Source organism: Nomascus leucogenys, chromosome 18 (assembly GCF_006542625.1).
Source record: "Nomascus leucogenys isolate Asia chromosome 18, Asia_NLE_v1, whole genome shotgun sequence".
In the NCBI taxonomy this organism is placed as follows: domain Eukaryota; kingdom Metazoa; phylum Chordata; class Mammalia; order Primates; family Hylobatidae; genus Nomascus; species Nomascus leucogenys.
Genome location: NC_044398.1, coordinates 9,161,682 through 9,450,039, shown reverse-complemented (window position 1 = coordinate 9,450,039; position 288,358 = coordinate 9,161,682). Strand labels below are relative to the sequence as shown.

Below are 288,358 nucleotides of genomic sequence, written 5' to 3'. Positions count from 1 at the left end.
GACACAGAAGATGGGTGATTTCTGCATTTCCAACTGAGGTACCGGGTTCATCTCACTGGGGCTTGTCTGACAGTGGACACAGCCCACAGAGCAGGGTGGGGCATTGCCTCACCCAGGAAGCACAAAGTGTCGGGGAATTCCCCTTCCTAGCAAAGGGAAGCTGTGACAGACGGTACCTGGAAAATTGGGACACTCCCACGCTACTACTGCACTTTTCCAATGGCCTTAGCAAACAGCACACCAGGAGATTATATCCCACGCCTGGCTTGGAGGGTCCCACACCTCTGCAGAGCAAAAGAAACTACTATCAGAGTGAGCAGGCAACCTACAGAATGGGAGAAAATTTTTGCAATCTACCCATCTGACAAAGGGCTAATTCCCAGAATCTACAAAGAACTCAAACAAATTTACAAGAAAAAATCAAACAACCCCATCAAAAAGTGGGCAAAGGATATGAACAGAAACTTCTCAAAAAAAGACATGTATGCAGCCAACAGACACATGAAAAAATGCTCAGCATCACTGGCCATCAGAGAAATGCAAATCAAAACCACAATGAGATACCATCTCACACCAGTTAGAATGGCCATCATTAAAAAGTCAGGAAACAACAGGTGCTGGAGAGGATGTGGAGAAATAGGAACACTTTTACACTATTGGTGGGACTGTAAACTAGTTCAACCATTGTGGAAGACAATGTAGCGATTCCTCAAGGATCTAGAACTAGAAATACCATTTGACCCAGCCATCCCATTACTGGGCATATACCCAAAGGATTATAAATCATGCTGCCATAAAGACACATGCACATGTATGTTTATTGCAGCACTATTCACAATAGCAAAGACTTGGAACCAACCCAAATGTCCATCAATGATAGACTGGATTAAGAAAACGTGGCACATATACACCATGGAATACTATGCAGCTATAAAAAAGGATGAGTTGCTGTTCTTTGTAGGGACATGGATGAAGCTGGAAACCATCATTCTGATCAAACTATCCCAAGGAGAGAGAACCAAACACCGCATGTTCTCACTCATAGGTGGGTATTGAACAATGAGAACACTTGGACACAGGGTGGGGAACATCACACACCAGGGCCTGTCATGGGGTGGGGGGAGGGGAGAGGGATAGCATTAGGAGATATACTTAATGTAAATAATGGGTTAATGGGTGCAGCACACCAACATGGCACATGTATACATATGTAACAAACCTGCACGTTGTGCACATTTACCCTAAAACTTAAAGTATAATAAAAAATAAATAAATAAAATTCACCTGTTTGTGGAAAAAAAAAAAAAGAACTACCATGTGATCTAGCAATCCCACTACTGGCTATATATCCAAAGGAAATAATATCAGTATATCAAATACGTATCTGCACTCTCATGTTTATTGCAGTACTAATCACAATACCCAGGATATGAAATCAGCCTAAGTGTCCATCAATGGATGAATGGATAAAGAAAATGTTGCATACACACACACACACACACACACACACACACACACACACACACACAGGGGATACTATTCCACCATAAAAAAGGAAGAAATCTTGTCATTTGTAGCAACATGGATGAACCTAGAGGACATTATTTTAAGTAAAATAAGCCAGGAATAGAAAGAGAAATACCATATGATCTCACTCATAAGTGGATCTCCTAGAAGCAGAGAGTAGAATAGTGGTTACCAGAGGCTGACGGGTAGTGGGGAGATAGGGAGAGTAGAAGATTGGTCAATGCATGCAAAGTTACAGTTATATAGGAAAAATAAGCTCTGGTGTTCCATTGTACAGTAGGGTGACTATGGTTAACAACATTGTATTGCTTCTAGCAATTCAAAATTGCTAGAAGAGAGGATTTTGAATGTTCTCCCCACAAAGAAGTAATAAATATATGAGGCTGTGAATAAACAAAATACTTTGATTTGATTTTTATACAATGTACACATGTATCAAACATCACTGCACTGTATAAATATGCGCAATTATGTGTCAATTAAAAACAAAAAGTTTAACAGAAGTCAGTAAAAAATGTGTAGTCAATGATTTCACTTATATAAAATTCTAGAAAATGCAAAACATACTATATTGACAAAAAGCAGATCTGTTATTTCCTGGGTATGAGGGAAGAGCAGGGAGTGTGGAGAGACAGACATGGATTTCATAGGGGCCCATGGAAACTCTTGGGTTTGGTGGATATTTTCATTGGCTTGACTGTAATAATGAATTTTGGATATGCACACACATAATAATGAATTATAGATTTTAAATATATGCAGAGTATTGTAAGTCAGTTATACTTTAATAAGGCTGTTAAACACAAATAAATAATAATTTTTTAAAAAAGTGTTTTGCTTTCATCTCTAACAGATATTTTCACTCAGTACAGCATGCTAGCTTTACAGTTATTTTCATTCAGTTTTTTAGTGAGTTTTAATTTTGAATGGATATACATTTTTTCACATACTTTTTCTGAATTGATTGAAAACATCATATGATTTTTCCCTTTATTCTGTTAATATGATGAATTACAATAATTTATTTTTGTATGATAAATCAATCTCACATTCCTAGGGCAAATCCTTCTTGGTCATGATATATATTACGCTTTCTCTGTATTAATGGATTTGAATTGTTAATAGTTCATTTCTTTTCTTAGTCTTTTAAAGGTTACATTTATATTTGATATGGCTTAGTATTCCTTTTATCATTATAAATTGGTTTTTTTTATTTTTTACTGTGAATTGTGTTTTATATGGTTACTCAAATGACAATTTTGTTTACGTAAATTTTTCGTTTGTATATTTTGTTACCCATTTACTTTTTTTTTTTTTTTTTTGAGATGGAGTCTCACTCTATCTCCCAGGCTGAAGTGCAGTGGTGCAATTTCGGCTCACTGCAACCTCCACCTCCCAGGTTCAAGCAATTCTCCTGCCTTAGCCTCCTGAGTAACTGGGATTAAGGCAGCTGCCACAATGCCCGACTAATTTTTCTTGTACTTTTAGTAGAGATGGGGTTTCACCATGTTGGCCAGGCTGGTCTCAAACTTCTGACATGAGGTGATGATCCTCCTGTCTCGGCTTCCCAAAGTGCTGGGATTACAGGCGTGAGCCACCATGCCTGGCCCACCCATTTACTTTTACCTTATCTGTGGCTTTATATTAAAAACATGTATCTTGATGGCAGTGTAAAGTAAGGTCTTGCTTGTCTGTCTGGAATAACATTTAATTAATTATTGATAGTATTATACGAGACATAGGTCTACCATTTTTTTTCTGTTTTCCTCCTCAGTATTTGGCTTCTCTCTGTATTCTTTTCTACCTTCTTTTGAGTGATTTGAATATTTTTAAATATTCCATTTTATCTATTGGCTTCTCAGCTATTATCATTTGTGTTTTACTAGCGGTTTCCATCGGGATTATAGTACTTATATCCATATTACAGTTAATGTAGTAGTTAATAGAGGTAACATACTAGCAAAGAGTTAATATAGTAGTTAATAGGGGCAATTAACAGAGTTAATATAGCAGCTAATACCTGCTTAGAGTTGTTATCATACCACTTAAGTAAAACGTAGAAACTTTGCAAGTATATAGGTCCCTCTAACTCCCCTCCTCCACTAACCTTTATGCTATTGTGTTACATATTACAGCCTCTTGCACTGTAAGCCCTTTCACACATAGTTAACATTTTTATTTTCAAAAGCTTCATGTATATTTAAAAACTTGGGAAAGAAAAAATAGTCTTTTATATTTAACTATATATTTATCATTTCCATTCTTCTCCCATCATCCCTGTAGGTTCAAATTTCCCCTGATATTTTTCTCTTTAGCCAGAAAAACCGGATTTGGCATTTCTTTAGAGCCTGTGACCTGAGTTGTTAGTATTCCCTCCCATGAGAAAGCTTTTATTTTGCCTGCATCCCTGAAGAAAATTTTGCTGAATGTAGGATTCTCTGTTGGCATTTTTTTTTCTCTACTTTTAAAATGTTGTTCCACTGTGTTCTGGCCTCCATAGTTTATGATGAGAAATCCATGATCATTGTGATAATTGTTTCTCACTATGTAATGTGTATTATTTTTTATATGTTTTCGGATTTTTTCCTTTATCTTTGGTTTCCATTATCTTCCTGTAATGTATGTAGGCATAGTTTTTGTTTAGTTTATTGTGTTTGGGGGTTCATAGACTTTGTTGGATTTGTAAATTATGTCTTTAAACAAATTTGCAAAGTTATTAGCTATTATTTTTTGAAATTTTTCTGCCCCAATTTATGTCTCCCTGGTTTTCTCTTTTTAGGGAAGGTTATTCTTCAGATTGTATAGCTTGTACTGATTTCCATTGATTCATCCTTACCACATTCACTGACTCATTCTTGTGTGGATCATTCTGTTACCGAGTTCATCTAGTGAATTTTTAAAGTTTCAGATATTTTGTTTAGTTCTAAAATTTTCATTAGTTATTTTTAAATACTTTTTATTTCTTGCTTAGTAATCCTATCTTTTCATTTATTTGAGTATATTTTCCTTCATTATGTGGAGTATATTTATACTAGCTTCTGTAAAGTACTTATATGATCATTCTAGCAAGTGCGTCATCCCAAAGCTAGCTTCTGTTTATGGTATTTTCCCTTGAGAATTGGTTATATTTCTCGAGTTCTTTGAATTTTGATTAATTTGGATTTAAAACTGAACATCATTAATATTATATTGTATAGCCCTTGGGTCCTGTAATCCTTTGGAGAATAGTGATGTTTTTGACTTATCAGGCAATCATCATGCTTAAGTTCAGACCATAAGTTCTGTCTTGCCTTCTGTGAACAATGGCTCAAATTTTAGCTCAGCTCTCAAGGACATTGATATACTGGTCCGGGTCTGCTCAGCACGTTTAAAAACTCAAGAAAGAACTTAAGATTTGTATAAGTCCATGAATAGTATTAGGAGATCCCCTTCTCTGATTCTCTCCCCATTTGAATTCTCCATCCACCTACCCTGAGGAGGTTCTTTTCCTAATTTATCTAACCACAAAGACTGGGTTTCTATCAGAATATATCACTTGTGCTACTTTGCCACTCAGGTATCAGGTCCCACTTTTAAGGTAAATGTCATGAAAGAGAGAGGGAGAATGAAAAAAGAAACTTCAATCCTGTGCTGTCACTTTTTCAAGTTGTGAATTGCCTCTCTGTAATCAATCTACTTTTGTTCAATTTTCAGAGGTGTTTTGATAAATGCTTTTGTATTTAGTTCAGGTTTTGTATAATTAGTGAGAAGCAGGATCAGACTACCATGCTGGAACTAGCACTTCTATATTAATAATTTTTATTAAACTCAGAATTGATTTCATGTCCTTTTTTCATAACTCCAGTAATTTTTGATAGTTTTCTTTTATTCTGGTATACCAAGATGTGTCAAGCTTATCTTATAATTTTCCCTCTCCTGATTTGGATTCAAGAAACCCTGGTTTCTTTAAAGAAGTGTATTATTAGAAAAACACTATATATGTATTAGGGGTATTTGTACAAACTACATAGGCTATAGATTTCAGGTATTTTCAGTGATTAGAGCTAGGAAACTGTTTCTGAGTGACTATAAACTGTGAGTTTATATTTTCAACTTTAAGTTTGGATTACAAAATTTTAACTGAACTTCTTTTTTTATCTTTTTGTCTTACACCAAAATATGGATTTGTAATTAGATTTATTTATTTATTATTATTATTATTATTATTTTTTGAGACAGAGTCTCATTCTGTTGCCCAGGCTGGAAGGCAATGGTGTGATCTTGGCTTACTGCAACCTCTGCCTCCTGGGTTGAAGCAATTCTCCTGCCTCAGCTTCCTGAGTAGCTGGGATGCAGGCATGTGCCAGCACGCCAAGCTAATGTGTATACTTTCAGTAGAAACGGGGTTTCACCATGTTGGCCAGGCTAATCTCGAACTCTGGACCTCAGGCGATCCACCTGCCTCAGCCTCCCAAATTGCTGAGATTACAGGTGTGAGCCACTGCACCCAGCCTGTAATTAGATTTAATATTTACTTATTTAGTTTAGTTTACAATGTGCATACATTATTATTAGTTAAAATATGTTACTAAGAGTGATTTAACATTTCTTTGCAGTTTTAAAAATACTTTTAATGTATTCAACTAAGAATGAAAAATCAAAATATGTTTGAAATCATTTGAAAACAAATGAATGAGTCCAAAAAGATTGCAGGAAATGATTAATATACAAAATCAACTGTATATCTATGTACTAATAGTGAACTATCTAAAAAAAACCAACAAAACAGTTCTCTTTATCAATGACATCAAAATGAATAAAATGCTTGGGAATAAATTTAACAAAAGAAGTGCAAGATTTTTACACTTAAAACTACAAAATATCATTGAAAAATTAAAGAAGACATAAATAAATAGACATTCCATGTTCATGGATTGGAAGGCTTACAATTGTTAAGATGTCAACACTTCCATATTGATACGCAGATTCAATGTAATCCATACCAAAATTCCTGCTGGCCTTTTTGCGTAAATTGACATGTTGATCTTAAAATTCATATGGAAAGGCCAAGAACACAGAATAACCAAAAAATCTTGAAAAAAGGATAACAGTGTTGGAGGACTCATACTTCTTGATTTCAAAACTTAGTGCAAAGCCACATTAATGAAGTTTCTCTCCTCATTTGAATTATTCATCCACTTACCCTGAGAGGCTTCTTTTCCTGATTTCTCTGACCACAAAGGCTGAGTTTCTATAAGAATTCATCACTTGTGCCACTTTGCCACTCAGGTATCAGGCCCCACCCTTAAGGTAAATGTTATGAAAGAGAGAGAGAATGAAAAAAGGAATTTCAACCCTTTGTTGTCACTTCTTCAAGTTGTGAATTCCTCCTGTAATCAATCTACTTTTCTTAAATTTTCAGATATTTTTGATAAATGCTTTTGTATTTGGTTTTTTGTATTTATGCGTTAGTATAAAAATAGACATATAAGTCAGTGAAATAAAATTGAGAGTTCAAAAAATAAATCTTCACCTTTAGGTTAACTGCTATTCAATAAGGGAAAAAACCACCTTTCCAACAATCATACTGGGATATCTGTACATCCAGATGAAAAAAATAGTTGGACTTGTACTTTCTCCACATTTTATAAAAAAAACTCAAAATGGATTCAAGACCTAAATGTTAGAACAAAAACTGTAAACTCTTGGAAGAAAACACAGTTGTAAATCTTTGTGAGTTTGTATTAAGTGGTAGTTTATTAGCTATGACACCAAAAGTACAAGCAATAAAAATAAATAAATAAAAATTCAAATTACACACTTACTTCTGTGCTTCAAAGGACATCATCCAGAATGTAAAAAGAGAAACCACAGAATGGGAAAAAAATATTTGCAAATCATGTACCTGATAAATGTATAGTATTCAGAAAATCCAAAGAACTTTTATAACTCAGCAATTAAAAGACAAATTAAAATGGCTGAAGGATCTGAATATATATTTATCCAAATACAATTAAATGTTCAAAAAGCACACAAGAAGATATTTAATATCATGTTTCCAATATCAAATGGAAACATACATTTTCACACAAAAATTGTATGTGAATTTCATAACAACATTATCAATAATAGCAAAAAAGTAGGGATAATCTAAAAATCTATTAGTAGATGAGTGAAAAAATAAAATGTGATATATCCATATAGTGAAATATTATTAAACCATGAAAATGAATAAAGTGCTGATACATGCTATAACATGAATGAACCTTGGAAAATGTTAGGATAAGTGAAATAAGTCAGACAAAAGGCCACATTCAGTAAGGTTCCATTTATATGAAATGTCCAGAATAGGCAAATACCTAGAGACAGAATTAGTGATTTCCAGAGCAGGGCCAGAAAACGACAGAGATTGACTACTAATAGATACAGGGTTTCTTTTTGGAACAATGAAAATGTTCCTGAATATTTTCATATTCAGGTGGTGATGGTTTCACACAATAAAATTGTGGGGATGGTTTCACACAATAAAAATTTAGTTATAAATAAGAGCAACAAAAGCAAACAAAAGAAATAGTCAGTTATAGTCACAATTTATAGATGATACAAACAAATAGAAAAGCACCCACGCTCATAAATCAGAATTAATGTTAAAATAACCATACTGCCCAAAGCAATCTACAGATTCGAAGTAATACCAATTAAAATACCAATGTCATTTTTCACAGGTTTAGAAAAAACAATCCTAAAATTCATACAGAACCAAAGAAAAAGCCTGAATAGCCAAAGCAATCCTAGGCAAGAAGAACAAAGCTGGAGGCATCACATTACCTGACTTCAAATTATATCACAAGGCTATAGTAACCAAAACAGCATGGTGCTAGTATGAAAATAGGCACATAGATCAATGAAACAAAATAGAGAACCTAGAAATAAACCCATATATTTATAGCCAACTGATCTTTAACAAAGCAAACGAGAACACACAGTGGGGAAAAGAATACCTATTTAAACAAATGATGCTGGGAAAATTGAATTGCCATATGCTGAAGAATAAAACTGGACCTCTTTCTCTCACTGCATACAAAACTAAACCCAAAATGATTCAAGACTTAAATGTAAGACCCAAAACTATAAAAATACTAGATGAAATCATAGGGAAAACTCTTCTGAACATTAATCTAGAAAAAGAACCTATGACTAAGACCTTAACAGCACAAGCAAAAGACAAAAATAGACAAATAGGACTTGGTTAACCTAAAAAGCTTAAGCATAGCAAAAGAAATAACAGAGTGAAGAGACACCTGCAGAATGAGAGAAAATATTTGCAAACTATTCATCTAATATCTAGAATTTACAAGTAGCTCTAACAAATCAACAACAACAAAACCAAATAATCCCATTAAAAAGTGGGCAAAGTGACTTCACAGTGCACTACAAGGCTACGGTTACTAAAACAGCATGATACTGGTACAAAAATACACACACAGACTGATGGAACAGGTTAGAGAACCCAGAAATAAAGCTGCACACCTACAACTATCTGATTTTCGACACAGTCAGCATTAACAAGCAATGGGGAAAGGACTTATTATTCAATAAATGGTGCAGGAATAACTGGCTAGCCATATGCAGAAGATTAAAACAGAGCCCCTACCTTTCACCATATACAAAAATCAACTCGAGATGTATCAAAGACTTAAATGTAAAATCTAAAACTACAAGAACCTTAGAAGAAAACCTAAGAAATACCATTCTGGACATTGACCCTAGCAAATACTTCATCACAAAAATTCCAAAAACAATTGCAACAATAAAAAATTGACAAATGTGGCCTAATTGAACTATAGAGCTTCCATCCACCAAAAGAAATTATCAACAGAGTATACAGACAACCTACAGAAAGGGAGAAAATATTTGCAAGTTATATCTCTGACAAAGGTCTAATATCCAGAATCTATAAGGAACTTAAGCAAATCAACAAGCAAAAACTAAACAAACTCATTAAAAAATTGACAAAAGGCATAAACAGACACTTCTCAAAAGAAGACACAAAATGGCCAACAAGCATATGAAAAAGTACTCAATATCACCAATCATTAGGGGAAATGCAAATCAAAACCACAATATGACACTATCTCACACCAATCAGAATGGCTATTATTAAAGCAAGGGCAACAAAAGCCACAATTGACAAATGGGATCTAATTAAAATAAAGAGCTTCTGCACAGCAAAAGAAACTACCATAACATGAACAGGCAACCTACAGAATGGGAGAAAATTTTTGCAATCTACTCATCTGACAAAGGGCTGATATCCAGAATCTACAAAGAACTCAAACAAATTTACAAGAAAAAAACAAACAACCCCATCAAAAAGTGGGCGAAGAATACGAACAGACACTTCTCAAAAGAAGACATTTATGCAGCCAACAGACACATGAAAAAATGCTCATCATCACTGGCCATCAGAGAAATGCAAATCAAAACTACAATGAGATACCATCTCACACCAGTTAGAATAGCAATCATTAAAAATTCAGGAAACAACAGGTGCTGGAGAGGATGTGGAGAAATAGGAACGCTTTTACACTGTTGGTGGGACTGTAAACTAGTTCAACCATTGTGGAAAACAGTGTGGCGATTCCTCAGGGATCTAGAACTAGAAATGCCATTTGACCCAGCCATCCCATTACTGGGTATACACCCAAAGGAATATAAATCATGCTGCTATAAAGACACATGCACACGTATGTTTATTGCAGGACTACTCACAATAGCAAAGAGTTGGAACCAACCCAAATGTCCAACAATGATAGACTGGATTAAAAAAACGTGGCACATATACACCATGGAATACTATGGAGCCATAAAAAAGGATGAGTTCATGTCCTTTGTAGGGACATGGATGAAGCTGGAAACCATCATTCTGAGCAAACTATCGCAAGGGCGAAAAACCAAACACCACATGTTCTCACTCATAGGTGGGAATTGAACAATGAGAACACTTGGACACAGGAAGGGGAACATCACACACTGGGGCTTGTTGCGGGGTGGGGGGTGGGGGGAGGGATAGCATTAGGAGATATACCTAATGTAAATGATGAGTTAATGGGTGCAGCACACCAACATGGCACATGGATACATATGTAACAAACCTGCACATTGTGCACACATACCCTAGAACTTAAAGTATAATAAAAATATAAATAAATAAATAAAAATAAAAAATAATAATAAAAGAAAATGTGGCACATATACACCATGGAATACTATGCAGCCATAAAAAAGGATGAGTTCATGTCCTTTGCAGGGACATGGATGAAGCTGGAAACCATCATTCTCAGCAAACTATCACAAGGACAGAAAACAAAACACCGCATGTTCTCACTCATAAGTGGGAGTTGAACAATGAGAACACATGGACATAGCAAGGGGTACATCACACACCAGGGCCTGTCAAGGGGTGGGGGCTAGTGGAGGGATAGCATTAGGAGAAATACCTAATGTAGGTGATGAGTTGTTGGGTGCAGTAAGCCACCATGGCACATGTATCCATATGTAACAAAACTATACATTCTGTACTTGTACCCCAGAACTTAAAGTATAATAATAAAAAGAACTGCAAAAAAAAGAAGTAAAAAAATAATGGATGCTGGCAAGATTGCAGAGAAGAGGGAATGCTTATACATTGATGGTTGGAATGTAAACTAGTTCAGCTGCTGTGGAAAGCAGTCTGGAGATTTCTCAAAGAACTTAAAATAGAACTACCATTCGATCCAGCCATCCCTATTGTGTATATAACCAAAAGAATGTAAATCATCCTACCATAGGGACATATGCATGCATGTGTTCATTGCAGCGTGACTCACAATAACAAAGACATGGAGTCAACCTAGATGCCCATCAATAGTGGACTGGATAAATAAAATGTGGTACATATACAACACAGAATACTACACAGCCATAAAAAAGAACAAAATCATATCCTTTGTAGTAACATGGATGGCATTGGAGTCCATTATCCTAAGTGAGTTAATGCAGGGAAAGAAAACCAAATGCTGCATGTTTTCACCTACAAGTGGGAGCTAAACATTGAGTACACATGAACTCAAAGAATGAAACAACAGACATCAGTACCTACTTGAGGGTGGAGAGTAGAAGGAGAATGAAGATTGAAAAACTACCCATTGGGATATTATGCTGATTATTTGGGTGAAAAAATTCTCTGTGCATCAAACCCCCATGACACACTACTTATTCATGTAACAAACATGCACATGTAACCCTTGAACCTAAAATAAAAGTTGGAAAGAAAAAAACTAAATAAAAAAATTAAAAGTGGGCAAAAGACATGAACAGACATTTTTCAAAAGAAAGCATATGAATGGCCAACAGATATATGAAATAATGCTCAACATCACTAATTATCAGAGAGATGCAAATTAAAACCACAATGAGATATCATCTTACATTAATCAGAATTACTATTATTTAAAAAGTCAAAAATGAACAGATGTTGGTAAGGATGCAGAGAAAAGGGAACGCTTATACACTGTTGGTGTAAATGTAAATTAGCACAGCTTCTGAGGAATACAGTGTTGAAATTTCTCAAAGAAGTAAAAATAGAATTATCATCTGATACAGCAATTCCACTACTTGGTGTCTACCCAAAGGAAAACAAATCAATATATCAAAAAGATACCTGCACTCTTATATTTATTACAGCACTATTCACAATAGCAAAGACATGGAATCATCCTAACTGTCCTTGAACAGAAGACTGAATAAAGAAAATGTGACACATATACACAATGAAATACTATTCAGCCATAAAAAAGAATAAAGGTATATCTTTTGCAGCAACATGGATGGAACTGGAGATCATTATAAATGAAACAAGCCAGACAGAGAAAGACAACTATCACATGTTCTCACTCATAAGTGGGCACTAAAAAATGTTTATGTATGTATGTAGGAAGCAGAATGATAGAAAATGGAGACTCAGAAGGGTGAGGGAGTGGGAGGGGGTGGAGGATAAGAAATTACTCAATGGGTACATTGTATGTTATTCAGGTAATAGATTCCTTAAAAGCCAGGATGTGACCATTATGCAATCTATACATGTAACAAAATTGCACTTGTACCCCATAAATTTATATAAATAAAAAATTATGGGACATTGAGTATAGCACTCAAAAGGATATTGCCTCAGTAGTAAGGAACAATTAGTTGTGAAATAAACCCTTCTCTGATCCCTGCCTAACAAATTTTAAAAGCAAGACCCAAAATTTGCCAACAGTTTCTAAGTAAATTAACTGCATCTCAGAACAGAGCTCATTTATTTTTATTGGAATAAAAAAAATCAAGCACACAACAAGGTAAAATTTACAATGTCTGGCATGTAATAAAAACATGCATGAAAATAAGCAGAAAATAAGCAATAAAATATAATGCATAATGAAGGAAAAAATCAATGGAAACTGACACAGATGTTAGAATTCATAGACGAGGACAGTAAAATATTTACTGTAAGTATATTTCATATGTTCAAAAAAGTAGGTAGAAGCATGGAAGATTTTTAAATATTTGAAATTCTAGGGATAAAACTCCAATAATGGAGATGAAAAATACACTGACGGGGTTTAGGGCAGATTAAAAGGGTTACTGAGTCTAGGAAAGACACATGTTTGAAAAAAGAACACAGTTACTCTCATCTCCCCTGCCTCTCCAGCAATGTGATGTGGCTTTGGACACATGGGAATTGTGTCACAACTGAAGACCTCTGAACTTAAGGACCTTGAATGTTCTATAAAAGGTAGTAAACCTTCCTGATACTTACCCAAAAAGAAGAAATTGTCTGTATTATTTTGGACAGATAACAAATCTGCCCTTTGCTATGAAGAGAGACACTTCTCTATTTCCCAAGGCTATTGGCTATACAAACATCCGTGAAAATATCGATGCCTTTCTGAACAAAGATGCCTTTTCTGATAAGATATCCAGAAATGTGAGAGTCATGGAGAACTGTTTTCCCACAGATAGCTATATGCAAAAAAAAAAGAAAGAAAAAACTTCAATCCATACCTTATACTATATGCAGATACTAACTCAAAATGGATAACAGACCTAGACATTAAATCTAAAAGTATAAAGAGTATAGAAGAAAACATTTAAGTAAAAATTTCTTAACTATAAAACCAGAACCCCTGTTAATAAAAGTTGATAAGTTGGACTTCATCAAAATTTAAACCTTCTGCTCTTTGCAAAACGCTGATAAGATAATGAAGTGGCAAGCCACAAACTAGGAGAAAATATTTATGTAACATATACTTGATAAAGGATTTCATTCAGAACTTTTAAAAATAGGCAAAAGATTTGAACTTACACTTCACCTTTGAAGATATAAAGACAACATGGGCACAATAAGGCATGTCTAACATCATCAGTCATTAGGGAAATACAAATTAAATTCCTAATAAAGTACTGCAATATTGTTACTAGAATGGCTGAAATTAAAAAGACTGACTATAACAACAAGTGTTGTTGAGGATGTAAAGAAACTGGAACTTTCATACATTGCTGGTAGGAATGAAAACTGTTATAATCACTTTGGAAAACAGTTTGACAATTTCTTAAAAAGTTAAATATATATCTATCTTATAATGTATATGATGTAAGCATTTACCTAAGCATAATACTGAATTTTTTTGAACTATAGATTTCCCCTACTCTAACATTAAATATCTCTTCAGAAGTGTGGCCTCTGCCTTTACTGTCTTCTCCTTTCAGAATTCCCTTGGAGAATTATTATTTATATGTAATACTTGGTTAGCCATATCACATACGGCTCAGTGTCTGAGAGGCATCCTGTTTTAAGAAGCACTGCCCCCAAAAGAATTTCAACATTTATGCACCTCTCCTAAACAATTAAGTGGAAAAAAGCACAAACCTCACAGCCTAATTTCTTAAAATACCTTCTCTTTTCACTCCCATTCTTTATCATGTTGAATGTTCTGGGAATGTCTCACTTTCCTAGACTCAAATAACCCCGTTAACCACATCAATCTATCAATGCCATCTTGGTCTTCTCATCATTTCACTCCTCCGCAGTTCTATATAATGTGTCCCATCACATCAATTACCTCTTCCTCCATTAAAACTGTCTTTATTACTTAAAATAATCCTCATTTGACTTTTGATTCTTTTACTTCTCAGAAGAGTAAGCAAGAAAAAGGTGGTAATTTGCCAGGAGTCAGGGAACAGGAAACACTGTGAGCCCATTAAACATAAATAATTTTTATATAATCTCAAGCAAAAGTTGAGGAAAGGGTAGAGGAAGATGCCTAAAGCTAGTGATTGCATATTGTTCAAAATAGACTTTAAGGGTTGTTGAATTTTGTCAAAGGCCTTTTCTGCATCTATTGAGATAATCATGTGGTTTTTGTCTTTGGTTCTGTTTATATGCTGGATTACATTTATTGATTTGCGTATGTTGAACCAGCCTTGCATCCCAGGGATGAAGCCCACTTGATCATGGTGGATAAGCTTTTTGATGTGCTGCTGGATTCGGTTTGCCAGTATTTTATTGAGGATTTTTGCATCAATGTTCATCAAGGATATTGGTCTAAAATTCTCTTTTTTGGTTGTGTCTCTGCCCGGCTTTGGTATCAGGATGATGCTGGCCTCATAAAATGAGTTAGGGAGGATTCCCTCTGGAGGGGGGAGGGGGAAGGGATAGCATTAGGAGATACACCTAATGTTAAATGACGAGTTAATGAGTGCAGCACACCAACATGGCACATGGATACATATGTAACAAACCTGCACATTTTGCACATGTACCCTAAAACTTAAAGTATAATAATAAAAAACAAAAACAAAAACAAAATAGACTTTAAGACAAAAATCGTTACTAGAGACAAAGAAGAACATTTTAAAATGGTAAATGGGCCAATCTGTCAAGATGACATAACAATTATAAATATAAAAGTACCTAACAACAGAGTTCCCAAATATTTAAAGCAAAAACTGACAGAGTTGAAAAGAGCAATAGATAATTAAACAATAATAGTTGGAGATGTTGATACCCTTACTTTCAACAACAAATAGAACAACCAGACAGAAGACCAATAAGGAAACGAAGACTTGAAAACACTATAAACCAACTACACCTAACAATAGCAGGATATACATTATTCTCAATGCATATATAACATTCTTCATGATACATGATATGTTAGACTATAAAACAAATCAAAATAAATTTTTAAGGATTGAAATCTTACAAATTATGTATTACATTCATAATGGAAAGAAATTAGAAATGTATAACAGAGAGAAATTTAGAAAATTCAAAAATTTGTGAAAAGTAAATAACACACTCCTAAATAACTAATGGGTCAAAAAAATATCACCAGAGAAGTAAGAAAATACACCTAGATGAATGGAAATGAAAACACAGCACATAAAAACTTGTAGATACAATTAAAGCAGTTCTTAGAGGGAAATTTATAGCTATACGCACCTATATTATGAAAAAAGAAAGATTTCAAATCAATAACATAATCTTGTAAAAAAAACCTAGAAAAAGAAGACCAAGCAGGTAGAAAATAAAGATGCACATAAATGAGTAAAATAAAGAGGAGAAAAACAATAGAAAGAATACATGAAATCAAAATTTGGTTCTTTGAAAAGATCAACAAAATTGACAAACTTTTAGCTTGATTGAACAAGAAAAAAAGGAGAATATGCAAGTCACTGTAATAAGAAATGAGAGAGAAAATGTAACTTCTGACCTTACAGGAATAAATCTAGTGGCTGGAGAAATAAAGTTTCCATAAATTCACTTCTGCCTTGGGCCAGCAGTGCTTAGGTAAAGACCTGATCTGAACTTTTGAGGCAGATGTAAGGATTGGGGCAGTAGATCAGTGAGTTTGTAAACAGTGACCCATAGTCCAAACTGAGCTGGCAGATGTTTTTCAGCTGACTCACCTAGTGATTTTTCAATTTTTAAAATAAGTTAGTGGTATTAACAATCAGGAGATATCACATTGTAAAAGATTTCTGGCTTCTTTACAAAAACAATCTAAAGAATTGGCTGCCTACATTTCTACATAACAATATCAGGCATAGCTGAGAAGCACCATGCCCTTTAGAGGAGACATGTATTTCCAGTTGTTCACAGCCCCATCAACCCTTGCTGTCTTGTATCTGGTCATTTCTCTCATATACTCAACCTTCTGGCCCTTCTAAGAATTATATTTCAATTCCTATTTACAGACCCAGATCTATGACCCATTCATCCAAATATTCAGCATATGAGAAAGCTCATTTCTCTTAATATCAACTTCAAATGTTAATTTTAGAGAATATCAAACCAAACCTTTTAATTTATCTTACAGATGCACAAGTTATGTAAGATGCAAGAACATAAAATGCTTTACCTAAGGTCACACAATCAGCTAGATGGCAGAGATGGGATTAGATTCCAGTCATGTCTTCCAGTGCTTTTCCTCTGCATTCTGGTAAATTTACATGTATTCCAAATCCTTTTGGCAACTATTTAAGTTTTATCTATACTAATTCTTTGAGCTATGAGTTCCATATGTGTTAACCTCCATGTAACAATGCCTTCTTATCAATTGTCTTAACTTTGACTCTTTCTCATGGATGGTATAAGAAGATTTGGATTTAAAAATAGATCCATATTCATCCCTTCTCTACGGCTTCTGATTTTATAGGATTTAATCACTTTTCCCTCTGCCTTTGTCTTTTGGGAAAAAGAATCCTAACTTTTCTACGGGGCTTGCCTTGTAAGTGTTGAGAGGCCAGTCAACTTCAGGATTTTCTGTTTTATTCTTTAGGGAGACTCAAGGGACCTAAGTTTATAAGATTGTTCTCCATATCCTTGGTGCCTCACCTGTAAAGACCACGCACTTAAAAGGAAGCCCCTTATGAAGGGCAAGAGGCTCAGCCCAAGAGCTATTGACTATGCCATATCACCCTCAGTTGGGGTCCATCCTCATGCCCTGACATTTCTATTCAATGATTTCTCTAAAGTTTTCATATTTAGGCCTTTAAATATAATTTTCCTTAATACTCCTTTTTCATATACTATATTTCCTACTTTTACCTTTATATGTCCTAATTCTTGCTTTTAATCCTTAATCTCTCACATTTATATGGATTTTTGTCTAAAATTTTGTTTCATGGGTTTTTCATCCTTTATCTCTTTTGCTTTCAGGATTTTATTTTTTAATCTCATTGACCACTGGCCTTTTATACTTTATTCTAAACGTCATGTATTTTCTTTTATTATTTTCAACTGTTAATCTCTTGTCTTCACTGGGATTTTTATTCTCCCATTTCAATTTGTACTTTACTCTTTCCTTCTCCCTTATTCTCAGTGTTTTAATGTTACTTTATTTCTAATCTCCTATTCTTCTTTAATTATTAAAAAATCAATCACATATTTTTCCTTAATTAATTTTATGTCATGACTGACAAGAAGTGTGATTATAGATGCGGTAGCCACAGGGGGGACCTGTGCTAGAAATAATAAGAGGAAGCTTTCCTCTCCTCTTGGTCAATCCTGTCTTCGCAGAGCCCCTCTTAGAAATATCATTGCCCATCTTTCTACTATATTGTCAATTTCTTTCTTATGATTTCATAAGAGTATTTAACATTTATTGATTATGCATTTATTACAGTGGAGTTATTCAGGTCTCTGGGGACCTGAATTTGGGGCATAGCAGTGGTCTGATAGGCCCCACTCAGAATCAAAGGGAAGAAGAAAATTGATTAGCTATAAAACATTCTTTAAGTAAAAAATTTCTCACAAAAGGCACCTATGAACTGAGATGATGGTGGTGTATATAGTGGCTTAGGGAAATATTTCATATTATTTCACTCACCCCCTGGGTGACTACATTGTGGAAGCTTCCAGCCTCTCTCCTAATCACCATCCTCAGTATGATTTTTTACCCCATGGAAAAATAAACACATTTTAATATGTAGCCATGCTGGCCCACAGTCCGTTACCCATACCCAGACCATGAGCTTAGGGAGCTGAGAGAAGTGGGGTTAACCAAACCTTTAAAACTCTCTTGTGACCTATTGCTAGCAAAAGCCTGTTTAAAACTTAGCTCCTGATGCCTGGATGGAAAGCTTATCCCTTTTTTCTTTTCTGTCAATGATTTGAGCTTAAAATAGGTCCATCTTCATTGTGTCATGCAAATGTGGTACTCATCCAAGTGCCTGCTTCAAAATAAACCTTGGCCAGTTTAGAGGGAAAAATGAGAACATGAAAAGACTATCCAAACCTTTTGCTTAAGTCAAATTTAAATATTATTATAAATTCCTTATCACCTTATAAAAACCCTCAGGTTTAATAAATTGATGTAGGAATAACTGAGTTTGGATAAAATACTTGGCCATAAGGGCAGCCTATGAGAAGCAGGTACCAGATGTGTGAAGCTAAGATCTTGATGGCTTCTTGGCAGGAGGGGTTCAGACTGTTTAGTTTTAGAAATCAAACTCAACACTCCAAACACTGAGTATCTAAAGATGCTAATCAGCTATTTAACTGCACAGCTGACCAAACGAGCAAACAAATAGAAAATCTTACAGTCCAGATAAAACATCTTAGGAAGGTTTCTTTCCAATGAGTTCACCTTTATCAAAGTAATGGCAGAATCCCATTTGGCTAGACCCAGAATGTGATTATTCTAGTGTTTTTCAAACTATGTCCAGAAACATAATCTATAAAGTCAATATATTTTCTGTGAGAATTTTGAGTACTTTGTATTGATTTCAATTAAAGTTTTTTAAAAATAAAATTAAACAAACCTCCAATGTAAGCACTGTCTGGATTATCTGAATGGCATCCTGAAAACCGAGCATTGCCAAGACAGCTCAGCTCATATGTTGGCAATTGTGTTAACGTCCTTGTGGCGGGATATTAAGTTGGAAATTTATACTGGAATATCAAGAAATGGTAGAGTCAGATAAAAACAAGATGGGGAACCAACAACCAGGATGCAGGTTTTCAAAGAAAATATTTGAGAATTGGTTATGACTTTTGGATTCTTCAACCAGATGGGGGATAGTAAAGAATAGAAACACTGGAGATTCAGTGCGAATATTTTGAGGATTTATTTGGAGTAAGCTGTGCTATGTAATATTCACATGCACACATGTGCATATGAGCATGCACACACACACGCACACACAAACACACAAGATAGAAGTGCTTCTTCCATCACTATGAAGATTTTGAGGGATTAAGTCCAGGAAGGCTGTAATAGCCTACACAGCTTAGTATTAAAACGTGGATGCAGAGTGAGCTTGTATATAACTCGCACCCAAGAGAACCCTGCATTTTTTTTTCTTTATAAAGAACATATATATTTCCTAAGCTTTAAAGTGAAAATGTTTCATTGCTTGAAAGGACATCCTTTATTCTTTAAAAAGGAATATCTGTTACCTTATTATTACACATTTATTTTACCTTATTCGTGTAAAATATGTGCTTCTTGATTGCAACTCTGGGTTTTGGGGGCTGGGAGCCAAATTAAAGAGCAAATAAATGCTGTTTTACTCATCATCACCTGGAGGAGAATGCTTTCAGGACTAACTGAAGCAAGTTCAGTGCTTTTATCCACTTTTCCTCAGCCTTTGATTCTAGGCACAGATATCAGTTGTGGGCTCAGCTGATGAGCTTAAAATAAACTCTTTGTTTCTGATACATGTACAGACTTAAAATGATTGCAAGTGTGAGAGTTGATCGTTGTGTTCTTTTGATTAATCACATAGCAATTTTCATCTCAGGAGTGTGTTCTGTCCATTTTCCTTTTAATTCAAATCTCCCTGATTTGAAGCTATTTTGGATGAGATAGAGATGCACCTCCTTTCCATAGCATGTAGAAGAATAAACATTTTTTATATGGAGGTGTCATGATTTTATTATCATGAATCAGCAGTGCCCTTGATGGATAACCAAACCAGGCCTGCAATTACTGCCAAAAAAGAAGAGATCCAGATCAAATATTTTAATATCAAAGCTGGGCACAGTGGCTCATGCTATAATGCCAGTGCTTTGGGAGGCTAAGGTGGGAGTATTGCTTGAGGCCAGGAGTTTGAGACAAGCCTGGGCAATGCAGTGGGACCCAGTCTCCACAAAATAATTAAAAATTAGCTGGGTGTGGTGGCCCATGCCTGTAGGCCTCGCTACTTGGGAGCTGAGGCAGGAAGATCTCTTAGACCCAGGAGTTTGAGGTTACAGTGAGCTATGATTGTGCCACTGCCCTCCAGCCTTGGAGACAGAGCAAGACCCTGCCACACACACACAAACAACATTTTAATATGAAAGATACTATTCTGGAAGAATGAGATTTGCTCTAACATTTAATTGTGTTGTAACCAATACTTCTATATGGCACGTTTTAACTTACCAATTATGTCATATCATATTTTGCAATGGATCGATTTTGGAGGGTAGATCAGAGTGCACAGTTTAAATATTCTCTGGCTTTCCTGACAGTTATAATTTTAATGGCACTGGTGGGCATCTGATGCTTTACAGGTTTTCCAGTATAAAACTATTTTCGCTATTAATTGGTGGTATGGAGCAGCGGCTCAACTTACTTTTTCATGTGTGTACCAAATAAGAACCCAAACAACCTCTTGAGGAGCCACCTGCTGGTGCAAAGATCTTCTTTCAGCTCCGAGGCAAGAGTGATGCATTCTTGTCAGTCTCCATGTCTTTCATAAGAGAATATTAGCCCCACTGCATCTCTGTTGGTTGTTAACATCTACATTTCCACATCTAACAAGAAATTTTGAGTAACTGTAGTCCAGGGCTTGACAGCAAGTACTTAGGCCATTTATTGCTTCATCATTCAAGCCCTGCTTCCCTTTTCTGGTAGCAGCAATTGTCTTCCTTAGAAAATCACTGACCCATCCTGTTATGTACTGAGTGTTTGTGTCCCCAGCCACCAAATTCATATGTTGAAGCCTTAATCTCCAGTGTAGCTGTATTCAGAGATGAGGGCTGTAAGGAAGTAATTAAGGTTAGATGAGGTCATAAAGGTCACTCCTGATCTAATAGGATTAGTGTCCTTCTAAGAAGAGGTACAAGAGAGCTTGCTCGCTCTCTCTCTCTCTCTCTCTCTCTCCACACAGGCAACAAGGAAAGGCTACGTGAGGACACAGCAAGGAAGTGACCATCTGCAGGCCAGGAGGAGAACCCTCCCCAGATACTGAACTGGGGACTACTAGCCTTCAAAACATGAGAAATTTCTGTACAAACCACCCAGTCTGTGGTATTTTATGTCAGCCTGAGCTGACTAATACACATTCCTTACTCCAGCCAAGTTTTTCTTGTGGGCATTTCATTGTATAATGCCCTCTTCCCCTGACCACAGTGTGGCCCTGACTCAAACTGAGCCAATCAGAGTCGCTCTTGAAGATTTTTCAAATTGAGAAAAAAAGGAAGAGGGCACAGGGGAAGTTAAAGATGTCATTTTAAGAGTTGCCAGTGGTGAGGACTCAAGCAAGGCACAAGAAGCCAGTCTGGGAGAATGAAGCTAAAATTCCAAGAGAAGCAGAAATAACACGGAAAGAGAAGGAGAGATTCCTGGTTGTGGTCAGGGCCTTGGTTCTAGTTGTTTTTGCAGCCCAATTGCATGTCTCTCCTTCAGTAATTATTTTATTTTATTTTTTTATTATACTTCAGGTTTTAGGGTACATGTGCACAATGTGCAGGTTTGCTACATATGTATCCATGTGCCATGTTGGTTTGCTGCACCCATTAACTCGTCATTTAGCATTAGGTGTATCTCCTAATGCTGTCCCTCCCCCCTCCCCCCACCCCACAACAGTCCCCGGAGTGTGATGTTCCCCTTCCTGTGTCCATGAATTCTCATTGTTCAATTCCCACCTATGAGTGAGAACATGCGGTGTTTGGTTTTTTGTCCTTGCGATAGTTTACTGAGAATGATGGTTTCCGGTTTCATCCATGTCCCTACAAAGGACATGAACTCATCATTTTTTATGGCTGCATAGTATTCCATGGTATATATGTGCCACATTTTCTTAATCCAGTCTATCATTGTTGGACATTTGGGTTGGTTCCAAGTCTTTGCTATTGTGAATAGTGCTGCAATAAACTACGTGTGCATGTGTCTTTATAGCAGCATGATTTACAGTCCTTTGGGTATATACCCAGTAATGGGATGGCTGGGTCAAATGGTATTTCTAGTTCTAGATCCCTGAGGAATCGCCACACTGACTTCCACAATGGTTGAACTAGTTTACAGTGCCACCAACAGTGTAAAAGTGTTCCTATTTCTCCACATCCTCTCCAGCACCTGTTGTTTCCTGACTTTTTAATGATGGCCATTCTAACTGGTATGAGATGGTATCTCATTGCGGTTTTGATTTGCATTTCTCTGATGGCCAGTGATGATGAGCATTTCTTCATGTGTTTTTTGCCTGCATAAATGTCTTCTTTTGAGAAGTGTCTGTTCATATCCTTCACCCACTTGTTGATGGGGTTGTTTGTTTTTTTCTTGTAAATTTGTTTGAGTTCATTGTAGATTCTGGATATTAGCCCTTTGCCAGATGAGTAGGTTGCGAAAATTTTCTCCCATTTTGTAGGTTGCCTGTTCATTCTGATGGTAGTTTCTTTTGCTGTGCAGAAGCTCTTTAGTTTAATTAGATCCCATTTGTCAATTTTGGCTTTTGTTGCCATTGCTTTTGGTGTTTTAGACATGAAGTCCTTGCCCATGCCTATGTCCTGAATGGTATTGCCTAGGTTTTCTTCTAGAGTTTTTATGGTTTTAGGTCTAACATATGAGTCTATAATCCATCTTGAATTAATTTTTGTATAAGGTGTAAGGAAGGGATCCAGTTTCAGCTTTCTACATATGGCTAGCCAGTTTTCCCAGCACCATTTATTAAATAGGGAATCCTTTCCCCATTGCTTGTTTTTGTCAGGTTTGTCAAAGATCAGATAGTTGTAGATATGCAGCATCATTTCTGAGGGCTCTGTTCTGTTCCTTTGATTTATGTCTCTGTTGTGGTACCAGTACCATGCTGTTTTGGTTACTGTAGCCTTGTAGTATAGTTTGAAGTCAGGTAGCATGATGCCTCCAGCTTTGTTCTTTTGGCTTAGGATTGTCTTGGCAATGTGGGCTCTTTTTTGGTTCCATATGAACTTTAAAGTCGTTTTTTCCAATTCTGTGAAGAAAGTCCTTGGTAGCTTGATGGGGATGGCATTGAATCTATAAATTACCTTGGGCAGTATGGCCATTTTCACGATATTGATTCTTCCAACCCATGAGCATGGAATGTTCTTCCATTTGTTTGTATCCTTTTTATTTCATTGAGCAGTGGTTTGTAGCTCTCCTTGAAGAGGTTCTTCACATCCCTTGTAAGTTGGATTCCTAGGTATTTTATTCTCTTTGAAGCAATTGTGAATGGGAGTTCACTCATGATTTGGCTCTCTGTTTGTCTGTGATTGGTGTAAAAGAATGCTTGTGATTTTTGTACATTGATTTTGTATCCTGAGACTTTGCTGAAGTTGCTAATCAGCTTAAGGAGATTTTGGGCTGAGATGATGGGGTTTTCTAGATATACAATCATGTCATCTGCAAACAGGGACAATTTGACTTCTTCTTTTCCTAATTGAATACCCTTTATTTCCTTCTCCTGCCTGATTGCCCTGGCCAGAACTTCTAAAACTATGTTGAATAGGAGTGGTGAGAGAGGGCATCCCTGTCTTGTGCCAGTTTTCAAAGGGAATGCTTCCAGTTTTTGCCCATTCAGTATGATATTGGCTGTGGGTTTGTCATAGATAGCTCTTATTGTTTTGAGATATGTCCCATCAATACCTAATTTATTGAGAGTTTTTAGCATGAAGGTTGTGGAATTTTGTCAAAGGCCTTTTCTGCATCTATTGAGATAATCATATGGTTTTTGTCTTTGGTTCTGTTTATATGCTGGATTACATTTATTGATTTGCGTATGTTGAACCAGCCTTGCATCCCAGGGATGAAGCCCACTTGATCATGGTGGATAAGCTTTTTGATGTCCTGCTGGATTTGGTTTGCCAGTATTTTATTGAGGATTTTTGCATCAATGTTCATCAAGGATATTGGTCTGAAATTCTCTTTTATGGTTGTGCCTCTGCCAGGCTTTGGTATCAGGATGATGCTGGCCTCATAAAATGTGTTAGGGAGGATTCCCTCTTTTTCTATCGATTGGAATAGTTTCGGAAGGAATGGTACCAGCTCCTCTTTGTACCTCTGGTAGAATTCGGCTGTGAATCCATCAGGTCCTGGGCTCTTTTTGGTTGGTAAGCTATTGATTATTGCCACAATTTCAGAGCCTGTTATTCAGAGATTCAACTTCTTCCTGGTTTAGTCATGGGAGGGTGTATTTGTCGAGGAATTTATCCATTTCTTCTAGATTTTCTAGTTTATTTGCATAGAGGTGTTTGTAGTATTCTCTGATGGTAGATTGTATTTCTGTGGGATCGGTGGTGATAGCCCCTTTTTCATTTATTATTGCATCTATTTGATTCTTCTCTCTTTTCTTCTTTATTAGTCTTGCTAGTGGTCTATCAATTTTGTTGATCTTTTCAAAAAACCAGCTCCTGGATTCATTAATTTTTTGAAGGGTTTTTTGTGTCTCTATTTCCTTCAGTTCTGCTCTGATTTTAGTTATTTCTAGCCTTCTGCTAACTTTTGAATGTGTTTGCTCTTGCTTTTCTAGTTCTTTTAATTGTGATGTTAGGGTGTCAATTTTGGATCTTTCCTGCTTTCTCTTGTGGGCATTTAGTGCTATAAATTTCCCTCTACACACGGCTTTGAATGTGTCCCAGAGATTCTGATATGTTGTGTCTTTGTTCTCGTTGGTTTCAAAGAACATCTTTATTTCTGCCTTCATTTCATTATGTACCCAGTAGTCACTCAGGAGCAGGTTGTTCAATTTCCATGTAGTTGAGTGGTTTTGAGTGAGTTTCTTAATCCTGAGTTCTAGTTTGATTGCACTGTGGTCTGAGAGACAGTTTGTTATAATTTCTGTTCTTTTACATTTGCTGAGGAGAGCTTTACTTCCAACTATGTGGTCAATTTAGGAATAGGCGTGGTGTGGTGCTGAAAAAAATGTATATTCTGTTGATTTCGGGTGGAGAGTTCTGTAGATGTCTATTAGGTCCACTTTGTGCAGAGCTGAGTTCAATTCCTGAATATCCTTGTTAACTTTCTGTCTTGTTGATCTGTCTAATATTGACAGTGGGGTGTTAAAATCTCCCATTATTATTGTGTGGGAATTTAACTCCCTTTGTAGGTCACTCAGGACTTGCTTTATGAATCTGGGTGCTCCTGTGTTGGGTGCATATATATTTAGGATAGTTAGCTCTTCTTGTTGAATTGATCCCTTTACCATTATGTAATGGCCTTCTTTGTCTCTTTTGATCTTTGTTGGTTAAAGTCTATTTTATCAGAGACTAGGATTGCAACCCCTGCCTTTTTTTGTTTTCCATTTGCTTGATAGATCTTCCTCCATCCCTTTATTTTGAGTCTATGTGTGTCTCTGCATGTGAGATGGGTTTTCTGAATACAGCACACTGATGGGTCTTGACTCCTTATCCAATTTGCCATTCTGTGTCTTTTAATTGGAGCATTTAGCCCATTTACATTTAAAGTTAATATTGTTATGTGTGAATTTGATCCTGTCATTGTGATGTTAGCTGGTTATTTTGCTCGTTAGTTGATGAAGTTTCTTCCTAGTCTTGATGGTCTTTACAATTTGTCATGTTTTTGCAGTGGCTGGTACTGGTTGTTACTTTCCGTGTTTATTGCTTCCTTCAGGAGCTCTTTTAGGGCAGGCCTGGTGGTGACAAAATCACTCAGCATTTGCTTGTCTGTAAAGTATTTTATTTCTCCTTCACTTATGAAGCTTAGTTTGGCTGGATAGGAAATTCTGGGTTGAAAATTCTTTTCTTTAAGAATGTTGACTATCGGCCCCCACTCTCTTCTGGCTTGTAGAGTTTCTGATGAGACATCAGCTGTTAGTCTGATGGGCTTCCCTTTGTGGGTAACCCGACCTTTCTCTCTGGCCGCCCTTAACATTTTTTCCTTCATTTCAACTTTGGTGAATCTGACAATTATGTGTCTTGGAGTTGCTCTTCTCGAGGAGTATCTTTGTGGCGTTCTCTGTATTTCCTGAATCTGAATGTTGGCCTGCCTTGCTAGATTGGGGAAGTTCTCCTGGATAATATCTTGCAGAGTGTTTTCCAACTTGGTTCCATTCTCCCCGTCACTTTCAGGTACACCAATCAGACGTAGGTTTGGTCTTTTCACATAGTCCCATATTTCTTGGAGGCTTTGTTCGTTTCTTTTTATTCTTTTTTCTCTAAACTTCCCTTCTCGCTTCATTTCATTCATTTCATCTTCCATCACTGATACCCTTTCTTCCAGTTGATCACATCAGCTACTGAGGCTTCTGCAATCTTCGCGTAGTTCTCGAAATTTGGCTTTCAGCTCCATCAGCTCCTTTAAGCCCTTCTCTGCCTTGGTTATTCTAGTTATGCATTTGTCTAATTTTTTTTCAAAGTTTTTAACTTCTTTGCTATTGTTTTGAATTTCCTCCTGTAGCTCGGAGTAGTTTGATCGTCTGAAGCCTTCTTCTCTCTACTTGTCAAAGTCATTCTCTGTCTAGCTTTGTTCCTTTGCTGGTGAGGAACTGCGTTCCTTTGGAAGAGGACAGGTGCTCTGCTTTTTAGAGTTTCCAGTTTTTCTGCTCTGTTTTTTCCCCATCTTTGTGGTTTTATCTACTTTTGGTCTTTGATGATGGTGATGTACAGATGGGTTTTTGGTATGGATGTCCTTTCTGTTTGTTAGTTTTCCTTCTACCAGACAGGACCCTCAGCTGCAGGTCTGTTGGAGTTTGCTGGAGGTCCACTCCACACCCTGTTTGGCTGGGTGTCAGCAGCGGTGGCTGCAGAACAGCGGATTTTCGTGAGACCACAAATTCAGCTGTCTGATAGTTCCTCTGGAAGTTTTGTCTCAGAGGAGTACCTGGCCGAGTGAGGTGTCAGTCTGCCCCTACTGGGGGGTGCCTCCCAGTTAGGCTGCTCTGGGGTCAGGGACCCACTTTGGGAGGCAGTCTGCGCATTCTCAGATCTCCAGCTGCGTGCTGGGAGAACCACTACTCTCTTCAAAGCTGTCAGACAGGGACATTTAAGTCTGCAGAGGTTCCTGCTGACTTTTTGTTTGTCTGTGCCCTGCCCCCAGAGGTGGAGCCTACAGAGGCAGGCAGGCCTCCTTGAGCTGTGGTGGGCTCCACCCAGTTCGAGCTTCCTGGCTGCTTTGTTTACCTAAGCAAGCCTGGGCAATGGCGCGTACCCCTCCCCCAGCCTCGCTGCCGCCTTGCAGTTTGATCTCAGACTGCTGTGCTAGCAATCAGCGAGACTCCATGGGCATAGGACCCTCCGAGCCCGGTGCGGGACACAATCTCCTGGTGTTCCGTTTTCCAAGCTCGTTGGAGAAGTGCAGTATTAGGGTGGGACTGACCCGATTTTCCAGGTGCTGTCTGTTACCCCTTTCTTTGACTAGGAAAGGGAATTCCCTGACCCCTTGCACTTCCCGAGTGAGGCAATGCCTCGCCCTGCTTCGGCTCGTGCACAGTGCACTGCACCAACTGTCCTGCACCCACTGTTTGGCACTCCCTAGTGAGATGAAACTGGTACCTCAAATGGAAATGCAGAAATCACCTGTCTTCTGTGTCACTCACGCTGGGAGCTGTAGACCAGAGCTGTTCCTATTTGGCCATCTTGGCTCCACTCCTTCAGTAATTTGATAATAAGCCTATTAATTCCTTTTAGCCTAAGCTAGCTTAAATTGGGTCTATGTCATTCACAACTTAAAGTGTTCCTTAATGCAGGAAGCATGACTTCTAAGCTTAATGTAACTCAAGACTCAGAGACATTTGGTAAGAAGCAAATTGCCTAATGGATATGCAGCCCATTCACTCTCCTATATATCTACTTTCCCAAAATTGTGCTTCAGCATAGTATCAACATTCTACATTGGTGCTTAGTATTAGAAGTAACCCCATAACACTGTTATAATTTTTTAAGACTCCTGGAGATGTTGTACATGATACAGTGTCTTTTTTAAAGATGAGTAAGATAAATATATTTCTAGTTGGAAGCTCTAAGACTGTTTTTGAGGAATAACTTTAGTGAAAGGAGAATGGGATTGGATTCAGACACTAGATTTCAAGTCAGGCCCTGCCACTTAGAAGCGGTGTGAGTGCTCAGAAAAAGTAAGGGCATTTGTGAAGTAAAAGTAAATACTGTGTGTCCTACATATCTCACGTTGTTGTTGTCAGACAATGTGTGTACAAAGTGCTTGGCAAAGTAGGAAACATAAATAATTGTGATTCATCGGTTCCAATCCTCCTTTTACCATGAATTTCAAGATAAATTTTTCACTGTCTTTTTTTTTTCTTGCTGTACAAGAGCTCCAAATATTGCTGTTTGGAGAAATCTGCACCTTAATAAGAGCAGTTACTTGTGAGAAAAAAAAAGACAAGAATATATATGAGATGGGTAAGCAATTCTGTTGGCCTAGGGTGATGACGATCTTTTATCTGCCATCTAGCCCCGAGCTCTGGGCTCTGATTCCTTTGTGCAGGTAAATACCAAGGTTAGGTTTTGAATGTTTATAGCGGAATAATTTAATTTGACTCACTCTAGATTTGATTGATTATCAGCATGTTGTTCATTCCTATTTTAAGTCTATTTTGATTCAAACCTTGGATTTCTCTCTTCAGGACTGTATGTGTACATGTGGGGTTGGGGGTGACAGAGAAAAGGAGAAAGAAAGATTTTTATTTTTTCCTTCTAATAAATACTCATTGAAAAAATCATAGAATATAAAGGAAATAGTGATATAAATTAAAATTTACTCCATAACTCTCCTATACAGAAATCCTGTTAGCTATGGGTTTCTTTTCTATATACATTTGTATAGTTGAGGTTATGCATATATATAATTCTGCATCCTAGCTTTTCAAAATAATGTGAGAGCTAGATAATTTCCCAAAGTCATTAGAATTCATTGAAAATATAATTCATGGCTATAAAATAATTCACAATAGATGGAGTATACATAATATCAATTTCTGTTTCATTATTACCTTATTTTTAGGTGAATTACAAATTTTTGCTATTATATTAGGTTGGAGCAACAGTAATTTCAGTTTTTGCCATTACTTTTAATGCTGTGATTAATATTTTTGTTCATAAAAATCAGTACTCTTTAAAAAGAACTTCCCATTTATTTGCAGCACTTCTTTTACTATGTGTGGAGACTCCTCTACTTACAAATAGATTCGTCCTGAAGATAGTGTGTAAATCCATTTGTTCTCAAGTCTCAAGCAAAGGTATTACCATCTGTTGGTGGTAGGCAAAGATAAGAGTTCTTTTTCTTTATCTAGATTTCTAAATAGAAAGTTCATAAGCAGGCGAGCTTGCATGCTAAATTCTTAGAGACTGAGCTTGCTTCTAAATTATTACGTAGAGCTAAACATTTATCTAATTTTCTATCTTATTTTTTATTCAAATAACATACTATACTGAGTATATAGACATATTTATTGCAAAAATATAGCAAATATATAAAATTGCAAGAAGAAAGTTAAAACTAACATTATCTATTGCTGTACTATATTTAACCTTTTGGTATATTTTAATCTCAGTGTGTATTTGTGTGTATTTGTATTTTCCTCCACATAATTATACTATTTATGCATTTTGTTTGTTTATGGAAGTCATCCTATGAAAATCAAGCCTGGTGGTATGCATTTCACATCTGAGTATATGAGTTACTATGGTCCAGCTCTTAGACTGTGTCCTCTCACCTTACACAGTCCTGTGATCTTAAGGCAATAATAATGAAGGAGTTGGTGCATGGAGTATGTGTTGTGGTCTGTGGAGAGAGCAGATATGAGGTCAGACTCCATACTACATCTACTAACTCTGTGACTTTGTGCAAAGTTTAACCTCTGTGAGCCTTAGTTTCTAGACCTAGAAAGTGAAATCAATAATAATACCTACTTTGCAGGGTTGGTGTGAGTATCAAATGGAATAATGTACATGAAAAGCAAAATATGACCTATCACCATTGTTGACTAAGAAGAAAAAGATTTTGTTAAGTGGAAAAAATGGTGGGTAGAGCATGGAAAACAAATATCACTACAGTCTTAAACCACAGAAGCATCAAATCCAATATCTGTTTGATTTCAGGAACGATATTTACATGTTGCAGTACTTTGCTCATCTTTTACACCTTGCCAAATCCATGCTGGCTTAGAATCTTGTGAAAAATTTATCTTTGTGAGTAATAGCACTAGATTTACATAGTTATACTTTCACTTATTCATTAATTTACTCATTAAGTAAAATATTAGTGAGTATCCTATTGTGTGTTAGGTACTGTGCAAAGCCCTAGGAATAGAATGTAAGACATAGAAATTGATCTCAAGGAGCACACAGTCTGGTATGGGAAATAGATGTGTAAGCACAATCTCATGATCACTGTACAAACAACTTACAGAGGGAGCAAAGATAAGGAAGAAGTTAATTCTGACTGGTGGTCATGGTGGATGTTGAAGTCATGGAAGCTCACACACACACACACACACACACAGTGGCACTTGAATAACTTGTGTACGCAATGAATGAGGAACGTTTCTTCTCAATTAGAAGGAAAACATATGCAAAGGCCAGAGAAAGCATGCTTGGAGAAGAAAGAAGGAATTATGGGTAAAGCCAGAGCAGGGCAAATAAAAAAAGATTTTGTAAGAAATGAGGAAATTTAGTCTGGGATTTGTCGTGGATGTGTATATGTCAGCCCAGCAACTTGGAAAATTCTCCTTCTCCCATTCTTAGTTCACATCATTTAAATAGAGCTGACTTTTTCTCCTGCCTTGAGTGCCAATAGATGTGTCTTTCATTAATTAAAAATTGAAAAAGTAAATTATTTGATAAAAATATCTTGTTGGATTGACAAAGTCTTGCAAAATGAAAAGGTCATGGAGAAAATTAATTAAAGGAACTCCTGGCTTTGACAAAGTTTAAGAAGCACTAATTTATATGATGATGAACATGCCTCCAACTCTAATATTCAATTCAGTGTCATATAAATTAGGAAATATATGCAATCCTGGCAGCCAAAGTGAGATATTTAATTTGTGGAAGAGGAAGCATAAAGTCACACTGACTAGAAAATTAGAACGTTTGCTCTTGTATGAAGGAGTCATAAAAAAATAGGCCAACACATGTCAACTGTGTGGTCCTCAAAGGTCACATGTTTATTTTTGGTGTTAACTATTTAAATAAATCAGGTTAGAATAATTCTTTTTCCCGTGATATCTCTGGGGTCAAAGTATATTTCTCTACCTTTTGCTCAATTTTTGGTAGAGCTGGTTAATAATTAGTTAACAGTGTAATATGAAATGAAAGAATATATTTCTGGCAAATATCCTGCATTCCCTTAGAGTGGAGTTGGCTATTCCTATAAACCTTGGTTCTAATAATTTTGAAATAGGGAAATTGTCAAATTGTGTCAGCTTTTTAGTGTTTTAATGCCATCTTGGAAAAAAACAACAGTATTGAATAATAATTTACTGCTACTTTCTTAGCCTTGTCATCCAGTTTAAAATGTAAAGCCAGCTTCCCATCTCACAACAAGGACAGAACAATGGTGAGAAAAATGGCCAAAACAGTACCAACAGCTCCAGTTGTTAATGGAAGAAAGGATTTTGAGGCACAAAGTTCAGGCTACATGGGAATTCCCAATGAGCTACAATTAAGAGGAAAGAAAATCTGGCCCAGAATGCTTACTTTTCCATTAATAATAAAAGTATTTATGTCATCATTGTTACTGCTCTTGCCATAGTTATTAATCTTAAGGTTTCTCAACCATCTGTTGGGAGTGAGAAAATAAATGGAGTGGTTCTTTTTAGGCAGGATTGAATATAGGACTTAGTTCAGAGAAACTATTCCTAATGCCATCAATGTGAAGTTAAGATAAAAGATTTTCTAGGCATCTCACCAGCAGTGACATGGTAATGGAAGCGTTTTTTTTTTTTTTTTTTTAATCCAAGAAAGGTATGAGACTAGAAATAAATGTATAGGTACAAAAAGCATTTTGTTAGAGGTTTGGGTGGGAGAAAGAGGTTCTCTGGGTGTCTGAGTCACACTGTTTTGCTGATTTCTTTTAAACAGGGAAAAAAAGGAGACATTTTAGCTTGACACAACTCAGTGAAATCAGCTTGATCCAGCTGTCTAAAGCAGCAGAAATGATTGCAGCTGGCTAATCTCTAATTATAGAATCTCTATTGCTGGTGATGTAAGTGGCTGAATCTGTGGTTTGACTTCTATGATCCCTGGCTTTATGAAAAGCTGGGATTTTTCGATAATGTTTTTTCCCTCTGCATAATAAACTAAACAAATTTAAATTAACTCTTGGGGCAAATATAATTAAGAAACTGCAGATGATATTTTTGCTCCTTTTGCTGACCAGAGTATGCCCTAACTGTGACTTTGGATGAAGCTATTAAGTGCTGTTTCCATGGGCTTCAGTCCAGAGCATTCAGCTCTGACGTCCTAAGGTATTTGGAGAGGCCAAGGTCAACATCAGCAATTTTGAGTCTTAAAGAAAGTTTATTTCTTTAGTGGTTTGTATTTAGAGAAGATTTCAGACAGAATTATTGCATTTCAACTTTACTCTTAACTCTTCATTGATCATCTGCCTTTCTTATTCCCACTCTGTCCACCGACTGTTTTGCAAAGACTGGTTTAATGAGAAACAAGCATCAAGGTTCAATCTAGGTAAGTTATGAATATTAATATACTAGCCTGTGAGGTTTGCTATAACAAAATGTCATAAACTGGGTGACTTAAATGCAGACGTTTATTTCTCACAGTTCTGGAGGCTGGAAAGTCCAAGATAAAGATACTGGTTGATTCATTTCTGGTAAAAGCCCTTTTCCCAGCTTGCAAGTAACTGATTTCTTGCTGTGTCCTCACATGGTGGAAAGAGAGAGCTAGCATTCTGGTCTCTTCTTATAGGACCACTACTTTTATCATGAGGACACACCCTCAAGACTTCATCTAAACCTAATTACTTACAAAGGTTCTGCCTCCAAATGCCATCACATTGGTGATTAGGGATTTAACATATACATTTTGGAGGAGCATAAACATTCATTCACTCCATAACAGGAAAATTTTAGTTAGCTTGGGCTTATCAGACTATAATCCTCAACTTGTCACTTTAAGAGAGGAAGCAGAGCACAGATATGTTTGGTTAAAAGAATCTGAAGCACTCCCACAATGATCACCACTCAATGTCCCATAACATCTTTGTGTTTGGTATTACACTATCATAATTCATGTTGGAAATGTTGCTCAAAACACTGAAAAATTTTTAGATACTAAAGAGTTAATATGCAGTGTGTTCTCTGTATAAATTCATAAACCTGGACTCATAAATTAAAAAGGTTTTCAATTTGTTTTGGAGTAAAAAATTTCAATTACAGGCAAGTCAGGAATTTTATATAATTGGTATGCTCTATTCCCTTAGTATTTTAGCAATACCTCATCTGGCTATCATAAAATATACAATTTCTCTTTTGATTTTTAAAATAGCCAATTGTTAGATAAATTTAGCCATTCTTTGCCTCCCAAACCAATCTGTTATTGAACAATCATCAATCCTAACTTAGGAAAAGTATCTTTTTCTTGATCCATTAGAAAGCAGAGACTAAGGCAAGGATTAAATAAAGCTGAAACTTTATTTAGGAGGTATAAGCCTGGGGTAGCTAGGGTGAGGAAGAAGGAAGTAAGTCATAGAAAGATGTGAAGCTATGTGATATGATGTTTCCATGCTGGCTACTGTGTCCCAATGAACCATGAAAAGAAATGGCTTGTCATCCAGCAGGCATGCTCACTTAGCACGAAGGATTTCTCCAGAAGGGCTTGGAGGACATGCACCTAAGTGTAGCTCATGGAAATGGGAAAGGAAGGCAGAGGTGTCCATCTGGCTTGCTCCTGTTCCCTACTTTGCACTGGTCAAGCTTCACTCTGCAGGGATCGAACTCCCCCACACTTTGCATTGTACCATCAGACCCCTTGACAGCTTAGGAAGTCACTTCGGCATTTGAGTCCTGAGGCACAGGGGTCATTTGGCATGAGGAACATAAGGGCCATGGAGGCCCAAGAATTTAACTCACACCTTCCATCACAAAGACCTTAGTGATAGCAGCAGTAATTGTGTGGTCCAGAAGGCAGATGTTGCCCTGAAAGCAGGGGCAGTCAAGCCAATCCAGGTTAGCATACAAGGTTTAGTCTGACACAAGATACTTCTGCCTAATTTGAAACTTTGTAATATGAGAAATTTAGAAAATGTAAAAAGATAAAAGAGGCATGAAGTTGAGTGTTGTGTAGGGAAATTTATCCATTCTGAAACATTTGGGGGAAGAGGATTAGATTAGTCAGGATTCTCCAGAAAAGCAACACACATGCACACACACACGTAATGAGATTAATGATAAGGTATTGCTGTACATAGTTATGAAGGCTGTTAAGTTCAACATCTGCAGAGTGGGCCATTGGTATGGGACACACACAGAGAACTGATATTCCAGTTTGAAGGCCATCAGGCAAAAAGAGCTGATGTTTGCAGTTGTCTGAGGGCAGTCTGTGGGGAAAACCTTTCTTACTGGGGGGAGGATCCGAATTTTTGTTATATTCAGGCCTTCAACTGGATGAGGCCAACCACATTATATAATAGTAATCTGCTTACTCCGCTGATTAAAATGCTAATTAATGTTAAAATCTACCAATATAAACGTTAATCTCATCCAAAAACATCTTCGTAAAATCATCCAGAACAATTTGTGACCATCTACCTGGACATCCAGTGGCCCAGTCAAGTTGACACATAAAGTTAAGCATCACAAGGGTTTATTCATCTTGCTAAAAAAATTAGTGCGAAATAGTAGGAAGGTATTAAAGCTAAAGAGGTCTGAATCTAAGCCCAGTCTCCACCAGTTACTAGCTTTTTGATCCTAGGTAAGTCAATTGATACGTTTGGACCTTAGGCTCCTCATCTATAAAATGTGGAGGATTTGCTGTCTAAGGACTTTACAGCTCTAAAATTCACTGACTATTTAATTCATAGCATTCACCTACCAAAAATGTGTTATAAAATGATGAGAAGCCATATTCTACCTATAATTAAAGCTGAATAAAATAAATTGATGTAAATTTATAGCAAGATAGATTTATGCCAGACAGACATGTGGTAGAATCTTCTGATTTACTGAAGGGGATGAGGGATACTGTAAAATGGTTAACTGGAAAAGATTAGAGAGACAATGATACCTCTACTTTCTGATTCCATATACTTTTTGCTTAAAGCAGGACCAGTCATTCTGGGATTGTGATTCAAGACACTGTAATTCCTGATGTCATTCTACAGATTGTATATTTTATGTTTAAATGTTTGCTGTTTTAAATATTGTTTGACATTTTAAATATCTGATCTATGAAAAACTGCTTAGGGGAGAGAAATGAAGCGACTACAAACAATGGAAATGAAGATTTCAGAGAAGGAATTGGGGAGATAGATTTGAAAAGATCAATTGTTGGAACATCAAGCAAAATGCAATTTGCCCATCCTATTTAGTCTTTTGTGGCTAGACTGTAGGATCAATGGTATTTAGTTTACTAATTCTTTTGCTAGGTTTTGTGTGATGATTTTCTTAGCACTTTTTTCTTCTTGCCCCAGTTGCTTTCTATTTCATTGCCTTTGTGTGGGAGTAGATGCATTAATACACAGAATCTAGCTCTAAATGTACTCAGCTCTGCCAGACATAAACATACAGAATAAATCTTCACTGTCTGGGTGCAGTTGCTCACACTTGCAATCCCAACACTTTGGGAGGCCTAGGTGGGAGGATGGAGGCCAAATTAAGACCAGCAAGATACTACCTCTACAAAAAAAAATTTTTAAATAGCTGGACATGGTGGCATGTAATTATAGTGCTAGCTATGCACGAGGTTGAAACGAGGGGATCACTTGCCCAGGCTTGAGCCTAGGAGGCTGCAGTGAGCTATGATGGTGCCACTACACTGCATTCCAGCCTGGGTGATAGAGCAAGACCCTGTCTCAAAAAATAAAAATAAAATAAGTCTTCTCAGATATGTATCATAAGCTCTGAGAGTATGCAACAATTATAATTATATTATATGCTGTAGTATATACACATATGAAAAAAATAATTGTTAATATCCCAAGTTGGCTTTTGTTATTCCAATATGAGCATGTGGAGGTTGAGAAGTTTGGTAACTTTGTGTAAAAAATGGTAAACTTGAGAAATAGAATATATTTGGTCATTTGGGTACAAAAAGTTACTTTAAATTTTTTTTTTCCAAATATGCCTCCTTAAGGCAATTTAATCTTAGATCAGTCAATTTGCCACCATCTGTGGGAGAAACCTTTGATGCCCAAACCACGTTATCTAGGAACTCCTCTTCCTTTTCATACACATGGTGCATGGAGACTTCTCTCTCCTTAGCTAGTTACTTTCTAATTGGGACGGAAATGACAATGTATGTGGCTGCCATATTTCACAATGAACAGAGAAAGCCAAATTGGGGAAGGAGAGAGAAGAGGAGAAGAGAGGAAGAAACAGTCAGAGAAGGGCAGAGGATGAGAGGAAAGAGGAAGGAGGAAGGGAAGAGCAGAACACAATAACAAATACTCAGTGAGAACAAATGAGAAATGGAAAAAGAGTACAAGCAAGTGTTAGTTCACATCCTTGTTGCCTTAATCCATAGTAGAGATTGCAAAGTGGTAGTTCATTGGTTAAATCTAGCCTACAGACACATTTAGTTCATTCTACATAGTTTTACATTTTTATTTCAAACTGAGAGATTTTATATGAAAATACCCATATTTCTAGTTTTTTTTGTTTTTAAAGCATAAGCTTTGGCAAGCCTTGCCCCACATTCCCATGTGGCAACAATGGGCTGAGCCTGAGCAATAGGTGCCCCTATTAGATGCAGCACAAACTCTGCCCTGTTCATCATAGTCACCACCACTCCCTAATATCTTCCTCCTCACTGGCTCCACTTGTTTATGACACCTGCCTGGCCTCTTTGGCTTTTTGAGTTAAAGACTATTACAGAAGCCTCTTCTATGGCCTAATCACCTTTAAATATTTATTAGCTCCAATTTACTTGTCATGTCATGGGTGCTAATGAGTAATTGCTGTTAATAAATGAAGATATTGCTGAAAACAGACCTGCACCTAGCATCTGAGAGTCCTGGAGTGAAAGTACAGATATTTAAATGTTATAAAGCAAGTTAACAAACTGTTAAGTAAAAATCTGTTCTATCCTCCTACAGTGGCAAATATATCTTCATTATAACAAATCTAGAATATCTTTTAAATTATAGTTTTAATAGAATGAAATATGGCAAAATATCAAAGATGACTGAATTTACTTTTGCATTTATAAGGTTGTTCTTTGAATGGGTTAGTGGTGTTTGTACTAGTAGCAAAATATAAATTATTTTATATTTATCTCATAAGATTTTCATCTCTTGCTTTTACTTTAACCAAATAAATAATTGCATTGTTACAATCAAGATTTTTAAATGATTGGTAGTCTATTCTCAGCAGTGCCAATTTTTTGAATCATTATAGTTTTTAGATAGCTTTTTGTTAATTTCATTTTAAAGAAACCTCATTCTCCTGAAACAATGCAACTGGGATTGTCAAAAAAATTCTTAAAGCAATTATTTTGATTTGGAAGTAATAATGAATTTTATGTATCATATCAAAGTCATGAATTTACATATCATGTTCAAATATTGTAATAGGACTGTATATGGTAAACCATGACTGCAGAAAAAATTATAAAATACTTTAACTTTTATCCATAACACATAATCCTCAATTTTACTATGTCTTAAAGCAATTTTGGACCTATACAGGAATATAAAGAATTGTTATCAGGATTCATGCATGTTATGTCTTTTGATAAAAGATTGTGTGTATGTGTGTGTGTGTTTGAACCATGCAGGTTGACCTACAAAAAATGGGATAGTTTTAAATGGTTCAATCTAATACACATTTTAGAGTTGTATGAATTGTTTCATATTGTAAAATATTCCTCAGCTGCAAATACCTTACTAACTTTTGAATACTTCTAGAACTATGAATAGGAAAGAAGAGAGGCAAAATGGATATTCAGCCCTCCAGGGAAATACTTCGTTATGCAAGAGTTTAGTGCATTCATGCTCTCTGAGAGGAAGGATTGACAAGTTAACTAATTTATCTTTTCTCTTACCCAAGCTGTCCTGTCATTCAAATTCTCCTAGCTCTCTGGAGCAATGTCACACAAACCACCAGGGCATTTGGACACAGTCACCTTTCTTTTCAAGTATATAAGGCAACGATGAGGATAAATGTCTCTCTGAGACAGAGGCGGTGTTAGACACAACAGTTGTGAGTCATACTCAACCAGTGCTGAGACCAGTTCCTGAAAGACAGCCCCACCACGTGTTTGCTAATGGTCCTTTAAAGCCTGGGGCCCAGCACAGAGCACCCTTTGGAGCCCATAAGTGACACTGGCAGTCAAAGTCATACTCCTGGAGCATGATTCTTATCATTCTAGAATCCCACTCAGAAATATTCACCAATGCACAAAATACATCAGACATTGTGGACCCTAGATGATTAGACTCCAATACAACCTGCTGTTCTGCCCTTCTATTTTTGACATTTTGCAAAGTCTCCTCAAGGGCAGAGATTGCAGTTGAAACAATAATGCATTCTAGATGCCAGGCTCCATATGTGCATTTCTTCTTCCTGTCTTCAAAGGCCTGCAAGTTTGTGTATAGTAAATTTTGAAATTTAAAGACATTAAGAAATTAGATGCTAAGTAATTTCTTCAAGATTCTCATGCAGGTATCATTTCAAAAGTGGTGATTTTTCCAGCAAGACAGGCTTTTCTCAGAAACATTGACCTTTCCCTCTTTGCCCTGCATTTAGAGCATGCTCAATTAATGTTTGTGGCCTGAATACATTTATAGTTTTACTAACCCCAAAGGAGTGGATGTCAAAAGCCACGATATATTTTCTTTAAGGCATTTTTTTTTCCTTCAGAAGAATGGCTTAATTTACTAAAGAGAAGCTGACTTTACTCAGCAGGCTCCCCACAAAGCCCACATTGAACTTGAACTTGCTGATTCTCTCTGCTCCTGTTATCATGGCTTAGACTGGCTGTTTGCCTAATAAGGCAATGATTTCTGTTTAGAGCTCTTTGAGATTCTGAATAGTCCTCAGCATTTTTTTTTTTTTTTTAATTCCAGAGCGTCCGACAGTGAATTTTTAGCATGAGAGTTATTTCCTTGGCTTTCCTGATAAAGCAAAGAACAGAACAACTGAAAATATAAGACAAAATAGAATGTATATGAGATTTCTGGTTATTAGAGATTTTACGTAGTTACAGAGTGTGTTTATAACCTGGATACCATTGGCAACTTTTAAAAATAAATAATAAACTATTTTAGGGAATAACAAGAACAATGAATGTGAGTGGGGGGCTAGATGACACTGAGAACCCAAACCATATACACAAAAAAAACTTAATGTAGGCCGGGCACGGTGGCTCACGCTTGTAATCCCAGCACTTTGGGAGGCCGAGGCGGGCAGATCATGAGGTCAGGAGATCGAGACCACAGTGAAACCCAGTTTCTACTAAAAATACAAAAAATTAGCCGGGCATGGTGGTGGGCGCCTGTAGTCCCAGCTACTCGGAGAGGCTGAGGCAGGAGAATGGTGTGAACCTGGGAGGCGGAGCTTGCAGTGAGCCGAGACTGCGCCACTGCACTCCAGCCTGGGCGACAGAGCAAGACTCCGTCTCAAAAAAAAAACAAAACAACAACAACAAAAAACTTAATGTGTACATTAACATAACTTTACTATTTAGCTGCTACACTAATATGACTTTACCATTCCACTGCCTTCATCAATCTGATTTTACTATTCCAGAGTACTCTTGCCCAGGAAGATATGTGTAAATAAGCATATTGTTTGTTTCAGGAACTTCCCATAAAACCCTTTTAAATGAACACTAAACTCTCCAACAAATAGCACCAAGCCAGTATTTATGCCCCAAGACTTTTCGAATTACTTACCTCAAAATCCTCACCTTGAAAATCTTCATCTTGTTGTGTTCACAGGTCATAAATTATTTTATCTTGATCCTTACTTAATCCTAATCACGCTCCCCTTTCATTGAAAGATCCACCTTGAATCAGACTCCAAAACCTCATATATATGCCAAGTTTACCATCCTCACTTCAAGAGGGTATTAAAACTCTGGCAAGACAGCATCTTCCTTTATCAGATAGTAATAAACTCAGCTTTGTCTTATCAGTTGGTTTTGATGATATTTTGGGGCAGCCAGCAGTTGGCAAAAGAATGGCTAAATGCTGATAATTGTTGAAGCTAGGTGTTAGGCATATGGGGGTTTATCATATTATTCTCTAGATTTGTGTATGTTGGAAGAGTTTTTTTAAAAAACCTAAAAACTTTGATTTAAAACTTAGCTGGGCTGGAGGCCAAGGAAAGGAGCTGCTGAATGAGTGATGAGAGCTCAGACAATGTGATAAGTGGACTGGAAAATGTAGCCCTGGCATCAGCTTCCTAAGGCCCATGACGTGGTCTCCTTCAATTTAAGGAGTATGAACATGAAACTCCCAACCCAATTTTTGACAAAATACAGCACAACAGAGTCTCCCTGGCTGCTCATGAATGGTGCAAGGCAGACCCCAGTCTACACCACCATTCTTATGAGCACATGCTGTCAGTCAGTGCACAGTGTTCATTCCAAAGCCTGGACCATGTGAAGTGAATCCTTTTCCACGGTGTCACTTCTTGTGATGGTAGGAAGAAGGTAGATAACAAATAGGTAACACCAGGGGATCCTTACTATATGAAACAACATAGGAGCCAGGCAGTTTGGAGAATCCCAGGGCCTGGTTGGAAATCCAGATATCCAGATATCCATTGCCTCTTTATTTTATTTTATTTTATTATTTTATTATGTGTTATTTTTATACAATGATTCCATTGAACCCCCATTGCTTTTTAACCTCCACACATAATTTGCCTGTCACTTCTTTCATCATAGTCTTTGATACCTCTCAGTTTAGTTTCTTCTTCTAAGCCTTTTCCCTAATCTCAGTAGGGTCCAAACTCTTCTGCCCCTCCACTTCTACTTACAGACCTTCAGTGATTATAATGGAAGAGAGAGGCCATGTTAGTCCCTTCAGCTCCCTCCCATAAAAATAACTTGTGGATGTGGAGTCACACATAGTCAGGCACCCACAGAAGCCAATTTATCCATAATGTTGCAGAAATTCAAGTCCCTCAGTGGAAAACTGAAGCAAATAGTACTGAAATAGTCCCATGTTATTTGCAAAAATAGAATAAGATTTTTGATTGAATTATTGATGCTTCCTAGAAGTTCATAAGTAGAACTCACAGGCCAACATTCTGTATAATGAGCCAATGAATGTTTGGTAGTATTGTAAGGCTATCAATTGAATGGCCAGTTCTTTACCACTTTCATTGAGTCATTTATTATGTTGATGTTGTCATTATCTAGATAGAATTTTAACTTCAAAGGGTTTTCCCCATATACGTAAGCAGTTTTTCTTAGTCTCCTCTCTTTTCCTTTCCTTTCCTTTCCTTTCCTTTCCTTTCCTTTCCTTTCTTTTCCTCCATCCACCTCTTCCTTCCTTTCTTCCTTTTTTCCTTTTCAACATGGGCCATGTGACTTTGTTTTTACAACCCCTCACCCCTGCCACCAATAACAGAATTTTAAAGCTGGCCAAGTCATTAAAGATGATCCAGTTTAGCTGTCTCATATTTTAGGACACTGAGGTGCAGAAAAGTTTAGCCTCTCACCATGTAAGTTCAAGTGTGTTAATGGTACAGCTGAGGCAGCTTCTAGGCCCAGAACTCTCTGTCTTGAGTATTTCTCCTTATATTACGCTTCTTTCTAGGCTTTTACAATTTCAGCATTTTATTTATTAGATGAAAATGATCTCTAACAGGTTTTGCACATATTAAAATAATTTATATTTCTTTATAGGTTGATTCTGAATATTCTATTTTTGCCTAGGAGACTATTTCTGACCAATTTTGTTGCAGTCATTTATGTCCTACTGCTTCTAGAACCTGATATTTACTATTTGAAAGTCACAACATCACACATGGATTTTTAATGATTTCTTGAGGATTATTAAGACATTAGTTGGTTTCTGTACAAAGTCAAGCCCAGTGACGGCAGGCCCAGCAGTGACCTGAGCTGAATCCTGCACTGAGGGACTGATGCCAAATATAGAAATGCAGCAGCCCCTACTGCTCCAGGGCCCAAGGGAATGATGCTTTCTCTATATGTGTGTAAACCACCTACAAGTGAAAAGCAGCTCACAAGGTCCATGAGAGACAGAGCCAACTCATTGTCTCAAGAAGGTGATAAGGGCAAATTTTATTTTACAGTAATATGTGCTTAGTCATTAGAAATAGTTGTGGAGTTAGACATTATGCTTTTGGAAATATAAATACATCTTCTGTTTTCAGTATTAGGAAACAGTATTCCGGACCCAACCTTAGCAAAGTATGACTTTGAGTTATTTTTCCAGTATGACTGGTAGCTGGTATATTTCACTAAGTTTTGTTAACCCAAATTTGTGGACTCACTAGGGAAAGATCTGGGAGAAAGTGAGAAAGGCAGAAGACAGAAGGGAGGACAAGCCTATAAGACTTTTTTTTTCTATTGCTACTGAGCAAAACAAACTTCAAGATTGCTTCATATTTAGATTTTATCCAGCTTTTATCTAGCTAACTCATACTGGCTCCTTTGGTAATATTCTCTAAGCTGTGAGCTTTTAATCTTTTCTTTTTTTCTTCTCCAAGTCATACAAGATGGATGACGGCTGGGTGTGAAACTTTTCCATCAGTATGCCAGAGTTATGAGCAATTCCAGTGGAAGAGCTGCAACAGCTCCACCCCTTAATACCCACTGAAGAATGCAGTTAGGAATGCATGTGAGGGAGAGTGATGCTCTTGTAGAGAAAAACATGGATCTGCTCTACTTTATTATTTAGATATAGAATTATTCACAAATGCTAATATTTGACAAATGACTTATAAGTTGTAATACACCTTTGAGCTAATCATGGCATGCCAGGGTACTGAAATAACACTATTGAATACTTGTTGCTTGAATTAGCCAAATTAAGTAGTCAGACTTAAATTCTTGGGGATACCAGAAATTTGCCTCTTTTCTCAATAACTATTTCTTTTATTCACTCATTCATCTGTACATACTTCCATACATGTACAGTCATGGGCCACATAATGATATTTTGGTCAATGTCAGGCCATGTAGGTAATGGTGGTTCCATAAGATTATAATGGAGCTGAAAAATTCCTATTGCCTAGTGACAGCATATTGCAACACATTACTCATGTGTTTGTGGTGATGTTGGTGTAAACAAGCCTACTGCATTGCTAGTCATATAAAAATATAGCACATATGGTTATGTACAGTATGAAAGAGTGACGCTCAGACTTAAGACCACGGCACACCGGCTCGGCCAAGAGATCTTTATTGGAGGCAGCAGGCTAGGCAGGGCAGGAGAGAGAGAGAGAGAGCGGTGGGGGGTTTGCTTCTTTTATGCCCAGGAGGGCTGCGTGGATGTTTCTGATTGGTTGGGGTGGGGCTTAGAGGGAGGCGGGAAAAACACCTCTCTCCGATTGGTTTTTCCTTTGGCGGGCTTGCACTGAGGAAGAAGAACCCGGAACCAGCGCCATTAGGGTGCTCTAGTTACCTAACACAGTACATAATACTTGATAATGATAGCAAGTAACTATGTTACTGGTTTATGTATTTACTATACTTTGGATCATTATTTTAGAGTGTACTCCTTCTACTTATTAAAAAAGAGGTAACCGTAAAAAAAGCTTCAGGCAGGTCCTTCAGGAGGCATTCCAGATGAAGAAATTGTTATCATAAGAGATGACAGCTCCATGCATGTTCTTGCACCTGAAAACTTTCCAGTAGGACAAGATGTGGAGGTGGAAGACAGTGATATTGATGATCCAGACACAGCACAGGCCTAGGCTACTGCTTGTGTCTGTGCCTTAGCTTTTAACAGAACTGTTTAAAAACAAAAAACACTAAAATTTTAAATAGAAAAAAGCTTATGGAATAACTATATAAAAAGGAAAATATGTACAGTTTTATAATATATTTGTGTTTTAAGGTAAGTGCTATTACAATAGAGTCAAAAGGTTAAAAAATTTAAAGTTAAAAAGTTACAGTATGCTAAGGGTAATTTTTTATGAAAGAAAGAAAACTATTTTTAATAAATTTAGTGTAGCCTAAGTGTACAGTGTTTGGAAAGTCTACAGTAGTGTACAGGAATGTCCTAGGCGTTCACATTCACTCACCATTCACTCATGACTAACTCAGAAACTTCTACTTCTGCAAGCTCCATTCATGGTTAGTGCCCTATACAGGTATGCCATTTTTAAAAGTCTTTATACTGTATTTTGACTGTATTTTTTCTGTGTTTAGATACACAAACACTCATCACTGTGTTCCAGTTGCTTGCAGTGTTTGGAACAGTTTCATGCAGTACAGGTTTGTAGCCTAGAAGAAACAGTTTACATCACATAGCCTAGTATGTCGTAGACTACATCATCTAGGTTTGTATGAAAACCCCCTACGATATTAATTCACACAATGACAAAATTGCCTAACAATGCATTTCTCAGACTATATCTCCATTGTTAAGCAATGCATGTCGGTATATATAGGTGACCACAACGTATAGATTAATTGTCCATTGAAATGAAAAGTGTAACTATGACTTTGTTATCATGACCCTAAGGATAAGGAAACCAACAATAACAGTTCCTAGATGCATCATTGTAGATGTCTGTAGCAGATTAAAAATAGTCACAAATTCTTTGACATTCTTCTCATGAAGAAGTTGGGTCTATTATCTTGCCATTGAATATGAGCTGACTTTTATCTGCTTTGGCCAGTGGAGTATGGCAGAAGTAATGTTACACTAGTTCTAGGTCAAGCTTTTAAGTAGAATGGCAGCTTCTGCCTCGCTCTCTTGTGCATCAGCTGCTATTTAAAAAGGTAGATTGCCTTAAAATCAATGCTGTGAGAAGTTCGAGGCACATGGAGAGGCCCTGAAGGATGGGATTCCGTGTGGAGAGAGAGGCCAGGGAGCCCCTTTGAGTGACTGGCTCTTTGAGTGAAGAAACCCTTTTGGAAGGTGGTCCTCTGGTTCCACCTGTCCCAGATGTCACCACATGGATCAGAGATGAGGTGTCCAGCCGAACTCTCTTGGAATTCCTGACCCTCACAATCATGAACAAAATAAAATGGTTGTTAATGGTAATAAAATGGTAATTAATGACTTAAGGTCATTAATACAATATATAACAGGAATAATGTTCAGAGGCTGAGCATTTTAAAGAGATGTAGATTATCATATTGTAAGCAGACAAAGGCATTTATGTAAGCAGATTACCAGTGAAAACATAGGCACATTTACTTAGGCCAAAGCTCAGATAGCATGTGTAAAGAAAGAGGATGCTATCAAGATTTAAAAACAGAGTAAGTAAATGCAATAGTGGAATGAGAAAGAAAAATTTAGAAACTTCTCTTTGAAGGTACAGGAGGAATTTGGGGGATAAATTAACCTTTCTCCTTCTTAGATTAGGGAATATTTGGCTGAATGGGGCCCAGACACCTAGGATGTGTCCGGACTTACACCCACGCAGGTGTGAGACTGTCTTTCAACTGCATGACTTGTTAAATTGTTATCTGTGTTAGACTAGAGCTTCAGCTATTATCACTTTGCTGGGAGAAAGTATGATAAAGAGGATGGAAATGCCACTCCCACCTTGAGCCATTTTGTGCCTTCATGATGTCACATGTAACCCTGCAGCCTCAATTTTACTATCTCTCATCCTAGCAGCACCTCAGATATTGGGTTTAAGCCCCTTTTTCATTGCTTCTTTTCCCACCTACCATTCCTAAAGTAAAATAATTTTAAACTTTCTAAATTTTAATATAGTGAATAATTATGTGATATTTTCTGATTGACAAAAGCAAGACAATATTATGAATTGAATAAAAGTGTATTTATTGGCCGGACGCGGTGGCTCACGCCTGTAATCCCAGCATTTTGGGAGGCTGAGGCGGGCGGATCACGAGGTCAGGAGATCGAGACCATCCTGGCTAACACGGTGAAACCCCGTATCTACTAAAAATACAAAAAATTAGCCGGGCGTGGTGGCAGGCGCCTGTAGTCCCAGCTACTCGGAGAGGCTGAGGCAGGAGAATGGCGCGAACCCGGGAGGCGGAGCTTGCAGTGAGAGCTTTCCACTGCACTCCAGCCCAGGCGACAGAGCGAGACACCGTCTAAAAAAAAAAAGTGTATTTATTATATGCCTGAACTTTTTGAAGGACTATTTTCATATAACATTGATTCTATGAAACTGTAAGGGCTAGCCGACATAATTTTGGCTAAAATGTGTATTCTAAAAGATCTGAAAAGTTGTATTTAATAGTATAAAATGTCAGATCAAACAACATAGAATTTCAAAGGAATATATGCAAAGCTGGCACTTAAGCTCAACAAACCAATTGCTTGCCTTCTGGAAGGCACAGGTATGGCTCTGGGGTGTCGGCAGACACTGATAATCTGGGTCTGCCTTATGACGTAACTGCCCAAACCACTCACAATGATCTTGGGCCACACGGAAAAGTATAATGTTAAGAAGAGGCAGACACAAATTCTGTTTTACCCTTCACTGAACAGACCACAACCTGGAGTAATAAGTCCAGTGTAGGGCTGCCCTTTAAGAGGACATTATCACACTTTACCCAGTGCTACACAAGATGCTGAAGGTCTTCTAAATGATGTCATATGAGATTCTACTGAAGGAATTGGATCTCTTTGGCTGGGATATGAGGGACATTCAAGCCACAGGTGAAAGTAACAAGAGATAGGGGAAGGTTTATGTGGATTTTTTTTTTCAAGATTTGAAGGATCCAATAAAAGAGCTTCCAAATTGTGAATTTTTGGCCTCTGAAGGTCTCAAGCAGCAGTTGGAGATTGTCCTGGAAGTTTAGGTATTAAAAAAATAAGTAGGCCAGGCATGGTGGCTCACACCTGTAATCCTAGCACTTTGGGAGGCCGAGGTGGGAGGATCACAAGTTCAGGAGATCAAGACCATCCTGGCCAACATGGTGAAACCCCATCTCTACTAAAAATACAAAAATTAGCTGAGCACGGTGGCATGAGACTGTAATTCCAGATACTTGGAGGGCTGAGGCAGGAGAATTGCTTGAACCAGGGAGTTGGAGGTTGCAATGAGCCGAGATCTTGCCACTGGACTCCAGCCTGGTGACAGAGCAAGACTCCATCTCAAAAATAAAAATAAAAAATAATAATTAAACTAGATAACTCCCAAAGTTCTAAAGAATCACATCAGTAGCAAGGATGTATTTGATTATCTGAAAATTAATTCAAACCAAGGTGTTGACAACCAACTGTGCTTTTCCCAAGAAAATTTTTTCTTGTAATAGGGTGTTCTAGGTTGACAATTCCACCAACATGCCCACTTTCTGCTTCCACTGCAAACATTGCTGAACAGTCAATCCCAGTACCCTTTCTGGCTGGACTGGGACCACACCTCAGAAACAGACAACATTCTGTGCAGCCAGTATCATCAATCAGGTTGGCACAACAGCAGGAGATCTATTTGTTATCCCTGCAAAGGAAAGGAAGGAATGTCTGATACAGGAATGCATTACCTGAAGGTAACGTGTCTTGGAAAAACCTCACTTAAAATGAGTCCCTTAATCAGGAGCTAACATTTCCTAGAGAATAGAAACAAAAAAGGGGGGTGAATGAAGTATTATCTTGAAAATGAAACTAAATATTCACTCATTAATTTTATTCCACAAATGTTTATTGCATAGCTACCTTGGTAGACACTATTGTTGACCATGGGGATATAGTAGTGAATGAGGCCCAAAAATCCTTTTACTCAAAGAGCTTAAGCAGGGCTGTCCAATCTTTTGACTTCCCTGGGTCACATTGGAAGAAGAATTGTGTTGGGCCACAAATAAAATACACTAACACTAATGATAGCTAATGAGCTAAAAAAAAATCACAAAAAATCTCAGTGTTTTAAGAAAGTCTACCAATTTGTGTTGGGCTGCATTCAGAGCAGTCCTCGGCCCCAGGTTGCACAAGCATGGCTTACATTATAGTGGAGGGGGAAAAGTATACAAAAAACAGAGAAATAGCTATTAACTATATGTTAGGGACAGATCCTATGAAGAAGATAAAGCAGAATAGAGTGATAGGAGAAACTAACTTAGGGAGGATGTTCAGGGAAGTTTTCCCCAGGGGAGGACGTTTGTGCATATTACAGGTGGTGTTCCCAGCAAAGGGAACAGCAGGTGCAAAGGTCCTAGGGCAGGATCTGGTGCACCTGTTATAATAACAGGAGAGAGGCCAGTGTTTTGGAGATAAGTTCAGTTGTCTCCGGGGCCAGAGTACACAGGGCCTGCGAGGCCATGGAAAATGGTAAAGAAATTATAGAAATATTACTATTTTGTATTCTGGGTATAATTCAAATAGTGAATCAATTCTTAAAAATTATAGAGACTCAATTTTACCCGTTGGAGGGGTTATACATATTTTTCTCAAAAACATTAATAGCTCAAAGTGATAATCTTCACATCACATTTGATACTCATTACATTATTATAAAAAGGGAAATTACAAAATTAATTAAGGGCTCCATAAATTTTTCCAAGGGCCACTCTTAATCCTTTGATAGTTGACTAATTCTCTTTGGAATTGGCATCTCAGCATCCTTGTCAATTTTTATTCTTTGGTTGTTACTGCCAATACCTCACTTGTCACTGGTTTTGAATGTGATTCAAGCTGTTCTGCAATATCACTTCCACTGGCTTCATGAAATCCTGACTCTTTTGTAAAAAAATTGAAATTTCACTTATCAGTCAATTTACATTGCATCTGCATTTTATTGCCAGATAAATCAGAGACAGATTGCCAAAGATGGACTTGATGTACACTAGCATTAATTGGGGAGGGATGTTTGAATGAAGACCAGTATCATAAACAGTCTGTCACTTGTACATGTTTTTGGTGTCACAACTTTGCTTCCCTAGGCACCTTTGAATCTTCAGGAGCTCAGTTACTGACCACTCAGATAATGAGGACTCTTGCTATGCTGTCCTCGTTGGAGCTGGTGAAGAAATAGATTAGGGGACAGGGATGGGAAGAAGTTTTTTTTTTTCTTTTTTTGTGGAAAAAAAATTATCTCTTCAGGCAAGAGTCCTCTCTTTCACAAGGAAGCCTGGTCATTCCCAAGGGTACTGACAGGAAGCTACAAGTCACTCTGTCCAGGCCAATAGAGCAGGCCTCTGTTGATTTCCTGGCATTGTAAAGATTCTGGCTTCTTGCCCCAGCATCTTGCAGAAAGTGATTTCTCAGAATTGTCTGTTCCTCCAGGGATGCGCAAGTATTTTAAATTGAAGAGTTGTAAACTGAGCACAAAGCCAATCTGGATGAAACCCATTTCATCCAGAGCAGCCCATCCACATTTAGTAAAGTTTTAAGTTTTATTGTTCTTAAAAAAAAAAAAAAAAAAAAAGCTGTGTAAACACTGTGCCATCATAGGAAGTAGAAAGCAAATATCATCTGTAAGCCTACTATTCAAGCACAGTGGCATTGTCCATCTTGTCTCAAGCTTTGTTTATATATTCTTATTTATTATAATAATACTAATGAAAATAAGGATAATTAGCAGCATTTATTTACTATTTTTTAAATTTGTCAGGCATGTCATTTAATTTAATCTTCATAAGAACCCATAAAATAGGTCATTGTTATCTTTATTTTACAGATGAGAAAATTGAGGCAAAAGAGGTTGTTCATGTTTAAACTATTAGTAAGTGGTGGGTCTTGAGTCTTGGCAAATCTGGAAATTTCTTTCTTGACCTCTACACTGTTGCTTTATATTTTGCATATAGTCAAGTCAATACATTAGAATTAACAATTTTACAATTAAAATAAACTATTGGTATTAGATCTCATATTCAGATATTGGTTTTAAGAGCACTGATAGAAAAATGAGCATTTAAAATTGAGCACTTTTAACATGTAAGTGAATTAACCATATTCAAATCTAGCATCTTCATTTTCCCTTTATTTTACTTATATTGTATAAAATAGAATTGTACATATAATATACATTATGTATTTTACATATATAAATATGCAATATATTTATATTAAAAATGTTATGATGTCAGGGACTGTGTCTGTCTTATTCATAACTATGGGATAGTGATAAGCATGTAGAATCATTTGTTCATTCATTCACTTGTTCAATAAATATACCACTTAATTCCCTTTGCATTTTTTTCCTGATATACTCAGGAGTCATTTTCTCAAAATTCCTAGTTATACATGATGCTAATTGATGATATATTTAACAAAAAATTATTTTGGTTTTCAATGAATTTGAGGAACACTGGTTAAAAACAGATGAAAAACTTTTCTTTGCTACCTAATGTGCATTGTGAATTTATAATATGCATCTTTTCCAAAACTTATTTTTGACCATGTAACTTCTAAAACATTTTCCTGGATTTTCTGGGGACTAGAATTTCACTGCCACTTGGGAAATACTGGCTTAGAACTTACTTCTTCATAAACTCAATATTAATTTTTCTGCTCCCCTTTTCAAACCCTCCTGGAATTGCTCTTTTGTAAAGCTGAGGGTCTCCAAAATAATCATATGTTGTATGATATTCATCAGTATTGTCCTATTCCAAGTTGAACAGTACAAAACATCATAAAAGCCAGTTAAAAACCCACTTATAAAGACAATTTCTAAACCTGATTTAAGATGAAAACAAATGTCATAAGAATTAGTTGAGAAGTAAAAATTAAAATGGTTGATTTTCTTATATACTGCCAAATAATTTTTTTCAGGGATGTTTTGGTTTTTATCCATAATCAACTGTATCAACCAGTTGTTTTCATTGTATGTGAGTACTGCCTAAAACCTGATTTTGGTCCTTCCTATTCACGAGTTGCTGAGAATTTTTATTTCTTTTCCTTGGACGTTATTGAATACTTGCATTTATTGGGTACATTTGTTATTTCATTTTATTTTCAAAGGGCCCAATTCATTTCATAGAATGAAAAAAAACAGTATTTGGCAGTATATAAGAAAATCAACCATTTAATTAAGGTTGTTCTTAATTAAATCTCCAAGTCCTATTTCAAATTAAAAGCATTGAACATTTCCATTACAAGTGGATCACTGGGAATATTTACAGGAGAAAAGTGTGATCTTTCTCTACACTGGAACACTTGGAATAAGCACCATAGTCAATGAGTACAAGGGGTTTCTGGAAGTTAACAACCATGTTGGAAATTAACAACCATGTAATCTATGAAACCATAAAATAAGTCAATCAGAAGGCTGAATATAGACTTACCTTCATCGGTCTGAATAAACAAAGAACAGATCTCACTTTGAAATGGCTAAATAATGAATACAGTGAAGCAGCCGTGTCTCTTACTCCTGAACCTAGCTCACATGAAATAGTAGGTGGCTTCGGAACATATATGTACTGTATAGTTATACGTACAAAGGATTAATATTTCTGAACTTATTTTAGTCCATAGAATTCAGTCTAAGACCATATTAGGTTTTTATTTGGCTGATTTTAAAAATATTTGGAGAGAGGAAAGCAAAATTGCAAAGAACCTTAATGAAACCTGTTTTTCTTTGAAAACTCAATTTTTATTTTTCAGGTATAAATTTAAAAAGTTAAAATACAACTCTGATACAAACATAGGTAGGCAGCAGAGATCTGTTCACTTATTAACGGGGAAAACTGTAAGATGATGAAGCTGGTTTCAAGAGCATTTTGAGGATCTGTGGATTTACAGGTATTTAGAAAGAAAGTTTGGTTAAATGCAAAATGATTATTTGGTTAGATGCAAAATTGGTTATCTTCCTATATTGCAATAAAATCATAAACGCTGCGGTCATCTTTTTCTCTGGACAGGCTGAATAAAATGTGCAAGTTACCACAGAACTTCACTGTGGCTGGAATCTAATGAATAGTGAAGAGCAAAGCCAAACACAACTGGAGAATTAACTAGCCCCTGGGTGGACCTGTTAACCGATGTCTCAGTTTGACATTGAAAGGTCATGCTCTTCCCCATTATTTCCAAGTTTTGGTAAATTTTTTAATTACCCAATTAGAAAAATTATGAGTTTTTTGTTGTTATGTTAATTCATTAACTTATATAGGTTTGGACTAAAAACCACTATCCCAGCTGCTTCTGGGAGTAGGAAGATTAAAAAGGGGGATGGGAATCATTTCAAAATTCAAATAAAATAATTCAAATTCAAATAAGAATCTTTAATAGATGCTACCTCTATATCCAGGTCAACATGGCAGGAGAAATGAACAATACAAAGAGGGCAGGACAAATATCCCCAAGGGAAAGAAGCCAGTGGGGGGGACTGACAGTCTTTCCTTTCCCTAACAGGGCTGCCTTTATTCAAAGGCATAGCGTTTGCGGATTCTCCACCCTTTGTAAAGGTGCTAGCTAGGGAGACGAGCTCAAGCGGGCTGCTCTGGGCATAGCAAGCCCCACCCCTTGCACGGTGTCCTAATCACCAGCTAACCCCTGGAATAAATTCTCCACTCGCCCTGCGTGGGTTCATTAACAGCTCTATAGTCCAGGGCTGGGCGCTTCCTCTCTGGGACTGAAATAAGAGCGCTCTAGACAGATCAGGTGTGATGCAGCCAGCCCTGCTTCAGAGCCTATTCTTTTTCCTAGGCAACAAAAAACAACACACACACACACAAAATAAAACACCAAACAGCAGCAATATTCCCCTCCCCCTTCTTGTTCTCTCCTGACTTTTTCTGAACGATAGATTAATCTCTGCGAGCCTCCATCCCTGGGGGTGGGGTGGGAGTGTGGGGGGTTGGGGTGAGCTCTGTAAAATTGGTAGGAGACGTGTGGAAGAAAGCAAGTCTCCCGGGTATTTCAGCACTTCGGCAGAAACACTGGGGCATTCTCATTGCCAGCCTCGGGGGGGGGTGGCTGGCACAAAGAGCCCAAGATTAAACGCGGCGCCTGGGCTGGCGAGGTCGGGGTCGTGCGGTAACTCTCAGGGTGCTCCTCGCTGGATCCCGGGGTCCCAGCCCCGCCGCCGCGCCCCGCCCCGCCCAGCTCTGTCCCCGCAGCCTCGCGGGCTGCCGGGCTTTGTGGTTCGCCCGTGCCGCTGGGCCCCTGCTGGGGGTGTCGTTACGAGCATGTGCAGACAGCAGCCCAAGGTAGAGCGAGCGTGCCGGGCGAGCCCGGAGACTTGTCTTGCAATGCCATGTTTGTGTATGTGCTCTAACTCCCGGAGAGCAGTCAGGGAGACGGCTCCCCGGCCAGACTTGGCTGATGTTTTCTTGTTTCTGTTTCAGCCTTCAGGATAATTCCTTCAGCAGCACCGCTGTAACAGAGTAAGTGATTCTTACCATTAAAATTAGACTTGCATGCCTTTCTCTGGAAGCAACTATCGTGAAGGTATCCTCCACCGTTCCCAGCCGCTGTTCGTTTTAGATGCATTGTCTCCCGGAATCTGGGGCTGTGAAGACCGTGAGACGTGCTGCCTGATGGGGCCCAGAAATCTTTACAGGTTGAAACCAGCATTTTAGCAGCTGCGGGAGAGAAATTAAAACCAGCTGATTGCTTGCAGGAGCTCAGTGCTCCAAGATGTGTGTTCTTGGAGCTCAGATTTTTAAAAATCCATTTGATGTGTTAGGAAGCTTTGTTGTATTTTGCCAACATTGGTGTCAGTTTTCATGGAGTGCACACTATATACATTTACAGCAATAGGAGATAGATGTGAAATGAGCTGAATTCCAGCATGTGGTAAACAGGCTAAACTTATCTTGGCCCTCTCTTGTCTACAGATTTTTAAGGCATATCAGAGTAAACTTTTTGTGCATGCCCTTTGTCATTTTTGTCTTCTGACTACAGAGATGTGGCTACAGGACGAATGAGTCACCTGGTCCTATGGTTAAAGCTGTTGATTAGGGCAACTAACACCCTTTAAACATGGAATGAAGGAGTGTGAATGAAGGAGCGTGCCAGCAAGCACAGTATTTTTTTAAAGACATTTGTATGTTATAGTTTTAATTTTTACCATCCCTTCCTTAATATGTTTTCCTAATATTATACTATATTTGTTAAAAATTAACAGGTAGTGTATTTTGCTAATACTGTATGTAATTTATATATACATATATATGAATATGTACTTCATCTAGCATTTTTTCTCTAGGCCAATTCATGATGTTTACTTCTGGAACCTTTGTAGAAGCCACTCTAAACAGCTTTTCAGGAAAAAGGCATGTGTAAAGTTGTATCCTCAACTACATTTAAAAAATGTTACGAGTTTGATATAGAAGGCCTAACTGGGGAGCTGTTTGCTAAAATTCCCTAAAAAGCAAATAAATGTAGAAATAGGTATCTTTTGGCTTCCAAGTCCTGCCACTATCACAATGACTTGGCGAGGGAGGGGTAAGGTGTACAGTGCTTCCTAGGCCCTCTTGTTTTCCACATTCTTTTGTTTCTCTCTCTGTGCTGCTCCTTTAGTGTCTAGTTTTGAGCGGACTTAAGTGGAGTCACTTAAAAAAAAAACAGGGTTGACTTTAGAAGAAGCAATGTAAAATACTCATTTGGACCCATATTCTGTTTATAAGATTGCTTGGTAACCTGTGCTGCAGTGTTGCTTTTCTAAAGGCCTGAGAGAAGGGAAGAGAGGTGTGCCAAAGTGTGCATCTGCAGGCCGAAGATGAGGCCTGGACTTCCTGCTCCAGGTGCACAGGTACTGCTCTCCTCCCTTTGCTGTGCTTAAAGTACTAAGCGCTTTCTGGCCCCGATTCTCAGGAGCCCGGTGTGGCCAAATCCTCGGTCAGCCACAGGCACAGCAGGTTCAAAATGGAGACACTTAGCTCCAGATTTCACATGGACTTTTTTTTTTTTCTTTTCTGTAGAGGTTTCATGGTTAAATGCTGGGGAGAGCCTGGTGCCTTGTCTTTGGACACTCCCCAAGGAGTTCTGATTGCATAAGATCATGTTTTTACTTTCAGAGGAGTGACAGTGATTTATTTTAAAAGGCACTGAGAGATAATTGGTATGCCATCTGGCTAATATAAAAATCTAAGGAGCCTATTGAGAACATACCAAAAGCTTCATAGGTATAACACATCATTGACTAGGATTGTTTAAAACTAGTCATTGTCCACAATAACATTTTCCCCTCACCTCAGTAATATGACCCATATCCCATGCTTCTCTGGGCATGACCCCATAGCCCTCAAGACCAAGGTGCTGTATCCTGAGATATAGACATAGCAGGTTCTCAGGAAATGTTTGGGTGTGGTCTTGGCCTATACAGAGGAGGGACTTTTCTCCCCTCTACGTTCTGGATACAAGAAGAGGTCCTCTGCCTCCTGTCCCCACCCCATTCCTACGTCCTTCTACTCACACCCGCTTATTTTCTTCGATGCCTGAAATTTCACCTAGAGATGATTTCTTTGGATGAAGGCTTCTGGTAGTGACCCTTATTAAATTGGAAATTAAAAAGTTTGTGCCCTTGGGAAGTGGATTCAAATTGTCATGAATACTTCAATATGAATTATTTTACCGAACCTATTTTCTAACCTGTTATGGTTATGGTTATGCTTGGCCAGCTGGGAGTCTTAGAAAAGTCAAGGGGAAAGGGAAATTGGGAGGGACTCAAGGACAGATTTTATTTTCTTCTTGGTTTTTCCCAGGCCTGGCACTATCTATGCAGCTCTGGACAAATTCAATTTCTTTTTCCACCCCAATGTTTTCGTCACAATGGCCTTGGCCTTTTCTTCCCTATCTGTGGCACCTTTTCATCTAATATTTTTCCATGGTCAATCGTGACATTGCCCTGGCTAAATTGCTATTTTAAATGAAGCCTGCAATAATTCTGATTAGTTATCATTCAAACCAGTGGTTCTGAAAGCTAACTGGTCATCAATATCAACTGGGGAAGAGGATTGGAGCTTGTGAAAATTGCAGTCTCCCAGGTTTTATCTCAAAGTGGGAACCCAGAATGGGTGGATTGTATTGGTGTCAGGACAGTGCTGGTTTGGGGTTTGGAAACCTTTAGGTCAGTGTTAAATGTTTAGAAACATAGTAGTTCTATAGGTAGGCAATCTGTTTTAAAAATCCACATTCCTGGGCTCTGCCCTCAGAGAGTTGATGTAGTGGCGCTGGAGACTTCTGTTTTGACCAGGTACTTCAGGTAGTGCTAATGCAAGTGGTTCATTTTGAGAAACCCCACAGGAGGCTGTACCTCTGCAACTTTGCCTTCAGGGAACATGGTACTACAGGGCAAGTGTAAATATCTTTATAGCACAACTACATTTTATCTAACAGTCAGTCCGAGTCCTCTCTTCTGTTTTAGGCAGCAAAGAGAACTTCCTGTGGGCACTTCTTTCACCACCATTATTCTAAGGAATGGCATGCCCTGTCTCTTGTGAGCCTCTGGCATATAGACTGAGGAGATTATTTGGTTCTTGCCTTTTGGGCTTAATGTGGTGGAGCAGAAACAATCCAGGTTTCACCAATTGAGGCGTTGGGATCTTGACTTACAACTTAGCCCAGGTGCAAAGGTAATTCCTACCTCGGAGCATTCTCAGGCTGAATTGAGATTATATGAAAGAGCAGGTGAGCTGTGAAGTACCGCACAACTTTTTCTTGTTTGTGGTTGATTGAGGGAGCAAAAGTTCAAATAGGAAAAAAAGAAGCAACCCTGAGCATTTCACAAAGAAATAAGGGGTTTCAGGGAAAGGACAGAAATGATTTATTAATTGAATAGAAGTTGATGGTCTTTACCAAGGTAAATGAAAACTCAAATGAACTAAAAGAGGTTGTAAACGTGTGCCGTGTAAGCCAGGAGGTAGCTCTATTTCAGTTGCTCTGTGAGCTTGGAATTGTGTTCTTTGAGTGGCAACTGGAGTTGTTTAGTAGACATGAATATTGGATCAACTAATCAGCTCCAGCTTCATACTTCAGAATCTTCTCCAACTTTGTATGTTTTGGTGCCAAGTTTCCATTTTTAACTGATTGTACTTTGAGGAGAAAGATTAATAAATCAAATGAGGGGGAAAAATAAGTTCTTGCCAAATCCCCAAACAATAGGTATTGTTGAGCTCCAGAATTGAAGCTCCAAAGCTCTACTTAAGCCCTAGATCTTTGAAAGCAACAATTCTAGATTTTTGTTCTTCATTGATGTTCCTACTTTGCTATTGAAAAACATTTTTATCCACATTACAAGGCCCAGGTGATCTATTAGCTGAATGCTGCTAATGAAGGAGAACAAAGCAATACTTGGGGATTGGTTTTCCGTGAGATGGACAGAGTGGACTATTGGCAAGAAAGTAAGGAAGGTTGGTTTATTCTATTAAAAGCAGCATTTTTTTTTTTTAAATTAGACAGAGTCTCATTCTATTGCCCAGGCTAGAGTGCAGTGGTGTGATCCTGGCTCACTACAGCCTGCACCTCCCAAGTTCAAGTGATTCTCATGCCTCAGCCTCCTGAGTAGCTGAGACTACAGGCATGTGCCACCACGCCCAGCTAATTTTTGTATTTTTAGTAGAGACGGGGTTTCACCATGTTGGCCAGGCTGGTCTTGAACTTCCAACTCAGGTCCACCTTGGCCTCCCAGAGTTTTGGGATTACAAATGTGAGACACTGCACCAGGGCAACCAATTTTTTTAATTGCCAGAGGTAACAAAATATTTCAGTAGGTAGAAAGGGTTAGAGTCTGTGGGTGGCCTTTGTTTAACTCACTACCAAACTATAAATTAAAGATTTTAAGGGAAGAGGACTGGATTCATTCTGCGGGTTAATTATACACCAATTTCAGTAAAGAATATTTTAAAATGTTAAATTATTTCATATAGTATAAACAGTATATTATGGTTATATTTATGTATGCAGGCATTTATTTGCTTTATTTTTGTCTACTGATTACATTGTGAATTTCTTAGGGCAGGGTTCAGATCTTTTTCAAATTTTGTGTCCTTTAGAAGCAGTGCTACACAAAATGTGAGTCTCCAAATTGTTTAAAACTTGTCTGAGACAAGAAAAAAAACAGAAATAGGGAGTAAGTGTCTCATAACTTTAATAGGAATTTGACATTGCTGTGACATTTTTACCAAAGTGTTTGTCCACAGTGGTGTGGAAATAAAAAACAAACTGGTCTGTCCTAAACCCTGAGAGTTTGCGAAGTACAGTTCCAATGTCTAATGCAGTGCCTGGATTCAGTAAATACTCAATAAATGCGGTTAAATTATTTCAGAGACCAGACCTCTTAGGGAACAAAGTTAATATTTCAATTCAAGTATTTTTTACTGTCTCTGGGGTACTCTGGCACTGTGGCAATATATCTAGGAAAATAAATTATAGTTATTTCTACTCATGGAATTAATAACTAATCAAAAAGATCTCAGTGGTACCAAGGATTACAAAGTGATGTGTGGTGAGATATAGTTGTTTACCAAAACCTCAGAATGAAGAGTAAATGTTTATGAATTAAGGTTAAAGTAGGAACTTGGCACGTGTATTAGTCAGGGTTCTCTAAAGAGACAGAATTAATAGGATATATGTATGTTTGAAGGGGAGTTTAGTAGGAGAGTTGACTCACATGATCACAAGGTGAAGTCCCACAATAGTCCATCTGCAAGCTGGGTATCGAGGAAGCTAGTTTGAGTCCCAAAACCTCAAAAGTAGGGAAGCCAACAGTGCAGGCTTCAATCTGTGGCCAAAGGCATGAGAGCCCCTGGCAAATCACTGGTATAAGTACAAGAGTCCAAAAGCTGAAGAACTTAGAGTCTGATGTTCAAAGGCTGGAAGCATCCAGCACAAGAGGGAGATGAAGGCCAGATGGCTCAGCAAGTCTGTTATTTCCAGCTTCTTCTGCCTGCTTTATTCTAGCCACACTGGTAGCTGATTAGATGGTGCCTACCCAGACTGAGAATGTGTCTGCCTCTCCCAGTCCACTGACTCAAATGTTAATTTCCTTTGGTAACACCCTCACAGACACACCCAGGAACGATACTTGGCATCTTTCGATCAAATTAACACTCAATATTAACCATCACAGCACATGACTGAGAACATGGCACATGGGTGACCTTGGCTGGGAAGGTACAGAGCTGGGGAAACCTGACTTGGGCAGTGAAGGATGAGTAGGAGTTGAAGATGGAAAAAGTATTCCAGGCTTGAATGGGGCTGGGTGGGAATGGTTGGGAACAGGAACAAAGGCTTCATCCTACACGAGAGCAAAAGGATGATCCTACTCCTTGTTCCCCTAGGCAGGATGGAGCACTGGAGATTTTTCAATATGGAAGAGCCAAGGATTTTTCGTAAAGTTAATCCGGAAGTTTTATGAAAAGGAACCCCTTCCTCTTCACAAGATGAAGAAAATCTGAGACCAATAGAGTAAACTAAATGGAGGCTGGTTTGGTTTGGGACTGCCTGAAGCAGAAAAAATGCAAAGAGACATGTAGTGGAATCTCTTTTGAGCCAACTACAGGCTACCAGTCTTGGTGTCCAGTTTTCCCTCAAGTGCTGTGAAAACTTAGGTCCTTGTTGGTTTAGGTGACACAGGACAGTGGAGGCAAAAAGGAGAGTCACATCTGGCTCTGAGCTTTTAAGCTCACATGATATGACAACATTGGTATCATAAACTGGGAGACATAGGAATCAGAACTTCTTTAGGAGAGAATGATGAGGAATGTTTCATCTTTTAGTTTTCCATGGTAATCTTGACACAATTCTAGATTATTGCTGCTACTGCTATAGCAGACAGTTGGATCTGATGTGATTTTTCTTCCCGCTCTCCAGGTGTGACGAAGATCCAGTCTCTCTACATGAAGACCAGACTGATTGCTCCAGTCTCAGGTACAAGCCACCATTGCTTGGTTCATATTTGTGAGAGACAGAAACCATCTATGTCTGGTGGCCTTCCTTTGAATTCTAATCTCTTCTTTGAATTCCAGTTATTTGTTCTCATGTCTCATCTCTTCTACTAGATTTTTACCTCTTGACAAAATTTTTGTCTCTTCTGCTTTTGGATACCACCCTCTTAGCAATCAGGACAGTAACTTATATATGGGAACACTTGATGAAAGCCTATTGAACTGAGTATTGATTAGCCTATCTCAATATTCTCATCACACACCCTAAAGGAAGAGGCTGTAGATTATTTACCAAACATGTTATTTGTTATTGAGTGTCTGTAGTATGGTCTTGGTCATCAAGGGCTTATAGTATCGTGGCAAAACCTTCACTGCTAATCATTTCTTCTACATTTACTTTGTTCCAAGCACTTTCATCTACATTTTATTATTTGATCTAAACTAAAAGGAAGTTGATATTTCCCTTTTCATCCTACAGATGGAGAAACTGACACTTAGGAATGATAGCTCATCCAAGATAACATAGCACTATGAGGCAGAATTTAGACCCAAGTCTCTCTGACTTTAAAGTCCACTTACTGGATAAAAAATATTTGTTGAAGGCCAATTTTGTGTGCCAGGAGCCAGCCAGTTAAGATTTGGGATGAAGAACGACAAACCAATGCTGCTCCTAAGAATTCAGTTTGCTATAGGAGATAGGCTAGAATATAGATGTGGATGCTACAGTGCATTAAGTGCTACTATACTGGAGGTAAACAGTGGATTTACTTGGAAGAATCAGACAGCCCAGAGAGCTTTCTTGGATTGATTCCTGAAGAAAATTATACAAGGCATATGAATTTTTATTTATTTTTAAATTATTATTATTATTATTATTATTATTTTTGGTGAGGTCCAAGGCTAAGAAAAAGAGGATGCCACCAAGCAGAGGGAGCAGCTTACTGGAAAGCCAACAGAGGGTAGAGAGAATTGTTTGAGTTGCAGAAACAGCAACTGGTTCAGGATGGTAGGAACCCTGGGAACCTGGTGGAGTGAGGAAGTAAGAGGTAAGATATGACGTGAAGCTCTAGAGGTAAACAAAGAACAGATTTCCTAGAGTTTGTGTTCCTTGCTAAGGAGTTCAAAATTATCTTGGAGGCATCACAGAAACCAAAAAGAACTCTCTCTCTTTTTTTTCCTTTGCAAATAACCACATGGCTAAGGCCCTGCCTGAGAGTAACAATAGCTTTCATTTATTGGGTTGCAGCCTTGGGTCAACTTTCTATGGTAGGCATTTCACAGAGACTGTATTATCTCTGTTAAGCAGATATTACATCTATTTTATGAATGAGGATCATAGAAGTGAAGTGATGTTGCCCAGGCCACACAACTAATAAGTGGGAGGATCTTTCAGACTCTGGCTTTTTTCAGGACACCATGCTTTTCCTCAGTCATGATTTATTCCAATAAGTAGTGGCATAAATTACATAACTTGTGCTTTTTAAATTCTGTTTTGGAGATCCTGAGGAACCAGTAATATGTGAGAAAATATGTTTCCAAATATGACTTTTGTAACCAGGTTTTACATTTGTGTAATGCCAGAAAGATGCTTTTGGCCCCCTTTCCCCTTTCCTGGCTTTCCAAGTCAAGGAAGTAAACAAAGTTACATTTCTAAATTTTGGTTGACTTGAAAACATGATATAAAAACAAAGTTCAGGTATTATTTTGGGAATGAGTCTAGGACAGCATTAGGAGATACACCTAATGCTAAATGACGAGTTAATGGGTGCAGGAAATCAACATGGCACATGGATACATATGTAACAAACCTGCACATTGTGCACATGTACCCTAAAACCCTAAAGTATAATAAAAAAAAAAAAAAAAAAAAAAAGAGTCATTTTAGATTTGAAAAGCTATTTTTTTTTTTTTTGAGACGGAGTCTCGCTCTGTCGCCCAGGCTGGAGTGCAGTGGCGCGATCTCGGCTCACTGCAAGCTCCACCTCCCGGGTTCACGCCATTCTCCTGCCACAGCCTCTCCGAGTAGCTGGGACTACAGGCGCCCGCCACCACGCCCGGCTAATTTTTTGTATTTTTAGTAGAGACGGGGTTTCACCTTGGTCTCGATCTCCTGACCTCGTGATCTGCCCGCCTTGGCCTCCCAAAGTGCTGGGATTACAAGCGTGAGCCACCACGCCTGGCCACTATTTTTTTTTTAATTCTTGAGTGTTCTATAATCCTACTCGAATGAGAGCATTTAGGTAACTGTAGAGGCAGCTGTCCTTTCTTTTGTTTCTCATGGAGGATCATGGAGTGGATGGGTTTTTAGTAAGAAAAATGTACTTCAAATGAACTAGTGTAGTTTCCAATTCATGGTTTGATATTAATTTCCAAATCTATGAGTGACTTGGAATTTTTTTAATTGTAAATGATCTCACAGCAAGAATATTGACCAGTGTCATTGGCATTGATTTGTTTTTCAGTTACTAAAATTGAATAATTATTTTAATTGTTAGGTTCTCCTTTACCAGATAGCACTACGTTTGTCCTGGATTCAAGTTTAACTATTTCACGCAGTTTTATTTTTATACCTTGTCCAACTGCACCCTGGCCATGTTCCAGACCCTCTATCTTGATATTTGCTTTGCTCTTTTCCCAAAGACTACCTGGAACTCATCCTCCCTGATGCCAGCTCAGTGAATTTAATCTGCCTTTTATTTGTAAAAAGGCGTCTTGAATGGTGGGCATTCCTTCTTTGCTGGTCTTGCCTCTTGGCTTTAGGTGTCCTTGAGCAGCTAGGAATTGCTTTCCAGGTGACTTTGCAAATGCTGTTTTATGGGTGCTTTTGGTAAGGAAGCATGAGGGAAAAACAACACCTGGAGGAAGCAGCCACTCCTCATGCATTTCATGTTCTGGTGACAGTGATTGCGGTAGATTAAGTTTAATGATATTGATTACATAGAGAAGGCCCCTTCTGGTTATGTCTGTGGTGTTTGCTTGATACTTAGCAGAATGAAAAATAAAATGCATCTAGATTTAAGTGGGAAGAATGGCTTCAGATAAGAGTGTTATCATGTCAGTGTTTTTGAGAAAATTGAAACTAGAGGGGGTAGGGATATTGTACAGAATTTGATTGTTGAATGAAGAACACAAGTGCCATCCCAGCCCTGAATATATGAAGATAACACCGCCCTCTTCCATCTTCTTCAGAACCAGAACCTGGACAATGGGATGTTTGACTTTGCATTCAGGGCACTGTTCAGAGGGCCTGATTGGGTGAAATTTGGCCCATGCTTATCAAAATAGATCCTGTTAAATTTCTAATTACCTCGGAAAGTTGTAGGGGGATGATTATAAACTGACATTGCCAATGAAGAGGAAGCATGGTGCCTTGAACCAAGAACACAAGTGTGAGTCTGGAGACACACAAGAGGCCTCTGGGTCTGTGTGGATTAGTCTTTCCATTAGGCATGTGATTTAATCTCTTAGAGTCTTCATCTATAAAGTAGAGATGAAGATATCTCACCTGAATATATCACATTATTGTTGTGAGAGGGAAATATGATATATGTGAAAGTTTCTTAAAGCGAAAATTAAAAAATAATAATAATGATATGTGTATAGTTGCAACTACACAAATTATGTATCCATTAACGAAGATCAGAAGGGAAGGTGAAGTGATATAGAGTGAAATTCACATTTCTTTTCAGTTCTTGTTCATGCAAAATTGTGTAGGCTAAAAATTTTGCGAGGTATCTGTCCTATAAATACAGCAGCAATGAATATCTCCAGCCCTCTTTCCTGCAGCAGTTTATTCATCTTTTTTTTAAGGTACTTTCTAAATTGGGCCTTTCCTGTTTTAGAGATGAAAACAATAAAGAGAACTACCCCGACGCAGGGGCTCTGGTAGAGGAGCACGCGCCGCCCTCTTGGGAGCCGCAGCAGCAGAATGTAGAGGCGACCGTGCTTGTGGACAGCGTATTGCGACCCAGCATGGGCAACTTCAAGTCCAGGAAGCCCAAGTCCATCTTCAAAGCAGAGAGCGGGAGGAGCCACGGAGAAAGTCAGGTAGCAGCTCTCTCTCCTCAGGCCTTTGCCAAGACGGGTGATGCTTAGGCTAGGGCACACGGTTCTGGCAGACGATTTGAGCACACTGTTTTGCGGGAGGGGATTGGCATGACTTGTCATTGCGTGCTCTGCCGGCCTGAGACACGTGGAAGCTCTTGCAGGTTACAAGTTGGGTACTCTGAGCCAGCTAATAATTCAGTGCCCCTTAAAACATGTTCTTAAATATTGGACTTTGATTTATTTTTTAATTTTTATTTATTTATTTTTATTTTTGGAGACAGAGTTTCGTTCTATCCCCCAGACTGGTGCGCAGTGGCGCCATCTCGGCCCACTGCAACCTCCGCCTCCTGAGTTCAAACGATTCTTCTGCCTTAGCCTCCTGAGTAGCTGGGATTACAGGCGCCTGACACCATGTCCGGCTAATTTTTTTTTTGTATTTTTAGTAGAGACAGGGTTTCGCCATGTTGGCCAGGCTGGTCTCCAACTCCTGACCTCAGGTGATCCACCCGCCTCGGCCTCCCAAAGTGCTGGGAACAGGCGTGAGCCACCACGCCTGGAGATTGGACTTTGATTTAAAGGAGCAGCTGCATTCTTTTGGGGGGAAGATGGAGGAGGATCTCTCTGTTTTCATTCATCTAGGATGTTTTCGTGCCTCAGTGGGATTCTGCTCAGCAAAATCAAAAGTCTCAGTTTCATCCAGAGCTATTCTTTTAGGCTGAAGTTTAGCAGGCTGGAATAAACATACAAGTATGTATGTGTGTGTAGTATCTGGTTTTCTGACGTCAATAAGCATTTAAATGAATCAAGGAAATATTTTTCCAATACATTTTGATAATACATGGATATTTTATTAATTAAAACTTTTTTTGTATAAGAACGTAGCAAAGACTATTAAAAATCCCTCATACATATAATTCATGATGCTTTTCTTTTTTTTTTTTTTTTTTTTTTTTTCCGAGACAGGGTCTCACTCTGTCAACCAAGCCGGAGTGCAGTGGCACAATCTCAGGTCACTACAACCTCCACCGCTGGGTATAAGCGATCCTCCCACCTCAACCACCCCTATTAGTTGGGATTGCAGGTGTGAGCCACCATGCCCAGCTAATTTTTGTATTTTCTTTGTAGAGACGGGGTTTCACCATGTTGACCAGGCAAGTGCTGACCTCAAGTGATCCACCTGCCTCAGCCTCCCAAAGTGCTCGGGTTATGAAAGTGAGCCACCATGCCTGGCCTTTCTGATGCTTTTAAAAAAGGTTGAATTAATATAATCTACTATAATTCGTAATTACAAAGTGGTGGATATTTCCAACATTGAGATTTTACGTGTAATGCACCTAACATATTTTTGGGGACATGGAAGTTCCATAAGTGTTAACTTTGCTTTTTTGTTAACATTTAGATGTTGACTTTAAAACTGATGTTGGAGGCTTTAAGTGTAATAGGTTAATTTTGTAATAACTTTTAAGCCCAGTTCTATTTAGCAAATATGCATCAGGAGATCTTCCTGTTATAACAACTTTGGCTGGGCAGGTTTTTTAACCTTGCAAATTTGTTATTTGCCTTGTGATTTTTCTCTTCCTTCTTCCTTAGCATTGCAACCTCTTATTTAGTCAGTTAGTTTCGTAGTGAGATGAAAATGCCCTCTGCATTAATGAAGATGTGTTGTGATGATCTTAAACAGAGTGTCACTCTTGTTGCAGCGATGTGTGAAATACCATTTGAGTTATGATAAGCTTGAGATTATCACTGAATGCACTCCAGCACCTAACTAATTAGGAGAGTCATGCTGGGGAGGGCACAGGTTCCCCAAAGGCTGCCCCCAGGTGTGACTGATCCCAGGGATGCACTGACCTTGAATCTCCTACCAGGAGTCACCTATGACACAGTAAGGTTCAGGGTGACCAGCCATCTCTCTTCAGACTGCCCTCTTTCTTTTCATCCTATAGTCTGGCCTCACAGAAATTACACAGTTGTCACTTGTAATAAGGTGCTAATGGGGCGTGTAATTCCCAACCTGTTGCTCATACACAGGTAGATTTCAGGGGAGAAATGTGCTTGTATAGTCTTTGCTTATAATACAGCATTGGAATCCTGGACTGCAGGTAAAATTCCCACTGGAATTTAAGTGGCCTGTTCTATCTGATACAATGAGCTTCATTCTCAAATGCCTTCCATTCCAAGCAAGACATTTGTTGAATAATGGAATTTTCCAATTATATTGGGGATAAAAGAAGACAGATTATTACTGAATGCATACAAATTATCCTATTGCCGTAAGAATGTAAGGACACTTGGTATGAGTTTCTGAACTCTGGGGATCAGTGAGACTCGGATACCATTTTTAAATGTTTTATTTCCATTTATATTAGCAGCATTTACTAAATTGTTGTGAATTGCAGATAGCTGAAGTATAGAGAGGACTTCTTATATATTCAAGAATAGACCAATAAAAATTATACTAAATAAATAACCAAAATAAAATTTTCCTTAGTAGTCCATTCAATCTTATTATTATTTTTATTATTTGAGATAAAATTTCCCTCTGTCACCCAGGCTGGAGTACAGTGGTGTGATCATGGCTCACTGCAACCTCCACTTCCCAGGCTCAAGGGATCCTCCTGCCTCAACCTCCCAAGTAATGGGGACTACAGGCACGTGCCACCACGCCCAGCTAATTTTTTTTTTTTTTTTTTGTATTTTTAGTAGAGATGGGGTTTCACCATGTTGGCCAGGCTGGTCTCAAATGATCTGCCCTCTTCAGCCTCCCAAAGTGCTGGGATTATAGGCATGAGCCACTACACCCAGCGTCAGTCAGTCTTGTGTAATTAATTCTTGTTCCTGTTGATCTTGGGCTAGTGGTATCATGAAGCTGTCTGCTTCTCCACTAAAGTTCTACAAATCCCAACTCAGCCCACTGGTGTCATCAGATGCCTGTATCCAAGAGTCTGTCATTTGAAGTGTCAATTGTTTAAAGTGTCTGGTCCTTTACTATGAGGCTGTTGAGATTTATCTTTGCCAAAGACACAAACTGTAGCCTAAAGCTGAATAAAACCTCAGGCAACCATTGGAGGAAAACGTAACCATCTATAGATGACAGAAATAGGAATCGCTGTGGTTAGTTTACTACCGATAATTTTAAAATGTGAAAGGTCTGATGAGAGTTTATAATAAGCATAGCACGTAATGTGACATGCAAAAAAAGACAGTAAAATCATTCCACCAAAATTAGAATGTCTTGAAGGATAATGAGTAAGCCGATTTTTAAAGAAGTCAGGGAATGTTATTTCTGATTTTATAAAAATGAATGAATATAGTTTTTACAGAGAAAAAAAACCTCAAGATATAATACTCTTAGATTCAGCCGGGCGTGGTGTCTCACGCCTGTAATCCCAGCACTTTGTAAGACCGAGGTGGGTGGATCACAAGGTCAGGAGTTCGAGACCAGCCTGGCCAACATAGTGAAGCCCCATCTCTATTAAAAATACAAAAATCAGCCAGGCATGGTAGTGCACGCCTGTAGTCCCAGCTACTTGGGAGGCTGAGGCAAGAGAATTGCTTGAACCCGGGAGGCAGAGGTTGCAGTGAACCAAGATCATGCCACTGCACTCCAGCCTGGGCAACAGAGCAAGACTCCATCTCAAAGGAAAAAAAAAAGATTCATGAAGTCTGGAGTAGGTCATTAAACTCAATAGGCAAGTCTCATATGCATCCCTGAGTAAAAACCAGTGGCCTAGATGTAGCTGGATTCAAATGAGAGAAATAACTGGATAAGTCGACATTCTAAATAATAACTACAGTTATCACTGATCAGTGTCATTCTCTAATATCAGGCAAAGCTCCACCAGGACTTGGACAAATATGGGAGAATTTGATAGAACTATCTCATAAGAGTTTTGATCGCAGGGTAAATGTCACATTAATTAGGTTTCCCATGCAGTATGGTTGAGAGAGTGGTTCTGTTTGTAAAGGTGGATTTATTTGGGGCAACTTGGGTTTATGTTACAGCTACAGATCTTACCTGATGCTTGCTGCCATCATCAAAACACTGAGTTCTAACAAGTGCGCTATGGGATCATCATTCCCCAGAATCACATATAAAGGCCCTATGGGCACAACCTTGGTAAATTCGAAAACAACCCTCTTTGAACTGAAAAGCACCGTCATAGATGTTGCACTACTGCCATATCGGGGTTCTTTTTTTCACAAAGTTTGGATGTAGGACCTCAGAGTGGCTCGTCAGTCTGATCCTAACCAGGTTAAAAACAAAGGTGTAAATAATCCTACTATAAAGACACATGCACACATATGTTTATTGCAGCACTATTCACAATAGCAAAGACTTGGAACCAACCGAAATGTCCATCAATAATAGACTGGATAAAGAAAATGTGGCACATATACACCATGGAATACCATGCAGCCATATGAAAGGATGAGTTCATGTCCTTTGCAGGGACATGGATGAAGCTGGAAACCATCATTCTCAGCAAACTATCACACAACAGAAAACCAAACACCCATGTTCTCACTCTTAAGTGGGAGTTGAACAGTGAGAACACATGGACACAGGGAGGGGATCATCACACACTGGGGCCTGTTGTGGGGTGGGGGGCTAGGGGAGGGATAACATTAGGAGAAATACCTAATGTAGGTGATGGGTTGATGGGTGCAGCAAGCCACCAAGGCACATGTATATCTATGTAACAAAATTGCACATTCTGCATGTGTACCCCAGAACTTAAAGTATAATAGTAAAAAATTAAAAATAAAAAGCAACAAAGGTGTGGGGCAGATAAAAGGAGCCAGATGGTAACTGTTGAAAGTTTGGCCTAATGCTCCACTTTTCTTACCTTTATTCTGATCACCAAAGTCAGAATCAGAAGTTCTACTTCTGGAGGATCAGATTCAAATTTTAGTTTGAGCAACTTTCCTTTAATGTTGGCAATGACCACTTATATGAGAATGAACCATGGGTGGGGTGGAGGAATCTGAGATTTTGTGTGTAGTCATGAATGAAAGATTCCAGTTTTGTACCAACTTTGAGTGAAAAAATGAAAAGGGGAGAGATTTAGTTATATTTACTGATATAACAGAAAACCAGGAACTGGAAGGAAATGCAAGAATGCCCTCAAAATAATTTAAGGTATTTAGAAGGAGGAGAATGCTTATTTGAATTGGAATCAGTTTTCCTTTCTGCTTGTTTATCTCTTTCTTCCTTAGACAATAGGCTTTGCAAAAGAATGCCTTAAATAAGGACCATTTAATGACATGTCTCCTGGAAAGACATGTTTTAGGGATGCTATTGCCAGAGTTCATTGAGATAATGAATCCTGAAGTTAGGAGATGTTGAGTTGGTTGGTGCTAAGCATAAACTCCTGATCAAAGTGGAATCCAGTGACAGTTTGCCCTTATGTAATATCTAATTAGATAGAAAACACCCTTTCCAAAAAGGAGAACTGATTTAAGGCACAGATTATATGTTGTAATAGTTTGTGAAAAATTAACAATTATCCTGTATTGATCACCATGTAAATCGTAAGATTAATCCCTGACAACCAAATCTGGGGAGGATTAGACTTAACTAATGGAAACAACTTCCTGTAATGGACCTCATAACTGTCCAGAGGGCACTCATTTTTAGCAATGGTAGAGGCAGTCTTGTCATCCCTACTCCATGCCATCTGGCATCATGCTATGCACTGTCCTGCTGCCCTTCCCTCTGGTGGCTATTTTAGCAGAAGACAAAAAGTAGGAGGCTATATAGACCTTTTCTGCAGTGAGCTGTACACTGTGATCATACTGCTAATCCACTTCCTTGGGGAGACCAGCTGTTTGGTCTGGTGTATATCAGCATCAGGTTTCTTCCACTTGGCCCTGTAGATGCGTTAAGAGGCTGAGGAGAAATCTAAGTCTGATTGTGAAATCTTCATTTTTGTCTTTCTACGGACACAAAGCTCCCTAGACGCTTTCAGGCAAAATAACCTAACTATAAAGTATTTACTATATTTCTAGTATTGGAGAGCATAGTTCTTATTCTTACTGTATTGCACTCTGAATTAAAATAAGGACAATAGTTAATTCTGGGCCATTTCTTTTCTACCCTCCCCCACAAAAGAACTAAGATTATGTTTGCAATTATGGACGTACTTTATATGCATTTTTTTCTTGATGTATTACTGATCCAGTGAGCAACTTTAAACAGTAAAAGCAAGAAAACCAGTACAGCTTATTGACTTTGAGAGCACTGGAAAGCTAAAATAAACCTTAAATAGAATTCCACTCGCTTTTCAGTGAGAGGAGGACTTAGGTTCTGAATATGCCTTTGAGGGCTTGCTTCTTGCAGTGTGTCTAAAGCATGAATTCACTGAGATCCTAAAAATTGGTCTTAGTTAGACAATTGTTTTGACACATTTGTTCGTGTTGTATTATTTCTCATGCATGATTTAGTAGCTCCAGTTTACATGTTTTACTTCAGTTTTTGATTAGGTATGGGTTTGCTGGAAGATTTGTTCCTGGTCAGGAAGAAAAGTGGTCCTCTGGGTTTATCTTCCAAGTTCTTCACTCTTCCAAGATAAAATGGTGAAGATTCAGGGGGACAGGGCTCTGAGAAATGCAGGGTCCTTGAAAGTGAGATTAGCTGAGTCAAATTTTTGGATTTACCGGTTTCTTGTGGTCTATCAGATTCTGATCCTCCACTTTGAATTAACAAGCCTGTTGTTAAGCCTTAATGATTAAGCTGATGAAAAATGGTACTTTTAGGAGGGAACCTGGGATGTCTGTAAAATCACGTTATCACTTTTTTTTGGAAATATACAAATATATTCAGCTTAAATACTGACATGAAGGAAGCTTAAAATGATGTACTTAGTTTGCCTGGGCAATACATCTCAGAAATGGAAAATCCTAGTACTCAGACAGAATTTGCATTCAAAACAATGTAATTTATTTGAGACTTTTAAGTTAACCAATGGAGAATTTGATAATTTGGTATTGTAGCATTCAGGGCCACGTTACATAACTGATATTCCATCAGTGATGGAAGTTACAGAAGAATCCTCCTTAAAATAATAAACACAAAGGTATTGATGGTGTTGGTTGAGTATAGCAATGGAGGATGGCAAGGACTGATCTCTGCTTACATGCTGCTTGGAATATTAAACAGAGGTGCAGGTGGCTGCCATACAGGATGACTGTTAAAACTGTCCATTTGCTACTTCCTAGGCATCTTTTGCATACTTAAATAAATTCTAATTTAAAGAATGTATGGTTTTTCCTATATAGTTCCAAAGAGAGTTTCTAACATTATGTAGCCATATAAATTCAGTCCAGTCAAGATCTACCAACACATAGAGAGAAGAGGAGCGTCCATGGGGCACCTTTGTCCTATTGGTACCTGTTGTGCCTCCATTGGGTTCCAAGACCTGCTGCCTCTACTATGGAGAAGTTTCCTTTAATAAACTCCAGAGATTAGTTGAGTAGCAGTTTAGTGATGTGGTAAAATGCATGGTCTATAGCTGCAGTTGGATATGGGTTCAAATTCCTTCTGCTACTTTCTTTCCGTGTGACTTTAAGCATCACTTACTAGCTCTTTGTGTCATTTTTCCTGTCTTTAAACTGGAGATGGCAATTTTATCTATCTTAAGAGGTTGTTGAGGATTAAAGTTAAAGATAAAGTTAATGATATAAACTTAAACATTCAAATTTTAGGGGATTAGAAGCAGCTTACAGGCTGGGCGTGATGGCTCAAGCCTGTAATCCCAGCACTTTGGGAGGCTGAGACGGGCAGATCAAGAGGTCAGGAGATCGAGACCATCCTGGCTAATATGGTGAAACCCGGTCTCTACTAAAAATAAAAAAAAAAAAAAATTAGCTGGGCATGGTGGCGGGCGCCTGTAGTCCTAGCTACTTGGGAGGCTGAGGCAGGAGAATGGCGTGAACCTGGGAGGCGGAGCTTGCAGTGAGCCGAGATCGTGCCACTGCACTCCAGCCTGGGCGACAGAGCGAGACTCTGTCCCAGATAAATACATACATACATACATACATACATACATACGTAAATAAATAAGAAGTAGTTTATAGAGGCTGGGCGCGGTGGCTCATGCCTGTAATCCCAGCGCTTTCAAAGGCTGAGGTGGGCGGATCACGAGGTCAGGAAATTGAGACCATCCTGGCTAACACGGTGAAACCCCATCTCTACTAAAAACACAAAAAAATTAGCTGGGCGTGGTGGCGGGCGCCTGTAATCCCAGCTACTCGGGAAGCTGAGGCAGGAGAATGGCAGGAACCCGGAAGGCAGAGTTTGCAGTGAGTCGAGATTGCGCCACTGCACTCCAGCCTGGGCGACAGAGCGAGACTCCATCTCAAAAAAAAAAAAAAAAAAAGAGGTAGTTTATAGAGGGTTTTATAGACTCATTTGGCTGGCAAAAACACGAAAACCTCCTTAATTGCATATTTAATGTGGTGGGCTAGGCTGAACTCTGCTGCAATAACAAATAACCGAAATACTTAGTGATTTAAACCAACAAAAGTGCATTTCTCACACATGGTATATAACCATCATTGGTCACCAGTAGGTGTCTGTTCACCTCAGTCAACTAAAGACTGAAGTAAATGAAACAGTTGCAGTCTTGAATGTTGCTGGTTTCCAAGTTAGAGAGCAAGATTTCTTTAGGGTCCTGCATCAACTATTACAAGTTCCAGGCCTGAAGTAACACACAGCATTTCCATTCTCTACTAATTGTCCAGAGCTGGTCATATTCTTTGCTGTAACCATAACCCCATAACTCAGTGGATCAAGAAGTACAATTCTACAATATGTCCTAAGGGGAAGAATGAAATACTGGACAATAGCACTAATGACTTCCACATCACCTACTCAAAATAGCACATAATCCAAAGCAAGATGAAGTTAATTGGCCTTTTTTCTTTTCTAGCCCTTCACACTACTGAAGTACTAATGTTATTAATGTCAAGGACTAAAAGAAGAAAAAGAATATTAATTAGGTTAATTAGATATCACCAAAGGATATACATGCTATTATATTATTGTTTTGAACAGGAACTGAAGTTTTATAGAAGCATCCCTTCAGTGAAACACCTGCTTCATTATGATGGGGAACAAAGAAGTAGGTCTAGCATTGATTTCTTCTTTACTTCCAAATGAAACTTCAAGCTCATTAATGTCGCTATTTTATTTAGGAATAATCGTGGTCTTGCTCTCGCTAGAAGATTGGAGTGACTTTGGGTTATGCCAACTGAACCTGTGGTGCCATGATTTAGAGACATTTTAAAATTTGGTTCAAAAATACTTTCTAAAGAAAGGGGATTTAACAGTCTGGATATTGTCAGATATGGGAGCTGGGTTTCTGCACACACATACATATGCAAATGCACATCCTCGTGTTCTTTGTGATATTTATCCAAGAGCAGGGTGTTCTTTAGGCAAAGAAAACAGCTTATCAAGGACTTAGCCTGTTTTGAAGCTTAGAAGTAAAGCTGTTTGGAAAGTCTGGATAGCAGAAACAAAATGAACTGACATTTTGGGTAACTAAGAATTGCCCATGTTAACTTTATTAAACATGGTTAAATAACACTCAGGAACTGAGACATAACATATTAACCTCAAGTCTGCAATTTTGGGCCCCATAGTTTTCAAGAGATGTAGTTGCCAGATAAAATATGGGATGCCCAGTTAAATTTGAATTTCAGATAAACAACAAAAAATAGTTTTAGATTAAGTATGTCCCAAATATTGCATGGGGTATACTTACGTAAATTACTTACTAAACATAAATTCATTATCTATCTGAAATTCAAATTTAACTGGGCATCCTGTGTTTTTATCTGCTACCTCTGGGTGACCCTATCAAAAATGAATGGCATGAACATTTAATCAAACACACCTTCTCCTCCCAAGGTAGAAATAACCAGTTGTACTCATGTGGTCTGAGAGCTGCCAGGATTTTTTTTTTTTTTTAGTTCAAACTTTAAAGGGTAGTTAAAGTCAGCATAGGAAAGGAAGTTAGCAGACTAACTCTAGGAGGTTTGTTGCACTATTTATTTTATCTTTAGTGTTCGAATAGCATGAAACATCCTGGAAAAAGCTGCTCACTCTCTTGGGATAATAAAGCCTTGAAAATTTGATAGATGTTCTCAAAAAGTTTGAAAATCTGCCCTCAAAGTCTGCACACCACCTTCCCATAGGATACTGCTTGCTATGAGCAGAGGCTGTCAACAAGTCAATAGGAAGGCCAACTTTCATGAGTCAGCTTCTGTGTTAAAATGATCAAAAGTGACATTGCTCCTGGCACAAACAGACAGAACAATGGTGCAATATTTTGAGCATTAATCCTGTTGGAGATAAGCAGTCAGCCAGAACACTGTGGCTTTGAAAACTGCTGCTCTAGACTGAGGCTAGTGTCACAGGTGAGGATAAGTTAACTATTTTAAGAATCATTTTATTATGTAGATACCTCCAGGCACAGGTAACTGATGTGCTTGAATTAGGAAGGAACTTTGCCTTCCCACCCAACAAAGCTCATTATGTTTTGTTATTAATCTTTTTTATTTTAGCTGAACCCCCTATACCTCTACTGCTTATCAGTTGTGGCCACAATTAGGGGATTTCTTTCTTTCTTTTTTTCGAGATGGAGTTTTGCTCTTGTTGCCGAGGCTGAAGTGCAATGGCGCGATTTCAGCTCACTGCAACCTCCACCTCCCAGGTTCAAGTGATTCCTCTGCCTCAGCCTCCCGAGTAGCTGGGATTACAGGCATGCGCCACCATGCCCAGCTAATTTTTTGTATTTTTAGTTGAGACAGGGTTTCTCCATGTTGGTCAGGCTGATCGCGTACTCCCGACCTCAGGTGATCCGCCTGCCTCGGCCTCCCAAAGTGCTAGGATTACAGGCGTGAGCCACTGCGCCTGGCCGGGGATTTCTTACAGGAACAAAGATGTTCAGCACTGCCTCTTTTGTTCTTTAACATGCTGAGCTACAATATTATGATTGCTTGGCTTGGTAATGTTGCTGTGTGCCAGGGAAATTTCCAATAGGAAAGGTCATTCTGGTATCAGATTTTTAGGCTTTTCAGCTGTAGCTAACATGAAGTAACCAAAGGGAGACCATGAAGGTTTAAAGGTAAGTCGATTTGCCAGTGTGGTAGGGGTAGCAATTGGCGTTTAGAGTGTTTAAATCCAGGAAACACTGACCTTACTAAAGGTGCGACCTCCCAGATTTAAAAATCACCAGGAGAAAATCAGTGAATGTTGTGCTTGTGGATCCACAGGAGGGCATTACGCCCTCCCACCTCTTCCCTCTGTCAGGTTTTTCCTCTTTGTTGCTTACTGTCTTCTCAGCTGTATTGAAACTGACATTTGATTTAGGAACCCAGGGAGCATGGTCCTCTGAAGACCCGGATATTGCTCTCTCTGAAAGACAAAAGGATGAAACAAAAGCCTGAACTAGTTTAACTCTAAATATTAGATTTGCCATTAACGGCAAAAACTGCAATTACTTTTGCACCAGTCTAATATAAAATAGGCAAATATCATGGTTTAAGGCTATTTCCTTTTATATTTTATTTATTTTTTTCCACTGGTTACCTATAAAGACTTTGACAGCTGTGACCTTTTCTACTTGATGTGAAGCATCAAGATGGAAACAGAAAAAAAGTACAAAACCCTATTACATATCTCTGAGTACCCCACTCCCACCTCATGCTAAAAAACAGAATAGGGACTCAGCAGTTGGTTCTTGATGTAATGGAGAGTCTGAAGGAACAAGGGTCTGGATGTTAGAGCCATCCTTGGGCCAAGTGCCAGGCAGGAATCTGGTGAGCCACACTCTAGCCCATGCAGCCTTGCTGTCTCCAGGATTTAGGGGTGAGTGAGGAGTCCAGGCAAACAGTCCACCAAGAGGTAATCAACTCTATGCTGAGATAGGGATGGGCTCAAGGTAGACATCAGAATGAGGGAGAAGCAGGGAGCTGGCACTAGAGGAGACAGGATTATAATCTCTGGGCAATGGAGATAATATTCTAACTCAGAAAATAATAAAAGTCTTCGCAGACTCTTTTTTAAAAAAGTTTTTTTAATCAGAAAATTCAGTAACTGCAACAATTCTTGAGCGTTATTTTATTTTCCTGTAATTGAAGTGTTCATTATTTGGTTAAAATTTCAGAAATGACACACCTAGGGTTTATTACAGTATCTGATTGCAAGGCCATACCTGTGAACACATTTTGTTGTTGACTAAGATACTTTTGAAGTTGGTTTATTTTGTCTTTCTCTTACTTACTTGTGAACTAATTGCTAAATGTGATTTGTCTCAGAGCCTTTTAATGTTGTGTTCTTTAGAAGGAAATGTTTCCATTGCAAACAAGACTAAAAAGCCTATCTTCAACACACACGCACATAAAAGAATCCTCTGCCTTCTTATTTTGGAATGGATGATTTTAATCAGTTATCTTTTTTAATGCTATGTTGGGACCTCTTATGTTTGAAAACAACCTGCCCTATGCACACTGAGCTGGCCTTTCCTTTCACTTCTCAAACTATCAGTTTCACTAGCAATCCCTTTTGGGGCAAACCCATCAGTCAGTTTTGCTCAATTTGCCAAATTAGGTTTAGTAACATGGTGTTTCCTCAGTGATGCTGGGTTGAGTGTGCCTATGGGGGCCTTTGTTTTCCCTCTTATAAGTTGAGGGGAGTAAAGACATGAGTAATAGTGGAATTCAAGAGCTGCCACATAATTTATCATCCCTGTACTGTTGGATGTGGAAAGGATGGGATGATGGAAGCTAGACAGGAAGTTTGTAGGGGCTGGATTGTAAGGGCCTTGGATTCCAACCTAATGAGTTTTCTTATTCTGATACTTTGCAAACATTTTTCTATTTCTAAGTTCTAACAGCTGAGGAGACTGAACTTTTACCATAAGAGGGAATTTCTTTGAAATCTCCCTATAGGGAATATTTTCCCTCTTGTGTGTTGAAGGGAGAAGTAGGGTGAGTAGTGTCCCCCTTCAAATTCATGTCCACTTGGAACCTCAGAATGTGACCTTTAATAGAAATAGGGTCTTTGCAGATATAATTAACACGAGAATTCAGATGAGATCATCTTGAATATTTAGGGTGAGCCCTAAAGCCAACACCTGGTGTCCTTACAAGAAAAGGAGCAGACACAGAGAGACATGCAGGGAATAAGGCCATGTAAGGATGGGGGCAGAGGCTGGAGTGATGCTGCCACAAGCCCAGGAGTGCCAGGAGTCAGCTGGAGCTGGAAAGGCAAGGAAAGATTTTCCCCTAGAGCCTTTGGAGAGAGCATGGCCCTGCTGAAACCTTGATTTTGGACTTCTGGTCTCCACAACTATGAGAGAATAAAGTTCTGCTGTTTTTAAGCCAGCAAATTATGGTAATCTGTCACTGTCAACTGTAGGATGTAACCCTAGGAAACTAATACAAGAAGGAGCTTCCTGAAGTTAGAATGGGCTGGCTCCTTGCTGCTCCAGGGGAACTGGCAGGAACTGATGGGATTCTGTTCCAGGAGGATGTGAGGCACTAAGTAGACTGGCAGGGCAGAGACATATGGGCATAGGGCACTATGACTGGGATCCAGTGACTACACAATGGTATGGAGTGGGGACTTCTACCTTGGGGAAGCTGAGGCAGGTTGATGACTAGTCATTTAGATTTAGTAGTTGTATCGAAGATGGAGAATCAGCTACAACGTGGCTGGTAACCAGGTAGAACATATGATCTTATGGCCTGACTTTCTCAAAATCATAAATGTAGTTGACACTTTGTACAGGATGTTAGTTTTATTATCAACTTTGGCACAGTTAGATGGCAAGATGTAGAGTTTCTTGACCGTCAGTCCAGGTTTTGAACTAATAGAATGATTCAGGACCCTCTTTCTTCATTCCTTTAACAACTGACATTGGAGGGTGCCTCTGCTTGAGAGGCCATGGACCTCTGTAGTTGTGGATGCAAAGAGAGGTGAGCCCTGGTGTTTGGGCTTGGGACAGGCATGTTATCTGTCCTGGGGAAACAGTGAGAGGAACGGGCAATGGAGTCCTTAGCATGCACTGCCTCTGTTGTCATTCTTTTCATTCTTGAATCCCAGTGAGGCACCTAAGGTTAACAATCTGAAAAATGAGGGATAATATGACCCACCTATAAGGTTGTTTGAAAGATTAAATGAGATAATCCTTTTAAAGTATTCACTGTAATACACAGTACATAGTAAAAGCTCAATAAATGTTAGAATGTTAGCTGTTAGTATGGTTATTGTATCCTAATACATTATGACAACAGTGAGAATGGAAATGAAAAGTTCGGGCTGGGCATGGTGTCTCACGCCTATAATCCCAGCACTTTGGGAGGCCGAGGTGGGTGGATTACCTGAGGTCAGGAATTCGAGACCAGCCTGGCCAACATGGTGAAACCCCGTCTCCACTAAAAATACAAAAATTAGACAGGCATGGTGGCAGGTGCCTGTAATCCCAGCTACTCGGGAGGCCGAGGCAGGAGAATTGCTTGAACCTGGGAGGTGGAGGTTGCAATGAGTGGAGATCATACCATTGCACTCCAGCCTGGGTGACAAGAGTAAAACTCTATCTCAAAAAAAAAAAAAAAGAAAAGAAAATGAAAAATTCCTATCCTCTTTGGAAAAGACTGATTGTTCTGTGGCCACAGTGACCAGTGACCAGTAACCATCAGAATGTGTTTTGTACCTGTTTAACTGGGTCAATAACAACTTGCTTTGGCAATCATTTGTGCTTCTGTAAGCTAGCCAGTCACTTGCTTCTGAAAGCTAGCCAACAACACACAGTTGTAAAGCTAGACAATTGGCAACAGCTAAACTCTAGTGCACATGCCCAGGCAAGTCAGCCAGTCAGCAACATTCTCACTCCAGCTTTACTTCTGCAGCTAAAGGTCAACTAATGCCTAAACATTCCAGCTTCTGGATGTCTGCCAGTGCCTGCACTCTAAGGGTCTCCAAGCCCTATAGAAGATCAGCTGTCTCTGCTTTGCTCAGGGAGAATGCCTCTGAAAGTACGGTTCTTCCTTGCTTTAGCAAGCAATGAATTCAGTTTTTTGTTCAGATATTGGGTAGAGACCTCTTTCTTCAATGATAGAATTACAAATAAAGTGCTAAAAGATCACAAAAAAAGAGGGCTATGTGGACAAGTTCACACAAGAGATGATTTTTGGCTCAAGTTGTAAAATGGGAGTTGTAGAGAAAATTCCAGGAGGAGGGAGGTTTTCTAAGCTGAGGGAACACACTGTGAGTGAAGACATGAGTGATAGTGGAACTCAAGAGCTGCCACCTAATTTGTCATCCGTGAACTGTAGGATGTAGAAAGGATGGGGTGATGGAAGCTAGACAGGAAGTTTGTAGAGGCTGGATTGTAAGGGCCTTGGATTCCATCCTAATGAGTTTTCTTATTCTGGTGCTTTGCAAACGTTTTTCTATTTCTAAGTTCTAACAGCTGAGGAGACTGAACTTTTACCATAAGAGGGAGTTTCTTTGAAATCTCCCTACAGAGGATATTTGTCATTCTATTTTGGCTGCCAAGCATCTGAACTCTGTTCTTGCACTTGGAGAATTTCCCATTGGAGGGAGAAAAGCAGAATGCTTTATTCACTATAAAAGCTCAAAAGGCCACTGTTTGTTTTTCCAGCCTCCCTTTCAGCTAGGACATGGGCACAACGGGGGTGATACCAGTCAGAAGTACACACCCTAATCTTGGCTTGAGATGAGAAGCCAAGAAGTCAGCTCTAGGAGTGGAAGTGAATGCAGCAAGAAATGAGATCTGAGCCGTGAGCGGTGGTCATAGTGGTGGTACCCATTGTTGAGTGCATGGTGTGAACATTACACACTGCAGAATTGACCTCTTTTCATCCATCCTAAGATTCACATATTTCCAACACTTTAATATCACTGAAGTCAGGATGCTCCTTATAAACAACGCTGTATAGAAGCTGATAAGCAGCATTATTTTTTTCTTAAAAAAATGAAAAAACAATGATCTTAGGGTCAGTGTCATTGAAGATTTAGAATGCAAAAGAGTCTGCATTAAGGTGGCAGAAGAGTCCATGTTGGATTATTTTTGAGCACAATTTTACTGTGGTCTTGGCCTAGTAGTCCCTTGTCTGGTTTTCCAACCATTTAAGTTATTCTGTAAGGTTCCTAATACATTCATCCTTTGGTTAAGTTACTTAGAGTTTGTTTCTACTGTTTGAAGCTAAGAACCCTGACTGGTATATGCTTGTCCTCTTAAGAAGTCTTGAGCATGCTGTAGTTTATTAAAATATCTGCTCTGATTTAAAAAAGCTTTTCTCTCTAAATCATCACTTAAATTTGATGTCCCAGGATACTATGTCATGTTAATGAGTTATGCTAATAACTCATTCAAAAATATTTATTGAGTCTCTCTATGTGAGATTACGGAGAATGAGTCCGATGAGAGAGTGGCCTTCATGGAGCTTTTATTGCATTGTGTATCCAGTGGGCTTACATCCCCCTGCAGAGCATTCCTGCTATTCCTGTCCCCTGTGGACTTGACCCCAGGTAAACAAACACAATGCAGGACATACAAAGCTGATAGACACTTGAACTTAGGGAAGTGATGTTACTGCATCTGTTGTTAGGGACTGGTCCTTTCTTCAGTTATTCTCAATATCATTCACCTGGTGAAATTTTGTCTGCCTTCAGGGATTTCCTGTATCTTGAAGCTGTATGGAAATTAGTTTGAGGAGTGGTGCTGGTAGGGGATGGGGTAGCCTTTGGGTTAGAGACATGGGATATCTATTGGCCAAGCTGCAAACGCCTTTGAGTTCAATGTTCTAGGTATTAAGCTTTTCCTTTATTCCAGATAATTGCTATGTATCAAATTAAAGACTTCCTCAAAGTGAAAGGTGCTAAAATTAATATTTGGTTCTCATAGGTCCTTAGGCTTTTCCCAAGTCCACATAAAACTTGCCATGTGTTACCTTTACGTAGAATATTCAATTCAGTCTGAATGTATTGTCTGATCTTATTGCATAGAAGGAAGCATGCTTTCTAAAGAGAGATCACCTCTGGGGGAATATATTCTACTTGTGGCTGAAGAGTCTGATAAAAGACTTAGCAATAAACAGCCCTAATGACTGTTCGTTGGGAAATTAGACATAGAGGCTATTTGAGCAGCCTTTGATAAAATGAAAGTTGGCCGCTGTAGAGTTTGTCCTGCTTTATGCTAACATTGTAGCTAGAGATCTTTTAAGAGGAGCTAATATTTTGCCCCTTTGTGGAACCTCATTCCCCAAATCTAGCACCTTGGGTATTACTGAGGGTATACTGGAGTATTACTGTTTACCTAACATTAAAGTCTTTTTTTTTATTATTATACTTTAAGTTTTAGGGTACATATGCACAACATGCAGGTTAGTTACATATATATACATGTGCCATGTTGGTGTGCTGCACCCATTAACTCGTCATTTAACATTAGGTATATCTCCAAATGCTATCCCTCCCCCCACCCCACAACAGGCCCCAGTGTGTGATGTTCCCCTTCCTGTGTCCATGTGTTCTCATTGTTCAATTCCCACCTATGAGTGAGAACATGTGGTGTTTGGTTTTTTGTCCTTGTGATAGTTTGCTGAGAATGATGGTTTCCATCTTCATCCATGTCCCTACAAAGGACATGAACTCATCATTTTTTATGGCTGCATAGTATTCCATGGTGTATATGTGCCACATTTTCTTAATCCAGTCTATCATTGTTGGACATTTGGGTTGGTTCCAAGTCTTTGCTACTGTGAATAGTGCTGCAATAAACATACGTGTGCATGTGTCTTTATAGCAGCATGATTTATAATCCTTTGGGTATACACCCAGTAAGTCTTGATATATTTGAATTACCATTAACGTGCAAATGAGTCCTAGGCATTCACAAGATATCACTATTTTCAAAATGTCTATTCTCTTTAGATATCTTAGAATAATTTTCTTGTCAGGATTTGCTTTATTACAGTTGTTAATTTGTTTTTAGTTTGAGATTGCACCGTACATAATATTCCATTTCCTCCTTATTTTTATCCCAGTTTTTAAAAGTTTCTTAAATTGGTTTGCATGAAAGTGAAATCCACGTCAGCATTTCTGGTTTCTGATACAATACTATTTTCCTTTCTCATTTCCCCTACCATCTCTTTTCTCTCTCAAAAGAAAAAAAAAAACAAAATACAGAACCATGCATTCATTGTAAGATGGGAGAGCTCTGATGCTTCCACAATGTCTTTAAAAGGGGAATGTTGGAATGACATGATTCTCCTTTGTTAACTGTTCCACACTTTGTGAGAACAGTTGGACTTGCTCTAAAATCCTCAATGACTGGTTCAGCAGAAGGAAAGACAGAGATGTCCCTTGTTGATACAAGAATATAAAGAGAGCCTAGTGTTGAAAGCTGTGGCATTAGTGCAGCAGCTTTAGTAGCTGAAGTAATATTTGTGATGGTAATTTTGGATTTTTCTCATGACTGCTTTGGAAATAGAAAAATAATTTGATTCTTGCTAAACTAAATAAAACAAACAAGGGAGCTTGAGAAATGAAACATTGAGGGATATTTGAAAGCAAAGAATAACAGACATACTTTAATAATTTCAGAAAATAACATGGTAGAGATTCCGTATCAACAGGCTGTTTGCCTTCTCAGCCCCCAAAAAAGGAATAAAAGGTGGGCTTTTCCCAGGAAGGTAGTGCTGTCTTTTAAGTAAGAGCATTTTAAAACTTATTTTTATTTATTTATTTTTTTTGAGATGGAGTCTTGCTCTGTCACTCAGGCTGGAGTGCAGTGGCATGATTTCGGCTCACTGCAACCTCCCTCTAACAAGTTCAAGTGATTCTCCTGCCTCAGCCTCCTGAGTAGCTGGGACTACAGGCATGTGCCACCGTGCCCGGCTAACTTTTTATATTTTTAGTAGAGATGGGGTTTCACCATGTTGGCCAGGCTGGTCTCAAACTCCTGACCTCAGGTGATCTGCATGCCTCAGCCTTTCAAAGTGCAAGTAAGAGGTATTTAAGGGATCTTAAACCTCAACTCAGAGGGAGACGATTTAAAATATACATATTTTCTTAATTCATGTTAAAATCACAGAAATTAAGCCTGGTGTGGTAACGTATGCCTGTAGTCCCGGCTGTTTTGGAGGCTGAAGCAGGAGGATCACTTGAGCCCAGGAGTTGGAGAGTCCAGCCTGGGCAACATAGCAATATCTTGTCTCTTACCAAAAATTAATAAATAAATAATAAATAAATAAGTGACAACAATAACAAAAATCTCCCCAGAAATTAGCATTTCCTATTTTTAAAATCATAATAACCCTTTGAAGTCAAAATAATTCACTAGCTTCTGTATAAGACCTGAGAGGCCATGTGACTGAGAAGTAAGGACAGACTTGACAAAGGGGCTTTCTTATCATACCTCTGCTCTGTGCATAGGGATCAGTTCTAGCAGAAAGGCTTAAGCTTCTGGTGCCATTTTTATAGGTGCTGACTCGCTGCTCCAGTTATTCTATTTAACCATGATTTTTGATTGCTTGCTTTTGAAAATTGTATTCCTTTATTAAAGTTTAACACAAGTAGAACATAAGGGACAGAGGCACCTATTTTAAAGAACAAGACAGAAGTCATACTATTGAGTGTACTTTTACTAATATTTAATGTTTCTTTTACTGTCTTACCCTGATTTTCCTTATGGAGTTAAAATTCTTTAGCATTTCATTGCATTATGAAACAAGTGGGTCAGGCAATGAGCTTCCTTCTTGAAGATTCCATGACAACCCATTCTGCATTTTCTTCCTATTTCTCTTTCTTGGTCCTCTCTGCAGTATCCTTTCCATCTGCCTGTCCCTTAAATGTTTTAAAATGAAATATTCTTATTTTAGATTATAAAAGCAACACATACTCATTAAACAATTCAAACAAGTAACTTATAAATTAACATATCCCACAGAAAAAACCATAACTGCACAGTAATAATACACACACACACACACACACACACGCACATATATATACAAACATATTGATCTACCCCTCCACCTCTCTCTGTGGGTTCTTACTATATATACATTACTTTGCAGCTTGAGTTTTGATTTAACAATATACCATCAGTGCTGTAAATATTGACATTCCTCAGGGTTTTCTCCCAAGTTTTCTCTCCCCTCTCTGCCTACTCTGAATTGTGTTACCTGACTTGTGGTTTTGGTCACCCTCCTGATCGTTTTCAAATATGTATTGCCAGCCCTAGTCTGTCTCTAAGATTCCAGCTCCTCTATTTATCATTGCCTACTTCGATGCTGCATGGGTCCTTTATACCCAACTCTCCCTGAACACTGTTTCTCTTCCTGTGTCCATCTCATGGAGCAGCAATAGCTTTCACCCCATTTTCCCACTTAGAGATTTGGCATCACCATCTGTCCTTCTTTTTCATTCAACCACATCCTGTCAATCACCAGGTCCATTTTTTTCTATCTCTTTAGTATCTTTTTAGCTAATTTGTTATTCTCCATACTGCCTACCACCTCTGTCATCCAAGTGACAGTCATCTCTTGCTTGGGATGCTCTAACTTTCTAACTATCCTTCCTTCTTTGATTCCTCCTCTTCACCTTCTAATCCATTTGCCACACAAGCCTAAGACGATTTCTTCCAGTGCAAATCTGAACATGCCTTACTTATAATATTCAGTGGCTTGCCATTGCCAATGGAATAAAGCCCAAACTCTTCAAGACTAGTAGGTCCTCATACTTAGAGGTTTCACATGATCTGGCTTCTGCCTGTGCCTCACCTGCCTGGTTGTTCACCATCCCTACCTTTGACTCTCACTCTAAACATAGTCACCCATCCGGAGTTCCTTGAACATTCCATGCTCTCACTTACACATGTTTGCCTTGATACATTCTGCCTCCCCCTCATGCTGTTTCCTCCAGTTGATGTTCATTTATCCTTTAGGCCACTTCAGTGATACTTCTCCCAAGAGCTAGGCTTGGTGTCATTCCTATACGTTCTCAAAGCATCTCACACTTCTTCCTTATCCTATTGTAACATTGATCATACTATACTGCAATTGCCTGTTTATAGTTTGTGTCTTGCCACCTCTTCCATCCCCCACCACCATTGCCACTGCTAACTTGACTGTGAGCTCCCTGAGGGCAGGAACTAGGAAGAGCACAGAATGTAGCCCCTGATAGGGACCGAATATTTGAATGATGAATGAATGTCGTCAGAAAACCAAGAATCCCATAAAGCTGCAGAGATGACCAGTTTATGAATCCTAGGAGTTACAGTGATCAAGTCTAGGACATCTCATTAGCTGTGAGGGATCAGGCTGGTTCTAAGGTCAGGGTAGGTATATTTCAGGGCTCAGGCATGGTAGTTACAGATACTAGTGCTATGAGGGAGTGAAGCAATGTGATCATAATCAGAAACTATTTGCCTTTTGCTTTCCTTCATGCTTTTTGCTGTTTGGAGCCTTCTGTAGTCTTAGCAATGTGTTGAATTGGAGTGTTGGAGACCTGCGCAAGGCCTAACTCCTCAGTGGGGCAGGAGGAGAAATGCAAGGATTCCTAGAGAGGGGTAGCTAGATTTTGGTTAGCTGATTGTCAAAATACTCAAAGCAGCTATCTCATGTCTCATAACTGGTAAATCCTGCCTCCCTGCCTCCAATCTCAAGCTCATTAGAGAGAATACTAGGTTTTTATGAATCTCCCTCACTTCAGAGTCCCTGTGTCCTTTAACTCACATGCTAGAGAGGAGAAAAAACAAATACTAATGAAAACTCGCATGCCTCATGACTTTCTTTTTTACTCTTGTGTATACTCCATTGATTTTACACTTGAATACCACCCACCCCAGCTGTTACATTTTAACTGTGACTGTATTCACATTGACTTGCATGGGATACTTCTCAGTTCTACAGTAAATGTGGGTGGTTAGAATATATAATGGAAAGAACTCTGGATTTGGGTTTAGGAGATTGGGATTAGGAACTGGATGCTCTAGCTCAGTCATGTGATCTGATGTGGTCCTATTTTATACAATTTTGAATTAAGTATTGAATATAAAGTATTAAATCACTTTTAAGGCAAACAACTTGAATTAATGCAATTCCTCCCAAATCAATCAAGAACTGTATATCAAAGCTGTTTGGGCCTATTGAATTATAAGCTGTATTGATTTTATTGAAATATTTCCACATTAGCTGGTGAATGGAAATACCCAACATCCGCTGTCATGAGAATAGTCTTAAAATACACAAATGTCAGTCAGACTTTGCAAGATCTTCAGAAAGGCACCTCATATATAAAAGGCAATCTTTCTGGCCTCAGTAAGTCATCTGCCTTTTCTTCGCTTCATTTTTCTCACTGGGGAAAACTGGGGGACTAAAACCTACCTCCTAGTAAATGAGAAAATGTACATAGAAGGTGCCTAGTTTAGTACCTGCTACAGAGCAAGCGCTCAGTGAATGTTATTAGATTTGGAAAGTATATATGATATGATGGACAGCATAATTGAATGTCTGTTTTCTACTAGAAATTCTTACAACAAAGCAGTAAACTGGGTAATATATATTGCAGCTTAAAAAAATAGAACCAGGCTGGGCACAGTTGCTCACGACTGCAATCCCAGCATTTTGGAAACCGAGGCAGGTGGATCAACCTGAGGCAGGAGTTCGAGACCAGCCTGGCCAAACCTGGTGAAAACTCATCTCTACTGAAAATACAAAAATTAGCTGGGCATGGTGGTGGCACCTGTAATCCCACCTATTCGGGAGGCTGAGGCAGGAGAATTGCTTGAACCTGGGACGCAGAGGTTGCAATGAGTTGAGATCCTATCATTGTGCTCCAGCCTCGGTGACAGAGCAAGATTCTGTCTCAAAAAAAAAAAAAAAAAAAAAAAAAGAATCGGAGGACATCCTACTTCATGGATATTTGTGGATTTTGAGCCTATGCCTGCCTTTTTCTAAGATTTATTTTATTTCTTTGTTGAAATAATGGGTAAGATGGCCAGAAGTAAATTTTAAAAATAGACCTGAAGAAACTGTTCTCTTGGTTCCCTATTTCTTAAAGGGCCAGAAAATTTTAAATAATAGACACACATTTTTGAAAGGAAATTTAAATCAACTCGTACAGGACCCTCTTTACCCTAGTTATGACATGAATGTAATAGTCCAATAGTTTCTTTTATCATGGTGCAAACATCTTTAAAATTCCACAGTTCAGAAGGACATCAAGTCACTTTCACAGATATGTGAAGGTTAAGAAAAAAGGGACTCTTGGGTGATGTAGGATAGGGTAGATTTACAACACTTTCTCTTGTTCACCTTAAGAGCTGAAAATATAAGATTTTCCAAATTATAGTGCTATCAGATATATTAATCATGTCTTAATTAGAGATTTTGGGAAGTACTCTCATAAATGCAAGGCATTGTTATTAACAATAGAGTGATTAAGCTACAGAACCATTTAATTTAAAATTTAATCCAGTAGTTGAAGAAAATAAAGTTTTATCAATTTGGGGATAGAGTGGACACAGAGAAAACCTCAAGTTTGAGAAGATGAACATTTGATGTTTTGATTGACCACATCTTGGAGGGAAGATATAAAGGATGTGTACATCTTTGAGGCCCAAATGTACATTTCTGACTTTCAGACAGAGAAGATGGGCAAGATCTGGGATTAGAATGGAAAATTGTTTTGTTTTGTTTTTTTTCTTGATGGCCATGGATTTGTACAAATGGAGGAACTTGGAAGGGCCTGAAGCAATGGCCATGCCATTTGATCAAAACTAGATGATCTCAAGTCCTACAAGAGTCAGCTGAACTCACTAAAATTGCAATGAGAACAAAGTATCATATTTCACCATTCTGGTTTAGGGCAGCTAATTTTTCCCTAACTAAGTTTGAGTTTTGAGCCTCTTGAGTTAATAGCTTTCCTTTTGTTATCATGCACACTCTCCTAGCCTCTGCACCTGGATAAGATAAATAGCCTGAATTATGTTTGCTTCATGGACAGCTTTCTTATGAACTATCTCAGAATGTAGTCAATTTGATGGTCCTTGCATTTTGCAGAGAACCAACAAATCACCCCACTGAGTTGGACTTGGGACATACTAGGGGTGAGGTGGAGGGTAGATGAAGATGGCTGGGAACAGGAAAAGATGTGGGATGCCTTTTCTTCCAGGTGCCAGTCTGGGCTACACTTGGCCAGGTAGCAGGAAGACCAAGCATGGAGCAGAGGATTTTGGCTTCTTCCCTCATTCCTCTTGGTCAGTTTGGATCTGACCATTTGACAGACACATTAACACAGAAGTTAAAAGTTAGAATCTGCTCTCTTACCCTTTAGTCTGTGTCAAACGGTAGATTTTAAAGTTCTTTGGGGGCAAGAATGTCTTATTCACTTCTCTATAACCCTCTCAACTATAAAAACGCTTGGTATATAGTAATGTTTTTTTTTAGGTAAAAATATATCTTATTTATTTCAGAATACATACCCTACTTTAATGTTCTAGAATTTTTGAGCTGAATGTTACAGCCGATTCTAAACAGAGTCATGAAGCCTAAATGGGCAAAGGTAATCAAATGTGTTATTTATTTCCTTTCTTGATGTTGTCACCTTTTTTGGGGGGGGGGATGGGGACAAAATGTTAACTCTCAATCTTTTACAAATATGTTATTTACTCTAAGGACTTTCTTTGGCAGCCCTAGTTAACCTTCACCAGGTGGTGGAGTCCAACTGGAGCAGAGAAACGGGCTCACCAAGGAAGTAAGCCTTGGCCTCTCATGCATCTGGCCAAATCTCTTATAGAGGCAGATACATTTGATTGAGTACTACTATTCTTGTTTTGTACTCTTTCCTTTATAACTTTATGAATAAATGACAGCTGGCAGCACAAGACCTTTGAAAGCTACTGTTATATTAATTCAATAAGATGATATCCCCATTTCTTCTGTCTTCTTTCTTTAAGAGAAAACATGAAATTATTTTTTAAAGCTGGTCAACTAAGGCTTGGGTTTTCCTCCCCTATTCCCTGTAAGGTACTTGTATTGGGACGTCTTGTGTCATTACATGCCAGGCTGTCCTGGGAATGCTCTGTCGTTCCTTAATGCCAATGCACACATCTGTTCAAAATTTCACCTTTCTCATTTTTGAACGTTTCTTAAAATTGATGGATGCATTTAATGTGGCATTATTTTTTTCCTAAAAGACTGTTATGTAATCAAACCAATGATGGTTTATAATTGATGGTATCTTAGAATAGAGGAAAGATAATGTGTTTTAGTTATCTATTGTTGCATAACAAATAACCACAAAACTTAAAATACTAATAATCATATATTATCTTTCATGGTTTCTGTGGGTCAGGAACTCACCTAGGGCACACTAGGGAGGTCTGTGTCTGCTTCAGGCTGTCTGGGGTATCAGCTAGAAGATTTAAAGCCTAGAAATTAGAAGCATCTGAAGGCTCATTGATTCCCATGTGAGCTTTGCTGGGGTTATTCGCCCACAGATGGTCATTCCATGAGGAGATAATGGAGTGGAAAGAACTAAACTAAAAATCTTTATTCCTTTTCTTATGAGTGAAATATTTTCCAACATCATAAGGATCTCTGGAAGGAAGAATAAATTTGGCATTTTCTAAGAAAGGCTGTACTTGGGTTTCTGATCTGAGGGGGGCTTGTAGATCAGAACTTTCATGATCTAACTTTTGGCATTGGGAAGGGCAGCCTGTCATGACAATCACATATACATATCACCTCAGAGCCTGTTCCACTCATCAGTATTCAGGATGATTTGTACCAGACTCCTTACTTAGTCTTCCCCAGTTCTCCCTACCATCTTGAGGTTTGAAATTCTTGGTGGGGAAAAGAAACATAGGTGACAGTGCCACTCTTTTCCTCATTTGAATCAGGGACTTGATAGTCAGCTGTGTCCAAATACTCCTTATCTTCCCATTTTAGAGAAGAGTTCTCTTGCAGTCCTTTGAGATCTCCGTTCTAAGCATATTAAGGAGGCACTTTCTCTAAAGTTCTTCTTATTCATATCTAAGATATATCCTACGTCCAAGGGAATCCAACAGTGTTTGGCCTCCCTAACCCTTCTCAACTTTTGAAGATTCAAAGAGTTAGATAAAATACTATTTTCGAAAAAAAATCAAACACTGCTCTTTCCTAAAAGGATAAAGTTTTAATAAAATGTGCATTTTTGGTTTAAACCTTTTAGAGTTCAGAGGGGCCATTTCTTAATGCCTACATCTATTGAGGCTTCTAAATGTAATGTTTAAAATAATATTGCTATTAGTATAGAAATGTGAAATAAGCATTGCACCACAAAAATAGGTTCTCTTTTGCTGAACTCATTTGGGTTAATTCTGCAAGGATTACCTGAGCACTAGGTTCAGAATATTGAGCTTTAAGAAAATTTTTATAAAAGCAATATTGTTATCAGTAGTAGTCCATATCTGCTGTGTGCCTCCAATTGGCAGGCACTTGTGGAATTGATGGTATTATCTTCATTTTACAGAAAAGGAAACTGAGCCCAGATAACTTATGTAATTTGGCCAAGATCATACACTGAGCAAGTAGCAAGCAGAACTCTGTCTCACATGAAAACCATTGTGTGGGAGAATTTGACCAGCATTTGGGTAGTTGTAGAATTTTTCTCAAGCAACTACTAAGTCTCAGGGACTAGTACATACTAATGGAAACTTTTCATGTGGAGTGTCTTCTTATCTGAAGCTGGAGGCTTCAAAGAACTAAAGAGAGGATCTTGATAGGGCTAATTCTTTCCTTTCCCACAGCTCTGCCCAGCTGTTCCCATTTTACCCCTTTCATATGAAGGCATTCATATGATTTTGTTGTAGAGGCTTGTGATGATGACTTCTTGGCAAAAAGCCTCACCATGTTGTTCTAGTGTGCTGGAAACATGATTTCTAAGACACCTGACACATTGACACTTGTACTGACTTCAACCTACATCCTTAATAGAGGAGCTGGGTCTCTATTGTGACCATAATATGTTGCAGCAGAAGACCCAAACTCACTGCATTGCTTGAATAATTTGCCTGTGTGATGATACCCACCTGGAGCTACTGAATTTCTCGCAGATTTTTGTTTTAGTATCTCATTTATTAGGTTAAAGAAGGGCTGTTTTATTCTAAAGAAAGTTTTTCAGTTAGAGGTTTGACATGGCTCAAAGATGATAGTAGTGGAACTATTGGATATATATAAATCTTTCATTTTTGCTATGTATGCATGTCTTTGTATTGAATCCAGATTAGTTTTAGTTTTGGTGTGTTTATTCTGTAGAGTGTTTAGCCCTCTGGAGTTTTTCTAAGTTAATGAGCAATTGCCTCATGGATAACCCACACTGTGGCTTCTTTAGATGCAATGTAGCCAATGGCAATAGTGTGTGTGTATGAGGGGGTGGTGGCAGGATGAGGGGAGAGATATCAAGGACTCTTGAGATCTGGAATTTATAAAAATGATTTGTTCTTTAGTTTTCAGATGAACTTAAATTTTTCTCTTATTATAGAAATAATGTTTATTGTAGAAAACTTAGAAAATATATGTGGGCTCCCCAAAATAAATAAATATGAGGTCCCAGAGTTAGTCACAGTTAAGATTTTGGTTCAACTTATTCCGATCTCATGTGTGTGGGGTGTGTGTGTGTGTGTGTGTATGTGTGAACATTCATACATATGTTTATTCTTGCATAAATAAGCCTATATTATGAATATTCTTCTATGAATTATCTTTTCAGATGTATTTATTCATTCAATATTCTTCCATGACATCATTTTTAATGTCTGTAAAATTCTTATTGTGTGGCTATACCATATCTTTTGGACATTAGATTTATTATTATTATTTTTGTCTTTATTCTGTAATCTTGCAGCAACTGACTCATAGAAGCTTTTAAAATTTTGGACCACTGAATTAGCTCCCTTCCCACACTACAATCAGCAGAATGTGTTATGCATTGCTGCTTCCCTGCCCCGAGACCCACTTCCAGCATAATAATGCTATAGAACTGATTGGCGTTGACAGCTCATCTACTTTTGCCATTTCTTCTTGCAGGAGACAGAGCATGTGGTATCCAGCCAGTCAGAGTGTCAGGTGAGAGCAGGAACACCAGCTCATGAGAGTCCACAAAACAATGCCTTCAAGTGCCAAGAAACAGTGCGACTTCAACCAAGGTGGGCCCTTTGTTGTCAGAAGCTATTCTGTGCTTGTGGTTCCTTTCTCAGAAATGCCAACTGTGTGCTTGCCACCCCCACACAAGAGGCAAGGCTTTCTGACTTTTGTTGGCATTCCTTATAGTCAGAAAATCTGCTTAAAGGGGCCTAGAAGGGGAATCACTGAGTGAGTTTAAGATAAATGTAAATGACCTACTTTCTCTGCCTCCCATTTGAAAATAATCTACCTTAAGGCTCAGGGGGAAGTAGAGACAGGTCCTGCCCTTGGAGAGGAATGCTGATTTCATCCATTCTTGTTCTTTATTCTACGCTGGAGGGAATTAGATTTTCCTTTGTGATAGTGATAAATTTGTGATGACCATGTAGGCACCATACTAACTGATTTTTACGTAGTCTCTCATTTAGCCTTTTCTACTTTCTCATAAAGCTGTGTACTCATAGTCTGAAAGATATTAAGGCACTTGCCTGATGTTGCACAAGTGAAAACGACTGAGTCAGAATTTGAACCCACAAATGTCTGACTGCAGCATGGCAGGTGCAGATTCTGTGCTGACCCAAGTGTCTTCCAGTGACCTTAGCCCTGACATAGCCCCAGGATGGCCTCTCTAGCCTGCTAGACCTGCTAGAGACAGCCCTGGATCCAGGGCAAGGGTGTGGGTGGAAAGCAGCCTGCAGAAAGGTTGGCATGACATTCTGATGGGAGCCCGGCATTGCAGCTGTCTATGGAAAGTCTCTTCTGGAAATAAACAGAAGAAAGAATTCAACCACTAGTTGTGTCAGCTGTCTTTGTAGGATCTTGTGTACAGTGTAATCATAGCCCTCACTCAGTGGAAAGGGAGGGCTGTGCTTCTGAGCCTGACCTTCAGAATTGTTTTTCTAAGGCAGCACAGTCTAAATCAATAACTACAGAGAAAATTGGCTGTGCTATGCAGTTGTACTTTTAAATATCCAATATACTAAATTTAGAATAATAGAACCTCAGAAGGTTGGAGGGGACCTCAAAGGTAAGGTGCTTCCCTATCCAGGTGGATTCATGGGCACCTTTTATAACCCTCTTCACAAGCTGACTTCTTTTATGTGTTTACTCTTACCTGACCTCAGGTAATACCTGTTGGATTCAGCCTTGTAATTTCTCCAGTAATCAGGACATTCTCCCTCCTCTTTGAGGTATTATTGTAAGAAAGCTATTTTTGGTTACTGGAATCAATTTAGTCAGTGACCCACCAGCCTGATGACTGTCTCTCTCAGCAAGAAGAATGTCAACTATTATTCCCATGCATATTTCAAAATAATATAAAAGCAAAACAAAACAAATAAAAACCAAAACAAAATCATTCATGCTTGTGTATGGAATGAATGGAGGTCCTGTAGGGGTATATATTTAACAGAGACCAACAGGGGAAAATGGTGTTAGCAATTAACCTTCTCAAAGATGCTTGATGTTCAGTAAACTTAAAACCATTGTGTATCCCATTTTGTATTTCTCTTCCTCTGCCCCTTAGCAAACCTTCATAGGATCCTAAATACCTTGTTGTCTTTTTCTCCTCCCCATCTCCCGTCTTTCCTGTCCCACTTTCACAGAATTGAGCTTTCTCACCTAGCAACACTCCAGACTGTTCTGTGCACCGCTGTCAGCAATCGCAGGATCTGGTGCTAAGTCACATATCAGGAGAGCTGTGAGGGCAGTTATGTCTAGTACTCTTAGTTAAGTAAACTTTAAACTACAATTATTTATCACAACCATGGTGACATCACCAAGGGACATTCAAATGGAAATTTTAAAAAATCCATCTCAAAATATTACAGGGATTGTGAAATTTGATGAACTGGTGAAATGAGATCCGAGGCTAAAAACAATTTTGAATCAGGTAGCTCACATTCCTGATAACCTTCCTCTTCTGTTTTAAGCAGGCATCTGGCCAGGTTTGGACATATCATGCCAAATAAAATCTTGATAGAGAGATGATACTGTAATTGGACACTCCAGACCTAGGTCTGGTTCAGAGTGAAGGAATAAGCCAGGCTAAGTCTCAGCAGGGGTAAAATGCCACCTTCTTTGGGGCAGTGAGTTGGGGAGAATGCTGTTAACATAATGAACACTGTAAGAAAAGGAAGAAAGATCTCTCTGTAGCAAGAGGCCACCTTACTCCTTGGGGTCACACATCATTTGGGTGAGACTCGAAGGAGTAGTCAGTCTTCAGAAAATGAATCCATCTTTGCAGAGGTGAGATTTTGGAGCAGATTGAGGTCATGAGGTGGGCATTGGTCTTTTCATGAATGCCAAATACTTTCATACCTACAGCTCTCAGAGTTCTCATGTTGTATATTGGGTTCTTTTGAGCACAAGGAGCCTTTATGTATTTATGAGGATGAGATTCAGGAAGGTCTATGAATGTGTTTGCCCAAGTTTCTGTGTATATACACTCTATTATTGCTACTGTAATAACTGACCACAAACTTGTGGCTTTAAACACAAATTTATTTTCTCATAGTTCTGTAGGATAGAAGTCCAACATATGTCTCCCTGGGCCAAAAGAAAAAAAGGGTGTTGGCAGGGCTCCATTCCTTTCTAGAGGCTCTAGGGAAGAATCTCTCCATTTCCATGCCTTTTCCAGTTTCCAGAGGCTGCCCACATTCCATGGCTTATGGTCCCTTTCTCCATTTTCAAGCCACCAACATTGCATCTCTCTGATCATTCTTCCATAGTCACATCCCCTCTGATCATGGCTGGGAAACATTTTTTGATTTTAGGGATTCATGTAAATAGATTGGGCTCACTCAGATAATTTCCCTATCTTGAAGTGCTTAATTACATTTTCACAGTCCTTTTTGTCACATAAGGTAAGGTGGCAGAGGAGCAACAATGATGAAGACACGGACATCTTTGGGGAGCTATTATTCTGTCCACTACATGTATGTTTATTTTTTTCTAGTGAAAATCTCTAAAACATTTATCAGACTCTCATATGGCACATATAACCCCAGAAAATATTTAGAACCCCTGTCCTAATGTCTCTATGGAAGACCTCCAAGTTTGAAAACACATGACTCCAGAGAAGATTCAGAACTGTTAAATCAAGGTTAGCCTAAAGCTGCCTCATTACATATTTTAAGTTCAGCCTAAAGGTTTCTCTGTACATTGTGAATTATAACCTAAATGGAGTTGTATACAGACTGTAGCCTACTCTTGCACCAATCACCAAGTTGTGGCCAAAGGTGGCCAGTTGTTCAAACCATGTTCAAATAAGGCAAACACCGAGCTGTAACGAATCCGGCTGTTTCTGCACCTCACTTCTGTTTTCTGTATGTCACTTTCTTTCCTTTTTCTGTCCATAACTCTTCTTCCACCATGTGGCTGCACTGGAGTCTCTGAGCCTACTCTGGCTGGGAAGGCTGCCCGATTCATGAATTGTTCTTTGCTCAATTAAACCCTTTTAAATTTAATTCAGCTAAAGTTTTTCTTTTAACAGAACCCTTGTCCTAATGTCTTTCTACTTCCAAGCTGGCTTGCTCTTCTGATTTCCTTTAACAGAGCCAACCTCAGATACAGTTAAAGCCACTTCCATCTTCTTTCACTGCGCCCTTCCTCCCATTTGCCATGCCCCGCCCTTCCCTATATTATATTCCTTGGCCTTACAGTGCCACACATTAGAGGTCTCAAATTTGGTGTCCTACAGGTGTATCTGGTGTGGAGACATATTTGGCTTGTACAAAGTTAAACTATTTTGAATCAACATTTTAAAATCAAGAGTTTTTACAGATTTTTGGCTTTCTTTGGAAGAATCTAAAGGAGGGATAACCCAGGGCCTACATTCCTCCAAGGCAACAACTAGCTGGAGCTGAGAAGTAGATTTCAATTTTTTTCACAATTCCTACCCAGCTCTCCTCATTTATTTATGCTCTTTGCTGTGCTTCTATAGGCATTTGATATATAATGCCTGCTTCAATCCTTTTCTTCCTGGCAACTGCTGCTCCTGGGGACTCTGTAGCTCCCTGGAGCTAAGTCCTCCTGGATGAAAATGTCTTATTATATGGTGATGACTGATACTGTCTTAATGCCATCTTTTCCCCAGATGACACGTTTTCATTTTAATATGGACTTCCAGTGCATGGGCGGAAGGGCTGGGTTATTATACTTCTCTGGCATACTCCTCAATACCTGGTATTTTCACAACATGTAAAATTAAAGAACTGCAGTTAGTTAGAGCTGGAAGAAACCTTAGTAATCATTTAATACAACTCTCATTTTCTTCTTTGACACCCAGTGAGGCTGTGATTTGCTCAAGTTCTCTCTCCCCTTGATATTAGAACCAAGATTAGTACCATCAATCTGTATTGAGTTGCCACTTAATGAATATGCATTAGTTTGACTGATTTTTAGAGCTAAAGCCAGTGCCAATCCTGTAAACCCTCAGATATGACAAAGGGAAATTTATGAATGTAAGAGAATATTAATGCAGTTGGGGAATTCTTACTAAGCTAAGTAAATTTACTTTTGAGAATGATTAACTCACTTATATTTAAAATATTGTATTAAAATTTATGACAGCATTAAACCTTTAATGTTGTTAAAGACCTTGTCTGTATAAACAGGAGCTATTCTATAGCATTGTCTTACTGTTAATTAGGTTGGTGGTTACATTGTAAGTTCCAGTTCATTGGCCTCTTCATCTGGATTCCCATGTTACAGGAGGTTGAAGATCCTTAGCAAGGATAATGGCCTTGGATGGCCTCCACTATTTTTTAACATTCCAGATGAAAGAGAAAGCTATGGGCTTTGTTGCTTTATAGAAAGAGGAAGTTTCGTTGGCAGCAACTTTTCTATGGGGGATAAATCCTTTCATCTTTTGTTTTGGAGATAGACAATGTGTGTGTGTGTGTGTGTGTGTGTGTGTGTGTGTGTGTGTATGTTTGAATAGCTAATTGTTTCTTACTTAAATGTTTTTCGTAGAAGTAAGCAGAGTCTTAATGAGTTCTGCTAAACAGAGACAGAATGAGTAAGAGAATGAGCACTGAGATTTTTAATATTAGTAATACAAAAGACATATCTCCCTTCTTGGACTGTACCTGATCTCTGCATATTTCTAGGATGTTCTTCTCCTTCCTCATTAGTGTGCTCCTAGGGTTTTGTTTTGTTTCTTTTTATAAGGGGAGCTGGGATGAGGTAGAGATAAAAACAGCTTGCCTTCACAGTGCTTTGAGACTCCCTGGTATACGGTTGGATAATGAGTGGGTATTGACCTAGTTCACGTTGAGTATCCCACATAGAAAGGGAGCCAGATAGGAGGGCTCTCCTTCCCTGCCCACGCCCACTGCCTCCCTCCGTGGGCACAGAAACAACCTGGTGGAAGGAAAGAACATTCAAACGAAGAGATCCAGGGTCTTATCTCACATCTGTCAGGTGACCATGGTCATTTCACTCAAATTCCTGGGCCCCCTCCTCTAACATAAGGAATTTGGGTCAAATGATTTCTAGAGCTTCTTCTGGCTCTAACATTGAAAATGCTCAACGCTCTAGATATTTAAAAGATTAGACATGGGAAGGCTATAGCTTAAGAATACGAGCCCCAGAAGATACAGATACAAATAATTCCCCCTCCCCTGCTGTAGAGCACAAAAATCCCACACCCAGTTCGTAAACTGCTGATTGAAAACAGAGACCACACTTGATTATTTTGGAAATGAAATCCTCCTTTTTTGTTGTTTTTTAAAGGAGACTACCCTTGGTCACTTGATAAATTGTTAGCACTTTCACTAATAATTTGGCATAAGGATAAAAGGGAAACTTAGAGACATTCTCTAATTCAAAATGCTACTACTACCACTACTACTAATAATAAAATAAGTGAAACATTGGAAAATATAGAGAATCCCAAGGATGTAAAAATGACTTGTTATCTTACCTCCCAGGTATAACCACTATTACCATTGTAATGCACATTCTTATATTGTTGCTATTGTTTTAATGTTGTTATAAAGAGAAATTGTGTATGAAAGGGGCTTCTGGATGCATTGGGCTTTAAATCTGCTAGAAGCACTATTTAAGCAGGTCTTAGAGTAGAAAGCTAGACAAGAATGCATTATGACTGTACAATAATCATGTATACCAGTGTACTTTTCTACATAAGACCAGTAAGATGAGTAATAGAGTAGTAGGTTAATTATCACAAAGTTGGTGAGTTCATTTATGGCTAAATTGAACAAATTTAATTTTCCATAACAAATATTCTAACATACAATTTCTATAAGAAACATGTTTTGCAAGCTTTGGTATCATTATAGCCCTTTGTTAGAAATGATATTTCTAGGAGACCAAACAGGAAACTTTGTCCTTAACATCTGAACATTTTGGAAAGTTTCTTGGCTTAACATAAAATAGATTTAAGAGAAATTTCAATAATGATTATAGGAGACAGAGAATGTATAAATTTAAACCTAATTTAGAACTTTGACCAGCTGGTTAAGTGTTCAGTGTGCCTGAGGCCACTAGAACAGGGCTAATCTTTAACTTACTCTTCATCTTCCCAGTGAAGTCATGGCTACTCCCATATTTCTGTTAGAGTTATTTGTCAATAAGGTTATTCCTTTTCAAGATTTAGATTAAATACTACACACACACACACACACACACACACACACATTATGTATAGTGACATACACATACACACAGAGCTCCTACTTAACCCTCCATATGTATTTTTTTCTTATATTATTAATGCTAGATTAAAACATTTTTGGGATTAGATAGATAGATATATACATACATACACATATATATAAATTTGTCTCTAAGAATATATTATACATAATTACATTGCTTTATGTTACATTATATTATACATTGCTGTATATTACATTATGTTATACATAATTATATTACATTGCTATGTAAGTTGTTTGTCCTGCTTAATATTATATTTTCCATATCATAAAATACACTCTAACATATGTAATGGCTGTAAAATACAGTCTTGTATCACATAATAACATTTCAGTTAACAATGGACATGTATGATGGTGGTCCTATAAGATTAAAATACCATATTTTTACTGTACCTTTGTATGTTTAGATATGCAAATACCACTGTATTACAGTTGCCTACAGTATTCAGTACAGTAACATGCTGTAGAGGTTTGCAGCCTAGAAACAATAGGCTATACCATATAGCCTAGGTGTGTAGTGGACTATACCATCTAGGTTTCTGTAAGTACACTCTGTGATGTTTGCACAACAGTGAAATAGCCTAAGGATGCATTTCTCAAAATATATCCCCGTCACTAAGGGATACATGACTCTATTTCCTTTTATGGATATACCATCATTTATTTAATGAAATCTAAAGTATTTGATATTGCAGTTACTTACAGGATTTATATTTGTATTTATTGCTGTAGTAAACATCTTAAAAACAATATCTTTATGTGCATCCATTATAGTTTTCTTGGTTTGTGCTTAAAAGTCAAAGTTGTCTAGGCATTGGATTTGGAGCAGCTAACTGAAATGAAACTTAAGATATAAATTTTTAGCCAGGCACACTGAGATTACAGCTCATGCCTGTAATCTCAGCACTTTGGGAGGCTGAGGCGGGCACATCACTTGAGGTCAGGAGTTTGAGACCAGCCTGGCCAACATGGTGAAACCCCATCTGTACTAAAAATAAAATACAAAAATTATCTGGGCGTGGTGGCACACACCTGTAATCCCAGCTACTTGGGAGGCTGAGGCGTAAGAATTGCTTGAACCTGGGAGGCAGAGGTTGCAGTGAGCTGAGATCATGACACTGCACTCCAGCCTAGATGACAGAGTGAGACTTTGTTTCAAAAGAAAAAAAAGAGATGTCCAATTTTCAGTTATCCGATCACGGAAGAAGATAAGAATATAACAGACAACTAGTAACTTTGAGAGAACTAGATAAAAGTCATGTGGCTGGATTTCTGTATGTGTTGGAATCATAGGATGGTGGCTCTGGGTGGAATGTTGGAGACAATCCAGTTTAATCTCTTCCCCTTCTTTATGTATTCACTAGATATTTCTGTTTCATCCGCTAGCCTTCATGGTGTTCTAGTTCACATTGCTACGGGCAAAGTGCTTCTGGCTCTAACATTCCCAGAGGACATTTGAAAGTCATGTGGGGGATGGAAAAATTCTTTGTTGTGTGGGATGCCTCATTCATGTCAGGGACTCTGACACCTTTGGCTCTAGCCCACAGAATGCCAGTAGACAACTCCAGCTTCTATAATAATCACAAATAGCCCCCAGATTTTCTACATGTCCCCTAGGGGACATACCATCACCCTGTAAAAACACAAAAAAAAACCCACTAAATTTCATGATAAATACCTTATCTAAAACCATGTTTTATGTGACTCTTTATTAACATGGGGACATGATCTATTTATAAGTGGATAAAAGCAGTTACATAACAGTATCACAAGATGTTCCTATTTTTGCTTAATATATAATTATTTACAGAAACATATACTAGCAAGACATAAATCCATATTTTAGTGGTAGTAATTTTGGGGGGAGATGAGTTACAGGTGATTAAAAAAATATTTTTTGTGCTTTTACTTTCCAAGTTTCCCTGCTAGCGATCCCCTATTAAGCTTGTAATTGGCAGAAAGTGATAAGTTTATATTATTTGCAAGACAAATAATAGTACCTACTGTTTCTCTGGCTTTATTTATTTAGTAACAATTGAATCTTACTTTGAGACAGACATGACTATTAGGAGAGCATTAGGAGAGAACAGATTTATTTTTTATTTCTGTTAACTGGGAAAACTTAAAATGAATTTTCAGTGACACTTGCGGCCTTTGTGGTTTAGGTCACTTGGGATCAGAAACCAAATACTACAGATGATTTTATAGGTTTAAATAATGTTTAAAACCATAATTTGTGTCATAGATGCCTCTTTTCTTCAGCATTTGCCTCAGTAGAAAGTCTCTTCTTATACTCTTGAGCAGCATGCCAAGCGTCTCAGAGGTCCAGTAGCACAGAATTCTCATCACGATCACTCTGATGACCCTGCAGATGCAGGGACAAGGGAAATATCAAGACCCATTTAAGTGGGTCTCTCCAAGGGGAGAAAGATTGAGAAGGGGTAGATGCAGGAATAAGCCAGCTGTCAAAGTCTTCTTAGTGCCTTAAGTTTAGCACCAACATAAGAAAACAGTTTTGGCCAAACCCAGACTATTGAATAAATCTAAAAACACATAATAGAGCCCCTGGGAAGGGCCTAGGAAATATCCAAGATACTGTAGTGTAAAGAGGAAAGGCCTTGGCAGTATGCAGACCTGGATGCTAGTTCCAGCTTTGCTGCTTCCTTGGACAGATTCCCTAACCTCTCTGGGCTTTGATTTCTTCAGATGTGTGATGGAAATGAAAATATCTACTTCCCAGAGCTACTGTTGCAAGGATTAAATGAACTGCACGTTCAGCTTCATTCAGGTTCTGGCCCACAGCAGGGGCTCAGAAGATTAATGTTGCTATTCCATAAGAGAGGAGATCCTTCCTCCATGAAGGTTTTTGCTTAGCTCCACAGTACTGATCTATGGCTTCCCAACACATCCATCTTGCTGCTAGTGTTCTCTCTTCTCTCCTCCATTTATCTAAATTTTAATCTCATCTTAGAGCCCAGCTCATTCCCAACTTTTCATGCACCTTCTCCTTCCTCGATAGCCCATGTTGATCTCTGTAGTTAGAACATGTTCAATGTAACTAGACACATGGTACTAGTGTTCAAAGAGTTTGGGTTATCTCTTCAAATAGGATATATGCCTATTTTCTGTAATTCTTTTGACTGTGCAGTTTTCAGCACAGTGCTGAACTCGTAGGATCAGTAGTTTAGTAAAGTTTCTGCTTATTGATTCTTAGGTAGGCAATCCCATGGAATTCTGGTTTGCCCTCCATAATCTCACGCCTCTCTTGGCCATATTTCATTGTGGTCCTTTATATACCTGGTCCTTTATATACCTGGTCCTTTACAAGCTCTAGTTTGCTTTCGTGTACACTGGCTAAATTCTTGTGCTTCCACATCCATCCTGCACAGAGCCCAGATTACCTTCATAGATCTGTTTTTCTGAACATCTTTAAGCTAGACCTTAGCTTCTCTCTAGCTGAACCAAAAACTATGCATACCTTGGACCGGTTGGTTTCCCAACTCAATCTCAACTGAATTGCCAGTTGAGATTCCAGTCATTTGGACTGTCTTGCTCAACTTGGACATGTGATTCAGACAATTTCAAAAAGGTTTTTAAAGCGGTTGTACATGGCAAAGTGGTCCTAGTTGGCCATGAATAGTCATGGTTGGAAAAGTGGAGATCAAGAAAGTGGTCCTTTTCAATGTGTAATTACTGCCAGCCTTGCTGATCTTGCTCATGTGCAACAAAGGAGACCCAGGCTATTGCATGACAAGTGGTTGTTTCTTGGTAATGTGGTTGGTATTCTCTGCAAACAATGGAAACCAACTGTGTTTGATTCAGGCAAGGAAAGGGATCTAAATGAAGGCTATTGCTTAGCTTAAAAAATTGAACTAAGGGCAAATATTCTTTGGGAAGGATAAGAACCAGGCCTGGACCATGGATTTCTGGAATCACAATGACAGGGACATGTTTCTCTGAGGTGTTATCACTGGATGATCCCATTCTAATACAACAGCTTTTCATTCCTGCTCAAGTTTTGGCTTCAGAGAGAAGGAACTAACTGGCCTAGCTCAGGCCACATATTTACCCTTTCATGTAGAATTGTGGAAGCTGGTTTCCCAAGAGAAAGGGAAGTTGATGTCAGAAGAAGTGGATTGGAGATGAAAAATGCTGAACAGATGAAATCAGTATAGTGTTGGGTGACTTGGGGACATGGGAAGAACCTGGAGCTGATGGAGGAAGAGAACTAAGAACCAATTTTAAGGGTCAGAAAGGCTTGGTGTGGCTTGCCAAACTTACCTGAGTCAAAGGCATGGAGAGACCAGGGCTCCTCCGACTTGCCTCCCTGATCATTAACTCACCCTTGCTCCTCAGACCGACACCGATCCAGGTTCTGTTCATCTTGTGTCAAGTCGCATCAACAAAGACAAGTAAAGCTGGAGTGTACTGAAATGCAGAGAGAATGTACCAGATGATGTCAGAAAGGTTGGTGGTGGACACGCTGCATGGGGCCTGGTAGCCTGGGTGTTGATCCTTGGATTTTGTCTAAGTCTAGGGGAAAACCACTGGAGGTTATAAACAGGAGTGACAGACTCAGATTGACATAAAAATATCACTCTGGGTACTGTGTGTTTTACACTATACTGTGTATTGTACTCAGGGGTACATCTTGGAAGCTAATATATCATCCCTGTGGGAGGTGCTGGTGACAATGAAGATGGAGGGAAGATGGTAGGTGAAGGATAGAGACTCGTGACTCTTTCCTTTGGGGAGAGAAAGAAAATCTTGAATAGGCAACAGGCAGCATTTAGGCTTGATTAATATTAATGCCTACTCAAATCCCCTGTGCCTTGAAAAATATTCTTCTGTTCCAAGAGCTAACCTGATAGATAGTTTAAAAGTTAAAGTGTTGCAAGTCTGAGTATCAGTTGTAATATCACAGGAGCCAGTGTGATATGTAGTTACAAATATTCATCAGCTATTCACCTGTCATTTAAATTCCCCTCCCCCACCCCCCGGCCTATCACTTGTGACACTCTGTGCCCTTCACTGCATCTTTCCCTGATCTAAATCTTCATTTGTGTGATTAGGTTTTTCTCTTTCCCCTGACTGTAAGCTCCAAAAGACAGAGATTGTGTCTACTTTGTCACCGCTTTCTTACTTGAGGTTTCTCTTGAAGGTAGATTCTGATAGATAGGAGGAGCTGGGTACAGGAAGGTGGTCCCAGGAAGCAGGAACTAGGAAGGAGGAAGAGCCCACAACAGGTGTGTAACTTGGTAGGTTGCCACTCTGAGCAACTGGGGTCTCTCTGAGGAACTGTGTAGACAGTATCTCAGACTTATCCCTCTGAAAGTTGAGGAAAGGGCTGCAGCATTTATTCACACACCCACCCCGCCCCCCCCCCCCCACCTTCTCTTCTGGCTGCAGGCTGCTCCCAGGGGAGTTAAATCTGCCACACATGCAGGCTGAGGGAATGAGCCCTGTCTGGCAAAAATCCTTGAGGCAGAAGAATGAAGAAACTTGGCAGATGTTTGAGGTGGGATGAGGGGAGCAGGCAGAAGTGTCCTTGGAGCTGAAGTATTGGTTACAACCACTCGTCTCCTGGGCTGAGCTCTGCCTGGCACATGGAGCAGGTGTCTGATCATTATTTACTAAGTGTATGCAATGTATTTACTAAATGTATGGAATGATTGAGGTGATGCAAGCAAAGTGCCTTGTAACCTGCTCAGCAAACCAGGTACTGCTATAATTATTACTCCTAATAATGTCTTATTAGGGCCTCTGTTCTCACTCATTCACCTGCTGGATTCTGTGTCTTCAATATTCCATCCAAAATGTGTTCTTTATGGTTCACAGTGTCTTTTAAACCACACCCATGTCTACTTTACCTCCACTCTGCCAATTCTGAAGCTGGCCCTGTGCACCTGACTCACTGCTCACCCATTCTCTGGGCATTGCTGTGGTCTTAGCTGCTTCTGATCTCTGTTCCAGCTCACCAAAGTGAGAAGCAGTACCTTTTCCAGGACAGCTGGGCTGCCCTGTATTTGAAGTTTTTCGTAATGTTTTGAAGGGCACAGCCTTTCTCTCTTTGGGAATGTGTTCCCTGGGGGACCAGGCCAGAAATGCCATGTCACTCCTATCCTCAAAGAAGTTCCTCCCTTGAGCTCTTTAGCCACTGGTGTCCTCCCAGGCTGTTGCACTTGGACCTTTAGGATAGTGTTCCCCAATTAGGAATCCCCTAGAGTGCTTGTTAACTATATGTCATCATCCTACTTTTCTGGAAATTCTGATTCAGTAAGTTTGGGTTCTGGCCCAGGAATCTCTGTTTTAATAATACTGGCTGATTCTAATCTTCAGAGAAGTACGAGGTGGAAGGTGGTGGTTGGGGAAGTTGGCTTCTGGGAGGGTATACCATTGGGGATCAGTGTTCTGTTTCTAGCTGCAGCATCCTTGGGAGTTCGTTGGCCTGGACAAGTGGATACATGGGTTGGGAATTCAGTTTCTGAACATCCACGGACTTCTAGTTTTGTTTTCTTTCTGTATTCTCTCGGGGAATAACTTTAAACACTGTGGCTTGGTTTTTTTTTAATCTTTGAAGTCGGCTGCTTAATATTTGACCTCAGTCCTTTAGCAGACGTTTGGTAAGAACCAATAAGAGAATGTCTCCAGTGTGGCTTCGACTCTCTAGAGGAAGGAACCTTCTATTTACTGGTATTAAGGGCTGTTATTGTTTCTAATAATATTACTGGAATTTATTGGCATCTTGTCTGTGTCTGCATATAGAGCTGTTGTTTGTATATAAAACATGTTTTGCTCAGAGGGTTGTCCTCTTGGGATATACCTTTTGTTTTCAAAAGAGTTTCAGGAAACACCAGTCATACAGCCAGCCAGCAGTCATCCGGGTATACATTAGTGTATCCCAAGTATTGCTTTCTAATAGAGAGGCTCAATTTTTTATGCAGTGGAATATCCTGAATTCTGAAGATGTGATGGGAGTCAGCACTGCTCAGTTCTAAGGCTCTGATTCTATGTGAAGTATTCTGAAAAGTGTGTTAGATGCTCTCCTTTTACTCTTTCTGCCCAGGTTTTCTAGGTCCTGGGTTCAAAAGCTGCTAATTAATCCTTCATAGATCTCTTCAGGGAAGAAATGCATTTGTTATGGGAATGAGAATCATTCCATCCTCTAGGCTCTGCTAGCATGCTATTGGTGGAAGAGGGAGCATCAGTTATAATTACTTTACACACTCAGGAATATATAAGAATTGGCAGCACCCATAACTCTAGGATGAATACATTATTTACAAACATGTAAGTGCCTACTGTGTGTCATATGCCAGACTTGGCCCTAGAGATAAAATGCTAAGCAAGGCTCCTATGGTCCTTGCTCCACAGTGCTCACCATCGTGAGAAAGAAACAATCAAATAATTACACAAATACATGATTAAGAACTGAGACCTGCTGCATAGCAGAAAGTAGAAGATCAGAATACAGTGAGAACATATATATGAAAGGGAGACCTGATTGGGAGCTATCTAGCATCTAAAGTATGAATGAGTTACTTAGGAGAGAAAGTGGAAAGGGAACAGCATTACAGGCACGTGTGAAGGCCTGCGCTGGAAAGGAGCATGGTGCATCCACAAGACTGAAAGAATGCCAGTGTAGCTGGAGTTCGGAGAGGGAGAATGATGCAAGCTAAGGTTGAAGAGTGGGCAGATGCTAAATCCTTCAGCGTGTCATACGATACTCTCAGAATTTTGAATTTTATTTTAAGTATAGTGTGCAGAAGGGTAGTGAAAGATCTTGTGTGAATGGTGGCCTGAGGAGGGTAGTGGAGAAGTAGGGGAGACCAGGGAGAAACTACTGTCATTCAGGTAGTTCAGATGAGAGGTGCTGGTGACTTGGCCCCAGATGGCAGTGGTAGAGATAGAGGGGAGGGGACAGACACAAACATTATTTCAGGTAAGAAATTGAGAGGCTTGTTAATAACTTGATTATTGGGCTTAAGGGAAAGAAAAGTGTTAGATAACTGTCAGTTGTCTTCCATGAGCCATTGGCAAGATGGGGAAGCTTTTCACTGAAATAGGAAACACTTGCCTCTGCTAATTTAATTATAGATAGTTAAAACATTGGTATAAATATACAACTGTGAGCTAAAATGTGGCGTTTTCACAAATTATCACATCCTGCAGTTTGACACTGTCCTTAGGCCAAGAAAAATATCTTAATGCTTAGTTGGTTTTATTGTTTTGAACTCCAGTACACCTCCTGCAAGGAGGCCACTAGAAGATGACCCTGCAGGCTGACTCAGCACGAGCTTTAGGGTTTCAGCAAAGTGGGAACATCAAACATTTTTAGAAAAGTTGTATTTCAGTGGGCTATCCACAAGTTTGTAGTCATAGGCTATCCACAAGTTTGCAGTTTGAATTCAGGGAAAAGCTCTTTTCATATCAGCACAAAATTAAGTTTTGCATTTCTCTGTTGAGAAGTATTTTTTACTTTGAATTATACAGTGGCAGCAGTGGCAATGGTGGTGATGGTGATGCTGGTTGGTGGTGCTGGTGGTGGTGGTGGGGGTGATGATGGTGGTGATGCTGGTGGGTGGTGGCAGTGGTGGTGGCAATGGTAGTGGCAGTGGTGGTAGTGATGGTGGCAATGGGGATGGTGATGGTGATGATGGTGATTTTGGAGGTGATGGCAGTGGTTATGGCGGTTGTGGTGATGGTGGTGGTAATGGTGGTGGTGGTGGTAGTGGTGGTGGTGGTGGGTGATGATGTTGGTGAATGGTGGTGATAGTCGTGGTGGTAGTAGTGGTGGTGATGGTTGGAGATATCACATGCTCATCACTACCGAGGGCCATAATTGGGCTCTGAGGAGTGCAGGCTGCATTTCTTATTGCCAGGACCTGGGCTACAGGACAAGGTTACACTGGAGTTAGCACAGTACTATGACTGGCTGACTCATTTTGGTCCCCTTTAGAAGCATGCATTTGATAGATATTTGCTTAGTTACTTTCCTATCACTGTTTTGGACACAGGCGGCAAGAGAATTGGAGGGAGTGTTCAGTGTGACCCAGTTTTTGTGTGTAGGCCAGCTTCCAGAAAGGATTGTAAATGGTTGTAGCAGTATCTTTAAGGATCTTAAAAAGAAGGGAGTTTGAGATGGCTAGCTACTGTTCCAGTTCTCCTTCATTCATTGCTAAACTTCTCCAGTGAGAAGCTTAATTTATTTTTCCTCTTCTACTATGACCTTCATCTTTTTCAATCCAATGGACTTTTCTTTTCTCCCCTTCTGTTTCTCATTATCTCTAGGAGACTTTGACACTTTGTAGCAGTGTGAGCTTGGGCCATTCTCCTGCATGTCCCGTTCTTCTTGACTTGCTTTCTTTTTCTCCATAATACTTAGCATCTGGTGCACCATAGACAATCACTGGTTTATTTCTTCTTGTTCTCCTCCTTCCATGAGAATATAAGTTCCACAAGGGCAGACTTTATTTTATTCACTGCTTTGTTCCCAATACCTGCAACAGTACCTAGCACATCTTTGGTGTTTTAAAAATATTTATTGACTGAATGGATGAAGTATTTAACTACCCTTTCTCCTATTAGGTGAAATAGATATAATAATGCTAGTCTCATATGATGACCTTGAAGATTAAATAAAATAATGTAAGTAAACTGCCTGGAAGACCCACTCTAGTAAGGGCTGGTGAATTGAAGTCATTCTTGGGTCTAGTTCTTTCTCTCATTTATCCATCTCTTGAAAAGATATATACTGAGAAGGTGCTAGGTACTCTGCTTATCACATGACAAAGCAAAAAGTGATGCAGAATCTGCCCACATGACCTTATCTGTGACCACTGTACACCATCATAATTATCATCACCCCCCTCCTCTGCTGAACACACTTAGAGTGCCCCGTTCTAGGGTGAACTGTGGCCAGACATTTTTACTTGTCTATTTCAGTCTCACCTCAAGCTTCAGATATCTAAATCTGAACTTATGAATTACCTCTCTTTATGAAAAACATTACATGTTTTTCTGACTTCATTAAAAAAAAGAAACCTGCCATTTTCCTTGTCACACAGACTCAAAAGTTTGTAATAATTTTGATGACCCCATCTCTTTCACTCCATACTTTGAATCCACATCCAAGACTTCTTGATTGCTTTTATCCTTGAAAAATGTCTTTTATCTGTCTCTACTTCTCCAGTTTCTCACCACCATTATTCTTTTTTGTTTGTTTGTTTTAGAGATGGAATTTTGCCTGTTGCCCAGGCTGGAGTGCAGTGGCATGATCTCAGCTCACTGCAAACTCCGCCTCCCGGGTTCAAGCAATTCTCCTGCCTCAGCCTCCTGAGTAGCTGGGACTACAGGTGCACACTGCCATACCTGGCTATTCTTTTGTGTTTTAGTAGAGATGGGGTTTCACTGTGTTGTCCAGGCTGGTCTCGAACTCCTGAGCTCAGGCAATCCACCTGCCTTGGCCTCCCAAAGTGCTAGGATTACAGGCATGAGCCACCGCACCCGGCCTCTCACCTCCATTCTAACGTCAACCCTTTTGCCCTGATGCTTGATTTGCTGAAGTGGCTTCAAGACTCAGTGTTCATTGGCTTTATCATCATTTAAGGTTTCACTAGATTCTAAGTCTCCTTAAGGCACTGCCTCTGATTGTCTATTATTGTTTCCCCAACACTGGACCAGGCACACAGTAGACATTCAGATGGTTAGTAAATTAAAGTACCTTTGATGCTCTAGACTACAGTTCTCAAACTTGTTCTGGAGGTTTATCTAATGGTTAAGAGTAGTTTCCTCGGAAGATCATGTGAGTATATTCCACGTAGACTCTTCTCTATATCTCACTAATATATACCATATATTTTTAACAAAGTATATTTCTGCTTCCTTCCATGAGTGTTTGCTACTTGGTTATTTGTTTTACCATCTGCTGTCACTCATCAACAGGGAGCTTGCACCAAAGCCCTGGAAAAATTTGTATTTGAAAAGTGTAAACCAGTAAATATTTTTTCTATTAGAGAATACCACTCTTCCATTTTGCTGGTGCTACTCTGTAGAAACATAGTTTGAGAACTACTGAGGGTTACAAAGAAACTACGAGCCATTCAAAATGTTAGATGTTACTGAGTAGCGTGGATTAACCCCTGTCTCCAAGACTGCTTTTGCCTATTTTGTGGGAAAGAGCTATTTTGTATTTTCTGATGCACTGAAATCACTGTTTGTGGTTCAGGGGATTGATGGATATTAGATGTGTGAGCCAGCAGTCTTCCTCCTCACCCTCTTTTTCCCCTTGAGCTATCTATGCCTGAGCCTGTGGTTGGGAGCCTTAGTCTCCCTCCCACCCAGGAGGGAAATGCTGGTTTGTTCAGGCATGGAGGACATTAGTCTGACCTTCACAATTTTCTTCTATTACGGTCTCCTTAACTTTTCTCATTAGAAATTGTTTGCACAGTAAGCAAAGCTTGTGGAGTAAAAAAAAATTGTATTCTTAGGAATATTTTAAAGAATTTAGGCTCCTGGCATTTCTAAATGTGCATTATGACATTTAGATATTGACCTTGTTGCCCATTTAGAGGATATGTATGCTTTCTTCAGGATTCAAATTGGAGCAGAATAGTAACCCTAAATAATTAGGTCCCCAAAGAAATCTTTTTATAAATGTTAACACTGACAAATCTCTTATTCATTAATATAACTGGCCTTTTTATAAGGATAATAACTATAAGTTAATATGTTTATTATATAATAGCATTCAGACTGTCTCAGAAAAACTTGAATTCTATTTAACAGATGACATTGGACCATAGAATTTGACAAATTATGATTTGGACCTAAGGATCTTTCAACAGTGGAGTTTTGTGTATTTTGTTTTTGTTTGTAAGCTAAAGAAAATTGACTTTGAGTAGATATGCCTTAAATTCATTTTCTTCTGTTGTCAGCCATGTAGTGGCAAAACCCAGCTTCGCCATGTGTCTTAGTCTATTTAGTGTTGCTATTGCAGAATACCTGAGGCTTCATAATTTATAAGGAAAAGAAATTTATTTGGCTCACAATAATGGTCACTGAAAAGGCTAAGATTGGGCGGCTGCACCTGGTGTGGCCCTCGGGCTGCTTCCCCCATGGCAAAAAGCAAAGGGGAGTTGGCTTGAACAGAGATCACATGGTGAGAGAGGAAGCAAGAGGGTGAAACCAAGGAAGCCAGACTCTTTTCAACAAGCTGTTCTCTAGGGAACGAATACCTTCCCTTCCCCTCCCCTCCCCTGCCCTCCCCTCCCCTCCCCTCCCCTCCCCTCCCCTCCCCTCCCCTCCCCTCCCCTCCCTTCCCTTCCCTTCCCCTCCCCTCCCCTCCCTTCCCCTCCCCTTCCCTTCTCTTCCCTCTTTTTGTTTATTTTAAGTTCAGGGTACAAGTGCAGGCTTGTTACACAGGTAAACTTGTGTCATGTGGGTTTGTTGTACAGATTATTTAATCACCCAGGTATTAAGCCTAGTACCCATTAGTTATTTTTTCCTGATCCTCTCCCTCCTCCCACCCGCCACCCTCTGAAAGGCCCCAGTGTGTGTTGTTCCCCTCTATGTGTCTCATAGATAGATGTGTTCTTATCATTTAGCTCCCACTTATAAGTGAAAATATGCGGTATTTGATTTTCACTCAAAATTATAAAAACCCTGGAAGACAACCTAGGCAATAAGATTTAGGGCACAGGCCTAGACAAAGATTTCATGACAGTGATGCCAAAAGCAGTTGCAACAATAGCAAAAATTGACAAATGGGATCTAATTAAATGAAAGAGCATCTGCACAGCAAAAGAACCTATTGACAGAGTAAACAGACAATCTACAAAATGGGAAAAAATTTTTGCAAACTACCCATCCCTCAAAGGTCTAATGTCCAGCATCTATAAGGAACTTAAACAAATTTACAAGAAAAAAAACAAGCAACCTCATAAAAGAAGTAGGCAAAGGACATAAACAGACACTTTTTTTTTGAGACTGAGTCTCACTCTGTCGCTCAGGCTGGAGTGCAGTGACGCAATCTCGGCTTATTGCAAACTCCGCCTCCCAGGTTCAAGCAATTCTCATGCCTCAGCCTCCCAAGTAGCTGGGACTACAGGTGCCTTCCACCATGCCCCACTAATTTTTGTATTTTTAGTAGAGACAGGGTTTCACCATATTGCCCAGGCTGGTCTCAAACTCTTGACCTAGTGATCTGCATGCCTCGGCCTCCCAAAGTGCTGGGATTAAAGGCATGAGCCACCACACCTGGCCGAACATACACTTTTCAAAAGAAGACATACATGGAGCCAACAAACAAATGAAAAAAAGCTCACATCACTGATCATTAGAGAAATGCAAATCAAAACCACAATGGGAACAAATTTATTTCTGAGTAAGAGCTCACTTCCATATCCCTCCCCTGTCACAGATCCCATGACCCAAACCCCTCCCACTAGGCCCCACCTCCCAACACTGCCACACTGGGGATCAAAGTTCAACATGAGTTTTGGTGGGAACAAACCACATCCAAACCATTGCACCGTGGTACCCAGCAAATATTACAACATTTATTGTGTGAGTTAAGAGATAGGATGAAATTTCCATAAGCTGTCTTCAGCAGACAAATGGTATCTTTCTGCAACTGTATCAGATCACATTCATTCAATCAAAACAATTATTGAATTTTTAATAGGTGAGGTTTTAGCAGTATAGAAAATAAACATAATCAATACCTCCTTGGAGCTTACACTTTACTGTGGACACGCAAATAAGTGTATAATTTCAATAGGAGGAAGTGCTAAGAAGAAAATGTACAGGACAGTATGCTAGACAGTGAGGGTGAGGGCATGTCTTGTCTAGTTAGGGAGGCCTCCTTGGGGAGGTGCCCTGTGAGCTGAGCAGATGCATACATGGTAATAAGAGTGAATTGTATGCAGATCCCAGGGGAGAGCAGTGTGGGCTCAGGCAGAGCAAGGGTGAAGGTTTGAACAGGGAGCAAGCACTACATGTCCAAGGAACAGAGAGAAGGCCAGGGTGGCTGAAGTGTGGTGAACAATGGTGAGAGTGGTAGGAGAGGGGGCCAGGAACGCTGTCAGGGTTCAAGCACTATAATGTGCTGCAGGCCATTGTAAGGAGTCTGTATTTTATTCTACAGGCAGTGGGACACAACCAAGAGTTTTTATCAGGGGTACAGCCAGATTTGTAGCCACCAGCTTCACATGTACATCACTGAAAGGTTTCTTTTAAGTGGACATAATTTTTCTTTGTATTTTATAGAATAGACCAGAGGACTGCCATTTGGCCAAAGGATGCTTTTGAAACTCGGCAGGACTTAAATGAGGTAGGTGCAATCATTACTGGTTATAAGAACATGAATTAGCCAATCATGAGATTTACTATTCTTTTTCACGGTACTAGGAATTCATTCTCATGAAAACTTAGTATTTTGGCTTTTAAGTGAACTTGTAATACTTATAGTTCTTTGTTCAATTGGTAATGTTTTTCCTTCTTCCGGAGAAACATTTAAAATATTGTTTGTGAGGTGGCTCGCGATGTCTTGGCCCTAGCCCAAGTCCAGCAGTCATTTTGTTACACTCTTTTCAGCTTTGCTTCAGGATTGTATAACCGTGGCGGTGACAGTTAACATTTGTAAAATTTTCTCTTAATTTTATTTTGCCTACATCTCTGTTTTTCCTAACAGCTTCTGCAATTTCAAACATAATCATACTTACTGTTTATCCACTGAGAATGATATAGTTTAGTGTTTGCAATGTGATTTTCTTAGTAGACTTTGAGACATGAAGCCATATTTTCCAATCCAAATCATTTCCCACCAAACTGGTCATTGTGATGTTAATTAGCTTGTTCTGGATTTTCTTTGGAATATGTAATTGAATTCTCCTGTATGAAATTAATGTAATGTAATTATGATATCTATTATAATGAATGCCTTTAAGACATTGGTTTGGAATACTCTGTCTGGCTCTTCTTGTCCTCATTGTAAATTAAGTAGTAGTGGGTGGTATTTAGTATGTCTGATTAGGATCATAGCAAAGAGAATGAAAAGACCCGATGATCAGATGCCAAAAAGAGAAATGATGGGCTTTAGGCAAATTGTTTATTTGACGTTTTGAAGATGCATCCCTTCCTCCTCTTCCTCTCCCACCCCACAAAAAGGGTATTTCTCTTAATTTAGGTGATTTTATTTTCCTTTTCTTTCTTTTTGGTAGAACTTGGTAGAAATAAATAGCTAAAGGTAAACCAGCTGCTTGGTTAAGCCAAGTTAATTAGCTAAAGTGGTAAAAAATGTCCTAAAGACAAGAACACAGAATTGTTATTTTTGTGTGTGTGCATACAGACAGGCTCCAAATTCTACAATCTTCTTCATAGTAAGGAGTGAAAAAGAGTTTAAGAGAAAAGAGGCAAGAGCCTGAATCAGTGAACGCAGCTGTCTGCCCCACTGTGAACAAGCAAAATGCTAGTTGTAAAGGAGCAAAGGTTTGTTTTGACATAAGTGACTAGAAAAATGAGGCGATTGTAAGAGTCAACTCACAATAACTTTCAAGTATTTGGGAGAAACTGTTTTTTGAGCTGCAAATCTATGAGAATGCTGAGATCACTTGAGCATTCCCAAATCCCAGTTTTGAAAAGCTATATTTGAAAATCTGCTTTTCTGTATTCCTTCACTATGTTGTATTTGCAAATGACATGAAGTGTGCCAGCTCACTGCACTGATTGCCTAAGCGTAAGAGCGCTGGATGGAGAAGTCCATCTGAAACAGCAGGCAGCACCGTATTTTAAACGTGTGCACTTCCATACAGAGGTGACGCTGCTGATCCAGACTGGTTGAATACAGTATGTGCTGACAGTGTTTTTTTTCCATCGGGGGTGAACTATATAGATTGACCCACATTCTTTCACGCAGTTTCTGTTGTGGCCAAAATTTGGGAGACCAGAAAAGACCTTGGGGAATCTTGAAGGAGGTGCAGTATGAATAGGACAGAGACCATCAAGGAGGGTGGATGTGTTCACACTCATGGATTGAAATGTCCTACATCATTCCCAGCATTTCTCAACTTATTGAACACCAAACTCTTTTATGGAAGAACCACCTAATAACATTTCTTTTTTTTTTTTTTTTTGAGACAGAGTCTCACTCTGTCACCCAGGCTGGAGTGCAATGGCGCAATCTCCGCTCACTGCAAGCTCTGCCTCCCAGGTTCCCACCATTCTCCTGCCTCAGCCTCCCAAGTAGCTGGGACTACAGGCGCCCGCCACCACGCCCAGCTAATTTTTTTGTATTTTTAGTAGAGACGGGGTTTCACCCTGTTTAGCCAGGATGGTCTCGATCTCCTGACCTTGTGATCCGCCCGCCTCAGCCTCCCAAAGTGCTGGGATTACAGGCGTGAGCCACCGCACCCGGCCCTAATAACATTTTGTTAGGCGACAGAGTCCCTATGGTACACAAGTGGGAAACATTGCTATAATATTTTTAATGGGGATAGAAAATACATACAGAAAAGTACACAGGTCAGAGGTATACAGCTGAATGAATTCTTACAAAGTGTGCACCCAGCACATAAATCAAGAAACAAAATATTACCGGCATCCCAGATGCCTCTCTGTAATTCCTTCCAGTCACTACTCTCCTATGAGGATAACTAGTATTTTTTAGTGTTTTATTCATGGATTACATATGCTCTTTTGTGTCTGGCTTCATTTGCTCCATATTATGTTCATGAGGGTCATTCATATTTGGTATATAGTCATAGTTTTCATTTGCCTTGCTGTAACTTATTGTATACTTGTTTCTGGTTGTTGACCAGAGCTGTTGTTATCTATCGTATATATCTTTATTACTATGAGCTGTTTTCTGGCCTCTTTGTACAGCTGACTTTTCACAGGAGTATGCTTCCCATCTCTAAATAAACATATAAGGTAGAACTTTTTGTTATGTTAGCTCTCTTCATTGGTTTTTGTTCCTTTATTTTATTTATTCACCACTTCCCCACACATCCTTATAAAGAACCTACCAGTTCCATAACTGCACTCTCTTCCATACCAACTTGCAAGTCTAAAACCAAAAAAGAGTTTCTTGAATGAGAAGCATGGACCACAAGTGTTTTCCAGATGTTTCTATATGTTGAACATGGTAATAATTACAAGATGCTACATATGTACCTTATACATTCCCCAAATTTTACATCTGGTATTTCACTTCTACTATTTGTACTTCTTTGTCTACTTGCTCTGTGACTGACAGATGGGGCTCAGCTTGATTCCAGAGCTGGCACTTCACCCGAGGTCTTCTCTGCCTGGCATGGTGATACATGGTGTAGCGTATCCACATATGTTGTCTCTGTGTGTGTTTCTCATACTTTCCTAGTGGGCTGAAGAGCTCACTAACTTCTTGTTTCCACTTGGCATGAGTATAGATTTGACACCTGCCAGTCTCGTTTTTCTTCTGCCAGCCTAGAGCTCCCAGTTTTTGACTTTGAGTCTCTTGATAGGAATTGCATTTTTTATTCCACAGTTTTTGGTGTCTCTGAGACTAGAGTATAGGATTTTTTTCCAGAAAAAAACTGATTAAATGTCCCTACTGACATTCACCTGAGCTGTATGACTCTGTCTCTGTAAGACATCAGATTTTGGGGGTTAGGATCTTTTGAATCCTGACTGGAAAATATTATAGACTTGAGATTTGTCAGTGTCTCATCCACGTTAATCCTTGGTCTTAGTCAGTCTGCCAGTCCATGTAATCATAAGCATTCAATAGATCAGAAAGGTATTTGAAAGATAAAATGAAGAAAAGTGATTGTTTTTACTCTCTGTATGCTTGTAGATCATATTCCTTGCTTCAGTCCCAATTAAGAAAAATATTTATAAAGAAAACTAATGAATCTCTCCTTCCCTGAATAAAGAAAGCCATATTGGGTCCTCAAACTACTGTTTCCAACTCCCAGACTATGTATGAAAGAGCATCACATCAACTTCTTTTAGTTTTGTTTGTAAACTAAAACTACTGAGAAAAAAATTGCTAGACTCAACAGTGAGGGTCAAAAGGGGATGATAATCTTTTCTTCCCACCTTGCTTCCCCATTTCTAACTCTGTAGGAAGTTTTGAATTGGACTAACTCTAGGTGTCCTTTTAGATATTTTTTTTAAGTTTAATTCGATTTTTAAATGACAAATAATAATTGTACATTTGTATATATTTATGGGATACAATGTGATGTTTTGATACATTATGGAACGAACAAATCAGGCAAATTTGCCTATTAAACACTTTGAATATGTATCATTCTTTGTGATGAGAACATTTAAAATCCTCTATTTCAGCTAATATGCAATATATTATTATTAATTATAGTCACTGTGTGATGCAATAAAACACCAAAACTGATTTATCCTGTCTAACTGAAATTTTATACCCATTCACTAATGTCTCCCCTTTCCCTGTCCACCTCCTCCCCACCAGCCTCTGGTAACCCTATTTTACTTTCTACTAAAAGTCTGGCTTTTTTAGATTCCACTTATAAGTGAGATCTTATAGTATTGAGACCTTTCAATTTTAACATTCATTGATTCTACCCTTTTTCCATTTTCCCAGTGCTTGCAGAATGTAGCCATAGCTTCCCATCAGGGATGGAATAAGGAAAACCAAGTAACTCATGGTTAAGGCCTCCTCCTGGCCAACCCACCGTCTGAAGCCTAGTTTGGGGAGTGAATAGTAAGTAGTGCAATAGCAGTGACATATGTGCTTAGCATAGTTATTTATCAGTCTCACACGAGAGACAGGCCACATTATTATAAGTGAAGAATTGTGATCAACTGGGGATCCAGAGTGGTATGGCCAGAGCAGGCTGAAGCTCTGGGTCACCATGGGCCTTCTTTTCTTCTTTATTATACTTCACCCAACCCAACTTTTATGTCATCATCATACAGAAAGAAGTGATCACCTCAAAAATTGTTCACGGCCTCTGTGCTCAGGAAAAACACTTAATTTTCTTATCTTATAGATAGTTTGAAGGTATTTTGCATTTACCTTTTGGATAAAACAATGTCAGTTGAGTGAATATGAGTTTGCTTACATTTTACTTCTGACCTGGAATTTCAAGGCCATATAGGTAAGGTCAGCCACAAGCCAATTGACCTTGAAGGAGAAGCTTTGGTGACCTTACATGGATTCCTTATTTCCCTTGTCTTTGAGGATTATTGGCCATGAAACTCTTGTGCTGGCATTGACCATCACTATAGTTTATCCTCTCCAGGCCTAAAAAGCCAGCTTATAAATCTGAAAAAAATAAAACAGTCTTGTCATGGGTTAATGGGTTTACCCAAGAGAGATGTGTTGAGCACAAAGAAGCAGATGCTAAATCCTGGAATGCAAAAATGGATAAATGTTGCATCAGTCTTTTGCACACCAATTAACTATACCTCCAATGGTGAGGATTTCAAGGTAGCTAAGACTTAAGGCATCAGTGGGAGAAATAATTCTAGGTGGATATACTGACTTTTTTTTTTTTGTCCCCAGAATAAAACCATAGAGACAGGTGTCTGTCTCCACCATGTATGTTTCCCACATGGTAAAGAGTCTAAGTGGGATGACTCACTGTAGGAACATAGAAAAATCTAAAACCTTAACAAAATTAGGAGGATAGAATAAGTTCAGTTGCAGGGAGTGAATGAGATAGAAGGGATGGGGATTATGTTTAGAAGGTTTGAGATCGTGAAGTTTATGGCAATTTGCTGAGGCATCCAGCCATAGTGAAGTGGAAGGAATCCTGGAATTGAGGGGGTTGAGGAATTATGAAGTCAGACATTAGCATGATTGTCAGCCTGGACATTAAAGTAACTGAATATGTCAGTAACTTCCTCTCCACTGATGGAGAGGAAGAAACCAACCCAGATGGAAGTCGCTGAGTCCTATAATATCCAGGTCATGGAATGGGAAAGGATGGTGTTGTCTTTTGTAGGGGAGAAGAAATTGGTAGACTCAACAGTGAGGGTCAAAAGTGGATGATAATCTATTCTTCCCACCTTGCTTCCCCATTTCTAACTGTGAGGTAGACAGTAGGAAAGATAAGTGATTTTTGAAGGTGGAGAAATTTCAGTCACATTGTTACTTCATGAGGAATGTTAACACCGTCACACTGGCTAAGCCATTTCACCTGGTAACTAGTAGAACCTAAAACATCTGAAAAAGGCAAGCACAAGTTCTCTGATATTGCATTGTGCTCCCTTTATGAGTGCTTAGTCCATTTATGCCCAAGGTTGCAATGTTTTGAATTTTTGCAATCAGACCTTGGCAATGACCTTGAGCAGTAGGATATAAATAACTCCCACATGCTTAGCGTTCCAATAATGGAACACTGGGCATAAATGGGTTAGAGTGAGAGGATAATAGCATCTCTTTAATGGAAAAATATTACTGTAACTCTATTCTGAAGACTCCATTATGAGTGCTCTTTGTGTTTATAGAATAAGGTAGAAATATTTTTGCTGTTAATTGACCCTACAGGGCATTCTAAAGGTATGTTCTGCCTCTGTTGTTGCTTTGAAATTTAGTATTGACTTTACCAAAAATAGCTGGGAGATTTCCAGATTCGTGTGTGTCATCGTCACACTCATTGGTTATTGGGGAACCAGAGGAAGAGAAGATGCTCACAATGAGCATGGATTCAGACTTCTGTTGTGCTATATTCTGACTGTGGTTCTACCAAAAGAGGACAAATGCCTTAGGAATACCATTAGAATCTAGAGGAAGAGGCTATCTTATAAGAAACAAATGTAATAAATTACTAGCATGCAACAGATGTTCAATAATGACCTAATATCAATAGTAAGAAGTTTAACCTTGGATCTGTAATTGCAGTCTTATTCTACAAAGGAGATACCTATTTTTATTTAGCTTGGTATGAAAGAGATGATTTATTTACCTGAAATCAATATGAAAAATTAATTTTTCTTCCCATACTACTGTTGACTCTTAACTGTTCAATTATGCTGGTCACAATAACTAAACTTTAGCCTCAATGTCAAAGATATCTATGAAGAATCCTTTTAATACGTTAATTTTGTTCAAAGTAGCACAATTTGCACACATGCAGTGTCCCTCTTTGAGTCGGTATGCATGTGTCTATGCCTCTGTGTATCTCCATGTGAAGGACTAGATTGTGTTTTTATTAGCATTCACAGTTTATCCTATAGGTATTTTGGCATCAAACCATATCAAGCCTCAAGATGGTACTTATTGTTTTGTTCAGGATGTGTTTCTTCCTCAAAATTGTGTTAATTTTGTGAAAATGATCTAGAAAGAGGCTTCCTAGGCCTTTAACATTCTTGAGCTGACTGAATGGTATTATTTCTGTAAGAATAGGCAGCTCTATTTTTCTATTCAAATGCTAACCAGTCTATAGGGTTAGGCCTTAGTTCGGGGTTGAGTGAGGATGTTTTAAAAAGTATCTGTGATTCTTTCGGTGTGACTGAAAGTCAATTCAACTTGGTTTTAATAACAACAGGATGTTATTGACATATAGCAGAAAACTTAGGATCAGGATAGGCTCTATGCATGGCTAGGTCCGGGGATTGAAAACTCATCATTGGAGATGCCATCTATTTCTATCTCTCGGTTCTTCTTTTTCTATATTGGGTTCATCTTTATTTAGGTCAGCCCCTCTCTAGGGACAAATTATTTAGTAATTCCAGTGTATATTAGTTTTCTATTAATGGGTAATAAATTACCAAGAGCTTAGTGGCTTCAAACATTTATTTATTAGCTCACAGTTATGTAGGTCAGAAATGTGGGTGGACTCAACTGGATTTTCTGCTTAGGGTTTCATAAAATTGAAATCTAGGCACTGGCTGGGGTAGTTTCTTATCTGGAGGTTCTGGAGAAGAGCCCCCATCCCAGCTTCTTCAGGTTGTTGCCTGAATTTAGTTCCTTGTAGTTGTGCAACTGTGTGTCCTGCTTCCTTGCTAGGTGTCACCTGAAGGCAGCTCTCAGCTTCTAAAGGCTGTCACGCTCCCCCTCCTCACCCTTTGTCTTGGAGCCAGCAACAGCGTGGCAAATCCTTCTTGTGCTTTGAATTTCTATTATGTTGTCTTTTGCTACCAACTGGAAGAAACTCCGTGTATTTTAAAGGCCTCCCCTGATTGGTCCAGGCTCAGCCAAGTAATCTGTATCTTTGGTCAGCTGAGTTAAAGCTTTAATTACATTTACAAATCTCTTCATAGAAGTACCTAGATTAGTGTTTGATTATGTTATCAGGATATAGGAATCTTGATGGCTACCATTAGGATTCTGCCTACCACACGGTGAAATAACAGTCTCTCCTTCCTAGTTCTAAAAAGTCCCATACTTCAGTCTCATTTATCTGGCTTGGGGCATGTGCCCATTTCTGAACCAGTTCCTGTGATACTGGTGTTTGGAATAAGCTGATTTGTTAGACTTGGGCCATATTTCCCACTTAGGATCTAGGAGTGCTGTTCTCAGAAGAGAAGTAATTAGATGCTGGGCTGCATAATGTTGGTCTCTGGAAGCATGATCTCCAAGGTAATTTTCCTCTCTGCTGGACCCCTGCAGGATGCCACTTAGCATTTTTCTGGTATGGCTTTCCGAGTTGAGGTAGAGTCACCTTGCTCCCCTACCAAGGTTTGTTCCTCAGCTGGAGCAGTATCCTATGATTCATTTAATTTTAGACAACTTTTGTTATCAGTGTCAATGAGGACATCCTGTAGCCAACATGGTCATGGTGTGAATACTAGTTCTCATTCCCAGTTGAATGAACTGCATGGCAAAAAAGCTCTGAATGGCTTCCAGGCCTGGTTTATTCTGCCCCGTTGTTCAGATGCAACTATCCAGCCTGCTTTCTTATCTCCAGGGAAACCAGGTCTGTGAGCCTCACCCTCAGGGGAATCCTTAGTGTGGTGTTGGCAGAAAAAGTGGAAGCCATGCCAGCAGCTGCCTCTATTTTTCCTTGTCTGGGAACTGCCTCGGAGAAGCATCAGAGGTGTTGGGCTGAGCAGAGGCATTGAGGCAGGACTTGCCTAGTTGACCCACCTGTGCTGCCTTTTGCCTGGCAGCCTACCCGTCTCCCCAGCTCCCCTGCCACTTTGTCCCATTGGCTCCTCCTGTTTTCTCTGGCATGACATCTCGATCCTTTTTCTTGTTGCTCACTCTTTCATGTACTTCTCTTCATCCTACTAATTTCCCACTCTCTTATATACAGTGGAATATTATCCAGTCATAAAAAGAATGAAATATTGTCATTTACAGCAACATGGGTGATCCTGGAGAAAATTATGTTAAATGAAATAAGCCAGTCACAGAAAGATAAACACTGCATGTTCTCGCTCATGTGTGAATGCTAAAAAAGTTGATCTTGGCTGGGCACAGTGGCTCACGCCTGTAATCCCAGCACTTTGGGAGGCCGAGGCGGGTGGATCATGAGGTCAGGAGATCGAGACCATCCAGGCTAACACGGTGAAACCCCGTCTCTACTAAAAATACAAAAAAAATTAGCTGGCCATGGTGGTGGGTGCCTGTAGTCCCAGCTACTCAGGAGGCTGAGGCAGGAGAATGGCGTGAACCCAGGAGGCAGAGCTTGCAGTGAGCTGAGATTGTGCCACTGCACTCCAGCCTTGGCGACAGAGCGACACTCCGTCTCAAAAAAAAAAAAAGTTGATCTCATAAAAGTAGAGAGTAGAATAGTGGTTACTAGATGCTGGGAAGGGTAAGGGGGAGAGGGGGAGAGAGAGATAGGGAGGGATTGGTTAAAGGATATAAAATCATAGCTACATAAGAGGAATAAGTTCTAGTATTCTACAGCACTGTAGTGTGACTCATCAACAATAATTTACTACGGATTTTCAAATAGCTAGGAGAGAAGATTTTGAATGTTCCCAACACAAGCAAATGGTAAATATTTGAGGTAGTGAATAATCTCATTATTGTGATTTGATCACTATATATTATATGTATCAAAACTCACCATGTACCCTGTAAATATGTATAATTATTATGTGTCAATTCAAAATTTAGAAATATATAACTTAAAAATTAGTATTCGAGGAAATGGCCATGCTTTCCAATGTGACCTGCCATCTTTAAAGGCATAGATATATGTTATTTCATATGGCATGTGATTTTATGATTTTCAGTGAATACTTTCTGATTTCTAATATTCATTGAATTTTAGAAATTGACGTAGTTAAGGTAGTGTTATCAGAAAAAGTAGATGGCCTATGAGCCAGCATCATTTGGTGGTTTGCCCTGTGACACAGAATGAGCCAGATTAAGGGCCCAGTGGGCCATCTCCTGTGCGCCCATCTTACTAAGTTTAGTTTTGAAGGCAAATATTTTTCAGGGCCAAAATAAATGGAAACAAAGCCACAAAGAAGCAACCATATGGGCTACAACCCAGACTAGCTTTGGACTTCAGCCCTTGGGATTTAATTAATGTTCTGGGAAAAATGACTAGTTAGGGGCTTATGCATCTTAAGACCTGCGCTTTTGGATAATTTAAGTACTAGTAACTCCATTGAGAAACTATTGAAGTTCATTCCATGAGTTGTAAGTGAGACACATTGTATTTTCAGAAAAATCAGTCTTATTATCTAGAAAAGCTCAGAGTTCTGCTTTAAAATGGGAGTTTATGGGTCGGGCGCGGTGGCTCACGCGTGTAATCCCAGCACTTTGGGAGGCCGAGGCGGGCGGATCACAAGGTCAGGAGATCGAGACCACCCTGGCTAACACAGTGCAACCCTGTCTCTACTAAAAAAAAAAATTAGCCGGACGTGGTGGTGGGCGCCTGTAGTACCAGCTACTCAGGAGGCTGAAGCAGGAGAATGGCGTGAACCCAGGAGGTGGAGCTTGCAGTGAGCCGAGATCCCACCACTGCATTCAAGCCTGGGCAACAGAGCAAGACTCCATCTCAAAAAAAAAAAGGCAGTTTATAAAATGGTATTATTCTCTCCCAAACATCTTGTTCTTATTGTTCATTTAATAAAGTGAACATAACAAGGATATCACAATGAGGTGAAATCAAGTATAGGATTCGCCCTTTCCAGGTTGAAGTCATTTAGCTTAAAGGAAATGTGGGTTTTATTATTGTATATTGTGGCTAGGTTGTCCTTGTTTAAAAAGAATTGCTGATAGGATCTGAATAAGACCTGGATCTTCTTGTCAACAGAAGGCTCCTTAAAGTGAATAGCTTGTTCTCCTACATGGAATTTCTCCTTTGCGAGGTGCCAGGGAGTGAAGGCTGAGCTCCTGAACAGAGGGAAGCTGGGGTGAGCTGAGCTGAAGTGTGCTGTGCTGCAAACCATGCTCAGACATAAGTGACACTGTCCCCAGAGGGATTCGCCAAAAGTCCAATGTCTTTACTTTAGGGGAGGGATAAATTTGGCTTTTTCTTGTAATGGTTGACATTGGGAGAAGTCCCACTTCGTTGGCAAGAACATCCAGAAGTTCAGGAAGCAATACCTTCTTGCTTCTGAGCACTTCATACTTTATACCTCCTGGTAGGGGTGGGGACAGCTTTCAAGGGAACCAACCGAAGGATAAAAAAGCAATGAGGGAATCAGAGGGCTGGGGCTCAGAGAATAGCTTTTGGCCCTGGGGCAAGTAGAGCTAAGTGGGCAACTGAGATATTTATAGTGTGCCAAGGCCCCAGGGAATAGGGCCCTTGGACTTCTTGTGTTGAAAGACCCTGCCCCAGACCTACTGAACCAGAATCTCTGGAATGGGCACGTCCTGGGAGTGCACGTCTTTTGTAAACTCCCCTGTGATTTTTAAGCACTTTAAGGTTTCTAAACCAGGGCAGCAGGAGGGGTCAATATTGGATACTCAGAGACCCCTGCCCCCCCTGCAAATACTGGCTAGAGGACCCAGAAAAACAAAACTCAGATACAATGGCAGTCTTTTTATTGACTGGCTCTTTTCTACACATTGTGCTAGGATGCAGCAGTAAACAATGGAGGTACAGTGCTAGCTCTTGATGGAGCTGAAAAGAGCCAATAAACAATACACAAAATTACACAATGTGGCGAGCCTTGTGAAGGAAATAAACAAGATGCTAAAAGAGACACTAGGGGGCCCCCTGCTGAGATAAGATAATCAGAACTGGCTCAATAATTTGTTGGGATTTTGGTGGCAAAACAACTAGAGCTGAGTAGGGTCTGAGGAGGATGGGGCAGAGAGCGGGTGAATCAGCAGATGGAAAGGAAGGGTGTTGTATGTATGTGGGTGAGAATATATTCAAGAAACATTGAAATTCAGGGAAGAAGAGTGGTAAGTAGAAATGGAGATGTTTGGAGACCCAGACATGTCCCCAGTTTTAAGCAGATTTCCAACTTGATTTGCTTCATATCATCATAGGGGATCTATATGCAATTCTTGGACAGATAAAAGGATGGGAGAGGAGGACTAAAGCCTTTCATACGAACTAAATGTAAGCTGTGCCTGCTCTGGGACTGGTGAATTGCAGACAAAGTCACCTTAAAATAGTATTTAACCATCCAGCCTGTGTGGGTGTTCTCTATTTCAACCCAACTAAAGTGGGACCTGAGTAATTGTAGAGGAGAGAAAATGAGTAGAGTATTTTCTAAAACAAGTAGCATATTCTCCATTATGTAAACGGGAAAAATTAGCTTTTTAAAGAAAACCACACCTACATTTCACAAACTTCTCTGTGGCTTCTTTCTTAACCAGATGGGATAGTTGGAGCAGCAGGGGCGATCATTGTTCTTTACAGGGTCTGTTAGCCCTTACTCAATTTTCCTGCAGATTCTAGACATTCGTTTGAGGAGACTTTGGATATAAACCAGGAAAAGCACTAGCAGGCTGGCCCTGAGTGATGGGCTTGGGGAGGCAGGGAGAGTGGAAGTCCTATCAGAGAGTGCTGGGTTGAGGTGGCACTAGGACTGTAGGGGTTTACTAGGACCCGGAATGAAGGGTCCTTCATCTTTCTGTAGAGGGAAAAGCATGTTCCTGCATTAAAGGTCGCTAAGTCGGGCAGATGGAAGTGAGATGGGTGGTTAGTCACTCACTCCCTGGGCTTGCTGTTTCTTTCCTCCATAGCCCTATGACAATAATAACTGTCATGATTGTTTGATTTGTTCACTTGCTTATTAGTGATCTCCCCACTAGACTGGAAGCCCCACGAGGAAGGGGCTGCTAATAGCCTCATACTGCAGAGCCTAGTGCAGCTCTTGCATGGAAAGCTGCCTGGCTTTCCATGTGGAGCTGGATATGTGGCATCATGCCTGCAAGGTGGACACGAACTCTGCACATTCACTGCAAGCTATCCTGAAGCCTTCTTGGGGTGGCTCTGCAGGGCACAGACATGGTAGGCCAGATCACCCATCCACTGGAAGGACATGTATGTGGCAGTGGTGTAGATCAGGGGTCTCCAACCCCAGAGCCATGGACCAGTACCAGCCTGTAGCCTGTTAGGAACTGGGCCGCACAGCCCGAGAAGATGAGCAGTGGGCAGCGAGCTTTACCGCCTGAGCTCTGCCTCCTGTCAGATCAGTGGTGGCATTAGATTCTCAGGAGCATGCACCCTATTGTGAACTGTGCATGCGAGGAATCTATGTTGCGCGCTCCTTATGAGGACCTAATGCCTCATGATCTGAGGTGGAACAGTTTCATCCCAAAACAATCCCCATCCCCCAGTCCATGGAAAAATTGTCTTCCGCAAAGCCGGTCCCTGGTGCCAAAAAGGTTGGGACTGCTAGTGTAGATTACTCATAGACAAATCTCCCCGTCCCCTTGTCCTGGGTTCCTTGATCCTCAGAACAAGTATCTCTTCATGGACCCAGTGTGTCCAAGTCCCCACTGTCTGTTCAGGAGGACTTACAAGTGGCCCATGGTGCCAAAAGGCAGACTGTCCTCAGGTAATGGGTCAGTGAGGGCTGAGAAGGAATATTACTGAGGACAGCTGATCTGCAGAGTTTCTTCCACTTTGCCTTCTTGTCTTCCATTTACAACAGTTTGTTTTCCCTTCTACTTGGGGATCTTCTTGTTTCTCCAGACCTTCATCTTTTGTCTCCTGTTCCATTTGCTACTTAATTTCTTCCCCATTACTCTAAGCTTAGTCCTATCTAATAGCTAAAGAAGGAATAAACCAGCCATACAACTAGATCTCCTTTGACACTCAGTCTTGCTTAGTGTTGAGTACAGTGAGGGAGAAAGTGGCAGAGGAAGATGGATGAGAACAACCGATGGATGCTTCTTCTTCTTTTTTTTTTTCCCCCTGTTGCCCAGTCTGGAGTGCAATGGCATGATCTTGGCTCACTGCACCCTCCACCTCCTGGATTCAAGCAATTCTCGTGCCTCTGCCACTCAAAGTAGCTGGGATTACAGGAGTATGCCACCATGCCTGGCTAAAGTTTTATATTTTTAGTAGAGAACTCCTGACCTCAAATGATCCACCCACCTCGGCCTCCCAAAGTGCTGGGATTACAGGCGTGAGCCATTGTGCCCAGCCACCAATGGATACTTCTAGCCATAACTGGGTCATGGCATTATACCTCTCTTCCTATGGGAGACCAGGGATCTCTGAATGTGAACTCCTGTGCAGTGAAATTCTTTGAAACCTATTTGTGTTGTCTGGACATTTGGTTCCATTCCAGACACAGTGTCTAAGCACCCAATCCATGCCAGATTCTGTGCATCCATCTCCAGTCCATGTGCCTGTTTGCTTTTCTCTCCTTTAAAGTTGTTAGGGGACTTAGAAGTCATGTAGCCTAAGGGCCTTGCTAGGCAGGTGCAGAAATAAGACCCTGGGGGGTCAAGTGATGAGTCAAGGCCGCAGTGTCAGTGTAGTATACAGCCTTGCCACATGGCCAGAGCTCTGTCCGGCAGCCTTTGGGGTTTGGAGATAGTCATACTAAACACAGAATCCAGTCCTTGTGTGTTTGCAACATGCTGGTGCTCTGCAAAGTGCTTTCCAGCTTTCCATGATTTCCCTCGTTTAATTCTGAGAGCATCTCTTAGAGCAAGTACCATTGTTGCTGTTAACACTGCCCCTTTATACAGAGGACATTAAGGCCCAGAATAACTAGGATGCTTGGCCAAAGTCAGACACATGGTATGTAGCAAAGCTGACATTCCATCTCGTTCTGTGGGAACCTGAAAGCTATGCCCTCTTCTGCTTTGCAGAATATACCAGAGCACTTACAAATTTGAGACAGGCAGCTGGTTCTATAATTTTAAAAAGAAGAATGAAAGGTAAAGTTAAAGAAAGAAAGAATGCTAGCCTTTCTTTTTCCTTTACCTTTCATTCATTTTTAAAAAATGTTAAAATATATCTAACCTAAAATTTACCATTTAACTTTTTTTTTTTTTTTGAGACAGAGTCTCACTCTGTCACCTAGGCTAGAGTGCAGTGGCATGATCTCCGCTCACTGCAACCTCCGCCTCCTGGGTTCAAGCAATTGTCTTGTCTCAGACTCCCGAGTAGCTGGGACTACTGGCACCGGCCACCATGCCTGGCTAATTTTTGTATTGTTAGTAAAAACAGGATTTCACCATATTGGTCAGGCTGGTCTCCAACTCCTGACCTCAAGTGATCCTCCCACCTCTGCCTCCCAAAGTGCTGGGATTACAGGTGTGAGCCACCACACCTGGCCTTTTTTGTTGCCTTTCTTTTTTTTTTTTCTTTTTTTTTTTTTTTTTGAGATGGAGTCTCGCTCTATTGCCCAGGCTGGAGTGCAATGGTGCGATCTTGGCTCACTGTATCCTCCACCTCCTGGGTTCAAGCAATTCTCCTATCTCAGCCTCCTAAGTAGCTGGGATTACAGGTGTGTGCCACCACAGCCGGTTAATTTTGGTATTTTTTCGTAGAAATAGGGTTTCACCATGTCGGTCAGGCTGGTCTCAAACTCCTGACCTCAGGTGATCCACCGCCTTGGCCTCCCAAAGTGCTGGGATTACAGGCATGAGCCACTGCGCCCGGCCACCATTTAAACAAGTGTGTAGTTCAGTGACATTAAGTACAGTCACACTGTTGGGCAATCATCACTACCATCCATCTGCAGAACTTTTTTCATCCTCCCAATATAAAACTCTGTACCCATTAAACAATAGCTCCCATCTCCTCCCTATGTCCCACCCCCCAGCACCGGCTCTTGGTAACCACCATTCTACTTTCTGTCTTGATGAATATATATATATATATATATATTTGAGATGGAGTCTTGCTCTGTTGCCCAGGCTGAAGTGCAGTGGTACAATAATCTCAGCTCACTGCAACCCCCACCTCCCGGGTTCAAGCAATTATCGTGCCTCAGTGTCATTAGCAGCTGAAATTACAGGCGTGTGCCACCATGCCCAGCTAACTTTTATATTTTTAGTATAGACGAGGTTTCCCCATGTTGGCCAGCCTGGTCTCAACCTCCTGGCCTCGAGTGATCCGCCTGTCTCAGCCTCCCAAAGTGCTGGGATTTACAGGCTTAGGCCACCGCTTCCAGCTTCGATGAATTTTACTACTCTAAATATCTTATGCAAGTGGGAGTATACAGTAGTTATCCTTTTGTGACTGGCTTATTTCACTTAGCATAATGTCCTCAAAGTTTATACACGTCGTGGCATGTTGCCCGTGTCAGAATTCCTTCCTTTTGAATGCCGAACAATGTTCCATTGTATGTGCGTAACCACGTTTGGTTTATCATTCATCCGCTCATGGACATTTAGGCTGCATCCACCTTGTGTTAGTCTGTTAGTTCTTCCATAACAAATACCACAGATTTGGAAGCTTAAACAAAAGAAATGTATTTTTTCACAGTCCTGGAGACTGGAAGTCCCAGATCAAGGTGCCAGCAGGGTCGATTTCTCCTGAGCCTCTCTCCTTGTCTTGCAGACAGCTACCTTCTCACATGGCCTGCTTTCTGTCTGTCTCCCTGATGTCGCTTCCTCATCTAACCCTAATTGCCTCTTTAAAGGGGCTGTCTCCAAATACAGTATCATTGGGGGTTAGGGCTTCAACGTATAGATTTTGTAGAGACACTATTTTATCCAAAACATACCTCTTGGTTATTGTGAGTAATGCAGCCATGAGTATGAGTGTATGAATATCTGTTTAAGTCTCTGCTTCCAATTGTTTTGGCTAGATATGCAGCAATGAAATTGCTGGATTATATGGTAATTCTATTTTTAATATTTTGGGAGCCCATCATTCTGTTTTGCATAGTGGCAGCACCGTTTTGCGTTCCCATGGCAGCATTTGTTAATCTTCAGGGTAGTTTTGCTCTTTTTGAGAGGTCACTGATTTCCAATGTCCTTCAGTAGGAAACTTGCCTGGGATCTTTCTGCTTGCCTCCCAGCTGCTTATTTACTAAATACTAAATCCTTCCAGAAACTTGGTGTCCCTGCTCCTTCTGCAGCTCCTGTCAACAACCTCAGTTCTTGCTTCCACACTCAGCTGCTGGGAAAACATCCCAGAATGGAGGAGGAAGCCAAAAAAATGGCCCAGTCCCACACAGGTGCGTCACATGAGCTATGGGCTCCCAGACAGCAGCCCCTGAGCTCTTAGGAGGTTTGCGCCGGGTCCCACCCCATCTCTGGGCATAGCAGAAGTGTGATCCTGAGCCTGCCTAGGCACCTGCTGCTTTCAGAATGGTGAAGAGACAACAGATTTTAGACATCCCTTGGTGGGCAGCTTGTAAAACACTACTGAAGGTTCATACTCACATCAACAGAATGGATCAAGGGGTGTGTGTGGGACTTAGTCTTGCAAGGAAGGGAGGAGTCGGGGTGTGAGAGATGTTGGATAGATGTTTATGTGAGGAAAGGTGTGAAGGTGTGTATGGAGCAGGGGTGTGTGTGTGGAATAGTATGTGAAGGCATGGGAGTTGGATGTGGGTGTGTGTGGGGGGTGGGTGTGCATGGGTATGTGTGGAGTAGGCTGGGAGGTTTCAGGGGCTGGATGTGAGGGTATGAGGTATCTGTGGGGTAAGGGGGTGTGTGTGTGTGTGGAAGGTGGGGTGTTCGTAGGTGTGGGGAGTAAGGATGAGAGTATGGGGGTTTGGTATGAGCATCTGTGTGGAATAGGAGGTGAGGGGTAGGTATGAGAGTGGGTGTAGGATGGAGGTGAGCACTAGGGGCTGAGGGTGTATGTGTGTGTGTGTGTGGAGTAGGGGGTGAGGGTGTGTATGTGGCAGGGGTGGGCTGTGGAGTGGGAGTGACACTGTGTGGGGGAAAGGATATGCAGAGGGTAGGGTGTGAGTAGGTGTGTGTGTACCTGTGTGTGTTGGAGGGTCCTAGCAGGGAAAGGACCAGTGGCTCTGCTCCCGGTGCCCACCCCTGCTGGAGCTGGGAGGGTAGAAGAGCAGCTGAGACCTGCAGAACCTTCTCGTGGAGAGGGAGAGAGCCTGGCCAGGGACTCAGGCTGACTCACTTTCACCTGGTCGGGGGAATTAATTTGCTGGCATCTGCATCATGGCAGGATGCATGCGTCAATCTGTATGACTTTGTTCTTATTAAGAATCATGGGAGAAATTTTAAATGAGAAATGAAGAGAGTGGGTGGGAGGTTATGCTGAGGGCTATGAAAGATAAATTGCTTCTTCCTCAGTGGCTGGGTTATGCTAAATGACCAAGGTCATCTCCCTCCACCCTTTTCTTTCACCCTGTTCTCATGTAAGAGAAGTAACTTTAGAAGACACACACACACACACACACACACACACACACCCCAGCATACAGATGTGGATTAGGGAGCCTCAAAGCCCCTCCTAGATGCCATGCAGCCTCTGCAGCAGTAACTCTTTGTGCACTGTGGTTTGCTGCAGTCTTTGCTTTGGAGGGACGATGGCTTTTATGAATGGTAGCCAGGGAGGGACTTAATGTCTTCTGCTTCCTGATGTCAGCACAATGAATGAAACACTCGCAAAACGTAAAGCCTCAAGCACCCGGGAAGCAGATATCTTCTCAGATTCGTTCTCCAGATGCAGCGTCTCTTGCTGACAAAATCACCAGTCCCATGTGTCACAGATAATCCATATACGTTAGGATTTAAATGAGGCAGAAACTGAGCCTGCATGTGGAATGATGCGTATATGATTCTGGCACAACCAGTTCTTTCCCTGAAGCAGCTGTTGCCACCACCCTCTTCCTGCCAGGCAGTGGAGGAAGGTGCTTGCAGGAGCTGCGGACACACTGCTGTGTGTTAGGCATCTACTTAGCTGGCCTCATGTTCTGCTTTTGCTGGCAGAATTCCTTGCTAAAGTTGCAAGCCCTCGAATGTGATCTGTGCTTTGCATTTTTAACAAACCAGGAAGAAGCTTCTCAGGTGCATGGAGTCAAGGACCCAGCGCCAGCATCGACCCAGAGTGTGCTTGCCGATGAGACAGATTCTGCAGGTAAGATACAGGGCTGGGGGTTGTCCCGAATTGTACTCTCAAGGTAGTTCAGTCTCTTGCTGGTTCACACTCAGCCTGAGTCCCTGAGGGAAAACAGTGCCTGGGGCAACATGAAAGCCCAAGAGGTGCTTCTGAGTTGCCCAGGAGTTGCTGAGGGGGAGCAGGAAGGATTGGGATTTGCTATAACATAGACCTGTCTAGATGGGGCCAAGAGTCACACTTACACAAATGGGTGTCATTTGTGTAAGCTGAAAGTACCCATCACAACTTCTAGTCTTATTTTCCCATTTGGTCTCCTGGGACAAATGAGTGCTATGCTTATTTTTTATTACTGGACCTAGATAACCTGTGCTGTCTTGAACTTCTTCTTTTTGATGTATTGAGGATGGGGAAGTTTCCATACTGCTACTTCCTTTCCTGTTAACTGCTTGTAAGATGATCCATGCATGCTGGGAAAGTGGGGGTGAGTGGTCAACTGACAGCTCATTCTGATCCTGTATTGTCTTGTTTGGTTTCCCTTATTTTTTCATTAATTTCCTTGTCAAAAAGTCCCAAATTGAGTCTCAATTTTCTGTTAGTCTCTGGCTTTAATTCCAGGGATGGTAGATTGGCTAGCCAACAGCAGGCAAATTAATGTTCCCAGGAATATCTGGAGAGGAAAGAAACACTAATTTATATAAGTGAGAGCACAGCTTATGTTTTCTAACATAACGAAGAGGTCACAAGTTTGCAGGCTGGTTTCCAGATAAATGGTAGAAATAGGCTTAGGGAGCGTTCTTCATGAGAGGTCCTTAATCTCTAGGAGTTGAAGGCAAAGATTTACAAAGGTAATCTGTTTCAGTACCATAGCAATTGTACATTTTAGATACTCCTGTTGAAAGCAGACCCTGTAAATATATACACCTACTATATGCCCAAATTAAAAGTAAAAATAAATAAACAATTTAAAAAATTTTTAAAGAAAAAAAAGCAAGAAAGAAAACAGACCCACATACTCTAAGCAGGCAAATCAGTACTCTCCAGTGTTGGAATGTGTACTAATAATGGTGGCATATAATAGCTACTAGTAGTAGTTACTACCATTATTTAAAACATTCTATGAATCCTGGCACTGTTCTAAGCACTTTTTGTGTATTATATTAAATCCTTAAACTGACCTGTGAAGTACCACTATTCTTCCTAGGACACCGAAGCCTAGCATAGCATTGCTGGTGAGTGGTACATTGTTTCCCTATGGATGCAGGTGGCCAGTTGGCTGTCTTTGTTGCCCAGTGAGCTCTGCTGCTCTGTTGGCCATTATGTTTGGATGAGTGGCAAATAAAATTGAACAGGAGCCAACGTCAGGCCAATTAGCGATTTAAGTCAGATTATTTGGACAACATCCCTTTTCTTCCCTCAACACCATATTCCATTCCCTGCAAACAAACAACATATTTAATACAAAACGCATAAAGAAGTCTCAAGCCAAGTACAAATTAACTGTTGAGTTATTTGGTGATCTGGATTAACTATACAAGTTTCTGACAAAGTGTTCAGTAAAATATTTGTTGCATTTTGGATGTGGATATATTTTTTCTTCTTTTCATCATGACTTTTATGTGTCTTCTCAACAATTAAGAATAGTTTTGGATTTTCTCATTCGGCATGGGCAAGATTTTGTACAAGCTTATTATTACTTGTTATAAAATGAAAATAAATACAGGGTTTATGTAGGGATTGCTCACACAGAGGAACTAGTGATACATTCCATGTTAAATATCAAATGGCAGAGATGTGCAGAAGTCTCTTTAGAGAGGAGGCTTGTGGGTTGCATGCTGGATTTTCCAAAATGTAGATGAATCTGAAATGTCTCAGAGACCTCCTGAGAGAGTCTAGAAAACTAGATTGTAGAGACATCTAGAAAACTGATGTTTCCAGGGACCTAAGGAGTCTCTTCATTTGGCAGGGATATTGCCAAAGTGACAGGCATTTGTAAGATGCCTTTGTGACTTAAATTATGGGATGGTTTGGTCTCACTGGGTTCTTAGATGCACTCTTACAGGAAGACCATGCATTTTTCTAATCAGTGAGTCACTCAGGGAAGAAATTTATGCTCAGATCCATGGTTCTTAACTCAGGGATGGATTTCTAGAATGATCTTTGGACACCTTAAAACTTTAAGTTTTTTCATGTTAGTCCTGGTGAGAGGGTGGTTGTGTAAGATGAGCACAGATGGCCATAGTCCATAAAAGATTATAGTAACTTATAAACAGTTTTCTCTTTCTTAACATCTAGCATTACCTCTGAGCCTTACATGTGTATAAATATTCCAATCATAATTGTTGTAAAAATTCAATTAGTAATTTTTGATGTCAATAACATGGACAAAATCCGTGATTTTGAACACGGATTTGAACATGTGATATGAACAAGTGATTTTCATAAGAATACCTACCTGGATATAATATGCTGTCACTTAACCATAAATAGCAAACATTCATAAGTATAAATTCATGTGACCTAGTAGGTTTCAAATTCACTATAGACTTGATTGGCTTTAACTTGGGTTTATGGGTTGCCAAGATCAGTTCCACCTAGTAAGAGACTTGACATGCTCCCCTGTCCTAGACATCCAGTTGTAAACTGCATATGCAGCAAGAACACATTTCATGGTACCCCTGGGGACACTGTATTCTAGATACTGTGCCAGAACCTTCTTACAGATCATAATTACCAGGAAGCTTTTCCAATGTGGAGATTCTCTGGCATCCTCTCTAGACAGTCTACGATGAAAGTCCTGGAATCTGTGTGTTTCATAAACCCTCCTGAATAATAGAACCACACTATTCAAGTGGACAGTGTCTTGAATTGGGAGATAATGTCAAGTTCTGTCTGACTCTGCTCTACCTCAACTTTGCCAATGGGAAGAGGCTCACAGATCACATGGGACTTATAACTCAGGGTCTGTGGCCAGTTGGCTCTGTCTGCTTACTTATTTCAGGAGGAGAAAGTCCACAGGTTGGGAGTGAGTGGGATGGGGCTAGAGACAGATTTGAGGAATAGAGGGCCCTTAGGGAAAAATGATGGAGATGAAATCGGCTGCAAGGCAGCTTGGGGCCATACAAAGGGAACCAACTGGCTTGGTTTGCACAGGATTGTCCTATTTTTAGCACTAAATATCTCACATGCTAGGAAATCTTCACTCCCAGATATTCCAGGACAGTTGGTCACCCTACTTGTAGGTTGCAAACCACAACCTGTGAGACAGAAGCTGTTATAGACTGAATCTTTGTGTTTCCCCAACAACTTATTAAAATATATGTTGAAGTTTGGAGGTAGGACCTTGGGAAGGTGATTAGGCCATGGGATTAGTGCCCTTATAAGAGTCCAGAAAGCTAGCTTGCCCTCTTCCCTCCATGTGAGGCTGTAAGAAGTCAGCCCTCTGCAAGCTGGAAGAGAGCCCTTATCAGAAGTTGACCAGGCTGGCACCTGATCTTGAACTTCTAGCCTCCAGAACTGTGAGAGATAAATTTCTATTGTTAATAAGCCACTCAGTCTATGGTAATTTGTTACAGCAGCCAGAACTGACTAAGGCAGAAACCCACATAATAGGCTCAAAATTCCTCTAACTCTATCAATATCTTCTTACAGCTGAAGCAAATATTTCCAGCATGGAATTAGTAAGCACCTATTCTGATGTGATTGAATGGAAAATGGAATGAGGATTGTCTTTTCCACTGCTTATGATTTTAGAGTGTGGAGAAGGACTGTTCATGTTCCACATGACTCAGCATAGTAGCCTTTGTTCTGTCTGACCAAGGATGATTGATGGTTTGGAGTTTTAGCAAAAACTGTCACCAGAATAACTGCACACCTATTACTAAAATAATAACTCCATAGCAGTACTTTATTATATTTTTCTAAAATCTTGATCTTCAAATTGAACTTTCAATTTCGGTAAGACACTAATGTAGTATGTCTATTTAGAGTCTACAATTATTCTCATGCAGAATTCTGCATAATCTATAGGTCTCTTCCAAAGTTGAAGTTGATGTAGGTCAGAGTCAACCAGAACCTGAGCTTTTCGCTCATATTTCCAGACACTGTCCACTTGACCAGAAGTTTTCAATTAACTGGAAATGCTTATTAAATTTACAGCTGTCTGAGATCCCTACCTTAAAATTAAAAATTAAAATATAAAGATGAGGCCTAAGAATCCCCACATTTGAAAAACTCCCTTGATGATTTTGAAGTGCAAGGAGGTTCAGTAATACTTTATAGAACACGGTGCCACTCCAGGGGTGACATGAAATATGTTCCTGCTGCAGGTGCAATTTAGAAATAGATTTCTAGAATAGGAAAGCATTTCAGATATCCTACTAGGAGCATCTGGTTATCCATAAAACTTGGTATTTCAGCCTATGTGGGGGCAACCCCAGATAGTCTTTGAAAGTCAGTAAGAAGAGATCTTCATTCAACCTCAGAAGTGCATAGAATTTCCAAATATCTTTTAGAAACTTAATTCATTATGGTGTGTGTGTGTGTGTGTGTGTGTGTATGTGTATGAGACACACTGAGACTTCTAAAGCCTTCTAGAGCCTTTATATATATTCAGGATGTACCATCTAATGCTTTAATTGAAAAAATGGCTACTATTATGGAAAGTAGTACTTCATTTATTTGTCCTAAGTTGGTTCCTTTAAAATAGAGGTTTTCAATTGGGGTCTACTTTTTGCTGCCCTCGAGGACATTTGGCAGTATCTAGAGACATAACTGCTTACAACGAGGGGGTGGACATTCCTGGCATCTGGTGAGTAGAAGCCAGGAATTCTGTTAAACATCCTGAAATGCACAGGACCACCCCTCTCCCTCATCAAAGAATTATCTGGTCCAGTAGTGCCGAATGGTCAATAGTGCTGAGGTTCAGAAACCTTTGATGTAAAAGCTCTAAAGTGAATAACATCAACATTAGCTAACAATGACCTCTTTACTTGCATCAGGCATTAGTGAATGGATTGGGCATTAGTGGATGGATTTTCTTATTCTTCACAAGAACTCTATGATATAGTTTTCATTATCACCCCCAGATTAAAGATGAGGAAATAAACTTGGAGATGTAACTGGTGATATGGTTTGGCTGTGTCCCCACCCAGATCTCATCTTGAAATCCCACGTGTTGTGAGAGGAACCCGGTGGGAGGTAATTGAATCATGGGGGCAGGTCTTTCCCTTGCTGCTCTCGTGATGGTGAATAAGTTGCATGAGGTCTGATGGTTTTCAAAAGGGGAGTTTCCCTGCACAAGCTTTCTTCTCTTGTCTGCCACCATGTGAGACAAGCCTTTCTCTTCTGCCATGAATGCTAGGCTTCCATAGCCATGTGGAGCTGTGAGTCCAATAAACCTCTTTCTTTTACAAATTGCCCAGTCTTGGGTATGTCTTTATCAGCAGCATGAAAACGAACTAATACACTGGCTGAAGGGCCCAAAGCTGCTGAGTAGAGGGTGGCTGGGTAGAAAGTGGGGAAGTGGTAGTGGGGCTTTCCCCACTCTGACTCCATAGCCTAAACTCTTCATCACTATCCTATTTACCATCCAGCTTAAATGGTAAGTCCCCAAAGTTCTAATATTACAGAATTTGGAATGAAATATATAGCTGGTCTATATACTCTCTATCTAATTAAAGTATTTTGAAAGTCATTTTAAAAATCCATCCCTGACTTTGTCTTGTCAGACTGAAGAGATCTAGATTTGTGGTTGATTTATTTGCTACAGCCCCTCTGTTTCTGTAATTTTGCCTCCTCTGATCGAATCCATCTCTAGGTCCCTGTGCCTCTTTTGATGTGTGTTTACCTGAACTGCATAGTGTATTTCACATGGAGTCAAATACTACAATTTTATTTGTAAATATTAGCAGAGGTACTATAGTTTTACAGAATGTCGCCACTGGAAGAAACTGGGCAAAGTATACAAGGGATCTCTATTATTTCTTACAGCAGCATGTGAATCTACAATGATCTCAATTTAAAAAAATGAATAAATAACGTGAAAATGGGAACAGGGCATTTTATAAAATAAATATGAAATAATTATGCCTGTGGGATTGTTTTCCAAACCCTTCCTAGAGATGTACATTATTTTCTTGGCTTTTTTGTCATATCAGTATATTCTATCAGAGCTCCCCAAATCTCATACCTGATTAAACTAATAGCTTAGTGCTTGCTATTTGTTAGGAGTAGCTGGCTTTGTTTTCTTTAATGGCATCACTTACTGGCCCGCAGTGCAAGTCATCTGCCACTATTGAACCTCTGCTTCATGGTTTATGAGCTTGTTCTATGGTTGCTTAGCATTTCACTCTGAAAAATGTTAACATCATCTGCAAACTCAGATTTATCATTCTGCACTTCCTTTTCCATGCCATTTCTGAAATGTAAAATAAGATTAATTCAGGACCCATTTGCAAGGATTGGTACTGACATGTCCATCATAAAGACAGAAATTAATCACTTCCCTTAGCTGCATATTGTTAAGTGAACTTTGCATCCATTGCAAAACATGGCCCAATCATCATTCAGTTTTGTTTTAAAACAATCTTTGGCGTGAAAATCTTGCACAGACTTCTTGAAAACCAAGATATATTTTCATATCAATGGTTGTTTAAAAATTTCTTCTTCCATGTCATTTCTGAAATGTAAAACAAGATTAATCCAGGATGCACTTGCAAGGATTAGAACTGAATTAATTTCTTAAAATATTAATTCAACTCTGCCCTTTGCAAAAGGTTCTGCCTAGCTCAGAAAGATAGTTCCTTGCAGAACTTTATATGCTACTTGGGTGATTTGGGACAGGTTATTTACTCTCTCATCCTCCTCAGTTTCCTTTTGTTTAAAATGGGAAAAAGCGTACTATCTAATTCCTAGGATTGTTGCGAGAATGGCATGCTATAATATATATGAAGATCTTAGCTCATCTCCTGTGGTAAATGCTCCATAAATGTCAGCTGTCATTATGTTAAAAGCTGGGCATTCTTTCTGTACTCAGAACTCACGTCTCCTTTCCTCCAGTAGATAATGCTTACATTTGTCTTTAAATATGTATTCTATCATAATTTCTAACTACTTCCAGGGATTAGAAATGACATTTCATATTGTTCATTCCCTAGGTCCCCTCTAGAATCTTGCATATGATTGACATTACACTTATTCTCCTAAGCAAAAGGTATTTATAACAGCAATAATCTATAGAGCTGATGGCTGAATAAATACTACCTATTAAATTTGGAATTACATTTGTAACAATAAGAGCTGTCCTGTGCTAAACCTATGACATAACTTGGCCAGAAAAGTTATCTACTATTAATAATTTTTCTGTGATTTTATAACCATCTTCATCATCTATGAAGAAAGGAGCTTTGCATTAACCCCTTGTTTTCTAAGAAAAGATTTCAAAATGTATAGATGACTGTAATACTCTGAGGCCACTTCTCCAACTGCTTTATAGGAAGGAAATATCAGTCCTAAAGCCCAAACTGCCAGGTAGTTAGTTATTTAATTTTTTTAATTCACTTTTTATATTAGACCAAGTACTGTGTTATTATACCTGATTGTATTTGTCTTCAGCTGTTACAAATGAGAGTTCTGAATTTGAAGAGACTTGCCTGGCCAAGGATATAACAACTGCCAACAAGTGGTATCACAGACAAAGCCCAAGCCTCTGACTCCAGAGCCTGGGCTTTTTAACCAGTAGCCTATAGTCATTACAAAAAATATTAATAGATTTTATTTTTCAGAACAGTTTTAGGTTTACAAAAAAATTGAACATACCGAGAGTTCTCAATTACCACTTTTCCCCTGCACACAGGTTTCCTATATATTTTAGTCGCTTTAAAAATACCTTTCTTTGGGTTCTTTTAGTATCAGCTTTTCATGCATAGAAAGACTGCCTGGAAGTGACCAGATGGCATGCCCAGAAGCTTGGTGTCTGACACTGCTCTTGATGCCTCCCAGGCCCAGGGCTAGGTAGACAACCTGTCCTGAATCTTCGAGTTCCTTGAGAATCATACATTCCTGTGGCTCTATCTGGAGCTGCTGGTCCGACTTCCCTGAGTGACTTGGCTAATTCAGCCTAACTCATGACACTTGAGATGAATCATTCTTGACTATACTTTCTAATTGACATGGGATGAGACTAGTAAAGGTACCGCCCACGTCGAACGTTGGAATTTCCTTCAGTGGTCTTTCTGTTTGCTTTGTATATTTAGTGTTCCCCAAACATTCTCCCCATGGTGCTTCTGCTCATAAATGAAAACTCCCATTTGAAAATAGCTTTTGTCATCTTAATAGCAGATTTTTTATCAGCTGTACCACTAAGGTGATCAAGAATTTGCACTGGAATTTCAATTCGATTCAAGAATCGACTAGAAGACTTGGAGAGTCAGGTAGGCTGAAAAGGGATAAGCGTCCAGCACCCAGCTTTCTCTGTATCCCTAGAGGGCACTTCTGAATATTCCACACTATGATGGATAATTTTTCTTTACCTAGCTCCACAGCTCAGGGAGAACCCTGGACCTGGGCAGGACATTGTTCAGCCTTGTTGTTATCTGAGCAGTTGGCTCCATTTTGGTGACATAGGGAGAGTAAAAGATGTTTTCAGAGATCAGAAGCTGTCCATTGGACATTTCCCTTGGTTGTTGCTCAAATTCAATGAGACTGAGAGAGATTAAATAATGCATCCCAGGTCACACCAGTGACAAAACTGGGACGAGAATCTGGGTCTTCCTGAGCCTGTGGCTCGTGTTTTTATTCATTATGGCAAACTGCTTCTTGGGTTTGCAGGGTGACTGTTGTGAAGCCCAGCCCTGTTTTCAGGGTGACAAATTTCCCACCCCTCCAGCTCCCTAACACGTCTAGTGGTCATCTATAGAAACTGGCACATAGGACTGCTTGGAGTGCTGACCTCACTGCTCAGTCAGTCTCCCCGACCCAGAGTCCCTTTACATCTGCCCTCATTCCCACCTGACATGATGATACTGCTTCTTCTCTCTCAGTGCTCTCTAACCAAGGAAGCTCATCTGTTTTCTCAGCCTTGGTTATTGGGATGACTTCAGGTTTACCCATGTTCTCTCCCCTCTAACCATATAGCTAACCCTTTAGTGCCTCAGGAACTCAAATGCGACATACCTAAAACTGAACCCATCATGTATCCATCAGATGTTTTCTTGGTTGTTTTTCATCTTTGTTTTTGTGGCCCTATGTGTTTGGGTGATGATATAATCCTCCCTGCTGTCCGTCCTGAGAGAGGCTGGTTGAGAATGCTAAGGCCTGAACCTCATTAGAATCACGGACATGCTTTTGGCTTATTTATCATTTGAAACCAACAAAGCCTGAAGTTTGGCATTTTGGAATGTCCCTGCATGCTATTTATGAGCCCATCATGATGGGAAATCCCAAGAGTGCAATTTTACGAATCTACACATCTCAGCACCCCATCTCAAGTTTTTGTAGATAGAGATTTACTTAGGTTTGGAATAGCTTTAAATTCACATTAGATAGATTTTTAAATCTGACTAACTCATTTAACCACTGAAATGTAGCATTTGCTCCTGCTTGGGATTGCAGCCTGAGCAGAAGTGGTCTCTTGGCCTTCACACACAGATGGTAACTACATTTCTTCTCTATGTTCCCTTCTGCTCAGTGACTGGGCTGCCAGAAACACTCTGGCTTCCAGTGTCAGAGATGTGGCATCTTCTATGTCAAGCACTGGTCAAACTCTCCCTGAATGGAGATAGCCTAGTTATGCAACCTTTCCTAGTGAATTTAAAATGAAGAGCATATTACTACCAGCCTCATGTAGTTGTTACGAAGATTAAATACATGCAAAAAATCTCAGAATAAGATTGAGGACACAGTGAGTCACCTCATAAATATTAGATATGATGATTATTATGTTTTTATAAATAGGGACTCAGAGTAGTGACAACATGTTGAGGGGTATATTGATTCTTATTTTCCACATTAACCCTGTAGGGTTTCCAAATGAGGTTGGTGTTCAGTAAGAGAAGATAATATTCAACTTTCCTATTTTAATAATAATATTTGTTAAAAATAATGGGTCTCATTGATGCTGTGTTCAGTAGTTTCTATGCTTTATCTTAAGATTTCACCAACTACCCTATACAAAGGATGCATGGGTGAATATTGTTACTTTTCAGAGGAATTTGTTTTAATGTGTATTAGTTTTTAAAAATGTAACTAGTACATCAAATTTATGAATTCTTGGCCATTACTTAGGATGAAGCATAAGCATAAGTAACAGCATTGTTACTACAGTAGTCTCCCCATATCCTGAGCTTCCCTTTCTGCAGTTTCAGGTGCCCACAGTATAGTACAATAAGTATTTTCAGAGAGATCACATTTACACAACTTTTACTACAGTACCTTGTTACAATTGTCCTATTTTACTGTTAGTTGTTGTTAATCTCTTGCTGTGCCTAATTTATGAATTAAACTTTATCAAATCTCTCTCTCTATATAGGAAAAAACGTAGTATATATAGGGTTTGATGCGCTCTGTGGTTTCAGGTGTCCACTGGGAGTCTTGGAACTTATCCCCTGCCGATAAGTGGTGACTACTGTATTGGCACAATGTTGTAGAGGGTGTCTCCTTTTATTTTTCTTATCACAGTCCTGTGAGGAAGACAGGCCAAACAATGAAACTGAGAGAGGTGGGGAAACTGGCTGGAGCCCCACAGAAAGTATAGGCGCACCAAACTCCTGGATCCCAGACCCTTTCCTCTAAAACATACTGCATCGCAGGATGAGCCCCGGCAAGCTGCCCCTTCCTTGGGGATAGAAAGTAATGTGCCCCTAGGGAACAAAGGTTCCACCTTAGTTTAATATTGCCATCAGCTTCTCCCTACTGGGAAGTAGGGTCTGGAAGCAGTGGCCTGGACTCTTCCCAGGACAGCAGCAGCATTGGCTCTGAATCTACCCTAGCCTCTTCTGAGCAAAGAGCTCAATAATTCTGTCTACACAAATACACACACATATGCATGCGTCAGCTGATTTAATTAAGCCCCTTCTCAAATGGGGAGTTTGGACAAAGAACTGAGGGGTTACAAAATTACCAGTTTTTGACTGTGTTGTTTTTCAATTGGTTGCTTTGGGATCTTTCTGGCTCACAGCTTCCTTCAATAGTGAATTGGAGGCAAGGAGGTTAGGATGTTAATTGGGCCACATGGTAAATTATGCAAATGCCCAGGGGAAAACAGATGCCATATAAATGGAGGTTTACAATTACTGTTGCAATGCAGTTTTTTAAAAAGCCATTTGTAGTGATGTGTGATTCTACAAAGTTATATTTTAGGAGTCTATGGGTTCCAGAAACTGAGATCTTTCCCTGGCACTGCTTCACAGTCATGTTACTAGGATCGCAAGTATTTCCATTTTGGCATTATAAAACAGCAACCGAGAAGAGACCTTGTTAGTTTTGACCCTGGGGCCACAAATGAGCTGAAGGGTTGAAGGTCTCAGACCTTTTCTATTTCAGTAAAAATATGGTGGTCCCAGGTGCCTGCTAAAGACTATTTTCTTCCCCATTATTATTTCCAGAAGATATTTCCAAGAAACTGGTAACATGAATAAAACACATTTCTTCTTAGAGCCTAGTGGTTTAAGAAAAGGATTTGATGAGGAACCCATACACCTACTGGTGTATTTTGAAGGTGATATTATATGCTGTGAGTTATTGGTTACTAACACTTATTCCTGTTACTCCTGAGGGCTCTTTCCAAACTGCAGAGTTTTCTGGGTAAATTATTCATGGCAAGGGTGTTGCCTGTGGTGATGTGTGTCAGTCACACCATTACACCTTGTCTTGGGCTGGAGGCACTGCCATTCGCCTCCCTCCAACTCTTTTGTCATCACATCTATTTCTGACTAGCCTCAGCCACTGACAGTGCTGTCAGTGAGCTGCAAAGGCAAAATAGGGGGCGTTATCCATTCTCCAGTCTACAATCCACCAGGGGAGAAGCCAAGTGAAAACACAGGAGGACCAAATCAGACCTTTGATGTTACGCAAAGCAGATTGCATTTCGAGCTCTAGAGAACAAGGAGCCACTCTAAATCTGATTAAGATTCATCTGGTGCCAAATTGTGATAAGTGTTTATTTTGGACAAGCAGATCATCAGTGTTTTCAGATTCTGCTTATTCATCCAGAAAATCTTTTGTTTTCCCCTTTCGTTAGAGAAGAAGTAGTAAGAGAAAGCCTTGGCTGGTCCTGACTTGTCCGTTGAGCAAACTTGAGAAGGAGACTGGGCTGCTTCTTGAATAACTCTGTACAGAGCCCAGGGTGCAGAGCTCCTTCTTCTGGCCCCCTGACTCAGTTTCCTAATGATCTGATCCCCTGCTGCTGTGCCTTAGTCCCCTGCCCTTACTTCCATAGCAGAGGGGTACCTACCTTCTGGATGACCATGAGGTGGGGAACTAACTTAAAAACGGATTGGTTCTAGTGAGAATTCAGGGACAGAGATGGCTGCCCGGGGAGAGGGTTCAGAGCAGGTTTTGTGTATGTTTTTTGTTTTGCCTGAAATAAAATGGTACATAGAGTTTTGGAGAAAAAAATAGAATAATTCCTGATTCTACCATGCTTTGTAGTTGCCATGTAACCTCTTTGATCTTTTAGTGCATCTATTTGTATATATAAACGTGTGTGTTTATATAAAATGGAGTGTTTTGTTTTGAAATTTGTGGTTTCCATTTAGCATATTCTGAACATCATTCCTTGTTGATAAGCAGAGTTCTCCATCATTTTTGATGATTGCTGAATAATTTTCTTTCTGGGGACTCCTCTCCCCTCTCTTCCTCTTGTTTTTCTTTTCTCTCTCTTCCTCCTACTCCCTTCTCTCCCTTCCTTCACTGTTTGTTATCCCTTTTCTTCCTGATAATCTATAATCTTTTGCTCCAGCTCCATTTTATTGTTTTCTTTTTATTGCTCTAACATTTTGTAATATACCCTCTGACTTATGCAAATAATGTGAAATAAAAAAAAGATTGTTTTGTAGTTTGGGGTTGTGTTGATTGTATAACTCACACCAAACTTATTTGTTTCCTTTGTTTTGTTAACAGCTTTGTAATATTTTCTGTCAAGGTTCTGTGAGAATAAACATGACAATATTTTGAAAGCTTTTCATATCCCCAGAAGGAAGAAGTGACAAAGAGGCAAGCCATTGTAATGAATGCTTATGATCTTTATTTAGGAACATGACAGTCTCAAGCCCTCTGTCACTTCTAAGTCTTGATGATTTGTCTCATTTGCCCAGACCACTCACCAGTCCACAAAGATGGGCAGAATGAGGCTGACAGTGCACCAGAAGACCTCCAGTCTGTGGGGACCAGCAGGCTGCTCTATCACATCACTGACGGTGACAACCCACTGCTGTCGCCACGATGCTCCATCTTCAGCCAAAGCCAGAGATTCAACTTAGACCCCGAGTCAGCCCCATCTCCACCCAGCACTCAGCAGTTTATGATGTGAGAAAACTGTTTTGTTATTGTCTTCATTTCATACAGTTTTTCAAATACCACACTGATAAACTACAATGAAGTGTGACTGAAATAGCACAAATGTGCCTGCCTAACACAACTGCGAGACTGGAACAATAAATGACAAAAATTAGTGTACTTGCTAGTTGGGGATGCCATTGCAGGCCTTGATACCTCAAGAGGAAATGGTCATGAGAGACAGGATAGCCCAGGGGCTCACATGTTTGAACATTTTTGGTGAAATGACCAGAATCTTAAGTAAGTATATGTACATGCACATATCAGACATATCACTCTTGATGAGCTCAATATTCTTTCCATGTCCAGTGGTAGCATCAATGGATGAGTTGTGGGAACACTTGGGAGCTGTCCATCTACATTTCTTCTTAGATTCTAGAAAAGTGGTAGCTTACAATAGCTACCCTCGTCCAAATAGTGTGTGTGTGTGTGTGTGTGTGTGTGTGTGTGTGTGTGTGTAATCAGATGCCTGCCCCCTACACATTCCACTTGGAATTTGCATTTGAGATTGAGGAACTATGTGTTTTTTATGTTTAAGTTCCATAAATAATTTTGATGTATAATTAAGATTAAGAATCCCTTGGCTAAAAATATGCCCAGGGAATCCCTGGTTTCTCCCTTAGAACTCATGCCATTTTTTCTTGAATTTATCTAACCCCAGGTCCATGAACTATCTATCGATGGACCTGAAAGAGTTAGTGAATTATTGCTATTGCATGTAAAGTGTGTGTTATGTGAGGGGGTGTATGCAATTTCTGGAAAAGAGGCCCATCCTTTCATCATATTAAAAAAAAAGTCCTGTTATGTCAAGAAAAGTTAACCACTCATCTAAATCTTCCTTGAAAATGTTGGTAGGTGTGGCTTGTGCAACCTATTGAGGACAGGGCCTCAACAGTGCTGTCTCTTTCAAGTCTTAAATTGGCCTCCTCTAAGCTTTACAAAACGCATTTCCTGGAGTAATATTTTCACATTTTACACTAAAGTCCCAGACAACATCCACCCATAACAGAGTTTTGTGATAAGGAGTCTCCATTAATGAGCAGATGCTACCATGGTGGCCTCATCAAATAATGAACTTCCCTCTGGACTTCTCTGACAATCCAGGAATTTTGGTTTGTAGATAGATCAACAGAACTGTTTACTGGAAGCCCACTGTTTTTGATACTCCTTCCTCCCTGTAATCACTGCAGGGCGCGGAGTTCTTCACGCTGCAGCTGTGGAGATGGCAAGGAGCCACAGACCATCACCCAGCTCACCAAGCACATCCAGAGCCTCAAGCGGAAAATTCGGAAATTTGAAGAAAAATTTGAACAAGAAAAGAAATACCGGGTAAGAACCCTGGGGTTTGACATAGGAGCAGATTGGTCAGAGGTGTGTGGATTGTCCTCAGCCTCTGTCCTTCCTTTCTGGGTACCCTTCTTTGCCAGGGGACAGCTCTGTTCCCACGGGCCAACCTGGACCTATCACAGAGTCTTCATCTTCTATCTGTCTTGTTCTCACCTGCTGTCAGTTGATCTCTGCTAGGATATTTTCTAGTAATGGATTACAACTATTATTTCCAAACTTATTTGATTATTGATCTCGCCTTTTTTTTCTGAGAAACAAAATTTGGAAAGCTTTTTAATTATGGTCTTCTTCTTTTTGTTTTTTTTTTTTGTTTGTTTTGTTTTGTTTTTTGTTTTTGCTTTTTCTCAATTGCATTTTGGTAAGAACTTATTAAAGACCAAAGGGAGGAGTCTCCAATTGTGGAACAGAATGAGGGAGAGATGGTTTCTTTGACATTAAAGTATTTCCTAGTTGGTGAATGAGGACCTCTCAAGTGACATCTGTTCAGGCCACTCATAAGAACCAACCCTAAGCCATCCTTTCCCCATCAGAGAGATACTAGTTTTCATGCTAGTACTGCAGTGCAGCAAACATGAGCCTCCTTTCTTCTTATGTAAGAAACAATAGGGTCATAGGTAAGTGTCTTGATGGTCAGTGTTGCTTTTATTTTCTCCAGTGGTGACCATGGCATACAGAAAAAGCATATCCACAGAGAACTGGACAAAGACATTGGGTCTTCGGTGGAGAGCCCAGAACAGCTTGTTATTAGAATAAAAGAGAACAGGGAATAATCTCTCATACATCTTGAAATATTTAAAGGTTCACTAAACACTTGGTACAGAGGCAATTGGAAAGTTCTTGTGAGTATGGAGTAAGTGGTGGGGAGGGAGGTGAGAGTGGATAATATTCCACTCTTCCATTCTTCCTGTCCTGCTTCCCACAGTGGCCTCAAATTCACTGAAGGAGGAGTTTTAAGGAGCAGATTTTAGCTTTGCAAAAATGGGGGAAAAATCAAGATTGGCTTTCCAGGCAACTTTAGTCGGGATGTTGAAGATTGTCTTCCCCAGAGTCAGGCAGTCACCGCTATTTGTTGTCTTTTGCAGAGCAGAAGGGAGCTCAACACATTATTAGTCCAGGATTTTATTTTACAGATAATGAAACTGACACCTGATGGAAATGACTTGCCTAAGATAATTGTGTTCTATCAGGTCTCAACTTGGGTCAGTGGATTACAGATGTGTAGGTTTTGCAATAGAATAGAAGTAAAATTTTTCAGTGTCTGCTTTTTAAAAGATCCAGATATCCTGGGAGAAGTTGATTTCACCTGTTTGCTGCTGGAGTGTTACTGGATCTATGATGTCCTCGTATTGGAAAATACAGAGTAACAACCAGGGGCTCCATTCCCAGCCCCTGTTAACACTCCTTATCTGGCAGTTCTTGAGTTAGACTATTTTGGATTTTAATCCAGCACAGCTACTTAAGAACTCTGTGATTTTGGACTTGTTATGTTTCTGAGTCTCAGTTTGGTCATTTGTAAAATGGAGTATTAGGTAGTGATTTCTTAAGTCTGTAAGTAGTAAATAAGGAAGTACATACATATTGCTTATTACAGTGTTTGGTACAAAGGAAGTAAATGGTCCTAGATAACACTAACTTTTTAATCTATGAGTTATATATTTAAATAGGATACTCCATAGCAGTCTCTACCTTGTCAGAAAATAAAGGAAAACTGTACATGTTAATTCTCCACTGGAGTTTTCTACCCACAGCCACAGATCTTGGATGCTTATTTTGGAAGAGAATTCCTCCTGGAAATATCTCCTGCCTTTGTCTAGAGTTTTCTGAAGCTAGAGCTCACATGCACATGCACACACATGTACACACATACACACACAAACATAGACTTAAATACACATATGGAAGGACAGATCAGGGAGCAGTAGGGGAAGGAGGCTCCTCGGTCACCGCTGCTTCAGTGTGTATAAAAGTCTTTGTAATAATCAGAATCTCACAGGTCTCAGGAAACCCTTGTCCTTCCTGTCAGGGTGCCAGGCTGTGCTTAGAGGTTTGACATGTCAATGGGCTTTAATTGGTTGCTGTGTGTAAGGCTCCCCTTCCTGGCAGCCTGACTGTGGAATTCATAGCACCCACTGCTAATTTTTGAATCTGGGCTCCTGCTGGGCCTCTGTGCTACTTTGATACCCATGTATCACGTATATCTTTCCATCTCTGTTTACTGTAACCATTTTATATACCTACTCCAAATTCTCTACACCTCTACATCTGATTTTGCATTTGATTATTGGACTCTTGGGCTAAGAAAAGGCTGCGTCAGCCAGATGTCTACTTTCAGTGGAATCAAGGAATGTTAGAATTGGAAAGAATCAGTCAGTCTTTTGTCTTATCTGACAACTGAAGAAACTGAGGCCCAGAAAGGGGAAGTGAGTTCCCCAGAATCACACAGCAAAGAATAATTCTAGCCAGAACAGCAATTGAGGTCTTTTTATAACCCTCCCAGTAATCTTTCTAATGTGTCTTTTTGAACCATCTTTGGCAGATCACAAATGTCATACAATGGCACTTAGGAGGTCAATTTTAATTGCATTGAACAAAACCTAAACCTATGTAATTTCCGTGTGTATGACTTTTGGGGTCTTTTGAATCAGAATATTTCACTTAAGAAGTTAAAAGTCTTGAAGATCTACAGCTTGTATATGAGAACTTTCCATGTGATTTGAGAGCTGCCATCCATGTGAGTTTGATTTAACACTTTTAACAGCTTCTTCAAGGGTAGGGAAATAAATTCATTTCAGAAACTAATTTCAGGCTTTAAATTATTTTGTCAGAAATTTAGCCTTAAATTTCTTCTAAGTTCTATTCACCGTAGTAAAAACTTATTTCTTTTGCAGTCACTGGCTTAAGGCCTTAGGATTTTGTGTGTGTGTGTGTGTTTGTTTTTGTCATATTTCAAAAGATGGAAATAACTGTGTGGAACAGATCCAGTGAAGCATTGTTCAACAAGATGTATTCTCAGATCGGAGTGGAGAATTCTCTGAGTATTTTGGGAAACCAAATGTAAAACATTGACTTTCTGTGTAACCAGACTGCTACCCCAACCAAAGTACTAGACTATACAGTGCATCATTCTAGCAAACCATATATAGGACTAGGCTAAGCTGTTTTAGAGAGCTGGGAATTGATGGCCACGTGTCACTGTCCATGGTTCTGAAACCAGGATTTTTTTTTTTTTTTTTCTCCTACCCCTTCCCCATCCCCCTGCCATCCCTCAGAGAAACCAGTCTCCTATTCAAGCTCTTCTAGGAAAGAAACATTGTCAATCTTCTTTTCTATTTTAATTTTAAAATGTATGGTTTTTAAATCACTTTAGAAGTGACAGAATCATGCCTTGTGTTTTAAAATGAGCATACCTAAACTTATGTGCACGTGATGATCCTGTCACACAGTAGTTTTTTCCTTTGAATTTTAAAAATCTGCCATCTTCCTGTGCCTCCCTCTCACCAACAACCTGCCATTGTTGCATGGATTTAGTGGATCCTTAAAGAAAAAATGACAGAACCCCTAGATTTGGTCATTAACTGCACATATTTCAGGCTATTATGTTTATGATCATGTCATCTTGAGCACATTTTATACTTCCTTGTACATCCTTAATTTAAAGTAACCATTAATTTTCTTCAGCCTGCATGTAAGTTCCTATGGTAGCCTTGACTTGTTTAAGAACAGTTTTTGCTGATCTGTGGGGGTAGAGGGACAGTATGTTTGGCTACCACTAGTGAAGGTATTAGAAATCCACGCATCCTCCTAACAGACTGACTTCTCGGGAATATTGTCAGGTTTTAGAGATTCTGGGGTCTCCTTTCTTTAGCTTAGAGGATATAACTGATAAGAGCTAAATCTTCCAGTTTTTCAGTATTCTCCCATGGGTTATGGTCATAAGCATGTGTGTGAGCCACAAGCAAGGTAGTAAGCACTGGTTTTTATCAGTGCAGTCATCTGCAGTGCTATAGAAAATGGCCTGGCAATGGGGTATATATGGGCTGTGGGTGACCTGCAAGGTGATTGACAGTTTGACTGCAGGGGCACTGGCATGGCCAGGACTATGTGAAAAATGTTAGGTGACCAGGCACATTTAGAAATAATGCCCATAGCAAGGATGAGAGAGTAGAGGAGGTCAAGAATATTTACTGTTTCCTAGAGGTAACTTCATCAGAAGCAACTCCATCAGAAATTTCACATCCGAATTTCTCTCCCAGCTTTATATATTCCTAAACTATCTTTGTGTAGCTCAGCTGTTTAAAAATTTTGTTTTTCCTTTTCTCTTTTTCTCCCCCACCCTCTCCCTCCTTCCCTCCCTTCTACCCCCATTTTTTCCTTCCCTTGGTAGCCTTCACATGGTGACAAGACTTCTAATCCTGAAGTCCTGAAATGGATGAATGATTTGGCTAAAGGTCGTAAACAGCTCAAAGGTAAATCCCAGCCAAAGGTCTTTTTTTCCTCATAAAGGAAGCAGTTAAACTAGTGATAATGTGCGCCAGAGCATTTTAGATTCATTTCCACCTGTGCCCTCTTGCACCTTGTTTCCTGCTTAGACTGTAGCTCCCTTTTGAAATAAAGCATCTTGTATCTCTGTCATTGTTTGGCCCCATGTAATAAACCTCCTTACAAAGAAACTGAGGACCTCCAGACTCCCAAGTGGAATGATTCACTTCAATGCCAGGAACATTTCAACATGTGGAGCACTAACCTCCCTAGGTTATTGGATTGTTGGATGTTAGAAACAGAAGAGGCCTGAGAAATCATTTACTCCACGCACTTCAGTGCATGGATGAGGACATTTATGCTCATAGAGAGGGGAGGGTTACATAGCTGGAAGGTGGTGGACCAGGTGTAGAGTGTGGTTCTCCTGCCATATGGGCTAGTGTCCTTCTTTTTCTGTCTTTCTCTGGAGATGGTGGTGAGAGTATTAACTCTAAAATCCATTTAAAATAGACTATTGTAATTTACCAATAAAAAATTATTTTCTTCCTCTCTCCACACTCTAACTTTAATACTTAGAGACATGGGAGTTTTTCCAAATTTCTGGAAGGAGAGTGACTAAAAAGAACTAGAAGGGAATATTAATTTAGTGGTATTAAACTGTAATGATGTGGCAGGTTTATAAAATATGCAATGTTTAAACATCAAGACAAAGTCTAACTAGGAAACAAACATCAAACAAAGAAAATGAGCTGTGTAATTGAGAAATCAATATACATGCCTCATTCAAACAACCAGTACCCTTGCATACTCTAAAATGTAATTCCTTGATAAGTCTCAGGGGGCTTTTTTATTTTTAATTATCTAGGTTTATATAAAGCCACATTGTAATAATTCCTGGATCTTGAAAGCTACCATAAGACAAAACAGAAATATTTGTCAAGTTGGGGCTGACCCTCCCATCTACCCTTTCCCATCCCCTCCTGTATTTCCTTAGGTGTCTACATGCATAATGTCTTCCAGAATTATTTGTGTTTCCACAGGAGCTCTTGATGAACCCATAACTCCGTAATCTAAGTAAATAAATCTTTGGGTGTGGAATTTCGGGTGCTACAGTACATGGCAGGTGGGGCCAGGCACCACTGGTTTACCTGCAAACTCTTCCTCCTCTGAAATATAAACCACTGAGCTACTCCCACACATACCCTCCACCTCCATGAGATCCTAGCCTCTAGAGCCCTGTTTTCACAACTGATTGGGAGCTTATGCTAACGGCTCTGGTTATAACGGCTCTGCCGTTGCCCTGTGGAAAGCCATCATTAGTGTTCATTTCTACAGATTTGGCATCAGGGGAAGGAATTCCTGAAAGTCTCTCCGTTCTTATTAGGACTAGTGGGTTCTCTTTGCTTATGATAACTCAGAGCATTTCTCTTAGAACTAAAGCTAAAGCTATCAGAAGAACAAGGGAGTGCTCCCAAAGGTCCACCTAGAAACCTGTCCTGTGAGCAACCCACAGTCCCCAGAGAAAATGGAAAGCCGGAAGCTGCGGGCCCGGAGCCAAGCTCCTCTGGAGAAGAGACTCCAGATGCTGCCTTGACATGCCTGAAGGAGAGAAGAGAGCAACTTCCTCCCCAGGAGGATTCTAAGGTACATCACCATGTCTTGTTATATAGAGGGCCCCTATACTCCACACAGTGCTAGTGAGATCATCCAGTTTGTCAGAGCACTTTGCCATTACATCAATATTTTTATTAGCCTGGCTCCAAAATTTCAGATGAGTTCCTGATAGGTTACTGGCCACGAGCAGTAGTGCCACATGATGCCAGGCTATGCCACCATTCTGGAGGTTATAGTATTGTATGTTGATAGGAAGTAAATGGCAAGGACACCAGGGTATATCATATCCCTTTCTCCCCAACTCTCCCCACCCGCAAATTAGCAAATGGACCCAAGACTAGGAAATATGCATATTGCCTAAAAGGAAAGGACTCCAATTACAGCCCCTTTCCTCATGTCTTATTAAAAATAATAAAGCAGGGATGATCTATAAATAGTAAGGAAAATTATTTGGTGTTTATATAATAAGAATAGAGAGGTAGGGTTTTTTGGGAGTGTTAGGTTGAAATACAAGTCTTCAGCTTTGGATATCTTAGTTTTGAAGTCTCTGTGAGGCATCTAGATGGAGTTGTCAGGCATTTGAATATATGAGCCTGGAGCTCAAAGAAAAGATTTATTATATTTTACAAAGAAGAAAAGACTGATTAGTATTTACCTGGTTAATCTCTCCTTGTCATGCATATCTATGCTTCCATTTCAATTATGGAAAGGAAGCTTTCTTGTAGTCCCCTGTCTCAACTCTAAGACTGGTGTGATTGACTTTCAGTGCTCGAATAACAGATGTAACTACCCTATCACAGCTCTAACTATCTTGCAGGCCATTTTCTGCTTCTTGTACTACATACATCTTGAACTTCTTACATGGAAGCACTATTTATAGGTCATGACCTCCCCTTTTCTGTACATAGTAGGTATTGAATAAATGTTTGCTGAGTGAATGGAAAAATGAGCAGATGAATGAACAAACTAGCATATTTAATTTTCAAATGAAGTCTTCTTGAGGAGAATCCTGCCTTTCCCTGTTCTATTGTACATTACCTGGTATTAATCATAAAGTGACAACATATTCCAAATCTCAAAAGGCTCAACATATGCCCCTGGATTAGTCATTTACATAAGGACTTGTGATCTACAAGTAGAAATGGGCCTGTGACCACATCTTTCTTTATGAAATACTTTTAGCCTTAAAACAACAACAACAAATACATGTGAGGAGTGAAGAGAAGGTTTCATCCACTCAGCCATCCTATCCCTGAGCCCACCAAGATTCTATGCTTCTGTGATAGTCAGTGGGTAACTTCTGCATATATATACAGAAACTCTCAGGTATATCTGTGGTTTTCCATCCTTCAATGCTTCTGAAGTTCTTTCCAGTATTTTAAAGTCACTTTGACCATCTCTATTAAAGCATCTTGGTCAACGTCTAAATCTCTGTTCTACTCAATTAACAAAGGTAGTAAGAAGAGAGTTGGGATTGATATAGTAGACTTAGAACAGGACTCAGCACTTGAAACAGCCACTTTCTAACCATGGGCACTTGGCAAGTGAACTGATTCTCTGAGATTCAACTTCCTCATCTGTAAAATACAGGTAATACCTACTTATATAATTATCATGATAATAAGAGAGAAGCCTACTGACTTGTGGATAATAGTTCATTTGCAAAAAGATTTAAATGCCAACTATGTGTTGTGAAGTAGAATAGATGCTAGATATAAAAAATAAAAAGATATCGAAGTCATGGGGGGGTGGTCAATGCCCTCATGTACTTCATGTTGTCCTGGGAGTGGGGATACAACAAGAAATAAACAACTCAATAAAAAGAAGTCATTAAAAATGTTGATAAGTACTATGCAGTATATTTGACAGGTGATATGATAGAAAATAATGGGTATAGTTTCTACTTTAGATAAAGTGATTAGGAAGGCCAAGAGGTGACGTTTAAAGAAGAATCAGCAGGCCAAAGAGAGCAGCAGAAAACATTCTCAACAGATGGAATTGCAGGTATGAAGGCCGTGGTGAAAGGAAGAGCTTGTTGTGCACTTTGAATTCTCAGGTTTGAGGGTTGGAGAACAGGATGGCATAAGATCAAGTCAGAAAGACAGATTAGAACCCATCACACAGAACCTTTACAGCTGTGGGAAGTATTGGGAAGTTGTTGAATGGTTGAGAGCAGAAAAGTGACATGACATGATTACATTTAACAGATCTGTCTGATTGCTAAGTGGAGGATACATCACAGGAGAAAAGAATGAAAAGGGGAGATGGAATGGGTGGCTTGGATTAGCATGGTGGCCTTGGAGAGGGAAAGAAGTGGATACATTCAAAGTATATTTTGAACGTAGAATCAAAAGGACATGTTGAAGCATTAGATGGGAGGAAATGAAGGCAAAGAAGAACCCGGGATGGTGATGGGTCCATTTACTGATACAGAGAAAAACTAGAGGAGCACACTAGAGTTGTAGATAAAAACATAAACGAGAAGTTTGGGATATATTACATTTATTATCTTTCAGGAATAGGGTGACCAATCGTCCCAGTTTGCCCAAGACTTTTTTGCTTTTAGCACTGAAAAGCTCACGTCCTGGGAAATGCCTCAGTCCTGGGCAAACTGGGATGGTTGGTCATCCTACTGAGGCATGTAAGTCAAATAGACCCATGCAAATGAGAGTCGGAAGATCAGAGAAAAATCTCCTCGTGCGTGGAAATCACCCTGTATAAATGCCAATCATTTCTATTATTTTTAATGAAGCATCTATTGTTTTAATAAGTGTCAGAAGCCCCCTCAAATATACCTATAATGTAGCTCTTCAGTAGGCTAAAGTTAGGCCCTTTAAACAGAGAGCATCTGTAACAGAAAATGTAAATACATAAAGCTGAGTATTGGTCCTGAGAAAGCTTAATATAGTAAACCATGTAGTAGCTAGTCAGCCACTACACTCAGTGTGAGTCCAGAGGCTACAACACAACCAAAGAGAAAACTTTGTATTCCCATAGCAGCTAGTGTTATTTCTAACTCCTCAATGAGCTCAGTAGCATTTCAGATCATCTCATTAGGTCCTGTTTCTTTAAACTCGAAGAGACATATGACTTTCATCTGGGGTCCTTGCCTTACTGCTGAAAATGCATTAAATATTAAAATTTCAAGATAAAGAATGACATCTTTTCTAGAGAGACTTTATTATGACTCTTTCTGTAATTTCTGTGTTTGGTATTTAGTCACAGCCCATATTAAGGCTGATAAATCCTATAGCATTGCCTTGTTGCTTCAGATACTGTCAATGAGTAATTTTCTTCCTGTTTTATCTATGGATGATTTTTGGAGATAATCACTTCTGGTTTACAGGGCATGGCTGTACACTGGAAATGAATTAATCATCCCCTGAGCTGAACTGTAGTGCCTATTTATGTCTTTTATGTCCTTTTCTTTTGAAAATACTGAATTGGTGCTGGCACATATATCAATATTGACCTTTCTAAGGACTGTAGGTGGGGTCAGGTGCACAGCTTAGATTACCAAGGGGATGAGTAATGGCAGTTACTTCTTCTGGCCTCTCATCAACTGTAGCATGTTTGAGGATGAAATCAGATTTTTAGAAAGCATACATTTTATCTTGAGAAAATCAATAAAAAATTAATAACTTATTAGCAGGTTGTTGGTGGTTGGAAAGACAGTAGACTTAGAGATAAAGGGCATGAAAAGGAAGATCCCATCAAACTTTCTGCTTTCCTATTTATCCTTTTTTTAAGAAAAATTATTGAATAGGTAATACTTTCTCACATAGTTCAAAAAGAAAATATATAACAGAAAATGGTAAAAAGACTCCTTCCAAAACCAACTGCCATCTCCAGCTCTGAGGTCTCCCACCCCAAGCAGGTAACTATTGTCATTAATGTCTTATTTGTCTTTTTTGGAGTTTCTATGTAAAGCATATACAAGAAATTATCAATATACATTCCTTTTTATTTTAATTTTTTTTAGAGACAGGGTGTCACTTTATCATTCAGGCTGGAGTGCAGTGGCACAATCATAGCTCACTGCAGCCATGAACTCCTGGGCTCAAGCAATCTCCCCACCTCGGCCTCTCAAGTAGCTGGGACTACAGGTGTGCACCACCATGCCTGGTTGAGTATTTTAATTTTTTGTAAGGGTGAGCTCTCACTTTTGCCCAGGCTGGTCTAGAATTCTTGGCCTTAAGGCATGCTCCCACCTCAGCCTCCCAAAGTGCTGGGATTACAAGAGTGAGCCACCATATCTGGCCCCAATATATATTCTAAACGTGCCTCTGTTAGAGAAAAGGGAGCAGTCTATAAAATTATGCATCCTTTTTACTTTGTATATTCTGGATAGCTTTTTATATTAAGACACAGAGAGCTTATCATTCTCTTTTATTTTTAAAAAATAGCACTGTGGCATTCTTTTTTATTAATGGATAGCATTGACATTAACATCATGTCAACTAGTTTGAAAGCTCAAATAACATTTGGTATGCATGTTATTAATCCAGAAACATTTACATATAAAATGTATTAAAAGCGATCCTCATTAGGAAACTGAGGTTCACATATTACATATTTGTAATGTTAAAAACAGCTTATAAGTTTTGAAGCTGGTTTTCTGAACTCATGTCTTCTGGTTTCAAGACAAATATTAATCTTCAATTCCCGGCTTGAACATCTAACTTGACCAAAACATTCTCTTTAGCAATTGCTTTCTATGATAATATCCAGTACTGACTTTCCATCTTGTTTGATTGTTTAATTTAAACGGTCAGACTTGCCTACATATAGTGTCTCCCTCAATAAGGGGATGGGGATACTTAGACAGGAAAATCTTGGCAGGACTTCAGTCCCTAAAGCTAAGAAGCATGTTTTCTATTGCTCACTGTCCAGAGAAGAGAATGTCAGTTTTACTTCTCTCCTTAAGAGACATCTCATTTATGGGGATAATTGAAATGATTTTATTTATAAATTTCTGTGGCTTACTGTGGAATACCTGGCACCACTCCCATGGGGGAAAGGAAAACAAGGTGGTAGAAGTGTTGAAGCTATGGCAGCTTCCTAAACACCTTTCTGACCAGGACCCAGAAATAAACTAATTTGGGCTGACCCCTCAGTAGCAGTTATGTCTCTTGGAAAGCCAGTTTATTTCCAGACCTTGATGATTCAAATCACCTACTTGATAGGGGGCCAGGAGTTTTCATATGGCAAAGTTGCCAAGCTATAAACAAATCATATCAAATTGTGTCCTATATATGGTCCTTTCTTGCTCAACCTCCTCTTAGTTTTACCCTGATACTATAAAAATGGAGAAACTGGAAGAATAATCATCTTTTAAAGTTTATCTCCTTTTATTTATCTTTATGACAATCCATTCATAGCTCTCTTTGGCTGTTTTAGGTTATTCAACGTGTAACCAAAAACATAAAGGAAAACTTGTTTCCTTCATTCATATAACAAAAATGAAAAAATAGATATATCTTGCATACTACAGCTAGCAGCATAGAATTAGGGAGGAAGGAGGATGTACTTCAGAAAGAGAGAGCCATTGAATTCAGAGGAGAAAATTATCTGATACTTAGCAGAAAGTGGCTGAAGAATAACAGCAAAGTCTAATGTATTTCTGCCCCCTTAGATTTGGGGTATCCTGCAGAGCTTACCTTGATTCAGTTTCCTTTATGAAGATCACTTTGCAGGCCTATAGCTTTTCTGTGAGTAGAAAACAGCTCCTGGCACATAATCCCACTACTAACCTTCCTCAGGCAATCTACTTTCCTGTCCTCTGAGGATGAGCACTTGTAGACTTAGAGGTTTCACAGTGTTTTGTACTTACTATGCATGAGGGTATGGAACCCTCACGTTTCCTCAGGAATTGCTTTGATAATAAGAGGAAGACAATGGAATCAAAGTGAAAAAGGAGTGCATACATTGTACATGTTCCTGAATTTTTATCTAGCATCTGTGGAAGATACTTTTCTATAATGGCATTCATCATTCTAATGTGTGTTTTGGTCACTTTTTTCTTTTAGAATTAAATTTAGCTTTTCTAGAATCTGGGGAATATATTCAAATCACAAAAATCAAATTGCAATGGAGAGATACCACTAATAGTTAAATGCATTATTTTCTGAAATACTTTCTATGAATTGAAAGTCCCAGTAAGATATGACATAAAAAAACCACTATTTCAATGTTTTCTGAACTTAGACTGAGATTTTTTCTTCTGTCATCTATTAAAATCCCATGGAATAGATTTTTATAGGAACTTGTTGGGTTTTTTTTTTCATGGAAAGATGTATTATGAATAAGAAAGTGTTTAAAGAATGATTGGGTTAGAAAATGAAAAGATCTTGAGGTTATTTAAACAATACTTAACAGGCTTCTACAGAGGGAGGTGAGACTTAGGTCACAGCATATGGAACTTACAAGAAGATTGCTAAAAATTAGAGTCCTTTTTGCATATAAACCTGTGTTGATAGCTTAGTATAGGGGTGGGGATGCATTGGGTACTGTGAGAATTTAAAGAAGTATGTGATATGATCTCTCTCCTCAAGAATCCTTTATTTGGGCAGACAATACTGAAACAAAGAAAACAGTTAAGGCCCAGATAATGAGATAAGAAGTTGAGAGAAAAGGTACATCAATATGGGCCAGAATGGTTTGCAGTTGGGATGGGAGTCAGGAGCATGAGGATAACTGGGAAGTGTAACACATGTTTGAGACATTTTCTTTTCTTTCAAGGGAGACAGATCTGGATGACAGGATGTATCTGGCATGCTTGGGTGTGTGTACTTTGATAAAAGATGCCTGGGTGATTATTCCATGAGTTATTTCTATTCCCTTCCAACTACTTGCCAGTGATATACACTGGACTAGAGTAAAAGGGAGGCTATGTGTACTAGACATGTAGAAAATTAATGCAGAATACAAAGCAGGAAAAAAACCAATACAAGCAGAGGAGTTTGGTCACTTTGGATAAGTAGGCAGATATATAGACAGACAAATAGATGGATAGATAGGAAGCTATTTAAGCTTTTATGCACAATGTGATCCATTGAAAATAGTGCTTAGGGATGGGTCTTACAGCAGAGGGGTGTAGAACATATTAGTGGATCAAGAGGTTATACATTTTTTTAAGGGAAGGATATTGGTAACTCCAACCTCCTTCTTGTATAGGTAGGAAATTGAGGATTCAGAGAAGTTAAATGTTTTGTCCAAAATAATTTAGTTTATATCACAGCCTGTCAGTAGCCTAGTATATAATACAAGCATGTAGTGATGAAGACCTGTATAAGCTTGGTGTTTGTGAGTACATATAATCAGGAAAGTCTAGATAAAATACATGTTTCAGAAGAAAAATCAATGTCTGGATTGGTTTTTTAAGAATGAAGAAGTAATTAAGGAAGAGGTTCCTTAACACTTATGCATTTCACACTCCTCCAAAAATCACATTCCTAAACTTGGACATATCGTTTAAGAAACTTCCAAGAAAAAACTGGCATGTGCTACATATAGTATCTTATAAATGACTTTCTGGCCAGGCATGGTGGCTCACACCTGTAATTGGGGGCCGAGGCAGGCTGATCACTTGAGGTCAGGAGTTTGAGTCCAACCTGGCCAACATGGTGAAACCCTGTATCTACTAAAAATACAAAATAATTAGCCAGGCATGGTGGCACGTGCCTGTAGTCCCAGCTACTCGGGAGGCTGAGGCAAGAGAATCGCTCGAACCCAGGAGGTGGAGGTTGCAGTGAGCCAAGATCATGCCATTGCACTCCACCTGGGTGACAGAGTGAGACTCTGTCTCTAAATAAATAAATAAAAAAATGACTTTCCTTTTCATGATAACTGCTGCATTATAGTATTATAATCCTTTACTTTGAGGCTTTTTATCTGCTAAAAATATTGATGTTTTCATTCTTGTCTGAGAGAGGAATAATAATTAATTTCACGTTTTTCAGGTAACTAAGCAAGACAAGAACCTCATAAAGCCGCTTTATGACCGATACAGAATTATCAAGCAAATCTTGTCAACACCTTCCCTTATTCCAACAATTGTAAGTCAGGATACTTGCATGCTGTTACTTTGTACTGATGTGTAGTTAACATGATGTCACATAGCAGTACAAGAGTTATAAAAGACCCTTCATGGTAGTATATACTGCAAATAAGGCCAGTTTTCATTTCAAAAAGTGAAAATTTGGTCTTCTCTAACCCCATTACTATACTTAACAGTGGCTGATATTAGAACTATTGTAAAATAGGAACATAAAGCACTTGTATGTCTAGAGCCGATTTTAACATTTGCTTTCGTTACCTTGGGTGAAAAGAAATGACAGATTTCAGTTTGGCATTTTCTAATTTGTAACACAGCTAGACAAAACAGAGCCTTTCTGTTCTGTGTGTTGGTTAATTTTTTCCTTTAATCAGAAAATTAACAATGTATTCTTAATATAATGCAACATTTGTTTTTGGTATCATTTTGACCATACTGTACAAGATATGAGAAGATTTATTTCAATAGAAAATATGAGTACCGAAATTGAATTAGGCTACTTTTAATAAAGAATGATTTATGGGAATACAGAACTAGAAAAGCATCACAAATCCTGCTCCATCAATATCAAAACAGTTACTTGTTCAAGATATCAATATAAAAAAGAATAAATATTAACAAATATAAATTTAAGTATGCTTGAGTACATTTATACTTCCATAATTTTTTGAGACAAATTATACTTCCACATTTTTAAAGACATTAAGAGAATAATAATTCATAGTCTTTGGAATTTTCCCTTTATGGAAGCATAATTTAAAATGTAGTAAGGTTCTTATATTTCTTGCAAGAGAATCTTCTAGTTGTGATAATAATTATCAGAACAGTTGAGGAGGAACCCCACTTTGCTTTGGCCTTCGAATAGCTCTCCCTTGAACTTGTCAATTTTCTGAGTATCCTCTGTATCCGAATGTTGGTCCCCACTGGGACCTGACTTGGGGTATTTCTGGAGGATAAAAGTTGTCTGTAGTCCACCTCATCTTAACTCATATCACAAGTATTAAGCTGGAACCCAGAAGGTCTGAGTGAAAGGGAGGAACCACTTGGTAGTATAGTCCAGACTGGACCATATCCTAATGGTCTGTGCCTTCATTGGCCCAGAAGACACAGATGAACTTGGTGAGTGTTTTAGCCCAGCATGGCTGCTGCCTTTTTGCTCATTAACTTCTGTAGGTTTTTAATGAAACTGAGGAATAGCTCCTCTTGGTTGCTTCCATCCCAGTTCTCAGCAGGCACATGGGTCACCTACTGGTTTTCATGGCATTGATTTATAGTTCCCCTTCCTGTTTGTGTTTCCTCAAGAGGCACTGAATATTACATGACTTTCTTTCTTTAACTCTGTCTGTGATAAGCAGGAGGAAGAGGACTCTGATGAAGACCGTCCACAGGGAAGCCAACAACCTTCTTTGCCAGATCCAGCATCTCACCTTCCTGTTGGTGACCACCTCACCTACTCTAATGAGACTGAGCCTGTTAGGGCCCTTTTACCAGATGAAAAGAAAGAAGTAAAACCACCAGCTCTCTCCATGTCTAATTTACATGAGGCTACCATGTGAGTATGAATCCTAAGTGTGGAGTCTCCTCTTAACTCCTTCTGGTCTGATACCAGCATATGAATCAGAGCTGGCCTTTGAAAATGCTGGACTCAAAGGGGTGGGTCAACAGTTCTCAGGGCCTTTATCCTAGTCTCTTACATTTAGATGAGATAGTTTTTCCACTAGAAATCCACTTGGTAGTAAGCAAATGACTTGTCCTTTGTCTCATAAATAGCCCTTCAGATATAAGCCATTTGGATTTTCATTAACATTATCATTATCATTATTATTATCATTATTCAGTAGCTGGCATTCCTCATGATAATTTGGCCTTCTTTGGTTTGTATCTTAAAGCCCAGATTATGAGATTTAATTTAATTTAATTTAAGTTGACAGAAGTGTCTGTCAGAGAAAGCAAGCAGAAAATCCTTTTTTTGGTGGTGGTTCTAACGCAGTTATTCCTAACTTTTCAAGGGGTGTTGGACTTTTTGAAACCAATAGAATCGTTTTAAGAAAATGCCCATATATAATTTCAAGTTCACAGAATCTCTGAAACCATACAGGAGTTTGGGTATGCTTGTGTATATATACCAGATTCCTGCTCTAGAGTATATGACTTTTCTCTCATCTTGGTAGAATGAAGTGAGTAGAATTTGCAATGTTGTAACTATAGCTTTCTTCTGGGTCTTATTTTCATTCACAAGGGTTTTGCTATTCTCCCAATATTCCCACACTTATTTCTCTAGATTAAGAATAGAATTTTCTTTAAAAGCTATTCCTCTGTATCTCTTATGTTCAGTCTATCACCAAATGCTGATGAGTATTCCTTCAAAATATCCCTTCCCTCATCCACCTATATTGCTGTTACCCTTTCCAGTTCTTTCAGTGGATTCCATCAATCTGCTTGCCTCTTGTCTGTCCTTTCCCCTATCCTGTGATATTTTTTCCATCAGGTAATTTTCCCTGCTTATGTGCTTGCCTATGGTCAGGCTCTATGTGTGTCATATTTACTCAAAAGACACTCTTATGATTGGAACACTTTTCAATGATAGATGCTTTTTTGGCTGAACAGATAAATCTGCTCATGATGATCTCTCAATTATGCCAGTGCCCAGTAATGACAAATATTTTACTTTATATAGGCCTGTACTTCTTGACCATCTCCGAGAAACTAGGGCTGACAAGAAGAGACTGCGGAAAGCCTTAAGAGAATTTGAAGAACAGTTTTTTAAACAAACAGGAAGGTATGTGTGGACAGAGAGATTTTTAAAGCTAATACTTCCTAGAGAATTGCTGTTAAAAATGAGCTGCAATTTTTTGCAGGAATGGTGACTTTTTACAAAATGTATATAATTTCCACACTGGCTTAGACTCAGGATTTGTCCAATGCAACATTCAAATAGTGCCAGTATTAGGGATGTTTTATGGGACATGGTAGCTGTCAGGTATGATAGCAATCTGTAAAAAATAGAGGATAAACTCAAAAAATCTCTAACTTTGCACAATAAATCTCATCATAAATAAATGAATTTATTTAAACCTTTAAAAAATCTGTTTGATATTTTTAGCCCACATAACTGCTTTGTTGTTGGTTTCTTAGTTCCACAAGTTACTCTCTACTTTATTAAATAATAATTCCTTATTCGCTTTAAATGTCTTCCTTAAAAGTCAGGATCTGTCCCTAATTATTTGATTTCAAGACTTGATCAAAAATTCAGTCATTCTTTCTACTCCTTAAATAGTTAGCTGTATCATCTGTGCTCTATTTTTCTGTGTCAACCCAAGTCTCATTATACACTCTATTAGTTTCCTCTAATTTTTGGTGTATCATCAACAAAATTACATATATAATCAAGAGATAAGGTTATTGATCTAATTTGGAAGAGAGATAAATTGCTTAGCTATCTTGAGCCTCAGTTCCCACTTTATAAGCTGAAATGGTTGGATTCCTGGGATACTTTGGGAAGCTACAGCTGTCATGTAGGATATAAATCTTTACAAAAATAAATAAATGAAGAGTGTAACTTTCTCAAAGCCACAAGTTATTAAGTAGATGAAATGAGATTAAACTCATTATTCAACTCATAAACTCATTAGTGCTACACAGGCTCCTCTGTATTCCTCTCCATTTAGGTATTGTATTTGACTTTTCAGTTCAGCAGGTTGAGGGTTGTCCTGATGGAAAGGGGCTATTTTCCAAAAGCACCTTGAAACTCTCATGTGTGGTCTACTTACCTCTTAGTCCCCGGCAGGTTTTCCATTCTAGCCTACCAGGGATATTCTTTAGGACTGGACCTATTGAGTGAAAAGCTTTTTGCATTCAGCCAATACAGATGTAACAACTTATTTTCTACTTAGAATCTTCCTTTCAAGTTGATTGCTACAAGTCCAACTTACCTTTTTGGTGATGTTAAGTAATCTAGTGAGAAATGGTATGTGACTCATAAATTTAGAATATAAAGCATTTGTTATTATTTTTCCTTTTCCATACTTTTTTCTTTTATAAAATGTTCATGTAACTTTCCTTGTAAAACATTCCTTGGAGTAGTAACTTTGTCTGTCTGGACTGCCTGCTATTATTATACTTTGGGTAAATATGTGACTTGCACTATAAAGTTCCTGATCTCTGCCTCTTTTGGATAAAAGGTATTCTATGGGAATTTTTCATTCAGGGAAATATTTGTGGAGATGTTATCAAATATTCTAAATCTAAACAGTCATTACATATGAGAAATGACACTTTAAGATGTGCGTACACTCTTTTCATAAATTTGAGTTCCCTGAATAAATTTATATTTTTTAGCAATTTGAACTCAGGAATCTATCGTAAGGAGTTTGAGAACTTCCCAGTGTGCTACTAGTCCTGCCTAGTGGATCTGCAGTGTCACTTGGTATGCTTTTTGTCATACAGGGAAGTTAGTTATGTTCTATGTATAGTGTTCCACTGCACCTATGAGTCTTAAACCCACCTCAGATAAGTCTGTATTTGGCTATGAGGTTTTATGCCCCCTTGTGGTGATATATTTCAACTAAATGCACAAGTGATGATCTTTTACAACTAAAATCAAACAGTTGAATGGCTAGGAAACATGGACCTTAATTTTGTTTATCTAAGACATTTTATTGGGAAGGCCTAAGCATCCATAAGGTAAAATAACCACGCAAATGGATTACTAAAATGTTTAAGGCACTATAAATGTTTTTGGTAATATTTGCCATACAAGAGGCATGAGACTCATACAGATATTACATTATTATTAATAATTATGAGCCTGGAAGTGTGCTAAGCACTTTAGTATGTTTTATATAATGGAGAAACTGCTTCAGGAAAGACTTGGCAAAACTTTTCATTCTTGTCAAAGCACTCTTTTTTTTTTTTTTTTTTTTGAGACAGAGTCTCCCTCTGTCACCCGGGCTGGAGTGCAGTGACGCGATCTCAGCTCACTGCAAGCTCCGCCTCCTGGGTTCACACCATTCTCTTGCCTCAGCCTCCTAAGTAGCTGGGACTACAGGCGCCCGCTACCACGCCCGGCTAATTTTTTATATTTTTAGTAGACTGGCTTTCACCATGGTGGTCTCCATCTCCTGACCTTGTGATCCGCCCACCTCGGCCTCCCAAAGTGCTTGGATTACAGGCGTGAGCCACCGCGCCCGGCCTCAAAGCACTCTTATTAGCCAAAATAGAATATGCAAAACTAGGGAAAATTACATAATTGATTATTAATGTTTCTCTGTAATAATTAGACAATTTCTTTACTTAGATCTAGTTATACAAATTAAGGTGGTATTCAGACATCCAGCTATGATAAGTTTGACTCATAACACAGAATGGAGGCAAAGGATTTATGTTATATAATTTAGACAACAGTTAAGAAGAATGCTGTCTATGGATTTGTATACTGTTCTGAGTTCTGTACTAGAAATTGCAGGGCAATAAATAGGGTTGAAATACAAGTAGATACTATATTCTTAATTTGTGTAGATTAGCTTGTTTTTTATTTGGTAAGAGAGAGAAATTTCTCTTTATCACTACTGGGAAAAATAGAAGGGAGCTAAAGATAAAACATTAAATATATGCTATTTACCTGGTTTCAGCCATACTAATATTAGAGAATACTTGTGGTTATATTTAGTTGTAATTGTGGTGACTATATCTGTGTCCTCTACCCCTTGAATTTCAAAGTCATGGGTGGAAATGTTTTCAAAACGATTGGCTATCTTATTAACTAAGAAAACAAGAGCCCCCTGAGACCCTGTCACAATTTTTCCCTTTAGAAAACGTATCCTGACAACATATTTTTGTGAGAAGGCAAATGGTTTTAACTCCTGATATTACCAAGTTATTCTTCTAAGTAAATAGAGTATGCTGCATATGTATAAAAATCTATACATTGTTACATGTCTAGCCTTAGTAGAATTAGTGTACAGAAGTGAACCACCACAATTTAGACTCTTGTAAATTACTTCAATCAAGGAACAGCTCAGTGGTTCTACTATATATTAGCAGAGACAGGTATTATAATTACAAGAAAATCTAGAAACGTTTCAAGTTTGTAAGACAGACCCTAAATGCTTTTCTTGCTACCATAAGTTTATAAGAAGTTATTTTTATAATGAAACTTCTGTAGTATATTCAGGTTAATATTTTTAACAACTGTATTAGGGCTGATCATTTTGTACAGGTGTAGGGCTGTGGCAGATAATGGAAGAATGACTGGACAAAGATTGCCTTGAAAGTTCTGTTTCTTGTTTGTTTGTTTGTTTCTCCTTAGATCTTTTCACTGACCCCTTTGTTGTAAGTCTAAGCACTAAACCACATATTTGCAAAACACTTATGACATTCACGTTTTCAAAGGTCACTATTATTTAGAAACTTAGTAACACATGGAAGGAGTGAATGAAGGTGAAAGGGAAGGAAAAGAAGACATGACGCAAAAACCAAGTGGAAGCTGTTACAGTATACTTTCTCATGTATGAATTATAAAAGAATATTTACATAATGACTTGATTCATTGTGAACTAACAAATGTATTTTTGTTTTGCAGAAGTCCACAAAAGGAAGATAGGATACCAATGGCAGATGAGTATTATGAATATAAGCACATAAAAGCCAAACTGAGACTATTAGAGGTCCTCATCAGCAAGCAAGATGTAGCCAAAACTATTTGAGGTTCAGGAAATGTTATGATCACTTTCACCCATGATATAAAGTAAAGTTTATTTTCTTCTGCCATCCTTGCTAAGTACTTTTGACACAATGAAAATGGAAGCACTTTAGTGGTAGTATTAGCTGTTTTTAAGAAGGAATAGCACGTTTAATTATATACAAGGAGAAGGGATTTAAACACGGGGAAGAATACAAGAGGTAGCCATATAATTGGGAAAAAATTCAGTGTCCTCCATGCCAAGCAGAAAACTCATAGTCAATACAAGTATTTTAAAAAATGACTAATATTTTATCAAATCTAAATAACATAGCTAGGACACTTGTTAGGGCAAGTTTATTTAGTATCCAAAGACTGTTTATGTTGCTGTATGGAAAAGAGCATGATTTTAAAAAATCAATCAGAGGAGGAAAAGAAATTCGCTTTTCAAGTAGGAAGGAATACAGCTAGCAAGAGAGTAATTTATTTGAAACTTCTAATAATGGATTTTTGAGTGATGATAAAACATTTACTACCTTGTCCTTTAAGTCTGCTAGGCTCTCAGTACCCTAAAATAAACTAGATTGTGTTGCTATTTTTATTTCTCTATAAAAATAACACATTATTTTATCTGTTATTTGAAATTTTACATTTCTGGTTACCAAAGTTCATTCTGATAGCATGTACTTTGTGAATTATTATCTTTGTCTATAACTGACAGATGTTTATATTAAAATAAAATATTGTATTAAAAATTTAAAATAGGTATTTTGGATAGATATGTGTCTGCAGTATATAATCTAATGTGTCCATAGTATTATTGCTAATCTTTTGGTTTACTATAAGATGATATAACTATTTTTTCATTGGGAATATACATTTTTCTTAATGTTCCAACATCTATACTTTGTAAAGTGAAAACATTTCCCATGAGCTGTAGTTATTCGTCCTTCTGTACAAAATGAAACGTTCGGAAATTGTTTGCCCTGATACCTTGAAAGAGAAGCCAGAATATTTATTTGGTTCATCAACTTTAGTGGATATAATTTTGTGTTATTTTATACTAAAACATGTTTATTATTTTCATTTTTGTAAAAGGAAGTAAAAGGTCAACATTTTCTCTCATGTACCAACCTTGTTTGTATTTCTATTTTCTGTAATGTTTGTTTAAGTATGATGTTGAAGAAATTCACATTCTCTTATAGTTTGGATGGGAAGGCTATTGACTATTTCAGAAACAGACTTATTTATTTCAGAGGCTTATTGTTTTCTCTGTATTTACCTAATATTTTATAACTAACTTAACTTTTATGAATCAGAATAATGTCCTTCATAAATTTGTTTAATTGAAGTCATCTACTTATAACAGGACAGATACACAACTATTTGAGGTTTACAAATTACATCTTTGATAAGGGAAATGGTTTCGTGACATGTACGCAATCGCTATTAAAATGTAACTCTATATATTCTATATGATTGTAAATATTTTATACAACAATACAAATAAAATATTTTTCTATTATATTTATTATGTTGAAACACAGTAGTTGTTTCCTGTTAGCTAATATAAATAACATAAATAACACTGTCAAACAAGAAGTTGGAAGTGCTGACAATTCTAGGCGTCAAGATTTAACTCATGCTGCAATTACACCCTTTCATGCGGTTTGGAGTTATCCCAATATTTGTTCAGTAGATTAAAATGAATGCATATTTAAACACCATTTATAAGCCATTATTGTGTACTTTGCTAAAGCGGTCTATGTAACTGTTTTGTTATGTTTGGCGTAAAGGAAACATAAAAACATTGCAGCATCTAGGCAATAAAGTGTCAAAAGGAGAACTTACTTAGGGTATTTCATCATTGAAAGTAGTGGCAGGGGTAGGGAATAGGAAAACACTAAAATGGCTCTGAATGAAATTTGGAAAGTGGTAGTTTGTTTTTGGTGACAGTGGCATGTGCATGCTTCAGTGGAAAACATCTGGTGATGGAAATGGACAACAGAGGACCAATGCTCCTAAGGGAGGAAAAGGGACTGAGTAAGAAAAGTGGGCATTAACGTCCAACACTGATATTACAGGTTTTGCAGCTGGGATCTTTCTTTGCATTTGCAGTAGACAAACTCATGAGCTGATGACCAGTGATTTCTGCCACGGTGCCCAGAGAAAGATCCACAGGGTCAGTGTAAATGACTTCTAAAATGACATCCTGGGCATGGTGGTAAACCAGCACCCCATCTTCTTCTGTACAGGTCAAAAATTTATTATCCTTAGAATTTAGTTGAGGAAGGCGCTGCTTACAAAATTCATCTCCTGGTGATCCCACAGGAGCAATAACAAGAATCACATAATGATAAGCAGTGTACATACAGTAGAAGTCCCCAAAGTATAAGTTAGTATTGGGGTTAAAAAGTTTTTCTGCGGCAATCTCAAACCTGTATCTTCCATAAGGTGAATCCTGGGGTGGCTTTCCAGTATTGAATTCAGTGCTGCAGCTGAAGAAGATGCCTTCTAATTTTCCACTGATAGGAGAGCCATGGCTACCACTGTTATCCTTGACAGAGGGCTGCATAGCATTCCCATGATGTTCTCTGCAAGAGAAAACAAGTGGTCACTGCTTAATACAATAGTGGTAAGTCCACTGATTTATATATTTGAATGGCCTAAAAGTCAAACATCTAAATTAAGGCCTGAATACCTCTCCTACTATCAGAATAAGGGGACAACATCTTTTGACATATTACCTACAGATGGCTGTAGTCTAGCTTTGACCTTACAGTAAGGATGATCTGCTACAAGCCTTGGAGACTTTGTATTAAATTAACATAATAATGTAAATTTCCTGGCCAGAAAAATCAAACTGGAATTAGAAACCTTACAGGTATAATCATACATACATTAAGTGCCAACTAGGTTTCAGAAGTGGCTTTCTGAAGAGAAAACTGAACTAAAGGTATTGGTTAGTTAAATATATTGAATGTTTCTTTAAAGCATGATAGATTTAGTCATAAAATGAGTGCTGTCCATTTATACTGGCACAAAAGTGTTTTGTTTTGGCTTTTTTTTTTTTTTTTGAGACAGAGTCTCACTCTGTTGCCAGGCTGGAGAGCAGTGGCACGATCTTGGCTCACTGCACCCTCTGCCTCCCAGGTTCAAGCAATTCTCCTGCCTCAGCCTTCAGAGTAGCTGGGACTACAGGCATGTGCCACCATGCCCAGCTAATTTTTGTACTTTTACTACAGACGGGGTTTTACCACGTTGGCCAGGATGGTTTGATCTCTTGACCTTATGATCCGCCCACCTCGGCCTCCCAAAGTGCTGGGATTACAGGCATGAGCCACCGCGCTCAGCCCTTGTTTTGGCTTTTTAACCCAAGGACAGTAATCAGGTTATTTCTCTGGCATTTTGCTTAAAACAGTGCTGGTTATTCCCCCTTTACCTCATCCCCAGATCCATTCATTCTCCACCACAGTCTTCCACTGTGGCCTGGGACTCTATCATTCAGTTCCTTATCCCTTGGCCACTTCCATTTCAGTTCTACCAATGTGAGGCACCAGCATATATAGAGTAGGAGGAGGTAAAGCTTTGGATATGTCTTCCTGTATTTCCTCCATGCTTCAGGGCACTGTGGTTCTGGCAGGGCTGGGTTCTTCAAAACTATATATCTCTGACTACTGCTACTGCTGGATGAATTCCTACTCCCTTTTATTCCCATGAAGAGTAAAACTTTTCAATTCTTGCTAGTGCTAGTTCTTGGTTACTTTAGCATCCCCTATTTGTTACCTTAACCCTGACTACACCTCTATGAGGGGTAGTTTTGTTAAATTCTCTCCAGAATTCCCCAAGTATGCCTTCTATTATTTAATTAATTTAATTAATTTATTTATTTATTTGCTGGGTCCCTGACCAGCATGACTTGGGAAGCAAAGTTCAAGCTACTACTCAAGTAAGGGAAAGTTCCCCCAGTCAACGTGCTTCTTAAAGAGTTTATGGGTCGTGTTTATTGTGAGGGGGTGGAGCCAAGATGGCGGAATAGGAACAGCTCCGGTCTCCAGCTCCCAGCCCGAGCGACAGGAGTTCCCTTTCCTAGTCAAAGAAAGGGGTAACAGACGGCACCTGGATAATCGGGTCAGTCCCACCCTCATACTGCGCTTTCCCAACGGGCCTGGAAAATGGCACACTAGGAGATTGTGTCCCGCATCTGGCTCGGAGGGTCCTATGCCCACGGAGTCTCGCGGATTGCTAGCACAGCAGTCTGAGATCAAGCTGCAAGGCGGCAGTGAGGCTGGGGGAGGGGCGCCCGCCATTGCCCAGGCTTGCTGAGGTAAACAAAGCAGCCAGGAAGCTCGAACTGGGTGGAGCCCACCACAGCTCAAGGAGGCCTGTCTGCCTCTGTAGGCTCCACCTCTAGGGGCAGGGCACAGACAAACAAAAAGTCAGCAGGAAATTCCGGAGACTTAAATGTCCCTGTCAGACTGCAGTTCCTCACCAGCAACGGAACAAAGCTGGATGGAGGATGACTTTGACGAGTTGAGAGAAGAAGGCGTCAGACAAACTACTCTGAGCTACGGGAGGAAATTCAAAACAATAGCAAAGAAGTTAAAAACTTTGAAAAAAAATTAGAAGAATGGATAACTAGAATAACCAATGGAGAGAAGGGCTTAAAGGAGATGATGGAGCTGAAAGCCAAGTTTCGAGAACTACGTGAAGATTGCAGAAGCCTCAGTAGCAGATGCGATCAACTGGAAGAAAGGGTATCGCTGATGGAAGATGAAATGAATGAAATGAAGCGAGAAGGGAAGTCTAGAGAAAAAAGAATAAAAAGAAATGAACAAAGCCTCCAAGAAATTTGGGACTACGTGAAACGACCAAACCTACGTCTGATTGGTGTACCTGAAAATGACGGGGAGAATGGAACCAAGTTGGAAAACACTCTGCAAGATATTATCCAGGAGAACTTCCCCAATCTAGCAAGGCAGGCCAACATTCAGATTCAGGAAATACAGAGAACGCCACAAAGATACTCCTCGAGAAGAGCAACTCCAAGACACATAATTGTCAGATTCACCAAAGTTGAAATGAAGGAAAAAATGTTAAGGGCAGCCAGAGAGAAAGGTCGGGTTACCCACAAAGGGAAGCCCATCAGACTAACAGCTGATCTCTCGCAGAAACTCTACAAGCCAGAAGAGAGTGGGGGCCGATATTCAACATTCTTAAAGAAAAGAATTTTCAACCCAGAATTTCCTATCCAGCCAAACTAAGCTTCATAAGTGAAGGAGAAATAAAATACTTTACAGACAAGCAAACGCTGAGTGATTTTGTCACCACCAGGCCTGCCCTAAAAGAGCTCCTGAAGGAAGCACTAAACATGGAAAGGAACAACCGGTACCAGCCACTGCAAAAACATGCCAAATTGTAAAGACCATCGAGGCTAGGAGGAAACTGCATCAACTAATGAGCAAAATAACCAACTAACATCATAATGACAGGATCAGATTCACATATAACAATATTAACGTTAAATGTAAATGGGCTAAATGCTCCAATTAAAAGACACAGACTGGCAAACTGGATAAGGAGTCAGGACCCATCAGTGTGCTGTATTCAGGAAACCCATCTCACGTGCAGACACACACATAGACTCAAAATAAAGGGATGGAGGAAGATCTATCAAGCAAATGGAAAACAAAAAAAGGCAGGGGTTGCAATCCTAGTCTCTGATAAAATAGACTTTCAACCAACAAAGATCAAAAGAGACAAAGAAGGCCATTACATAATGGTAAAGGGATCAATTCAACAAGAAGAGCTAACTATCCTAAATATATATGCACCCAACACAGGAGCACCCAGATTCATAAAGCAAGTCCTGAGTGACCTACAAAGGGACTTAAACTCCCACACAATAATAATGGGAGATTTTAACACCCCACTGTCAACATTAGACAGATCAACAAGACAGAAAGTTAACAAGGATATCCAGGAATTGAACTCAGCTCTAATCAAAGTGGACCTAATAGACATCTACAGAACTCTCCACCCCAAATCAACAGAATATACATTTTTTTCAGCACCACACCACACCTATTCCAAAATTGACCACATAGTTGGAAGTAAAGCTCTCCTCAGCAAATGTAAAAGAACAGAAATTATAACAAACTGTCTCTCAGACCACAGTGCAATCAAACTAGAACTCAGGATTAAAAAACTCACTCAAAACCGCTCAACTACATGAAAACTGAACAACCTGCTCCTGAATGACTATTGGGTACATAATGAAATGAAGGCAGAAATAAAGATGTTCTTTGAAACCAACGAGAACAAAGACACAACATAGCAGAATCTCTGGGACACATTCAAAGCAGTGTGTAGAGGGAAATTTATAGCACTAAATGCCCACAAGAGAAAGCAGGAAAGATCCAAAATTGACACCCTAACATCACAATTAAAAGAACTGGAAAAGCAAGAGCAAACACATTCAGAAGCTAGCAGAAGGCTAGAAATAACTAAAATCAGAGCAGAACTGAAGGAAATAGAGACACAAAAAACCCTTCAAAAAATTAATGAATCCAGGAGCTGGTTTTTTGAGAAGATCAACAAAATTGATAGACCACTAGCAAGACTAATAAAGAAGAAAAGAGAGAAGAATCAAATAGATGCAATAAAAAATGAAAAAGGGGATATCACCACCGATCCCACAGAAATACAATCTACCATCAGAGAATACTACAAACACCTCTATGCAAATAAACTAGAAAATCTAGAAGAGATGGATAAATTCCTCGACAAATACACCCTCCCAAGACTAAATCAGGAAGAAGTCGAATCTCTGAATAGACCAATAACAGGTTATGAAATTTTGGCAATAATCAATAGCTTACCAACCAAAAAGAGTCCAGGACCTGATGGATTCACAGCTGAATTCTACCAGAGGTACAAGGAGGAACTGGTACCATTCATTCTGAAACTATTCCAATCGATAGAAAAAGAGGGAATCCTCCCTAACACATTTTATGAAGCCAGCATCGTCCTGATACCAAAGCCAGGCAGAGACACAACCAAAAAAGAGAATTTTAGACCAATATCCTTGACGAACATTGATGCAAAAATCCTCAATAAAATACTGGCAAACCAAATCCAGCAGCACATCAAAAAGCTTATACACCATGATCAAGTGGGCTTCATCCCTGGGATGCAAGGCTGGTTCAACATATGCAAATCAATAAATGTAATCCAGCATATAAACAGAACCAAAGACAAAAACCACATGATTATCTCAATAGATGCAGAAAAGGCCTTTGACAAAATTCAACAACCCTTCATGCTAAAAACTCTCAATCAATTAGGTATTGATGGGACGTATCTCAAAATAATAAGAGCTATCTACGACAAACCCACAGCCAATATCATACTGAATGGGCAAAAACTGGAAGCATTCCTTCGGAAAACTGGCACAAGACAGGGATGCCCTCTCTCACCACTCCTATTCAACATAGTGCTGGAAGTTCTGGCCAGAGCAATCAGGCAGGAGAAGGAAATAAAGGGTATTCAATTAGGAAATGAGGAAGTCAAATTGTCCCTGTTTGCAGATGACATGATTGTATATCTAGAAAATCCCATCGTCTCAGCCCAAAATCTCCTTAAGCTGATTAGCAACTTCAGCAAAGTCTCAGGATACAAAATCAATGTACAAAAATCACAAGCATTCTTGTACACCAATCACAGACAGAGAGCCAAATCATGAGTGAACTCCCATTCACAATTGCTTCAAAGAGAATAAAATACTTAGGAATCCAACTTACAAGGGATGTGAAGGACCTCTTCAAGGAGAACTACAAACCACTGCTCAATGAAATAAAAGAGGATACAAACAAATGGAAGAACATTCCATGCTCATGGGTTGGAAGAATCAATATCGTGAAAATGGCCATACTGCCCAAAGTAATTTATAGATTCAGTGCCATCCCCATCAAGCTACCAATGACTTTCTTCACAGAATTGGAAAAAACTACTTAAGTTCATATGGAACCAAAAAAGAGCCTGCATCACCAAGTCAATCCTAAGCCAAAAGAACAAAGCTGGAGGCATCACGCTACCTGACTTCAAACTATACTACAAGGCTACAGTAACCAAAACAGCATGGTGCTGGTACCACAACAGAGATATAGATCAATGGAACAGAACAGAGCCCTCAGAAATGATGCTGCATATCTACAACTATCTGATCTTTGACAAACCTGACAAAAACAAGAAATGGGGAAAGGATTCCCTATTTAATAAATGGTGCTGGGAAAACTGGCTAGCCATATGTAGAAAGCTGAAACTGGATCCCTTCCTTACACCTTATACAAAAATTAATTCAAGATGGATTAAAGACTTACATGTTAGACCTAAAACCATTAAAATCCTACAAGAAAACCTAGGCAATACCATTCAGGACATGGGCGTGGGCAAGGACTTCATGTCTAAAACACCAAAAGCAATGGCAACAAAAGCCAAAATTGACAAATGGGATCTAATTAAACTAAAGAGCTTCTGCACAGCAAAAGAAACTACCGGCCGGGCGCGGTGGCTCACGCTTGTAATCCCAGCACTTTGGGAGGCCGAGGCGGGCGGATCACGAGGTCAGGAGATCGAGACCAAGACCATGGTGAAACCCCGTCTCTACTAAAATACAAAAATTAGCCGGGCGTAGGGGGGGCCTGTAGTCCAGCTATCGGAGAGGCGAGGCAGGAGAATGGCGTGAACCGGGAGGCGGAGCTTGCAGTGAGCCGAGATCGTGCACTGCACTCCAGCCTGGGTGACAGAGCGAGACTCCGCTCAAAAAAAAAAAAAAAAAAAAAAACTACATCAGAGTGAACAGCAACTACAGAATGGGAGAAAATTTTTGCAATCTACTCTTCTGACAAAGGGCTAATATCCAGAATCTACAATGAACTCTAACAAATTTACAAGAAAAAAACAACCCCATCAAAAGGTGGGCAAAGGACATGAACAGACACTTCTCAAAAGAAGACATTTATGCAGCCAAAAAACACATGAAGAAATGCTCATCATCACTGGCCATCAGAGAAATGCAAATCAAAACCACAGTGAGATACCATCTCACACCAGTTAGAATGGCCATCATTAAAAAAACAGGAAACAACAGGTGCTGGAGAGGATGTGGAGAAATAGGAACACTTTTACACTGTTGGTGAGACTGTAAACTAGTTCAACCATTGTGGAAGTCAGTGTGGCGATTCCTCAGGGATCTAGAACTAGAAATACCATTTGACCCAGCCATCCCATTACTGGTATATACCCAAAGGACTATAAATCATGCTGCTATAAAGACACATGCACACGTATGTTTATTGCGGCACTATTCACAATAGCAAAGAGTTGGAACCAACCCAAATGTCCAACAACGATAGACTGGATTAAGAAAATGTGGCACATATACACCATGGAATACTATGCAGCCATAAAAAATGATGAGTTCGTGTCCTTTGTAGGGACATGGATGAAACTGGAAAACATCATTCTCAGTAAACTATCGCAAGGACAAAAAACCAAACACCGCATGTTCTCACTCATAGGTGGGAATTGAACAATGAGAACTCATGGACACAGGAAGGGGAACATCACATTCCAGGGACTGTTGTGGGGTGGGGGGAGGGGGGGAGGGACAGCATTAGGAGATAAACCTAATGCTAAATGACGAGTTAATGGGTGCAGGAAATCAACATGGCACATGGATACATATGTAACAAACCTGCACATTGTGCACATGTACCCTAAAACCTAAAGTATAATAAAAAACAAAACAAAACAAAAAATTTAAAGTCTAATAACTGAAAAAAAAAATCTGTTTATTGTGACACACATACACAGATATATACACCTACCCACACATACATGTGTCTCCTCTGCAACAAGGAATATACAAAAACAGGTTATTTATGGTATCTCATTTGATTTTGATGACGATTCTGTGTGCTTTATATAATTAATTCTATTTTATAGATGATAGAATTATAGCTCAGAAATGTTCAGACTTTGTTTTATGTGAGATACTCAAATACAGAAATGTTATGCACCAAAACACTTTCTTAACTATGTCATGGCTTGGAACACAATACTCCCAATTATAGTACCTTGGTATGCTGAGTATTTTGAACTGGATACTAGACGAGTCTCAGAAGCAAGGTGTCTCAGCCTCTTTTTTTCTCCCAAAACAAGTCACAGGAGACAAAATTCCTCTTGCCCAAGGTTCACAGAAACTAGAACTCTTCTTCCCAAAGCAAGCCACAAAACCTAAAATGGTCACTCTAAAATTCTTCCTTCTGTGCTGAAGACTTTCGCATGACAAGTGTTCTACCCTATACTCAGAGGAAAGGAAAGCTACACAGAGAGGCCAAGAAGAATCTAAACGGCCTGTCTGAAGGCTCCTATGGCACACAAAACTTTGATTAAATAAATATGTTGCTGTTTTCTCTTGTTAAAAAAAAAAAAAAAAAGTTTATGGGTCAGTGAAATGCCTGGATCTGCCTCTGAATTTAGCAGCAATGGGTCTCAAATTCTACCACCTGAAAACCACCTAGGGAGCTTATTAAAAATGCAAATTCAAGGAAAGACCAAAAAATTGTCACAGTTAAGAGAATAAAGAAATACAACAAATAAATGTGTGATATCTTGGATGTGACCCTATACTTTGACTTGTATTGTTCTTCTTTTTTCTTTCTGATGTTCCAAGGTTCCTTCTTTTATTATTTCCTCACTTCCTGTTTCAGAAACTTCCTTTAAGATAGATATGCTGTTGACAAATCCCCTAGTTTTCCTTCATCTGAGCATATCTTAATTCCCTTTTATTGTTGAAGGATATTTTCACTGGATACAGGATTCTCAGCTGACAGTGCTCGTTCAGCAGTTGAAAATATTGTGTCACTTTCTTTTGCCAGGTAATTTCTGATGATGATGTCATTCAAATTGTTTTATTTTTCCTTATACATAAGGTGTCTTGTATCTCACCACTTTCAATGTTTTGTTTTGTTTTTTTTCCTTTGGCCTGCAGTTTTCAGTTTGTAATATATCTTGGCATGGATTTCTTTGGGTTTATCCCATTTAGGGTTTTCTCAGCTTGAATCTGTATGTTTATGTTGTTTGGCAAATTTGGGAACATTTCAGCTATTATTTCTATGAATACTTTTTCAGCCCCACCCTGTCTCTTTTCCTTCTTAACAACATGAATATTAGATCTGCTATAGTCTCACATGTCCATAAGACTGATACATTTTTTTCAGTGAGTTTTATCTCTGTTGTTCAATTTGAGTAATTTCTATTCTATCTTCAAGTTTACTGATTTTTTTCTCTTTGTCCTCTTGAATCTGCTGTGGAATCCATGGAGTCTATCCGGCTTTTGACTTCACGTACTGTGTTTTTATGTTCCAAAATTTTCATTTAATTCTTTATATCTTCTATTTCTTTGCTGCTTCCATTTTTATCTGTTTCAAGTGTGTTAGTATGTGCTTCTCGAACCATTTTTATGGTGGCTGCTTAAATATCTTTGTCAGATAATTCCAAGATCTGCATTATTTTGGTTTTGGTATCTTTGATCATCTTTTCTCATTCAGGTTAAGATTTTCCTGGTTCTTGGTGTGATACCTGAGTTCCATCTGTATCCTGGACATTTTAAGTTTTATGTTATTATATTCTGGATCATATTTAAATCTAGTATTTTTAGCAGGCCTCCTCTTGACTATCTACCAGTGGGTAAAGAGTATGGGGTAGTCACTTCATTAATGTCAGATGGGGATAAAAGTCCAGGTTTCCTACTCAGTCTCCGGTGACACAGGGTAGGGGGGTCGGTTATTACTTGGAGGAGGTAGGAGTTTAGGCTCCCACTAAGCCTGTGCTAACATACTCTAGGTCAGAGAGAGAAGGGGTGTCTCATTAGTACTTGACATGTGGCTTCACACACTATGAGGGCAAGCCTCATTTTCTTTGGGCAGTGGTGGAAAATCCAGGCTCCCTATTCAGGCTTCTCTGATACCACCCTAGCAGAGGATGGAGGGAGAAGGGTGTCCCCTTACAGATGTCAGAGGACAGAGGTCTAGGTTCCTCACTTAGCCTTGGCTGGCACATGAGGGACTACAGTTTGTTTGTTTGTTTGTTTGTTTTTCCTGTACTGTTTGCCTGGGGTATGGTGGTTATTGTCTAAAAGGTTTCTGTATTCAAAGACATCTCAGTCTCTTTCCCAATCCTATGGGTAAAGAGAACATACTTTCTGGTGTTATTTCTTTTTTGTCTGTGCTCATTGGCACAGACAAAAGAGATATCTTTGTATCCCATTAACATATTGAAGTGCTCAATAATGACTGTTTCTTGAGTGAATGAGTAAACAATAGATAGATGTGGGAGAAATAAGGAAAAGAGTATCTACTCCATCTTGTCCCTGTTCAAAATTTCTCGCCCTTGTTACATTCTCATTAACAAAATCCAAATATCTATGATATGTGTCCTACATGGATCTATAAGTGCAATTACATGAAATAATAACAGCAACATATATATAAACAGAAAATGTGTACTAGAACCTGCACTTTGAGGATATACAATCTGACACCAGAGGTAGAGGAATTCCTACACATGTCTACCAATCTCAGTGAATTCCTGAAACCCTTTAGATATAAAAGGAGTTTTAAGGACAATTAGACTACCCTAGTGAATATGAACAAGAGGTAAGAGAGAAAGTGGTGTTTTCATTTGGAGTATGGGAAAGCAATGTTCATTTAGGAATTCATTTCTAGAGGAAGAGGTCAAAATGAGTTCATTTCTTATGGACTGAGTAAGAATTTATCCAGTTTTTCATAATTTAAAATGGATTATAAACTTTGGAAAGTTTATCCAGTAATTGAAAGTTTCCTTTCTATTCAAGCATTCTGAATAACAAGATGATATTTAAAATGGATTTTAATCAAGGAAATGTGTCTTAATTAGACCTAATGACAAAAAGAAAATCAACATCCATGGAATTAATGTCTACTACTTTTAATAAGGCTTCTTAAAAAAGCAATGTTGAGGCTGGGCACGGTGGCTCACGCTTGTAATCCCAGCACTTTGGGAGGCCGAGGCGGGTGGATCACAAGGTCAGGAGATCGAGACCATGGTGAAACCCCGTCTCTACTAAAAATACAAAAAAAAATTAGCCGGGCGTGGGGGCGGGCGCCTGTAGTCCCAGCTACTCGGAGAGGCTGAGGCAGGAGAATGGCGTGAACCCGGGAGGCGGAGCTTGCAGTGAGCCGAGATTGCGCCACTGCACTCCAGCCTGGGTGACAGAGCAAGACTCCGTCTCAAAAAAAAAAAAAAAAAAAGCAATGTTGAAAAATTATATCACTGTGGAAAGTATATTTATTTACACGTACTGCACCAAGACATATTTTACATGGATTTTATAATTATCATTATGGAAAACTTAACAAAGCTAAATTTTCTTGTTAGTAAACACAGCTTTCATACTGGTAGCTGGGAGTAAAATCATGCAGTATACACACTAATTATCCATTTTCTAGGCACTCTTTTTTTTTTTTTTTTTAATTGGAAGCATTTTTGAAAACAGAGGAAGCAAACTTTAGATTACTAAAGGACCTAAAAACAAAGGCCAGTTCCCACCTAAGGGACAGAGAAAAATCACAGAGAGATACTGCCCTCCAGTGGCCACCTAAAATAGATATTTTAGGTGTTCCAGGAATATAAACCTAAAATCAAAGATGTAATTATTTATTCTTTTGATGTATTTCTTACCAAAGACAATAGAAATATGGAGGGTTTTTTTGTTTTCAAATTTTATGCATAACAAATACAGACAGTCCCTGATTTATGATGGTTTGGCTTACAATTTTTTTTTTTTTAATTATACTTTAGGTTTTAGGGTACATGTGCACAATGTGCAGGTTTGTTACATAGGTATCCATGTGCCATGTTGTTTTGCTGCTTTATGATGGTGTGAAAATGATGCACATTCAGTAGAAACTGTACTTTGAATGTTGATCTTTTCAACACTTTTTTTTTTTTATAAAATAGGCTTTCTGTTGGATAATTTTGTCCAACTGTAGGCTAACGTAAGTTATCTGAAAATGTTTAAGGAGGCTAGGCTAAGCTATGATATTTTGTAGGTTAGGTGTATTAAATGCATTTTCAACTTACAATGGGTTTAACAGGACATAACCCCATCACAAGTCAAGGAGCATTTGTATAAAGAAACACCTTCCTTGCTAAGTCTATATGGTCATTGCCAATCCACAACTGACGAGCACAATAATTTATATCTATCAGTCTGTACTCTCTAAATTAGGTGAATGGTATCTACCAGGAAATATATGGACTCTAGGGTATATACCAATTGAGAAAATGAAGGACTAAACTCTGTATTTATAAGATATTCAAACAAACGGCAGGAATATTTTTTCACCATCAAAATATATAAAAATACATTCTATTGCTAAGTACTTAATTTGAAGAACACAGATGTCTATGTGTGTTCTTCTCTCTCTGATTCCTGTTGCATTTTCTGCAGCTTGAAGCTGATTTAAGTCTGGAACCATGGTCTTCATTTAAGAGAAACTAGAGAAGTATGAAACAAACAAATACAAAGAACAACAAAGTTTCCTAAATATTTTTCATACATAGTCCTGTCAACTTAAGAATTCTTTAGAGTCTGAAGTGAAGCTTTTAAAATGATAAATTATAGGGAATGCTGCATAAGAAGTTTTACAACCTATATAGCATTTGCCATTTTAAAAGCCTTACTGAGACTAAGACATCTGGCTATTTATTCTCTTCAAATTTTCTTCTACAAATATGAAAGTGCTGTAAATATAAAAACTACCTGCAGGATAGAGTTCTTTTAACTTCTCAGGAACTGCTTTCCAGGGATAAACATAGGCTATCTTAGAAATTCTAGTAAAATCACTAGAATTTAAAAGTAAACAAAGGAGATTATCCTCATGATAATTAATTCAGGATAACAGCTGATATGTTTTGGCTGTGTCCCCACCCAAATCTCATCTTGAATTGTAACTCCCACAATTCCCACATGTCATGGGAGGAACCCAGTGGGAGTTGATTGAATTATGGGGAGGGTGAAATCTTTCCTGTGCTGTTCTCATGATAGTGAATGACTCTCATGAGATCTGATGGCTTTAAAAAGGGGAGTTTCTGTGCACAAGCTCTCTTTTTGCCTGTTGCTATCCATGTAAGATGTGACTTGCTTCTCCTTGCCTTCCACCATGATTGTGAGGCCTCTCCAGCCATGTGGAACTGTAAGTCCAACAAACTTCTTTCTTTTGTAAATTGCCCAATCTCGGGTACATTTTATCAGCAGCCTGAAAAACACACTAATACAACAGCTAAAAGATTTCTACTTAGGTAGAAGTCTGCAAATCCCACCTGATTCACCATAATATTTCATTAAACAGTCACTCTTTTATCCTCTCGTTTTCAATGTCTTAAAAAGACCCATGAAAAGAGGAAAAAATTAGTATTCAGTATGATGCAGACAGCAGGACGAGTGTGTACATGAAATGCTCATCAATCTAAATACCACAGGTTTAAGATCCTCTAGTCAAACGGGCAGGAACTGGTATTACAAATGATTATGGAAAGGAATCTAAGTGAAATAGAAAAAAATCTCATGATCTTTTTCTATTTAATTTTTCTGGAAAATAAAATTCCGTATCGTTATTTTGAAAAGAAATCTAGAATTGCTATTCGACAAAACTAGAGTCAAGGGAAACCTGAGCCTAGAATTTGAAACTATATTTAGTAAAACAAATCACTATATATTTTTGAATCTTACCGAACATAGTCAAAATATTCTTTGTGCTGATTACGATAAAAAACAGAAAACTTAAGCATGCGTCCTGCAATCACTTCAGCCTTCTCCAACAATTGTGTTAGATGAACTTTTGAATAGTCTGGAAAAAACCCAAAAAAGTCTATTATTAAAAATATTGCACCAAAAGTACCAACCATATATTTAATAAATTGAAGATTATTAAAATTCACCTTTAGGGAATTCAACTTAATAAATAGGAAATTCCATTTAAAAAAGAAAATATTCATTGTCTGTGTGGCACATTTTTCTTTCTACAAAAATATTTTTGTTATGATTTATGGTTGTTTCTTAGAATACCTTTGCTTGCATTTTTCCATTTTTTGAAATTAGAGATACTGAAACAAAAATTAAGTTAAATAAATTTTCATAACCCAAGTAATATCCATTAGCACCATACTAGCTTTTCTTCAACCAGTTGATAAACTGAATAAAAGAAGCTTATAATCTGTAATCAATAGAAAAGTTGGATAGCAAAAATAATAACGAGTACATAAGACTTGGGTACACAAGATGCTTGAAACTCTAAAGCACCTGTTAAAGTAATCTGATTTTTTTTAAACCCACTTTTTGTTTTGAAAGTTGTTTAAGAATTGCTGTCTAACTCCTACACCAGAAACTAGGGAAACATTTTCGCCTATAAAGATTAGTAAGAATTTCTAAACAGAAGCAACCTAGTTAAATTGTTCATGGCAACATAGTTTGCTTACTCACTGCTTCATTGGCTCAATAAACAGTTACTGAGATTAGAACATATGATGTAAAAGGTACTATGCAAAATTACATGATCAAGTTAAAATATAAAAAAGATATTATTATTCCTTGCAAAGAACTGACAATCTAAGAGAAGAGATAAATATATGTACAATAATGATTTATTATGGTAAGTATTAGCATTTTAAGATTGGGATAAGCACAGGGTTTTAAACCCTGTCATAGGCTAGAAAAGAAGTAGATTAGCCTGTGGCATTCTATTTTATTTTATTTCCAATACATTGTACAGTGCCTAGCTCACAGTATGGGCTTAATTAATGTTGAATGAATTTGATGTTCAGATTAAAAGTCAACTTATACAAAATAGCTTTATCAAAACTTAGAGTCAAGGTTATTGATAAAGCTTATGTGAAAAGTCTGTAAATTATTCCGATAAACATGAGCTTTGAACAGCTTAAGTTTCTTGTAGATTCAGCCTCTCTCTATAAGTTTTTATAGGAAACAGTCATCTTGATGAACAGGAGGAAACAAAGTTTCTTTCTAAAAGACAAAAGGAAAGGATGACAGGAGTACTCAGGTAGAGATATCTTTGTATCCCATTAACACTGAAGTGCTCAATAAATGACTGTTTCTTGAAGGAATGAGTAAACAATGGATAAATGAGTGAGATGAATGGTAATGTTTCCAATCTAATGGAATATTAAGGTTCAGTTGCACATCAAACCTCCCAAAACAATGGCTTTGAGGTACTTTCGAGTGAAGCAAAGACACACATATGTATACAGGACACTAGTTTAGATGCAGATTTTCTTAAGGTCTTCTAGTACTCCAGTGAAAAATCTAGTAACATTTCTGCTAGGGACAGTCACTGAGATCTGCCTCCATTCACCTGAATTAAAGAAGGATTTTCCTAGTTTTTATCTTTCAGTACTGGTGAAAATGAAAAAGGAAAAAAAACAGAAGAAGAAGAAGAAAAAAGCTCTGTCTCTCTCAAAATGAAGCTAAAAAATATGCTGAGTATATTTTCAAACTGCATACCTTTTTATTTGCATAGCTTTCATCTTGAAAAAATCAAACTATGGATATAGAAAAAAAGTGATTTGAAGCCATTACTCAGATTTTTCTAGTGAGAACTTCAGCTTCCTCCAATCAATACAACATTGTTTATCCTGTTACACAATGCTACTGACAATGCAAAAAATGACCAATGTCATATATATCACTTTATAATTACAAAAAGGAAATATTTTTCTATAATTAGCTTTCCCAGAACAATTAAAGTTTTTTCTGTATTTGTAACTAGTTCTCTTACCTGCAGTGCAGAATTCTATAATTTCACTCCATTCAGACACAACATAATCACCATCAACTTGTTTTGAGGCAGTCTGCACTGCTACTGTATATTCAGTTCTTGGGCTTAAAAACCAGTGTCCACGGACAGTCATAGGCAAGGGAACAGCTTTTGCCACCAATTTTGTGGGAACATCCTAGGAATGAAAGAAGGAAGAGAGAGAGAAAAATGAGGGGAGACAGAGAGGGACGAAGGAAGTGAAGAAAGAAGAAAAGGGAGAAGGGAGGAAGGAGGGAAGGGAGAAGGACGGAAGGAAGAAGGGAAGGGGGGAGGGAAGGAAGGAGGGGAAAGGAGGAAGTTAATTTAGTAGGATAACTTTAATCAACTGTAAACAATGGAGAATAACTTATTAAGTTCCTGACTGACAATAGAATTTTTCTGCTTAAAGATACTTAACAATTATTATATTTAAATCTATTTGCCATATGCAAAAACTAAGGCCCAACTTTATCAAGAGACAAGTTCGAGGTCATACAGCTTGTTAATAACATAAATGTACTTTGATTCCAGTTTTCTTGATTTCTAATATGGTATTCTTTTCTGTACACTATATGCTTCTCAAAATGCAACATTCTCATACCAAATGACAAAACATTAAAAAACAGAGACATAAAAGATAAAGTTCAATAGTATTAAAATATTATATTTGGTTAACTTATACTACCCAATAATTTTACTAAAGCTGCCCATTACTTGATATTTTACAGGTTAAAGGAGAAAACACTAAAAATATGAATTTTTGCTTCACTTTCATTCAAATATAGAGTCTATGTGTCACAGAAAAGTTTATGTATTTCTAAAAAATGCTTAGTAAAGTGATTAATTAAATCTGCTAGTTGAATATTCACTATATTTCCAAGGATATGGTATTCCAAGTGGAGAGTGAAGAAAAAGGGTCAAATCTTGAACAATTCATCATTTAATGTTTGAAATTTCATATTTCAAAGCTATATCAACAAGGCAAATGTCAGCAAAGAGAATATCCATCACTGGAAAGCATAATCAGAACTGGAACTCAGAAAAAATAATGACTGCTCAATCTTGCTCCCTCTTTCACACTTATCTGTAGTATGTATGATCCTCACTTATCTTTAGTATGTATAATTGCACATCTAATAAAAGCAATATTTCTAGGTAAGATAAGAAAGTTCCAAAGTATCTACCAAGTTAAAACTTAATATCAATATTAAAAAATAGACCAGATTTTCATCATCAGTGAAAATATTGCAACATAAGAAAGAATGCTTAAAGCAGATAACTGTTATTTTCTCTATAGATACTTCTGGAAAGAGAGATATATCAGAAAAGATATATGATATGTGAATAAATATCAGAGAAGTGTTATATATCTAAAAACATTTAAAAGTTAATAATTTTCATTCTCAAAACTAAAAAGCGAAAGACAAAAAAATTTCATTATCAAAATAAAAAACAAAAAGCAAAAGACAGTGGACTACTTAAAGCAATTTTTAGCCCTAAAGTGTTTTTAAAATACCTTGAAGTTTATAAACTGCATCAGATTCCTTGTTTGGCAGTTATAGAAAAAAATGTGTGCTTCAGTGGAAAACTATGCATTGCCCATAGCACCCTCTTCTGGCTGTCTGTGTTATGGAAGCCCTTTTACAATTCTGTAATTTGTAGAAACTAATAACAATTCAGTTCTTCTTGTCTAAATACATACAAATAAATCATGTTCAGTGGAGGACAACCCTCCTCTTCACCCCCCCCATCAGGACTTCCGTACCAGTTTATACCTGGATCTACAAATGAGTCTTTTCTTTGGACTACCCTTTGAACTGGTTATAACACCTCATTAGTTTCCTCATTATTAAGTTAAATAAAATCTTTAACGTAAACTAATTTTTACATCTAGATGATAGTCATGATTTTACCTTTTTTTTGAAAATTATCTTCTAACAATAAGCATGGCATTTCATTTTCTCACAAAACTTATTAGAATGATAGGGTTTTAGAGTTACATATAATCTTTATTTTTTTCCCAAGTCAAATACATCACATAAGCCATTAATAGAATATTACTCGTTCTTTTAAAGTGTCCTCATACTTAGAAAGTTTTAAGATGCAAATGAGCATGAGTATTTGTTAGATTTTACCTTGTGTTTAAATTTATTGGAGTTCTTGTTCTCTTTCTTGTTGAGGTCAATAAAATAGTGTGTAATGCGATCCTTTGATTTTGAATCCATTTCCCATGAAATCTTGAATGAGTCACACGTTATATTGCTTATTTTGATGTTATGTGGTACAGGAAGTTCTTCCATCTCTGCTATGCCACTGTCTTGCGATTTGTTCCCTGCAAGAAAACAATGCACAGTAAGTTAACTTCCAATTAATGGATTTTCCAATTAATTTCCAATTCATGGATTTATTACCAATAAAAAGTAGAGATGACTTAGTCCTTATCATCTTTACATTTTCCATTTACTTTTCCAATTTGTTTTCACAGAGTGAACACAAAAACACTGACACTCTATCTTTCTAATCTATGACATGTTAGTTTTATATGGTTAGGTTCCCTCTAAAAAGCCTCAAGAGCCTATTTTTCTACATGACCAATCAATTTTGCTCTAAAGTAGTATCAGGTGTCTTAAGCCAGATAATTTCATAGAAATGTTGATAATGAAAGGGTCCATCCAAATGAAGGAAACATTTCTTTAAAAGTCCATGACCTAGCAGTGACAGTCTATAAAAATTCCCCCTCCTCTTTCATTTTGGAAGCATTATATAGAGAAACAGCATGTAATGGTTTTACTACATATACAAATGATACTGAAGACCATTCACTTACAAGTTACTATGTCAAGGATAACTCTAGAAATCTTTTATCTGTGGAATCTTGATGAATTTAATTTTGAGAGCTGAAACAACAAATAAGGCTAAAAGAAAAAAGATGATTGCCATAGTGATTGATAATAAAATCTTGAAGAATTTATATGACAACTAGTTACTTTAAAGATTACACTTCCACTTAGGGAAAATGCTAACAATCTGGCTAACAGTATGGAGCATGATTTGATGGATCACAGGACAAGAAGAAAATACAGGCCAAGTTTGTTTTACAAATAGGAAAGACATACTAGAATCAAATTTTACCCCATTTTTTTCTACATTCCCTCTCCCCAGGCCAACACAATGTTCAATGCCTCAAGAGAGGAAAAAAATTGTTATTCAAATAAGAAAAACTGTTAGGCCATAAATCAATTACTTAACTTGTTCCTTAACATAATAAAATCTTCAACAAAAAAACAACAGTGAATGTCACCTTGTGGCAATACCTTCCATTTCCAGATTAGATTGTCTCTCCTCCCCCACATTTCCATGACAGTCATTGATATGAACTTTTGACAGTTCCCAACTCCATGAAATCTTTGACCCATGTCTCATCTCAAGCTGCGTTGTAGCCAGAGGAACTCAAAGGCAATCAAAAACTAATTTCAAAGTAAGTTATTTGATTTTATTTCTTGAACAATACTTTTAAAAATCCTTCTTTCTTCTATGTACTTTCTTCACAGTCCCATTTCTCCACATTTCCTCTCCACAAAACTCCTGGAAAAACTACTTCACCTTTACTTTCCTCCCCATCAGGTCGCATAGAATCCCCAAATTACTTCTAGCTTAAAGCTTTTCAAACGTTAAGAGCAGGGAAGAAATCAAGTGAAATCCTTATAGTGGCCTTGGGAAAAGGAAAGGCAAAAAACACTCAAACAATAGCAATTAGTAATTTTGTACTATTTTGAAAAGCTCACATTCAACCCATTAGTCTGTCGCACTTGTCTTTAAACATAAGTAATAGTAATGAAAAACTTTCTGAACTCTGATAGTAGAATTTTTGTAGAACTCATCTGCATTATAACTATGTCCACATAATTTCACAACTGAGTGAAAAAAATAATTACAATTGTTATTTAGGATCATGTAGATAAAAATAAAGCTATTTTGCATTTGATTCAATTTAATGGAAACACAACTTCAATATAGTAACACTATCTAAGATACTATTAATATTTTTTGCATTTAAACTTCCATTATTGTTATCTTCTTCAACCTTAAAGTCACAAATGATTATTTCACAGAACATAATACTTTGTTTTTTGGATTTTTTCATTCTGATTGTTAAAATTCGAGAGAAAAAATGTTACTTTTATTATAAGTGAAAACCTTTGCTCAAATTATATTTTTCCCATTGGGAACAATATAAAGCTCAAGGCTAGAAAGAATTTGTTATATTAAAAATCTTCATTTTCAAGCTACTCATCACAAAACCACTAGATTAACTAGTTCTTAACAAAACCACTAGATTAACTTTTATGCAACTTTCTTACTTGGGTAGGCCAAGTAAAAAATTTAATTTAAATAAATCTTACAAATTTACATGTAACTTTCTTCTTCCTCACCTCTGTGAATCAGTTTTTAACTGACTGAGATTTTGAGAGAGGTGACAGAAGACAATAATTCTGTCTCTAAAAACTGATGAAAACACAGTTATCCACATGACACTAATAATAATCAGTTACCAGCCAGTACTATCTCAGTTCTTTCAATCAAGCATACTTCCAAAATTAGCTTCCTTTCCTTAGTAAGACTTCACCTTACAGACAATTCTAGCTACATATCTCTGCTTTACATGCCAAATGGTTCTAACATCTATGGCTACACTGTGAATTGGTACAAATGAATGCAGAATGAATAAATGGTTTCATGTACTTTTGTTTATCCACAACATGAAGGTTGCTTTTGAGAAAAAACATTTCAAAAGCAGTTTCTAATGACAGCAACTATTGAAATGCAAGCTGAAAACACTCCGAATTACACGAATAACACTTTCTGTATACAGCTCTATATACAGCTCTTTTCTCATTGAACTTGTTATCTTACAAAAGAATGATCAGATTTTTGTTTAAAAAACAGCTTTATTGAGATATAATTCATATACCATATAATTTATTCATTCAAAGTATACAATTCAATGGCTTTTGGTAGATTCAAACTTGCGCATCCACCCCTACAAGCAATTAAGAACATTTTCTTTACCCCAAAATAAAACCCCATGCACCTAAGCCATCATCCCTCCCACTCTGCCCACACACACACTTGACCCCTCCCTTCAGCCCTAGACAATCACAAATCTGTTTTTTGTTTCCATAGATTTGCCTATTTTGTACATTCATATTATAAAGGTATCATACAATATGTGGTCTTTCGTAACTGGCTTCTTCACATAGCATAATGTTTTCAAGCTTCATCCATGTTATACCAGTACTTCACTTCTTTTTATTGCAGCACAATATTCCACTGCATGCATACACCATTCATCAGCTGATAGACATTGGGTTGTTTTCACTTTGGGGCTATTATAAATAATGCTACTATGAACATTTGTGAACAAATATTTGTGCCAACATGTATTTCCATTTCCCTTAGGTGTATACCTAAGAGTGGAATTGCTGTGTCATATAATAATTTCTATGTTTAACTTACTCAGGAACTGTCAGACTGTTTTCCAAAGTAGCTGTACATTTCACATTCCCATTAGCAGTGTATGAAGATTCCAATTTCTTCACATCCTCACCAACATTTAACATTTAATATTATCTATCTTTTTTTATTCAAAAAGGTATCATAGCAGTTGTGTAGTGGTATCTCACTGTGGTTTTAATTTGCATTTCCCTGATAGCTAATGGTGTTGGAAATCTTTTCATGTGTTTATTGGCTATTTGTATATCTTCTTTGGAGAAATGTTTATTCAGATCCATTTCCTCTTTTTAAAAATTGAGTTGTCTTTTTTTATTACTGAGTCGTAATGGTCCTTTATCATCTAGATACAAGTCTATTATCAGATATATGATTTGCAAAAATGTTCTCTCATTCTGTGGTTTGTCTCTTTCCTTTTTTAAAGCACAAAAAATAATTTTGACCAAGTCCAATTTATCTATTTTTCTTTTGTTGCTCCTGCTTTTGGGGTCATATTTTAAGAAAACACTGCCTAACCCAAGGTCATGAAGATTTATTTTCTTCTAAGGGTATTATAGTTTTAATTCTTACATTTAGGTTTTTGATCCATTCTGAGGTAATTTTGTATATGGTGTGAAGTAGGGATCCAACTTCATTCTTTTTCATATGGATATGTAGCTATCTCAGCATTGTCAAAAAGATTATTCTTATTTAATTGCCTTGGCACCCTTGCCAAAATCAACTGGCCATAAATATATGGTTTATTTCTACACTCTCAATTCTATTCTACTGATCTTGATCCCTAACTCCAGTACTGCACCAACTTGATTACTGTAGCATTGTGATACATTCTGAAATCAAGAAAGGCGAGTCCTTCAACTTTGTTCATCTTTTCAAGACCATTTTGGCTATTCTTGGTCCCTTGAATTTCCATATGAATTTTAGAATCAGCTTGTCAGTTTCTGCAAGGAAGTTAGATGGAATTTTGCTAAGGTTTGAGTTGTAAATTTGGGGTTATTTTCATCTTAATAATATTTATTGTCTTCCAATCTATGGAACATGAGGTGTCTTGCCACGTATTTAGGTCTTCTTTAGTTTCTTTCAACATGATCCGTACTTACGTGCCCAAAATTAGCAAGAGTGTTTAAGGAGAAAGTAAATCCACATTATCAATGAAGAGATCACTGTAGATTAATTCCCTTTTAAATGTCTATTGTGGAAGTTTACGAACATACATCAAGTAGACAAAATAATACAATGAATCCCCATGTACCTATCATTCAACTTTAAAATCATTGACATTTTGCCACTTTTGTTTCATTTATTTACCATCTGGTTTTGAATTCATTCACCTTTTCTTAGATAAATTTTATTTTGATAGAATTTCATACTTACAAAAAAGTTGTAAAACTAGTACTAAGAGCTCCCATATACCCTTTACCCAGATTCTCTAGTTGTCAACATTTTACCGAATTTGCCTTATTATCTTCTCTGTCTCTCTCCCTGCCATCTCTCTCTCTCTCCACACATACATTTACTTCATACATACATTTACTTCAGAGTCATTTGAGGGTAAACTGCCCACAGGATGGCCCTTTATTCCTAAACACTAAATTGTATATTTCATTAGAAAGATATTCTCTTACACAACCAAAGTATAATGATCAAAATCAGAAAATTACTATTATCCTATCATCTAATCTATGGACCTCATATTTCAGTATTTGTTTTTTAAAAAAAATCTGTATAGCAGGAAAAACAAAGTCCCAAACCCTTGTGGTCACAGGTTGCAATTTAGCCATCATGTCTCTTTTAATCTGGAATAGTTCTTCAGTTTGTGTTTGTCTTCCATCTTTAAAAATAATTTTGTAGAATGTTCCTCCATTTGGGTTTGTCTGATGTTTCCTAATCATTGAGATTTTTCTTTTTTTTTTTTTTTGCAGAAATATTGTAGACATAATGTTGTGTATGTGATAATTGGTTTGTTCCATTACTGGTAAAGTTAATGTTCATCACTTGGCTAAGGTAGTATCCACAAGGTTTCTCTATTTTTCCCTTTGTAATTAATCAGCATTTTTGTGGGGAGATATTTTGAAACTATGTAAATGTCCAGTTTCACATCAAACTTTACCCCACTAATTACAGTATCTGCTGATGATTCTTCCCTGAATCAATTATAAATTTGCCAAATGGTGATTTTTCTATCATACCATCTACATTTATTACTGGTCCCCTATAACGAAGAATTTCTCCATTGTTTATAACACTAGAGGCTCAGGTATCCTATTATTCAACGTAGGTTATAATGTGGGTTTGAATGTTTGTGTCTCCTCCAAAATTCATGTTGAAACTCAATCCCCAATGCAATAGCATTAAGAGGTGGAGTCTTTAGGTAATAATTAGGTCATGAGGGGTCCTCCTTTGTGAATGAGATTAAGGCCTTCATAAAAGAGTCTCCAAACACAGGTTAGCCCTTTTGCTCTTCCAACTTCTGCAATGTAAGCACACAGTGTTCACCCCCTCTCCAGAGGATGCAGCAGCATGGTGCCATCTTGAAGCAGACAGCAGCCCTCATAGACAAAAATCTGCTCACATTTTGACCCTGGACTTCCCAACCTTTGGAACTGTCAGAAATAAATGCCTATGATTTATAAATTACCCAGCTTCAGGTATGTTTTTATATAGCAGCACAAATGAATTAAGACAATTTGTTACTATTATTTATTTCGTTGCTTAACTTGTCTCACATTTGGCTAATATAAGCCCTTCAAGCTGCTTCCTTTTGGCAGGTCTCCGTCATTATTTGAGTACTTTCTTACTTTCTTCCATTAACAAGGTGTTTCAGGCTTATTTTATAGTTTCATACCCCAGCCTTGGAATCAGCCATTTCTCTAAGGAGCTAAGGCTCATTTTAGCAGAGGATGCATTTGAGACTAAGACCTGAGTATTAGGCTTCCTCATTACTGTTAGAGTGTCACTGCTTCTAGGGCCTCTCAGTGGCTACAATAGATAGGAAATACATGCATATGTGTGCATACTCATATCTATATTTCTACACTTACATATAACACCACCATAGGTTTATACTGATACGCCCAATGCTAATCCAACATCACAGGGTTCATTCCAGTTTTCCTCTTTACCATCTCTACAACCACAGATTAAGTATACCTTATCCAAAATGCTTCGGACCAGAAGTGTCACAAATTTCAATTTTTGTTCAGAGTTTGGAATATTTGCATTTTAAGGAATGCCAATCTGAAATCCAAAATCTGAAAGGCTCCAATGAGTATTTCCTTTCAGTGTCATGTCAGCACTCAAAAAGTTTTGGATTTTGGAGCATTTCAGATTTTAGATTTTCAAATTAGAGATATTCAACCGGTACTTCAACAGTGAGAAACCTGGCTCTCATTATTTATAATACATTTATTTATTTGCTCAATATAGCATACACACGGAATTGCTGATTCATTCCACTATGGAAAACCTATTAACTAGTTCAACATTTACTTACAATTCATTTTGTCTTTGGTCTGAGAGTTTATAAACAAAACACTATTTTCAAAAATTACTTGAAAACCTTACCTAAAAAACTAAAAGGTAATTTTTACCTAAAAAGTGTTGAACTTTAGTTAAGAACATGCATGTTGAAGTAGTTTTTGGTGTCCACTATTTTGAAATGGATCAAAATAAGTTAGGTGGGTAGATGAATATGTGTAAATTAAATCAGAAAGCGTCAATTGAAGAAGTAGTGTTGACTATACAATTCCTTCAACTTTTGTTTGAAAGTTTCCTAATATTGGTCAAAAATAAAATATAATGACAAAATCTATGTTTTTGCCTTCAATATGATTATGTTATTCATAGGGAATGTAGTTTATCTGCTTTATTTTGAATATAAAAGTAATTAATATGGTTCCAAAAAACTACACAAAAAGCAATACTTAAGAATCACCTTCCTAGGCCTGTTTCCACCCAGCCCCCGAAGATAACTGAGATAACATTAAGAGTTAGATGGTCAAATCAGGCTTATGGGTATCAGAAATATTATGCAATACCAAATTTTACTAATACTTTAAAAGATGAACGCAATCACAAGAAATAGGCAATGCATGGAGAAGACTGAGACTCTCAAGGCAACTCCCAAATCTTTACTCTCTCCTGAACCCAATTAATATGCCCTCTTGTTGAGATTTAACATACAATGTTCTAAATGGTGTGTGTAAAATAACACACAATGGAAGCCATTTCAGTTATATCTCTTTTATACCCCTTAATTATATAGCTTTGATACATTTTCCAGTGAGCCATGTTCCAAAAATCTATAAATTTCAGGCTTATTTACAATAAGACCAAGTATATCTAAAAAGCATTTCACAAATAAGGCCTCTTCATTAACATTCTGCTAGTAAGTCTCATTAGCGTGTTTAAAAGGAAGTCTGGTTACTAGCACGTTGCAAAGGAATTTGACCAGGTCATCTCTTTCTTTTCCTGAAATCCCTGATAAAGGAGGAAAATGGGTTGAAGGTCCCAACCCATTAACCAGTAACAAATCCCATTAGTTTCTGGCCTTCATTTATTTCCACTGCTTTTTTATTTTGAAAAATACACACAGAATCCTGTTCTATTAGTTAGGTTTAGATTTTTTTCTATTTTCTGATGTTTAATTTCTTTTTTTATCTTTATTATTTCCATTCTGGTGTTTTATTGGGGGAATTATATAGTTGTTTTTCCCTAGTATTTACAATAGGAATTTATTTCATGTGTTTTTTTTTTTTTAATACTTTTAAGTTATAGGGTACATGTGCAAAACATGCAGGTTTGTTACATATGTATACATGTGCCATGTTGGTGTGCTGCACCCATTAACTGGTCATTTACATTAGGTATATCTCCTAATGCTATCCCTCCACCCTCCCCCCACCCCACAACAGGCTCCAGTGTGTGATGTTCCCCTTCCTGTGTCCAAGTGTTCTCATTGTTCAATTCCCACCTATGAGTGAGAACATGGGGTGTTTTTGCCCCCCATTGGTAATAAATGTTTAAACCTATCCTCTTTCTCTGACCAGTACTTTAGGCATATCTTAGATTCTAACACATAGGGTTTTCATAATTTTTAAAAAGGAAAATCTGTAATTTCAGTTTTGTTTCCTCTTACACTCAAGAGTTTATTAATAGAACTTTTTCCCCCCAAGGTGGAGGTACATTTTAATTTTATTTTGCTATCAATTTCCAGCTTTACTTACTGCATATGATCAAAGTGTTGTCTGTAATTGTTCTACTTTATGAAATTTAGTAATGCTTTGTGAATTAATATTTATTTTTGTGAATGTTCCATATGTGGTACATTCTCTACTACCAGGGATTAAAGATATAGGTATAAATGTAGATATAGGTAGATTTATAAGATCTATCAATTAAATTCTTTAGTATGTTTTCCTTATTTTTGTCCATTTTATCTGTCTTGGACTGAAAGTACTGTGTTAAATCTTTTATCACCATGATACTTCAATATCATGTGTCCTTCCATCTCCTATAGCTTCTGCTTTTAAATGTGAGAGCTCTATAACTTGGTTCATAAATATTAAGTGCTGTACTTTCACTGTGAATTATGACTTTTATCATTTAAAAGTGTCTTCGTGTTTTTGGCTGGAATTCTTGCCTGGTTATCAGGATGGCAACTCTTGCTTTCTTATTACTTCTATTTGCTTTGCATAGCTTCTCTCCTTGACTTTTTTTAGCCTTCTGAATCACTACGTTTTAGGTATTTCTCTTTTGTAGAGCAAACAGTTGGACTTTTTCCTTGAGGGCCAAATTTAAAAATGATTTTTCTACTTATAATACGTGAGTTAGGCCTATCTACATTTACTAATATTACTGATATGTTTGTTCTCAAATGCATCATATTTATGTTTCAATTACTGTGTGCATTATGTTGTGCTTGTGTGTCTTCCTCTGTGTGGGTTTTCTTTGGTTTACTTTTCCTCTCATTTCTTTTAGTATTTAGGAAAAAAAAATTGTGTTTTTCTTCAAATGTTTACCATTGTATTTATATTTTTTAAAAATGTGCTTTATCTCCTGCTTTCTTATTTAACCCTTTACTGCCTGTGACCTCAAGTCTGATAAGAAACATTTATAATCTATTCTCTCTGAAGCCTGTTACTTGGTGGTTTCATCTGTACGATAAAACTTTGGTCTCCACAACCCCTTAGTAATCCAGATATTTCTTTCTACAGATAACTCTTTCAAACAATTGCCAATAAGAAAAATTTTAAATCTACCTATGATCTGGAAGCCCCCCCATGGTTTTATCTGTCCTCCTAGATGAAACCAATGTAAATATTACATGTATTGCTTGATGAATTATGTCTCCATAAAATGTATAAAAGCAAGCTGTATCCTGACCACCTTGGGCACATGTTGTCAGGACCTCCTGAGGTCACCAGGGCATCATTAACTTTGGCAAAATAAACTTTTTAAATTGATTAACACCTGTCTCAGATACTTTTGGGTTCACAGGTACAAAGCTTAAGATACAATTTCATTAAAATGTATGCCCCCTCTCTCAGTTAGTTCAAATGTGACTTTTAAACATTTCAAGAAAGCAATTTTTGGCCAGCTCAGTGCCTCATGCCTGTAATCCTAGCACTTTGGGAGACTGAGGCAGGCTGATTTCTTGAGCCCAAGAGTTCGAGACCAGCCTAGGCAACATGGCGAAACACTGTTTCTACAAGAAATGCAAAAAATTAGCCAGATGTGGTGGCACACGCCTGTAGTCCCAGCTACCTGGGAGGCTGAGGTGGGAGAATCACCTGAGTCTAGGAGGTCAAGGATACAGTGAGCTGTGATCGTGCCACTGCACTCCAGCCTGGCGGACAGAGTAAGACCTTGTCTCAAAAAAAAAAAAAAAAAAAAAAAAAAAGAAAGCAATTTTTAAATATTGGTCAGTGTCCAGCATATTCCATGTATTTAGGAAGATGCCTAAGTACGTATCATAAGCTCTGTATCGAGAGAAACTTGAAAGGATTTAGACTAAAACATTTTAAGTGTACAAAAGGATAATAAGCCCATTTTACACCTACCTTCAAAATCACATACCTCAATCTATGCATATAAAAACCAGTGTTGTTGTGGTGAATTTATGAATTTCCACGTATCAGTAAATTATTGTCAATATTGTTAAAGCAAACTAAATGTGGCCTGAGAAGGACTCCATAATTCTATATTTGAGTCCTTGTGGATGAACTGAAACCTAACTTACTAGGTAAACAAGACTGAAAACCTAACTAAGAGTATGCACGTATAACAATGGCTGAGTCTTGGCCAGTCCCAGCAGCCGTACTTCAACCACTCACATGCTGCTGAGTGTTCAAACTGTTCAAGTAACACAAATGCCGAGCAGTAACCAATCCAGTTGTTTCTGTACCTCACTTCTGATTTCTGTATGTCACTTCCTTTTATTTATTTTTTTTTGTCTATGAATTTGTTCTGACCACATGGCATCCCTGGAGACTCTCTGAATCTGCTGTGATTCTGGGGGCTGCCCGATTCGCGAATCATCCATTGCTCAATTAAACTTTAAATTTAATTTGGCTGAGGTTTTTCTTTTAAAAATATATTCTATAAATTATCTATCCCATAATAGAGATTACTCACACTTCCATATTTTTTCTTTTTTTCCCCTTCTCTCTCAAGAATTAAAAAGTCGATTTTAAACAAACCCTAGTAATTACAATTATTATTCTAATTTAGGACCATATTACACAATAGAAATCATTCACCATAGTAATTCTCGTCTCGTTATAGATGTATACATGTGTATTTACCTGGTGAATATACAATATACACATATAACCACACAATATTTCTCTTTTAATAGCTTCATACTGAGACAAACTATCAAAGTTCTTATATTAACTAAATTCCTTAGAATCTGAGATTTGTAAAGTATTTACCTCTATGAAAGATAAATCAGTAAAAAAAGTTATCTTGGCTTTCAAGATTACTGCATGAACTGGATACCCCAACTTGATTAATACTAAAAAGCAGTTTTATCTGAAATAAGAATTAAAATAGTCTCTTAATAATCCAGATGTGCTCTGGCAAATACTGTAATAGAACATACCTAACTTATTGAAGTCTTCCTTGTTTTGATTATATTCTGGGCACCATTGCTCCTTAGTCCCACCACTTTTGCCTTGAAAACAATGAATAATTTTTCTTCTACATAATATCTTTCCTTGAGTGCTACAATAAAAGCCAACTTAAATCTTAGTTACAGTAGCTAAGAGGGCCTAAATGACTCCATCGAAATAAAGAGTGGTTGCAAAGGTAATGATGGTAGTTAGTTTAAATAATAAGCCTTAAGCCATCTTTCTAAGAAACAAATTGTAGGTGTTAGGTTCACCTCCCTTAAAAGCAGCAGTCAAGAGCAACTTTCTCATGTTTTATTTCCTTCCTAAAATTTTAGTGATTAAAAAACCTCTAACAAAGAATAGATACAACTATTTTATAATTGTAATTATGTGTATGTATGTTTAAACAAATATATGTTTTAATAACTTCCATTACAAAGTCAGAGATGCAGTATGCTGAGGGAAAACTGCTTTCTTCTTCATTAAAAACAACTTTGAAATATTGTAAGACTTTAAAATTCAGTGAAAGGAAAACTAATTAAAATAGTAATAAAACTCAAAATAGTAACCACAACAAAACACCGAAACTATTCTCTGCTTTACAATAAACTCTCAAAATAAAAATACTCTTAGTAGTAACATTGAACATTGTTGGAACTTTTAGGAAAAAACAAATATCACTTTATTAATAACATTTACATATTGTTTTGTAACCTATTTTTTATTTAATAATTTATCATGCACATTTTCACATGGCTACATGTAATTGTAATCTTTTTGTATTCTATTCTATTAATCAGTCATCCATTTAGATTGTTTCCAGTGTTTTCCTGCAATAAGACTATTCTAAGTACAACACTATTGTAAGTACATTTGGGGGCATATCTATTTTTTTATCTTTGAAGAAATCCCAAGAAGTGCAAATGTTGAATCATATTGGTTTTTACCAATCTGTATTCCCAATTACAGTTTTAGGGTGCATATTTTTTACACCCTTACCAATTCTATATACTGTTATTTAAAACATATATATATATATATCAATAGGCAAAAATTAAAATCTTATTTTATCTTAGAAGAGCAAAAAGTGAATCTTGACCTAAACCTCCCATTTTACACAGAAGTTAGCTCAAAATAGATCAAAACGTGAAAAACATGAAGCAATAAAAGTTTAGGGAAATAAAAGGAGAAAATCATTGGGACCTAGTTAATTAAGCAAAGAGTTCTGACTTAAAAGCATGATTCACAAAAGGAAAACTATTCAGATACTCCCCTTATTTTGTTTTTGCCTTCTTGAGGTTTTCTTCTACCATTGTGTTTCAGCTAATTTCTCCTTATGTGTCTTAAATGTTTGCTTTATATATCTTGATGCCATAGTGTGAGGTATATGTACTTGAGAGTTATGTCTTCATTAAGGATTATAGCTTTTTAAATTAAAAATGACCAGTTTATCTTACTTAATAAGTATAATACATTGCTATGGTTTGTCCCCATCAAAACTCATGTTGAGGCTTGGTCCCCAAGGTCAGCATTGGGAAGTGAGGCCTTAGAGGGAAGTGTTTGAATCATGGGGGCTCTGCTCTCATCAATAGATTAATGCCATCTCATGGGAGTGAGTTCTCACCCTAGCAGAAAGGGGAATAGTTTCAGAGAAAGAGGGTTGTTATAAAGTTAGCCCAGCATCTAGTGCATGTTTCTTTGGATGCTTGCTTGCCTTGCTTCTCTACCATGCTGTGACACAGCACACGACCCTCACCAGACGCCAGCTAGGTAGAGGCCCTCCACCTTGGACTTCTCAGTTTCCTGAACTACAAGAAGTAAATTTCTTTTTTTAATGAATTATCCAGTCTTGGGTATTCAGTTATACCAACAGAAAATAGACTGAGACCTATATTAATTACATCTTGAAATACTTTTGCATCCTGCTTTATTTTCATTTGTACGTGTGTGGAATAATTGTTAGTTCTCCATCTTATTTCACTTTTTGCTTTAAATCTTTTTAAAGTAACTTTTTAGGTGCATCTTTTGTATTTTGACTAAATTTGAGTATTTTTGCCTTTTATTAGGAGTATTTAACTTACATTTGCTTCTTCTTGTCTATGAGATATTATTTTTTACATTCCTTGTTTTTCCTTAGTTTCTATCTTTCACAATATGGACAGTATTTTCTTTGAAATCTCTTTTCTACCATAATTTGGAAGTTATAAATCCCATCTTTTACTAGAAGTTATTTTTCTTCAATATCAAGAGTGAAAAAATACTTATCAAACCTTCCATATGTAAAATGAAGAAACTGAAATACTTTTAATTTCCGATGGCATACTTTAAGATTTTAGAGCAATTTTTAAATTTTTATTAAAAAATGAACTGCATTCCCTAGCCCAGGTACCCCTTCCTTATAGGACACCTCCGCCAACACTTTCTTAAAGGGGGGTAAGGTGGATTGGCTGAGGCACTTTTCTCCACTCTAACTCCTCCTTGGCAATGATTCCACCACCACCACCACCACCATGACCATTTTCATTACATCCACCTGACTCTTGCCTGGTGCAGTTCTGTGGGAAGAAATTAAACACTGGGGCCTTCTTTTTGCCTCTTGCTTGTACTGTTCCGATACATGAATAAAGGCTTGATTATTCAGTTTGGTTCTTTGGGAACCACCAGTATCTGTATATTGGATCTGTTTCTGTCCTCCATGTATATCATCATTTACTTTCATCTGTATCTTTTCCTTTACATTCTGAAAGAAAAATTCTAAGTGTTTCTCCCATCTCTCTGACTTTCTTCCAGTGTGGCTTCCATTCTGCTACTAATGGAATTTTAAAATTAGTATAACATTATTAATTTTCTAATGTTCTCTCCTGTTCTCAATTAGGTCTCTTTATATATTAGTTTATTATCTTAACTAATCTTTCATCTTTGTTTCATTAAACCCAATCTTGAATTTTATTGAGAACACAAATCAAAATCTATAAAATTTAGTTTTACTATTAAAAAAACACAGAATTGTCATTTTTCTGCCTCTTATTGGTAAATTTTCCTCCACCTATTTCTCTGTAGAATTGTTTCATAAGTAGGTCTCATTTTGCTTTTTCTTAGGTAGGTCTCATTTTGTTTTTTTATCATATGGAAGACCTAGAAACTTCTTGTTTTTAGGTCTAGCATAGGATTGATGGATCCTACTTAAATCTCCTCTTTTCCTACAAGAGGATGCTATTAAAATTTTCCTCTTAGATTTTAATCTGAAGGGGTAGTTATATAAGTTTCATTTTTCTAGTTAAGAGACTTTAAAGTCTGTGAAGAGAAAAAAGAACTAGTGATATGGAGAATCACAGCAAAGAAACTTCATATTAGTTTATTCTCTTGGTTTGGTTAATCTACTAATCAGGGGCTGGCTTTCTACTTCTAGTATTCTGCCTGGTCTGACTTTTTCCTCCAGTTACAATTTGTAACTAAGTTTGAATTCTTCCCTTGAATTGCTGATTCCCATGGAGAAGTGTCTTACCACTTTAGAGGTAAGCCTCATTACCATCAGGAGATAGAGCTTCACTTTCTGTGGCCCCTAGCATATCTGCTTTCAATAATTATTAATCCATGGCAACAAGGAGAATTCCAAGTGAAGTTGCTAGCTGTCCATCCTTCACTCTATCCAATCACAGGGTGACAGCACAGATCTTCCAAGAGCTTCTTTACTATTTTTCCTGCAATACTGTGTGGTTTTCTGAGGAGGAGGAGGAATACAAACTTTTACAATGGGATTCCATGGATAAATTATATGACACATATTACTCAGAGAGTATAATGTGGATGGAACCCTTACATAAGTTTTATTGTTAAGAAGAGTTTTCCTCTATTTTTATTTATTATTCATTTTGGCCCAGGTATTATGGAGGGGATAGTTTGATGCTTATGCCCAAAAGTACCATCTTACTTGGAAATTCTTTAATATATATTAAGAACAGTAAGTTTTTTATCAGACTTTTAAACTTCTCATCCTTTTTGGTTTTTTAACTTGACATTTCTGGCAGCATTCACCAGATTATTCTTATGCAGTTTATTATAATATTAGTAGATAAGAGTAAATACCAGAGTTACTATTTTTATGTTATAGACTTATATACTCCTCTTCCTGAGCATGGCTTTAGAGGTCTAGTCAATATTTCTCAATCTTTTCATTCAACAGACTACCAAAATTTCAACAAAAATAAGAGATTGTTTTGATTTTGTGAAGAGCAAAAAGAAAACCATATTCTAATTACAATGTAATTTTAAAAATTATATTTTAACATCAAATGTAGAAATATTTAATTTCAGAATAATGCAATGTGTTAAAGTGAATAAATTCAACTTTATGAAGAACTCACTAAATTTTCTGTATTTGTCTAATTTAACAGACGGCCAATGAAAACGTCTCTATGACTTGGCACTAGTTCCAAGAACTGATATTTTAAACCCTTTTGATATATAGTTCAATTGCTCTTCTGTTTTGTTTTGTTTTGTTTCCTCGAGACAGGGTCTCACTCTTGTCCAGGCTGGAGTGCAGAGGCACAATCATTGCTCACTGCAGCCTCAACCTCCAGGCTCAAGTGATCCTCCTACCTCAGCCTTCCTTGTGGCTAGGTAAGACTCTTCTCCATGGGCATCAAAATCAGCAAAGGTGTAGGTTAACATACATTTTTCTTAGAAGCTCATTCAATTTAACTTTAGACTTGAGGAATTAATGAATTAATTAAACAAGTCTAAGACCCAGTACAATGTGAAATTATACATTGAGTATTTATTATCCATATAACATAACATTCACCCATATAACACAATATTCAAACTAGAAGCCCAACAAGAAACTAAACTGGGAGAGAGCATGATACATAGTAATGGAAAAGTCCATGGACTTGGAAGAAAAATATAGATTTGCATGTTTCTTTAATTACCTACTTTTTAGTCACATCATTTAGTCTCTCTGAGCCTTAGTTTATTTATCTATAAAAAAGGGCAATTGGGCTGGGTGCAGTGGATCATGCCTGTAATCCCAACACTTTGGGAGGCTGATGTGGGAGGATCACCTGAACCTAGGAGTTCAAGACCAGCCTGGGCAACACAGTGAGACCCTGTCTCTACAAAAAATCCAAAAATTAGCTGGGTGTGGTGGCATGCACCCCTAGTCTCAGCTACTTGGGAGGCTGAGGTGGGAGGATCACCTGACCCTGGGAGGTCAAGGCTGCAGTGAGCCATGATCATGCCACTGAACTCCAGCCTTGGTGACAGAGACCCCGTCTCAAAAAAAAATAGTTAAACTGACATGTTTTTAATATCATTGAACTCAGTTATTTTTATTATTTTTATTTTATCGTCGTTATTCATATTTATTTACATTATTCAGTGGTTTCCCATCCATATGTGTTTTACAGATTTAAGACCACTATAATTATGGATATCCAACTTTCAGAACTAAAGTAAGCTAGGAACTGAGGATAAGTATCTTAGGTATTGAAATAAACAGACAACAAGGTGTGGGACTGAGGTATAACGGGAAGTAAAGATTATGTATGCTACCCTGCACAAGAAAGGTAGAAATAGGCTGGCATATTAAGATAGCACTCAAAAGAGGGCAAAACATAGATGTTATTCAGGAAAAGACAAGCATGAATTGCAAGACTGATCCAAGAAGGATCAAACAAAGTTAAAGAACAAAGTAATAGAACCCCACGGGCAGATCTCTGAATTAAGCCAAAGGCCCGTACAAATTTTTAAGTTTCATTTACAGTAAGGTAAACTGCATTTGTTTGGAAACCTCTGAACATTTATCACAAATTACATACCTCCATTACGCTAATATCCCAATGAATTTACTATGTTGATAGCTATATCCCACATACATAAGTACACAATGATTAGTTACAGGGTGGCAAAGAGTGCCTACTAGTCAGACAGACATGGGTTGGAATTCTAGCTATGCTACATGGAGTTGTTTGACCTTGAGTAAATGTTAACAATCCTGTAAGCCTGTTTCCTCATAGGGCAAATGAGTATGAAATGAGGTTATGCAGCCATATAAAACATCTAATACATCTGGCATGTAGTAGACAATAAATGTTACATGATTTAACAATGCACTAATATAAAGTGCAATTATTAATTCACTCTATCCTTTGGTCTAATTAATGTATAACTTTTCTAACTCACTCCAGAACATCAGTGCCTCTAGTAATCTTTAATGAATTTTTTTCTTTTGAAACCCCCCACTTTTCTGACATTCATTAGTGTCCAGATATATTCAAGTATTTTTGAGTAAATCCATACATACTGAGAAAGGTAACAATGTCCTAATTTTGATGTGATGATATTTTAGTATAAATAATCTCTAAATTACCTCATGCTTCTCTCTCAAATATGCTCTCCTCCTTTTTGTTTTGTTGTTTCTTTTAACTAAATAACTTTGCAGATCACATCTAATTTCCTGCCTTTAAGGTCTCCTTTAACCTTATAGCTTGCCACCCTGCTTGGTGTATTATTTCCTTCCACGGGTCTCTCATTTTTATTTTTAAAGAATATTTCGCTTTTATTACCTCTTTTCTATGCATCTAATCCTTAAGCCCCTCTTTCTGAATTATTTCTCTTACATTTATACTTACAGCACCTCCTAGTTACCTGCATTTGTTACAGTTTTTTAATCTCATTAATAAAGATGGTTAAAAAAGCATAGTTCCCCAATAACCATAGTATCCAAACGGCATTTCACCCCGATTTTGGATCTTAAAATCTCTAATTATTCTGTGATTATAGTGCCTGGGCTTGTTTGAAATCCATATACAGTACTTCTTTATTAAGGGCATTCCAATTCATTTTCCAAGAAAGTTTTATGAGGTACTATTTTATTCTTCACTAATGATGAAACTACATTTATTGAACCAGCTGCAAGGGTACTGAAACCTCCTGATACTAACACTTTCTCACAGCTTCTCATTACTCCAGGGTTAGAAGTTAGAAATAGAGGACATGGAAATTTAACCGTCATAATATTAGCAAAATAGTTCTATATGGAATAATCTGACAACTAAACATTAATGAAAACTTTTCCTTTCTGGCAAACTATGTGGTCAATAGCAAGGAATATTACCATCCTGGAACTTCAGACTCTGAAGCCCAAGACACTAATATCTGAAAGAATCTAAATGCAGTTAATTCACAATCCTCAGGGATTTTAGAGTTTTGAGCTTTTATGAGAAGCCAGGAAAACTTGTTTATCTCTGTGGTGCTAATCCTTCACAACACAGCTCTAGATTTCCACAGTTCGTAGAAGAAACACAAAATTCTGATTCCACTGACATGAGAAGCAGCACAAAATTAAGGCTTCACACTCCTATTTAAAAACTTATCTCTCTTAGCCATATCCAGTGTTAAATTCAAAGTTAAACTGTCTAATCAATTTTAAATGGATGTGATCATTGATGCTAAAGGTGAACTGAAGCACTAGTAAACAAGTAGCAAATGAAAAAGTGAAACTCACTGAGTACCTATTATGCAGTTAAATTATTCAAAATATATGTCCATGGGCTAAAAAACAGTAAATAAAATGTTATTTTTAGTCACTGCTCTTTATAAAAGCCAAAACAGCAATGGCAATGATAAAATACAGCCATTTTGTTAAACATGTTTTAAAGATGAGGTAAATCTTTAAAAACTATCCAGCAAATCAAGTTGAAAAGCCCTTTAGCAGATGGTGACACAAAAAAGCATAGTTTAGTTTCTAAAGTTAAACAGAAATATGTAACAAATCAATTATATGATTAAAAAAAGAAAGACTAGATGGTAATTTCAGACATTAGAGTCTAGTCCAGGCAAGTTTAGTCTAGTCTAGTCTGGGCAAATCAAGGCATAAAAGGTTTCTTAGTTAACCAAAATAGACAATATTTATTTAAATACAGCATTGGATCAAAGCCGTTTAGTAATAGGAACATTTATTAAGCACTTATTTATGCCAGCTAGACAGTAATTTGAGTGTCTTACAATAATTTTTAATTTTTTATTTATCATATTTATCAGTTACTAATTACTACCATCCCCATTTTAACAGATAAGAAAATGAGGTACAAAGAGGTTATATGACTTGCCCAATGTCAAATAACTGATGTAAAAGAGAAGATTTTATTCCAAGAGGCCTAGCATTCAAGTACAGGTTCCTAACCACTGTACTACACCTGCCTTACCATAGTTGCTCTAGAACTATTTGTATTGTTTGGGGGCAAATCACTTAACTAATCTTCATTGTTCTGTATTTGTAAAATAATAGAACTGCTCTGCATTCGATGTTCCCTAAAGTCACTTCCAATTCCAAATGTAGGAAAACTTAAGGTTAGCACCTTTTTTCTCAAGTGCAATTTTCTTAAGTTTCTTGAACTTATTATTATTAGTTAGCAGTATTTTCCATTACCTCATGATTAAATTAAATATATATTTACATTCAAGAATTATTTTCTGGTAATATTTCCCTGCAAGAAGACAAAATGAGACACCATGGTTTAGTGGAGTAGGAATAGAGAAGCTTGGTTTCTGGTCCAATATGTCTCACTGACATGTTACACAGGCTTACCTGTATCACTCAGCTTCTCTTTAACTCAACTGCCAACTTTTTAAATTGAGGGAACTTGTCAATACCTCCCATTCTTTTTCATGGTGTTTTGTTTTTCTTGATTTGAAAAAACTTAAACGATAAAAAACAGAATGGATCAACTTTAATTTATTTAATAGTTGGCTATGCCTATCTTTTTTTATCATTTTATAGTATTAAATCCTCAACAAAGACACCCAGGAGTAAATAAAAATAAAATAGGAAAAGGGGCATACCTATTCACTTTATTATTAGCAATTCAGCACAATAAATGGTGTGAAAGGAGACAGAAGCTACATTAAACTTAGGGTCTGAACTGCTTTTGCTGCTTGTTTACTACTATAGAACAAATACAAGTTGTTTGCATAATTCTATTTGTCTGCTTTTTCATGTACCTGTCCCTTTGTTATTTTTACATGACTTCAGTGAGGACCTGTATTTTGTGTTTAATATCATATAGTTAACTAGAAACTCTGAGGAAATTATACATTTGAAGTGAAATTACTACATGATTCTAAACCTGCCTTAGGGAAAACTGTATCTGTCCTTATTGATGTCAACTCAAAGTTGTTCCCTTTTTCTCTCTCTAATAATGATCCTTGTTCACCAAGTGTACTGAGTAATCTTGAAAATTTTTCCATCTACAAGCAAATTCATGTAATTGACATATATAAAGGTACTTGCATAAAATAAAATAACATCAATTATCAAGTCTAAAACTTCTTTCTGCAAAAAGTGATCACTATTCATATCAAAATAAAAATAAATTCTTACTTTATCAACAAATATATCCAATTAGCATAATGTTGTGACTTACAAAAGCTATTATTAATACAACAATTTTGGGTATGAAATAAAGCAGCTTCATGAAACTCTGCAAATAGAGACTAGTCAGTGAACCTCATTTTAATTTATTTATTCCTATCTGAGTAACTACAGACACTTTTATTATAGGAAACTTATTGATGGGTACTTCATTTTTATATACCATATCACAGAATATAAATATCAAACTATGTAAAGAATATCTTCCGTGTGCGGAAACACTACAGCAATTTATTCCTAACTCTACTTCTTTGGCTTCCTGCTTTTTATCACTTAAATAGCACCTTCTTATTTTTATGAATATAAGCAGGACAATCCAAATACGATTATGAGGCATCAAAAAGTCTCTCAAAATACCTAGAATATTATTTTTCTGTGTGTGGCCAATATCAGCTAATTTCAAAGCAAACATACAATATGCTGAGGACAGATTCCACATCTCTCCAAACAGAATAAATTGTGTACGCTTAAAACCAGGAGGCAGAGGTTGCAGTGAGCCGAGATTGTGCCACTGCACTCCAGCCTGGGTAACAGAGTGAGACTCAGTCTCGAAAAAAAATAAATAAAATAAAATAAAAATAAAAAAGAATAAATTGTGCACATAAAATCTATACTGCTACATTGTAATATGAGGTGGGTTATCATGAGGTTAATGAAGCTTAATATTCAGGGCCCAACACATAATTTTTTATTTATAATTATGTATTCTTTTTTCTAAAGAGAGTCCCTCAAACTATATCAGACCAAGATCACTCAAAAAATGTTTTTTAAATGAATATATGAATCCAGCCCTATTTTAACCTATTCTCAAGCCCCACCTCCCAAAAGCCTTTCCTGATGACTATGGGGTCTACAGATAGCTCTTCTCTCAGAACTCTTATGGCACTCTATCAGTACATGTAAAGGCCACAGATTCTTCTATTCTACCATATCATTCTACATTGTACAGACTTTAGAATCTGACAGGGTTTTGGGATCAAATATCTCTCCCACTTTTGGAGCTCTATGATCTAAAGAGATAACTTAAATTAGTAAAATTTATTTGTTCTCAAGTAATTCACCTTATAAATGAGGAGAATGATATCTTTTACAACAGGACAAGTGAACTTATCAGGAAGATAATGAAGCTTAAGCTTCGAGGACCCATCACTTGTACTTGTTCCTAGTACTTGATTTTGTATCCATAAGTTTGTATTGTTTTTCCCAAATAGAGCATCCAAAATAGTACAAACTTCAGGTACTATAAAACCTGGATCCAGCCCTGTCTATAAGAAGAAAATATAATTATCCAGGCCCAAAATGTTCAAAACCAAAAACAGCTAGTTGGAACCCCCAAATCCTTAGCTCAGGGACTAGGATGACTCCGAGCAATGCCACTGGCACCTGGGTCTGATGTCAAGTATATGTATATTATTAATGTTAGAAATTTTTCTTTGGATGGTCAACTGGAAAGTAGCAATTAATGAATAGAGTATAAAAGTCTGATCTTAGTCCAAGGTGTATGCTGGCAGCATACCTGAATCCCTGGATATGAAAGACAAAGTGTTTTTTTCTGGTGAGCATCCTTAAAAAGAACTGTTTCTCGCGGCCGGGCGCGGTGGCTCACGCTTGTAATCCCAGCACTTTGGGAGGCCGAGGCGGGCGGATCACGAGGTCAGGAGATCGAGACCACGGTGAAACTCCGTCTCTACTAAAAATACAAAAACTTAGCCGGGCGTGGTGGCGGACGCCTGTAGTCCCAGCTACTTGGAGAGGCTGAGGCAGGAGAATGGCGCGAACCCGGGAGGTGGAGCTTGCAGTGAGCCGAGATCGCGCCACTGCACTCCAGCCTGGGTGACAGAGCGAGACTCTGTCTCAAAAAAAAAAAAAAAAAAAAAAAGAACTGTTTCTCAAAAAAGAAGGTAAGATTGAAAGAAGGCTATTACATCTACTTAGTAGGAAGTAATTTGCATTCAGTTTTCCTTACATTTGGTTATGAATCATCATAAATACAATAAAGTTATCCAAATTTGAGTTTTAGAATTGAGCAATAATTTATAAAATATAATTTATTATGGAATATATTTTATATATTTTCTCCACACTTGCCCTTTCATTGTGAAACATAATAAATTTATGCAAAAATATAAAAATGCAATATACAGTGGTAATATATGAATATGAGATATCAGAATACAGAGAAGCAGCTAAAACATTTCAAGTGCAAATCTTTATTTGAAATACAATACTATAATTGTATATTATAGAGAAAAATGAGGAAGAGGTATATTTTTTCCGCACTAGAAATTCAAAAATTTGCATCTCAAAATATATACATAATAGTTGTTATTCACAAATTAGTCATTTTATTTTATTCCCATTTTTACCAAATATGCTTTTAAACACTAGAGGATCTATTGCATAGTAATGTTTTCTCTAAAATTGAGGCTCTATTTGTATTCATATCACTGCTTAAAAAATTGATCAGCACATTGAAGCCTATCTTCTTAAATATAAAGATCAGACCATTTTTCTCCACTTCAACTTCCCTTTACACTTGAAGACTAAAAAGTGTCTCTACTGCAAAATAAATACAGGACATAACATGTTTTTGTAAAAGGTAGTCTAGTATACTATCACTTAACACCTCAAGGTTATCAAAAGGCAAAAGCAGTAATCTCCATATGTGAAAATATAAGTTTGGGGGATTAGTATCGCACTCCAAGAATAGTAAAATAAAGTAAGCATTACAAACTATTTTCTCAGATAGAAGTCTGACTGACTTGTTCAACAGACACGCATTATTGTTGAATGTCTAAGTGCAAGAAGATTCAAAGATGAATCAATGAGACTAGAGTTTGCGCTTTCAAGCTTACATTACAATTTAGCGACATATATATGTATGCATACATATGTAAATTTGTAAAGCCCTTACTTCTATATCCCTTCAGAAAATCCATTTCTTTGCTTCCCTTCATAACCAAGCTTCTCCAAAGACCTGCCAAATGCTATCTCCATTTCTTCACTTACTACGCACTCTTAAACCCAGTCAAATCTAGTTACTACCTCTACCACTCCATCACCAATAAAGTGCATAGTAGCAAATCCAATGGATACTTTCTAGCTCTCCTCTGCCTTTACCCCCTGAGGTTTAGAACATGCTACCTAAAGTATAGCACCTTGACACTGGAAGAAATAGCAGAAGTAAGAAGGTCACACTGATCTTCTCTCACCTTACTCCCCTGAAGCAGTCCATGAAAAAATGCTCTAATTTTCCTCTGAAATAGGTCATAAGACTCATTCCAGAGGATCCTCCCTATATCCAAAAGGAAGGAATGTTCTTATCTCTGAAGCCAAGAGTTACAAAGAAACTGAACAGGATCTAGATCAATAACCTCTTTCCTGACCGGTGCTGTCTTTCTAAACAAGCACTGAACTTTGTACAATAATGTTTCTCACAAGTGCTGAAATTCAGTGTGAGTGCCACTAGCCACATGAATCTACTGAGCATGTGAAAATAGGTAGTGTGACTAAGAACTAAATTTTAAACTTTATGTAATTTTAATTAAATAGCCATATGATCCTTGTGGCTAATGTACTGTAAATTCCTCTCTCTTCCCTATAAGTAATCTATGATCTTTTTTGCTGACAACTTCCAATTTTATATTTCATAATTTGAAATGTGTTCAGCACCTCTACTTGGATGTCTCCCAGATATTTCAAATTTAAAACATCTAAAATAGAATTGATTTTCCTTTCCAAACTTTTCCTCTAACCTATTATTTCTGTACTTCAGTAAATGGCATCAACGTAATGCCCAGATGCTGCAACCATAAATTTTGGACTTCACCAACTAATACAGATTAACTGATCTTTTAACAATCCTTCAAAAATCTGTTTTTTTTCTACGAAGGCTGGTTGTCTGTCTTATAATGCTTTACCTCTAATTTTTAAAAAGCTACTCCTTCCACCCTTTAGCCTCAGCTTAACTATTACTACTGAGAGAAGCCTTCTAGAATATTCACATATTCTAGTAAATTTGTCCCATTACTACTGACATTCTCCATAAGTTCCTTATTTATTTCATTTACAGCAGTTCCATAATTTCTAAGTGTTTTTACTTATTTATTTATATCGTTATCTGTTTTTCCCACCAGAGTGTAAGATACATATGAATACAGGGGTCATGGCCGTCTTGTCACAATTATTTCCATTGTGTCAAAAATAGCAAATACTTACTGAATAAATGAATGCTTAAGTAAAGGAACCAGTCTACTCCCTGACTTCAGAAATAGGACATTACTTTTATGTTTCTAAAAATACCACTTGATGATCTGGTAAAATAAGCTTTAGTTATTATTCATTTGATTAATGAAGTCTCATAATAAATTATCTAAATGTTTCAGTTGACTCTGAACTACCAAACCGCATGTTTTTCTTTTACTACTCAGGTGGTAACCTATTAGAAGGCAATGGTCTTTCCTGTAGATTCAATGTAGAAGTTAATAACTATCATTTAAAAAATACATATGACAGTACAATGTTTTGCCATCACATTATATGGGTAAATCCTGTCAACTCCATCCCCAAGTAATATGCTCTTTCAGGCACAGACTGTAACAATGAGCAAGAATTTAACTGTCCACATAATTTTTAATGATTTTGTTTTATCATTCTGAAGACAACGCATAATATTAAAAAAGGCAAAGGAGTGCAATGTGAAATGTACCACTTACCTCAACACCCAGCCCTCAATTCTCCTCTCTACAAACATCCATCTAGAATATTCTATGTATATATCCTTGTTATCTGCCCTGTCTAGACCTGGAATCAACCATTCAAAAATTCCTGGTTGTTTTTGGCAGAAAATAGCATTTCAATACCATCATCTGGGCAATAAGGATGCTAATTCCTATTGGGTTGATCTTTGTCTCTAAGCCTTTTCATTTGATAGAAGTAGACATTTCATTGTTTTATTTTTAAGTAGAAAACTCATCATGAGTTCCACCAATACTTCTGATTCAAATTCAGTACTATAGGATTTTAATTTAACACCATCTTGTATTCATATTTCCTTTCTCCCATGACTGGTTCTCAAAGGGAGCAGGAATGACAGAATTAGGATACTACTTATTTGCTTGTTTTATAAAATTTCACAATACACACATAACAGTCTCAAAATAACACCACCAACATAACCGCCAACAATTATTACTGTAAACAGTTTTTAAAGTTTCTTTTTTCAGCTCTTTTTCTGTAGAGTACATGTCACTAGGGATGTACAGTGTAATTGTGGTGTTTTCAAATCACTTGGAATACTTCTTTTTTGTGTGATGATGTCACCAAACAGATACATTGTTTCATTTTACTTTACATTTTAGAGATCTTTTCTTTTTGTGCTTTAATTATTTTTACTGCAATCGAATTTATCAATCTTTCTTGTTACGGCTTTAGAGTTTTGTGTCATAACTGAGCATCTTCTGCATTCTAAGCATATATATTTTTAGACGTATATTCATGTTTTCCTTGTGCTTGTATGGTTTCACTAAATGTTTGAAACTATCTGTATGGAATTGACGGTATGGAATAGAAATTCATTTATCCATTTCAATTAAATTTTTTTTCTCTAGATGGCTATCCAGTAATCCCAACATCATTTATTGAATAATCCATCTTTCCCCCCATGGATCAGAAATATCACCCCACCATTTTAACTATTAAGATTCCAGAGGTATAGAAGGAGTTTCTAGTGGCAGAAGGGTCAATGAGAAAGGCTGAGTATCCACTGACAATGCCACTAGTGGTGGTACCCATAGTAACTATTCCTGTGCAGAATTATAGCTATGCTTCATCCTTTGTTTTCTGCCCAATCTAGCTCCTCAAACTTTAACACTGATTGAGTCACTTAAAATCTTTCCGATATGTTGTAGTGGGTGTTTTTTGTTTTTTGTTTAAAATCAAGGTAGTCTTGGCTATTTTCAGCCAAGAACTCTAACTTACACAACATTATTTTTCTTTTACAATTCAATAGTGGGCATTCCCAAGATCTCAGCCCTTGGCTCTCTGCTGTACATTCTGTGGCTGGAACTCATGTCCCTGATTATAATCACCAAAGTTTTGACTACTATCCCTAGTAACTGACTCCCATTACAAATCACTAGACATGAGTTGATATCACCTCATTATTTTTACATTTTTCATTTCAGAGAGTAAATACACCCATAGTTGGTTATCCTAACATATAAAGCTATCTTTTAAATATTATTTTTCTATAAATATTCTCAAGCTTTCAAAGACAATGGAGTGTTAAAGGCAATGCAGCAGAATGATTTGGTTAGGAAAAGATAGGAAAAATGGTAGGAAATAAGGCTAGAGTATAAGATGGGGGCAAAAATCAAAGAAATTTTTGTTTATATTAAATACTTAACAGAGACAAAAGGTAACCATTGAATGACATAATTGGATTTCTACATTAGAGGATCACTCTGGCAGCACTGAAGAAAGTGCATTGGAGAAAATGAGATTAGGTTTTTTTTTTAAGAAAGCCCTTTTATCCAAATATGTTTACAGGCTTCTTATACATTCTAAATAGTCTTCTACAAATTATTAACCAAAAGCCACGTTTTGGAACCATATACAGAGTATGTCTGCCAATTTACAAAATTTATAGTTATGAGCTGACAGACAATATGAATGTGACTTAACCAACTGTCACCTCAAAAATGAATTGGCAAATAAATATGGTTTCCAGTGAAGTCAAACAGAATCATTACATGAATTATACTTTATCATTAATTTATTATCTATGTTGTACAAATTGATAAGCCGATAAAATCCTGCACTTAGAAAAGTACTGTACCATTTGGAATACCATATAATCTTCAGAGCTACACTGGGGTGACTATCATTAGTTATAAGAGGTCTCATAGCTTTCTGGGGATACACTTCAATTACAGTTTGGTTTTAACCTGTATGGCAATGATGAATGAAAAACTTTAGACAAATTACGTTTAACAGAGTTTAACTGAGCAAACAATGATTCACAAATTGGGCAGACTCCCACCACTCTCTCCCCCAAACCAGAACAGGTTCAGAGCAACTCTGGTGCTGCTGAGTGGTTGAAGAGGATTTATGGACAGAAAAAGGAAAGTGACATGCAGAAAATAAAAATGAGTTACAGAAACAGCTGGATTGGTTAACAGTTGACCATTTGCCTTATTTGAACACAGTTTGAATGGCTGTCCACCTAGGAGTGGTTGAAGTATGGCTGCTGGGATTGCCTGAGACTGAGCTACTTGTTACACAAGTGGGTTACAGTCTGTTTATACATGCAATGAGATTACAGTTCATTATGAATGGAGAAACCTTTAGGCCACACTTAAAAATATGCAGAAAGCAGCTTTAGGCTAAATTTAATAGAAACAAAATAAATAAGTTCATCTGTTTTCTGTTGCTTATAACAGAATACCTGACACTGGGTAACTTATACAGAAAGAGAGGCTATTTCTTACAGGTATGGAGGCTAAGAAGTACAAGGTTGAGGACAGCATCTCTTGAGGACCTTGTTGCTGGTAGGGACTTTCTGCAGAGTCCTGCACCAGTGCAGGGCATCACATGGTGAGGGGGCCGAGCTTGCTAGCTCAAGTCTTCTCTTCTTCTTCTTATAAAGCTAACAGTCCCACTCCCAAAATAACCCATTAATCCATTAATCCATAAATGGATTAATCCATTCATGAGGGCAAAGCCCTCATGACCTAATCGTCTCTTAAAATCCCCTCCTCTCAATACTGCAACATTGGGGATTAAGTTCCAACATCAGTTTTAGAGGGGATAAACATTCAAACCATTGCATTCCTTCTCTGAGAAAGGAAATGTAAAAATCAGAAATATGAGTTTCACTTTAAGAAATGAGTTCCTTTCATTAGCTTTTACTAAAGCCAAATTATAAACAAAATCACTTGACCTAAAAAGTACTTTGGTTTATTCAGAAATTTATGTTTAATGAACTTAAAAAAGGACCTATTTGTAATAGTTTTTTTTGTTTTTGTTTTTTTTTTTTTAGAGAGAGTCCGCCTATAATCCCAGCACTTTGGGAGGCTGAGGCGGGTGGATCACCTCAGGTCAGGAATTCTAGACCAGCCTGACAAACATGGATAAACCCCATCTCTACTAAAAGCACAAAATTAGCTGGCTGTGGTGGCATGCACCTGTAACCTCAGCTACTCGGGAGGCTGAGGCAGGAGCACCACTTGAAACTGGGAGGCTGAGGATGCAGTGAGCCAAGATCATGCCATTGTACTCCAGCCTGGGCAACAAGAGTAAAACTCCATCTCAAACAAAACAAAACAAAAACAAAGACTCTTGTTCTGTCACTCAGGCTGAAGTGCAATGGCCTGATCATAGCTCACTATGGCCTCAAAGTCCTGGGCTCAAGTGATCCTCCTGCCTCATCTTCTGAGTGGCTAGGACTACAGGTGCACAGCAACATGCTCAGCTAATTCAAAATAATTTTTTTTTTAGACATGGGGGTCTCACTATGTTCCCCAGGCTGGTCTCAAATTCTTGGCCTCAAGTGATGCCCCCACCTCGGCCTCCCAAAGCACAGGGATTACAGGCAGGCATGAGCCACCATACCAGGCCTTATTTGTGATATTTACTTTTTTTTTAAATTATACTTTAAGTTCTGAGATACATGTGCAGAATGTGCAGGTTTGTTACATAGGTATACACTGGCCACAGTGGTTTGCTGCACCCATCAACCCATCATTACATTAAGAATTTCTCCTAATGCTATCCCTCCCCTAGCACCCCCAGCCCCAAACAGGCCCTGGTGTGTGAGGTTCCCCTCCCTGTGTCTATGCGTTCTCATTGTTCAACTCCCACTTACAAGTGAGAACATGCGGTGCTTGGTTTTCCGTTCCTGTGTTAGTTTGCTGAGAATGATGGTTTCCAGTTTCATCCAAGTCCCTGCAAAGGACATGAACTGTTCCTTTTTTATGGCCACATAGTATTCCATGGTGTATATGTGCCACATTTTCTTTATCCAGTCTATCATTGATGGGCATTTGGGGTGGTTCCAACTCTTTGCTATTGTGAACAGTGTTACAATAAGCATATGTGTGCATGTGTATTTATAGTAGAATGATTAATAATCCTTTGAGTATATACCCAATAATGGGATTGCTGGGTTAAATGGTATTTCTGGTTCTAGATCCTTGAGGAATCACCACACTGTCTTCCACAATGGTTGAACTAATTTACACTCCCACTAACAGTGTAAAAGCATTCCTATTTCTGCACTTCCTCTCTAGCATCTGATGTTTCCTGACTTTTTAATGATCGCCATTCTAACTGGCTTGAGATGGTATCTCATTGTGGTTTTGATTTGCATTTCCCTAATGACCAGTGATGATGAGCTTTTTTTCATCTGTTTGTTGGCTGCATTAATGTCTTTTCTTGAAAAGTGTCTGTTTACATCCTTTGCCCACTTTTTGATGGAGTTGTTTTTTTCTTGTAAATCTGTTTGAGTTCTTTGTAGATTCTGGATATTAGCCCTTTGTCAGATGGATAGAGTGCAAAATTTTTCTCTCATTCTATAGGTTGCCTGTTCACTCTGATGACAGTTTCTTTTGCTGTGCAGAGGCTCTTTAGTTTAATTAGATCCCATTTGTCAATTTTGGCTTCTGTTGCCATTGCATTTGGTGTTTTAGTCATGAAGTCTTTGCCCATGCCTATGTCCTGAATGGTATTGCCTAGGTTTCCTTCTAGAGTTTTCATGGTTTTAGGTCTTACATTTAAGTCTTTAATCCGTCTTGAGTTAATTTTTGTATATTTTTGTATAAGGTGTAAAGAAGGGGTCCAGTTTCAGTTTTCTGCATATAGCTAGCCAGTTTTCCCAACACCATTTATTAAATAGGGAATCCTTTCCCCATTGCTTGTTTTTGTCAGGTTTGTCAAAGATTAGATGGTTGCAGATGTGTGGTGTTATTTCTGAGGTATCTGTTCTGTTCCATTGGTCTACATATCTGTTTTGGTACCATTACCACACTGTTTTGGTTACTGTAGCCTTGCAGTATAGTTTGAAGTCAGGTAGTGTGATGCCTCCAGCTTTGTTCTTTTTGCTTAGGATTGTCTTGTCTATGCGGGCTCTTTTTTTGATTCCATATGAAATTTAAAGTCTTTTTTTTTCTAATTCTGTGAAGAAATTTAATGGTAGCTTCATGGGGATAGCATTGAATCTATAAATTGCTTTGGACAGCATGGCCATTTTCATGATATTGATTCTTCCTATCCACAAGCATGGAATGTTTTTCCATTTGTTTGTGTCCTCTCATTTCCTTGAGCAGTGGTTTGTAGTTCTCCTTGAAGAGGTCCCTTGCATCCCTTGTAAATTGTATTTCTAGGTATTTTATTCTCTTTGAAGCAATTGTGAATGGGAGTTCACTCATGATTTGGCTGTTTGTCTATTATTGGTGTATAGGAGTGCTTGTGATTTTTGCACATTGATTTTGTATCCTGAGACTTTGCTGAAGTTACTTATCAGCTTAAGGAGATTTTGGGCTGACACGATGGGATTTTCTAAATATACAATCATGTGATGTGCAAACAGAGACAATTTGACTTCCTCTCTTCCTATCTGAATACCTTTATTTCTTCCTTGTGCCTGATTGCCTTGGTCAGAACTTCCAGTACTATGTTGAATGGAAGTGGTGAGAGAGGGCATCCTTGTCTTGTGCTGGTTTTCAAAGGGAATGCTTCCAGCTTTTGCCCATTCAGTATGATATTGGCTGTGGGTTTATCATAAATAGCTCTTATTATTTTGAGATACATTCCATTCACTATTCAGGAGCATGTTGTTCAGTTTCCATGTAGGTGTGAGGTTTTGAGTGAGTTTCTTTTTCCTGAGTTCTAATTTGATTGCACTGTGATCTGAGAGACTGTTATGATTTCTGTTCTTTTGCATTTGGTGAGGGGTGTTTTACTTAAATTATGTGGTCAATTTTAGAGTAAGTGTGATGTGGTGCTGAGGAGAATGTATATTTTGTTGATTTGGGGTGGAGATTTCTGTAGATGTCTATTGGGTCTGCTTGGTCCAGAGCTGAGTTCAAGTCCTGACTATCCCTGTTAATTTTCTGTCTCAATGATCTGTCTAATATTGACAGTGGGATGTTAAAGTCTCCCACTATTATTGCGTGGGAGTCTAAGTCTCTTTGTAGGTGTCTAATAACTTGCTTTATGAATCTGGGTGCTCCTGTATTGGGTGCATATATATTTAGGATAGTTAGCTCTTCTTGTTGCATTGATCCCTTCTTTGTCCTTTTTTGATCTTTGTTGATTTAAAGTCTGTTTTATCAGAGATTAGGATTGCAACCCCTGCTTTTTTTTTTGCTTTCCATTTGCTTGGTAAATATTCCTCCACACCTTGATTTTGAGCCAATGTGTGTCCTTGCATGTGAGACGGGTCTCCTGAATACAGCACACCAACAGGTCTTTACTCTTTATCCAATTTCCCAATCTGTGTCCTTTAGTTGGGGCATTTAGCTCATTTACATTTAAAGTCAATATTGTTATGTGTGAATTTGATCCTGTCATTATGATTCTATCTGGTTACTTTTCCCATGAGTTGATGCAGTTTCTTCCAAGCGCCCATGGTCTTTAAAATTTGGTATGTTTTTGCAGTGACTGGTATTGGTTTTTCCTTTCCAGGTTTAGTGCTTCCTTCAGGAGCTCTTGTAAGGCAGGCATGGTGGTGACAGAATCTCTCAACATTTGCTTGTCTGTAAAGGATTTTATTTCCCCTTCACGTATAAAGCTTAGTTTGGCTGGATATGAAATTCTGCGCTGAAAATTCTTTTCTTTAAGAATGTTGAATACTGGCTCTCACTCTCTTCTGGCTTGTAGAGTTTCTGCAGAGAGATCTGCTGTTAGTCTGATGGGCTTACCTTTGTGGTTAACCCAACCTTTCTCTCTGGCTGCCCTTAACATTTTTTCCTTCATTTCAACCTTGGTGAATATGACAATTATGTGTCTTGGGGTTATTCTCTGTATTTCCCTGAATTTGAATTTTGGCTTGTGTTGCTAGGTTGGGAAGTTCTCCTGGATAATACCCTGAAGAGTGTTTTCCAACATGGTTCCATTCTCCCCATCACTTTCAGGTACACCAATCAAATGTAGGTTTGGTCTTTTCACATAGTCCCATATTTCTTGGAGGGTTTGTTTGTTCCTTTTCATTCTTTTTTCTCTAATCTTGTCTTCATGCTTTATTTCATTAAGTTGATCTTCAATCTCTGATATCTTTTCTTCTGCTTGATCAATTCGGCTATTGATACTTGTATATCCTTCACAAAGTTCTCGTGCTGTGTTTTTCAGATCCATCAGGTCATTTCTGTTCTTCTCTAAACTGGTTATTCTAGTTAGCAATTCCTCTAACCTTTTTTCAAGGTTCTTAGCTTCCTTGCATTGGATTAGAACACGCTCCTTTAGCTTGAAGGAGTTTGTTATTACCCACCTTCTGAAGCCTACTTCTGTCAATCTGTCAAACTCATGCTCTGTCCAGTTTTGTTCCCTTGCTGGTGAGGAGTTGTGATCCTTTGGAGGAGAAGAGGTGCTCTGGTTTTTGGAACTTTCAGCCTTTTTGCGCTGGTTTTTCCTCATCTTCATGGATTTATCTACCTTTGGTCTTTGATACTGGTGACCTTCAGATGAGGTTTCTGTGTGGACGTCTTTTTTGTTGAAGTTGACGCTATTCCTTTCTGTTTGTTAGTTTTCCTTCTAATGGTCAGCCTCCTCAGCTGCAGGTCTGCTCGAGTTTGCTGGAGGTCCACTCCAGATCCTGTTTCCCTGGGTATTACCAGCAGAGGCTGCAGAACAGCAAAGATTGCTGCCTGTTCCTTCCTCTGGAAGCTTCCTCCCAGAGGGGCACCCACCAGATGCCAGCCGGAGCTCTCCTATATGAGGTGTCTGTTGACTCCTGCTGGGAGGTGTCTCCCAGTCAGGAGGCATGGGGGTCAGGGACCCACTTAAGGAGGCAGTCTGTCCCTTAGCAGAGCTTGAGTGCTGTGCTGGGAGATCCACTGCTCTCTTCAGAGCTGGCAGGCAGGAACGTTTAAGTCTATCAAAGCTGCGCCCACAGCCATCCCTTGCCCAGGTGCTCTGTCCCAGGGAGATGGGAGTTTTACCTATAAGCCCCTGACTGGGGCTGCTGCCTTTTTTTTTTTTTTTTTTTTTTTGAGACAGAGTCTTGCTCTGTCACCCAGGCTGGAGTGCAGTGGCGCATCTCGGCTCACTGCAAGCTCCGCCTCCCGGGTTTCACACCATTCTCCTGCCTCAGCCTCCCGAGTAGCTGGGACTACAGGCGCCCAGCACCACACCCAGCTAATTTTTTGTATTTTTAGTAGAGACAGGGTTTCACTGTGTTAGCCAGGATGGTCTCGATCTGCTGACCTCATGATCCACTGGCCTCGGCCTCCCAAAGTGCTGGGATTACAGGCGTGAGCCACCATGCCTGGCCGCTGCTGCCTTTCTTTCAGAGATCCCCTGCCCAGAGAGGAGGAATCTAGAGAGGCAGTCTGGCTACAGCGGCTTTGCTGTGCTGCGGTGGGCTCTGCCCAGTTTGAACTTCTTGGTAGCTTTGTTTACACTGTGAGGGCCCTGGTGGCAGAAGCACCTGAGGGAATCTTCTGGTCTGCGGGTTGCGAAGACTATGGGAAAAGTGTAGTATGTGGGCCGGAGTGCACTGGTCCTCATGGCACGTCCCTCATGGCTTCCTTTGGCTAGGGGAGGGAGTTGCCTGACCCCTTGCGCTTCCCAGGTAAGGCAACGCCCCACCCTGCTTCGGCTGGCCTTCTGTTGGCTGCACCCACTGTCCAACCAGTCCCAATGAGATAAGCCGGGTATCTCAGTTGGAAATGCAGAAATCACCCACCTTCTGCGTTGATCTCACCAGGAGCTGCAGACTGGAGCTGTTCCTATGCTGCCATCTTGCCAGCCACCTCTGTGATATTCTTAAGTAATGTATACAGCTAAGGTACCTTACTTAAGATGTACCTTACATTAGCTAGGTACCTTACTTAAGATTCTGCTTTAACTGAAAGATCTCTGTTGTGTTAGCCTATCATTCATTGAGAAAAGGGCTCTCTTGCTGTATTGTTTTGCTAAAGAAGCCCATCTTTTCCTATTTGTAATGTTAAGTATTATGTTAATGAAGCATGTCACACTTTCCATAATTTGGGGAAGTCAAAAACATGACTAGTGCAGGAGATAAAGTGCACTTACAGTTAATCACTTAAAATGTAATAACTTGCCATGAACCAATGGTGCTTTTATCCTTTTCTTGTCTCTTTGGATTTAAGTTCTTCAAAAACTACTAAAAAATAAAAAAGAAATGCATAACAGCTTTTAGTTATATACTTTTACAATTTTCTGTCTCCCTTATGTACAAGTATAAAAATTTGAATTAAATAAATGTGCTTCTAAATGTTTCTACGCCTAATCACAACATGAGTTGTATTCACTGAGTTTGCTTGGTTTGTTGGATTTCCAGAACTAGGCAATTTCCAGAATTTCCAGAATTTCTAGCTGGCTACTGTAAAAACAGAGACTCAGTTAGACTAGGTTGGGTTACACCATTAAGAGTCAGTTTGCAGAGATCCAGAGATTAGACAGACCTTTGAAGCAGAGATGCCAATCACGAGAACTCCAAATAATAGGAAGGGAGAGATAATCAAGACAGATAGAGACCTCGCAGCCTACAAATGGCAGAAGTCCCATTCAGTAGACAAAGTATGACATGGAGTATAAGTAGTCTAACAAAAGGCAATGGGAAGGAGATCAGGCTATAAGGTTATTGTTTGTATCAAGGAGGCTTACCGGCAAGTTGTACAGTTCTACCCATGAGAAACCATGAAAGGCAAAATCCTGGTATTCAAAATAGAACCTTAGGCTGGAGGGACTAGGATTTGGGCAAGAAAGTAAGGGATAGATTCATTTATAGATGAAAACACGAGGATTCAATTGCTAGAGATAGATATAAGAAGGTGCTTGATCAAAGAAGTTAAAATAAGAGTTTAATTACTAGAATTAATGTACTAGGACAAAGTAATGCCAAGAATTACTCAGTGCTAAGTCCATAAAATCCTGACCTTAAGTTCCTTACAGTATCTGTTCTCAGATGCAGAATTATTCCCAGTGACCGAAGACAGGCTAAACTTACAAGTAGTATTAAGGAATTTATATTATGAAAGCCAGAAAAATTATCAGGCTAAGACTTATGGCTTAATACTAATTCAAACCCCATTGTTGTTGCTGCCACCCCAGAAGTCAAGCTTTTTCTGCCTTTTTCTGCCTGAAAAATATTAGCTGAAGTAGCCATGAGGGACTGTGCCATGAGGACCAATGCACTCCGGCCCACATACTACTGAAAAGCTTTTTCTGCTTTTTCTGCCTTTTTCTGCCTGAAAAATATTAGCTGAAGTAGGATTATGAACATAGGTTACACATAAAACTCTGTAATACTCTAGCATATTGGTAACTAGCATGTTATACCATTCTTTTAACAGAGCACATGAAGATAAATACATGAGAAAAATACTCACAAATATGCTTTACATGATTAGCTCACAAAACAGGTGACTACATTAAGAACTTTAAAGAATAAAAACAATTATTAATAATGTGAACAATTAGGAAATCTCATCCTTGGTGAAAGAAAAACATGGCTGTAATTTTTTTTTTTACAGAGAAAATGCTGTGGAAAACAGATGAATCAACTACTTCCCTTTTGGTCCCATGGCCAACCCACACATAATCAATCTCACATTCATGATCTAGAATGTCACATGGGACAAAGCTGTTACATCAGGATAACATGAATACAGTGTCCACAAGGAACTGGGATAATTTTATCTTATTTTAGTGAAACTTTTAAGTATATTCCCTTGATGTTCTTTTAAAAGCTTTATGAGGCCGGGAGCAGTGGCTCATGCCTGTAATCCCAACACTTTGGGAGGACAAGGCAGGCAGATCACCTGAGGTCAGGAGTTCAAGGCCAACCTGGCCAATATGGCAAAACCCCGTTTCTACTAAAAATACAAAATTAGGTGATAGGTGCCTGTAATCCCAGCTACTTGGGAGGCTGGGGCAGGAGAATCGCTTGAACCCAGGAGGCGGAGGTTGCAGTGAGCCAAGATCACACCACTGTACTCCAGCCAGAGCAATAAGAGTGCAACTGTCTCAAAAAAAAAAAAAAATACTTTATGAGACTCCTTTCTACTGATCCTGACTAAATGAGCACCTGGTCCTAATAAATACTTGTTGAGTGAATGATAAACACATGAATAAACTGACATATAGAAGCATAAAAATATAAATATATGACTAAAACCATAGTAGAGATGGCACTACCTACCAATGTTGGCAATAAGTAATATGTTAAGAAAAAAAAAATATCAGATTAAAGCCAATGTTAAAAGGTCACACATAAAATAAAAAGGACATACACACAAAAGGGAACAAAATCAACATAAACTGGGAATCTGGTTCTTGAGTTCTCCCAGTTGACATGGGAATGAAACCAAACTAAATTTGCACTAATCCAGGACTTTGAAATTCTCCTCCTCTTTCTTTTTAAAGTAATTCTAGTTTGACTGACAGGAGAAATTTAAAGCTCCCACATAAAAGGGTTCTGTTAAGTCATCATACACAGACTCATTACATGATAAAATATAACTTTATTTAACTTGTAACCACTTAGACTATTTAGAATGGTTACGAACTGTCACCTCAAATTATACCATCTACCCTAATAGTAACACAGAATTTAAATGGCAGCAGTCATCAACTTTCACAATATTTTAGTGTTAACTTAAGGTCTAGTCTCCTAGCAGGATAGAAGATTTTAAATTTAATATTTCTACATGCTGAAAACATACTTTATACTTTGTTTGTTTTACTTATAATAGTTCTTTATATAAAGTTGTTGACAAAATTCAACAACCCTTCATGCTAAAAACTCTCAATAAATTAGGTACTGATGGGATGTATCTCAAAATAATAAGAGCTATCTATGACAAACCCACAGCCAATATCATACTGAAGGGGCAAAAACTGGAAGCATTATCTTTGAAAACTGGCACAAGACAGGGATGCCCTCTCTCACCACTCCTATTCAACATAGTGTTGGAAGTTCTGGCCAGGGCAATCAGGCAAGAGAAAGAAATAAAGCGTATTCAATTAGGAAAAGAGGAAGTCAAATTGTCCCCATTTGCAGATGACATGATTGTATATCTAGAAAACCCCACCGTTTCAGCCCAAAATCTCCTTAAGCTGATAAGCAACTTCAGCAAAGTCTCAGGATACAAAATCAATGTGCAAAAATCACAAGCATTCTTATACACCAATAACAGACAAACAGAGAGCCAAATCATGAGTAATCTCCCATTCACAACTGCTTCAAAGAGAATAAAATACCTAGGAATCCAGCTTACAAGGGACGTGAAGGACCTCTTCAAGGAGAACTAAAAACCACTGCTCAACGAAATAAAAGAAGATACAAACAAACGGAAGAACATTCCATGCTCATGGATAGGAAGAATCAATACCGTGAAAATGGCCATCCTGCCCAAGGTAATTTATAGATTCAATGCCATCTCCATCAAGCTACCAATGACTTTCTTTACAGAATTGGAGAAAACGACTTTAAAGTTCATATGGAACCAAAAAAGAGCCCGCATTGCCAAGACAATCCTAAGCCAAAAGAACAAAGCTGGAGGGATCACCCTACCTGACTTCAAACTATATTACAAGGCTACAGTAATGAAAACAGCATGGTACTGGCACCAAAACAGAGATATAGACCAATGGAACAGAACAGAGCCCTCAGAAATAATGCCACATATCTACAACTATCTGATCTTTGACAAACCTGACAAAAACAAGCAATGGGAAAGGGATTCCCTATTTAATAAATGGTGCTGGGAAAACTGGCTAGCCATATGTAGAAAGCTGAAACTGGATCCCTTCCTTATATCTTATACAAAAATTAATTCAAGATAGATTAAAGATTTAAATGTTAGACCTAAAACCATAAAAACCCCAGAAGAAAACCTAGGCAATATCATTCACGACATAGGCATGGGCAAGGACTTCATGTCTAAAACACCAAAAGCAATGGCAACAAAAGCCAAAATTGACAAATGGGATCTAATTAAACTAAAGAGCTTCTGCACAGCAAAAGAAACTACCATCAGAGTGAACAGGCAACCTACAGAATGGGAGAAGATTTTCACAATCTACTCATCTGACAAAGGGCTAATATCCAGAATCTACAAAGAATTCAAACAAATGTACAAGAAAAAAATCAAACAACCCCATCAAAAAGTGGGTGAAGGATATGAACAGGCACTTCTCAAAAGAAGGCATTTATGCAGCCAACAGACACATGAAAAAATGCTCATCGTCACTGGCCATCAGAGAAATGCAAATCAAAACCACAATGAGATACCATCTCACACCAGTTAGAATGGCGATCATTAAAAAGTCAGGAAACAATAGTGCTGGAGAGGATGTGGAGAAATAGGAACACTTTTACACTGTTGGTGGGACTGTAAACTAGTTCAACCATTGTGGAAGTCGGTGTGGCGATTCCTCAAGGATCTAGAACTAGAAATACCATTTGACCCAGCGATTCCATTACTGGGTATATACCCAAAGGATTATAAATCATGCTACTATAAAGACACATGCACACGTATGCTCAGTGTGGCACTATTCACAATAGCAAAGACTTGGAACCAACCCGAATGTCCATCAATGATAGACTGGATTAAGAAAATGTGGCACATATACACCATGGAATACTATGTGGCCATAAAAAAGGATGAGTTCATGTCCTTTGTAGGGACATGGATGAAGCTGGAAACCATCATTCTCAGCAAACTATCACAAGGACAAAAAAACCAAACACCGCATGTTCTCACTCATAGGTGGGAATTGAACAATGAGAACACTTGGACACAGGAAGGGGAACATCACTCACTGGGGCCTGTCATGGGGTGGGGGTACGGGGGAGGGATAGCATTAGGAGATATACGTAATGTAAATGACGAGTTAACGGGTGCAGCACACCAACATGGCACATGTATACATATGTAAGAAACCAGCACATTGTGCACGTGTACCCTAGAACTTAAAGTATAATAATAATAAAAAAAGATTACTGCTTTAGAAATACTTAAAAAAAAATAAAGAAATCTAAGTTCATCTTCCTGTGCCCATTCTATCTCTGTGCTCCATACCACAAGAGGACATAAATGCAAATCAAGCCTCAAACACAACCCTGAGTAGCTGGCAATAAAAACACACAAATTAAACTTCACTATTCGACCTAGGTTAAAACAAAAAGTAATGAATATAAATAACATGTAAGAAGAGCACAAAATAGTTGGAGATAAAGTAGATGTCAATGAAAACAGGTAGCAACATTTTAAGACCAAATGTAAAGGAAAGTAGGCCCTGGAATTGTTGGTAATTGTAACCAACATATACAATCGTAAATAAGTAAGAGAAAAGTGTTGACTCAAAGACAATAAATATGGTAGCACAGCCAGAAAAGAAGAAGATGGTTATAAATGTTAAAGAAGAGTAAAAGCAGGGAATGCTTGCCCTGGCACAAAGGTACAGACATGCATTATACATGGAAAAGCAGTTCACTTTGAACTTAGTGAAATTCTGGAAAGGAAACTCACAAAATGTAGGAAAAAAAAAGTACAGCTTACTAGTCAGCCAGATGAAGTTTTGCACAACAGGGTGACAGATGCCAAAACCAAATGACCCTAAAAAGAGATTCATGGAAGTCCCTGCAATAAGGTTCATGAAAGTCCATATATATGTTGCATTTGAATTAAGGTTTCTTAACACGGAAGACAGGTACTGAAAACTTATTCTCAAAAGATTATTTTCAGAGAAAGAATAAGATGGGACTGGAGGAACAGAAGATTGGTGATGGCCAGATCATAAAGGAAATTTTGTTAATCAGTTATAAAGTTATAAGATGTAAAAGCAGATCAGACCACTGAGGAGATAGAATTCAAGGGATTTTTATCTTAATATTTTATGTGAAGAATGCCCCTGAAGGTCAATGCCTGAGAAACTGGGGAGGATAATGAGAACACCTTTTGGAAAAGAGGACTATCATAGGTAGCAGTGAATAGGAAGATGCTTCTAAATTTGTGGTGTTGTTTTAGCTCCCTGATGAGCACCTAGATTGAGATTTCATAACTAAAAATTATACATAACTAAAAATTATCTTAAATTGTTTACCTCTAGAGCCCAGGGAATTCATCTAAATTGCTATATACAACATCATGTTAAAATACGCATTTAAGAAATCTTTTTGACAATAAAGAGTATATAATTGTGTAATGAAATCCATCTTTGAATACATTGGTTGGTTTTTTTATTACAGATATACCTTGCTGTGTAAAGCAAGACGTGCAAAAATATAATACAAATCTATTCTTAAAACTCTTTTCATCTCATACCCCTACATAAAAAATGTTGACAGTGTACTTGGCGCAGTGGCTCACACGTGTAATCCCAGCACTTTGGGAGGCCAAGTCAAGTGGATCACAAGGTCAGGAGATCAAGACCATCCTGGCTAACACAGTGAAACCCCATCTCTACTAAAAATACAAAAAGTAGTCTGGCGTGGTGGTGGGCGCCTGTAGTCCCAGCTACTCAGGAGGCTGAGGTGTGAGGAGAATGGCGTGAACCCGGGAGATGGAGCTTGCAGTGAGCCGAGATTCGCGCCACTGCACTCCAGCCTGGGCGACAGAGCAAGACTCCGTCTCAAAAAAAAAAAAAAAAAATGTTGACAGTGTACTCATAAGTGCAGTCATTTCTTTATAAATTATACATATATATATATATATACTAATATATTATGAACATTATAGACTGGACAAAATAGTAATTTAAAATTATAAAATACAAAATAATTTTAAATATTTTATTTTTATCTACTTCAGAATAAAAACATTTACTAAAAATATATGAACATGTGTTCTTATTTTGATAAACTTGGTTTAACATTTTGTGACACAGCAATTCAGTGACCAATTCTAAATTCAGTTTATTTAGATACTTTGTTTTAAGGGCTATCACAGTTGGAAAAGGTATCACACAAGAATGGGTACATCAGGCTGGGAAAGTACATCACTATCTGTATGTACAAAACACTAAGCATATACCAATTATACACATGTACCTCATGCACATAGAGTATATGTGATAGTTTGACATATCAAGTATTAAGCTCTATAGCTAACATTAATAAAACTTTTTCTTATTGTAGATAATATAAAAATTAACATTAACAAAAGTTCTATTACTTTATTCCATGGCCCAATTGATTATCTATTATGCCCTCTGGAGTTCATAAACATTATAAACATCACTTGAAGATCATTACAATATAACCATGGCATTTACAAAGGATACTTTTCAAAGTCTTTACATATGTCAAAACAATTAAAGCATATAATTTACCAAGTAGTAGACTACAACAGAAAAATGTTAGTAAGCAATGGGTTTCGAGACATGGTACCCTAAAATACTTTCAGCTGAAGGAATTTGAGAAAACAACAGAAGCAGGAAGGTCACTCCTTCTCCTACCCTTCTCCCCTGAGGCAGGTTATAAGACCTTCACTGGAGATATGTCCTCCCTATACCTGGAGAAAAAGAATATCCTTATCTCTGAAGACATAGGACACAGAGGTGAATCTGAAGAAACAAGTCTGGTGAAGTTCCCACCAGCTTATTACCACGAAATCATACGCTTTTCTCTTCCAATTATACTTCTCCATGACTGTCCACTCTTCATCAAATCTAACATAAAAAAATACATAGGTTTTACCCATTTCTTTGGGTTTTCATTTCCTTATGAAGGCTCCCACATCATGTACAGCTTATATTACATAAATTTGTATGCTTTTCTCTTGTTAGTCTGTCTTTTGTTATGTGGCCTCAGCCATGAACCTAAGATGAGAAGGAAACATTTTCATCCCCTACACAATGCATTCACAGACTCTTAATGATAATGTGAGATTAAAAGTCATTTTAAAAGCAATTAAATTCTAGCACCAAAATAAATTAAACAATACCTTAAATTATATAATTAATATAATAACATTAGTCAATGCAAACATTTTGTAAAACACTTTTAACAAATCCTTTTCCCCTTTCTGTTTTCTTATATCCTACACTTTTCTTTCTCAGGGGTCATTTTTTACTTAAAAGTAATGTTTTTGACATTTCACAAGAATTCCGTATGCTCAAATAAAATATAAAGAAACATTGACAGAAATGCTGGGCAACAAGCTTTCTACACTCACAGGTAAATGCCAGAAATTCAGCTGTCTAGCGTGCTATTAAAATTGTCAATAATTAAATTGTCCAATTTAGCTACCTTTGACATGGCCTATAAATAGGTGAAGTTAAAAATTCTGGATCTTTGAATTTCCAATGTCTAGTATATACTTCCTCTCATAAAAATTTCAGTGATAACTTAAGAAACCATTGTTTTAAGACAAATTAGTTGGTATCACATTTCACTGCCATTTTGCCTTTCTGTCAAATTCTTCTGAAGGAAACAATGAAGAACACTGCAGAACTGACAAGAGAACACTACTGAAGGGAAAATAATTATTCCCTGATTAATGTGTTTTCTACGTTTAGATATTTCAGATTTTCTTAAAATATGGCACATCAGCATTTCACAGTGCAATGAAAATAAGTAAATACACACACGTTATCTGCACTAAATAGCACTATGCATGCATTCAGGGAAATATATTTAAAATTCTCATTAAAATATTATCATATTATAGTGAAACTAGGTGGTGTTTCTATGTCAGAAAATTAAAATAGAAAAGTATTAACACTCTAGGAAAAGAAATTGGAAAACATTCTTAAAACTATTATGACGGTAGCAAAGGAAAACATTCAATGGTGGATCCATATGAAGCTCTTAGAAAAATAAGTATCTTAGAAATACAAAAAAATTACAGCTGCACACCTGTAATCCCAGCTACTCAGGAGGCTGAGGCAGGAACTTGGGAGGCAGAGATTGCAGTGAGCCGAGACTGTACCACTGCACTCCAGCCTGGGCAACAGGGCAAGACTGTCTCAAAAAAAAAATTATATAGGTAAAGAAATACTTCTACAATACATACTGCAAAACAAAAGTTCTAGAAGAAGTAGCTAAATTGTATTTGGAATTTGGAATGCTTATCATTATTTTAAGCTTAATTTCAATTCTGTAAATTTGATCATTAGAATGTAAATATGTAAAGCTTTTAGCAAAACAAGTAGTATAAACAGCAAATTCCAGAACCACTGCTTTTTTAGTCATTAGGGCTTCCTTTTTTAATCACCAAAAATAACAGCCAAAAAAGCTGTATCAAGCTATCAAGCACCACATAAATTAATATTGGATATACTGAATTACACCAGAAGAAAATATATAGAAATAGGCTCAAATATTCGCCTTAGCATAGCTTGAAAATGTTATACAAAAACTAAAAAACCACATTTATTAAAATGGAAGGTTTATCTAAGCTTAAACAAAAAGAGTCTGCAAGAAAAATAAGTTTATAAAAAAAAGACTATGTCTTATTATAGCCTAGCACTCAACAAATACCCTAGTAAACATGAAAATTCATAGGTTCAAGGTCAAAAAGAAAATCTTGGACATATATGTTCAATTTGAAAGCCTTAGACACAGATTTGGTGAAGATTTTAATTTTTCTTTAGGCTTCACTATCACTGTTTTTCTGCTAATTTGAGTTCCAACAGTTCATTTATTTTATGCACTGTATTTATTTTATGCAACACAGATTATATTGCTTAAGGGGGAAAAATTAATACAGTGTATTTCTACAGTAAGCACAGATAATCATACACTTAGTTCTCTTGTCAGTCAAAATAAGGGGGGAGAAATCTATCAAGCACAGAGCTTAGGTTAATTGTATTTCTTCCATGTTAACTGCCCCAAATAACCACAACCTACCAAATATAATTATATCTAAAGTAATTAGTTTTCAAACGATCCTTTCAGACACCACACACATACACAAAAGGCATAAGCATTCTAATGTACTCACTCTAATGAGCAGTTGAGAAACCTCATATGGGTCTCAAAGACTGACTAGAAGATGAAGGAGGAACACTTGATAAAGAAGAAATATAACAAGAGAAAATAGCTCAGAGAGTACTACCAAATTTTCATCTTTATTATCAAACTCTCTCCCTATGAGACACAGATGAATATTTCTAACAGCCTTCTGAAAATTTCCATCTAGATATTCCACAGATACTGAAATCTAACTTGTCCAGAAATAACTGTAATCGCTTGTCTTCAAGCCTACTCTTTAATATTCCCCCCAGTTAACAATTCCTATTTTATTTGCTGGTGTCAAAATGTACCCCATCTGCCAATCTAGCAAATCTAGTCATCCTCAACAACTCCTTTTTCATATGCCACACTTCCAGTTTGATCACAAAGTTAACAGATTTTTGTCTCAGAAATGTTGTTTAATTCCACCCCTAATTTTTATCTCGTCTTAAAAATCCTACTTATTATCTATAATTGCCATTTAGGTAGTTACACTCTCTTGAGTTCAATATCCCAGTTCATTCATCCAATGGATGCCAGAACACTGTATCTAAACAACAAGTATCTAATATCTCTTCCCCACCTAAGAACTTCTTCAGCCATGCTACCGAAAGCATTGCTTCTCTAAGCCTGGACCCTGGATCACCAACACCAACATCCCCTAGAAATTTGTTAGAAATGCAAATTCTTGGGCTCCATCCAGATCCAAGAAATCAGAAACTCAGGGGATGGGTCCCAGCAATCTGTTTTAGTAAGCCATCTAGGTGATAAATTTTTAGAACCACTGACCAATGACTTAAATATTTTTTAATAAAGAGGTAACTGAGAAGTGTATCAAACATTATCATTTAACTTCCTTTTTTAATTATTTTAAAACTATTTTTTAAACTGTAATACAAACAGCAAATATTAAATTGTCCTCTGTTATTTTGGGTAAACATCAAAAGAAGACTTTGCCTGCTACCTCAATGCACAAAATGGCACCATGTGCTAATAAAAGGTGTAGCTCTGTTTCATGTGTGTTTGTTTAAATTCAAGCTAGCAAGTATACACTCAAGTAAAGTTTTACAAAGACATTATGTACTTGAATGCAGAGTTCAATTAGCTGCAGGTAAGGCTCTGGTTCAACTGTTTCACCCTTCCACTCTTACATAGATTAAGATTTTACTATGAAATTTGCATATTTCTTCTCTAATTGTATTTGTGATAAAGTTATTCTTGTTTGGGATAAAGTTATACTTTTTCCAGTATAGGAAATGAAATAATTATCTCTAAAACTAGAAATGAAACTGGCTGAAAACAGGAAATAACAGACAAATTTAAAATGGATATATTGTTACTTATTTGACTCAAGATATATTAAGTCTTACTATTAATTAGTACCTGTTGAGTTTTCAGCATATATTGACCACAGTGGCAACTATGTTCAAAATGAAATAAAGATGCTGGAAGCTTTCAGGAATAGTCACTCAAGGCTAAAATATAATGATAGTCATCTATCATTAAGACTTATATTGTAGTGATAAAAACTGACAAATTTTCATTGGGTTTTTTATAACGAAGTTTGGCAAAATAGTGATATGGTTGCTGACAAGTTCCATAATTTTGCAGTAAAACATACAGTGACTGAAGTTATTGCAAATCTAATGATTAAAATGTAATCAGAATAAAGTTATCACCTATGAACAAAAGCATACACAATTAGAGAAAACCTTATCAAATCTTGCATTATTGATACTGCAACAAATGTTAAATGAATGAGCTGCTGTCAAAAAATTGAAACAAAATATTGGTACATATCTGAAAATGTAATACAAAAAATATTCATCACATATACCTAGTTAATTCAAATGTTGAGATTATGTAAGATCTTTCCAATTTAACTCAATGAGAATATATATGAGTCAGATCTCTACATTTGCTTTTGCACAAGTTTTTTAACTAGGTAAATTCAGAAATCGTAAAATAATACACAATGGAGAAGAAAATGTTAAGGTCTAAATCATTTTTTAACACACCATTAACTAAACTGTCAGAAATGTTGAGACAACTATATTGAGGAAAATAGATAACATAAAAAAAAAAAAAATCACAGGAATGGTAGCGCCTGTAAAAGTTGTTGCCAGATTTCATCAAGTAGTAATTACACACTAATAAGGATTAGATATTTAGATATTTAAAAAATAGTTTTGGATAATCACATTTAAACTATCCTTTACACCGAAGTTGTTGGGGATTTTTTCTGAGCTAATGTGAGGTTAATAACAGAAAATTTCAAAGTTTATTTTTCATACCAAACTTAGCTGGGTGTCCTGAATCAAGATATAAATATTCTTCGAAAAACAAGAAACACATTCTAAATGTAATTTTTAAAAACTCTGATAAGTATCTTTCAAATATAAGTAACTAGGGAAAACCAATTTGATTATCTAGCTCTTTAATAAGCTGAATAAATTCAATTTGACAATACAGTCACAATATTACCAAGCTTATAATGCAAATAAATTTTCAGAAATGAAATTGATTCTTATAGTCAAGATTCATCATGCAAGGAAAATAAATCAACTGTTCTGAAATTTTAACAGAATCAGCAGAAAAGTATGAGTTTTAAAAATGTTATCAATAAATATCTCAGAATGATACAAGATACAGAATTTTATCATCAAACAATGAAAAAATGAAATGACTGATGAATCGATTCTGTCACTTACCCTCAAATGAAACATTTATTTTTTCATTATTCTACTTTGACAAAAATCTTAATATTTCTGTTTTTGGTCTTGATCAGTTTATTTGAAGAATATCCTGAAAAGGCCAAATGACTTAAAAACATTACAATTTGCCACTACTTATTTGTATGAGCCAGAATTTTCCACATATAATGCAATAAAAATAAGATACAGAAATATAGTGGACACTGAAGCTGATATAAAAGAGCAACTTTCAAGCATAGCTGATGATTTAAATTCCCACTATACCACTGATTGACTATTTGAAAAATGCTGTACATATAAAATTATAGGACAATTACACAATAAAATGCTACTTTTACTTATTACACAATGTTATATAATAAAACAAATGTTCTCCACAAATTAGAAAGTTTGAAATCTAACATAATAAATCCAAAATCCTAATCATGGCATAACCTAGCTAGCTGTAACTAGCTTTCAGCTTAATTTTCCACCAGGCACACTTCTTTCCTCCAGCAATACCAAATGCTATGCAATCCCAGAATACATGATTTTAAGCCTTTGTTTATTCTCTTATCTCAGCCAGAAATGCCCCTCTCCTACTTATTCTTCTGGCAAATTTTTATTTTACTTTTAACCCTTAATAAAATGTTGCTCCTTAGACTCAAGATAGAATTAACCACTTTCTCTTCTATACTCCATTATAGTATTTATCAAATATTATTCTAATTATCTACTTAAATATATTGATTCTCAAAATAAATTGTCTTCCTAAATCCTTTGAACCCAGAATCCAAGTTATATCCATTTTTGTGTCCTTTTTTCCTGTTCTTAATTCAGAACCTAAAGTTGGAATGCATGTAAAAATAAATAATAAAAATAGTAAGTAGAAGAACAAAAGAAAACAAAGTAGACTCTTAACTGGCTAAGGGAAGTTCCTATAAATTAATCGTTGAACAAGAATAGAATGGCATGGTCCTCTAGCTGGTGCTACTTAAAAATGTGGTCTACCCACAAGCAATAGCCTACAAACTATCAATCTGTGATGAAATTAAATATAAAAATTAGGATTAAGCATTTAGAAACTTTTAAAGGAATTTAACAGTGAATTTTACTTCCGTTGAATTCATTTGTATCATTTTAATTTCATTTTTCTAGAAATTCTTTTTTAATATTCTTAATAAGTTTCAGACTGTAACAGACCGGAAATTAAAAAAAGAAAAATAAGAGGGTCCTTTACAGACAGCTTGAGATAGACTATGGAAGACAGAAAGATGAGTATGATCTTGACTCTTTTTAAGGAGAGTTTGGTTTCAAAGGAAGAATATGATATTTACATAAATTTTTGTAATATGTATCAATATAATTATACATATTCCTCAAAGTTTACATTACCTTTGACACTTTTTAAAACATATTTATTGATAGAATTACAAGTGTACTGGGAAACACATGTGCATATGTAGCATTTCTTTCTAAACTTATTTATATGAAGGCTAGATTTCAAGTTAAAACTAGGGCCAGTCAGTGTGCTGTATTCAGGAAACCCATCTCACGTGCAGAGACAAACATAGGCTCAAAACAAAGGGTTGGAGGAAGATCTACCAAGCAAATGGGAAACAAAAAAAAAGGCAGGGGTTGCAATCCTAGTCTCGGATAAAACAGACTTTAAACCAACAAAGATCAAAAGAGACAAAGAAGGCCATTACATAATGGTAAAGGGATCAATTCAACAAGAAGAACTAACTATCCTAAATACATATGCACCCAATACAGGTGCACCCAGATTCATAAAGCAAGTCCTTAGTGACCTACAAAGAGACTTAGACTCCCACACAATAATAATGGGAGACTTTAACACCCCACTGTCAACATTAGACAGATCAACAAGACAGAAAGTTAACAAGGATATCCAGGAATTGAACTCAGCTCTGCATCAAGCGGACCTAATAGACATCTACAGAACTCTCCACCCCAAATCAACAGAATATACATTCTTTTCAGCACCACACCACACCTATTCCAAAATTGACCACATAGTTGGAAGTAAGGCACTCCTCAGCAAATGTAAAAGAACAGAAATTATAACAAATTGTCTCTCAGATCACAGTGCAATCAAACTAGAACCCAGGATTAAGAAACTCACTCAAAACTGCTCAACTACATGGAAACCGAACAACCTGCTCCTGAATGACTACTGGGTACATAACGAAATGAAGGCAGAAATAAAGATGTTCTTTGAAACCAATGAGAACAAAGACACAACATACCAGAATCTCTGGGACACATTCAAAGCAGTGTGTACAGGGAAATTTACAGCACTAAATGCCCACAAGAGAAAGCAGGAAAGATCGAAAATTGACACGCTAACATCACAATTAAAAGAACTAGAGAAGCAAGAGCAAACATTCGAAAGCTAGCAGAAGGCAAGAAATAACTAAGATCAGAGTAGAACTGAAGGAAATAGAGACACAAAAAACCCTTCAAAAAATCAATGAATCCAGGAGCTGGTTTTTTTTAAAAGATCAACAAAATGGATAGACCGCTAGCAAGACTAATAAAGAAGAAAAGAGAGAAGAATCAAATAGATGCAATAAAAAATGACAAAGGGGATATCACCACCGATCCCACAGAAATACAAACTACCATCAGAGAATACTATAAACACCTCTACACAAATAAACTCAAAAATTTAGAAGAAATGGATAAATTCCTGGACAAATACACCCTCCCAAGACTAGGAAGAAGCTGAATCTCTGAATAGACCAATAACAGGCTCTGAAATTGAGGCAATAATTAATAGCTTACCAACCAAAAAAAGTCCAGGACCAGATGGAATCACAGCTGAATTCTACCAGAGGTACAAGGAGCAGCTGGTACCACTCCTTCTGAAACTATTCCAATCAACAGAAAAAGAGGGAATCCTCCCTAACTCATTTTATGAGGCCAGCATCATCCTGATACCAAAGCCTGGCAGAGACACAACAAAAAAGGAGAATTTTACACCAATATCCTTGATGAACGTTGATGCAAAAGTCCTCAATAAAATACTGGCAAACCGAATCCAGCAACACATCAAAAAGCTTATCCACCATGATCAAGTGGGCTTCATCCCTGGGATGCAAGGCTGGTTCAACGTACAAAAATCAAAAAACGTAATCCAGCATATAAACAGAACCAAAGACAAAAACCACATGATTATCTCAATAGATGCAGAAAACGCCTTTGACAAAATTCAACAACGCTTCATGCTAAAAACTCTCAATAAATTAGGTATTGATGGGACATATCTGAAAATAATAAGAGCTATCTATGACAAACCCACAGCCAATATCATACTGAAGGGGCAAAAACTGGAAGCATTCCCTTTGAAAACTGGCACAAGACAGGGATGCCTTCTCTCACCACTCCTATTCAGCATAGTGTTGGAAGTTCTGGCAAGGGCAATCAGGCAGGAGAAGGAAATAAAGGGCATTCAATTAGGAAAAGAGGAAGTCAAATTGTCCCCATTTGCAGATGACATGATTGTATATCTAGAAAACCCCATCGTCTCAGCCCAAAATCTACTTAAGCTGAAAAGCAACTTCAGCAAAGTCTCAGGATACAAAATCAATGTGCAAAAATCACAAGCATTCTTATACACCAATAACAGACAAACAGAGAGCCAAATCATGAGTAAACTCCCATTCACAATTGCTTCAAAGAGAATAAAATACCTAGGAATCCAACTTACAAGGGATGTGAAGGACCTCTTCAAGGAGAACTACAAACCACTGCTCAATGAAATAAAAGAGGATACAAACAAATGGAAGAACATTCCATGCTCACGGATAGGAAGAATCAATATCGTGAAAATGGCCATACTGTCCAAGGTAATTTATAGATTCAATGCCATCCCCATCAAGCTACCAATGACTTTCTTTACAGAATTGGAAAAAATGACTTTAAAGTTCATATGGAACCAAAAAAGAGCCCACATTGCCAAGACAATCCTAAGCCAAAGAACAAAGCTGGAGGCATCATGCTACCTGACTTCAAACTATACTACAAGGCTACAGTAACAAAAAACAGCATGGTACTGGTACCAAAACAGAGATATAGACCAATGGAACAGAACAGAGCCCTCAGAAATAATGCCACATATCTACAACTATCTGATCTTTGACAAACCTGACAAAAACAAGCAATGAGGAAGGGATTCCCTATTTAATAAATGGTGCTGGGAAAACTGGCTAGCCATATGTAGAAAGCTGAAACTGGATCCCTTCCTTATATCTTATCCAAAAATTAATTCAAGATTGATTAAAGACTTACATGTTAGACCATAAAAACCCTAGAAGAAAACCTAGGCAATATCATTCAGGACATAGGCATGGGCAAGGACTTCATGTCTAAAACACCAAAAGCAATGGCAACAAAAGATAAAATTGACACATGGGATCTAATCAAACTAAAGAGCTTCTGCACAGCAAAAGAAACTACCATCAAAGTGAACAGGCAACCTACAGAATGGGAGAAAATTTTTGCAACCTACTTATCTGACAAAGGGCTAATATCCAGAATCTACAATGAACTCAAACAAGTTTACAAGAAAAAAAACAAACAACCCCATCAAAAAGTGGGCGAAGGATATGAACAGACACTTCTCAAAAGAAGACATTTACACAGCCAAAAAACACATGAAAAAATGCTCATCATCACTGGCCATCAGAGAAATGCAAATCAAAACCACAATGAGATACCATCTCACACCAGTTAGAACGGTGATCATTAAAAAGTCAGGAAACAACAGGTGCTGGAGAGGATGTGGAGAAATAGGAACACTTTTACACTGTTGGTAGGACTGTAAACTAGTACAACCATTGTGGAAGCCGGTGTGGCGATTCCTCAGGGATCTAGAATTAGAAATACCATTTGACCCAGCCATCCCATTACTGGGTATATACCCAAAGGATTATAAATCATGCTGCTATAAAGACACATGCACACGCATGTTCAGTGCGGCATTATTCACAATAGCAAAGACTTGGAACCAACCCAAATGTCCAACAATGATAGACTGGATTAAGAAAATGTGGCACATACCCACCATGGAATACTATGCAGCCATAAAAAATGATGAGTTCATGTCCTTTGTAGGGACATGGATGAAACTGGAAACCATCATTCTCAGCAAACTATCGCAAGGACAAAAAACCAAACACCGCATGTTCTCATAGGTGGGAATTGAACAACGAGAACATATGGACACAGGAAGGGGAACATCACACACCGGGGACTGTTGTGGGGTGGGGGGAGGGGGGAGGGATAGCATTAGGAGATATACCTAATGCTAAATGAGGAGTTAATGGGTGCAGCACAGCAACATGGCACATGTATACATATGTAACAAACCTGCACGTTGTGCACATGTACCCTAAAACTTAAAGTATAATAATAATAAAATAAAATAATTAAAAAAAAACTAGGGCCTGTTTCTGTCACTGCCTATGAGACACAATGGTATAGGGGGCCACCCATCTTTGACTGACTCCATACAGAACTAACTTACTGCCTGATAACATTATTCAACTCTCTACATCTCTCTGTCTGACTTGCCTAATCACAAAACCCTGGAAATATATAAAAGTAAGATGAGTACACAGTTTTTTCCCAAAGACTCTCTTTGCAATATTTTTATTCCTATCGAGAGAGTAAGTCATGTCTCAATCTTTTGCACTAGGTGTTGGCAAACTTTTTCTATAAAGGTCTACACAGTAAGTATTTTAAGGTTTGTGGGCTATGTGGTCTGTTACAGCTACTCAGCCCTGTTGTTGTAGCAAGAAAGTAGCCATAGACAGTATGTAAACAAATGAGTATGGCTGTATTTCAATAAAATTTTACTTACAAAAACAGGTAGCAGGCTTATGGATTTTGCCCAGGGACCATAACATGCATGCCCCTGTTCTGCATCACAGATATAACTCTAAAATGCAGCCATTAAGGACCTATTGGACCTATTGCACAGTAGATGATCAAAAGTTACATAATTCTTGTTGGCATTTATCATCAGCTTTTAAAATGTTAAAGACTGAGGGATTCACCAATATTCAAATTCCTGGAAGATGAGACACTATTTCTCAAAAAAATCAGAGTATACTGAAAAATCTTTTATGCCTTGTTTTTACTGGCATATGTCTAAGGAAACTATAAGCTTTTAATACCATTATTAGATAGCAACATTCCCACAGGCTATAGAAAACAAAAATACAGATCTATTTACACTAGTTGCCACAACCACTACAACAAATGGTGTATATGCATAATCCCCATGGAGCAGCCCCTTTTAAATGAGCCACAACATGGCTCAAGTAGTCATAATATAACAAACAAAACTAACGACAATTCCAAGTATGACTTTCTTGGTTCAACTCGCATCTGTTGAGCATCTTCAAAATACAGGGCTCTTAGTTACATTTGTAACAAACCTGGTTTTAGATTTATTTCATCTTTGTTGTTTAAAGTTGGATGTGACCACTCCTTTCCCTCAAAGGGTGAGATACAAAGCACATTAAAAGTCACTGTAAAACTGAAGTTAAATCCTAACCTTTCCCTTTTCACTTAATTTCCAGTCTCCCTGGTGGAATATATGTTTCTATAAGCAATTCTCCCCATTCTAGAACTCTTCTCCCCAGAACACAAGAATTGCTGACCTTTTAAGTTTCTAAGGGTTCTCTTAATGTTAGATTTGAAACATCTTCATATAAGTCAAAAATTCTTTTTGCTTTATACTAATCTCTCAAAAATGTCTCCTAAGATTCAACAATATCTTTATGGAGACAGCTCAAAAATCACTATTTCACAATCCTCTCTAAACTATTAAGTGGTTAGTTTTATATTGTACTGATTCTCACAGTATTATCATCAGATCTTGTATAGCCTTTGAGGAATGAGAATAAAGAAAAAAAAAGAGCCTTAAAAGAATATCAGTGGGTAATCTCATGGGGAAACACACTGAAACAATAATGACAAAGCAGTATATAATATTATTCCGGTAAAACAATATCTATGAGAGAGATATCCCCCTAGAAAAGTGCTTAGGACATATTTGGATATTCACCAGCTCCTAAAATCTGAGATGTAAAAAATTAATGTCATCAGGATGTTTAAAAATTATTTTCTTTCTCTTTTTCTCCTTTCCTGTCAATGATTCTTCAGATTTCCCAGACTTAAAATCCTGAAGTTACTCCTGATCACTTTGCACGTTGCCTGAAATTTCAATCACTCATGAATTCCTAATGATTCTTTTTTGGTTTCTTATATACCATTTCCAGTCACTACCCTCAACACATACAGAATATGCTGAAGCTTTCTACTTATTTTTTTCTGCACAGACTGTCCTATTCTTCTACACATTTAAGTCATCTCCAAACACTGATTTTACTTCTCAAATGTATGTATATAAAATATAGTCTGCTCAAATGATGGTTTAACTACTGTCTCAGCACTTTGGAAGGCCAAGGCGGGCAGATCACGAGGTCGGGAGTTCAAGACCAGCCTGGCCAACATGGTGAAACCCCGTCTCTACTAAAAACACAAAAATTAGCCGGGCGTGGTGGAGGGTGCCTGTAATCCTAGCTACTTGGGAGGCTGAGGCAGGAGAGTCACGTGAAACCAGAAGGCGGTGATTGCAGTGAGCCCAGACTGCGCCACTGCATTCTAGCCTGGGTGAAAGAGTGAAACTCCATCTCAATAATGATAATGATAATAATGAAATATTTTAAAGTTTAAAAAGGAGGTATAAGTTTTATAGTAAAAATAGAATTTAAATAATTAATAAAAGATAAAAAGATTCACATACAGAAATATAACAGAAATGGAAAATAAATCCAAGAAAGAGGCACATTCTACAAGGCAAAACTTATATTATGCATCTACTGAAGAAAGTCAGAAAAGGAAAACCAGAAAGTAGAAGGATTTATGCTTGCTGCAATAAGTGACATAGCTGCTGTTATTATCGAGGCCCAGGATGAAATATAAAAGTAATCAGGAAAGTATACTCACATAAGTTAGAGGAAAAAGCAAGATTGGGCCTAATTGAGGGAGAAATATCAGTAGAGATAAAACCAAGTAATTTGAATGTTGTCTAAATAGCATTCTATAGAGAGTGAATTTCTGACCGGGCCTACCTAGGCAACAAAGTAAGTTGCCAGTGTTAAACTTACAACACATCAGTCATTCTACCACTGGAGGGAGTCTGGTCACATATCCTTTGATGTAACTTTCGCTCTAGTAACTTCCTGGTCTTCCCTGGGAATGAATTAGAACCCTACCAAGAATATGAATTGGTTTAATATAATCTGATGGTTTCCAAATTTTTTGTTTCTTTTAGTTTTTATTTTATTTTTGTTTTGTTTCACACTCACTAATATCTCTATAGTCACATTTGGGTCAAAGAAATTAATCTACACGCTATGTGTCCTAGTACATGTCTATCCTTGGAAAAAGTTAATAAAGAAAAACATTGTAAATTAAGAACAGAGAAGGGCTCTAAGGCAAATACCTAAACAAAGCAACCATCAAGGTTACAAGGTGCATGAAAAATAGCAAACGGCAGATTTGAACTAGAAACTGAAAACAATTTTTAGGGCTAAGGTGATAAAGATATTACTGATAGGATGGTAAAAGAGAAGTAAAAGATAAGAGTACTATAACTGTGATTTCAAAATTTACTATTCTTTAAAATTCAGAATTTACAGATTCTAGTAATTACTCATGAAGTTGAAGCAATTTCCTATAACATGTAACTGAAATTAATAAAAACGACAAGGACCTAGACACTGGCAAAAAAGAAATTTTAAAAAGCAGTGGTTCAATTCAAGAAGTTATGTGGACAATATTCCATTCAGAATAATAATTATTACTGTCTACTTTGTATTAATATCAAGACTGGTAAATTCTATGAAAGTAATACTTTACTTATTTAAACAATCCTACAGGATTGGTATTATACCCACTTTACATAAGAAAGCTTGAGGCTGAAACAAGTTAAGTAATTTAAGGTTACACGGCTTTCAAGAGCCAATATTGTAACAAGGGTGGTCTGATCTAAAATGGTATTATCACTATGCTATACTGCATGTCACTGAGACTGAGTAATGACTACGTTACATTCTTGTAATAAAGACTATTAAAGGTAACAGCTATGGGTACTCCTCTTAGACGTCTGCTTCAGAAAATGCCATTACGGATTATCTAATATCACTGTGCTACTAAGCATTTCTTACTTTTTATTTCCAAAGTTAAAATTTGTTTAATTCACATGCCAATAACATAAATGAGGTCTTGACTTATAATAAATAAATTGATAAACTCAACATTCAAAGAAATTTATCTTTTTAAATATGTAAAAGAGATAAAATCTTTTTTTCCTCCATTTTTTTCCACATAAGTATTGTTAGAGACAAAGACAAGGAAATCTGTTAGCTTCTGTGTAATTTCTTTCCAGTGTGTTTCCTTGCTGACTACATCATAAACCCTATGGTTTATACCTTATCTGCGCAGTCATAAAGTGCCCTACTCATGAAAATAATATTTGTTAAAGCCACGAAGCCTTGAGGGTAGATTTAAATGTTTTAAAACAAATTAATTATGTATTTTCTTCCTTACTATAACAAAGCTGGAGGCAGCTTAGATACATGTAAGGCAACATGTAGATAAATCTTTCCTGTTCAACAAGGAAGAAAAAGTATATATATATATATACTTTTTCTATATATATATATACTTTTTCTATATATATATTTTTCTATATATATTATATATGTGTGTGTGTGTGTATATATATATATGATTAAAAGATGAAAAGCACAAATAATATAAAATTCTGTGTGTGGGGTGGGAGCTGTTTTGCCACAGGTCAGTGAAGGTCTGAAGTAGCTATCAAACTGTAAATGGGCTCCCATATTATTAATGTTTCCAAACAAGAAATTTTCTCTTTCATTTTATTTGAAAAGTCATAATAAAAGTATATCATGTATGCAATTTGAGTATACTTCAGCACAGCAGAGATGGAGAAACAAAAATACTCTTCTACTTGCAACAGGAATAGAAGCCTCTAGATTTACAGTATATTTTCAGAGTAATACCTGGGCAAGGACCAGGTGCTGGCAAACAAAGTACACATGCCTAGGAAAGACAATCCATGAGGTAGTGTGTGTGTGTGTGTGTGTGTGTGTGTGTGTGTGTATAACTGTCTTGCTTAATTGAAAAGCCAATTATATGATCATGTGGACTCTAACCCATATACTTCAGAAACTATTAAATATTTTTAGAAACTATGAAAAAAATTGAATTATTGTTGATAATGTAATCATCAATTCATAGGAAAATAGGCAAGTAACAGAAAAAAACAAAAACAAAAAAACTCAACGAAACATAAGAGAGATATACAGTTATGTTCATCAGCAGGCATAACTCTTGGTTGATACAGTATGAAAACATTATAAAATTAAAAATATCTCTGATTGGAGAACATAACTATACTTTCCCCTATTCTATTTTATTCCACTTCCAGGGAATTAATGTTTCATTTTTTTCATCACCAAATTAACAGTAGATTAAAATAAAGTAAGAAAAGAGCAAACAAAACAAATGTATTCTATCATAAATTATGAAATATAGCTCTTATTAGGTACTTAAACACATAAATAGATCTTCTGTCCCATATTCTGCCACATCCTTTTCTATGTTACATAGTTATAGAAGTAAAATAATGAGACTTGAGCGGAAAGAAAGTGAAAGGAGGGAAGCAAAGGGAGTAAAAAGCATCTAGCTGAAAATTTCTCAATACAAAATGATGCTAAATAAGGTCTGTTTGACAAATTTAATGCAACATTTCCTACGCTGTTCTATTAAAAACAAACAACACTATTCCCCCTAAATTATTCCTATGAAGCCAAGTTAATATTTTTGGAATTGACATGTAAGATAGGATAACAAAATAAGTTAAGCATTTAACAACATCTCTAAACAAAGTATTTCCAAATTTTATACACCTTCTAGTAGAAGAGTTAGCTCTTTGTATTTGTTGGTGTATGCTATTTTATAAAATAAAACCCTATTTAATTAGTCTATGTAAATTACTTGGAAGTCTGCAAATAGTAATTTTCATAGATGTTACTTAGTGCCAGCACCCTCCCCAAAATTAAATGTTACATAATTTGTTCATTTTGTGGGATTCCTAATTTGAAAAGAAACAACTAAAAAATAATACCAGAATAAAATAGCTACTCCTCTAGGGGATCACAGTAAATACAGCATTAATTTTTGCACTCTCTTAACTCTGTGAACTTCATTAAAAAGTTTAAATTTTCCCTAATATCTTTGAAACACGTGGTAAATGCAGTTTTAAGTATTGAGATTACTGGGTTCTGAAGAGCAATAATGAATGCCTAGTTCCACTGAGTACAAGAATGAGCTTTTGCTTTATCATTGCAATAAATAAAAATGAAGTCTACTTTTATTAGTCTTGTGTTTCTCTCAAACCAATCTAAGAAAATGAAAATATTTACAATTTGCAATGGTTAGTCACTTCATAAAAGTCTAAACTAAAATCCAAATGACTTCCTATGTGTTATTAAAAATAATCTTTACGGTCTATAATCATGCAAGTTTACATATGGAATACCAAACTGATAAATGTTTTTAGATACCATAAATACGTGCAGTTACTACCATGGTGATTAAAACAGTCTAAGAATAAAGGAAATACAAGCTGCCTTTGCAAGTGTATTTATTTATTCATATACATCTGTATCAGAAATTAAAGTGGTTTTGGTTTCAAAAAGTTTGAATTCTGGTTTCAAAATTATTAAATATAAATTTATATTAATAAATTTAAAATTTATTAATAAACAAATTCGGTGCTTGCTTGATATAAACGTGCTGAATAGCAATGCCTAACCAAGTGATTACCATTTAAATGACTTTGGAAACAAGACCTCTGCTCCCTATTTGGATTAGGCTGATAAATTTTATGACCTTACTGTGAGCGTATTAGTATCTGTACATAACTTTAGTTAAAGAAATGTTTTACAATCATTACCTCTATATACAGTTAAACATTAATTTCATTTACAGTCAAAAGTATTCGGGGCCCTCTTAACATGTGAACTGTGTTTCCTTTGTCAGATGTATAATTTTACAATTATTCGGCCAACCAATTACTAATCAGATGATTTCTTTACAAATGAAGTTTTGTTCCACATTACTAAAGTAGCAGACTCTAACTAGTCCAGCTAACCCAGAAGCACTGTAACTAACCACACCGCACACAGCACTAGCTTATGTCTTCAACGCTCAGACCTGTATTCAATCAATTTCCTTCTACAGGAGCCTGCCAACTTCAACAACAGAATAAACGATATAATATCAACACGCAATGGTACGTACTCGCCACAAAGTCTGAATCACAGCACAAATATTAGGCCAATATTTTCGACAGTCTGACTCGAGCCCAGGAACCACGAAGACTGAGTCTGTCCTTGGTGCTGAAATGCACAGTTTTTCTGCACCCTCACTGAAAAACTGTCCTCCTAATCCCAATCCAAGAGGCTAAAAAGACTTGTTAATTTGGGGAGTCTGAGGATGGGAGGTTTAAAAAAGAAAATGATAAGTTTCTAGAAGAGAATGCTAACTAGTGTGTGTGTGTGTGTGTGTGTGTTGGGGGAAGCGGGTTGCTAGAAATATCCCGAGGGCATTTCCCCTTCAGTGCCCGGAGAACCAGGAAATCCGGACTGCGGCAAAGATCGGAAACGCCTCGTCGGGGCAGGAGCCGCGAGCGGGAACATCGCCCTCGTCCGCGCCAGGCGGGCGAAGGCGGCGAAGTGCGCCACGGTTGTGGACGGCGACTTTCTACGCCAAGGCGCGAGCCCCGGGGTCCTTTTGTTTCTGGGGTGAGGGAAGGGCGGTGGGCGGAGGGTAACCCACATCTGCATTTATTTGCACAGAGGGGACAACAAAAGACCCTGCCGCCCTGGCGAGCGGCGTCGGCGGAGCCAGAGTGGCCCCGGCGCCTCGGCGCGAACTCGGTCCCTTTCCTCGCGGTCCCGGCCGCTCTTACCGTCCCGGTCGCACAGCTGAATGGCCTCCAGGCTGAGGTTTTTGATCACCTCCTCACAGGGGCTGGTGGGGCTGTTGAGGGCATGATCCAGGCGCGGCACCTCCATTTTTCCAACCCACTCTGAAGCCCGCCTGCTTCGTATACAGGCTCTCTCTGCCGGCCGGGTGGGCAAGAAGAGCGGGAAAGGGAGGGGGAGTGGCAGAGGGAGGGAAGGAGGCCTGGGACGCGGTGATGCGGCGCCGAGGCTAAGGCGCCGGGCTGGAGAGCCGCCGCGAAGGCGACAGCTGTGGCAGGAGCTCCGGGGAGTGTGTGGCTCTGAGAGACCGAGCAGGACCCGGCGCGAGGACGGGAAGCGCGCGCTCCCGGCGGGGAGGGGACGCGGCGCGAGGGGAACGTGAGGGAGAGGGCACGACGCGCGCACGCGCGCGGGAGAACGCGCCCACCTGCTGGCGCGCGGCGGCCCCTCCCCCGCCCTTCTGCGCGCACGCGCCCCCACCTGCCCTCGAGCCACTGCCAAGGCAACCTCGCGCGTGAGGCGTCTGGCGACCGAGCGCGCGGGAACGGCGAGCGCTATACGCCGCGCGGTCTGCCTCGCCCTCTCTCCTGGTGATAGCCACTTGGCGTCTTCTGTCTGCTCTCGGTGCCTGGCGAAGCCCGAGTTGGCCCTGAGGTGTCTGCACGGGGAGGCGAGGGAGAGCATGTTGGTTGTTTACCAAGAATTGGAAAAATAAGAGCCCGGACTCTTCGGACTCTGTACGGTATTGGGGTGTGGGAGTCACCTCCTCCCCTGAAGGTCCCAGGATACTCGCTGCCCGCACCCTGCGGGCTCGGCCGGACAGTCCTCGGAAACAGCTGCGTCTGTGTGAGAAATGAGCGGATTACCTGAGGCGTGGAGGGGTTTAGAGGCAGCATTTTGCCAGTCCCCGACCCTGAAGCGGGGCAAACGTGGGAACTCCTTACTGCCAGAAAGGTGAGGGAATGAGGAGATGCGGCAAGCCTGCTGAAAAGGCGGCAGACATGCTGCGGGGCCAACAGCCACGGGAGCAGCAGCCACGCAGTCTGCCTTCGCCGCGTAGCTTCATTCATTCATGCGCCTAGCAAATAAGTATTCAATGCTCACCCTATGCCATTGTTCTGGGCGTCAATGAAGGGAGTTTAAACAGCACCTGCTCCCATGGATTTGGAAGGAATCTTTGCTACAATAGCTAATGAAGATTGACTTGTGCTTCCTCAAGCTCCCCTAAACTTGTATGCCCGTTGCTTTTAATTGCATTTAAGATTCTGCAGTGCACTTAGTGGATGTGCAAACGTTTTAAACATAAAATAGAGGTCACAGCCTATTGACCTCTGTTCCCATTTGCTTCTTTGGAATAGTTTTTAGTTTTGTTGCTATCTCGGGATCAAAAATAGTGTCCCCTCTTTTCTTAATGTGCTTATAAATTAATATAAGTTCCCTTTTATTGATTTTCCATTTCAGACATAAATGTTAACCAACAAGTAACAGTTTACACATAGATGTCTGTATGCTGCTCTTTCTAGTCACATCCATTTAGCCATAACATGATGAAGTCTAGTTAATTGAAGCTTCAATAAATGGAAGGACCAGCTTAAAGTAAAATAAGCCTGTGAAAAATCTTGGCACAATTGAAATTTCATAAATATCTGTAAAAGATAATTAGGCATCTTAAAGTGAAAAGTCTTCATTATGAACTTATTAATGAAGATGGATGTTTTTGAAGTTTGAAAGAATTCTTGTCTTAAGGTAGGGGTGTCCCCAAGGAGAGGGTAAATTATTACTTGTCAAAGGATATGACAAGAGAGTACTTACTGGTGAATTTTCTGTGTTCGAAAGCCTGGCTCTGTAGGACTAGAAATTGGTATTGTAAGCCCAACAGTGGGTTCATTTTTTAGAGTAGTCTCAAATTTATAAATCTCAAAAAAAAGGAACTGTGTAAACTAGAATAACAATTTACTGATTTACAAGTAAGAAATATGACATGCATTTAATTCAAACTCATGCAAATATTTGTTAAGTACCTATGTCCAGGACACTGTGCTGTGTGTTGAAAATTTGGAGTTCAAATTTATCAAGAAAGATATATATTGAAAAAGTAAAAGTAGGATGGGTATTAAGAAGGAGGAAGTATGGGAGCTTGTAGAAGCACACAGGAGGTTTATAACCTAGATTAGATGGTCAGGAAGATCTCCAAAATGATTTTATCTTAAGGGAATGAGAAATTATTAAAAAAGGCTTTAAATAGGAAATTAGCATGATCAGATTTGTCGGCTAGAATATTCGTGTAATCAGAAAGGGTAATGTTTCAAGAAGTGTATTAATGTCACTTTCTGAGTATACACCTTAATCAGTCCAAGGCACCTTTCTGCTGAGGATTTGGATTCTTGTATAAAAAATACAAAAGAAATATTTACTATTTAACTTTCGATATTAAATATAGGATTTTTTAAATCGAGTTTTTAGGCTTCAAATCAAGGCATTGTCAAGACATAAAATGTAAATTTGTTTATGGTTCAACATATCAAGGCTAGGCCTGGTGGACCAAATGATAGGGTTTCTCCCATAGTGAAGACAAGATATCTTAGTCCAGTATGAAGGATTTAGCCAGAGATTGATATAAGGAAGGTGGTGGCTATGAAGTAGGTAAAGTAGAAGAAAATCCTATTCTCTTTGGCTTGGAGAATTATGGGAAAGGGGTAGAAGAGCTCAAGAAAGACAACCAGAAACATTTTTACTGTTCCCACCCTGAAGATGTAGGGTGAGGGGTTGTGGCTTTAGAAATACCCAGATTGGTGTGGGAAAACTCAAGGACAAAGAAATTACTTTCCCAGTTCTCAGATATCTGGGAAGATATCCGGCTGAGCAGGGACCACATTCCAGTAACCTTGAGCAGGGCGGAGACAGGGTAGGCATTGACTTTCCAGAGGTCTGTAAGTTTCTATGTACTGTTGAAACTCAGAAAACAATACTCCCCTCCTCCACAAAAAAAAAAAAAAAAAAGCCTCAGAAGTAAAAATTTTTCCTCTCATCTTCTGACCTCCAGCCTCTCAGTCTCATTTTCCCCTGAGGCTAGCTATAAGAAACTAGAATCTCTGTTCCCCAAGGTGGGTTATAGAAACCACAATTCCTTTTCCCTAAAGCCAGCCATAAAATCTAAAAATATTACTCTAACTTTTTTTCTGCTTTTCTGTGTAAAAACTGGCCATAAAGAAATTATCTTACCTACCTTGTTTAATTGAAGGTCATAAGATCCTCATTCCAGAGAGGGCCCTGCCACATAGCCAAAGGAAGAAGTGCATGCTCAGAGAGGTCAAGAAGAATCTAGACAGACAGGCCTTTCTGGGTTTCCCTACTCAATCTATTAGTATTAGGTCATATCCCTTTTGTCCAGTCATATTTGTTCGTGACTGTTCATACCTTGTTGAACCTAGGAATTAAAATGGTCAATTTTCCCTGTGTCTTTGGGTCTTCATTCTGAAGGCTTCTGTTGGAAATGTGGTGTTCAAATTTCACGTAAAACTATGATCAAATAAATTTGTATGCCTTTTCTCCTATTAATCTGCCTCTTGTCAGTGATTTTCAGCTAACCTTCAGAGGGCTAAGGGGAAGTGTTCTCTTGGCTCCAACAGTACTCAGAAGGTGGTTGAGTTGAGAGCTATCCAATCTTCCCTGAAGTTTTGTGTTAAAAGAGCAAGGTGACACTTTAGCAACGACTATGGGGTGGACCTTCTAGACCAGGGATGTCTAAAGTACCAAAGAGATGAGACCCACCCATCAGAGATGGCCACCAGGCCCTGAAGCACAGACCGTGAATCTCTTGCTACCAACTTCAAGTGAAAGACCGGAAGCAACTAGACATATGAGGAATGTCACCTCAGAGACCAGAGGAGGCAGAAGGACCTGTTCAAACCCAATGACCCTTTGTCCCAATGCCTCAAGTAATGGTGTCTAGGGCTATCTGATATTTCCAGATACTATCTAAAATAAGATGTAGGGGAAAGGTGGAAATCTTAGAGACCGAGGGTCTTAACATAAAGAACCTGAACTTTAAGGAACTGCTTAAAATACTGAATGAACCCAGGTTTCTGGGTTACAATAACAACACATTATTTCCCCTCTCCTGTTTGTCAGTGACTGAGATTTCATGAAGATGATCAAATCAGTTTAGATAAAATGAAAATTCTACCTTTTTATACCTAAATTGCAATGTAGTTGCAATCCCCATACACTCAACATCACTTAATCGTTAGCTTCAGATGTCCGCTATTATAATCAAAATCCTACCAATCATCCGAGCCCCAACTCATATGCTACATTCTTTTGAAATGATTCCCTCTGTCAAACACCTTTATGTTGTATTTCTGTGGGGCTTTATAGTTCTCTTACAGACATCATGATTTATAAATTATTAATGTACATGAAGAATCAGAATCAAATTTTAGGGCCTTAAATATATCTAATTCAATACCTTATTCCAATGTCAAAGCCCTTGACAAGAAGTTATTTATCTCCTAATAAATATTAAATTAAAATCCTCATGAAGTTATCCAAAGTCTTTCTCACTCTGAGCCCAAACATATCTCCTATAAGAGCACTACAAAGGCCTTAATTTTCCCATTTGTTTGTGATACAGAATAATAATCCTTCCTATTATACATGTATATTCAAATATCTGCCTAAATACTCAGTTTTTGCAAATGTTTGTGATATCCCATTGTTTTGAGTCCCTCTGTCACTCTACACACTCTTCTAGATAGCTCCAATTTTTCTGGGTCCATAGGTAAACACACCAGGTGTGGAAATATAATAAGAATATAAAAGAAAACACAGTAGAATAACACCATCTTTGTTGTGTGTGCCAGACATCTTGTAATGCAGCCCAGGAGCACATTAGTTTTTTTGACAATGATATCGCTCTGCTCACATACCCTCAGCTTGCAAACACATAAAAATCCTATTATCTCTTCTGTGAACATTTCTTATTTCTCCTGTGATACTGTAAATTTTAAACACATAGTATTTGCAAAGAGAAGATACTTAGGCCAATTTGCTGAATTATTTTAGTGAACTCCGATACTTCGAATGTATTTAGTTATATTGCTCCAGCTAGCCTAGGATTTTATCAAAGTAGGCTACACAGTCCTTTTGGTAGGCTAGTCCATAGGTCTACCTTATTCATAATAAAATGACCCACGACCCCGGCACAACTAAGGATTTTATGACTACGCAGAGGGTGCCAAGAACCAAAACCAAATAGAAACAGACTCCACAAAATGAATAATAAATGAGTGCATCTTATTTCCTCTTGTAACACTATGGAAACTTTTCCTAAGCCCTATTGTAAATGGAAGGGCAAAGGAAAACTCATAATCAACAGAAACACAGTTGAAGGCAATCCAAATATTCCAAATTGTTTGTCCTGACTCAAGAAGTGTTGGGACTTGTGAAGATCAAGTGACATAATGCATATAAAAGTATTATTATAAACTGTAAATCACCCCCAAAAGTTAGGATATTGTTACTGTAGGACACCAAAACGACATTAAGAAAGCATATTTGGTTAATTTTACAGTACAAATTTATGGAAATAGTTTTATAACTTCTTAAAAACTGAGAACTTTCATATTTAGAGTATCTTTATGGTTTAATGTGTTGAGGATTTTAAAACACAAGGATGATTTAACATACACAAATAAATAAATATCATATACCATATTAACAAACTATAGGACAAAAACCATATGATCAAATCAGTAAATGCAAAAAAGGAATTCAACAATGTTTAACATCTTCTCAAATAAAAACCGTTAACAAATTAGGCATTGAAGGAATGCAACTCAACACAACAAAGACTATGTATAGCAAGCCCATAGCTAATATCATGCTTAATGGTGAAAAATTGAAAGCTTCTGGTGGTTCATGCCTGTAATCCCAGCACTTTGGGAGGCCGAGGTGGGTGGATCACAAGGCCAGGAGATCGAGACCATCCTGGCTAACACGGTGAAACCCCATCTCTATTAAAAATACAAAAAATTAGCCGGATGTAGTGGCAGACACCTGCAGTCCCAGCTACTCAGGAGGCTGAGGCAGTAGAATGGCTCCTGAACCCAGAAGGCAGAGCTTGCAGCGAGCTGAAATCACACCACTGCACCCTAGCCTGGGCAACAGAGCAAGACTCCATCTCAAAAAAAAAAATACTGAAAGCTTTTCCTTTAAGATCAAGAATAAAATAAGAATGCCTATTCTCACCACTTCTATTCAACATATTACTGGAAATCCTAGCCAGAACAATTAGGCAAGAAAATGAAAAAAGGCATGCAAATAGGAATGGAAGAAAAATTATCTCTGTTTGCAGATGACATCATCTTATATATAGAAAATCATAAAGATTCCACCAAAAAAACTCTTAGAACTTACAAATTCAGTAAAGTTGCAGGATACAAAGTTAGCATACAAAAATCAGTTGTGTTTTTATACAACAGCAACAAAACAACAAACTATTTGAAAATCAAGAAAACAATTCCATTTACAATAGCATCAAAAAGAATAAAATACCTAAAATAAGTTAAACCAATAATATGAAAGATCTGTACAATGAAAACTGTAAAATATTGATGAAACAAATTGTAGAATACACAAGTAAATAGAAAGATATCCCATCTTGAGAGATTGGAAAGATTAATAGTGTTAAAATATCCACACTGTCCAAAGCAATCTACAGACTCAATGCAATCTCTATCAAAATTCCAAAGGCGTTTCACAGAAATAGAAAAAACAACCCTAAAATTTACATGAAACCACACACACACACACACACACACACACACACACACACGGAAGAGCTAAAGTAGTCTTGAGCAACAACAAAGCCAGAGGCATCACAGTTCCTGATTTCAAACTATATTACAAAGTTAGAGTAATTAAAGCAGCATGTTACTGGCATTAAATGGACACATAGACCAGTGGAACAGAATAGAGAACCCCAAAATAAAACCATGTATTTAGTCAACTGATTTTTGACAAAGGTGCCAAGAACACACAATGAGGAAAGGACAGTCTCTTCAATAAATGGTTTTGGGGTAACTGGATATCCACATGTGGAAAAATGAAATTAGACCTTTATTTCACACCATATAAAAATCAACTAAAAATGGGTTAAATACTTAAATACCTGAAACTATAAAACTAATAGGAGGAAACGGGAAGGCTTCATGACATTGGTAATTTGGAGGGGGCCATAAACCCAAAGATACAAACAGCAAAAGCAAAAATAGACAAATGAAATTACATCAAACTAAAAGGCTTCTGCAGAGCCGAAGAAACAATAAACAGAATGAAGAGACAACCTATGGAATGGGGAAAAATTGTTTGCAGACCATACATTGTATAAGGGGCTACTATCCAAAATATATAACAAACACAAACAACTCAATTGGAAACAGTCCTGATTTAGGAAAACAGCCTGATTTAAATAGACATTTGTCAAAAGAAGATGTACCAGTGTTCAACAGGTATATGAAAAATGCTCAAAATCACTAAATGTGAGAAAAATCTAAATTAAAATCATAATATATTACCTCACACCTGTTAAAAGAGCTATTAATTGACAAGACAAAAGATAACGAGTGTTGGAGAGGATGTGGAGCAAAGAAAACCCTTGCACATTGTTGGTGAGAATGTGAATTAGTACAGCTATTGTAGAAAACAGTATGAGGGTTCCTCCAAAAATTAAAAATAGAACATATGATCCAGCAATCCCTCTGTTGGGTATATACCCAAAGGTATATCCTAAATATATGTAATTTTTATCAGTCAAAATATTTTTTAAAATTTAAAATGATCCCACCCTCTCTTTCCTGGGGGGAAGAACGAAGGCAGCATGAAGTTGCTCATTTGCTCTTATCTTTAGCTCAGTAGGTTCCGGTAACTTGCTGCTTCTCCTTCCCTCATCTGTGCTCTTCATTCAGTGCCTGTGTACTGCAGGATAGACATAGTTTCCTATTTTTCTCCCCTGTAGGTTCTTCAGTCTTTCTCTTTCTCTGGACTCTCTTTTCTTTCTCTTTTTACATTGCCAAATCTCCTTGATTTAAAAAACTACCTTACTTGAACCAGTTATTTTCCAATTTCTTAATATTCTAATGTATGGAAGGGGCCCATTATAAAATGTGAAGTGCTATAAACGTGGTATTCATTGCTTCCACTTACTTTTTATCCTCATACAACGTATCACCAATCTTCAGCACCCTGATTACTCTTCAAATGTCATGTGGATTTGGTAAGATTTTCATATCACCAAATGTAAAGGCCTTTTATCATCTGCATCCTCTTTGATATTTCAGCAGTTTATTTCTGCTGAACTTCTGTAGTGCTAAACTCTACTGGATCTCTTCTGATATGTGTGCTTCCTGTTTATCAACTCTAGCTTCTATGCTACCCCCTTGAGTGTAGGTGTACTTTAAAGTTCAACCTTTGACATTATGTTCTTTTCTGTTTAAAACTATTTCCTCTGAGAATTCATGAATTCTCATGAATTTTAATTTCCTCTTAATGTTTAAATTCTCACCTTTGTTGTCAGATTCCTGTCTCAACTCCCTATCTCTAAACAAAAGCCATTGCCCTATTTCTGACTGTCTAATGAAAATTTTTATTTGCATTCCCATAATCATTTCTAATTAATCAATTACTTCCCCAAACTAATTTCTTTTTCTAATTTCATGCATTATAGTTACTGGGAGCAGTATCTTCTTAGCTTATATTACCCAACTTTCTGATTTTCTCTTTTTCTCTTTAAATCAAACAGTCATCAAAATCATTACAATTTTTCACTGTTTCTTGGATATGTGCCTTTTTCTGAATTATTAGTAACACTACTGCCATATTCTCATGATTTTAACATTATTGAAATTACCGTGTATATAGTCTTCCTACCTCTCTTTATGCTGCTCCTAAGACCAACCCACTAAAACACTTTGGCAATCAGAACTTGCTCAATAAGTTACAATGGCTATTTGTATTCTGTAGTTAATACTGAGCTACTGAAGCTTTTAAGGCAGATATGTGACAATTACAAAGCAGTAATATGAAGATTAATCTGCCTATGTCTCATAGAGTAAGTAGAATTGAAAGAAGGCTGGAGTTTAGGAGAATATTATCATTCCAGCAAGAAACTGTAAGATTATAAACCAGGATAGTTTAACTGGGTATGGAAAGAAAACAATGGACTTGAGAGAGTGATGTTATGCTACTGTGTTTCTGAGATTGTAAAAAAACATCACAAACATTAGAGGTCCTTTCTTTTTTTGATATTTTAAAAGATTAAATTGTCATAATACTGACATTTATATACTATAAATATTAATAATATAGTATAGTATCATATGGCACATGAAGAAAAATATATTATGTAGACTTTCCCAGTGTTTAAAACACAATTGTTAGTTTCCAGTTTTACACAGATTATCCTTAAGAAAGAAAGCAACAACTTTAGTTGCTGCTGTTTTATGTTTGTGAATAAACAAAGCTAAATTAAAAATGGCTCTCAGAGTAACCTGTCTTGGAATATCCTCTGCTGACAGTAGTCAAAATTTGAAAGGAGTTAGTGTTGAGGGGGCTGGGGTAAGAAATCTTGGGAAGGATGGAGAAGAAAGAACCTCTCTACAGACAACCACTCTGGGAGTTTTTCTCTTCTTCTCCTCTCTGGTCCTGCCCCTCCTATTCACTATCTATTAGAGTGAAGCATTCTCAAACTGTGTTCAAGTACACAGCCCTCCCTAAGTACCTTGTCAGGTAATCTTGGAAATAAACTATACAGTGAGCAGAGTTATAAGGATGTAGACACAATTAGATTGCCGCATGTTGCAGGTTGTTCTTGCCTTCACAGATATATCTTTCTAGTTTTGAGTTTTCCACCAGGCTAAAATGAATCCTCTTAGCTCTTTATATGACTGACAAACAGGACCTCTAGTTTATTTTTCTGGCATGCAGTTCAAAACTGCTCTTTTGAAACCCTAATTTAGTTAGTATCTCCTTAAATATAACCACAGAAATTTCCTGATGGGTTTTTCTCAAGGATTTTTATCTCAGCAGAATTAAAGCTGTGACTTTTATAATGATGAACACATTTTAGTTTCCCAGAGTTCTTTCTAAGCTAAAACAAATGTCTGTAGGATTTTGAAAAGCCTTTTCATTTTTCTGAACATTCCCCAACCCCAAATTAAGAGTACAAACTCTTAATTTGCACTGTAACAGTGGTGATGTTATGTATCTCACATCTGCCATACACTCATTAGTTTGATAAGAAAGGCTAATTTAACAGCCACATCTTGCCTGGAGACTTTCAGTGTATTATTTATGTAAACAAAACTACCACACTGCATTCAACTGGAGTTTAACTTTCCAGATTCCATCCAAAGTAGGCCTGCTTCAAGATTCATGATGAGAGAAACTACAGAGTGAGTAGAAGCTTATTAAAGAGATTAGTCTGCCAATAACATCTACTGAATGATGATTCAATACTATGTATGCATGGATGTATATGTTGTATGTATGTGTGAAGTTGATGTACCTTATTGAGTAGCCATTAGGTTTCTTGTTATGATACAATGAGAAACACTGTCCTTGCCATCATCTTAGTCTTCTCCAAATGACTGCTGTTTTCTTAGACTGCATATAAATGGAGTTGTTTCTGGTTAACTATTCTCAGCAAGGGAGACAGCATTATATAGCTCACTAGCTAATCATGGGAGGGATTTCAATTAAAATGTAGCAATAGTGAGGGCCATGGAGACAGAAGACTACAGTTGGCCCTCTGTAACTGTGGGTTCTCCACTGGTGGATTCAAGCAACCATAGATGAAAAATATTTTTTTCAAATAGATGGTTTCACCTGTACTGAATATGTACAAACAGACTTTTTTCTATCATGGTACGTATTATAAGTAATCTAGAGATGATTTAAAATACATGGGAGTCTGTGCAATAGGTTACATGCAAGTACTACCCCATGTTATATCAGAGACTTGATCATTTGTGGATTTTGATATCCTCAGGGGGTCCTGAAACCAATTTCCTATGGATACCAAGAGACAATGGCATCACCTTCTGCTATTCTTAACAAAGTTTCCCATTATCAGGACACACAAATGAGACTTTATTGTTCCAATCTGTGTTTATAGTCACATATAATTTTCATAAAGCTGTCAAATGCCCTCAAGAGTGGAAGATTTCTTTTACCACTGTCCTTCATATGTACAAAACTTCTCCACAATAGCTAAGTCAAGTTGTATGTCAATATGTCTAGCAACTAGAAAAGTATTTCCTCTTGAGGTAGGCTATTCTATCTACAGTGAACTCTAGTAGTCTCATTATATGGAACCAAAAACTTCTTCCCACTGTCAATGTTTCCTTATCTCAAAAACACAGAGAACAGTTAATTCTTTGTCATATGACAGCCATGTACATATATATATATATGTATATCTATCTATCTGTCTGTCTGTCTATCTATCTATCTATATGTATTTGCCTCTTAAAATATAATATCCAGAACTAAAAACATTATAACTGGGGTGGTCTGATCACAATAGAGCTGTTCTGTAGCCATCTGAACTGTTTGATTGCAAATAAGTACTTATAAATAAATTACCAGTTTATTCACATTCAAAAATGATCTTTGATTACATTTGAGTGTATGGCTATTCATATTCATAAATTTCTTCATAATAACTTTTATTTATTATTCCTCACAACAGCCTTCTTGAAGTTTTGTACTTCTACGCTGAAAAAAATGCCTACAGGTCTCATTTTTACAGATCATGAATGATATTAAAGCTAATTATGCATAACACTGCCAATGGAATAACTGCTGCATTGTAGTTACATTTTATATAGTCTCTTGGTTACTCTATGATTACTTAGACATTTAAATCAGGAATTGTCATGAAGCTTGATAATAAGATTTTCTATTTATGGTAAGTGTCATATATCCACACAGTATCTATGGATTCACACATTTTGTGAGACAGATCATGGGGTAATCTTTCATGGTGTGGAAGATGTTGGCAGTCCATGAAATGCAACAAATAAGCCTCAGTTCAGATGTTCACAGAGCAAAACTTAGAACTTTGCACAGGTTTAGTTGATGCTGCAGTAGTGATAAAGGAGTTTATTTCTTTGGTCCCACATTTGATAGTTCTCTTATTACAGAACATTTCTATATCGCATTTAATTTTTCCTTCACAAAAATGTTGTGCAGCTAAAAATAGTGATTTGATTAAGATACAAAACTGAAGAATAAAGGGGCCTTAATTATACATAGACAAAGAAACTAAGTCTACTGAGACACTACATGGACAGTAAGCTGACAGAAAAGGTCCTAATACTCCAAGGAGCCAGACTAATTCAAAATTAAATTCTAAGCCATTGCCTGGCAAAATTGAGCTTTAGAGATAGACTGTGCACATTTAGTTCATTCTTGCTACATATTACATTCCATTGTCCTGGTTTTTGTTTCATATTATTTTACTGTCTTACATTCATGGATAAATCACTCTTTCTAGTTCTTTTTCATTTCTTGTCCCATAATAGCCAAATGCCCTTATGGGTGGATGGAGGCAGGAAAAGAAAAGAAAACAAAATAAATATGATACTCAATAGAACAATTATAGGCCCTCATTAGTCACCTTATATATTTCTGTCTCAAGGGTGTCTTTATATATAGAACCCCAAACACGTGTTTATTTCAGAAAATATATCAGTATGTATTCAGTCAAACCGGTTTGTCTGATGTCACATATACAAATCAAGCATTTAATTTGTTTTACACTTTTAAAATATTTTTACGTGTCTTGTTGAAGTCACACTAGTTTCCTAATATACCACTCATTATGACTTTGCCCCGTGTCATCATAAGAGGCTGTGAATCTACCATAGTAGATAGTATAACTGACACTGGTCTTAACTTCTTATAGATGAACAGCAACATCCATATAAGCCAAAATCTATCATTGATTGTTTTTGCTGCCACCTCATAGATAGACTTATATGATAAGTTTCTATTTCAAGGCTCTTTTCTTTCTTACTCCTAAAGCCTCAGTGCCTTTGTCAAAATAATGGCTGGCACCACATACCTACAACAAATTGATCTTCAATAAAATTGCCAAAAGTAAACAATGGAGAAAAGACACCATATTCCATAAATGGTACTGGGAAAACTGGCTAGCCATAGGCAGAAAAATGAAACTGAACCCCTATCTTTCACCATATACAAAAATTAACTCAACATGGATTAAAGACCTAAGTGTAAGACCTGGAACTATAAAAATGCCAGAAGAAAACTTGGGAAAACTCTTTTGGACATCAGCCTAGGAAAAGTATTTATGACAAAGACCCCAAAAGCAAATGCAGAAAAATTAGAAACAGACAAATAGGACTTAATTGAACTAAAAAGTTTCTCCACAGTAAAAGAAATAATCAACAGAATAAACAGACAACCTACAGGATGGGAGAAAATATTTACAAACTATGCCCCCAACAAAATACTGATATTCAAAATCTGCAAGGAATTCAGACAACTCAACAAGAAAAAAATAACTCCATTAAAAACTGGGCCAAGTACATGAACAGACATTTCTCAAAAGAAGAAATACAAGCAGCCAACACACGAACAAATGCTCAACATCACTAATTACCAGAAAAATGCAAATTAAAACCACACTGAACTATCATCTCAAATTAGTCAAAATGGCATTTATTAAAAAGTAAACAAAGACAACAGCAACAGGTGTTGACATGGATAAAGAGAATGCTCATGTATTGTTTATGGGAATTTAAATTAGTTCAATCTCTATGAAAAACAGTATGGAGATATCTCAAAGAACGAAAAAGAGAACCACCAATCAACCCAGCAATCCCACTACTAGGTAACCATGCAGAGGAAAAGAAATCATGTAAAAAGTATACCTACACTCACATATTCATTGCAGCACTATTTACATTAGCAAAGTCATGGAGCCAACTTAAAGTTTAACCAATAGTTGTTTGGATAAAGAAAATGTGGTATCTATACACCATGGAATACTACACAGTCATAAAAAAGAATGAAATAATGTCCTCTGCAGCAACATGGATGGAGCCAGAGGCCATTATCCTAAATGAACTAACACAGAGGCAAAAAAATAAAATATCACATGGTCTCACTTATAAGTGGGAGCTAAACAAATGGTACATATGGACAAAAAGATGGAGAAAACAGACTCTGGGGACTCCAAAGGGGGTGGAATGAGGGTTGAAAAATTACCTACCAGGTACAATGTCCAATATTTGGGTGATGGGTGCACTGGAAGCCCAACCCCCACTGTTATACATGTAATACCCATGTAACAAACAAGCACATGTACCCCCAAATCTAAAATAAATTTTAAAACATAATGGCTCCCAAATGATTTCAAAGGGTAAACTTGTGGAATTGTTTTTATGTCTGAATTATAAGGTAATTTAGAGTTTTCAGTTTCACCCTAGGCCCCTTGACCAAATATATCTGCCCTCCCTCAACTCCCCAGGCTACAAAGAAGACAGTTAAAGCTAAATCAACTGAAAAATTTTTCTTTACTTGGATAGTTGTGGCCCACGGATAGTCTGCAGTTTGCTACGCAGCATTATTGACTTAAAGACTAGAATTAACAAATTTAAACTCTATTGGTTTGATTAATGCAATCTAACAAAGATTAATGCTTTTATGTGTTAGGCATTAAGTACTAGGACACAGAAAAAATATAAGACTTTCTTCTGAGAATAAATTTACCCATGGAAGGATAACAGTCTACTGCCATTGAGGGGATATCAACCTCTGCTTTTATGATATGGTACACACTCCAAACCTTTTCTGGTCAGAAAGAAAGACGTTGACAGTTTTCTTGCCTACTAGTATCTAGACAAAAAAATATATAAAATATGACATTCTTCCTTTATCCTAGTTCACTCTTCTATTTTCCATATTGTTGGTTTGTTTTTTAATGGTACCAATTGAGCTAAACTTGGCATTCTATGTAGTAAACATGTGCTTTACAGCATTGATTTACAGAAGAAGAGTAAATGGGAAGGGGGGGGAAATAAATAGAAAAACATAAGCATTTTTATCAAGATATTCGTAAACATTGATGCTTCATCTTTTTGCACAAAAAGCTTAAAATAAGGAAAATGTAACAAATGCTGTAGGAGAGGAAGAAAGCATGTGCTGTGCAAGCACTAAGAAAGGCGAGATTAATTTCAGCTAAAGGAAATTTATGTGAATAAAACACTTGTTCTGAGCGCTGCAAGTCTAATAAACTAAAGTGCCATCAGGTTACCTTTCTAGGCTCTACATTGTACTGAACGTGCTGCTGAGTAAACCATTTTAATCTGTAGATGGATCCTCAACAGCATTCATCTTACCCCTAAAAATACCTTTTTTTTCCTTTTTATGTAGTTATATCAGACAAAGATTGGTTTTTTTCAGTGGGCAAGGAGGATGAGTATTCTGTATGCAATGGCCATTTAGCAATAATGAATATGAGACCAGATAACTTTAATTTCATTTAATTTAATGAAAGTACATATGTGTACTATAAATACCTCCATAGTATTTTAAAGACTGAAATTCAGAGTCTTTCTTATTTTATATAAATATAAGAATCATTCAGGTTGGTCTAGCAGTATTGTTTGAAAATCTAGGCTTCTGAATGTTGATTCAGCTCTTTTGATTTTGAATAGTTATCTATCATACCATCAATTTCAATTTTTAACGAATTAAAATTAGTTATTTAGTAAAACTTCCTTACAGTATATTCTGTGACTATTATATCAAAAGTGTATGAGACTTAGTTTCCTATAATTACAAGAATTATATTTCTAATAATTAAGACCAAGCAATGTCCATGGTACAACCTCAATAATTGTCTTCTCTGCCCATGTCTTCAAATAAAGCCTGGAGAAACAAACTGAACCTGTTTTATAGAAGCTGCCCAACATTGACACAACACAGGTCCCAAACAGATTTGCAAGTAGCATCATAACTCCATACCTATTTTGCTCTACATACAAGCACTGTATAATGAAATGACTTTATGTAACTTTTCAATTGCCAGTTTTTACCTTGTGGGTTTTCATTATTGAGCTATGCATGTATTTGTATGTGCAGCTTAAATTTCCAATTGTTCGGTATAATTAAGCTCCATGCGTACGAAATATAAAACAATCTTTGTATCTTGGTACATTATAAAATTGTAAAGTCCTTTTCCATTTTTTTTTTTTAGAAATGAATTCTCACTATATTGTGCAAGCTGGAGTGCAGTTTGCAGGCGTGATCATAATGCACTACAACCTTGAACTCCTGGGCTCAAGTGATCCTTCTGCCTTAGCCTCCTGAGTAGCTGGGACTACAGGTGTGCTCTCCTATGCCTAGCTAAAATTGTAAAGTCATCTTTTATGTAATTAATATATTATCATCAGAACCATTCACTCTTCTCTTTTTCCATTATGACTTCTGGACTTTTGCTAGACATATAACATTGAGACATAATTCATACTTTTTCTTTGATTTTAGTGTGAAGTTATAATTATTAAAAGATAAAAATACAAATAAATATTTCTAACACTTCTAACACATTAATGACCTTTTCTAGTTAAAAAATACCTAAACAAAGGTAATTATTAAGTGCACTTAGGTCTATTCTATCATATGCTGATTATAACATAATATGTATTATAATCACAACATATATATTTTAATCATAACATACATGTTGTGACAGATGTAGGTGACACAAATATGTATTTTCCTTAGATCATTTTAACCTATGATTCTGTATTGATTAAAATACATGGCTTTCAAAATTGAATGAAATGACATTTTTTTACCTTGAGCCTGGACAGTGCTTGGAGGTAGACCAAATAGGTATGGACTAATGATGCTACTTGCAAATCTGTTTGGAAAATCATGTGTTATGTCAGTGTTAGACAGTATCTATAAAACTGGCCCAGGCCCTCCTCAGACTTTGTCTACACACTCATTAACTGTACCAATAAGACACACAAATTGTTGAGAAAGTAATATCTTAAAAAATGACAATTACTATGATTAAACTTTCTGAATAAACTGACTAATTTTTTAAAACTGACTTGAATGGAAATGGCTTGGGTATCATGAAATGGCAGGCAACATTTATTGAGAATGAACAGGCATTTTTTCTAGATACTTTACATGTGTTAACTCTCTTAACAATCCTATGAAGTAGACGCTATTTTAATCTACATTTTATAGATGAGGAAAATGAGCATACAGAGTTTCAATACTTGCTCAGAGTCACAGAGCTTGGATTTGAATGGAAACAGTTTGGCTTTGGGGATAGTCTTTACAGTTACATTTTACAAAATAACCAAAATAATTTCTACATATGCGAAGGAGAAAGAATGTGTATGTATATGTTCAAATTCAGTGTCTTCATTTAATAAGAAAGAAATATAATTTCACAGCTTACTGCTATAGTTAAAATTTTCATAAAAAAGAATCACTTTATACTTTCCTTACCCATTGAGGAAGATAAACACCAATACATAGTCATTTTCAATTCTTTCCACTGCTACATAATTTCTAGAATCATGACCTATTGGTAATTTTTTTTATGGTGACAGTGATGTGAGACTAGAGACTTGGGGAATTGGCTCAAAGGTTATAAAGAGTTACATTTTTTGCATCTCCAGCTTCATGAGACTCCGGGTTATGTGAAATACATTTACTTCGATTTGAAATATAATAAATTTATATTTTCTTTTTCACAAAGCAAAGATACACTTATGCTCAAATCTTTTGAGTGATAGAAGGAACTCCCCATATGAGCTATTATTATAGGTCAGTCTAACTTACAGCTTCAACTGTCTACTGAAAAAAATTCAAATACACTGTAACCTACTGTTGCCCTTGGGATTATCTACAGCAGATTTACTGAAAACTCAGAATGAATGAGAATTAAAACACCCTTAAAAATAGCAAACTGGAATCTTTAGACTCATAAGTAATTTCCTTGATGATGTTTACTTAGTTACTGTTCTTACTGAACCTGCTCATGAAATGATCTATGTTTAGAACAATTAATTTTGGTCTATTTAAATATATAGAAGGTAACTAAGGAAAAGAAAGCAAAACAGCAACCTGATCATTATGCCTATATTATTTTCTTTGATGAAAAGTGGAAATGTAATTTGATCACACAATCACTTGGAATTTTCTATACACAGGAGAAGCATTAGACTGAAAGTTTTGAAATGCATATGGTGTTGTCCCAGTAAACTGACTCTAAAAAACCCCTGATTTGTAGTGTTTGCCAGTTTTTATTGTTTAAATATTCCCACAATGAGCTGATTTTAAGCTACCAATGGTTTAACAACTGGCTCAAAAAAATCTCTGAGAATTTAGTAACCAGCTCTGACATACTGCTGAATTTATAATTCTGTGACTTTGTTACTTCATCCCAATGATGATGGATGCAATACATTGATTGCATTAGTGACCCCAATTCTTTACACCTCATATATCCACATTCTGTGGCATTTAAGTTTGTAGTATACTCCCACCGATTTTCTGGACCCGGCTAAGTGATTTGCTTTGACCAGTGGGATGTTAGCAGACATAACACAAGTGGAAGGTTGAAAGAGACCTTCCATATTTTTACTCTTTCTTTTGACTTTTGCCATTACTATGAAAACACACCTGGGCAAGCAGAGCCAAGTTGCCCCTATCGCTGCAACTAATACCAGCTTAAATCAGTTGACAGCAAACAAATGCCAAGACAAGTGAGTGAACACAGTCAGGATCAGTAGTTCTATCTATCTGACCTATTGCTGAGTGCAGATGCATGACCAAGCCCGGTAAAGTCAGCCAAGCCCAGCCTATGTAGAGTGTGCTACACATGTGAGGTAAATGCATTTTTAAAATTATATTCATTGAAGTTTTGTGGTTGTTTGTTATGTAAGATTATTTTGTCAATAGATAACTGATACAATGATGGTATTATTTGGCAAGCTTTAATTAGGGCGAAGAGAATTTATACAATAGGCAATGTGGTTTGTGAAAAGTTAAGAAACTTTAGAGTCAGTCAAGCCTGGGTTTGAACATAAGATCTACCACTTATGGGTGATGGCCTTGAGAAATTTATTTAACTTCTCTCTTCCTAACTTTTGTAATTTTTAAATTGTAGATAACTAGCTTGCAGGGTTATTGTACAAATTAAGTATGTATGTATATAAAATAAATATATACAAATTGGTATGTATGGTTATATACATAATTTCTACAATATATACAAATTATTATGTGTATATAATGTGTGTATATAGATTTAATATATATTTATATATAATCAGATTATATGTATATATACACACACTCTCAATATATATAATCAGATTAAGAACACAGATCTGGGATCAGACTGCTTGGGGTTGATTCCCAGCTGTACCATTTTAATATTTCAAAGACTTAGAATTGTATATTTTCTACTTATAGCATATATTTAAGAGCTACCTATACTAGAATTTGATAAACAAATTAAAGCAGGATACAGGCACACAGTAAGCATTCATTAAATAGTAAGTATCATGTGATATAGCTATTTGTTTACTTAGAAAAAAATGAGCTTGATATTCTGGTAAAATTAGCTAAACCACTTAATTATTTTTTAATGCTAGCAGAGATTGTCTGGGAGCGAAGCGTAGTGACCAGGCAATGTTAAGGCAATGTTTTGTAAGGAGTCTCTTTAACCTCCAGAAAACAAGCCCATCAAATCATTCCTCTAATAACTTCCAAGAAGAACCTAAATTTCAGCTTGAAACTCATAGGTATAAATTTGAGGGATCTGTTTAAATTGTTAGCAGGGATACTACGTTTTTGCTTTCCTATTCAAAGTATTTATGCCGGCTAGCTTTATTGCTAGGGGATAAACTGAAGGAATCGAGGAATGTCTGTCAACACTCTGGTTTATGTGTCAGGATAAAGGCTTCTTGGATAATACCCCCAAAATCAGACACAAGTCAGAAAAAAAGAGATAAAAGGCAATCAAAACCAGCACTAAGAGGTTAACATGAAGTAGGACCTGTCCTAGAGTAGAAAGAGGAGGAAAAATTCTATATTACATTGTGAATCTGTCCATTCTGAAGATGACTCAATATTTCTTCAGAGACTAAGACAAGGAGACGATGGTATCCTTGGTGTTTGCCATGAAGTTACCACTTTATGTAGGAAGAGAAAAATAGGGTAATATGTGGCTCCTTAATGAGAAGTGGAGTGTGGTCTTAGACATGTATAGCCTGAAATCGAATTGCCATTTGGAATGTGTGCTTGCTTCCTGGAGTGAGCACCTAAGATACATCAGCAAGCTTGCCAAGGTACATTAAAACTACCAACTCCTCCATGGAGACAGATTTACATAGGAGGAATGAGAGAGCCAGAAGAGACCTCAAACATAGTTTTAATGACTTGGAGTCTTGGGAGAGAAACTGGAAAACTAAGGGGTAACACAGATGGATTTAGATTTCAACTTGAAATCTAATTGAAGGTTGTGACTTTGGCACAAAAAGCAGGATACAAAAGTGAAAACTGCCTATGCAGATAGTATTAAAAAACAGGTTTTTATTTCTTCATGGTGGTTCATTAAGCCAGCATGATTGATTCTTGGTAAAGCATGAAATAGTAAGCAATGAAAGACCAAGAAGAATATGCATTTTATAAAAGATCTAATTAAATTAGATCAAATTCAAGGAAGAAATGAATGAAGAAAAAACTACAAACTCAGACACTTTAGAAGATATCAAGGAAAAACTATCATATTGCATCTCTAGTAATTCTTGAGAGAAAATAACAGAGATGAAAATCAAAACCAAAGCTAGGTTAGCATGTAACATGTTGTCTCACATAATAGGTACTCGGTAACTGTAGATTGGATAAATGTACACACAGGGGTAAAGAGAACCTTTAAAATACTGCTCTTTTAAAAAGCCTATAAAAAAACTAAACAAAATATTAGACCAAAGAAGGAAAAAACAGTCTTATAAATACCAAGATTTGGAGAGTTGAGCTTTTGACTGAAAAATGGAAATAGTTGGGAGAGCAATCTCCTGTGGGTCATGAGGGTTCCTGGATTTTCTTGCTTGATGATATGCCAAGAATGTAAGACTCTGACCTCATTTTGCCTAGACCATATCTCAGTATTGTGGTTGCAGTGAGCAACCCTGAAGGATGAGGTGATATCTTTTCCCAAAGAGCAGAAGATTTACTTCTCCCTACTATGAAAGTAGGAAATTGGCTGGGTGCGGTGGCTCACACCTGTAATCCCACCACTTTGGGAGACCGAGGCAGGCAGATCACGAGGTCAGGAGTTCAAGACCAGCCTAGCCAACATGGTGAAAACCCCGTCTCTACTAAAAATACAAAACTTAGCATGGCATGGTGGCGCGCGCCTGTAATCCCAGCTACTCGACAGTCTGAGGCAGAGGAATCGCTTGACTCCAGGAGACGGAGGTTGCAGTGAGCCAAGATCACACCACTGCACTCCAGTCTGGGTGACAGAGCAAGACTCCATCTCAAAAAACAAACAAAAAACAAAAAAAAGGAAATTCCTCAAGCTCAGTGTTCCTCTTTTCAATGCAGCTCACTGCTTAAAGGCATCCATTTAGGCCCATTTGCATTACCCCTGTGGGACTTATGAGGATGGGGAACCAAAGCAAACCAACAGGAGGCTCTGGCTACAGCTTTGCCATAAGTAGCAAAGTCCTTTGTTTCTGATCCAGGAATCTTGAACCTTCTGCCAGCATCCATGAAACAGTAACAGATTATTAGCTTGTAAGTAGGGTGATATCTCAGACCTTTTATACTTTTTTACAATGATAGCAGGCAATACCTTGTTCATAAGAAACAGTTCTAATAGTAAAATGGAATAATGTAAGTGAAAAAGGAATTATTGAACATAATACCTGAGTAACTATGGTCAACATAGTCCTGAAAGCTATTGTCAAATTAAATAAAGTGAGAGTCTTTCAAATTTTATTGGTGCCCTTTTGCAGTGTGAGATTCTATTGAAACTCTGTTTTTGGTGATTTATGTTTTTCAGTGCAGTCTTGCTAAATTATAACCAACTTTGCCTATTCTGTTTGGGTAAAAGTGAGTTTTAACATCTAGTTCCTGATTTTATAGTCTTTAGTCAAACCTAAAAAAAATCACAATGCCCTTAACTACTCATTTGTAATAAAATTTAAATCACGAGTTAAATAAATTATGATATTAATAAACTATGGAATGATGGGATAATGTTCACAAAATAACAAATGGAAAAGGCAGCCAACAAAATTGTATGTAATATTAACTTCCAAATTTAAAGAAATCAGTTTATCTATTGATACAGTTATAACATAGCCTATTGATACAGTTATAACATAGATGATATATGCCATACTATTAATGCCTTCTTTGTATTTTTCAAATTTTTGCAATAAACATGACACTTTTATAATCATGAAAGTTCTTAAAACTATTAAATTATTTTAACCCATATTTGCAACTCACCTGTAGTTACTATGCAGTATACTTGGCATGTATAATAAACAGAAGCTTCTAGATTTATATTTATATACTTATTTTATCATCACATTTATTATTTTATATATCTTGTTTGTCCTTTGTGCTGTATATTTTGTAAATAACTGCAAATTCCCTTTGGAAGAATTAGAATGTAAATAATAATTGAACATTTTACTTTTTGGAAAATCTATGGATTTTTTTTTTTTTTTTTACCGTGAAAGCCCAGAAAAAAAAATACTGGTTGGAGGAAAGATAATATGACTCAGAAACTGTTCATTCTTCAAGTAGATTGAGAAATAAATCTACTAGGTAGAACACAAAAAACAAAATAGAAATTTCTCATTGTGAGAAACTAAGTGCAGGAGTTAAGCACTGTTAAGAGTTGAATTTTGTCTCCTACAAATTCACATGAAGTCCTAACCCCAGGTATCTTAAAAGGATGGCCTTATTTGGCAATAAGGTCTTTGCAGATATAGTCAAGTTAAGATGAGGTCGTTAGAATGGGCCCTAGTCCAATATGATCAGTATCTTTATAAAAAGGGAAAATTTGGACACAGATACAGACACCCACACAGAGAGAATGCCAAAAGAACATGGTTTATAATGTGTGGCTAGGACTCAATGAGATAGGGTTGATAGGGGAGGAATAAAATCAGAAGAAATTAAGTGTCACAGAAACTGTAAAAAGAGTGTTTCAATAAATAGATTGTGATGAAGATCATCAAATGATGGACGATCATGGAGAAGCAGTGTTAAATATTTAAAAGGTACATTTAGGCTTTGGAGGCAGAGAGAATTGGGTTTAAATGTTATTTGTACTTACTAGCTGCGTCAGCTGTGAAATTCATGTTACCTCACTAAACCTTATTTTTCTCACCTGTAAAGAAGGGGCAATATGTGTCTTTTTAAAGTTTGGTTGTAATTAAGAGCAGCCACTCTCTCTCTCTCTCTCTCTCTCTCTCTCTCTCACACACACACACACACACACACACACACATGCTTAGCAAACAGGTGCTCAATAAATGGCCACTGTTGTTACTGCTGTAAGACAACAGAGAAAGGTGTGGGACTAGACTACTAGTAAAAAGAAAAAGTAGAAAAAAATACTAAAAGAATATATTTTCTGTTCTTAACAGTAGGCAATTACTAAATGAGCACTTACTATGTGAAGGAACTATTCTCAGCACCTATATGTATTACCTTATTTCATCCTGACAATAATCCTTTAAGTAGATACTATTTTGATTCCCATTTTACCAATGAGAAAAAAGGCATAAAGCTATTACTTGCTCAAGTCCACACGGATGATAAGTGCAAGAGCCAGTATTCAAAACCAGGTTGTTTAACTCTAATGTTGATAGTTTCCAATACTGTGCTACATTTCTTCTCTTTTAGAATCAATGATGTGTTATCAGCTAGATATTTAGTCTGTGATAATGAATCTTTAGCTTTTTCTTTAGTAGCTGTAGAATTTCTTAATGTTGAGTTATTTCAATTCAGGCAAGTCTGGAAAATAGTTTTCTACCAAGCAGCCTCTTTTATGTTCTTAGTGATTTATCAGAATATAGAATTTACTTTTGGGATTCAGGGTAAGACATCTGGGAGATGTGTCCTACCTCCACAGTAATTAGCTACTTAATGTCAGGTCTGAGAAATTTTGTGGACTTTAATTTTTTTGACATTATGGTCTGCAAATTCATTTAAACATTTTTGGATAGAAGTGGAATGATCAGGTTCGCTCATTTCAGTTTGCAAGACCCAATTGTTAAATTTTCAGTAATTTTGCAAGCTGGTAACTAAATATAGCCATTATTAAAAATTAAATTATATAAACACAGAGATAAATACTATATAAACAAAGGCTATAAATACTCAAAACGCATTATTTTCTAATTATTTTTACTGTGTTTTATTATTATCTATGCTTTTGAGGTTATTCATATTAATCTTATCTGTATGGAGAAAATACTATATTTTGTGTGCTGTTACACATCTCTTCCAAACTCTGTGTTCAGCAACATCAAGTTGGTAGCTTGAAACTGGCCATGGTGGGAGTATTTATTCCACAGAAATTGGTTAGCTAATGCTAAAATTAGGGATCCCCCAACCCCTGGCCAGTTGTTAAATCTTTATCAGCACACCACTGCAAAGCTGATAGACTGCAGTTGTACCCCACTGAAAATCCTCTATCCTGGCACTATCATTTAAACTGCCATTTGTAGAATTTCAGAAATATATTTAAAGCATTATTTATCAGTACTTGGTATAATTAGAAATTCATATTGCTTACTGGGCCATCTCAGTGATCTCAAATAGATGATTAAATTTTCCATTTTATTTTCTTTCAAATCCAGAGAGCTAGTGTTTTCCCTTTGGAGAAACTAATAATCAAACTTCTATTTTTGACTTCCCTACACTTTCACCATTTCAACTCTTTGAAATATCTCTTTTTATTAGCTTTTTAATTTACAAAAATCATCTTTGATCACTGAGCTCATTTATTCTCAACTCAAATATTTTCTGGTCCATCCTCACTCCAACCTGTGTGTAAAAGGCCACTTTGAGAAAGGGATAGCAGTGGTTAAAAGGCTCTTTGGAAACCAGAGTGATGCTTGAATTTAGCAAGAGGGAGAGTATAAGCAGGAGGCAAAAGTAAGAAGAGGCAATATAGCCTAGGGGGTGAGGAGGGCATGTGCTCTGAAGTCACTGTCTGGATCCAAATTCTAGCTCTGCCAATTACTGCTGTGTGACTTCAAGCAAGTTACTTAACCTCTCTGAGCCTTAGTTTTCACTTCTATAGTATGGGGATAATAATTGGATCCACTGCATATAGTTGTGCATATGGTCAGTATATTTGTAGTTATTCCCTCTACATGTCAAAAGATAGGGTTTTCTCCCCCAAAACAGAAAGTTGGGTTGGTCATTTGTTATACATTTTTAGTCAAGACTTTGTTTAGCTGAGAATATCTAAAGTAGCTCATATATTTATTCTATTGAAAAACGTAAACTTTTGGAAAAAAGTGTTCCAAACTACTGTTCCTCAATTTTTAATTATGTACACATTGTATGAGCTATTGCAGTTGGAAAATGGGCAAGCATAATGAGACTGGCAAATTGATTCAGTCTATCTAAATGTGCTGCATACAAATCAATTGTGCAGTGACCTACTTGGATTACTGAGAGTTAACTAAATGACATCCTGTGTGAGAAGGTAGCCATTTGGCCATATGTAGGTGAAGTCTTTCGGATGATCTACTTGGGATCAAAATCAAAAGGGCACAGTTGACTTGTCCTAAAGTGTGTAGTACTACTATTCTGAAATATGATTAAAGAATTTTGAATCTTTACTTAATAGTTATTGCAGAATTAAATATATATAATCCCCATGGAGATGTCCCTATTTTTAAAAACATTTCTCTATTATCTAGTGATTCAGAAGTAATTATGGGTGAGAATAATTTGATTTGAGGTTTTAGATGTAACCAAAGTTCAAAAATATGAAAAACTGTATAAAACCAAGATTTAGACAATTATTCATAGACTTCAAAGGAGAAATAATAGTCTTCGACAAATGGAGCTGGAATAATTTAAAATTTATATGCAGAAAAAGGGGGAACTTGAATCCACATATCACATTATATACCAAAATTAAGTCAAAATGAATCATAAATTTAAATGTAAAATCTAAAACTATAAACCTTCTTGAAGGAAACACAGGAGACAATTGTGATTCCAAGTTAGGCAAATATTTCTTCAAGATAACACCAAAAGCACAATTCATAGAAACTGAGCTTCATCAAAATTAAAAACTTTTGCTCTTCAAAAGGCACTATTAGACAAATGAAAAAGAAAGCCACAGACTGGGGAAAAATATTTAAAATTGATATATCTGATAAGGTACTTACATATATAGAATATATAAATAACTTTCAAAATATAATAGGAAGCAAACAACCCAGTAAAGATATACAGATAATAACTGTGCACTTAAAAAGGTGCTCAACATCATTGTTGTTAGGAAAATACCAACTCAGAGCACAATGAATTACTACTACACTTCTATTAGGATGATTAAACTGAAAAAGAATGATTATACCAAGTATTGACAAGCATGTGGATGTAATGTAACTCTCATACACTGCTGATGAGATTGTAAAATGGTACAACCACTTTGAGGAACAGTTGGGCACTTTCTTGAACAATTCACCACCCATGAACCATATGATCCAGCCACTCTACTCCTATTTACACAAGCGGAAAAAAAGCATATGACCATATTAAGACTTGTAACAAATATTCGTAGCATTTTTTAACAGCCCAAACTAAAAACAACCCAAATATTCATCAACAGGTGACTGGATAAACTGTGAAATATTTGTAAAATGGGCTCAGCAATACAAGCAATGAACTGTTGCTATACATAACAACGTGTGTAGCATAATCCCAAAATAATTATGCTGAGTGAAAGAAAACAGGCAGAAAAGAGTACCTACCGATTTAGTTTATATAATTCAAATTACACATTTATAGTGACAGAAAGCAAATAAGTGATCCTCTGGGGATGAGTTAGCAGTGGGAAGGTGGGGAGAAGAGTAGGAGGGATGCATGACAAATGATAATGAGGAAACTACTGTGACTGATGGATATGTTCACCATTTTGATTGTGTTGATGGTTTAATGGGATATATATACATATGTCAGAGTGCATCAAATTGTATACCTAAAGTATGTACATTTATTGTATGTCAATTATACTTCAAAAGAGTTAAAATTTGTGCATTTTGGTCTTGTCACAAATTTTTTACAACAGATTTTATTTGTAGGTGACAAACATCGATTAGATAGTTCAATGGATCCCAGTTATAGAGCATTACAGATTTGTTTACATTTGAAAAAATAGAGATAATAATGTCTCTGAAAAGTTTATTGCCATAGAATAATTTTTACTTCAGAAAAATTTATGTTACCTCCCATATTTCTTTGTTACCTAGTGAACAAAGAAATGTCAGCTAGAGAGCAATTTGGTAAAACACAATGATTTTGTTAGAATTATGAAAGATAGATTTGGCTTATTGCCAGCTCTGCAGTGCACAATGTTAAATAGAATAAATGAAAATAAATCTAAAATGATGCTAAGCTTAAATTTGCATTCCAATTCTTAACAAGTTTACGAGCATAATGTAGTCCTTTGGACACCTGGGAAGATTTGTGAATAAACCTAACCCGGCAAACATAATTATAATTTGAAACAAATGGGGCTGGGTCGTGACCAACTGACTTAGATTTAATGATTGAACACAGGGGCCTATTATGCTATTACTAGGAACTCAACCTACAGAAATTTATTTTATTACAAGAAGAGGTTAAAGTCCCAATGGAGAAAGCTTAATGGGTGTATTTACATTTAACTAATGAGGAAACTCTGGGCAGGGGCCAATTTGTCTGAATCTTATCTGTAGCTAATTTTAAGAACATTTCCTTCTTATCTGTTCCCTTGAACAACCTCTGTTGGGTTGGCAATGATAAATTATATAGCCTGGAGAATGAGAATCCAATGGAGTTACTAAATCTTTATATCACTTACTCTTAAACTGAAATTTTGCAATAAAAAATAATTATGACCAGCATTTCTCAGGTACATAGAACATGTGTGGCATCCTTATACATATTTTATGTCATTTAAATTTAATCCTCACAGGATCAGTGAGGTCTGTATTGTCGATTTGACTTACTTTATAGAGAAGGAACCTGGGCACAGAGAAGATAAGTAACTTGTTCTGGGACACAGAATCATAATTTGAACCCAGATCTCTGTCTTTCAACCACATGCTTTTTCTATTACATTATTCTCCATTTCCTATATTTTAGTTACTGCCCTTTGATAGTTTGGGTCAATCAGGAAGAAATATACAAATAAATATCCATCAAAGGCATTTCTGAGCTGTGGGTAGATAGCTAAAATCACGTCCACAACCTGAGTTGAGGCAGGTGTGAAACACCAGGAGGAAACTACAGGAGACATGGATGATATGGTGAACTGTGTTCCTTTTGGGAACAATTCCCTTCATTTGCACATTGAGAACAATTTCCCTAAGATTTTTTTTTCACGAGATGACATATATTAAATTATTAGTACCAGATTGGTGTATTATGTCATGGCAAAAAATAATATCACTACTATTTTTATTAATAAGAAAGAAATGTACCTCAAAAAAGTGTACATATATATTCCACTCCTAGGCATATACACAAGAGAAATGAAAACATATGTCCATACAAACACCTGTATGCCAAAAAACTGAAACAACCAAAATGTCCATCAACTGACAAATGGATAAAATGCACTATATCCATACAATGAAATAGTATTCATCAATAAAAAGGAGTGAAGTACTGATACACACTACAACATGGATAAAAGTTGAAAACATTATGCTAAGCGAAAGAAGCTAGTTACGAATGGCTACATATTGTATGACTTTCTTTATATGAAATGTCCATAACGGCAAATCTAGAAAGATGGAAAGTAAATTGGTGATTGACTAGGGCTTGGGGGCAGTGTAGTGATGGGGAACAGGAGTGGACTGCTAATGAGTACAGACTTTCTTTTTGGAGGAAAAAAGTCATCTAAGCTTAGACTGTGGTGATGATTGGACAATCACGTGAAAATACTAAAAATAATTTTACTGTACACTTTAAATATATGAAATGTATGTTATGTGAATTGTATCTCAATAAATCTATTTTTAAAAGACAACCATATAAAGAAGGTATGTGTAATCAATTTAGGTCAAAGTAATCTATAAAACAAAGAAATTCCTTTAAAATTAAAAAAGCAAAAAAAAGAAATTATACGTCAAGTTGGTGACTTAGTCACACAGAGAATAAATTTTTCAAGTAACTTGAAATCACAGTAATTTGAATGTATATTCCCAGAAGATATATCTTTAAGGCAGAAACGCGAAAGTGAGAATGTAAAGAAAACTTAATAATCTTATTGGCACTGCCATTTTATAATTAATATGTATCTGTATTGGGTTTTCATGTGATTCATTCACTTAATTACTTATTTACTTTATCCATAAATAATTATGTTAATATCTTTAGGGATTTTTATTTCAGAGTAAGTGAAAAGAAATACAAATATTAATATCAAATGAGTTCAGGAAGAATCTTCTACTCTTAACTTTGAATTGTTAAGACCAGTATAAATTAATGGTGTATTTTTTATTTAAAAAAATAAATATTTGGGTCCTACCTCTATCCACTAAAAAATTCCTGGAAGCAATATCCATACAGTAACAATTATCACTGAGCCCATACCAAGCTCTCTAAATCCCCTTTCTTGCTAAAAGGAAACAAGGATTCTTGGAGAAATGGCTGATGCCACATCCTGGCAAGAAATATTCAAGATTAGCTTGTAATGTCTTATCTGGATGGAAAGCAAACAAGTAATCAAAGACTACTGTTGTTGTGTCAAGATGATGCAGGAGACAATTTTGAGAGGGCTCTTAATGGCCAAAGATGGGCATGTGTGCATCAAAAGAATAATGACTTCAATGGGTTGAAGGAAGCTCATGAAAAATTCATGAGTTCAAAACAAAACAAAATTATTGGTCATCTTGAAAGATTGAATAATTTCAAAATTATTATTCTGAAAACTGGAAAATAAAAGGAAAAAATTAAGTATTTCTTTTTCCTTTGCTCTATAAACTATATAATCAAATAGTTGAGAAAATGTTTTTAGAAGAATTTTAGCTAATAAATGCAGAAGAACAGAATCAGGAAATACTCAGCTTGTAATACCTAATGAAATAATGCATTTTGACTGCTAAAACAATTGAGAGAAAGCTTCATGGAAACTTTATACTGGGAAATTAGGCTGACAGTATCTGTACCCACCGATACATTTTAAATCGCCAAAATAGAGACAACTCTGCATTATGTGCCACCTGTCGCAATGTGATCAATAGTATAGGGTACCACCTATGATGTATTCATGCCAAGAAAAATGAGTTTCGGTTCAATTAGGCATCAATGATCATTCTACAGGAAATACAGAGGATAGAGGAATATGCTAACCAACATCTCAAGGAGTCAACAAGCCAAGTCCAGTCTGGGGAAAATTCTATGAGATAAATGAGCCAGTTTCTTTAGCAAATAAATGGCAAGTGATGGAGAGAGACAAACAACAACAACAAAAGGTTTTGTTGCTGATTAAAAGATATCTGAGACATTTTTTGACCAAATACAATTTGTAGATCTTGCTTGGATCTTAATTAAGAAATCACAAGAAATTAGAGTGGTCCAAAAATGAATTGTTCCTTGAAGTGCTATGTTCCCTGTCACAGTAAGTTTTTGGACATAGAGCAGTTATATGCCACGGATGTTACATATAAGATTATTGATTGGTTGACGTATTAGCTAGGCAGATTCTAAGATTCCTTCTTCCTGAAGAAGATGATTCCAAATTCACTCAAAGAAAACTACCCAATGGGGAGGCCGGGCGCGGTGGCTCACGGTTGTAATCCCAGCACTTTGGGAGGCCGAGGCGGGCAGATCACGAGGTCAGGAGATCGAGACCACAGTGAAACCCCGTCTCTACTAAAAAAATAAAAAAAATTAGCTGGGCGTGGTGGCGGGCGCCTGTAGTCCCAGCTACTCGGAGAGGCTGAGGCAGGAGAATGGCGTGAACCCAGGAGGCGGAGTTTGCAGTGAGCTGAGATTGCGCCACTGCACTCCAGCCTGGGCGACAGAGCGAGACTCCGTCTCAAAAAAAAAAAAAAAAAAGAAAAAAGAAAACTACCCAATGGGAAATACACCCAAGTATGGTAGATTTTGTTTCTAAAGATTAGCACAACTGTATCTTCCATTTCACATGCTCTTTTGGAAGGAGACCTTGACATTTGCCCATCAAGAAGTGAAATCTTTCTCTGCTGCTTGAATCTGGGTTGTCTCTGTGACCGGCTTTGACAAACAGAATGTGGGAAAAATGAGGCTGTGTGGCTTGATGCTAGGCTTTAAGAGAATTTCTGCTTCTTCCTTCTTAGAGGCCTTGAACCATCATGTAAAGAGATCCAGCCACCTTACTGGAGAAACCATGCAAGACAGAGTGAGATGCCCATCCAGCTCCTAACTGTTCTAGTTATCCCAGCTGAGCCACCTTATATGTCAGTGAAGCCATCTTGAACATTCAAGCCCCAGCTTTGTCAGTGCTACAATCGAGCTCAGGATCCAGCAGACCCATTAGCTAAATGCAACCATAGGAATGACTCCATGATGACGCATGGAGATGAAAAATCACTCAACTGTATCTTGTACAAATTTCTGAGCAAATAAAATGGTTGTTGCTTTAAGTCAGTAACCTGGAGACAGTTTACTATGCACTGTTAATATGGTTCACACAGGATAAGAAATCAGATATTGCCTTGGCTCTACAAGTCTTTATACTTAAACTTAATTTTTAAAAACCACAAAAATGATGATGAAAACAATGGACACAGTTTATGTGCTAGAGCAAAAATGGTTTGTTTCACCCTTCACTAGCTGCAGATATGTAAAAGAGCTATAATGCTGAACCCAAAGACATTACGCAAGGACTTACTGTTTGGGTTTCAATGGTGAAATGATTCCTAACTGGATGAAACTCAGGTCTTACACAATAGCACATAGTTGAGAGGAAGAGAGAGATTATTATAAAATAAACTTCTCTTTCTGACATGCAGAAATGGTGGGACAACAGTGTTTTTTTCCTTTTATTCTTTTCAAAGATAGAAAAATGTAGGTATTAAATATGATAGAATGTAGAGAAACTGACAAGGACAAAAAATGCAGTTCTACAGATTTTGGGAACCATGACTATGTGTACTTTCATTTCCAGTACATTCACCCTTGTTATCCTAATGAAATACTACACAATTCTGTATCCTCAGCTGTGGTGGTATTATCTCATCATCATCATCATCACCGTTTCAGGAAGGAGGATCAAGTGGGAGGTAATGAACAAAAAGGTAGCAGATAAAGATACAGAGAAAGGGACAGAGCAAAGGAAAAAACGAGGAGACGAAAGGAATGAAATGAGAACTCTTGGCAAAGATTGAGATACATAATACGGTTAGAGATTATAAAAATAATATGATATCATATGATTTGCAAAGGAATTTGTTGTTTATAAAGAACTTTAGTGTATGTTATCTAATTTAAATTTTATGAAAGTTGTTAATGATGTTTTATTATCCAAATAACAAAACATTATGGATCCATCATGGATGAGGAAATATGAATAGGGCTGAAAGAATACAAGTTGATCATTATTTTTCCTTTTAATATATTTACTGAATGGCTACTTTGTTGCTAGTCAGTATGCTAAGTGCTGGAAATAGAAATGTTTGCAAAGTGAGCATGATGTCTGCCCTTATAACTTACAGTCTAGTATAGGAGAAAAGTGTATTCAAAATTACAGAAATAACTGTAAAATTGCAACAATTTAAGGAACATGGTACTATGAAAACATAGGATAAAATGATTTGATATAGTCAGATCCTTTTCTGACAAACACATTGCACAGTTACCTTGCTTGAATCTGTTTTATGAATATGCTTCACTCAAATGTGATTCTACATTGAGGAATCAATAAACATTTTCAAGCCACTCTTGCATTTTTTAAATTAAATAAGTTTTCCAAGGTATAAATAAAAACCTTACTTTATTTTTACACACAGAACTGCCTGCCTTTACAGTGCGACCATTTATTGGAACAGAATTCTGTACTTTGTAGTCTTTAGTCAAGAAATGGCTAACAAGGTCACTAAAGGTCTATTCTAGACATATTTTCACTACCACTTACTTGCCCAGCTTTGAAAGTATCACTCATAGCCTGTCAGCCAGATGATTAAAGTCTATGCCTCTAGTCCCTAGGGTTTTCCTTTTTTAGACTTCTCAGAGTAAATGCTAGCTTTATGCAACACCAGATATTAAGAGGCTGATCAGACAAGATTTGTACTCATAAACTTCTGCTCTAGAAGAAAAGCACACAATATAACTACTGAATATCCAATAGTACTTTTACTCTAAGGACTTATAACCTAAGTGAACACCATCTTCTCAAATAACCCCTAATGGTTATTTCATTAATCCTTCTAAAGGCCTATGGCCAAGGTTGATAAGAATAAACAGAATGCTAAAATATAAGGAGTTGAACTGCTGTATTCTGGGTTCCCCAAATTTAATAAGACCTGGAGTCATGAGGCTCCTTTTTCTCTATATAGACACTCTACAGGGACTTTTGAACGAAATGACCAGTACTTACCTTTCCTAGAAATGTGGATTTTACCTAAAGTGTTAATCTATTTGGTAGTTTCTTTCTCCACATTTCATATTTTACTTGAGAATCTTCACACTACGGTAAACTCTGTAAGCTCTGATTATTACCCAAAATTTGGAGTTTGAATATTTTGTAAGAATGCTTTTAAAAATATTATTTTGATAAATATTTTCCATGTAATAATATCTGGACTAAATTTCAACAGTACTATCTTTTCAGTCCACCTTACAGTAAGTTTATCTTTTCATATCCCTCTGATTTGCCTCCAGTAAATTATTAGATATCTTACAGCTACTGATTTCTTACTTAATTCCATTGTGGTCAGAAAACATACTTTGTACGGTTTTCTTTTTTGGTGAACATAGCATGTACACTTGAAAATCATGTGTATTCTATAGTTGTTGTGGGTATTATTTTGGTTCAGGTGGTTGATAGTGTTGTTCAGATCACTTACGTCTTTTCTGAATTTTGCCTAGCTCTTCTATCAAATGCTGAGGGAAGAGTGTTGGTATCTCTATAATAATGAAATCATCTGTAGCTGCCTTTAATTCTGTTCTTTTTTGCTTCATACATTTTGATGCTCTATTATTAAGTATACCTGTATTCATGATTTTTATGTCTTTCCTATGGATGGAACTTTTATCATTATAAAGTGTTCCTTTTTGTATATGGTGTTATTTTGTCTTGAAGTCTTATTTTATCTGATACTGATATTGAGTCCCTTCTCATCACTTTCTTATGCTTACTGTTTGCATAATATATCTTTCCCAACCATTTACTTTTAATGTATTTGCGCGTGTATGTTTAAAGTGCATTCTCATTGTCTGTGAGCCTTTCTTGTTAATCCTTCATCATAATCCTAATTTTTTATTTGAGTGTTTAGCTCATGAACATTTATTGCAATTATTGATATGATTAGATTTAGATATCATGTCTTATTATTTGATTTTTGCTTGTACTATTCTTTTACCCTTTGTTCCTCCTTCTTTTGGATTATTTGTATTTTTTTAGGATTCCATTTTGATATATCCATTGACTTTTTAGCTATATCTCTAAATATACACAGTAAACTTTTTACAGTCTGCTGAGGGTTAATATTACTTAATATAAATTATAGAAACCTTGTATATGTATAGGGCCATTTACTGCAACTCTGCATCCTTTATACTATAGCTGTCATATGAATTACATCTATATACTTAAATCCCACAACATGATGGTATAATTTTAAAAACAATTATATGTATTTTAATAAGTAAGACAATGTCTTTTATATTTACCAAAATATTTGCCACTTCATATTCTATTTCTTCCTCAAGTTCTGAGCTTCCAGCTAATACTATTTCTCATTACCCTGAGAACTTCCTTGAACATTTCTTGTAGTGCAGGTCAGCTAATAATAAATTTTCATCACTTATTTGAAAATGTCTTTATTTTACCTTCACTTTTGAAGGATATTTTTACTTGATGTAGAATTCTCGGTTGACGGATTTTTTCTTTAACACTTAAATGATTTTATTCCACGGTCTTCTGGCCTCCATTGTTTCTGAAGAGAATTGAGCAGTCATTTGAATTATTGTTTCCTTGTGTTTATAGATCATTTTCCTCTGGCTGCGTTCAGTGTTTGCTGGATTTCTCTTTTGTTAAATAATGTCCCCCTCCTTTCTCTCAAAAACACACTTACATTTCAGTGGCTGTGGTTGTACTATACTCTGACCTCTGTTTCTTCATGTGAGAGAGACTGTGGGTTTTCTGTTGGAGTTTCAGTCACTCCATGCAGTGCCTACTGTGGCTCAACCTCAGTCTAAAAGCCTTTCTTTACCTCGTTAATTCTCACTCATCGATCAAGACTCAGCTTATTAATCTGAGTCTCTAGATTCAACTAGATGTGTCCAAGTGTTGGGAATGCATTTGGTTGCATTTAACAGAAAATACTACTACAGTGATTTGAGCAAAACTGGGTTTGTTTTTCTCACCTAATATAAAATTCAGGGGTAGACAATTCAAAACTGATATAGCTGCTCAGACAGGTCATTAAGAACATATTTTTTTCTATCTGCTCTGCTATTTTAATAAAGCTTTTATTTTTATAGCTTCAAGTTGAAACATATATTCTTGGGCATTACATTCACTTCCCAGGTAGGCAGAATAGGCAAGGAAAATTAGTAGGATGGTCAAGTCATCTTAGTTTGCCTGAGACTTCTTCACTTTTAACCTTAAAATCCCAAGTTCCATTAGTTGAACTAAAAAAAAAAAAATCACATGGCCTGTCACCCATGATTTGTGTTTTTCATGCCTATAAAATATTCTGCATGATTGCAAAATAAAAATTCAAGTGTATTCATCCTTCTGAAGAGATGGGATATGACCAAGCTGCAGTCACTGCTCACATTAACAATGTTGAATTATTTATAACTATGGCTAGATTCTTTGAATCATGGCATTTAGTCTCGTTGATTATCTCCAGAGAATGCTATTTCAAAATTTACTTAGATAACTTTATCTTAGGATCTTTCCAGACAAATAGCTTACTTAAATATTGATATCACTCTTGGTTATTTTATCTAGTTTTTAAAGTAATAGTTCAATATTTATGTTATAAAACAAAATGCATATAATAAAAAGGGAAAATCAAAATACATATTGCTGAATGTTTTCAAATGTAAGTACAAACAGTAAAATAAGGCCAAATAAGCTCAAAGAGATCTCAATGTTCTAATGAGAGATCTCAATTAATAAAACAATAAGTTAAAACATGGATATACTAAAGTTAAAACAGAATCATTTATATCTATGTTAAACACACTAGAATAAAATTTAAATATTGATGTTATAGAGAGTAAATATATGTCTTTTTGGTGGGTAGAGTTGCCTTAAACTGTTTCTATTGTCAAAGGAGTTTAGGACATGCAACAAATCATCAATATTAGTTACAAATTCCAAAGAAATTAAAATTTATTTCTAGGCTGTCCATTAATTGCTTCCTTCAAGGCATAAAATAGCATTTCATAGCCTTAGGAGCAGAATATAGATATTTCCATGGTAAACATAAGACTGTATAATCTGACTAATAATTATGTAAGGTTTTTCTTATATAACCTGATATTATGTAAGCACATTTAGGGATGTGTAGCATCTGTCTAGTGTTGTAAAAACACAAAACAAACATAACAGCCACTAGCATTTTCTTTTCCCTTGCTTCATTTTTCACTTCTAATTTTTCCATAAACCAGTGACCACAAAGAGTGAATACTAATAAAGGGCCCCTTACCTTTTAATGAAAGCACTTTCATACATCTTCTCTTATGCCTAAGAGTTATTTGACAAAAATGCCTCTCAGCTGTGTTTCAGCAGTGTAAAATGTGGTTTTTTTCCTACAAATGAAACTGAGCAATTCATTTTAATACAAATTGTCCTGTGGGCAAAAAATGAATTATATTTTTAGAAGTATTCCCTGACCCCAAGACTCCGAAGGAGCTACTCTTCTGACTTCAGTTGCCAAATTAACCTAAGTAGAAAGGTAATTGTCTTCCCTGAAGGGCTTGGAAATAAAACCTGCTAGAAAGCTTTGTTTATGGATATGGAGATATTTGAGTAGAATGTGGTTCTCCTCCATACATTTTAATAAATGATTAATGGAAGAGGAATGAGAGTTCCCAATTATATAGCCTCATTGGTGACCCATATATCAAGTCCAGGCCATCCCTTTATCTTAACCCTATAGTCACAGCCTAGTCCAGGACCTAGAGAACATTCTCTTTCCTTAGCTTGTTTATTTTGTTTGGAATTTAGTCCTTCATTGCCAAATACGTCTCCCTCCTTAGCCCATTATTTTGAATATCATGTATCTTCCCAGTTAGTGCTCTTAACCACCAAGCTATACTCTTCCCTCAAACTCCCAGTATTTTCAATTGTCTATCAATAATAAAGATAAATATTATTTAGGATGTGCTTTTCTAAACCTTTCTCATCTCCCAGTGTTTCAAAGAGCAGAAATACTGTGTAGCAATTATACTGGTACACTGCATGGTCGACTCTCAGTGGTCTAGCATGCAAAGAGGAGGTGATCTTTCTATCACATGGAGAGAGTATAATGTTATGAAATCTCCTTTAGTGAGTTATTTTTATTTGTTCAATTGTTATGTTTCATCAGAACTTCTATTATGTCCACTATAATTAGAACTTATTTGAGTAGCTGCTCATGCAAGCAAGACTTTATGTTCCATCGTTTCATATATAAATTAAAAAATTGTTCTTCAGCCAACCATATTATTCTATAATTAGCTTAGCAACAGAAAGCAACCAGTTCTCATGTATCTGGACCAAGAAGCCACACACAGAAGTAATCATATCATATACTACACCTTCCCCTTGCATGTTTACCTCTTGCCATGACTTCAAGTCAATGCATAATTGTAAGTAAACTCTAGGTAATATCAAAGAAGGCATCTTCTGTCTGATAGTATATGAAAAGGGTAGAAATTAAAGAGGAGTAGAAATGAGTAAGGTGGGTAAATGGAAAATACTACAAAGTGCTGGGAACTTCAGTTCTACAAACATGTCTATAGATTCATATTTTCCTTCTAGAGAGGGATCCTGCAGGGACTTTGATTTAATTAATATAATGCCAAAGCTCAGCACAGGAGTATAAATATTCAATAAATTCTTATGTAATACTATAATTGACTGAAGA

At 37.6% G+C, this 288,358-nt stretch overlaps 2 protein-coding genes across 13 annotated transcripts; one reads left to right on the top strand and one right to left on the bottom strand.

The window, feature by feature from the left end:
- The first annotated feature begins 53,787 nt into the window (after window positions 1-53,787).
- Window positions 53,788-170,336, top strand: FAM13C (family with sequence similarity 13 member C). Of its 11 annotated transcripts, XM_012497048.2 has the most exons (15): window positions 53,788-54,118; window positions 54,257-54,295; window positions 60,726-60,782; window positions 64,642-64,846; window positions 92,960-93,078; window positions 114,010-114,073; window positions 133,013-133,097; window positions 146,390-146,600; window positions 147,821-147,959; window positions 152,362-152,443; window positions 153,889-154,100; window positions 162,032-162,127; window positions 163,479-163,678; window positions 164,804-164,905; window positions 168,707-170,336. In XM_012497048.2, the coding sequence occupies exons 4-15, from the start codon at window positions 64,772-64,774 to the stop codon at window positions 168,828-168,830; spliced, it is 1,509 nt and encodes a 502-aa protein (XP_012352502.2). In that variant the 5' UTR covers window positions 53,788-54,118; window positions 54,257-54,295; window positions 60,726-60,782; window positions 64,642-64,771; the 3' UTR covers window positions 168,831-170,336. The 11 variants fall into 11 exon arrangements, with proteins under 11 accessions (XP_012352502.2, XP_030654660.1, XP_003258293.2 ...); XM_003258245.4 differs by having other exon boundaries at window positions 53,798-54,295; XM_012497047.2 differs by having other exon boundaries at window positions 53,799-54,295; window positions 163,482-163,678.
- PHYHIPL (phytanoyl-CoA 2-hydroxylase interacting protein like) lies at window positions 168,940-250,093 on the bottom strand. Of its 2 annotated transcripts, none has more exons than XM_003258248.3 (5): window positions 249,725-250,093; window positions 188,859-189,055; window positions 186,706-186,880; window positions 184,644-184,761; window positions 168,940-171,399 (listed from the first exon to the last, which is right to left on the bottom strand). In XM_003258248.3, exons 1-5 carry the CDS (start codon window positions 249,828-249,830, stop codon window positions 170,865-170,867), a joined length of 1,131 nt encoding a protein of 376 aa, XP_003258296.1. In that variant the 5' UTR covers window positions 249,831-250,093; the 3' UTR covers window positions 168,940-170,864. The 2 variants fall into 2 exon arrangements, with proteins under 2 accessions (XP_003258296.1, XP_003258297.1); XM_003258249.4 differs by lacking the exon at window positions 249,725-250,093 and adding an exon at window positions 249,055-249,421.
- Between the last annotated feature and the right edge of the window lie 38,265 nt (window positions 250,094-288,358).

What these genes read in the sequence shown, in the direction of transcription:
- FAM13C (XM_003258245.4), top strand. Translation starts at nt 54,234, where the DNA reads ATGTTTTCTTGTTTCTGTTTCAGCCTTCAGGATAATTCCTTCAGCAGC. An exon ending in ACAGTGCGACTTCAACCAAG is followed by an intron (nt 93,079 to 114,009) that starts GTGGGCCCTTTG and finishes TGTATTTTATAG; the next exon opens with AATAGACCAGAGGACTGCCA. An exon ending in AGCACTCAGCAGTTTATGAT is followed by an intron (nt 146,601 to 147,820) that starts GTGAGAAAACTG and finishes TAATCACTGCAG; the next exon opens with GGCGCGGAGTTCTTCACGCT.
- PHYHIPL (XM_003258248.3), bottom strand. Translation starts at nt 249,830, where the DNA reads ATGGAGGTGCCGCGCCTGGATCATGCCCTCAACAGCCCCACCAGCCCC. An exon ending in TATAGAATTCTGCACTGCAG is followed by an intron (nt 184,762 to 186,705) that starts GTAAGAGAACTA and finishes GGTTTTTTCCAG; the next exon opens with ACTATTCAAAAGTTCATCTA. An exon ending in GAATATTTTGACTATGTTCG is followed by an intron (nt 171,400 to 184,643) that starts GTAAGATTCAAA and finishes TTTCTCTTGCAG; the next exon opens with AGAACATCATGGGAATGCTA.